This window comes from Lissotriton helveticus, chromosome 6 (genome assembly GCF_964261635.1).
Source record: "Lissotriton helveticus chromosome 6, aLisHel1.1, whole genome shotgun sequence".
Taxonomy (NCBI): domain Eukaryota; kingdom Metazoa; phylum Chordata; class Amphibia; order Caudata; family Salamandridae; genus Lissotriton; species Lissotriton helveticus.
This window is the reverse complement of record NC_136067.1, coordinates 796,651,760-796,940,117: the sequence shown is the minus strand read 5'-3', so window position 1 is coordinate 796,940,117 and position 288,358 is coordinate 796,651,760.

Below are 288,358 nucleotides of genomic sequence, written 5' to 3'. Positions count from 1 at the left end.
TTGGTAAAACTACTCTGCCATCTTTGTAAACCCACACTCCATCTTCATCACGTTGTCTACAATCTGATCTTAACCATAGGTCTTTTTCTTCATCATCTGCTTCGTTTTGTAAATCTCTAATCTCATTCCATGTTTCTACAATAGTTGTTAGCATTAATGAATTTGAATCAGTTTCTGTACTTCTATTCCGATTGTAAGAATAATTTTTCCTTGCGCAGTACTTTGCTGTTTCATCTGCGAAGGCATTTCCTTTGGAAATATAATCAGTCCCTCTAGTGTGTGCTGCACACTTGACTATGGCAATTTCTTTTGGCAATTGTATTGCTTCAATTAATCTTCTAATGAAAACTGCATTTTTAATTGGTGATCCTGTTGATGTCATGTATCCTCTCTGTGACCAGAGTTGTCCATAATCATGCACAACTCCGTACCCATACTGACTATCAGTAATGATGGTAACTCTTATATCCTTTGATACTTCACATGCACGAATTAAAGCAATCAATTCAGCTACTTGAGCTGAACGAACTCCTTCAAGACATGATGCTTCTTTAATGTTTTCGACTGTACAAACTGAGTATGAAGCTTTCAAGACACCACCTTCGGATCTTAAGCATGAGCCATCTACAAAGTAGACAAAATCCGATTCAGGCAAAGGTCTGTCTTTGATGTCTTTTCTTGGTTTTGTGCAGAATTCCATGACATCTAAACATTCATGTTCTGTCTCGATGTTATTAACGATTTCTGAATCAGGCAGTAATGTAGAAGGATTTAGATTCAAACATCTTGAAATCGAAACATTATCTGCTCCTAGTATGATTTTCTCATACTTTGTCAATCTGCTACTTGTTAAATGTTGAGTCTTACCTCTTGTCAGTAATATTTCAACTGAATGAGGCACAAAAACTTTTACAGGAAATCCCATAATGATTCCTTCACTTTGTTCAAGACTGATACTTGTAGCTGCAACTGCTTTCAAACAACCTGGTAATGCTTTTGCAATTGGATCAAGAACTGCAGAGAAATATGCAATAGGTTTCTTTAGGTTCCCATGTCTCTGAATTAACACAGATAATGCACATCCTTCTCTCTCACTGCAATACAGTTCAAAATCTTTCTCATAATTTGGCATACCCAAAGCAGGAGCTTGGCATAAGCTCTTTTTCAGGTTCTCAAAAGATTCCATCTCAACATCATTGAGAATAATTGGATCTTTTACATCTGATTTGGTCAGTCTTTGTAGTGGTTTCGCAATTACTGAAAATCCACTTATCCATTGTCGACAGTAACCTACCATTCCCAGGAACATTCTGACCTGTCTTTGTGTTCTTGGTGGTAACATTGCTTGAATCATTTTTATTCTCTCTATTGTTACTTGTCTTTTTCCTTTTGCAATTCTGTGACCAAGATATTTCACTTCCTGTTTGCAAAACTGTAGTTTTGCTGGGGACACTTTGTGTCCTTCTTCTGCAAGGCGATTTAACAGAATTATTGTGTCTGTTACACAATTTTCTCTTGTCTTTGCAGCTATTAACAAATCATCAATATACTGCACCAACGTAGACCTACCTGGTAAGTCTAAATCTTCTAATGATCTTTTTAACAGTTCGTTAAAGATTGAAGGACTTTCTGTATAGCCCTGAGGGATTCTTGTCCATCCAAGGGTCTTACCTTGGAATCTGAAAGCAAAGATTTCATAACTGTCTGGGTGTAGAGGAACAGTAAAGAATGCATTGCAAAGGTCAATGACTGTGTACCATTCAGCATCATATGGAATCTGAAATAGAATCACTGCTGGATTTGGAACCACAGGACAACATGGAATAACAATTTGATTAACCTTTCTCAAATCTTGTACGATCCTAAATGTTCCGTTAGCCTTTTTAACTCCCATAATTGGTGAATTACAAGAGCTACTCTTCATTTCTTCCAATACACCTTGCTTGATTAATTTTTCAATAACAGGTGTAATACCTTCGATTGTCTCTGTTTTCATTTTATACTGTGGAGTGTTTGGAAATTCTATTCCCTGCTTCAATGCAATTTTAACAGGATCTACGTTTTTCATCAGACCCATCTCATTCCCAGTAAAATCCCATATTTCAGATTTCACTGTTTCTTTTAGCTCTTCAGGTAAATCCTTTTCTTCAAATGCAGGAAACAATTTTGTTTCTTCTGCTTCCATCATCATCATTGTCATTCTGTACAAACCATCTTCCTCCATTGTTTGCAATTCAACTCCTTCAGGAGAACAATATATTCTGCAATTCATTTTACATAGTATGTCTCTACCTAATAGATTTACTGGACTACTATTACAAACCACAAATCTGTGTTTGTCTCTGTAATTTCCAATTTCAACTGGTACTGGATCAGTTAAGTCTGTTTTAATTTGCTGATTACTTACTCCAACAACTTGGATGGTATCCCCAGAGAGAGGTAGGTTTTCAATTTCCACTGATCTAACAGTAGAACGGGTAGCACCAGTGTCCACTAGAAAAGTGATGTCTACATCATTAACTTTCCCGTTTACATAAGGACCAGACTGGTCAACCTCAAGAGTGGCTCCAACAACACACTCTTCCTCCTCTCTCGGGCACCGTCAGCAATAATCATCAGAATCACTGTCTTGGCTTTCTGTTAATAAAAATTGTTGTGAAGCATTTTGCATTTGAACCCTTTGCTGCTTTTGCTGTTTTTGTGGTTTCATTACCTGTTCACATCCCTGAAATCCCACGTTTGGATTATATTTTTGAACTCCCCCACAATTCGGAAAAGGTGGTTGTGGCAACTGGTCCTGACGATTATTCACCTGTTGTTGTTGCTGTTGTTGTAACTGTCGCTGAATATTAAATTCATTTAACCCCTGTTGCATCTGTAGCTGTTGCTGCACGTTAACACCATTCTGCATCTGTGGATTCAATAAGGGATTCTTTAAGTTTCTAGGAGGATGAGGACACTCGTCCCTCCAATGTCCAATTTCGCCACAATTAAAACAAGGTAATCTTTGTTTCAGCTCTTCTATCTTTGGGCTAAATTTCTTTTGGAAATTATTACCTTTAAACTTTCCTTGTATCTGGTTCGTATTTCCAGTTTGAACAAAATTAGTGTTCTTATTTCCCATGCTGGCAATCTGTTGCTCAGCCACCTTTACCTGTGCCCACATGGCTTTCTCCTTCAGCTTCTTCTGTTTTACTTCTAATTCATCGCTACAATATTTTGCTTTTCTCAGAATATCATCAATAGATAGTGCTTGCCATCCGACAATACTAGTTCTGATCATTTCTCCAATTTCAGGCTTTAGTCCATAAACAAATCTATAGATAAAATGACTCATGTCTTTCTCATCTAATTTTTCATAACCACTGTATTGTTTAAAGATTAACAGTAGTCTTTCATAAAAAGAATGAACTGATTCTTTTGTTTCCTGCTCTGTTCTTTCTATTTTAACCCAATCAACTTCTTTGGGTGGAATTTTGTTTTTCATCCAAACAATTACTTTCTCATAAAAATCCATTACAAGTGGATTTGGGGCACCTGTTTCTTTAATTCGCTCAGGTTCTGTTTTTGGCCAACTAATAGAAATTTTACATTCTGTCCAAAGATCAGATGGAACTACAATGTCAAAAAATCCATCCAAATCAATCCACAGAACTTTTGACACTTTGATAAATCTATCGACTTGCCTGTACCACTCAACAGGTTTCTCTCTTAATTTTGGAAAGTCATTTGTGAATAACAGAATGTCCTGTCTCGACCATGGGACATGAACATATCCTCCACCTGCAACTTCTCTCATTGGAAATTGTTTTGACATTCTTTCTAATCTTTCATCTTCCTTCCTTTTAGTCCATTTCACTCTCCATTTGTTCAGTTCTCCTAGCTTTTTGATATAGACAATTAAATCTTTAATGTGAACTATTCTTCCCATTGAGTTCAAACTCTCAATGTCGCTTTCTGAGAAATCTAATCTGTAATGTTTTGCAAAATTCTTTTGTTTACTCACATCGATTTCAAGTTCTGCAGCTAGATCCTCTAATTGATCATATTTATTTTTCGTTTTCCACTGAATGCTTTTGCAAATGAATAGTAGTTCATCATCCCGATAGTAATTTAAACTATCTGGGCCAATTGTTCCAATTATTAATTCTTCTATATTTGCTTTTAATTTGGCCACATCAAGCTTTGGTGTAGTTACCCTGACTTCAGGACTTCCTACATCTGACATAGCACCCATTGGTGTTTTTGGAGATAAATCTTCATTAAAGGTTAAATCAGGCATTCTCGATCTAGAAGTGTTTAATTCTGTCAAATCTGAATAAAATTTTTCAGCAGGCTTTTGAATTTCTGTATTTAAAGGAATAGTTAATCCAGTTTTGTTTGTATTTCTTTGTTCAAATACAGGCTGAACAGGACCTATTGTTACTGGAACAGTGACAGCTTCCATGCCTTTTGTCATTCTTTTAATTAATTCTTCTTTAGACCTTAAGTATTCATTATAATCAACCTCATCAACATTTCTTGTCTCTCTTGCATAATCTTTTGGAGGTTCCCTTGCTCTTGGAGTCATTGAAAAATGTCTACCCTCATTTCGAGCATTCTCAAATTCTGGTCTTCTAGGAGTTTCAGTGATTTCACAATTATTTGGATAAAGTTTAGGAGCTTCATTAATTGGAGGTGCACTCGGTGAAGTTTCAGTAGAAACCACCGGAGTAGACCATGATCTAGGAGGTCTCAAAGGCTGATTAGGCTGTTTATTTCTAGCAGTGGTATATATTTCTTCCATAATTGCATCCTCAGATTCACTTTCCATAGATTTTCCTGTAGGAGAACCCATTACCATTTCATGAATTAAATACAATCCTTCACTCATGTTTCCCTGTCTCCACATTCGTAATCTATCTTCATGAGTTTCTCTTTTCCATGATGGATTTTTAGAAGGTCTTTTAATTCCACTAGCTTCTCTTTGTAACTGATACATCTCATCTTCCCACTCAACTAAAGCTTCAAATTGAGTTGGTCTCGGTTTAGGAACAAGAGCATTCATTTTCTCTCGTAAGTTTCTTAAAACTCTTACATTAAATGAACCATCATCAGGCCAAGTCAAAACACCATCGTTTTTAGTATAACGTTTCCAACTGTCGAACCATAAGACAGTATGATATCCGTATTCACCTTCCATGTACGCTGCAGGTGTTTTATACTTATGAAGTAGTTTACCACCTCGCGTTTCGATTTTCTTGTCAGGTGAAAATAAATTCTTAAATTTCTGAAATAATGTTGTCTTTTTCTCAACATGTTTAAAATGATAACTCATTTTCAAAAGTAAAATTTATTTCACAAAATCGTTCGTAAAATTTTTCCGGGATGTTCCGCAAAACAACCAATCCGTGCGCGAAACACACCAACAAGCCAATGGCAGTTGAGCTACGTCAGTTTCCTGCTCAACCAATAATTTTGGAGATTTTCCTAAGGACCAATCAGCTCACAGGCCGTCAGAGACTCAGGAGCCAATCAGAATACAGCTAGTGACGTAGGTCACCCAATCCCTGCGCGGCTCTGTGACGTACACAGCAGCTGCGGTTTCTCGTTTCTCACTCCTGGCGCTTACCCCTCCTTGACAAAATCTTTTCACAGCGCCATTTTAAGAACACTTTTCAGTGTAAATTAATTCTTAACAATGACTTATAAAGACAACATCTGTTCGTTTCACTAATTAGGATAGTTTACATACATTCAAGTATCCACACTTCGGAATAGACGGCGCTATTCACACTAAGGATAATATTCAATTGTCAGTAGAGTAACCTTACCCCACCCTTCAAGCAAGTATAATTATGAACTCGCTTTGCTCTGAACCCACCGCGAAGTGAAAGTTCTAAGAGTTCCACTTGAACATAAAATACAATTCAAACTCGCACTTTTACACGGAAAATTCCCTAAATTCAAACACACACGAAATCCGTACAGGACTCTCACCTGTTTATAGAAATCATGCACCGTTAGCAAAATAACGACGTTATCCGTACAGGGCTCTCACCTGTTTATAGATATGAAACATGTACCCGTACAGGACTCTAACCTGTTTATAGATAATCATGCACCGACGTTAAATTTTACCCTTCACTCAAGCTTGGATATAACTATTACTCTCATCACAGTGAGTTTTATGGAAGGCGCTTTGTCCCTATTCTCATGCTGCTTTGATTTCTTAGAAAATCCTCACTATACAAGATTCAGACCTAGCCCTAAAACTGTGCTGCTCGGCGACAACACTATGGTACACGGCGATACCTCTTGTGATACTCGGCGATATCACTACAAACGAACAGATGGCTTGCGTGACTAATTTCTCGCCACACAATCTATACCGGTATAGCTTACAGATAGGCACGAAAAACGAACTTAACGAGTGTTAAAACATTGATCCTATTTTCATACCATGACGCAATCCTTAGCAACCAACATGTTACCTTGGTTACCGCTTAGCAACCATCAATTTCTGCTACCAGATAATTGATCCAGCGGGCTATAGAAAATATATCATAAACTACGCTACCCAATTTCATAACCTATAAACAAAAATTCTAAACTATACGTGGACCCATTTATGAACCTGATATATTTTTGGGCCTACTGAATCAGGTGGTCAGAATAAATCTATATACACATTATTTACAAACTATAAACATTTTATACATTTGCAGAAAGAATATTGTCATTAGAATAAAACCCAACCATTTAAACGACCACCATAGGCGACGTGATCTAGCTAAAGGTAACCTATACTTCTAAATAACCAAGACCAGCTTGTTTGTCAAAAGTAAGATTTTATTTTCTAGATTATGGTATATAAGTTGTAAGTTTTATAAATGAATTTTATTAGCAATAAAGCAAGCATGATGGTAAGAATTAAGAAAAATACAGTTTAAGCAATTGAATCAGTTTAAAGAAATTATATAAAGTTTAGCATTTCTAAAACCTATTTCCCTAACTGAGCTAAATAGACAGAAATTAAAGTAAAGTTCTTTGAGGATTCTTACGTGCTCCACGCAAAGTCCAGCAGCACATCACCCTCATCGGAAAGTCAGAAAGCAGCAGCCAGCCCAACCCTAAGGGCATGACTTTTTATACCTTTCTACGCTAACTAAACTAGCGAAGGAAAATTTTCAGAAATACTCGACGTCCCATTGGCTGAGAGTGACAAGTGACATGTCACCCGATTCTTAAAAAGTTCCACAAAATCATGTCTTACAAAGACCATTGTCTCTTCCACGTGAAGCCAGAGGCTTCCTGCGATTGCAACTTTGTTTTAAGTCATCCTCGCAGCTTCCATAGTCTTTTCAGAGCAACTTCCGCGGATGCCAAGTTAAGGACTGACAAAAAGTTCACTTTCGACCTTGGCCATGTCCGACAGAATGATGTCAGCTCATCAGTTTTTGCTTTGTGAATGCAGCTTCAATAAACGTTTTAATTCAGAATGGGCGTCTCGTGACTTTCTGCAGAATTATAGGTCAGCTTTTATTTTGCGGCTCAAATAGCTAGGCCTCAAAAGCAGGCAACTTATGATTTCTAGTATAAAACAAACACAAGAAAAGTATTAATGTAAGAAATAAAGTATATTCTGTATCCACCCCATGGTTTACTAAATAATTAACCCACCCGATTAATCAAAATGTTACCTAGCCATTGCAAACAAATAAAGCAGCGTTTATATTTACCAGTCTCCGTTATTCTATGAGACCCATATGCACCTAGAATAGTAGAAATGACATCACACAGACGAGAAAAAGCAAAACAAGCACATGCTTATTTAAGTTTGCAGCAGTTAGTAATGACAAAAACGAAAACAATAAATTATTTTATTATTTTGCACGAACAAAAAGATGCAACATTTATGCACGTTTATGAGCACACATGTTAGTCCCCCCACGTGTAAAGTTTAATCTAGGTTGTATTAGCACAACATATCACAAATCATTAATAATTTTATTCATGTTATGGAAATATGACTTTGCGAGTTTAAACAAAATTTTGTTTTCTATCTCGCTCCATCAACCCCTATTAGGTATCTGGAAACGCCATCTAGATTTTTGCATGGGATTGGACAAACCCGTCTTCAACGCCCAGGGCTGCCCTTAGAAACACACATGTATCTGGCAGCATTAGGAAGACTAGGGAGGAATTGACCCAAACTTGTGTATATCCCTCCGACTTCACCACCCACCGTACAGGATATGGAGGTGATACTCCATTCATAACGCTGTTTTTATATGTACCGCCAAATTACTGACTGAGTTGACAAGCCGAGACAATATCCAGGGACTGGACTATCTTGCAATGATTTAATTCCATTCTTCCTCGATCGCAGCTGATTCTGTGTTTTGTGTGATTTTGGTTACATTGTTAAATTAAGTACCTGCAATTTTTTGTTTATACATGCCAACATTAATTTTGAACAATGATTGTATACTGTGGCTCTTGGAGCATGACATTGGCAAAAAAAACTCAATAAAGTATGTTTATAAGAAAAACAATGTTGGGCAATGTTTTGTAGGGCCAAAATATCACTTTCGGTGAGGGGCATGCTATACCCAGGTACAGATAAGTCTATTTGTGTATAATTAACCCCCAACACATCTACTGAGGCCCTCGCACAGCTTCTGGATACTGTTGTGGAACATAGGGGGATATAAGACACAGTTATCCCAAGACCCCTTTAGAGAAATGCTGTCAAAATTGTAGTGATTCCCTGTAGGAGATCCTCGTCACTTGTAAGATGGTATGCTGAAAGCATCTTTACAATCTTCAGAGTTAATGAGGGATGCTATTGACTTTTTAGTCCATTCTGGTGCACTGTTTTCTGATGCCCAGGAGCTAAAACGCAAATATTGATCATTTCGTGCTTTATGTGGCATCAAAGAAAGAGTCATTGAAACTGTGCCCCTTAGCTGACGGTTCTTAGCCCAAGGGGCTATGAATGCTGAGAGGGCCTTTTCACAGAAGTTTACATGGGAAGGAAAGCGCAAGCGCACATGACTAAAGACTCACTGAAGAGGTATTGTATGGTGTACTACAATAAGATTAATTTGCAAAAATCTCTTTGGACCTCATATACACTATACGTACACTGTCTATATACCATGTTCTTTCAGTGCAGAAAGCAAGCAATGATAAAAGCAAAACGTTCCATAAACACCGGAAACACACTTTTTCTGATGTTCTGCTCTTTTGTTGATTTCCGAGCCACCTTCGACTCAGTAGATCATAATCTGCTATAGACTTTGCTAGCAATGCTCGGTATTAACAAAACAGTACTTTCACTAATTCAGGGAATGCACTCACAGAACTGGGCCAGGGTAATTTTGGATAACATGTGAACCATATCTAAGAAAATACAGATAAAGAATGGATTACGGCAGGGCTGTGTATTGGCTGGATCTATGACAGAAATTCGACAGACAAAATATCGACCTACAGAAACATCGACGCTGGAATATCGAAGGCAAGTATATCGACATCCTATCTACAACATGGTAAGTACAAAAATATCGAAACAAAAATGTCGATGTTAAAAATAGCGTAATTAAAAATATCGTTTTATATCTGTTAAAATATAATGAGTAAAATAAAGTAAATAATACTTATAAATAAAATAAACATTGTTAAAAATATTTAGTAATGTTTAAAATTAATAAATAATAGATATATAATAATATAACATTAATTAAACACATACGTAAAATATATATTATATATTTAGTTAATAATAAATTATAATAATTACTTGAATTACTTATAAATTATTTAAAAATAATATAAATTACAAATAGGTCTCCACACATAAAATAATTACATAAAAATGTAAATAATTATTTTTAATAAATTAAAAAAATATTTACTTTCAATATTTTTAAAATAAATTAATAACATAATACATTATCTAAATTAATTCTAAATAATAAATAAAACTACTATTTAAAGTCCAAAAAAACTACAGTATTAAAAACATTGGATAGCGTAAAATGTAAAAGTACTATTCCCACTCCAGAAAATGCAAAATTAGGGAAAAGATTGTATAGCATAGAGATAAAAATTACTATTACCACTCCAGTGAGTGCAACATTAGGGAAAGCGCTGGATAGCATAGGGGTAAAAATTACTATTCCAACTCCAGAGAGTGAAACAGTAGGGAAAGCGCTGGATAGCATATGGGTAAAAATTACTATTCCAACTCCAGAGAGTCCAACTGTAGGGAAAGCGTTGGATAGCTGGTGGGTAAAAATTACTATTCCCACTCCAAAGAGTGCAACAGTAGGGAAAGCATTGGATAGCGTAGGGGTAAAAATTACTATTCCAACTCCAGAGAGTGCAACAGTAGGGAAAGCGTTGGATAGCGTAGGGGTAAAAATTACTATTCCCACTCCAGAGAGTGCAACAGTAGGGAAAGCATTGGATAGCGTAGGGGTAAAAATTACTATTCCAACTCCAGAAAGTGAAACAGTAGGGAAAGCGCTGGATAGCGTAGGGGTAAAAATTACTATTCCAACTCCAGAGAGTGCAACAGTAGGGAAACCGTTGGATAGCGGGTGGGTGAAAATTACTATTCCCACTCCAGAGAGTGCAACAGTAGGGTAAGCGTTGGATAGCGTAGGGGTGAAAATTACTATTCCAACTCCAGAGAGTGAAGCAGTAGGGAAAGCGCTGGATAGCGTAGGGGTAAAAATTACATTTCCAACTCCAGAGAGTGCAACAGTAGGGAAAGCGTTGGATAGCGGGTGGGTAAAAATTACTATTCCCACTCCAGAGAGTGCAAAAGTAGGGAAACAGTTGGATAGCGGGTGGGTAAAAATTACTATTCCCACTCCAGAGAGTGCAACTGTAGGGAAAGGGTTGAATAGCGTAGGGGTAAAAATTACTATTCCCACTCCAGAGAGTGCAACAGTAGGGAAAGCGTTGGATAGCGTAGGGGTAAAAATTACTATTTCAACTCCAGAGAGTGCAACAGTAGGGAAAGCGTTGGATAGCGTAGGGGTAAAAATTACTATTCCCACTCCAGAGAGTACAACAGTAAGTAAAGCATGGATACCATAAAAATTAAATATAGCATACTTAGAAATATTTTTTTATATTTAAATTTATTAATATTTAAATTTTTAAATAACTAAACATCATTTCAAAATACCCATTAATATAAAAAAATAGATTTGAATAAATAATGAACAATAAATTAACAATAAATATCAATTAATACATCATAGTTACCAAATATTAAACATTAAGCAATAAAATACCTTAAAACAAAAAAAATATTATTAATAATTGATTACCAATTAAAAAACATTAAACACTACAATTATTTGTATACCAAAAAAGAGTTTTTATAACACATTAATTACCAATTATTTACAAATAATTTCCAATCTTTTTTTTAATTACCAATTAAATAAATTAATTACCATTTACAAACATTAACTACCAATTACAAACATTAACTACCAATTACAAACATTAATTACCAATTAAATACTTTAATTACAAATATTAATTACCAATTAAACAATTAATTAACAATTAAAATTATTAATGGCCAATTAATAATTAATTAAAAATACATAAATTATCAATACCAATAAATAAAAATAATTTATTACTTAATTACAATTAAAATACTTCCCACCCAATTCCCCTATAAACCCACTACCCGCTGCAGAACTTACACGCAAAAATTAATTAAAATTAATTTATAATTCCTAAAAAGTAATAATTATTTTAATATAATTAAATTACTTCCCACCCTATTCCCCTATATACCCACAACCCGCTCCGGTACTAAAACATAAAATTTACTTAAAAATAACATTATAAATACATGAATATAGTTCACATATAACTTAAAACAAGTAAAATACTTAACAAAAAACATATAACACATACATATTAAATTTATACTAAAATACATACAATAGTACAAATATCGATATTAGTAACATCAAAATCACTAACATCGATATATTTGATATCGATATTACTGACTTCGATATTACTTACATCGATATAAAAAAATCGATATTACTTACCTTAGTGTCGATATTCTGTCCAACGATATTCTTGACATCGATATTCTTTACCTTCGATATTTCTAACTTGATATTTGTGTAGGTCGATATTTACAACTCAATATTTTGACTGTGTACCGTGTTGGCCCTATTGTTATTCTCCTTGTTCCTCTCTGATTTACCAAATATACTGAACAAACCTGGTGGATTAAGCTCTAAGATGCGGGGGACCCATATATCATGTCTACTTTATGCAGACGATTTACTGATACCATACACGACAGAATTGAGCCTGCAAAAAAAGACTGGACACTTTTTACGATTATTGTTTGAAAAAATGCCTCACAGTTAATTTAGAAAAGACAAAAAAAATGGTGGTGGGTAAAAAGAAAAGCTATTTTTAATGGAAACTGGGAGAAGTCAAAACCGAAGAAGTGGACAAATATAAATACGTGGGTATGTGGTTCGACAGTAAGTTAGAGTGGAGGGATCACTTACAGTCACTGAAAGCAAAGGCTCTCTCTTCAGTGTGGGGCCTCAAACAATTTAAGTGGAAGTATGGAGGCCCCTTCCTGCGGCCCATTTTATTTGCTTTTAATGCAATGGTCCGCCCACAATTCCAATATGGTGCAGAGGTCTTGTTCTTAGGTGGCACAGTGGATTGGAATTTAGAAGAGGGTAAATGCATGAAACAGCTTCTTGGTCTCCCTCCGTCAACTATGATACAGCCTGTGAGAGTAGAATGTCAACTTGCAGCATGAAGTTTACGGGGATTGCAAGCTTCACTGAACTTTTGGCACAGAATGAATAGAGAAAGCCACCCCAAAATCTCAAACCTTTGCAAAAGAGAATTAGAAGAAAGTGAATTGAATTGGGCGTCCGAAGCTAGACATAAGTCAGATAAACTATTTGCTAAACTCTCTTTAGAACCAGATCAATGGAAATCAGGGCAGCAGATTCCCAAGCAGATGCTACGGGCTGTTATCAGTACCCAGGCCCGAGAAGAAGACCTATGTTATTTGAGGAGCAAACCATCCACCCAGTTCTTGGTAAACGGGTGAACTAATGATTACATGTGCCCCTATATCGAGGCCATGCCTAACCCGAAGCATAGAAATTCACTATTGAAATTTAGAGTTGGTCTGAACCCATGTAACGCTGATTGGAAGATAAAATCTGCAATGAAGAATGAACAGTGTCTGTGCACATGTGGATTACAAGTAAAATGTAGTGGCCCACATATTTTAGTAGATTGTCTGTGGTTCCTAGAAGAATGGAAAGTATTGTTAATACCCCTGTTTATCGCCTTTAAAAATGAAAGTAGGGAACAAGCACTTAGCTTATTGATAAATATAACTTTTTTTAAAGTGTTATGTGCAAAAGGAATATTTTTAATTGATTTACACAAGCCGATGAATGAACTGGCAATACAATTTGAAATGGGTATGGGATAGGAACATAATTTTAATATATGACTTGTGAATATCCTTGAACTCTGGAAGATCATATATATGCATGTGTGACTCTTTTTCTACGTGGTGATACATTGAGAACTCTTTTATAGAGCGGCATTCTCCCATGATACTTTTGACCAAGATTTTATTTAAATTTTTACAGTTTTTATGGTTGTGCTGTTTGTATAACTGGTCGTTTAATTGTATGTTGTATTGTGGCACTTTTTATGGCAAAATGTTCCAAATAAAAATATATTAAACAAACGAACGAACCTCTACTGAGGGAAATATTGAATAGTGTACCAATCCATGTTCTACAACATTTTAATAAACAAAACATTCAAGTATATTTTTTCAAAGGGAGACTAAAGTTCTGAGGTCACATGGAAGTGAAAAGCATCTCAAAAGATAAAAGGGCAACTGAAATATAAAACAGAGGGGGAGTCTGAATCAAAGTCCTTTGAATACGCCCTCAGTGGCAGACGGAGAAAGAAATCGTTCAAACTGGAACACATGCATAACCTCTAGTGTTTAAGGGAATCACAAGATGTCAAAATTAATGTCTGATCTTATGCCACTCAAAAACCTAATTAAGACCTTAATTATCAGGTTTTTTTCTGGAAAAATCCAGTGAGACTCTCTTATTGATAGTGCTGTCTCTCCACCACTAGACCCATGATCTAGTTTTTCCAGATCTGTCCATTCAAAATTCATTGGTCTAATCTCCATGTCTTTAAAGTGTTGGACCAATTTGGTGGTACGTTTTACAGCCCTGAGGATATTGATTACCTTCCTAGTGGCCAGGCCAATAAAGAAAATAGCACACAGCATTTCAGCCTCTAAATGACAAATGAAAAAATCCTTTGTACGTTTGGTAAGTTTACAGACACTATATCCTCCACTTGGAAGATGTCTTCTTATTGAAGAGAGCTACTTGTCCTGTTTCTCAGTTGCTGTCCTGAATCTGGTGTGAACCAGCTTATCCTTGAAATTAGCTGACCACCAAAAGGCAAACCGTGGTCTGAGGACAGAAATAGACCCCAAATTTAAAATGTGTCAATATTTTCAAATGATATTCCACATTTGGGTAGTCAGTAAATTATACGTCAGCACTACTGTTATACAGTCAACCCTGTATTTTGCAAATTTCTCCATGGGTTTTCAAAGCTCACTCCTTTGTCTGGTTCACAACCCCACTAGGATAGACCAATTGGGCAAGATATTCCTGTAAACCTTGAGACTCTGTGTAGTTTTGACGGTAGTGGAAAAAACGGACCCAAAGGAGATTATCTTTCAATGTCCAAGGATGGAATAAAGTATTGTGCAGTATGGAATTTATGTCCGTAAGCATCTGGTGCACTGATGAAACATCCCAAACCTCCATCTCCAGATCTAAATACGCAATAGAGTGACGACTCACTATTCATGTAAAATGTAATTGCAAATCCAGATTGTTGAGCATAATACAGTGTCGTATGGATTGGACTCACTGAAAATATAGTGGGATGCTAACATTTCAACATGGTTGCAGGCAACACTGAGAGCAAAGGTTGCCCCATCAAAGTTCCCAAGTCTTGGAGAAATGATTTGTTGTTGCATTGAAATAGAATTTGAGGAAGTACCTGCTCAAGGCACTGCAATATGAACATCTAAGGTGTGTTAGAGAACTATTCCTGCGCGGCAGGGCTCTGGCAGCTGGCCCAAAAGTAGCATCTTGATGAATGTTTGTATGTAAGGACTCAATGTCTATTGTTACCAAAAATTGATTTTGGGGATCAAACTTCATCTCCTGTAACACGTGCAAAACATCCATTGCATCCTTCAGGTATGCTGGTTGCAAAATGACATATTCTTATGAAAATAAATCTGCAAACTGGGACAATGGCTCCAAAAGTGAGTTTATCCCAGAGACAATCGGCCTTCTAGGGGGAGGTCACTGGAGCTTATGGATTTTGGGACCGATGTAAATAGCTGGAACTCGTGGGTCCATGTTTATCAGATAATCTGCCTCATGTTTTATAATCTAGTAGGCAGACAAGGAAAAAGCATGGCCTCAGGCTACTTATGTAACCTGACTGCTTTATCTTTTAAAAATGCAGGCAAACCTATCAAAATTACCCTTTTTGACAGGAAGGAACCTTACTATTACATTTTAAATATGTCACTTTCAAGTAGGCCATATATGCCTCGGGTTAGGGTACCTACTATTTAAAAGTTTGACTAGCAAGAATTTAGGGCCTGATTATGGTGGCGGTCCCACAGCCTTCTGTGATTGAATAACCGCCCGCCACATTATGCTGGCGAGCGGTGTGTTGGAGGAGAGAAAGTCGGACGCCAAGTATCCAACAGGCTCCTTGAGCACACCGATGCAGCGGAGGGACCTTCAAACCCTACAATGGTGGCGTTGCCTTCCAGGCAATGCCGTAGGGACATTGTGGGGCCCTAATGGGACCCCTGGCCTCCTGGCCCCCAGACACGGGACCTGGGGGCACCTATAGTGCCCCCCTAAATATCCCCGCACCATATGACTGCACCACCACATGGTACCTGCCATGTTGTGCATGGACATTAAAAGTGTCTATTTTTTGCATTGCGGTGGGGGCCGCAGCCAGCAGCACCCGCCACAATGCAAAATATAGGCATTGTGACCGCCATGGGGTCGTTCACATCAAAATGCTGACCGTGGGACCGCCCGCAGCCTGTCGGACAGTTCCAATCCCCAAAAGGGTAGTCCCTAACCGGGCACTTAGTGTTGGCATGTTCCTACAGTGACTAACCTACACAAGCTATTTTCATTGTAGAATGGTGAAGCTGATCCTATGAGGAAAACAAAAGTACAGTAAAAAATGTATTTTTGCTAACTGTGGTTTGGGATGAACTAAAGGAATGAGCCAACCACTGTTTAAATATTTGCTGCATTCTAATTCATAGGTTGTTTGATTTTCAAAACGTATGTAAGAAAAATATTTTTTAAAAGTTAAACTTTGATTGCCTGAAACTTCAACAGCCTAATTAGCATTACCCTGCCAGCAGCTGACACCTGCCAGTGCTTCCCTTTCATGAAGTGTAAAAACTGCTCCCTGAGCAGAAACAATGGCTTTGGCATTTTGACAAGCAGGTCTGGGAATGAGGTTTGTGACTCTTCTGAGGTTAGGAGAGGATGCTGGGGATGGTAGAGGAACTTCATTAGCTTGAAAGGGCCTATCGTGGGGCATATGCATTCACAAAGCAGTCTAAAGGGAGATCTGAGGAATAGAAGTCTTTTTTCCGGTGCCAATTGTAGCTAGATAGGTACCAACCTGGGGGAGGAAAAGCTGATCCCAGATCCAGTTGGATGTAGTTGAGGAGAAGGGAACTGCTAATTTCCCTAGATACAGCCTTGCCTAGGTCACCAGCGGCGGAAAGGTTCCGCGACATTGGTTTTACTCTGAAGAGTGCATTGTGGGATAGTTTGTGGTAAGGCAAACAGGATGTCCTGCAAGAATGAGAAGGCTTATCCTTGAACTTTATTTACCATTGCCAGGAGAGTGTTTAGGAGTCACTCTCATCTACTGATGATTGAATCCTACAAAAGTTGCACCTCAGTCTCAGCAAATGAGAACACATCCGGACCTGTGAAAGAACAGGACAGGACTAGACCTCCTGTATGTGATCTGTGCGGAGATATGAGGGGCTGGACCTGTACTCAACTGTATAGCAACTGGAACTGCACTGAACCCTTCTGGTGCTCTCTGCTTGAGTGAGTCTTGACCCCCAAGAATTGTCCCTAAGATCAAGGCTGAGGGGAAATGCTTCAGAAAGTCAGAAATATTAAGACTTCTAAGAGCTCCTGAGCTTCACGAGGACCTCATGGCAAAGGTGTCTGACTTTGAGAGAACATCTTTAGATACAGCTTCCAGACTTGGCCAGCTAGAGAATCTCGAGTTTCAAAAAAGAGGCCAAGTTCAACGACTGAAATCGCAATCAGGTGAAGGTGTGAAAAGTATTCGACCAACTGGAGCTTGCAAAGCTGCCCCACTTAAAAATCTCAAAAACCATTTGAGATGGTAAAATCTGTGACTTAGTTTCTTACACCACTGACTCCAACACTGCATATCTGCACACATGGCCAAGATAGGAATATCATGTTGAAGGTATTTACATTTTCCTTCTCAAAAACCTTCCTAATGAGCAAATTCCTCCATTAACTTTCTATTGTTGCACATTGCGCATCTTTCACAGCTTTGGTTTCTGTGCATAATCTTCTGTAATGCTTGGCTCTTTCTGAGTACCAATTCCCACTCCTTCTAATGTACTGCCAGCTCTCTCCGCCATTGGATTTCTTTTGGTTCCTTCGATTAAAATTGCTGGTTTTCTCCTTCTATTGCCGACATGTCGCGATTTTTGTACTGTACCAATTATTGTATATAACCCTAGCCTTTGTTCTGTTGTAGTCAATTTCTTCACGCCGATTTTGGTACTGTACTGATTATTGTATATAACTCGGTCCTCATCCTATTGTAATTAATTGCCTTCCCATCCTTGTTTTTTGCCTATGCCTACCCTGGACATACCATGTTTATCCCTGTAAAGCATTCTGATACCCTAATGGGTCATGCTAGTGCTATATAAAACCTCAACTAAATAAATAAAATTACACAAAGGTGCCTTTTTCAAATCTTCAACCAAATCTTCATAATCAAAGCAGGTTATGTTTTTTTGGGGGGAGGGTTGCAATTCAGGGAAAAATGGATATGTTATGTTTGCATAGATTGTGGTCCATATAACTCCTAAATTAATATTATAGTGTAAATAATTATTGGTAGTGATTTTAACTGTGTCCTTAACTCTAATCTGAATTCTACCAGTTGTCGCATGCCCAATCATATCTTTAATATCTGCAGGGCTCTTTTTGGAATAATAGACATTATGGCAATGTTCATAAATCAATATGTTTCTAGTGTGGGATTGTATCTAATATTTCAATAGATATTTGTTCTAAGGACTTTTCTCACCACAATCAGCTATGTACTGATATTTGATCTATCAGTAATCTAAGCAGTATCCCTCGTGAATATCTGAGAGAATATTGCTGAAGGGCTAGAATATCATGAGGATATGAATAAACACATTAGGGACTTTTTAGATATTTAAGTTGAAATAAGTGATATAGCAACAATTGGGATTAATTAAAACATTGCTAAGGTGGTGGGATGTCAAGGTATACTGAAATAGAACTAGTAAAAAAATAGGCAAAGAAAGCTGTAATTTATAAATAGGGATTTACTCTGTTTGAAAGTTGAACACGTCAATGGTATAAATGCTGAACAAAATAAATACATTCAGCCTAGAGTTTGGGAGGAATTCCTACTTCAACCAATACATTTAAGTGTTGCTGCTGCTTTATTCACTGGATGGCAGAAGGTATATGAATTGAGCTAGACACTAGACAGGACAATGGGTAATAGAATCAGAGAAGATAAAGTTGTTGGGCTGATTGAGTCAAATAAAGATGAAAAGGTAGAGTTTATTTCTGATCCATTAGGGATTTTGGCATAAATCCGGTAGCTTTAGTGGCATGTATAGGTGCAAACAAGCTGCCCCATGAAGAAAGAGGTTGTGGTATATAGACAGATGCATATTGCGTCACAGGATTTACTTGCCCGAGTATCTGCAGAGCTAGATATTGCAATATCCTTGACAGTAATATGTAAGACTTTATTTTTATTTTTTTTAAATGTATTTTTGCATTTTCAAATACATACACCATATGTGCTATGCGCACAACAATTAAACCCCCAGTGTGACAACAAGAATCATTGTGGTTACATTATATTATCGTACAACAAGAAACATTGCATTAACCCATACCGTTCCACATTAGTCAAAAGAGTTTTTAGGGTGTGCCTCTGACATTCGCAGCATCTTGAGGGTTAATCAGTAGGTAAGACGTCAGTGGGGACCAGACATCCTTGGGCCTGGAGGGAGCTGGAAATTCCTCAGCATAACGTGCCAGTTGATCCTTGCAAAATACCAAATCATGCAGCCAGTCTCTAAATTTTGGGGCTTTTTTGCTGTCCCATGTTTGTGCTACTTTCCTTTTAGCCGGTAAAACCTCTATCAGCACCAGTAGTCTATTCTTTGGTTTGAAACGCTTCCCCAGCCCCAGCAGACAAATCCAAGGGAAGTACTCCACTTCCTCCATTATTATGTCTGCTAAAGCTTGTGTGACCAACACCCAGAATTCCTAAATCCTGAAACAATCCCATGCAAGATGAATCAAATCAGTCTCTTGTATCCCACACTGTTTACATCTAGCTGTGTCTTGCAGGCCATATCTCTTTAACTGAAGTGGCGTATAATGCAACTGCTGTCGATATTTGAAGTGAATTATACGCAAGTTGCAGTTTGCCGTCAGCTAGTTTGGTCATCAAGCAGCAGAATTCCCAATCCTCTTCACTGAGAGCGATAGCTAGAGTCTGTTCCCATCGCTCTCGTGCCTGGCTGAATACAGGCGCAGTGTTAGATTGCATGGTTTATATAGTCGGGTGACCAGCCTACCTCATGAGGGACTTGCCAATAGTGCCTGCAGGGAACTCAAGATGTCTGGTGCAGCAGGGTGTTTGGTATTGAAGGCCTCAAGAGCCTCCCGAAATCTATAGTATGTAAACACTAACATTAGCGCTCCCTGATGCCTATCGCTTATCTGTGCCATTGTGATGAAGGTGCCCTCCGGATATATATCACCCATTGTAACTATATACATATCCGCCAGGATCTCCAGCGCCCATTAATCCTGAGTATAGGATGATGAACTATTGGAAGAGCCGAGGCATAAACAAGTTGCCTACCTGCACGTTTCTCAATAGCCGTCATGCTTCTACAGTGCAGTCCGAAGTGCACATGTCTCTGAAGGGATAGGTAGTGTGCGGTTTCGAGATTTGTGCACTAGCAGATCTGGCCCCATGTCATCCACCTCCACTCCTACGTGTGGGAGAAATGGTGGAGGAAAAAAACAATAGTAGGCAAACTGGGCCTGTGCACATAGATAATACAAGTACATATCAGGCCCCGCGAACCCCCCCTGTGAATGTGGCCTTGTAAGGATACTCCAGCTACACCGGGATTTCCTACCTCCCAAGACCAGAGGCAATTTAGTCAAGTGCAACTGTGTGAAGAATGCCCACGTTAACTTGATAGGAACGTTAGGGAAGAGATATAAAAACTGGGCAAGAATGACCATTTTTGTAACCACTATTCTGTCTGTTAGCGAGGGAGGTAAGCCCATCGAACTATTCACCTATTCTTCCATGGAGGTCAGAGCTCGACCAAAGTTTTCTCTCAGGACCATCTCTGGGTCAGAGTGTATCCACACCCCCAAGTACCTGACAGGGTCCGACGACCATTCAAATGGGTATTCCATTTCAAACTGCGGTGTACTAGACGTGAGTGAAAAGACAGAAGATTTTCCCCAGTTAATTTGTAGCCCCGATAAATGTTCATATTTAATGTATTCTCGGATGAGAGGATGCAGATGCACTACCGGGTCTCGGATATACAGAACCATGAGAGGACGTTGAATAAGTGAAGGGCCGCATTCGCGTATCTCTGTCGCACAACACATGCCAGAGGTTCCATTACAATGGCGAATAAAATAGGGGAGAGTGGACACCCCTGTCTGGTCCCTTTGTGTACGTGAAATGATTGAGAATGGTAGTTGATAATGCGTACCCTCGCCAATGGTGCTGTATAAAGAATCTCTATCCATCTAAGGAAGGGGAACGGCAGGCCCATCCTCTTTAGAGTGTCAAACATATACCCCCCTCGGACCGAATCAAAAACCTTAGCGGCATCCAAAAATACTGCCACTGCTCTGCACTCCGGGTCCAGCTGGTTTAAGACCGCAAACAAAGTGCGCAGGTTAAGGGACGTGGACCGTGATGGTACAAAACCCGACTGATCCGGGAGGACCAGAGCGGGCAATATGGGACGTAATTCAGTGTCAATAATTTTAGCAATTATTTTGTGTCAATGTTCAACAGTGAGAGGGGACAATATGACTCACAGTTGTTTGTCCGCTTCCCTGGTTTCAGCAAAGTCACTATTAGAGCTTCCTGTAGGGTGGGGGGGAGTCGACCTTTCTCATATGCCTCGCTGTACATATTAACTAAATGTGGGGCTAGGATATCCACATACTCTTTATAAAATTCACCTGGGCAGTCCATCTATGCCCGCAGCCTTGCCAGATGGTAGCTTACGTATAGCGTCTTTCACGTCCTCTACTGTGAGAGGTTGCATTAGGTACTCATGTTGTCCCTCTGAAAGCCAGACTAATGATATGGTCTCAAAGAAGTCCCCACTTTCCTCACCATCAGTTTACTGCCCCTGATATCTGGGGTATTATGGTAAACTGTCCCATTCGGCCCTTCCAATTCCGTAACATAATCTTGTGTTCTCACCCCTTTGAGCTTAGCCACCAGGGTACGGCCTGGGCGACCCCCCCTCACCGGAAGTCCTAGCCTTCCAGCGTCTAGACAGATGTTGTATCTCTTGCTCCGCTGTCTCGTTGTATTCTGTTACCAGTGTCCTAATCTCTGCTAGTTTGGATGTATTCAAGGAACTGGCATAATCCTGTTCACGTCGCTTTATCTCAGTCTCTATATGATGCAAGCGTGATCTCAGTGCCTTTAGAACCCCAGAATGAAGCCCAATACAGGTACCCCTGACGGTCACCTAGAAGGCTTCCCAAAGTGTGCCCGCATCATCCACTGTGCCCACATTTTCTTCAAAAACAATTCAATGGCTTGGTGTATCACTTCCCCAAAGACCAGATCTAGGAGAGACAAGGGCTGTAAGCGCCATTGAAATGGTTGATGATGTTAAGTTGGAATGCTAATGTCTAACATCACTGGCGCGGGTTCGGAGAGCGTGCCCAGAATATGCCGCACCCCCGTAACCCAAGACGCCATTGGCTCCGAAAGGATCCAATAGTTCAACCTGGACCACGATTTGAGGACTGCAGACATAAAAGTGCCCTCCCTTATATGTGGATGTTTGTCCCTCCAGATGTCTCTCATGCGAAATCCTTGCATTATATTGTGTACCACTCTAGTCGAGCGCTTATCCTGCCACAGGAGGTTGCGCTTCTATCTGCATCAGTATCTAGATAAGTGTTCAGATCACCCCCCATATTACCAGATCTGATTGCAACTGAAATATTTTAGTTTTGAGGCATGAATAGAAGTCATGATCGTCAATCTTTGGGCCATATGTGTTGATGATCATTAAGATTGTTCTTGCGAGGTTCCCCTAAACCAATGTGAAGCGTCCCAAAAGGTCTGAGTCTATCAAAAGTAGTTTAAATAGCGTCCCTTTTTTAACCATGATCATAACCCCTCTAGCATAATTAGACTATGAGGCGGCAGTCTTTGCCATCGCCCAACGACCACCGATTCTGTTCTATCCTCTCCTGCCCTCGTCAAGTGAGTCTCCTGCAATAATGCAAGCTGCACCTGGTGCCTATCTATGTTTGCAAACCCCTGCCTGATCTTCTGAGGGTTCTTAGGGTTGTTCAGTCCCCTCACGTTCCATGTCAAAATACGAATTTCACCCTCTTTTAGCCCCATAGATTATAACAAAACTTTGACATGTATGCACTTGTCCAGTGAACAATAGGCCTGACTTCTATGATCTTGTTGTACCATTTGCGTTACACAACTGAATAAAACTAACAACCCTCCACCACCCCCTCCCACTTCAGCATCCCAATCATGCCAAAGACATATCCCAATTAACATTGCAAAAAAAAAAGCAAACATCATGGGTAGCACCCTCCTGGGGGAAGGCCAGGTACCCACAACCCACCTTCGAACAGGTGTGGCCGGGCCGAATCATCTTTGACCCGTCTACTGACCGTTTTCTCTTACTTAGCTGACCAACACCGGCTACTTATAGCTGATTACCCCTTCCATTATTGGCATAACTGTGCATGAACCAAACCCAGGAGAACAATGCCCCCTACGTTGAGCATCATACCTTATGAACATGAGTGCAGCAGATGTTACAGTTCCCTCCCGCTAGAGCCACCTTCCAGGGAATGCATAAAAGTCCTTGGCCAAGTGCCATCAATATCCAAATTCTGCTTAATCAGGACACCTATTTGCGCACTACCTCTCAGTGAGACCGTATACTAAACATACATTGGAAACCAACTGACTCCCAACCCTTGTAGCCAAACAATTGTCATGATGAGCACCCCCAGCATTCTTCGGGTACACTGAGATATGCACAGAATTACAGATATGCCATGAGGTGGAGGGAACTCCCTCCAACTGCAAAATAAGAAGTCACCCTTGCAAATGATGTCTAGTTGCAAAAACATAGTCCACAAATGGTGACTCAAACAGAAATATATACACCGTATTGTGATGGGGTAAGCTTTGGCTACCACAGCTACTTGCTGGACATATCACCCAAGCAATGCAATAATCTCTGTTTAAATGCTAGTCCCACCACTTTGTGTCTAACCCCCTAATACAGAGTTCAGGTATCCATTTACATGAGAAGAGAGGAATCACTTACCATTCTGCGTGGCAATAAGAATGCCCGTTCAAGTATGCCACCACCTTCGTTATCTGCATCCATAAGGCCCTGGAGAATCTGAGCCTCTAGTGTGTGAAGCGTTACCTTACCACCTACCAAGATTCGTTGGGGGAGAGTTCGTGGACCGCCATCCTCCTTTATTCCTCTGAATCAGATCTCTCTGAGGGTGTAGGTAACGTAGTACTCCGAGTTGCTTTCATTTTTGCATGTACCTGCCTCAGGAAGTCTAGAGCTGCCTTGGGTGATTGAAAGATCTTCACCTTGGCATCCGTTGTGATCTTCAGCCTGGCAGGGTATAGCATGGCGTATGGTATATCTAACGCTCGTAACTTTTTCTCCATCTCCATGAATGCCCTTCGAGCCATCTGTACCGCTGCCATAAAGTCAGGGAAGAAAGACACCATATTGCCCTGATAGCATGTTTTCTGTTTTCTTCTTGCAAGTCAGAGGACCCTGTTCTGGTTTCTATAGTTTAATATCTTGGCGATGATGGGGCACGGCGGCGCACCATAGGGAGCACTGGGCACCAGCGAGCGATGTGCACACTCTACAATCAGGACCTGTGAGAGGTGTTCCACTCCAAACAGGTCCCTCAGCATGCCCTCAATGTAGTCCTCCAGAAGACCAGTGTTCGCACTCTGGGGTACTCCCGTAATGTGTAAGTTACTCCTCTGAGAATGCGCATCCAGGTCCTCGCTTTTGGCCATGATGACCTCCAACAGCTTCTCCATCTCATGGGATTGATCCGCAGCAGTGTGTTACTCATCTTCCACCGCCAAGATGTGTTGTTCTGCTGCTGTGAGTCTTTCACCCTGCTTGTCCATTTTTGCTGTCATGTTATCCATCTTGAGGGTCAGGTTATCCATCTTATTGTCAATGGCTTGCAAGCTCTGTTGTATCACCTGTAGCGTGGCCTCCAGCGTGGTGGATAGCGATTGGGGCTTCCATCTCCAACTCAGAGCGAGCGCCTTCAGGTTGATTTGCACGTTGAGCTTCAAACTAAATTTTGGTCTGTTGTTTGTTCATCTTGCCCATGGTGGCGTGACAGAAGGCAAGTACGGATGGTTGCTGTCACTGTGTATTCCTTCTATGCAGTCCTGTAAGCGTTGTTCAGCAGAGGAGTTTCGGGGCCTGCACCACCAGATGAAGCTGTGCTAGCCTGTGCCCAGTCACACTATTTCGCCAAGTCTTGCCAGTCCTACTGCTGACTCAGTCCAGCACCGTTATTGGGTCTACTATATTGGTCAAGCGCCCGTAAGCAGTATCACACCAACGTTATTCCAATTGCTTGCTGTCGGGTGCTTCCACTATTTCAATCCAGGCACCGAGATAGGCTGGGCCCCTGCCCTCGTGATCACCCCGCAAGGTGCCCAGCTGACTCTAAAATGCAGGCCAAAGCTCCAACTCCAAGTAGATCAGCGCTGCCTGCCGCCCACAGACAAGTGTCCACGATTGAATATCGCCCCTGTTGCTTGCAACGCCACCGGTACTTGGCTATTTCAGGGAATGTCTGGAGTCCGCCTGCACGTTAGCCCCACTGCCGGGATACTACTATTAGGGCAATGCACCTTCAGGCACAGAGCATGCACCGTCCCTTTCCACTCCAGAGCGAGTTATGGTCCTGTTATGCCACCATCTTGTGTGCCCATTGGGTCGCGGTGAAAACACAAATGTTGCAATTCTGCGTTCATTGTTACATTGCCTTACACTGCTGCTCTCCAGGCGACTCCCTGGTGATTCAACTTCAAAGCACATTGTTGGGGCTTGATGGTTAGCGATATTTGACGGATAATTATCGCGGCCGGCCGAGCCTCACTACTGTGCAGCCATCTTGACTCAGGCTTGCCCTGCCCCCCCCCCCCCAGTAATATGAAAGTCTATGAAAGCACTTCTAAGTGGTAAGGCCACAGGCGCTGGCAATTTCAAGGATGTTTTATATAGTATTAGCAGCAACTTTGGCACAGATAGAATGCTGTATAAGCTAACTCAGTTGAGCTGCTGTGCTGAAATAATGAACTGTTCTAATATATTTATCTCAGGACCTTTGCAATAATGGAAATGATATTACTGTGGTAAATTTCTCCTCTAGCCAACACTTTCTTCAGGGAATTTGTCAATAGGGTCTCACAAATGGACATGCTTGTTCCAAATATTTTTTGATAATGTTCATTAATGTACAGTTTGGGTTTACATTCTTAATATTTTATCATTATATTGTTTGGTATCTGTAAAAATTATACCACTCCCCCTATGAAAATCAAACTCCTCTTTACTAAGATTATGCTGTGTTTTTAGAATAGGCTTAGAGATCCTTTATGAACTGCTAGGAATGATTTCCTTAAATGCAGCTGTTTTGGATTTAACATCACCAGACCAGGTTTAAGAATTGAAAGTGGTGTCAGCATTAATGTATTATCTTCTATTAACTTTTTTTGAGGTCTTTGCATGAAAATGCATTTAGATGTATCAACAAAATAAAGAAATCCCTATACAGCTCAAACCTATTAACTCATTGTGAGGGTACAAATGATAACCCCTTAGATAGCATAATCATGCAATGATGATCTCAGAGGAATTCAGAAAGAAAATAGTGATATCATGGCTATACTCCAATAGTGTTGTGTCCCTGTCTTCAGGTAGAGTTGTTGTTGATCTTGATACCATCTCCTTCCTTGTATGCAGAACTTGCTATGTCATCCGTTCTGTTGCTAGTTAAAAAAATTAACAGAATCATGGTTGGTAGTTCATATGTTATCAAAGGTTTCCTCCTTCCCCATGTAGGGCATATTTTCCACCATTCTAATCAACTGTTCTAATGTGGCCTCATCTTCAGAGTCTGAGTAAAAGGTACCTGAAAAGGTGACAACATTTCTTGCTGTCAAGCATCTATTTGAATAAGTTGTTTACCCAGATTTGACTGTTGATAAAAAAAACTTGAGCTGGAAATGAATAAACTCACTCATTAGAGAAATGCCTAAAGTCTTGTTTGAGTTTATCCATCTTTCTCTTCATTAAGAAGTCATTAAATATATACATTTCTTGTTTTATTTTGTGAATTATTTTCTTTATCTAGAGTGTTTGAGCTTATTATTCTTTCTCCTAACATTTCTATCTCCTTATTGAGGATAACGACTATCTCTGTAGCTTTTTCTATTATTAGAATCATTTAATCCTGAGAACAATAGTTAGAAATCAGGGCCGGCTTTTCTTGAACTTTCCTTATTTTTACTACAAACTCAGAAATATTATAGAAGAGAGTGGATAATACCCACCCTTACAAACTCCAGCATGAAATCCTTTTATAGAATTTGTAATTTCAACTATTCTTCTTTGACTACATTTGTTATAACTAAGGTATTTTTATGCAGGGGAAGAATTCCCAATCAACAAATTAATTGTTTATCCAGGAATCCAAATCTACTTAAGTAATCCATACTATCCAGTTTAGGACAACAACAAATAATCAAAAAGTGAATCAAATAAAAAAAATACAAAAGGAGGACAAAATAAACATCAACCAAAAAGAGAATTTATACAATGGAACAAATTAACAAATATCACACAGAAATGTACTTCGAAATAGCTGGTTGCCAAGGGCTGCAGAAACAATAGTACTTACTCACAAACATATACCAAAACAGGCCTCAAGTCAAATGACTGTAACATAGACACCAAAACCAAAAGGAGGCTACCCCAAGAATGATTTTGTTTGGACAGGATTGGGAGTAGTAACTGACTTAACCAAAAAGAAGAATAACCACTGATTTATATCAATTAATCAGAAAAGACCCATTGTATTTTGTGACACAGGTACTTATTGCAAAACATTTTATTTGAACAATTATATACAATTATTCACTTAATTATTTTAGAGAGCTAACAACATTTTATTTAATTTCATAATGACATTTTCAACATCTTATATACAATGCACTTCTTCAGAAATCAATCTCATATCCCTCAATCACATACACTTGCAGTCTATAGCTCCCTCTCTAATGCCTAATATTATTTTGAAATTGATTGTCCTTTACTCTTTTAAACAAACTTGAAAAACAATGGTGGTATAAAAACATTGATGCAAATCTCAGAGGCCCAAAAGGTAAAAAATATGCCACCTCCATCAGGTCAGTATCTTATATTTATCTTCGATATCAGCATATCATTCAAAAACTATGTAAGAACATACAGCTATTGAAGTTTGCAATAGCGCATAACCCACATATGAGTTCATATTTCTATAGAAGACTCTTTGAGCCCAACAAGTTCTATAGAGTTGTTAATCCCTATACAATGCTGCAACTTGAGAATACCATCGGTAACCATGAAGAACTAACCCAACAAATGTGGCTGGGAAATGTTTTCAGTTTTGGTGAGGTTATTTCCTAATATGCTTCTCTGTCTATTGCATTTTAGCTAGTCATAGGTGCTTGGTTCTTATACTTTTTTTAAATGACCAATCAAACCTGCATACAGAATAAGAGAGATATTGAACCTTAGAAGTCTTCTAATAGAACAAATGGTAATTTGCAACATCACTCACCAAAATATTATTCATGTATTTAGATACGCTTAATTAGGTAATGGAGTGCATAAAGTCTAAAATCTGGCATCTATTAAAGAAAGTTGCCCTCAAACAATTTGTAAAAAGTCTGGATAATAATAATAATAATAACATTAATGGGTAGTAGTGTTTCTGTTTAAACTAGGTCCTGTATTGCTACTGTCACTCATCATACCTTGGTAACTAATATTATAAAGAAAAAGAGGTACAGATGGATTTTTGGCCTTATGAGATAAGTTAGAAATTTGGGAGGCTTTTCTTAATTCAGGCAACCTCTATATTATTCTCTGTCCCAAAAGGCATTTTCCGTATCTACCTACTTTAGAAAATGACTTAATTTTGTCAAGCTGCAAACTCAATTGAAACTGTACTACAAAGGTCCTGCTGACTTTCGACCAGTTGTACTTCATGACCTTCTAAAAAAGTTGATAATACAAAGTTTATTTCCTCAAGTCTACTGGTACAAAGTTGCTGTACTCTCGGAATTGATAATTGAAGACAACCAACGTACTGTTTAGATAGTTATGATGGATTAGGACATTTTTTAGACTTAATGTATAACATCCCTGTACCCTAGTAGTCAAGAATTTTGAATTTAAGCTATAGTAGATGCATAACCATTATTTGACTAAAAACAACATCGAATGTCAGCTGACACTGCAAAGTCAGTACATGCCGGAATTCCAGCTGAGCTGATTCCTGCATAACAACAAAAGGGATGTTCTGCTCTATACCAAGAAGGACAACCTGATGATACTTACCTGCAGATAATAGGGAGTTAGACACCTGGGCAGGAATTTGGAAGATCACCCACCCTAGGCAAGACCAGGATAGGGAACACTAGGCAGGAGTACACTATATACAGTACATATATGCCTGCATATATTCACTACCTAAGCACAATTTTGGAAATGTTCATATTTTCCACTAGTCTTGTAATGCTAATTACTCTGATCTGTATCTTTCTATTGAATATTGCAGCACACTTATTTTATGAAAGAATCACAGTGCTTCAATAAATATTGAAACGCCTTGCTGAGCATTTCTTGTGTACTGTTTGGGTATGTATGCAAAGCCAAGCGTTCTAGATCTGTTACCACAATTTCCTCAGGTGATCTAGGTTGCCATGTTCTGAGGTTGCACACACATTTGTTACCCTGTAGAGTTAGAGGTGCAGATGGTGCACTGTGAGCTAGCAGGGAGACAGCCCAACATATCCTGAGGGTGAGCTTGGAATCAGTCTGGCTCAATCTTGCGGTTTATGTTATCCAACAAATGCACAGTGTTACTGATGAGGTGGAAGCCATAGGATATGGCACCAACATTTTAGCTTGGGCTCTTGTGTAATGGATTGCCTCAGTATTTTTCTTTTGTACACTCAAAGACCCCTACTCACCTCTTAACAGGAGATGTCCTTGGTGTTAGGGAAAAATCCTCCTAAGCTGAGTAGGTTAACCCTATGTATTGTACGTAGGTTGCAAACAGTGACAGTACATCCTGCAAGGACTGCTCAAGCTGCACAACTACAATTGGCTACACCAAGCATTAGTCCACAGGCTATCAAGGCTGTTTCGGGTAAAATTCTGAAAAGGTGGGAGGCAGTTCAATTCTGGATTGCACAGAAAACATGTCTGCTTGAAACAGTGTTTCCCCACATGGGATCCCAGGAAAAACACAGAATTCTTCCAATATGCTTGCAAATGAGGATCGCTCCCCCTGTGGAGGACTGCGCCACTTGGGGCACAATCTTTGCTGCACTATATACCAGGACTCATGGTACAATCTCATTAGCTGTATTTCCAGAGGTGCTTAAAGAGATTAAAAATGAAGGAAGATCAGCCCCTGCCCTGAGTTTGGGGATGACCCTGATGGGCAACTTTGCCACAGTATCCACTGTTATGTTGAGTTACATTAGACGGGAAGCAGCAGTGTTGGTGATACACCAATGACTGACTAACTAAACTCTAAGAGAACAGGAACGAGAGTTGCCCAGAAACCTGTGCATATATAGTCAGAGATAATTTGGGAACAAGACCTTTGAAACCAAAAATTAGGAGTAATTCTGAAAATGATAGCTCAAAGGAAGCACTTGATTCTCCTAAGTTGTCTGGAATAATAAGAAAAAATCAAAAAAAGGCTCAGTCGTTGGGCAGATTTCCTCAATAAGAGGCCACTGAAAAGCGCTATAATTTGTGTAAAAGTGATAATATTAAAAAGTCTGATAACTATCAGGATACTTATGCATGTTCAACTTTTTCCTTTCAGGATACATCCAAAAAACGAGAGGTGAACGGTCAGAACGCAGACCAGAGGAGTATGTAAAACTGAAGATGGAACGATCGTGGGGGTGGGGATGCACACCTTGTTACTCCGATTTTTTTCAAATGATATCCCTGTACTCCTTGATGCATGCTGAATGGTATAGTGGCATGCCCAAATGCCACTGAATTGAATAGAAACTGCAAAATTGGGGACACCGTCTTACCCCCTCCAAACGCACTGCAGTATGCCACCTTGGGCGTATTTATATTTTCCATTTTCCTCCATGTAATCCATTTAAGACGTGTTCTCCACTTTAAACTATCATGTTCTTCTTTCCTTAATCATGAATCCACAACAGGAATGGTATGCCTTTTTTCCAAACTTCTAATATTTAAACAGTGCCCATCAAGACCTCATGCAAAATACGAATGATGCACGGTTCATCACAAACAGCTTTATTTGTCGAAATCCCAATGCATTTCGGGCGTTAAAGCGTCCTTCATCAGGGGTCACTATAAACAATAATAAAAACCGACAATTATCCATTTGCTATTTTCAACAGGAACTCGCGTAATTCATTAAGTTAATCCACACAATTGCACGTACAGATAAAACAGTGTAAAGTGCGCATTATTCTTCATTTATCTACCGACATTCAAAAATATCTTTAGCGGTGTATTCACTTCAAACAGTTTTTCTACTGTGCCACTTTCTTCACCCAAGTAGGTAAATACCCTCCTTCCCATTGCCAATCCTCACTTTTCATTCCATCTAACTTCAGCATTCCCTATTCTTCACCCGGTCTTAAAAACCCATTACAAAAACCAACATAATTCCTCCCATACCTGCCGTGATGAAAAACTTTCCAACATCCTCCTTGTTTAAACTCCACTTGTTCTCACTTTTCCCCTCCCCCTTATCAATGTGCTTTCCCTCCTAGCTCTCTCCCAATTGTCCAGTGCTCTGCGTTTCCCGCAACAACGATCCTGGGGATGGGAATGCACACCTTGTTACTCCAATTTTTTCAAATGTAATCCCGGTACTCCTTGATGCGTGCTGAATGGTATAGTGGCATGCCCAAATGCCACTGAATTGAACAGAAACTGAGAAATTGGGGACACCGTCTTGCCCCCTCCAAACACACTGCAGTATGCCAACCTTAGGGGTATTATATTTTCCATTTTCATCCATGTAATCCATTTAAGCCGTGTTCTCCACTTTAAACTATCATGTTCTTCTTTTCTTAATCACAAATCCAGAACCGGAATGGTATGCCTTTTTTCCAAACTTCTAATATTTAAACAGTGCCCATCCGGACCTCATGCAAAATACAAATGATGAGGGTTCATCACAAACAGCTTTATTTGTCAAAATCCCAATGCATTTTGGGCGTTAAAGCGCCCTTCGTCAGGGGCCACTATAAACAATAATAAAACCAACAATTATCTATTTGCTATTTTAAACAGGAACTCGCGTAATTCATTACGTTAATCCAAACAATTGCATGTACAGGTAAAACAGTGTAAAGTGTGCATTATTCTTCATTTATCTACCCGACATTAAAAAATATCTTTAGCGGTGTATTCACTTCAAACAGTTTTTCTACTGTGCCAATCTCTTCACCCAAGTATGTAAATATGTAAATACCCTCCTTCCTATTGCCATTCCTCACTTTTCATTACATCTAACTTCAGCGTTCCCTATTCTTCACTCGGTCTTAAAAACCCATTACGAAAACCAACATAATTCCTCCCGTACCTGCTGTGATGAAAAACCTTACAACATCCTCCTTGTTCAAACTCCACTCATTCTCATGTTTCCCCTCCCCCTTACCAAGGTGCTTTCCCTCCTAGCTCTCTCACAATTGGCCAGTGCTCTATGTTTCCCGCTATTATATCTGCAAGTTTATTCCATAAACTCCATTACCATAATGCCATATGCCAGTATCCCCATAACATGCGATCGTATGTAAATACAATTGTTGGTGATAAACAGTTCGACCTCATAAGGCGCTCGAATAGTCAGTTTTCTGATGCTTCCATCAAATGTTTATGATAAGCTACGATGTTTCACCGATGTTGTGGATTCATTTAACTACGTCTGTATTTCCATTTTATTAACCATTTTAAACAGTGGGTGCTCAACCCCAATTGGGCACATTTTACAACAACGATCATGGGGGTGGGGATGCACACCTTTTTACTCCAATATTTTTCAAATGTAATCCCGGTACTTCTTGATGCGTGCTGAATGGTATAGTGGCATGCCCAAATGTCACTGAATTGAACAGAAACTGCAAAATTGGGGACACCGTCTTGCCCCTCCAAACGCACTGGAGTATGCCAACCTTAGGCGTATTTATATTTTCCATTTTCATCCATGTAATCCATTTAAGCCGTGTTCTCCACTTTAAACTATCATGTTCTTCTTTTCTTAATCACAAATCCAGAACCGGAATGGTATGCCTTTTTTCCAAACTTCTAATAATTAAACAGTGCCCATCCGGACCTCATGCAAAATACGAATGATGAGGGTTCATCACAAACAGCTTTATTTGTCAAAATCCCAATGCATTTTGGGCGTTAAAGCGCCCTTCGTCAGGGGCCACTATAAACAATAATAAAACCAACAATTATCTATTTGCTATTTTAAACAGGAACTCGCGTAATTCATTACGTTAATCCAAACAATTGCATGTACAGGTAAAACAGTGTAAAGTGCGCATTATTCTTCATTTATCTACCCAACATAAAAAAAATTCTTTAGCGGTGTATTCACTTCAAACAGTTTTTCTACTGTGCCAATCTCTTCACCCAAGTATGTAAATATGTAAATACCCTCCTTCCCATTGCCATTCCTCACTTTTCATTACATCTAACTTCAGCGTTCCCTATTCTTCACTCGGTCTTAAAAACCCATTACGAAAACCAACATAATTCCTCCCGTACCTGCTGTGATGAAAAACCTTACAACATCCTCCTTGTTCAAACTCCACTTATTCTCATGTTTCCCCTCCCCCTTACCAATGTGCTTTCCCTCCTAGCTCTCTCACAATTGGCCAGTGCTCTATGTTTCCCGCTATTATATCTGCAAGTTTATTCCATAAACTCAATTACCATAATGCTATATGCCAGTATCCCCATAACATGCGATCGTATGTAAATACAATTGTTGGTGATAAACAGTTCGACCTCATAAGGCGCTCGAATAGTCCGTTTTCTGATGCTTCCATCAAATGTTTATGATGAGCTACGATGTTTCACCGATGTTGTGGATTCATTTAACTACGTCTGTATTTCCATTTTATTAACCATTTAAACAGTGGGTGCTCTTCCCCAATTGGGCCCATTTTACAACAACGATCATGGGGGTGGGGATGCACACCTTTTTACTCCAATATTTTTCAAATGTAATCCCGGTACTCCTTGATGCGTGCTGAATGGTATAGTGGCATGCCCAAATGCCACTGAATTGAACAGAAACTGCAAAATTGGGGACACCGTCTTGCCCCCTCCAAACACACTGCAGTATGCCAACCTTAGGGGTATTTATATTTTCCATTTTCATCCATGTAATCCATTTAAGCCGTGTTCTCCACTTTAAACTATCATGTTCTTCTTTTATTAATCACAAATCCAGAACCGGAATGGTATGCCTTTTTTCCAAACTTCTAATAATTAAACAGTGCCCATCCGGACCTCATGCAAAATACGAATGATGAGGGTTCATCACAAACAGCTTTATTTGTCAAAATCCCAATGCATTTTGGGCGTTAAAGCGCCCTTCGTCAGGGGCCACTATAAACAATAATAAAACCAACAATTATCTATTTGCTATTTTTAACAGGAACTCGCGTAGTTCATTAAGTTAATCCAAACAATTGCATGTACAGGTAAAACAGTGTAAAGTGCGCATTATTCTTCATTTATCTACCCGACATTAAAAAATATCTTTAGCGGTGTATTCACTTCAAACAGTTTTTCTACTGTGCCAATCTCTTCACCCAAGTATGTAAATATGTAAATACCCTCCTTCCCATTGCCATTCCTCACTTTTCATTACATCTAACTTCAGCGTTCCCTATTCTTCACTCGGTCTTAAAAACCCATTACAAAAACCAACATAATTCCTCCCGTACCTGCTGTGATGAAAAACCTTACAACATCCTCCTTGTTCAAACTCCACTCATTCTCATGTTTCCCCTCCCCCTTACCAACGTGCTTTCCCTCCTAGCTCTCTCACAATTGGCCAGTGCTCTATGTTTCCCGCTATTATATCTGCAAGTTTATTCCATAAACTCCATTACCATAATGCCATATGCCAGTATCCCCATAACATGCGATCGTATGTAAATACAATTGTTGGTGATAAACAGTTCGACCTCATAAGGCGCTCGAATAGTCAGTTTTCTGATGCTTCCATCAAATGTTTATGATAAGCTACGATGTTTCACCGATGTTGTGGATTCATTTAACTACGTCTGTATTTCCATTTTATTAACCATTTTAAACAGTGGGTGCTCAACCCCAATTGGGCACATTTTACAACAACGATCATGGGGGTGGGGATGCACACCTTTTTACTCCAATATTTTTCAAATGTAATCCCGGTACTCCTTGATGCGTGCTGAATGGTATAGTGGCATGCCCAAATGTCACTGAATTGAACAGAAACTGCAAAATTGGGGACACCGTCTTGCCCCTCCAAACGCACTGGAGTATGCCAACCTTAGGCGTATTTATATTTTCCATTTTCATCCATGTAATCCATTTAAGCCGTGTTCTCCACTTTAAACTATCATGTTCTTCTTTTCTTAATCACAAATCCAGAACCGGAATGGTATGCCTTTTTTCCAAACTTCTAATAATTAAACAGTGCCCATCCGGACCTCATGCAAAATACGAATGATGAGGGTTCATCACAAACAGCTTTATTTGTCAAAATCCCAATGCATTTTGGGCGTTAAAGCGCCCTTCGTCAGGGGCCACTATAAACAATAATAAAACCAACAATTATCTATTTGCTATTTTAAACAGGAACTCGCGTAATTCATTACGTTAATCCAAACAATTGCATGTACAGGTAAAACAGTGTAAAGTGCGCACTATTCTTCATTTATCTACCCGACATAAAAAAAATTCTTTAGCGGTGTATTCACTTCAAACAGTTTTTCTACTGTGCCAATCTCTTCACCCAAGTATGTAAATATGTAAATACCCTCCTTCCCATTGCCATTCCTCACTTTTCATTACATCTAACTTCAGCGTTCCCTATTCTTCACTCGGTCTTAAAAACCCATTACGAAAACCAACATAATTCCTCCCGTACCTGCTGTGATGAAAAACCTTACAACATCCTCCTTGTTCAAACTCCACTTATTCTCATGTTTCCCCTCCCCCTTACCAACGTGCTTTCCCTCCTAGCTCTCTCACAATTGGCCAGTGCTCTATGTTTCCCGCTATTATATCTGCAAGTTTATTCCATAAACTCAATTACCATAATGCTATATGCCAGTATCCCCATAACATGCGATCGTATGTAAATACAATCGTTGGTGATAAACAGTTCGACCTCATAAGGCGCTCGAATAGTCCGTTTTCTGATGCTTCCATCAAATGTTTATGATGAGCTACGATGTTTCACCGATGTTGTGGATTCATTTAACTACGTCTGTATTTCCATTTTATTAACCATTTAAACAGTGGGTGCTCTTCCCCAATTGGGCCCATTTTACAACAACGATCATGGGGGTGGGGATGCACACCTTTTTACTCCAATATTTTTCAAATGTAATCCCGGTACTCCTTGATGCGTGCTGAATGGTATAGTGGCATGCCCAAATGCCACTGAATTGAACAGAAACTGCAAAATTGGGGACACCGTCTTGCCCCCTCCAAACATACTGCAGTATGCCAACCTTAGGGGTATTTATATTTTCCATTTTCATCCATGTAATCCATTTAAGCCGTGTTCTCCACTTTAAACTATCATGTTCTTCTTTTCTTAATCACAAATCCAGAACCGGAATGGTATGCCTTTTTTCCAAACTTCTAATAATTAAACAGTGCCCATCCGGACCTCATGCAAAATACGAATGATGAGGGTTCATCACAAACAGCTTTATTTGTCAAAATCCCAATGCATTTTGGGCGTTAAAGCGCCCTTCGTCATGGGCACTATAAACAATAATAAAACCAACAATTATCTATTTGCTATTTTTAACAGGAACTCGCGTAATTCATTAAGTTAATCCAAACAATTGCATGTACAGGTAAAACAGTGTAAAGTGCGCATTATTCTTCATTTATCTACCCGACATTAAAAAATATCTTTAGCGGTGTATTCACTTCAAACAGTTTTTCTACTGTGCCAATCTCTTCACCCAAGTATGTAAATATGTAAATACCCTCCTTCCCATTGCCATTCCTCACTTTTCATTACATCTAACTTCAGCGTTCCCTATTCTTCACTCGGTCTTAAAAACCCATTACAAAAACCAACATAATTCCTCCCGTACCTGCTGTGATGAAAAACTTTACAACATCCTCCTTGTTCAAACTCCACTCATTCTCATGTTTCCCCTCCCCCTTACCAACGTGCTTTCCCTCCTAGCTCTCTCACAATTGGCCAGTGCTCTATGTTTCCCGCTATTATATCTGCAAGTTTATTCCATAAACTCCATTACCATAATGCCATATGCCAGTATCCCCATAACATGCGATCGTATGTAAATACAATTGTTGGTGATAAACAGTTCGACCTCATAAGGCGCTCGAATAGTCCGTTTTCTGATGCTTCCATCAAATGTTTATGATGAGCTACGATGTTTCACCGATGTTGTGGATTCATTTAACTACGTCTGTATTTCCATTTTATTAAACATTGTAAACAGTGGGTGCTCTCCCCCAATTGGGCACATTTTACAACAACGATCATGGGGGGGGGAGCGATGCGCACCTTTTTACTCCAATATTTTTCAAATGTAATCCCGGTACTCCTTGATGCGTGCTGAATGGTATAGTGGCATGCCCAAATGCCACTGAATTGAACAGAAACTGCAATATTGGGGACACCGTCTTGCCCCTCCAAACGCACTGGAGTATGCCAACCTTAGGCGTATTTATATTTTCCATTTTCATCCATGTAATCCATTTAAGCCGTGTTCTCCACTTTAAACTATCATGTTCTTCTTTTCTTAATCACGAATCCACAACAGGAATGGTATGCCTTTTTTGCAAACTTCTAATATTTAAACAGTGCCCATCCGGAACTCATGCAAAATAAGATGGACTCACAATGCTCTTCTGAATACATAATAAAAATGGAAGACAAACGTAAACAATCAAATCCTCAATTCAAAAAGAAGAAGTTAGCTGGACTGAAAGTCAAACATGGTGTGGATGTGAGGCTGCTGCTTCTGAATGGGGAGTAGTAGGCTCTAAACATGCTAGACAGTGCAGCGGAAGTCACAATAGTTCAGCAGAACATGATGGATTGCCTGTTGGCAGTAGCATTGAGCGACTATATCACGGTGGAAACACCAGTTACTAGAGTAAGTATCCTGTGTTTGTATGCAAATAGGAAAACCTGGTACAATACAGAAAAGCTATAGAACTGAACAGTGCATGTAGACCGAGGGCCTGATTCACAAAGGCACACTTACACTTTTGTGTAAGCTAATGATTGTTTGATTGATGTGAGTGACAGAGCAAAAGGAGAGTAGAGTCGGAAGGAGCTGGCTTAATGTCCTGATGCTCCTACGCACGCATGCGCCTTTCCGGAGGTCTGCCACAGGTTTCCAGTTTTGTGGCTGCAGCCAAAGGGGACAGATGGATGCACCAGGATTCCTGGTAGTGCCAGGAGCACCATATTGCCGAGGGCATAGCACCACATAGCATCATGCTCAGAACAGACCTGTAGGCTGGGCTGGCGTGTAGTACGTGGCTGCTCATTTTCTATCTGGCTGTGTGCCCTTGCCTGCCACAGTGGTAGGTCAGCCGAGGGATATGTGCAGTAACTTGGCGAGTGATGGACCTGGCCATTCCCTGGCCGACACAGCATCCCACCAGTGCAGCTCGTCCCTCTACGGCAGAGGTCTTAAAACTTTTGGATGCCGAGACCCCCCTGTCAACATTTTCAAACGTAAGGAACCCCTCCTGACAAAAATTTCGAAACCTCTAGGTTATGAGGAAGGTGAGGACCAAATTATGCGACAGGCTTGACTAAATTGTGTGAGTAGAAAATGTAAATAATGTTCTGTGATGCTGCGTATTTTGGGGTAAACTAAAGCACCAACACAACTGCCAATACTGAGCTGACTTTTTTTATTTTTAGTCAAGAAGCTGTTATGAATAAAACATAACAGTCTATTTTCAATTTCATCACTAGTTTATTTTAGTCATTTTTTTCTAGGTTAGAGAACTTTTTCATTTTTTCAAAGAACATTTCTTGTGCATATACAAATATACAAAAACTATACAGATTTATACAAAATTTACAAAAACATCATGACTAAACAACACATCCATGTCAACCTTTCTCACTGCATGCATTCAAAAACATTCACACTTAAACAAGAAAAATACCAATGAGGTATAAGTCAAATGTCAACAAAATGTTTTATTTTTCAACAAGGTATAATAGTTTGATGAATCCTACAATTTTTATTTCCAAACAATCTAAACTATTAAGGCCATATTATGAGATGTCCTAATCCAATCCTTTTAATCTTTTAAAATTGTTGACAATTAACCACTGAGGATCGACGCGTTTCGAACCCCCTATTGCGGGGTTCTCTTCAGGATCAACAAGAATTCTTGAAACTCCAGTAGAGAGTGTCACACGATGGCTCATGTGGGTGTTGTTATCTCCCAAGCATTATGGTTCGCTTGGAGTGCCCGATAGTGGCGTGAGCTTACTGCGTTTTGGGGCGTCTCCTTTCGTCTGCCGCCGTCAAAATAATGCACTGTGTCTTGTTCGATGAACTCAATCTCTCGGTTTAAACGGAGCCTCCAGTCCAACCTTGCGTATTTTGGGGTAGCATTGCTTTATTATTTAGAATTTTTTTGAACATAGTAATACTGAGGAAAGATTTCACCCCATCAGTACCAGTTTATAACCAAAATACAGCAATTAACATCAGAAAGATGTCTAGTCAACCTCTGTGAAGGGCCGCCCAATCCGCAGGAATACGCGCTGCCACATTAGAAGCTCACCTGGCCATGGCCGGGAGCAGCAAGGGTGCATTCAAACCGTGGCGGTCTTGTGCAGATTTAAGCAGTTTACCCATGCCCCTTTCCTCTCACCCCCTTCCTTCCATCCCTCTCTTCTCTCCTCTCCCAACTCTGGATCTTGCTCTCACATTGCAGGCAGTTGGTTATTAGCCCCAGGACACCTTTTGGTAATAGTAGCGCACTACAAATGTAAATAATAGGCAGAAGCAGGAGATCCACTTGACCCGAACTTCAGGGGGAACACTCCCAGCCAGGGCTTGTCCATGCACTGGTCGCACACGGTGCAACAGTATTTCCACCTTCTCCATGAATTCCCTCACTACCACTCACCAACAATACACCTCATCTCTCTATAGCACCTGTCTGACAAACATTTCATTTTTTTATAGCGCTACTCATAGTTTACTCACACTCAGTTCTGTGATGTGCATGGTATATCTTGTTTGTACCAGGCACTTTAACCTTCTGCACTGTGTGGGTGACAAGAGTGCCCATGTGAGGGTAACGGTGAGCAATGCAACAGTGTGAGAGTAGGGTAAAAGGAGTGAGTGCATGGTGAGTGAGGTGACCATATGAATTTGGGTTCGGCTGTAAGTGCAGAGTGGGACGAATTAGTGCATGGTTAGTGATGGCCTTGTTTGAGTGAGCTACAGATTGAGCAGTAAGGGGGTGACAGGTGAGTGGAGTGTCACATGAGTGCAGGTTGAGAAGTGTGCTTGTGTGACTGCAGGGTGAGGTACAGAGTGAACAATGCAAGCACATTTTTTAGTGCAGAGTGATCACTGTGAGAGCAGGGTGAGCGGGTGAGCGGGTGAATGTTGTGAGTGCATGGTGATCAGTGTGAGTGCATTGTGATCACTGTGAGTACATTATGTACACTGTGACTGCAGGGTGAGTGAGTGAATGTTGTGAGTGCATGGTGATCAGTGTGAGTGCATTGTGATCAGTGTGAGTGCATTATGATCACTGTGAGTGCAGGGTGAGCGGGTGAATGGTGTGAGTGCATGGTGATCAGTGTGAGTGCAGGGTGAGCGGGTGAATGATGTGAGTGCATTGTGATCAGTGTGAGTGCATTGTGATCACTGTAGGTGCAGGGTGAGTGGGTGAATGTTGTGAGTGCATAGTGATCAGTGTGAGTGCACTGTGATCAGTGTGAGTGCATTGTGATCACTGTGAGGGCAGGGTGAGCGGGTGAATGTGTGAGTGCATGGTGATTGGTGTGAGTGCAGGGTGAGCGGGTGAATGATGTGAGTGCATTGTGATCACGGTGAGTGCAGGGTGAGTGGGTGAATGTTGTGAGTGCATGGCGATCAGTTTGAATGCACTGTGTTCAGTGTGAGTGCATTGTGATCACTCTGAGTGCAGGGTGAGCGGTGAATGGTGTGAGTGCATGGTGATTGGTGTGAGTGCATGGTGATTGGTGTGAGTGCCTGGTGATCAGTGTGAGTGCATGGTGATCAGTGTGAGTGCATGGTGATCAGTGTGAGTGCAGGGTGAGCGGGTGAATGGTGTGAGTGCATGGTGATTGGTGTGAGTGCATGGTGATTGGTGTGAGTGCATGGTGATCGGTGTGAGTGCATGGTGATCAGTGTGAGTGCATGGTGATCAGTGTGAGTGCATGGTGATCAGTGTGAGTGCAGGGTGAGCGGGTGAATAGTGTGAGTGCATTGTGATCAGTGTGACTGCATTGTGATTGCTGTGAGCACATGGTGATCAGTGTGAGTGCATTGTGATCAGTGTGAGTGCATTGTGATCAGTGTGAGTGCATTGTGATCAGTGTGAGTGCATTGTGATCGCTATAGGTGCATGGTGATCGCTATGAGTGCATGGTGATCAGTGTGAGTGCATTGTGATCGCTGGGAGTGCAGGGTGAACGTGAAAGTGAAGGCGAGAATAAGAAGTGAGTAGTCTGAAAGCAGGGTGCATTCCCAGAAACTTGAAGCATGGGGTTTCAGATATAAGTTAAACTATTGCTATAATGGCATTAATCAGGGTTCGAGACAGAGTAAATAAATAATGTGCTGATCCTGCAACAAACTTCCAGTCTAATGATTAGGGTTACCAGCTCATTATTTTGATGGCCCAGAAATAAGCAGTCACCTACAGCTGTATTTTTTGCACTTATCTGTGAATACTTAGAACAGCAAATATAAATAGAAAGCACGTTTAATTGTGTTCTAGGGATGCCTCAATGATCCATGACTAAAAATTAAAGAGAATAAAGACAGAAAAGTCACATAACTAATTAATACATACTTTTTTTATTTATAACTCAATTTAGTGTCAAGAGCAGGTCTCTGCAGGATCTTTAAACAACACATAGCATGCCTGTTTCTTTTGGCAACCCAACTTTATATTTCTTTTCATTAAATGCATTCTCACACTACAGCAGTAAGTGTAAAAAGACAAATGTAAGGAATAGGCAGAGTGGGGGCCCAGGGGGTACTGGAACGATAAAAATACTAAGCTTTGGTAATCAGTTAACAAAGGCATGTAAATATGGTAATGGTCTTTAAAGACCTGTGAAAGCCTCGGGCCGGAGATAAGACTCCAGACACTGCCCAGCCGAGGCCCCAGGAGCGCGAGCGGCACTGCAGCAACCCGGGCTGAGACACAGGATGGGGGAGGAGGGGGGCTGAAGCCCTGGAGGCCAGGGCAGAAGTGACACTGTGAAGGCGCGACCCCCTTTGCATCGCTTCACGGCCCCCCTGGGGGTCGCGCCCCACAGTTTGAAGACCCCTGCTCTAGGGGTGCTATGGCCATCATGCAGCATGTCTATAGCTCCAGCAGTAGGTGTGAGGGTCTTATGAACAAAGAAGGAAGGAGTCGCTGAGTGATTTGTACCTTAGTGGTGCACAGATTGGAATGGAGCCTAGGTGCTTTGCAGTGGAATCAGGAGGCTCACAGAAGGTTTTGGTGAACAAAGCACTTTTATTAAATGGACTTGGTTAGGAACTGTATTGATGTTCTGCTGTGCCTTTAGCTCTGATATACAGTTATATAATGCTTGCTGGTGATTTTGTTTAGTCTCATTGGAAAGAATCTGTAAACCCCCTGCTACTACTGGAATGTCATAATAGTGTTACTAGTGTAGGATTTTACTCCTAAAAAAGACGATAAAAATACAACTCTCTTGTGTTTTCATTCACAAGCGTTCTCAAAGGGTATTGCAGAAGACAAAGGTGATTTTATCCAAGAATTCAGTGGTATGTATGTTGAGCCTCTAAAAGGATCAGCACTTGAAGGCATTCATTCTAGGGAGGGTACACACCAAATTAGCCATTGCTTAACTAGTAAGCAGTCTACTAATAGTCTGGCTATGAAGGATATGGGTGTTGTTACTGTTCCTCCTCAAGGAAAAAAGGGGAACGTTTGGCAAGTAATTATGAATCGCTCTTGTTACCCCAGGTTGTGACACAAGAGGGCAAGAAAATGATAAAGGAAAAACTGACTGTGTCACTCGAAATGTACCTGTGAGTTGCAGTACAGCTTGGTACCCCATATGAGATAAGATAGGGGACAAGTTGACATATATAAAGCCCCTTGCATCTTCCTATTTCTTGGTGAATTTATATTCTCTCTTTGATATTCCCATTGTGACCAAGACCAATTCCTCTAGTAAGCTCTCTGCAAGTGGCACTAATGTTTTCATTATTACTTCAGATAATTCCCCGGGAGCTGGAAGTGTAGAAGAAGTTAGGAATGAGTTGTTCGACAGTCCTGGGCTGTATGATATTCCCCTGATTCTGAATCTGAGTGATGCTATTGCCCCTGATAGGGGTTATATTATTTCTGAATCCTTATTGGCCCTGCAAAGGATACTGTCTTCCATTTTAGCCCTGTTGAAGAAATGTGTAACAGGCTCAGACACTGCCTTTCTGATTTTATCATAGATTTTACGACTTTTGACTGGTAAAGAAAAACAGAATTTGCAACAGGCTTTCTCTCTGAAGAGAGAGGAAGCAACCCAGATGGATTCAGTTACCATTCCCCAGAACAAAGCTCATAAGAATAAACCTACATGTAAAATCTCAAGCATGGTGCTTGTGGATTTTGGTGACAGAGTGCCCCTTGTCATGGCGATTGGTAATTAATCTATGATGGGTAAAGTGTCTGAACATCCTGAAAGGTCCCTTATTGTATCTAAAAGTAGAGGAAATAGGAAAAAGATGGGGGATGCTGTAATTTATTCACTAAAACATTTATTTAAAGAAAAAGGTGATATGATGTATGAAACAGGGTGTGAGGGACCTAGCAGGGGAGTTGCATCTATGGCAACTAGCAGTACTCTATTATACATCCCTCCAGTGGACATATTTCCTATATATGGCTGTGGGGGAAAACTCTATGCCTGGAGATCTAAATAAAGACAATATCATCAAGAAGAAGCTGAAGAAGCAGCAGAGAAGGATATCTAGAAAGGGACATCATAGAGTGAGGTTTGCCCGCCAGGAATAAGGAGAAAATAGGAGGGAAATCTTGGATCATAGGTCATATAGTGAGGTTTTTCCCTACATCACCCCAGGAGGAGCTGAAGTCCCCTCTCTGTCTCTTTTTTGTACCTCAGTGTCCCAAGCTGTTCCGCCTCCCCTAGTGACGTTAATTGGGTGCCGTCCCAGGCAACTGGAATGTTGAATCCATTAGCGACTCCAAAAACCTTTTTCACAGTTTGGGTCAGTGGCTGAATCTGTGCATTATGATGAAGATGGAAAGAATGTTGCACAGTAAGAAGCCTGTTTGGAAGTCAAATCTAAATGTAACATTCTTGCTTTGGATTTTATTGAGATATTTCCTGATGTTTCTGTCAGTTCTCCCCTAAAAAAAGCTCACTTATTAGATATTTTCTATCTGATTCCACAGTTGCGATTACTCACTTTTGATGATATGGCTTTAGTGAATTCGCTGATTCATGGCAATTATTGTACATGGTTGGAATTTACAACTGTGTATGTGGTTAGATTGATTATGCATAATGTGGCATACTTACATAGGATGGGTATGGATGTTTTATCATACCAAAAATCACCTGGGTCTATGCCAGTTGATATGTGCCCAAATTCATTTCACACCTTCCCACCAGATATTATAAGTTCTGCAAACAATTTTTACTCACAATGAATAAGGGCTAGAGAGAAGTACATGACAGATCCAATAGGTGCAATACAATCAAAGTCAATTCGACTTCCCAGCAGACAACTTGTGGGCATGGCTTCCAGCAGTACTTACAGCTGTTGGGTACCAATGGACTGGAAGTTTAGGGGAAGGGTTTCGTACAATGCATCCATCTAGTCCATCGAGCCTTAGGAGAAAATATTTGTCTAGGTCAATGGGGAGAGGGGTTCTTAAGTCAGTGAATATTATTAGCTGGAATGTACATGGTTTATGAAATAAATTGGAGGCTATGGAGTGGTTTACTTTCATAGGATCTAAATATATATGCTGCCTTCAGGAGACATGGGCAACCAATGAGATCACATTGGAGGGCCATCACCGACACCAACTCCCCAGCCTGAGAATTCCAACGCTGGGTCTCCTGCTGCACCGACAAGCTGGCACCTCTCTGACACATCGCCAAACAATGCCCGCCTAAGCCTACTTGGTTCACCACTGAACTCCAAGAAGCCAGACGCACCTGCAGATGTTTGGAAAAAACCTGGCAGAATCAGAAGACCACGGAAGCAGGAAACAACCACAGGATCGCCATGAAGGACTACCACCATGGTATAAGGGACATCAAAAGAAGCTTTTTCAGTGAGAAATTCAAGACTAACACATCCAACATGAAGGAACTGTTCAATGTCATTCAGCAGTTCCCAAAGCCCTCCTGCGAAGCCACCGACATCGTACCCTCCCAGGAACTCTGGACAAACTCAGCTCCTACTTCCACCCGAAGATCAAGGCCCTCTACGACACTTACAGCAAGCCCACAGAAGACAGCAACACACCTCCCACCACCGCCTATAAGCCTACCATCACCTCCTGGGCCACCATGTCCATCAAGTTCATTTCCTCAACCATGAAGAAGACACACTCAGGAGCTCCAGCGGACCCTTGCCCCCCACACATCTTCCACAGGGCCGCCGCTGCCATCGCTCCCGAAATAGGATATTCTATCAACTCCTCCCTCACATCCGTTAACTGCCCTGATGACTGGAAACACGCAGAGGTGAAACCCCTCCTCAAGAAACGGGAAATATCCTTTACAACGCAACTTTTACAGCGCAACTTTTACAACGCAGACCATTACAACGCATTGCGCTGGGGGGCACTCTAGGATAGGGAATAGATTTAATTTACTATCCAACACCTTCCCTACTATCCATGGGGAGTGGAGTTGGAATAGTAAATTAAACTATTCACTATCCAGCACCCCAAAGCGCTATGCGTTGTAATGGTATGCGTTGTAAAAACTGCAATGTAAAAGCATGCGTGGTAAATGCATGTGTTGTAATGTCATACATCCCAAGAAACTAACGTCCGACCCTACTGACCTGAAGAACTACCAGCCTATTTCTCTCCTCCCTTTTGCAGCTAAAGTCACAGAAAGACTCGTAAACACCCAGCTGACCGCCTTCATCGAAGAAAACTCCACCCTGAACACCTCCCAAACCGGCTCTGTAGCAACCACGGAACTGAGACTGCCCTCCTCGCTGCCACCGATGACATCCGCATGCTGCTCGACCAGGGGCTCACCGCAGCCCTCATCCTCTTAGACCTCCCCGCAGCCTTCGACACCGTCTCATATCCCGCACTAGCAGCCAGACTCCACAACACAGGGATACAGGGGTCAGCCCTCGACTGGATCCGATCCTTCCTCTCTGGAGGAACCCAGAGGGTCAGATTCCCCCCTTCCTCTACGACCCCACTGACTTCATTTGCAGAGAACCCGAAGGATCTCGACTAAGCCTGACGCTCTTCAACATCTACATGGCCCCCATCGCCGCCATCATCAGACTGCAAGGGCTTAGCATTGTGTCCTACGCTGACGACACCCAACTCATCCTTTCTGTCACCAAGAACCCAGAAACCAGCAGCCTGGATGAAGGACAGCTGCCTAAAGCTCAACTCCGAGAAGACCGAGGTCCTCATCCTCGGACCCTGCACCTCCACCTGGGACAACACCTGGTGGCCCTCCGCCCTCAGGGCCAACCCGACAGGCCACGCTCGGAACCTTGGCATATTCCTCAACTCCTCACTCTCCATGAAAAGCCAGATCAATGCCGTCTCCTCTGCCAGATTCAACTGCCTCCGCATCCTCCATAAGACTTACAAATGGATCCCCCCTGACTGCAGAAAGACCGTCACCCATGCATTCATCACTAACAGACTTGACTATGGCAACGCCCTCTACGGCGGAATTAACAAAACTCTTCTACGCAAGCTCCAAACCATCCAGAACGCTGCCGCCAGGCTCGTCATAGGAACACCGTGTCACAAACATATAACCCATCACCTGCGGGTCCTCCACTGGCTCCCCATCTGGAAGAGGGTCACCTACAAACTCCCTACAAATCCCTCAACAATATCGGCCCCAAATACCTCAACTACTGAGTATGTTTCCATGCACCCAAGAGGAACCTCCGCTCCGCCGACCTCACCCTAGCAGAGGTCCACCGCATCAACAGAAGCAGAACGGGCGGGAGAACTTTCTCCTACATCGCAGCCAAAACCTGGAACGAGTGCCTGGTCAGCATCAGATGCTCCCCAAACCTCCACACATTCAGGATAGACCTCAAGACCTGGTTCTTCGACTGAACCGGAGGTGCTTAACCCCCCCCTCCCCCCCCAGCGCATTGAGACCCTGTGGGGTGAGTAGTGTTCTCTATAAACCACTAATTGATTGATTGATTGATTGAGGGATACACTACATTTTATGGCCCTGCAAGTAAACAAAGCATTGGTTGTCCCTTGGGCTGCTTAGTGATATGGGTGCCTGCCAACTTGTCTAGCCTTATGAGCTCTATTGTCACCATTTGCATTACTAGTGATATAGTGCATATTTCATTGGATGGAAACCTCCTAAATGAAATGGTAGTGGATGTTCTGAATGTTTATCTATCCCCAGGGAGCAAGGACAGAGGTAAACGTGTGCTGGATGCTCTTGAGGAACAGATACTGGAGGCTAGATTTGATTGTAGCAAATGCTGTAATATGTGGTCATGTCAACATCCTTTCGACTAGTCATAAGGAAGATATTGTACTCTTAGAGGAAATTCAGTGGTGGGGTATTCCGAAAATAGCTTTGTGAGACCATAAGGCAGGTGAAGTCCACGGGAAGAGCATATGCTCAGATTCTTGCTCTTGACTTGCAGAGTAAGATAACTGAATAGACTCACCACCTCTGATACCCCAGTTAATGAGACCTTCCTCGGCCATTAACCATATTCTGTAATTGACTCCATTCCAATTAATATTGAATCTTGGTCAATGGTAAGGGATAAGTGGGTTGTACCTCCTCCAGATAGTGACCATAACTAACTTGCTGTGTCCCATTTTGATGGACCGAACTAGTAAGTGCATACTCCCCCAAGAGTGTTAAAGGGAGGGGACCTGAGAAGAGCGGTTAGGTGTAACACTGGAAAGTATATGCACTTTGCACAGGATTTGAGGAATTTCATTCAGGCTAATGCTAAGGAGATAATAATGATGAACTACAGTTGTGCTATGACTTGGCTAGAGGGTAAGGTGAAGCTGTGGGCAAGGTTACCCCTGTCCCTTACTGGGTGGATCGCCTTGGCAAAAATGATTGTATTACCCAAATTTTCGTACCTATTTGTTAATGTCCCGATCCCACTGACGTCACATTTTTTCGCAATGCTGAAATCACAACTCGTAACCTTGGCGTGGGCGGGTGGACAAGCCAGGGTGGCCTGGGATGTGCTGACGCTGCCTTTGCAACAGGGCGGATTGGGAGCTCCAGACATGCACCTATATGCATTATGTGCCCAAGGCCAATTTTTACATTTTTGGGTGCGCCCCACCCCATTCCAGCCACATGTCGCTGTAGAACGTGACAATATGGCACTGATACCACTCCACGGGGCTATATGCGCGAAGGCAAAACGTCCTAGAGGGGGAGGTTGACACAGCAGAGACATTGAAATGGGTGTGGGACGAGTTAAGGAGAAAGGCGGGTGTGCCACTAATGTATGCACAATCGTTGTCCTTGGTACAAAATCCCCTATTGCCCTGCATCGAGAGAGGTATTGGCACGTCAGTGCAGCAGAAGCTAGGCCTCCACACGTTTGCTGATCTATTTCCTAACGATGAGTTCATGCCTCCCCCTGTGGCTGTTGAGGGACAGGAGGTGCTTTTTTCAGAACTGTTTCTGTACCATAGACTGAAGTCGGCCTGCCGTGCATTAAGCAGTGAATTTCCGCAGGCTCCTCCAGAATTTCAAGTGCTAGAAACGAGAGAGAGCTCCCCTTCTCCACGAAAACTGGTCACTAGAATATACAGGCAAATGCAGAAAAGTGCTCCCATAGTGCAGCCCACCGCCCTGCACAAATGGAATGCTGAGCTTACTATCCCACTCACTGAGGAGCAGTGGGATTTTTGCTGTGGGCAACTTACTGAACTGTCCCCTAACTATAGGCTGCGTTTAATCCATTTCAAACATCTGCACCGGTTCTATAGGACGCCGATCAGCCTACACAGAATGGGGCTCAGGGAGGATAGTTGCTGGAGGTGCAGGCATTCCCCCGCTACGTTTCTGCACATGGCCTGGTCGTGCGAGAAACTGGAAGGCTATTGGTCTTCGGTCTTTGAGTCAATAAACCAGATTCTGGGAAGAGCTGATGTCCCGTCCCCTGATTTAGGGATCTTGGGATATGTGAAACAAACTGTGCCCAAATTAGGGAAATTACATGCTATGTTATTTCTGTACGCTAAACGACAGGTGGCAGCGAATTGGGGGAGGCGGGGGGCACCGTCGGTCAGGAGCTGGCTGGCTGATGTCACGTATGGGCCCACACAACTGGTCACCAGCTGGGAGTTGATGCCGCCCACCTCCAGGCCACGTGACATTTGGGAGCCGTTCCTTCAATGGCAGCTTGAAAAACAACGAGAAGATGGGTCTGCTGGGGAGGACAGTACATGAGCGGGTCACATATTGGTTCAATGTTGCATAGCAATGATTGTTGAGCTGGGTGAGGGGTGTTTGGCGGATAAGGTACATAAGGTTGAATTTGGGTAACTGTTTTGCACTTCTGGTAATGATACCCTGTATTGTGTTGAAAATATTGCTGTGCGGGTGAATGGACTGCTGTAGGACGGGCTGCGAACGAAGGCAACTATTTAAATGTATGTAATGTTTTTTCTGTAATGGCACAACATTATGCTAGGATTTTTATTTCAGAATATCGCACAAGTCCGCACTTGATTATGTTATTGTAAATGTATGATGACTGGCAACAGTTGAGTTTGTTATGTGGTTGTACACTGTACTGATAATGCCAATAAAAAAAAGGAGATAATAATGATGAGGGATGAAGAATCGGATGATGAAAGGGAATTGTTTATATTTGAGTACATTATTGAGGGCATTTCTTTCTTCATGATGACCTCTAAGGGCGTAGATTTTATAAATGTTATTAATTGGTTTGATCATGAATGTTGTATGAAAAAGGAGTTATATTATCCTCTTATGAGGTGCCATGAAAGCATGGATGTGGATAGTTCATTTGTGAGATTGAGATGGGCGTAAAAATATGAACCAGGGGGAAGAAGCTTGATATGATGTGGAGAAGTGTGGCTCACTGGTTAGAGGAGGCAGACCTGGAAGCAGAGGTCAGCCCGGGACCAGGGTTCAATTCCCGGCTTGGCGGGGTCTTGAGTCCTAAAATGTCCATGGACTCAACAATTCTCGCTCCGGTGCCTACTCGATTCACGGGTTCACACTCTGCGACTCTGGGCAATAGCTTGCTTAATCTCCACAACGGCCCCTCGCGGCGGGATGCCTGGCTTTCACCTTGCGGATACCCTGCCGGGGTTATCTCACAGGGGAATACCAGGACGGGTTCCCTAAGCAAGCGCTTAGAAACCGCTTGGTGATTTGCGCTATACAAATTCCTGTACATTTACATTTACATTTACATATGCTTTTTAAGGTCAGGGACAAGGGTATTCAGGTGACTATGAAGAATAACTCTAAGAATTTATGGTTGCTTACCTCATGGGGTTCAAAGTCAATGTAGAGACAAAAAAGACACAAATATAGGGGCGCAGAAATGGGTTTTACATTTTACTATTCTCTATACCGCCTTGTCGGGAGCAGGCTGGATTTAGGTTTCAACAATCTTTCCTGGGAGTGACCGAGTGGATGGAGGGGTTTTCACTGAAACTGAAGTCTAACGAGCTATATTGTAACAAAAGCCTAAAAAAGCAGCGGGTCCTGATTTTTTGCCCACATGTTCATGCAAGGATGGATCCCACTTCTCACTAAACTATTTAATGCCATCCTAAGGATCTGGAAAAGCACCAAAATCTTAGGGCGGGACAATAATTCTTCCTCTAATTAAGAAAGGTAGGAGATTGGACCCTTCCAATTATTGTCCGATTTTGTTGTCGGATGGAGCGGCCAAGATCCATGGGAGGGTTCTCTCCAATCACATTCATGAATGGTTTGGAGATCTAAAAAATCTAGCAGATAATTCACCAGGCTTCAGATGGGGTATTGGCACAGTGAAACAGGCCATGAGTCTATATTCCGTATGTATCAAATACGTATGGCAAAGGACGGTCCCATTGTTTTTGGTGTTTGTTCATTTGAAATCGGCTTTTGATTTAGTAGGCAGGGTCTGCATCAGTATTTGATCATGGCTTTTCCAAATCAGCATTGAGATACATCTGCCAAGTGCCCTATGGCTTGAGGGGAGACTGTACAGAGAGCTTTTTGAGGAACTAGTGATCAGCAAGGAAATGTGTTGGCCCCTTTGCTCTTGCTCCTATTTTTGAATAATATTAGCCCTTATCTTGATAACTAGAACTTGGATTGCCCAAAACTTGGTATGAGGACTATGCAGTGTTTCTCTTTCTTACCAAACTTTCCATGCATTAATTGATTAATGGCTTTCTAGATTATTGTGACATGAAACATTTAACTCTTAATAATCCCAAGACTACATTTAGAATACTGAAAACAAGAACGGAGTTAAAATGCTCCTTGTCACTCAGTAACAATACCTAAGAAGTAACCTGTTTGAAAATGACCAGCAGTGAATGGGGAATAGCCCAAACCACAATACACAAAATAGAGTGGGACAGGGATTTGCCTCACAACTACTAGAGCCTTGACCTCAAGTAGGTTGTGATGTTGCTTATGATTATCGGTATTTATTTGAATGTATAGAGGTAGAAATAGAATACTTTATTTTCTTCTAAAAGTAAGTATTTGACTGGGCACTGGTTTATTGATAACACTGTATGAAGTTGGAGTTATGAATCGTGTTCACTGGGCTGGAATAGCACTTGTTACAATGCATACCAATACAGCGCATACAATTACAACGCGGGTATTAGTACACAATGTCAAATACAATGAGATACCATTACAACGCAATCTTTTACTCCGACTATGCCTTTACCACGCATACCATTACAACGCAAAAACATGCGTGGTAAATATATAGTTGTGGTAAAAGTTTCTAAGGTAAGTGGCAGTCCTCTTACTACATTTACACTACCCAGCATGACCCACCTACACTACCCTAAACCCTAAAACACTACCCTACACATACACCACAACACTACCCCAGTACGACCCCCTACACTACGCAAACACCACAACACTACCTTAATCCCTAAAACACTACCTCCAGCATTACCCCCTACACTACACTAACACCACTGCACTACCCTAAAACCTAAAACTATACCCCCAGCACAACCCCTTGACCCCCAGTCCTGTCCCTACACTCAAACACTAGCCAGCACAACCCCCTACACTACCCTAAACCCAAAAAACACTACCCTACACTACACAAACACCACAATACTACCCCATCACGACCCCCTACACTACACAAACACCACAAAACTACCCTAATCCCCAAAACACTACCCCCACCATGACCCCCTACACTACACTACCCTAAATCCTAAAACACTACCCCCAGCACAACCCCCGGATTCCCAGTCCTGTCCCTACACTCAAACACTACCCAGCAGGACCCCTTACACTACTCTAAACCCTAAAACACTACACCCAGCGCTACCTCCTACATTACACAAACAGCACAACACTACCCTACACCCTAAAACACTACCCCCAGCACGACCCCCTGCACTACACATACACCACTACACTAAATCCTAAAACACTACCCCCAGCATGACCCCCCACCCCTAAAAAAGTAACCCCCACCCCATGCTCAATTCCCCTTAAATCTCTCTCCTCCTAGTTCCTGCTTCACGTTGTCTCTGAGGGGCGATGCACGTTGTTATTAGGAAACAGAGATTTATGTGCCAAAGAGGAACTTAGCTCAGTTGCTCATGATCCATAGTAGGTTGTGCCCAGGACATCTGGAGTGAAAGGCCTCAACCACCACATTCGGGCCAAGTGGTCCCTGCATGCCCCATTGCCCTCTGAAGGGCGTCTGACAATGTTGAATAATGGTGATCTTAGTCCTAGTGTAGATATAAGAATTGTATATAATATGACAAAGTCTCAATACTCTCTGCATTTTATTAGTGAAACTGTGGATAAAGGGTAAGAGGTAGTTACTGCCTCATTACTTCCATCACCTTTGGGAAGTGGCTATGAACACAAACAAGCCCTTTACAAAACAATTTTATAAAACATTAAGGGGCATTTTCACAAGGAGCTAACGCCGAATTAACGGCACTTTATCGCAGCCAAAGATGTGATAAATTTACCCCACCATTCACAAGCTAGTGCTAACAGCCCACAGAACCAGTTTTCCCGCGATATCAGCCGCAAAAAACATCGCCACAGAGGACCCCCGCAACTATCGCTAATGAGATGCAGAGTGGGCGTTCCCGTGCTAAAAGCCGCGACAACACCACACCTCAACATTCACAACGACTAGCCAGATCGGCGATAAGAACACGAAACACGCGATAATATGCGTTAGCAGCAGGAAATTTACACCTGCACTGACCTTGTGTAAAGTCGGATGGCAGACTACACCACAATAGGGAGCCCAGCCCAGAGCCACACCTGAAGACAAACAGAAGCCGCGGAGCTACTGATCATACAGAACGGACACCCAAGAGGGCCACTAACCCACCCGGCGCAGGCCTCACCCCGGACCACCACAAAGGCAATGCAGGCAAAGACAGCGGCCCCCCAGAAAATGCACCTGCCTCACAGGCACAACTTCTGACAATGTCACTGTCCACAACAGGCTGAAAGGGACAACCATCCGACGCATCCTGGCCGCCATCGCCCAACAGGCAAACAGCACCAACACAGCGGACAACCAACATCACACTCTACACTAAGCTGCTGGCCGTGCTGCACATGTTGGACCCTGGCACACCCCAACCAACACCCGCCAGAGGCCGCGGAGTATCACAGACATCCACATCCAAGTCCCCCACAACTGTCATGGACATAACCATCACCCTGGCACCCCAGGTCCCGTATGGCCAATACAATGCACATGAACCGCTGGAGACCAAGCAAGGACCACAGACCATAGCCGGATACACGCACGTGTTGGGGGTATTCCACTCCACACATGTCCCTTCTGTGCCCCCTGGTGACACAGCACACAATCAGCACAACAGGAAGCACACGTTACAAATCTATGTGCAGGCAACATCAGAACACCGTTGGACTTTTACCCAGGTTCCATCCAAACACACAGCCAGTGTGCATGATCCCTTCACCTTCCGACCTTCCATCATCAACCAGCCTTCCCAGGATGGCACCGAGGGAAATGCACAGCTCCTTGGCAAGTTCCCAATTAACACCCCACTCACCTCAACTCCACAACCATGCAATCCACAAATCTGGCAATGCACACATCACAAGTTCACAACCAAGATGCTCAACAACATGCCCACCCACCAGATACGATTGGACAACTTACAATGTTAACCTTGGCAAGCCGTGAATATCACCAATCAACGTCATGGCAACTCAACCACACAATAGATGATTGTGGGGAAAGGAGACAAGCAAGCATGTGTGAAGAAGGCAGTAGAACCATGATTGGGAAAGTACACAATGCCAAGAGTGGCGGCGAAGTGCTGGATAGACCGCAGTATGCAGAACACACCCAGTTCCACGGCGACATACACCTCTGGTGAATGGAGTGAAGTGGACAGTGGATGCAACCATGTTAACCAAGCCAGTGGGGGTTCTTGCAGAAATGTAGCCTGTTACGCCTGTAAGCATGAGCAAAGTGGGATGGGCCAGTGTAGGCCAGGCCAGCGTAGGGGTGGCCACCTACCACCCCGCCACGAGGCCGATGCCGTCCTCCTTAGAGGAGTAGCCTGAGATCCTATGCACCTGCCGTACCCCAGCCCGCTGGAGTGCAAACCCGTCAGGGCCAACCCTGCGAAGCCAGGCCACACTGATCAGCAGCAGACCCCGGCGTGTGTCAAGGAGGGCCCACCACGTGCCAGTGTAGCCACCAAGCCTGAGGCCCGCGACCCGGACAGCCTTTCAGACCACCAGGTGCCCATCGCCAGTTCTGCATGTGTCCCTGTGGTCTTGTAGCATACATGTGGGCCCTGGGCCCTACGACATTACATTGTGCTGTGTACATCGGATGCAGACATGTCACCGCAGGCAGCGGGTTGGAGCTTGGACATGTAGCTTTGTCATCTTCCAACCAATTCGTAAGGGGAGTGTCCAGGCCCATTGTACGCTCAGCCAACATGGTTGTGTGACTGCTATTTGCGTGGCCCTGGGCGTGGTTCTGTGCTGTGCGGAGCCAGTTGTGTCCTCTGTTCTGCAGTGTCGGCTGTGAGCATTGTTCCATGTTGTCATCAATGTGGGTGTGCTGTTCATGCTATGTGTGTGTCCTGCAGTGTGCAAAGGGGATCTGGGACATGATCCTGGGTGTTTGTGGGTGTGCAATGTGCTACACCTCGTTGTGCATGTATGCCATTGTGCAACTCCTCCGGGGGCGCTGGACTGCCACCTCCTGTTGCCATTGCTGCCTTCCTGTTGGCAGCAGGTTGGTGCCTGGTTTAGATAGTCATGTCATGCCGTCGCCTTTTGGCCTCCTGGATTGGCCTCCTCGGCACTCCGACTGCAATCCAGGTGGTCTGCTAGTGGGTCAGTTGCTGGCAGCGTTCTGCCACCTCAGTGACGCTGGTCTTGTTTTCCTGCAGTCTGCACCCCGTCTTCCTCTCCCTCTTCTCCTTGGCCTTCCCCAACCCCGTTATTCCTTGCTGGTAGTCTGTGGGGGTTATGGGTTTCTAGTTGGCCTCTGCGCTTGATGAGAGTGCATCCATGTTGCTACTTGCTTTGGCTTGTTTCTGGTTTATTTTTTCTTTGGTTTTTGTGGTGCATTGTAACGCCAGACGAGTGGGATTTGTAGACCTGTGGCTGCTTTTTGCTACTTTTTGTACCGCGTTTGGCCTCATCGCTTGTTTTTTTGTGTTCGTGTATCACATTTTTGTGGCATGCCATTGATTTTCACGCTGACATTTGCCGTATTATCTGCTTTCTATCACATGCTACCACCGTGTTGTGAATTCCACGTTGACACTGGGTTATTTTCCAACGATAGGCTGCGTTGTTCAAAGTTGCGTTATGCTACTCTTGCGGTAGTTTTCACACCTTCTTGTGAATATACCCCTGAAATGCTTACAAGAGGCTCACCTGTGGTGAGTGAGAAGACATTCAAAATAAAGTGTACCAAACAAATAAATATTTAAATATTTGAATATAAAACGGAAGGTGATTTTTTTGTGTGCATATTTCAGACTTTTTTTTAGATTTTTGGTCAACCTGAATGTTAAACTGAGAAAAATGTGGTTACAGCAGTGTAATCTTGCATATATTTCAGTATTTTACATTACATTTTTTAACACTAAAGGACTGATTAGGTGTTATTTATTGCCCAGCTAAATAACAATACCATGGGGAATATAATTTATTTGGTGCGATAAACAACACCTATTACGTGTTTGTCGGAGAATAACATGCAGATTTTGGGGCCATATGTATCAACATATTTCCCCTTAGACACAAAATGGGCAAAACCCTTTGATATATCTGGCCCTTGGTATTTAATGCAACAAAATCCGCATTGATACGGTGAATACCATCTACTAATCCCGTTGCTAAATTTCAGGTTTGACCTGCCAAAATGTAATGAATATTGACTTATTTAAGGCATCCTATCATTAACAAATGCATGAAATAAAACCAAACTCGTAATTCCGACGTGTTTATAAACAGGAGTGTATGAACGGGTCTGAATTAACCAAGCCACTCGTAATCAGCCCGGAAATGCTCTAAATGATGCCATTATGACACATCACTTCATTTTCTGTCTACTCAGGTTAAAACCCTATTGCAGAAAAATGAGAACAATGCAAACGAAGAGAATAAAAGCCTCTGCTGTAAGTACAGTTTGTGATTTAGTGTTTTTTCACTGCAAAATGGGTCCTTCCATTTAAAAGGAATGCAAGGACACATTTCTTGCTATAAAATAGGGCCGGACAGTGTTTAACGTGTGTGATTTTAGTGAAACACAATAGCATTTGTCCAGCCCACCTGAATTTTGACATGTCCTGAGGGGTCTTTCAAGGTAAAAATTAAAAAAACAATTTCCCACTCAAATAGAAGTATATTTTTTATCATGCATTACTATTTATTAAAAGTGATGTATGCACTAAATCAAAAGTAATTACATTGTGTTAAATTAAATGCAATATTACACTAATTGTTAAATGCAAAAACAGTTAGCGAAATATCAAATATGTTATTAAATTAAAAAATAAGTACTATTTTGAACCTTTTTTAACATTAAGGGGGACATTAGGATGGCGGGCGGACTTTGTCCGCCCGCCACCCTATTGGGAAACGGGACCGCCCGCCATAAGGGTGGGGGTCCCGTGGGGGAAATTAGGATGAGGGCGCATCCTGCATTCCTGTCATTGCGGCGGGCGGTGCACTCAGCACAGCCTGCCACAATGCCAGGAAGGCATGTTGTGCACTTCCATGCACAACAAGGCAGGCACCACGCGGTGCCTGCCATGTTGTGCATGGAACTGTTGGGGGTTACCATAGGTACCCCCATGCGCAACCCCATCCCCAGTGTATCTGGGGGCCCACAACACCCCCCCCGCAGTCTATTCTCGCATGCCTTTCCGTGGTGGCAGTGAAGGCATCTCTCCGCACCCATGGTAATATGGCTGGTGGTGTCCAGCAGACACCGCCACCATATTAAACCCTTTCCTGCCTGGTCAACTTGTTGACCAGGCGGAAAAGCTGCGGTCTTATGACGGTAATATGGCAGGCGAAATGGGTGGTGGGTGGGGTCGGATCACGGGTGGATCGCCACTGCCATGCAGGCGGTGGCGATCCGCCATAGTCCTAATGGGCCCCTAAGTTACATTTATGCAGTTTAAATTAACATTATTTCCTATAGGGTTTCATTTAAGGGGTTCATTACAATGCCGGTCGGATCTGCTTCAGCCGAGCGTTCGGAGTTGATTCGGATCTCTTAGGACACATTGGAAGCAGTCGCGACAACCAACGTATTACGATGCATGTGAATGCACTGAAATCTGACCGCTGGGGTCCAATCGATTCCGACAATAAATTATGTCTGAGCCGACTGCCCAATTACTCACCTCCACATAGTCCCTCACTTCCGGGATTGATATGTTTCCTGCATTACAAATCCTGCCACTCCTGTACCTGCTCTATGTCTAGGAAATCTGTCACTGTCATTGACACAACCAATGGTAAGTGACATACCAGTCCCTCTAATAAGATCCCATAGCTAATCGATGGTCGCCGTCAATCAGCTGGACCACACCTTTGTTTCACCATTCATGGTGGTAAAAATAATTGTTGATGTCATTACACAGGGATACCTTGAAAACTAAATCTTGTTGGGCAGATGTATGTGAGGGGGCTTTAGACCTGTCACTGGTCTGGGTCATGAGGGTGCCAAAAGTTTGTTTTCTGGTTGATATCCATTTTGCTCACCATGATAGCCATCACCATCAGGATTACCAACAACACAACTGACTTCAGCAGCTTGTCACAACACACTCACAGTCTCATTAGTTATTAAAAGAAGCACTTCCGAAATGCACAACTAAGCAATATCTGTTGCACATTGTTCATATGCATCTCACACCCCATCATAATCCCAAGAGCCCTGGAATGACCCATCTGTGAGACCACTTGTATTTCATATCCTGTACCAATTTTAGCTTCTTACAAATAAATGTCAGGTGTCATAAGACATGGTTACAATTACATGTGGCATGCCCCTATCACAGACCCCCACAGGTAGTATCTACCCACTGCAAGGTCTTGGTGGCCTGAAGGCTGCTTTAAAAACAGAGAGTAATATGGTCTTCGATAGCATGTTGTGCTTGAAACTGCTGGGGGTACCATAGGTACCCCCCATGCGCACCCCCCTCCCCCAGAGTACCTGGGGGCCCACAATGCCCCCCCCGCAGTCTATTCTCCCATGCCTTTCCGTGGTGGCATTGAAGGCATCTCTCCGCACCCATGGTAATATGGCTGGTATTGTCTAACAGACACTGCCACCATATTAAACCCTTTCCTGCCTGGTCAACTTGTTGACCAGGCGGAAAAGCTGCGGTCTTATGACGGTAATATGGCAGGGGAAATGGGTGGCGGGTGGGGTCGGATCACGGGCGGATCGCCACTGCCATGCAGGTGGTGGCGATCCGCCCGTAGTCCTAATGGGCCCCTAAGTTACATTTATGGAGTTTAAATTAACAATATTTCCTATAGGGTTTCATTTAGGGGCTCATTACAATGCCGGTCGGATCTGCTTCAGCAGAGCGGTCGGAGTTGATTCGGATCTCTTAGGACACATTGGAAGCAGTCGCGACAACCAATGTATTCCGATACATGTGAATTCACTGAAATCTGACCGCAGTGGTCCATACAATTCCGACAATAAATTATGTCTGAGCCGACTGCCCAATTACTCACCTCCACATAGTCCCTCACTTCCGGGATTGATATGGTTCCTGCATTACAAATCCAGCCACTCATGTACCTGCTCTATATCTAGGAAATCTGTCACTGTCATTGACACAACCAATGGCAAGTGACATACCGGTCCGTCCATTAAGATCCCATAGCTAATCGATGGTCGCAGTCAATCAGCTGGACCACACCTTTGTTTCACCATTCATGGTGGTAAAAATAATTGTTGATGTCATTACACAGGGATACCTTGAAAACTAAATCTTGTTGTGCAGATGTATGTGAGGGGGCTTTAGACTTGTCACTGGTCTGGGTCATGAGGGTGCCAAAAGTTTGTTTTCTGGCTGATATCCATTGTGCTCACCATGATAGCCATCACCATCAGGATTACCAACAACACAACTGACTTCAGCAGCTTGTCACAACACACTCACAGTCTCATTAGTTATTAAAAGAAGCACTTCCTAAATGCACAACTAAGCTATATCTGTTGCACATTGTTCATATGCATCTCACACCCCATCATAATCCCAAGATCCCTGGAATGACCCATCTGTGAGACCACTTGTATTTCATATCCTGCCCCAATTTTACCTTCTTACAAATAAATGTCAGGTGTCATAAGACATGGTCACAATTACATGTGGCATACCCCTATCACATAACCCCACAGGTAGTATCTACCCACTGCAAGGTCTTGGTGGCCTGAAGACTGCCTAAATAACAGTGAGTACTATGGTCTTTGATAGCATGTTGTGCATGGAACTGCTGGGGGGTACCCCCATGCTCACCACCCACACCAGAGTACCTGGGGGCCCACAACGGCCCCGCAGTCTATTCTCGCATGCCATTCCGAGGTGGCATTGAAGGCATCTCTCCGCACCCATGGTAATATGGCTGGTGGTGTCTAACAGACACCGCAACCATATTAAACCCTTTTCTGCCTGGTCAACTTGTTGACCAGGTGAAAAAGCTGCGGTTTTATGACGGTAATATGGCTGGGGGAATGGGTGGCGGGTGGGGTCGGATCACGGGCGGATCGCTACTGCCATGCAGGCGGTGGCGATCCGCCCGTGGTCCTAATGGGCCCCTAAGATACATTTATGCAGTTTAAATTAACATTATTTCCTATAGGTTTTCAATTAAGGGGCTCATTACAATGCCGGTCGGATCTGCTTCAGCAGAGCGGTCGGAGTTGATTCGGATCTCTTAGGACACATTGGAAGCAGTCGCGACAACCAACGTATTACGATGCATGTGAATGCACTGAAATCTGACCACAGTGGTCCATTCAATTCCGACAAGAAATTATGTCTGAGCCAACTGCCCAATTACTCACCTCCACATAGTCCCTAACTTCCGGGATTTATATGTTTCCTGCATTACAAATCCTGCCACTCCTGTACCTGCTCTATGTCTAGGAAATCTGTCACTGTCATTGACACAACCAATGGTAAGTGACATACCAGTCCCTCCAATAAGATCCCATAGCTATTCAATGGTCGCCGTCAATCAGCTGGACCACACCTTTGTTTCACCATTCATGGTGGTAAAAATAATTGTTGATGTCATTACACAGGGATACCTTGAAAACTAAATCTTGTTGTGCAGATGTATGTGAGGGGGCTTTAGACCTGTCACTGGTCTGGGTCATGAGGGTGCCAAAAGTTTGTTTTCTGGCTGATATCCACTGTGCTCACCATGATAGCCATCACCATCAGGATTACCAACAACACAACTGACTTCAGCAGCTTGTCACAACACACTCACAGTCTCATTAGTTATTAAAAGAATCACTTCCTAAATGCACAACTAAGCAATATCTGTTGCACATTGTTCATATGCATCTCCCACCCCATCATAATCCCAAGAGCCCTGGAATTACCCATCTGTGAGACCACCTGTATTTGATATCCTGTACCAATTTTAGCTTCTTACAAATAAATGTCAGGTGTCATAAGACATGGTCACTATTACATGTGGCATGCCCCTATCACAGACCCCCACAGGTAGTATCTACCCACTGCAAGGTCTTGGTGGCCTGAAGGCTGCTTAAAAAACAGTGCGTACTATGGTCTTTGATAGCAGGTTTTATAGTGTACATGGTCAGTTCCAGTAGGTTGCCAAAGCTGATGATCATAATATCCTCCAGATAGCACACATAGTGAACACACACTGAAAGTGTGCAAAACACACAAATATGCACAAGTAGCACCATATATAGCCACAGATGCGCCAACAAACACACCCAAAATAGACCATCACCACTGTTGGCAGATTAGACCTGCATCATCACCTAAAGTAAATGGAAGTACATTAGAGTAGGGTCTTCAACAACTAATGCAACTGACAATCATTGGTGAAAGGCTACTCACCTTTTCACCAGTCGATGGCAAGTAAGTTGTTGTCTCTGATCTGAAGATGTTGGGCCATGTGACAAGGTTCAATAAGGTCACTGTGTACAACTAAATTCCATCCCACATATGCTGAAGTTAGCCCCTCATGTACATTAACCAGGTGACTGTGCTAGTCCAACACCCCCTTCAACAAAGTACACTTGTGGATCACAAGAGTAACCAATACAAACATATAACACTGTACATGACCACCACAACATAAAGCAATTCAGCATGTGTATGTGACAGTGTGTAGCACTAATATCATAGTTGGACTTCTACAGACACTGTAGGACACCTGACAAAAGGAACTCAAAAACAACACTAGAACCCAGTAGCCATCAATAAAAGTGTGGAGACAACACAGTCTACCCCTCAGGAGCCTTAACAAAGTGGACATGATTATTGACCTTGCATCCCAGGTCCTACACAAACCTATGTGGATTTCTAAGCAACATCTCATAGGTTCTGTTCCCATCACATTTCATTGTTACCACCTATGTTCCAGTAAGTGACTCTGTGCAGACAACAACTCTAAAATACTACATGTGTGAACATCTGTGCTGCAGTTGTAAAGCTGTGTTCTTTATTTTCAAAAACACATACTGGGCAACGATAAAGGCCAATGGCCAGTCCAAATCTTTTAATGTAGTTCAGCAGCCTGCTGTGCAACAGAACTTACCAGTCAGAACACTGCTAGGCAAACCTCCCCCGGATTGGAGCATCAGATGTGCAGCCCAGGAACCTCTCAGGAAAAAAAACTGTGGGGTGGTGGATCACTGCTTGGGAGAACTGGGATTGGGAGGGCTAATTAGGGCTGTGAGAGGGGCTGATTCAAAATTCGGTGGGCTGGTTTGGACTGTGGGAGTGTTGGTTTTGGGATTGGGAGGGCTTGTGAGGACTGTGGGAGTTGTTGATTCTTGATTGGGAGGGCTGTGGTGCACTAATTGTGGGATTCTGTACCCCCTAAGGGTACTGGCGGGTACAGAGGGGGTGATGACATTTGGGTATCCAATGATTTGCTGCTTTGCTGATTTGGGGTGGTGTTTGCTGTCTCTCCTTGGTATTTTGGAAGGAGGTGTATTGGGAACTGTTTTGGAGGTTTTACTTCCCTTACCCACTTGTGTTGTAGAAGTTGATGGTTTACTGTAAGGGGCACGTTTTGGGTTTTCTGTTGTGGAAGTGGTAGGGTAGGGTACAAGGGGGAAACCAGCCCTATTGGATTTGGGAATAGGAGTCAAGGGCAAATATTGTAACTGTCCTTGGAGATTTTGGGTTTGGATCTAGGAGGGAGAGAAATGTGAGGTGTGACTTGTGATGCGTGTTTTGTGCTTTTATGTCTCTGAGTGTCTGTCTCTTTGGCTGGTGATTGTGTGTGTGGATTGGTCGTGTGTGTAGTGTCTGTGTCTGGTGTTGTGGGTGTTTTGTTTGGCTATGTACTCTCTGTTGAAGATTAACCCTGGGCGTAGTGGAGCTACACGAAGCACCATGAAGTGGGGGAAATCTAAACCCACCCACACACTTCTCGTAGCCTCACTACGCGCCGCCCGCCTCCCTCCCGCCCTCTTGTAAATGCCCTCCAAATGATTTAAAACATTGTAAAATTAAATAAAACGACTTACCTGACATGCGATTAACACCACCCTCTGCAGGATTCTCACCCCCCCCCCATCTACCCACTCCTATGGCAAAACAACATCTGGGCCATTACATCTGCGGCTGCCACAGGAATGGAGGCCCTGCCCGAGGAACAGTCCTCAGACATCTCATAGCCTGCCACAGTGGATCCCCCCTCAAATGTAAGCGTGGACATCCCAAAAAGGATGTTGGAGATGTGGGTAGTAAGGCACCAACCCATTCCAGGAAGTAACATTACCTCTGATGTCTCCTTTGTGTGCAACACATAGACTTTGTTGACTGGTCCTGTCTACAAGTTATCTTGGAAGGCAGAAGTTTGTTGGACTCAGGACTTCAAAAACTGTGGCTGCTACTACACAGATTTCATCAACCACCCCTGACAACTATGGGCCAGATGTAAGTATCCAAATACCGGTCGGTAACGGCTGAAAATACCGATTTTCGGCCGTTACCGACTGGTATTTGGAAACTGAGATGTAGGGCATGAAAAAATACAGATAAATTACCGAATCCGTATTTTGAAATGTAGGTAGCACTGTAAACAGTGCTACAGGGCTTTAAGGATTCGTTATTTACCACCAACTATTAGTTGGTGGTAAATAACGAATTCCAATGTAAATGCAAATATGTGTATTTACACCTGTGCCATGTGGCACACATACATGCCCTTAGGGCATGTATGTTTGCCACATGGCACACAAGCACTAATCAGGGGTGCAACAGGGTGTCAAAGTGACACCCTGCCACCCTTGACTATTTCACAATTTTACCGAATCAGTATTTACCGATTCAGTAATTGACATTCATTCCTATGGGCCTCCAGGCCCATAGGAATGAATGGCAATTACCGAATCGGTAAATACCGATTCGGTAATTACCGAATCTTAACGATTTGGTAAAAAATACCAAATAATCACCTACATAGGTTTTACCGATTCTAAAATACCGAATCGGTAAAATTCGGTATTTTAGAATCGGTAAAACCTTTTTACCTACATCTAGCACTATATCCCTGTGTGTTCACCCTTGTAAAATATTTAATTTACTCAAAATACCACAATAAATACACTTTGTACACATCCAGTTATCTAGGTTGTCTCATTCACATGTTGTAAACAACTTCTGAAATATCTTGTGTAACTCCGAATGTGACTTACGCACAAATTAAAATGCATAGACTTGTCAGAGGCAGATTCTATCCACACAATCATCTAACACATTGTATCAGACACACTCTTTGAAGTGTAGGATTGACACCCATATTTATTCAGGTGTTCAGACCTTAGAAGGTCTTAATGCTGTACACAGAGTATGGTTAATGATCAGCAAAATGCAGTGTCAGTAACCACAAATGTCATGTCCTTGCCTCAAATCACATGTTTTGTCAGGAGTCATCAGACAATGTCTAAATCAGTGGAAAGTTAACAAATGTTTGGAAATTAGTCCCCAATCTGCCCCGCCCCGGGGGGGGCAAAAAGGCCACTAGACTGCAGGGATTTTTTTGGGCAAATTTGAATTAGGGTGGGGGCTGCCCAAAACGGGCATGCCAATGCCCCAACCCACAACAATTACAGCCTTTCTGTCCCCCCTGGAGGAAGATGGGGCAGTAGTCTCCAATCTGCCCCCCCCCCCAGGGGGGCCAAAAACCCATTAGACACCAACGATTATGCTGGCTTTTTTTAAGCGTGGAGGATGCCCAGAATGGACATACCTATGCCACCCCCCAAATATTAACCACAGTGTTTCTGCTCTCATTGGGGGCATATCGGGGCAACCCCGATATCCCTCCCAGGGCTGCAGAAAGCCGACTAGGCACAGAGTTGTTTTTAGCGATATGCCTACCTGTGGATTTTGGGCCCTAGTGCAGCCGGCGCATGAGGAAAACTAGCAGACCTGTACATTTCTGAAAACTATACACCGAGGGGAATCCAGTATGGGGTGACTTGACTGGCTGTCACTAGGTTCTGTTACCCATAATCCCTTGGAAACCGAAACATTTGTAAAGAAAAACACATTTTCCTCACATTTCTGTGGTGGAAAGTTCTGGAATCTGCGTGGATCCACAAAATTCCCTAGGGAAACCTATCAAACCTATACATTTTTTAAAACTAGACAACCAGGGAAATCCAGGATGGTGTGACTTGACTGGCTCTCACCAGGTCCTTTTACCCAGAATCCCTTGCAAACATAAAAATGTGTCCAAAACATATTTTCCTCACATTTCTGTGGTGAAAAGTTCTGGAATCTGTGTGGGTCCACAAAATTCACCTCACCTCGTGTTCCCCAAAGTCTTCCACAAAAAATGGCACCTCACTTGCATGGGTAGGCCTAGTGCCCCCGACAGGCAAGGGCCCAAAACCTATCGGGGTGACATCAAAATTACCTATAACAAAACACCTGGTTTTGCAAGGGGGTCACATGAGTTTTTGGCCCCGGGCTTGGCGGCCATCTAGGGAAACCTACTAAACCCACACATTTCTGAAAACTAAACACCCAGGGGAGTCCAGCGAGGTATGGCTTGAGTGGATCCCCCAACGTTTTTCTACCCAAAATTCCCTGCAAACATCAAATTTAGCTGAAAAAATCACTTTCTTCTCAAATGTCTGTGTGGTAACGTTCTGAAATCTACGTGGATCTACAAATTTCCTCACAACTAGCGTTCCCCAGGTCTCCCAATAAAAATTATACCTCACTCACGTGGGTGGGTCAAGTACCAGCGACAGACAAGAGCCCAATACCTATTGAGGCGACATCAAAATTTCCTTTCACAAAACAACCTGGTTTTGCAAGGGGGGGTCCCATGAGTTTTTGGCCAGTGCTCAGCGGCCATGTAGGGAAACCTACCAAACCCACACATTTCTGAAAACTAGACACCCCGGGGAGTCCAGTAATTTTTTCAGCTAAACTTGAGGTTTGCAGGGGATTCTGGGTAGGAAAACATTTGGGGACCCACACAAGCCATACATCGCTGGACTCCCCCATGTGTCTAGTTTTCAAAAATGTGGGCGGGTTTGGTTGGTTTCCCTAGATGGCTGCTGAGCCCAGGGCCAAAAACTTATGGGACACCCCTTGCAAAGCCATGCTAATGACCTCCTAAGTGTACAATATGCTTCAGACAGTACTTTCGCCTACCAAATGAATAAGCTAGTATCACTAGTATATGTAGCTGATGTAGCAGAGCACTACAATATCCTAATAGAGAGCCCCTACCGCAAAAGGAACAATGACAAATTAACCCCACTCCTAGATTACTTTGAGGACACCTGGGTGGAAAGACTGCATAGATCAGGGCATTGAAGACAACCTAAGTTCCACATTCCTTGGTGGATTGTGTACCTAAGTACCTTAAACAAAGAAGCGAAAACAAATAATAGTGTTGAAGGATGTTGTCCCTTCCAAGGAACAACACGCAGAGGTACACCAACCATACACAAGCTACTGCAATCTATACAAAGAAAGAACAATGCTATCAAGAATTGCGAATGGAACAATCTGTAAGTCAAATAGGGCCAAAATGAACAAAGCAAACTAAAAAAAATGTTGAACTACTCGAAAGTCAGGTTACCCTATACCCATCAACAAGAGGCCTAGAGTACCTGTCCTTAATAGCTAAAAGCATATTATAAACTACATTTTGAGAACAACTAGAAATATTTTTGCTCACAAAACAAATACTTAACATACATATATTTATAATATATTTTGTAAATAACATTAAATTGTGATATATATTTTTTTCATAATAAAAATATCTATTTACAATTACATTTTATTTATCAAAATATACTACATGTCACAATTAATTTAAACAACATTTCCCACCCAGATTAATAACAAAAAAGGTACGTATAGTTTATGTCACTGTAGACGATGTATTCCAACTAGTAATAATCCTTCAATCTGTCTGTTAATCCATATTATCAAAAATTGCCCAAAAAAATGCAAAAATCCAACAGGTCCAATATAAATCCAACCGCGATAAATCCAAGTAGTCTAAACTATATAAAACCCTAAAAATATGTAATAAAATAAAAATAGCTCCAGGAAATCCTGAAAAATAAAAGAAAGTGTGATAACAATATTAGTTAAACAAACTAATACACACGTCTTGAAAAAAAAAAAGTGTATTTCTATCCAACGCAACGTTGATAAAAAATAACCTGCTAAACACAACACTGAAGTGCTAGTCACACAGTCTGCACACTCACAGGTGACGAAAACAACAAGTAGGAGTCAGACAGAACAGCATGGACACACCAACACACTGCACAGTGCACAACAGACAACTCACACATGTGTATACAACCACATCCACAGGGCTGAACAATCAAAACAACAGGCACACAACTCCTGGTTGACACATGTGTGTTTTTGACAATGCAGGTGCACACACACATCAACACTCCCTACAAAGTCACACCCTTCACACTGCACACTTCTGTCCTACCCAAGAGCACACATCTCATGTAGGCCATGGGACCAGGATTACCGGCCATCACAAGATGACCGTACACATACACATCTGGGCACACATAAAAGAATAACACACATACATAATGACATTGCCCAGCCTGCATGCAAACCTGTGCACCAAATCATAGCCTGTGCTGGCAGTGTCCACCAACCTGACATGTGAACAATGTAGTCAACAATTTAAAACCAAGAAAATGAGAACTGCATTACAGGTAAAATTCACACCACAGATACCACAAGTATCAGTGTCTGAAGAACTGAAGTCCCTGTCACCCCTGTGAAAAAATGTTAGGCGGGCAAAGACCTTGGCAATGTTGAAGTGCCACATATAGCATGGGGCATAGTCAACCATATGCACACACCAACATAATTGTATTCAGTAAGGACACTGACAAAACAGACCACAGGAGTAACTGTCTTTATTAACATATTGCACATATGTGACAGTAGATTAACGGTAGACAGGAGCAAGGCAGAAAATGCTGAGCATATGCATGACAATCTGCACTGGCAAGGTCGAAACATGAAGGCCAGTGGGCATGGCAAAGTGCACAGCAAGTAGATGAGAGGCTGCACCGAAAATAGTCCAACACAGCAGAGCAACAGGGCCAGTGGGCAGGGCAAAGTGCACAGCAAGTACATAAGAGGCTGCCCAGGGAATAGCCCAACACTGCAGAGTGACAGGGCCAGTGTACAGGGCAAAAAGCACAGCAAGTATATGAGAAGCTGCCCAGGGAATAGTCCAACACAGCAGAGCAACAGGGCCAGTGTCCAGGGCAAAGTGCACAGCAAGTACATGAGAGGCTGCACAGGGAATAGTCCAACCCAGCAGAGAAACGGGGCCAGTGTCCAGGGCAAAGTGCACAGCGAGTACATGAGAGGCTGCACAGGGAGTGTGTATGACTGTACCTTTCTGTGGGCAACAACACAGTCAGGCGGTAACATTGAGCAGAACAGGCCCACCTGTGAGAGAGACAGGTGCGTGAGGAGGACTAGCACTCACACTTGGCTGTCAGGCAGACTGGGAGCTGGCTGTGTGTCGGGGACAGCAGGAGCACCTCACTGGGGAGAGAGTGGCCCAGGTGAGGTAGGGCTATCAGTGGCTTGGCAAGCCGGAGGGCTGCCTGGACCAGGTGGTGTAGTAGCACGTGGATATGTAGTCATGCAGACCTGAGACACAGTGTGGGTGGGAGATGTTTGAGGGGTGCCTTTCCACTTCCTGGGGATTCCAAATGGCTTCCCTGTACTGGGATTAATGGGAACTGGTGTGGACACAACAGGCACACACACCAACAGAGCCGCATCAGGTGCAGGCACTGGCACTCCCTCTGGTGACGTGCTGGATCCTGCAGAACGCTTTGTCTGGCTTCGCCTCTGTCCCTCCTTCCCCTGTTTACCAGGTATACCCCCTACAGTGCTCTCTTTCTCCTGTTTGCCAGGTGTACCCCCTACAGTGCCCTACTTCCCCTGCTTCGCTGGGCTTGGAATGGGAGTCGAGGTGGTGGGGGAATGTGCCTCTGAGCCCTTCTTAGGTGTACCCTTGTCATGCAACACCTCCTCAGTGGACACAGAAACTGCATGCCTTGCTTTGCGTGAAGCTTTAGGGACAGGAGAGTCCTTAGCTGGGGATGCCTCTGAGGCATGTGAGTCAGAGGTCTGCTTCTTTGCTCTTTGGGCCTTGCGTTTTGATTTTGTCTTTGCGTTCTGGGCAGGCTTTGCTCTTCTGTGGGGATGGTGTCTGTAGAGGGGACCGCTTGGGTGGTTTCTGCTGGGTGCTTTGTGTGCTGTATTGTGACTGTGATGCATGTGAACCGTGGTCACTATCATCAGACGTGGCCACTAACTGGGGGGTGGAGAAAGGCCCTGGAGTGGGAATGGGCCTGCTGAAGGGCAGACATCACTGTGGGGGACAAAGCCTGGACAGTACGGTACAGCCCACCCATGTCGGGGTGTATGCCCTCCATGCAGGCAACCACCTGGGCTAACTTTTTGTCATGGTCACTGAAGGAATTGAGTAGAGCTGTCTGGCCCAAACAAAGCTGGTGCAGAAGCTCAACAGACTCAGCACTGAGGGAGCAGGGGGAACAGGTGCAGGGGCTGCGGTGCCAGGTATGAAGGAAACTCATCCCCTCTTACTGACATGGACACGGGCAGCACCAGAGGAAGTGGATGGGTTGGCGGGGACTGGCCGCTGTGTGGTAGAAGATGATGAAGAGTCTCCATTCCTCTGCCTGCCAACATGGATACATCCCCACTGGCATCCATCAGATGATGTGGTACTTTGTGTCTCAGGCTGGGATTCCTCCAGAAGTCTCCGGTCCCCCTCTGAGGCGCTGGTGACATCTGTGTCACTGGGCTCCTGTGCAGCTGTAGTGCTAGTCCCACCACCACTGGTGTCTGGCTCCTGTCCCTCCATGACCACTGGTGAATCTGCATGAGAGAGATATGCAAGGTCAGGTTAGTGGAAGCAACAGTACAAAAGCAAGGCAATCAATGCAGTACAAAAGAGCTCGACATCTATATGTTGTACACCAACTCACTACATAGACCTCAGAAGTGGATGTAATCCTGATTATCTGTCATGACTGAGCCATGTTAAGGCCACACTGCACAACACCCTGCCTGTGGCTGAGGTCTACCAGACACACAACTAGCTCTGCCCACACCTATGGACATGATGGGGGCACACCACTTGTTGCCACTGACAAACCTGGATGGAACAGGCGGGGACAACCCAGACACTGATTACAACATCACAGTCAACAATTCAAAGAGCCCATGCCAATAACCATGTTGCACTCTAGGGCACAAAGACTAGTGCACATTGTTGTAAGATGTCTAGGCCTCAACATTTATGGTACATGCAATGGACGCATTGATGAAGTCACACTTAGATTGTGAAAACTGATGTTCACTCCCAATTTGATTCCCACGACTACCCCAATGCTGAAGAAAGTTGAAGAGCACAATTCAGACTGCAATGGGAATGCACAGCATGGAGGCTTACTTTTGTAAGAACAGTTTGGGCACATGCATGACACTGGCACCCAGCACAGCAGCCACTTACACGACACTGCACCACTCCACCAAGATCAAATATGCCAGCGCTGGCACATACCCTGTCCACATGCAACCGCTCCCAGGCAAAGTCATCCTCACCAAATACTCACCCCTGCCTTGCTGCTGATGCTCCCTCAGACGTGCATCCAGCTCAGGGTGAGTCTCTGCCAAGATGCAGCCCATCAGTGGTGTCATGTTGCGCCGTGTCATCCAGCCAGTACGAGGAAGCTGCCCCAAGGTCATCTCTGCCACGTTCTTTGCCGGCCGGCTGATGTCGTCCCACCTCTTTTGGCAGTGAGTGCGCCATTGGTTAGATACCTCCATAGTTCGCACCCTTGCTGCAATGGCCCTCCACACGGCCTTAGGCTGGTGTACCTTGAGCTGCAGGTATGGGAGACAAGAGTGGTAAATTATCAGTGACACAGTGTCATGTACCAACAACTATCAGTACAGTAGCAAGACACAAACTCTTTACCAAACCGACTATCTTTCCATCCCACACTGGTGTACATCTCACATGGGCACTCTGCATGGGCTAAGCTGATGTGATTGCATGCAGTTGTTAGTTGGTACACAGTCCCTGCACATCTCACACGCATGCAGGATGCCAGCACTGAAATCCCTATGTGGCTTACACACATCTCCAGTCCTTTGCATGTCTGGGCACCACATATATCACATATCAACCTGTGTCTGGGGGTGGACTCACTGTGTGCAAGACTGTGCAGCACTCAATGTCCATGCCCTGTGAATATCTCAGTATGTCATGCTTGTGGCATCAAGGGACATGGACTTACAAACAAAATATTGATCCACACAAGTCTGTTTGTGTGCAATCTACAGGGCTGAGATGGTGCATAACTGGATTAGACCGTTAAACAAACAATTGTGAGGAATCAGTAAATGAAGTGATGCGAACTCACCTTGGTGGGCGGGCACTGTGCTAAGCATCTGGGCTCCCACTGAGATAGACAACAGGGGCACACAAAGCCATTCAGCCAAGCAACCACTGTCCTGGCACCTGTATGACCAACATCCTGCATCACTGTATGGCTGACAATGCAACACACTTCACTCATACCTACAACTGCAGGCAGGGAGACCTGTGACATTGGGACACAGACTCCTTCTCCCTGGAGACAGCATATTTGTCAGTGATTGACATAACCCCACACCCTCAGGCATATACTGCATCTTTCCAACTAAATGTGTGCCTCCCCTACCCTACACCTCCGCTTTTGAGAACTTACCGCAACAATTGGAGCACCATACAGCCTTGGGTACTGTGCGAGCACCTCGTCCACTAGGATCCCCGGCTCCTCGCTTGTGAATGGACTGGCACGGATCTTCTCTGTCCTTGCCATCCCTGTGGACATGGAACACCTGTGGTTGAATTTGGTGGTGAGGGGTCTCAGGCAGCAGTCCCTGGAGGCGGCAGCAGGTGAGGGGCTCAGGCAGGAGTCATTGGAGGCAGCAGCAGATGAGGGGTCTCAGGCAGGAGTCCCTGGAGGCAGCAGCAGATGAAGGGGTCCCAGGCAGCAGTCCCTGGAGGTAGCAGCAGATGAGGAGTCTCAGGCAGCAATCCCTGGAGGCAGCAGCAGGTGAGAGGTCTCTGGGAGCACGCTCTGGAATCAGTGGAAATGTGAGGCTCACTACCACATATATATAGCCCCCTGGCATCATTTCAAAGGTGCCAACCTGCAACAATTGGTTGTCCAGGTCTGCCTCATTCAAAAGCATCCAATGACCGCCTCCGCAGTGGCGGAGCACACCTACCGCGGTTTTCATAATTGCATCATGTCACTGCAGTCATCGTTCCCATTGGCTCTAGGGCATGTTCCATGGCGGTGACACACCCCAGGGGCCCGGTGCACGCTACCACGATGGTGCCTCATTCAAAAGCATCCAATGACCGGCTCCGCGGTGGCTGAGCACGCCTACCGCAGTTTTTAAAATTGCATCATGCCACCGCAGTCATCATTTCAATTGGCTCTAAGGCATGCTCCATGGCGATGACACGCCGCAGGGGCCCGGTGCGTGCTACCGTGATGGTGCCTCAATCGAAAGCATCCAATGACCGGCTCCGCGGTGGCTGAGTACGCCTATCGTGGTTTTAAAAATTTCATCGTGCCAGCGCAGTCATCGTTCCAAATTGTCTCTAGGGCATGCTCCATGGTGGTGACACACCAAAGGGGCCAGGCAGTAGCTACCACGATTTAGGTGGCGGAGCATGCCCACCACCATTTGGGCATGTCTCCATGCCAATGACTACAGCACCTGTGTGAATGGGGGGTGCTGATGCCACACTGCTGGGGACAGGAGATAGCTACTGCGATTTGGATGGCGGAGCATGCCCACCACCATTCGGGCATGTCTCCATGCCAATGACTACCGCACCTGTGTGATTGGGGGGCCCAGTGACACAACACTGGGGACAGGCAGTAGCTACCATGATTTGGGGGCCATACAATGACATGAGGCACTGCGATATGTGTGGCGCAACATGCCCACCACCATTTGGACATGTCTCCATGCCAATGACTACCGCATCTGTGCGAATGAGGTGTGCTGATGCCACATCGCTGGGGACAGGCGGTAGCTACCGCGATTTGGGTGGCAGTGCATGCCCACTGCCATTTGGGCATGTCTCCATGCCAATGACTACCACACCTGTGTGAATGGGGGTGCTGATGCCATACCTCTGGGGACAGGCGGTAGCTACCTCGATTTGTGGGACATACATTGGCAAGGGACATCGTGCACACTTCAACAGTGCACAGTGCCCACATGGTGAAGGGCACATCATCGTGCACACAATGCCAATATTCCATTGACTCCACTGGTGCCTACACATGCCATGGTTGTGTATGCTTGACGTAGATTGGTCTGTATTCCCTCAGACATGTCACAAATAAATCAGATGGTCGATGAGGCAGGACAGTGTTGTAGTGGACTCTACAATGTGTTCACATATCAATGTGTTGAGGTGCAGTGATTACCCTGGCAATGCTTGTCTCACTGTATGATGTAGTTACTTACATGTGCTCTTCTGTCTGCTCATACAAGCAATTGTCAGTTTACCGCCAACTGTGGTCATTGTGTTGTGCATGTGTGCCAATTTTGATAGATGCATTGAGGTGTGACAGGTACAGCAGCTAAGTATGAGACAGTGGTGTTGATTTGTTACACATTGGCTGGATGCCACGCTCCCAGGCGTGCACATGTGAAATGTGGTCATATCACTATGTGCATTCACATTGACCTATGTGTTGTTTGAGGGACTTGTGTATTGTAAATAGAGAGGTGTGCACTTTGTGTAGCTCAAACGTCGACCCATGTAACCTGGTGTGTCACTCAATTATCAAGTCAGTCTTTGTTTTTGCTGTGTCATCCAGAACGTGATATGCTGTGGCCATCTCATGATATATTTCATTGACATCCGTCCACTTTCATCACAACTAGGAGGAGGCCAAATTTGATTCGTCACTTGACAGTGCTGGAGGACATGGAGGATGTGGCGATCATTCGCAAATTCCGTCTTGATAGAGCCACCCTGAAAACCTTTTGTGATATGTTTTAGCCCCACCTGTAGCCTCGCCGGACATATCCAACAACTTTCACCCCAACTTTTAAGTGATGGCAGCACTCCATTTGTTTGCCACTGATCGTTCCAGGAGACAGTGGCCAGTGCTGGTGGGATGTCTTAACCGATTTTCAGCATGGTGCTGCGTGATGTTCTGTCCGCCATGATGATACACAAGGACAGATATATCCATTTCCCCAGGGGTGCTGAATTGCTAGATGTGAAGGGGGACTTCTATCCCCTTGGGCAAATCCCCCATGTTGTTGGAGCCATTGATTGCACACATGTCGCTCTTGTGCCACCACAGGCAAGTGACCATATATTCCGCAATCGCAAACATTACTACTCCATTAATGCGCAAGTGGTGTGCCTGGCAGATATGATCATCTTGCATGTCTGTGCCAGATTCCCCGGCTCAGCCCATGACTTGTACATCCTGCGGAATAGCATTGTGACCCGGCTGATGGCTAATCTGCTTCCAGAGCATGCATGGATTGTAGGCGAGTACGCATAGTTGTATGGCGTGCTGGGTGTGTGGCCTGCTGCCCTCTGCCTGCATATCATTGCAATGTCTTTTTGTCATACCTAGGTGACTCTGCATATCCCAACCTTCCATGGCTGCTGAGCCCACTGCGTAATCCCAGGACCCCGGCTGATATCAGATACAATGAGGCCCATGGGAGGATGACACGTCATGTGGTGGAGCGTACTTTTGGTCTGCTCAATTCACATTTCAGGAGGTGCACTGGCATACTCACCCAGGAAGGTTTGTCAGATCATAGTGGCATGTTGCATGCTCCACAACCTGGCCATTCGCAAGGAGTATCCCCAGTTTCTGGATGATGATGAGGACCCAAGACCCCGCCTGCACAACAACATGAATCTAGTGATGGGGACAGTGGAGAGGAAGAATGAGGTAAAATGCGTCAACAGCTCATCACCCGCTACTTCACTTGAAGGTGGGTGACAATGTACAACATACCCATTGTCTGGTGATCTTGATATTTTTGTGAAGGGCTATGTGCAAATTGTGAAAACTGCCAGTCGTCAACTCAGCTGTTGGTGGATATGTTAATGTGACATGCCATCTGAGAACGTATATGGGACGTGTTTGTTGACACTTGTTGCCCATTGTGTTGTCTGCATGTTGGCTTATGTAGATGGTCGGTGTTGTGTAATGTCTGTGATGCCACACTCACACCAGTTAATGTTGTTCTGTTGTGTTTCCCTAGGTGCCTTGAACTTATCCTTGCCTGCATACAGTAGATACTCCTGATACATTATGGACATGTTGAAGACTGTACATCCTGCACTAAAGACAAAGCTGACACAAAAAAAGTTTGTAAGGTATTTTATTTACAGTTGCCATGTGAGGGGTGTAGGAGAGTAGGGTCTGCTATCCTATGGTCACCCCAAATTTTTGCTTTTTGCTTCACTGGTTTATGACTTAATGTGGCTGTGGGCCTGCTAATCAGACCCACAGCCTGCTGTTCTCTCTCTAAATTAATGCCAATGCACATTAGGTGCATTACGAAATTGGAACTGGTTCACCTTATTGGCCCCTGTAACAGTGTACCCCAGGTACCCAGGGCATAGGTGCTTCCAAGGCCTACCAGGGGCTGCAGCACGTATTGTGCCACCCCTGGCCTGGCCTCCATATTTGACACAACTGGCTGATCACTCAGCTGGGGTAAGTCGGTGTAACCACCCCTTACTTAGGTGTAGTATGCCTATGCCTAACCTAAAATGGACACATATGTTCCTATCAGCCACTCCTATGGAAGGCCTCATCAATCCTGGAGGCAGAGTGCTTGGAAATATGTGAGATGGTGCTCTGGCATGAGCTGAGCCTGTCTGCAGCTTTTGGAACCATGTCCTTTAGCTGTTTCATGATACTGCCATACCATATACTCTTAAGTGCATTATGAACCTCGCGGTTAAATGCTATCTTTGGTTTGGCTTTATCAAAACATGTCGAGTAAGGTGTCATACGAATTGGAATACTACCCCCTCGCTAGTTCTGGTGACGGGGGTAGCATTCCACCCTTCTAGAGGGGTACGACATGTACCTAACCTGAACCCCGGTTAAAGTTAAACAGAGCCTTAGCATCACAAAATTGATGCTGCCACCACAGACACAAGTCTAACCTCCTTCTGCTGGGAGTCCTTCCAGCGAGGGCAGCTTGGACAAAGGGTTTCCTGCCTTGGGAGGTGCTAGCACCACCCCAGACAGGATTTTGTGTATTGGGTAGGACAGGGCTGAATAGAATCAGACATGCCTGGGGCACACAAGGTGTCCCTGTGCATATTCCAGTTCAAACCGGTGCTGGGGCTCTCCAGCCCCAGTCTTGGCGTGAAGCTGGACAAAGGAAAGGGGGTGTAACCACCCCCCTTCCTGGTCCCACCCAGAGGAGGGACCTAGCAGGTAATCCGGCCCCTAGATTTGGAATAAGAGTAGGAGCTGTGTCCCAAGACTTCAGATCATCCTGAACTCGACTTGAAACTAAGAAGAAGACTGGACTTCGACATTCTGCTGCACAGAAGACTGAAGAGAATCTCCCTTGTGGCCAGGGAGTGACCACCCTGTGAATACAGGCACCAACCAGCAACTCGACGTCTGCTTTGCCGCCGCAGGAGCCCGAGCCCAGAGCCTGACAAGACCCAGACTCCCAGACATCTCAGAGCCCGATCCACAGTCCCTGAAAAGAAGAGACCCGTGGAGGCACTGAGAGACGTGGGACCGGACATCTTGGAAGACCCCCGAAGAGCTGACTGCGCAGCACCCGAGGCACCCTCGACGCTGTGCTTTGGGGTTTGAGAGGCCCCGACACCGAGCAGCATTTGCACCAAAGATCAGCCCCCCAGCATCTCTACGATCTGCGTGGGGCCCTTTTGCACTTTGCCACTCGACGCGCCATCCCGGTCACTTGCCACGTGGCTATCTTGGCGACGAAAACTACAATTTGCACTGCTGGTCTGGTTGCTCCAGACTGGCCATTGCTCCCCTGAAAAGGAGCCCTCGCTCTGACCTTGCTGGTCCGAGTATAAAGCTTTTTCCACTTCCTTCGTGGCTTGCATTAGCCAAGGCCTGTTTGCTCCAATCAAGTTGCTGACACCACCATCAGCTAGAGCCTTTGTGGGACAGCTCGTGATTGACTCCTGGACGTCCTTGACCTCTTCGTGTTCATGTGGCTGCGGAGACAAGCTGCACCTCTTCACCTGTTTGCACCCGACATTGCCTGGTTCCATCCTGGTTCCACGGTAGTCACTGGCTAGTGACTTTGAACATTGTCCCCTCTGCTTTCAGGTCTTCACCTCTTCAGATCCATCCTTGGATCCACCGGAACTCTCCTCGACGACCCGCCTGCAGCATCTTCAGCTCCAAGCACCATCGACCTGCGTGACGAAACCCGACACTACTTCGCACCTGTGCACCCGCTTCCTGTGGGTGAGGTAACTCAGCAACACCGGTGTTCCCACACTGGTATACACCTCTAGTGCCTGTGTCTAAAGTTTTATCCTTGTAGGTCCATCGGAAGGTTCCTTATACACTAACTTTGTAACTTTTACGCACCATTGACTTAACATTGGTGCATGCGTGCACTTTGAGCACTGCACCCGAGTCCCGCGGGCCTTTCCCGACTTCGTCACTGCTAGTCTCGAACAGCTCCAGCGATTCCCCAGGCCCTAGGCCTCTTTCCTTTCCCCATAGTGTTTCTTATACCACTATTTTAGTGTATGGTTTAGGTGGCCCCTAGGGCTCATCCATATTGTGCAACTTTTGTATATTTAAACTGTGTTTTGTTTTAATGCATTTGCTTCTGTGCTCATAAAGAGTATAGGGGATATTTGTAGAAATAAATCTATATATATATTTTCAATATATATCTGTGTGGTGTCCTTTCATTTGGTATTCAAGGGGATTGTGTATGGTAAAACAGCTTGCTTCACATGCCTATACAGAGTTTAGCCTAAGACTGCATTGTCCACGCTACTAGGATAGCTGGTCTATTAAGGTTGACTTACAACCAATCATCATAAGGGTTGCTTGGCATGGTGCAAGGTGATCACTAGAACTAGTGAGCATCATATACCAGGCCAACTTCTCACATGGGGTTGTGCAATTTTACATAGAGGTGGTGGTGGAGCAGTGAGTTGACAGTCATGGTAAAGGAGATGAAAGAGTAGATCCCACATTGATGTGGTGGCCCAGTCCAACAGACAGATGCCATTCCCAAGGCAGTGTGGGGAAGGATAGTCCAAACAGTCAATGCAGTGAGGAAGAGGGTTGCCATCAGGGCTGGCTCTGTGACTGGCGTTTGTCAGGTGCTTTGTCTCCAGAGACTCCCAGGCTCTTCTTAGGATGGCCTCTTGGTCGCTTGGCAGGGGTGGGCCCTGCTGTGGTACCAGTGGCGTCTGAGGACTCACCCCTCTCTGTGGGCGCTGGGGAGGATGGTAAACTGTTATCCTGCAGCCCACCAGAGGGAGGTGAAGTTGTTGGTTGTGGCGCAGGCCTGTCCCTCAGTAACGCCACTTGCTTGCCCATGAGGTTCACCAATTGTCCAATGCGGGTGTCGATGGACCTCATCAGCAGGATGAGCTCGCGTAACAGGTCATCCCACCGGCCACTTTGTCCTTGGGCCTGTTGGTATGCCCCAAGGACTCTGGTGATGTGGTCCAGGGATTCGGTCCCAGCCTTCTGGTGTCTTGGGCTGACCCTGGCCCTCCCACCTACCCTGCTGCCACGGACCTGTCACCTTGCTACTGTGGGTCCCCACGCACTCTCCCTGCCTTCCTCAGTTGGTGGTCTGGGGTGGTCATCTTCTGCGACAGGGAGGGTGTTGCAGGTGGTGGTGGTGGCGGCGGACGCACAGCCCGTAACAGCAGGGGTCTGCTGTGCAGTTGGTGTTGCAGCAGATGTGGTGGTAGAGAGGATGGGGGCCTGGGACCTGTTGCTCCCTGGCACTCCAGATGGGCCGGCCTCGAGCTCATCATCCTGAAAATCCTGGCGGTCTACATCCAAGAGTCCATGTACCGGGGGGGAGACTGGCTCTGCAGGTCGTTGGTGTTGTCCTCTGCAGTAAGTTCTTGGTCACCTGTGGATTAGATGGGAAATGGTCATTGTAGTGCACTCTGCAAGCATTGTGTTAGCTGTATGTAATCCTTTGTCTGTACACTACACAATTGACTGATCTTCACATCATTTACTATGTGCACTATTGTGCCTCCTAACATGAGGCAGTGGTACATACATTACTTGAACATAGTGTGAGGTACCAATGCATGCCAAGTAACTTGTGTACAAATCATGTTCACAGGGACCTGTTGCCATGTAGGGACCATCAAAACCTTTTATCATTGTTGACTCCTTGTTGATTTGTCTACCCTGCCAGATGTCACATCCTGCCCTTGACTAGGTATTGTATTGTCCTGCATACCTTTGTCCTGCCATGTACATATCTTGATTTGTAACCCCACACATGCTTTCTCTTTTTTGAAATGGTCATTCTCAGTTGGACCCCATGGCAATGCACTCATCAGTGTGTGCTGTGCATGATTGTGCCCAGTCTTCCTTGTGCATCTGCATTGGTGTGTGACTCTGTAGCTGTGACAGTACACTTTGCTTACCTGTGTGCACACTGTGCATGGCAAGCGGGTTCAGTGAGCATATTTGTGCAGTGAGAGGGCTGGTGTTGCCATATGGTGCCATTTCTTTAGTGACAAATGTGTGGGTGCACGTACTGGCTACCTAGTTGTGACTAGGCCATGGTGGTAAATTCCGTTCCGCTCATGGCATTTGCGGAATTTGGGTAATTTAGCATTCCGCGGAGAACGCAAAATTGCCCAAATTATGCGTTCTGTGAATTCGCGAAATTTTTTGCTTGTTCACGTTCACAAATGAGTGTTCGCGAGATATTTCCCCCGAGCACGCAAACAGTGATTGCGAACAGTAAAAAATCATCACGAACAAGCAATTCTGCGTGTTTTTACCGTTTCACGGAGATTTGATTAACGCGATTACGCAAATTCCGCCAACCCCTACCTTGGCTTTGTGGCGTTGCACATCTGTGTGTGCATGGGGGAGGATTACATTCTGCTCAATGGTGTCATGGGGCCGAAGGATATGTCTACCTACCTAGTGATTTCGTCGAGGTGGTCCATTAGATGACACATGCATCTTGTGGTATGGTGTGCTCCATCCTGCTATACAGGGGAACAAAGGAGCATGGTAGGAGTATAATTGCAGGTCCCCCACCCTCAAACAGCCCTCCCAGGGAAGATGGCTACCTACCTGTTATGTAATTTGGTGCACTGCAATGGCTGCCAAGTGCCTCTGGGTGGGGTGGGGGAGGGATCCATTCTGCTGTGGTTTGGGCCAGGGGGCATGGTGGGAGTAGTGGTAGAGGCCTCCCAGGGAAGATGGCTACCTACATGTTAGGTAAAGCTGAGCAGTGCAATGGCTTCCAAGTGCTTCTGGGTGGGGTGGGGGAGGGATCCATCTTGATGATGCTGTGGGACAGGGGGCATGGTGGGATTAGTAATGCAGGCCTCCCACTACCCAAGCAGCCCTCCCAGGGAAGATATCTACCTACCTGTTAGTTTGTTTGGTGTACTGCAATGGCTTCCAAGTGCTTCCGGGTGAGGTGGGGGAGGGATCCATCTTGATGATTATGTAGGGCAGGGGGCATGGTGGGAGTAGTGGTACAGGCCTCCCACCCCCAAACAGCCCTCCCAAGGTTGATGGCTATCTACCTGATTAGGTGAAGCTGAACAATGCAATGGCTTCCAAGTGATTCTGGGTGGGGTGGGGGAGGGATCCATCCTGCTGTGGTTTGGACCAGGGGGCATGGAGGAAGTAGTAGTACAGGCCTCCCACTCCCAAACAGCCCTCCCAGGGAAGATGGCTACCTACCTGTTAGGTGAACTTGAACAATGCAATGGCTTCCAAGTGCTTCTGGGTGGGGTGGGGGAGGGATCCATCTTGATGATGCTGTGGGAGAGTGGCATGGTGGGAGTAGTGGTGCTGGCCTCCCACCCCCAAACATCCCTCCCAGGAAAGATGGCTACCTACCTGTTAAGTTGTTTGATGTACTGCAATGGCTGCCAAGTGCTTCTGGGTGGGGTGGGAGAGGGGTCCATCCTGCTGTGGGATTGGCCAGGAGGCATGGTGAGAGTAGTAGTGTATACCTCTCTCCCACATACTGCACTCCATGGCAAGATGCCTACCTACCTGTTAGTTTGATACAGGTTTTGTAATGGCTGACACATGCTTCTGGGTGGGGTGGGGGAACTCCATCTTACTGATGCTGTGGGACAAGGGTGCCTGGTGGGAGTTATAGTGCTGGCTACTTGTACACATGCCCCCATGGTGATGTTGGTGGCTACGTTTGGGGTGAATGGGAGTGGGTGATTTTTGGATCTGTGAGACATGTTTTTTTGAGTGTGTGGTGCAGATGAATGGTGTTTATCCTAAGTGGTGTAGCATTGTAGTTGAACAAGACAGTACATATCAGTTTGGTGGTAGTCATTTGTTTGTACTTACCAGCCTCCACTCCCCTGGTTAGTCCTGTAAGACTCTCTGGATGCAGTATGGCAAGCACCTTCTCCTCCCATCGTGTAAATATTTTTTTGTGGAATGGGAGGGCCACTGGCAGTCTTGTTGACCAGCTCCTAGTTCTTGCTCCTCTTCTCTTTGACAACCCTCTTCATATCATGGTACTGCGTCATGATTTCCTTCTTGGATCGCAGGGTTGTCCCTACTGCATTGACCCATTGTACTATCCTTTCCCACATTTGAGTCCTTGTGGCCAATGGTGTCTGTGGGACCAAGCTACCTAACAGTTGTGCAAAGTGTTTGTGGGTGCAGGGGTGTGGGTGGTGTGTGTGATGGTGGTGTGTGAGGTGTGTTATGTGCTGTGGACTTGTTGGTTCTGGTGTGATGGTGGTGGTGGTGATGTGTGTGTGCTGTGTTCTTTTGTCTCTCCTCTCAGATCTGGTGAATGCCCTTCTCTTCTGGAGTGTTGGAAAGGATTGTGGTTAGGGTAGGGGCTGGTTTTATACTCAGCTCTGTGAGTGTGCCCAAATGGAGTATTACTGTCAAGTGTGTTGTGGGTGTTGTCCTGGGAATTGTATGTTTCTGTTTGGCATGTGTTTGTTTCATTGGGATGTGTATTTGGGGGGCATGGCTACTTTAAATAGTTCAATGTTTGGCCTTATTGATGGGTTTTTGCATCGTCCGCCATGTTTTCTATGGATCGTCCGCAGAGGTGTGTATGCTGCAGCTCTTCCGCTGGCTCTCCCATTCATTCCAGTTTGTGACCGCGGCGGTCGGAAACAGTGGATCGTACCGCGGGACCATCGGGGATATACTAATTTTCCGTGGGGTGTCTCCGCTATGCTTGCGACCGGTTGTTGATTTTCCGCTCCATTTCCGACCACTGGGGTCGGATTTTGGCCATCACCGCCTGCAACTGGCGTTTTTTATTGCTCCGGGTACGCCAAGGCCAGTCTTTTGTAGCGGTTGATCCTAATTTGACCGCCGGTTGTTCCACGGTCCCGGCAGGCGGTTATTTTCCGCTTCCATGGCGGTTGGGGTGATTTTCAGACCGACATCCTAATGGTGCTCTCAGCACAGCGGGTGTGCTGAGAGCACCTCCCTCCGCAATATCAAGAATGCAGGATGCACCCGCGAGTGTGGCGGATGCATCCTAATGTCACTAATGGGACCCCGGCACCAATGGCGGGCGGTCCCATTCCACTATAGGATGGCAGACGGACAAAGTCCCCCCACCATCCTAATGACCCCCTAACCATATATAATTTACTATTCCTACCCCTGTTAGGGTTAAGTCAGGAAAGGTGCTGGACACTAACTATATATATAATGTATTATTCCCAATCCACCCAAGTTTAGGTCCAAGAAGGTGCTGGACACAAACCATTTATAAATTACTATTCCCACTCCAGTCAGTATTAAGTCAGTGAAGGAGCTGGACATTAACGATATATAATATACTATTCCCACTGACACTTTTTAGTTCTTAACTTCCTTAGGACTGTGGCATTGCCAGTAAGAGGAGTATGCGTTTCAAGGTGCCTACTCCCTCTAGACCATTTAGTATTGGTGATAGTCACTGGGTATACCTGGGATAAGGTGGTGATGCAGTCCTCCTTCCAAGTGCAAACCCCTTGATAACAACAAGAAATTTGTAGTTTTCATCCTCACACCATGGCAACATTAAAATATACACTCAATAATCATATAAGTGCGAACTCAGTCAAGGGGTTACTAGGCAACTTCGAGGCACCACACAAAGCCAATTAGTGCTTCAGCACACGAGGACAAAGTACACAAATAAAGCACTTCTTCTTCTGGATGGTGTAGTCTGTGCGGCATATATTCGAATGCATCTAGGGCTAACCATGCATTCAGTCCATTCAAGACACCCTGAAGCGGGTGCCAAGGTTTTGCAGTGTTCTGCTTTAGCAGCTTGGACATTTTAGACACCACTCAACAAGTGCCTTTGTCACACATCAACAATCACTTTGGGCACAAGAACCAAAGTCGTAGGTTACTGCCAATGCCTTCTTCAGCACAGCAGGTTGATCTGGTATACTTCAGCTAATGTGATGGCTGTGAGGGCAGTGATGATGACAGAAGTCACTTAGTCACTTCCCAGCAGTGCTGCAGGTTCTCTGCTCTGATTCAGTGACCAGCTCTGAGTCAGCAGCACTCCAGTCATGCTCTTTTTGTGTCTTTGGTGGATGAACCACTACACCAGGTTCAACCACTATCGTTCACACCAACAATCAACTCCTTCTGTAGCAACTGCTCACTCATTCTGCAGTCATTAGGGGAGGATCCTCCTGGTGTTTCTTAACAGGAATGCAGTTTTGCCTCCAGATCAAACTCCAGCTGATGTGTCCTCATCTCTGGGAAGCTAGCTGTCAAACAGACACCAGCTCTTAGTTGGCAGTAGTCCTCTGGTACTCTTTGGAGAAACCAATCCTCAGTCAAAGAGAGTTTGAAACTGCCCAACAAGTGGGCTAGCAGCTCCTACTATTATATATATATATGTACAGAGGACAGTGTAGTGTAGTTCCTATATTCCCAAGAGGCTCTGCACATTGGAATATTATATCCTATAGATTTGACGTAGGACTGAGGTCAACTAGGTCTCTATCAAATATATTAGACTTAATTGGGAGTGCCAGCTAACTCAGAGGTCACTAGAAACTTTCTCGAATAAACAAGAAGGGATTATTTTCTGACAACCGCATAAACATGACAACTTTGTTTCCCAAAGAATAAACTGATCTTCAGAGTCATGGAAAAAATGGATAGATATTTCACTCAGTCAATCATGCATGCTTCGTTTCACTAGAGGTGCAGAGATATAGATAGATGGGCGTTTTCAATAAAAAGGTTTTATTGAACAGTCTTCTTTCTCAAGCATAAGAAATGAACTGCTACAATCGCGAGATTGGTTGAAAAATATAATGCATACAATAAAAAGAGTAGAATAAAATAATACTGTAAGAGCATTGTATGGTTCCTAAACCATAGCTAAATACATACATAAATAACAGAGGTCAAAAGTACTCAGCTGGTGCTTCTAAAATACGCCTACCCCGATGTACCTAACCTAAGCTTAGTACGAGGGAAGAAGTAAGTGAGGTGTAGCAAAAATGTAGTATTCTTTTGCCAAGAATCTGTCCAAGATTTCTAATCAGCTCCGTACCTTGATTTGTAATGAAGAAGGTCAGGCTCAGGACTCGATTTCCCAACAACCCACAAGGGTAGCTTGGCAACACTGGAGCTGGATTTCTCGGCAGGAGAAAAGACAGCGTCTCTCTCAGTGCGTCTGCTGGAGGGTCGGCTTCCTTCGGCACTTGCAATAGCAGGGCGCGTCGGGCAAGTAGATAGTCAAACTGCTCCAAACAACTGTGTGATTGCTATGGCAGGTGTGGGGATATTTATACCTTGAAAGTACCGAGTTTGACGTAAAGGTAGACATAATAACGTCATCAAAAGTGTCTCAGGTCTTTGAAAACTTCATGAGTTCTTAGACAAGTCAGTTTTCGAGCAAGGGGAAGTCCCTAGCTGCTAAAGACGAGTTTTCCAAGAAATTGTTGTAAATTTTCGGAACTAGTGGAAGTAGCCCTGTCATATTTGGACTGCATGAGCTATCTCTAAATATGATAATGATTTTTTTGCCTATATAAGGATATGGTGATTTATACCTATATAAGTGCATGAATCAGGAGAATTACAATATGGTCCTAAAATGTTATGCAACACCCACTCCACGTTATCATGTTCATCTAAGTTCAAGTACTAAAACATATAATCTAGTGCACATGTTTACAATCCCACCCAAAAATACATAAAATGCATTAAAAATGGTTGTACACATAGAACGAGCCTTTGTACAGTACGCATTTAAAAGCAATGATTTCATTATAAGCATATTGTATGACATTAGCAATGCTAACGGAATGAATCACGAAAATTACATTTATGAAATGGCTCTTAGTTACAGAAGAAAAAGTCGAGACCATCCCATAGCAGAATATACAAATTGTTTCGGGTTTGGTATGCGTATGGTATGCGTATTAGGTCAATATTGTTCTTAGGAAGTATTCAAGGAATTCTTGTTCTCTAAGAATAGTTCTACTTTAAGCAGATTGCTTTCGTGCCAAGGTTCATTGTGTTTTGGAAAAAAGTCAAATCGGAGCAAAATAGAGTTCCAAAGTTAGAAGTTTCTGTCTTTTTTTGTTTTTTTTAAAAGTGAAGGTTGAATTTCAGATTTCAAGGAACGCTGTGTGCTAACTTCAAAAGTCGTTCTCGGAGAAAACATTAAGTCGTCAAGGCTGGCAAAGAAATCGTCTACCACAGTAGATGAAAGTTGAACCACTTCATTAAGAAGGTTGATAGTACAGAGATGTGAAACATTGCCGTCAGCGTCAGTCGCATTAGCAGTGTTCTCAGCAGATGGTACCTGTGTGCCTGTTGGTCCGCGTATCTCACCTTCAGTTGTAATTACCGGTGAGATCTCAATGAATGCCGTCATCAGGATCGGTAGCCATTGGGGGCAACACAGTACATTAACCGTCACCGGACTCAGTAAAGCGTCAACATCCGTTGGCATTCCTGATGGAAGTGTTAGACAGACATCTAACACGCATTCCTCTCCACAAAGCAGGCATCGTAGAACAGGTAAGATGCAATCTTGCCAGATTGGTCCAAATGACAGGAACCATGTGGTATTCAGATGTCTCAAACGAGCCAAGCCAAGGATCTGTGTTATTCTGTCACAATACTTCATGGCCAGGAGAGCATTCCCCATGGTAATTTGGGTATCGCTGGTGGCCGGATTTGCCATAACGGAGCAGGAGGAATAAAAATAGGATCCCTGCTACGAGTCCCAAGATGAGAGGCAGGCCGCTGAACACAGAGTGCACGAAGTAAGGAAAAATGCCCAGGACTGCTTAGAAGGATGCTAACAGTCCCGAAAAAATCATCTTAAATACATGTACAGTACCGCTGGTATCAGACATGTTTAAGGTACTACCTAACATTTCTGCGAAATGTATTGGCCAGTTTGTTGATAATAATGCATGTATCTCTACAGAGGACCTTGCAACTTGTAGATCATACGTCTCTCTGGACGAGGACAGTGGCACAGTTTTTTGTAAAAGAATGGCTTTCATTCTGCTTAAAGTATCAATTCGTATAGAAGAGATGTTCAGTGAAGGCCATAGTGACGACTCCCCGTCTGTCTTGCTTTTTGGAAACAATACTTGCATACAACAAGTGACCCTGGCTGACATACTAACCAGATAGGCTGTCCCTGGCATCATTCCACAACAGCTGTAATCATTGAGCATTATGTAGCTTCCGTTGGAAAGCTGCCAAAATATTGGATCTATCACCGCTGTCGGGGAACCATGCAGGTGGCATGATAAGTTGCTTGTAGAACCCTCACAGGCGCCATGTAAATCAATGCCTTGACACAGAAGTGTACCGCTTAATGTGGTTTTACATTTTTTTCACTAAGAAATACCTCCTTCTCCCCACTCCAACATCTGTGTGTGTATGGTAAATCCCAGGTCGACTTTATGTATCCTTTACCCAACCTTTCACACAGGCCTGCTGGTATATGTTTTAAGCAAAATTGAAACTGGAAAATTGTCATTGGTATCGTGATGGTGCCATGTATTATCCATTCAACTGATGGCTTCTCAGAAATGGTCAATGATAATCTCTCCAGTTTTTCTATGCTCAGCACTGTATAGTCTTCTCCCCTCTGTGCCAAAGAGATTTGTTTATCTGTAAGATTAAATACAGAAAGCAATGACGTAGTGTTGAGAAGACGCCAAGGCACATAGCCGAAGGAAGGTTTTGGAACGTCCAGCCTAACAGCCTTATAGAACGTAATTGAGACTGGCCATGTTGTAACATTAGCAAGTCCTGTTCCATTATGTCTATGGCAGAGGATACAATGCTGTCCAAAGAATACATTCTGGACAACAGAGTTGTTAACCCATTGTCAATATCAACTACAGAGAGTGCTTTCTCCAAATTAATAGGATACATTTTTCGTATTCTTTCAGCTGTTTTCATTTGCATGACTTTCCATGCTTCATTGTAAGCAGCGTATATACCGGGGTATATGAAACATTTTTGACGTGGTTTGTGAGGACCAAGTAAGAATTTTTGCAAATCAACAACATCTTTAAGTAAAGTTAAGTGTTGTTTTATATCTAGGAGTGTGGATTTTTGTAGCCATTCAAGGCACAGTTTTCCCACACTGTAAGTTGTTATTATGCCTGGATGTTGTCTCTGGACATATCTTGGATCTGGCCTAGTTACAGTAAACCCTTGTGTCTTTTTCAGGAATCTATCTTGACAGTTATTCGTGTCTGTGGGCCAGATTAATCATTTTTTCCAATCAGGATTAGTTCTGTTCTTTTGTAAAATGTAGTTTACGCCTACCTCCTCATATGTAGTTCTATTACTATCAGGTGTGGGTTTAGGTATGGACGGTTTGTTTAAATATTTTATCTTAGCCAGGCCAAGACAAGATGTCTGTTGAACAGTTTCATTTAAGAACAATATTTGTTCTGGGATAATTCAGGCTCTGAATAATGCTTCAAAACCTTGTACCTGCCAGTCTTTCGTGACCCAAACAGTTTTTTGTCTCAGTGTTGTCTTTCCAAAAGTTAAAGCCTAATGTGGATAATTGAGCATAAAAGGCCGCAGAATAAATCTGTTTAGTATTTGTCAAAATACTTTTCATGCCTGTCATTAACATTTTTGAAATAAAAACTTTCTGGGTTTGTGACATTAAAATGTGTCAAATATGGACATTTTCGATAGAATGTTTTAGAGCTACCTTTTGGAGGTGTCGGACAATGTTCCCATTGATTATAAGTTAAAACATTTCTAGGGTTAGCAGATTTGTGCAAATAATGATGACCAAAAAATACATTTCTTCATAATTTGATGAGCCTTCTAAGTATTCATGTTTTACAAATTTCACTGACATTTCTAAATCTGCCATCATGTTATTAACAGTTTCAAAGTCCCAATCATCAGAAAATGTACTAGGTGAAACAAAATCACTCAAGGAAACCTTAAATTGGTGTGGAATCTTCAGCAGCTCGACAGGGCCATAAATGTCATAATCAGTTCTACCCATGCTATTCCACCAGCTAGAGGAACAGCTGTGTAGTTTACTGATGACAGGTCTCGTTGTTCACGATGAGATGATTTGTGTGGTTTCAGGAGCAAGTTGATGTTCTTACTTGCTGTGTCCATTTTAATGTGTTTCCATCTATCAGCCTTCCCAAACTTAAAACGAGAATGAGCCATAGTAGGACATAAAATACACCTAATCCAATCCAAAATTCAACCCATGGTGAAACCAGATATGTATTTGCAAGCTCTTGACCAAGTTCCATTAATTGTTCCTAGAAAGTTTTGTTTTTTGGCGCTGTTTCAGGTTCACTGAGATCCTCAGAAAAGGTATCGAAGCTGATGAAATAGCCAGAGGCAGTTCTGTCAATAGTTGGTATTGCATCTGGAGTATTTGAAATCACTGGAGCTGCTTGTTCCTTTGACATGTTAGTATAGTCAGATGCTACATCATTGTAGGCCAGAGTTTCTTGACGAAACGTTATTTGGGTTTCATAAGGCACATGTTCCATGGCTTTATTGCATAGTCCTTCTTTTCTTACTGCAGAATCTTCAAATGTGATGAATCTTTCTGTTTGAACCTCTTGGATAGTAGCACGATTTGGTTGTCTGCTACATCTTGGGAGTCCACTGGGCCTACTACTTATTATCAGCCACATGGTGTTCTTTTACCAGGTCAATTGATACAGACCGGTTCTCTTTTCTTCCAGCAAGGGGTGGCAGTGACACTGTTCTCGATCCATGGACTGCTAGTACAGGTACTGGTTTTCTGTAAGAAGGCCCAAATTCCTTCTTGTCCGTTATTTTTTCTCTGACCAGATCCCCAATCTTTGGAATCCAGACAGGTCTTGCTGGGACAGGTGGTTTTTCTTCAGTGGTCGTTGGCATTCCGCTGGTGTTGCTTAGCCTTCTTCTTGTTTCATTTAAGTCCTATAAAACAGCCAAATGATCATTGATATCAAAGAGTTTTTGTTCCACCACGGAAGTATGACGAGTTCTAGGTCTTCAACCAACATTCTAGTACTAAAAAGGATTTCATATGGAGTGATTCCACCCAGAGATTTTCTTGGCAGGTTATTAAGACTACGTTGGATACTTATTAGATTCTTGACCAACCCATCACCCGAACCTAATACCCTAGCTGTTATAGATTGCTTTATGTCACAGTTTTTTCTCTCCACAACCGAATTTCCCTCTGGATGGAATGGACTCGAAAACCGCAATGCAACGCCCAAGCTGGCCATGGCCTCCTTGTAAGCCCTAGAGCTAAATGCAGGACCCTGGTCAGAATGTAGCGTGCCGATTGCGTATGTGCCTATAAAGACTCGCACATCTTTTATAACAGTTCGGGTGTCAGCCGAGCGCGGAGGCCTCATTCAAATGAATCTCATCCTAATATTTGTGGGACCACTTTTGTCCGTGTGGATGTCTGAGCGTGGATAGTCTAATGCTATCTAACAATGGTGTCTGTACTGGACTGGCTACACTGTAGTCAGGAATCTGGTGGCACTCCAAGCTGTGATCTCAGTAACAATCATCGCAATTAATTCTGAAATGTGAGCTTTCATCCCTGGCCACCAGTACATCTCTTTCAATTCTAATTGAGATTTTGAGATCCCTTGATGTATCAGACCCTCTCCCATCTGTGCTTTGTGAATCAGAGCACCTCTCCGGTTCCTGTTTGTAATTACCCTATCCCCCACTCCAGGGATTCGAGCAAAAGGAACACAGTTTGCATCAATTATGTATGTATATTCGAGTGGATAATTTAGAAGTAACACAGCTCCGCTGCCTTTGCTCATGGCATTGACAGCAAGCATGGTTTCACTGTCTATTTTTGTTTTTAAATGATTGATTGCAGGTACAGAAGCCGTTTGCACAGCTGCCTTCGCGGCTTCATCAGCCAATGAATTCCCTTCAACGTGAACGCCATCACACTGATGACTCAGTGTATGGATCATGTGAGTCTTTTGTATTTCTTTCTGTAATAGAATTACTTGTTCCCAAAGCAATTTATGCTTGATTGTGCCACGTTTTGCGTCTTTAAAACCATTTTGAACCCGGTGCTGCAGGTATTCAGGTAAGACTGGACGCAGTAATACGAATCTCACACTATGAGTGTGGGGAATTCGCAATCGGTATTTTCCAGCGCCATTTTGAAAGCCTGTAGTCCAGCTCGCTGAGCTGTACAGTCTCTGAGAGATTGAGTTTTTGTGACCATCAGTCTGAATTTACCATCATGCCAGAGACCTTTAACAAGCGCGCACGCTACACTATAAGCTTGTTTACCCCCAATTGCGTGCTGTGCTGATCCGTCTGTATATATTATACAGCCGTAATGTTCTAGAAGCAGAATTTCAGTGGGCAGAAGACATTCTTGTTCGTATTGGAGAAATTCTTGTGTCTTCAAGTAATGATCAAAAACCTATTCAACGTCTGTCGCAGCAAGAGAATTAACCCTTTGTATCCATCTTGGATGTAAAGCTTTTGCATTTGGAATGCTTGCCTTTGTCACTGCCTCTAAGGCAGGTACAGGAGTAACGACTTTACCCTGTGCGAGGGCTCTCTCTTTTGCTATCCGCAGTCTGAACTGCTGTCAGAATCTTTTCTGTTGAAGTGAATTTCATTTCAGCTTGTGTGTACAAGTGTGACTTGTAAGCTATTGGTACCTTTTCACCTTCATTAAAGGTTAGGTATGTGAATCCGCATCTCCCTGGGATGATTCGGATTACAAGGTTGCGTACATTGTCACGTGTTTGTAAATGTTTTGTTGCTAACATGTCTGTTTGCACTGAATGCAACATTTCTGTGGTTTTTGAGTCCAATTAGTTTGTTTGAAATCAGGTTTTATTATTTCGGAGAGAGGTTTTACCCTTTCTGCGTAATTTAGAATGTAAGTTCTTCCGAAATTCAGGAAACCTAGAATTGACTGTACGTTTTTCAGCGTCTTTGGAGGTTGGAGCAGCGCACATTTTTCTAAAAAGTTCGCTGCCAAGCTCTTGCTTTCACTTGAAAGTTCGTATCCTAAGAATAGGATGTTGAGGTGGGCAAGACTTGATTTTTTTTAAGTTGAATTTATACCCTGCAGAGGCGAATCCAAGTATTATGGTGTTCACCCTGGTCATGTGCCTGTCCAAATCATCTTCTGTAAGATAGACGTCATCGACATAAGATAATGCCTCATCATCATACTTTTGTAGTAACTCTGTTACTCTGGCTGAAAATAATCTTGGGCTGTTTTTGAATCCCTTGGGAAGACGACAAAAGTGTTGTTGTGTCCCTATTATTGAGAAAGCTGTCAACTACCTGCTTTCCAATGCAATGTTTTGACAGAAGAAACCATTTGAAATGTCTAATGTCGTTTTGTATTTTTTGCGCATAATGTTATTCATCAGTGCTGCACTGTGTGCATTTTGTACCGCAAAAGTTTTGCAACAGGAATTTAAATGTCTGTAATCCAAGACTAGATGATAAGTTTTGTCTGGTTTAGAGACAGGAAACGAAGGATTGTTCATGGACGAGGTGCATGTTTCAATCACCCCTTGGTACTCAAGTTGATCTAAGATCTCCCTGACCTCTTTTTTAGCTTCCTGCTTAACTGGATACTGCCTCTGAGCAGTCAGTTGATTTTTTAACTGGATTTTATGGTGAGGAGAGTCCTCATCCCATCCCACATGATTTTATATAATGCTGCAGCCTGAGCCACAGCCCATTTTCTGGCATAGGTGTATTTTTTATGAATAGGAATATGATTTGAGAAGGCTGGCATAATGATCTCTTCGCCATGTGGGCACTCCCCGAAAAATTCAGGTGTCCAGTCTTTTTTAGCCAGAAGAAGGTCATAACCCGTTGATAGTTTTTCCCAAAAGAGTGCTTTTATTTTCCTAGTTATGTCCCCCTCTATTCGGAGTGTGACTTCATATAACTTGTGTGGTACACTAACCCTGGTTTCGGCAGTTTCAACTTGAATGCATTCATTCAGATCCACTGTCTCCAGATGATCCTTCAGGATTCTGTGAGCTATGGTGACCTCTGCTGCACTATCCAGCATTGTCTGGGCCCACTCCCTGTTCTTGAGTAGTGCCCTCAAGATCCTCGGCATGTCTGATTTTGATACTTGCTACCTTCTTTTTGGTGAATTGAGTTTTCTTATTTTTTGGAACGTGTTGATCGTTTTTAGACTTCACGCGTTCTTCTTTGTGTTCTGATCGTCCTCTTCTTTCAGATTTCTGCAAGGAAGTCTGAAAGGTACGAGAGGAGCGTATATTAGTATCTTGATATCTATCAGGTTTTCTTAAATTATCCCTATTTCTAAGGTTATTCCTCTTTTCAGAGTGCTCCTTTTGAGGAGATCTATCTCTGGACTGAGAACGCTTCTCTTTAGGAAGTAACTGTCTACTATTTTCCCTTTTCTTTTTAGTTGTAGTGAGATTGTTTTTAATTAAAACTTTTTCAAGTTTTTCTGTTAGTTTGGGTTTTACTGGTTTCCCTCCCAAACGGTCTCTACCTAGTTCTTCATAGGATTTTTCTAATATCCTGGCAAGTTCATGCGGTTGCTCAGTTACATCAAGTTCTTTTATTTTTTGGCGGATTGCCACGAATGCTGCTTCACCTTTAATGTTAGCTAATAATACAGCCGACACCTGTTTGAAATCTTTCAGTATTTTCATGCCAAGATTCAAGGCAGGTTCGGGTCCGTATTCATTTTGAATCTGTTTCAGGATATCAGGTATTACCGCCATAGACGGAACACCATGTATTTTTGTGTAGATTGAAGCAAAGACTGTACCCCAAGTATCACAGTCTTCCACGTGTGGTGCTATCCCCATTGGTAAACAGATTGTTAGAATGGAATTTGTTCCCTTTTTGCTGGCAATTTACCAATGACTGATTGTATAGTCTGTGGTGTAATTTTGTTTGTGTTCCCCTGATGAGGGGTGTGCTGTGTAATTATTATAGCAGGTTGGACTGTTAAAGTCTGCATGACATATTATACCAATTGTCTATGTATTTTGATTAATTGTTTTAGCTGAGCTAATAGTTCTGGACCTGTCATTTGTTCTATGGCAGGATGGGGTGTATAGCTGGCTAGTACCGGCCACGTTGCTCCTGGTCTACCTAATGAACCGAGTGATTTTGATGCTGTAGGGCGCCTTTAAACCAGAGCTGATGCTCTTGGTATGTTAGTGGAATTTCTACGTCTTTGAAAGGAGCGTATTCCGCTGGAGGTTCCTCCATCGTGTAGAAGTGGAACACATGTGTTGTTGAATTTGCTTGTGGAAAGATAATCTACTAATAGAATACCTCATTATGCCGATATTCATGTGCCTCTATGACAAATATTACCCTACCACCTCTTGGTGATAGGCCATTTTCTATAAGCTTTATAGCTATGGCTTTCCTTACATTTTCCGTGATGATTATAGCATCCACGTCGTCTTCATTAAACCCTGTGGTGTCAAAGCCCGGTTGGGCTGCTGAAGTTCCATCGGTTGCGTTGTTGTTGCCGTTAAGCGACATTGTTTGCAGAGCAAGTTTCAAGGAAACAAAGATAAGGTGCACAATATTTTGGAACAGTGTATCCTTCAACGTTGAACAAAGCTAAAAACTAATACATAGGATTTTTCATCCTACTTAGTTATGGCGGATATTTTATCTTTTAACCCACTCCAGACGTCTATTGGAGTATTTTACGGGAAAAAGGGGTCTCTGTGAAAAGCACGACTGAGTTACTCTAGTATTTAGCGTTAAATTAGTGCCTTACCAAAACGTTGGGCGCCATGTAGTGTAGCTCCTATATTCCCAATAGGCTCTGTGCATTGGAATAATATACCCTTTAGATTGGACGTAGGACTGAGGTCAACTAGGTCTCTATCGAATATATTAGACTTAATTGGGAGTGCCAGCTAGCTCAGAGGTCACTAGAAACTTTCTCGACTAAACAAGAAGGGATTAGTCTCTGACAACCCCATAAACATGACAACTTTGTTTCCCCAAGAATAAACTGATCTTCAGAGTCATGGAAACAATGGATAGATATTTCACTCAGTCAATCGTGCATGCTTCGTTTCACCAGAGGTGCAGAGAAATAGATAGACGGGCGTTTTCAATAAAAAGGTTTTATTGAACAGTCTTCTTTCTCAAGCATAAGAAATGAACTGCTACAATCATAAGACTGGCTGCAAAATATAATGCATATAGTAAAAAGAGTAGAATAAAATTATACTGTAAGAGCATTGTATGGCTCCTAAGCCATAGCTAAATCCATACATAAATAAAAGAGGCTAAAAGTACTCAACTGGTGCTTCTAAAATACGCCTACCCCGATGTACCTAACCTAAGCTTAGTACGAGGGAAGCAGTAAGTGAGGTGTAGCATAAATGTAGTATTCTTTTGCCAAGAATCTGTCCAAGATTTCTCTTAGGGTCTAATCAGCTCTGTACCTTGATTTGGAATGAAGAAGGTCAGGCTCAGGACTCGATTTCCCAACAACCCGCAAGGGTAGCTTGGAAACACTGGAGCTGGATTTCTCGACTGGAGAAAAGACAGCGTCTCTCTCAGTGCGTCTGCTGGAGGGTCGGCTTCCGCCGGCACTTGCAATAGCAGGGCGCGTCGGGCAAGTAGATAGTCTAACTGCTCCAAACCACTGTGTGTTTGCTATGTCAAGTGTGGGCATATTTATACCTTGAAGGTACCAAGTTTGACGTAAAGGTGGACATAATAACGTCATCAAAAAAGTCTCAGTTCTTTGAAAACTCCATGAGTACTTGGACAAGTCCGTTTTTGAGCAAGGGGAAGTCCCTAGCTGCTGAAGCCGAGTTTTCCGAGAAATCGTTGTAGATTTTTGGAACTAGTAGAAGTATCCCTGCCGTATTTGGACTGTATGAGCTATGTCTAAATATGGTTATGATTCTTATGCCTATTTAAGGATAGGGTGATTTATACCTTTATAAGGGCATGAATTGGGAGAATTACAATAGGGTCCTAAAATGTTATACAACAGGGGATGTGTATTTTCAGTCTGCACGTTCGGAACCAGATTAGGTTGGTTCACTTTTCATGTGCATTCTTAGACTGTCCTCCAGACTCATTCTCTGTCTTAAATGATGCTCTTCACAGCTGTTTCCAGGTTGGAGTACCCACACAGGAGCACAGAGGTGTGAGCAGTCTGCACCGAACTATCAAAGCCACACCTGACGGTTGTCAGGAAGAGACACAAACAGCTGGCTCTTTTCAAGAGATCCTTTACAACTCACAACAAGAAATGTAGCTGAGCCTTAACTTATATTAACCACTAAATTATCAGTCTCCAGCAAAATGAATGAGTAGCCCTTTGTATCAAAGGATCTAATTAAATTTCTACTTTTTCCCTATTTCAGTGCCTGGGATCCCTTTCAACAGTGTCAGTTTTGTCAGCAATACACTTCCGCTCTATGAGAAATTAACTCCACTTCCATCTTGTGCATAGAGCAGACCAGGGCTTCCAAAATAGAACTCAGATGATTGTGCTACTCTGTTTACTCAAACTATGATACAGTGTGTAACTAGCTCATCATACACCATGCATACATAAATGAGATCAGGATCTCTGCACTAGGACTCAGATTGATCACTTGCAATGGAATTTACCAGGAGTGGATTAGCAGTTTTACATTTTTGTGATGGGGATAAAATGATTTGGTCATGCTATGCTCACTAGAAAATACAGTTGCTGCCACAAATGCACTAGTGCTCTGTCTCAATTAAGGACTTACTTGGTGCGCCGCTCCAGATCCAGGACAAGTCAAGACCAGAAACTTTTCACAGGCAGACCTAGGCCTTTGCACACCTGCTTGATTACCATAAGAGTGGGACCAAAATCCAAAAATCTGGTTACCCGATACTGGCAGCTGGGCACAAAGGGAAAGGGACAATACTGTACAACATGCAGGTTGAATTATCATTGCAGCAGAATGATACTGCCCAATTTGTAGATGAAGAAAAGAGAAATTGTAGTACGTTTTGGGGAAAATGTTTAAACATACGTCTGTAGGGGGATAGGAAATAACAAAGATATCAGCTTGCTGTCCTTTTCTCTGCCTAGCACCAGTTACACATACTCACACACAAACACACACACACACACACACACACACACATTTGCACCTTAGGGTAAAGGTGCATGTGTAATGTCCAGCACGGGGTTTGTACTGAAAAGTTATACTTCCAGCAGAAAATACTATCCTTAGAAACAATTTGAATATGGATGTCTGCTGTACAGTGCAGCATATATGGAAAGGCAGAAAAGTTGTGAAAAATAAAAACATTTCTTCTTTTTAACGCCGCACTCAAAGAGACATTATTTTTTGGTGGAAAACCCTGTCTACCGTTGTTTGTAGATACAGCTTTGCATCAAAAGGCTTGGGCGGTTACTTGGGAAAGCAATGTACCACCCGCAAATTTCCCCCTTCATGCAAGTTTGCAGTAGAAAGTAAATTATAAATAAACAGTGTGTGGTGGTTTGTTGCACTTCTGTCATGATACTCCAGCACACAAAATTAGTAAACATGCCCCTTGGTTTTGCTAGGTAAATTAATATTATGCCACACCTCCTTATTTCATCTCCCTGCCACTTGTCTAAATATGACCATGTGCCATAAGTTTAGAAATTCTTGTACTCATGAGTAGAAATGTAGTCTCCCATTATCATCTCAAGTGACCATGAAATACTTTAAGCTGGTTAAGCTTATGTGAAAAAGTACTATTTATGCACCCCCTGTGTGAATTTAAGCTTTCATTGCATGTTGTGCTTGAGACGATGAATCTTTATAGGTAGGAGTTCCAGAGAGGTTCCTGCATTTCGTTATTCCCATAAATGATTTGTATATTTGTAATATAAAACAACTGTCATATAAAATAACTGGGCTCTGGAATGAGTATTGTAATTATTAGAATGTTAGGGACTTGGTCATTGATATTTTAGACGTCAGAATGTGCAGGAGGCATGCCATCATATTGCAAATTACAGAAAATGTGCTTGGTGTCCCTCAAGTGGAAAGAGCTTCAACATTAGCCTCGACAGAAGAGAAGGACGCGGTGTATTATGTCCTGTTTTCCTTGGCAGAAATGAATGAGATGGACATAGCATCAGCAGAGGCTATATACTCCATGTCAGTCTCTGTACCTCAATATTTTTCTTTATTGACTGTTCCTGAGAAACTACAGGTAAAAGGAGCTCGCATTGGTTAAGAGAAGAGAATGTAACTTGAAGATCCCCGCTTCACACTGCTCTCCACTTTGAGAAGTATTTTATATAGATGGAGACAGCAGATGGGTGATTTGTATGTCTGAACAGGGCATAGGTTTGGGAACCCTCAGTACCGATGTTGTACTGAGGAGCCTAGAGAGACTAATACATGGGAGGATTCCAGCAGTCCCCTTCATCTCTGAACCTGGAGACATAATGTGGGTGACCATCCTTGGATGCTTGAATTGGCCAAGCTGGTACCTTGTTACCTCCAGCCATGGCCCATGCAGGTAAGAGCAGTGAGGCAATGGGGCCACAAATTTTACTTTGTAGTTGTCTGTCGAATCCCACTCATCCCTGCCCCACCGCTCTTACCTGCACAGGCAGTGGTGGGTTAGCTCTTTCTGTCTCCTATGTGCGATGTTGGAGCCACTCAACTGTTGAACTGGAGCGAGATCTGGGTCCCAGAGAGAGGTCATCATCTTTAATAGTAATAACAGCTCCCTCAACGCCAGGCTAGGCTGCCAGGGGATTTTCCCGGGATCATCCTGATGCCCAACTGTGGTATAAATTTGCCTGGAAAAGGAGTAGATGATTATGTGTGAGGAAAAGCAAACTGTATAATAGCTCCTCATAGGAGAGTATTGCTTGGCTTCAAGTTTCCCTTTTGTGCTGAATGGGAGTGCTCTGGGCACAAACTATCTACTTATACTGCAAATATATCACCCAAGAACAGTGCTTTAAATGGAAATTCAGAAATGCTGGTACTCTCTTTTTAGAATACCTGTTTGTTCATGAGAAGTGCTGGGACTTCCTATTAAATGTGTTGCCACAGAGCTTAAAAATGCATGTACTCTCCCATTCAAATAAAAGAAGCCCAGGATGAGAGTACTGGGCAGTACTTGTCCATTTCAAGCACTGCCCAAGAGGAAGAGCACTTTTAATGAAGTTTTGTGGCATTAGTGCTCTAAGTGTGGGTCTCTGATGCATTGTTACCCACATATTTAAGGTCATATTTCTGGACGCCTGAAAGCCAGCACTGAGCATGCTAAGCCTCTGCAATATTTTACCTGACAAGACTTTGGAGTGGTCAGCCCTCATTTAAAGGTCTTGCTTGTCCATGCTTTTACATTGACATATTGGTATTTCGTCTCCCTTCTGTCAATATATTTTTACAAACTTTCTCAATTCGGTGGCTGGTGCATGCAGGGGGATGTACCATGTTTCAGTAATGAGTGATGGGCAATACGGCATATGAAAATAACTGTGTATTGCTTTGATGTTTGATTGTTTAAAACTGCATCTGTAGCTTTATTGTGAAGTGGCAATTCCAGTGTTTCTGGTAAATGCTACAGGTTGCTTGCAAGCACATTTTTAATTATAAACGTTATCTTTGCTTACAATAACCATGTGATTTATTCTCCAATGATACTATGCATAAGATGTGTGCTTTTTTGATCAATAAGTACATACTTGTTTGACTTCTACTCTAATCATATGATAAATGAGCATGACCTAACTTGTAGTTAGAGACCATTTCAAGAGCTGCTTATGTTTACCACAGAATAACATAATTTTCTGTTGTAATCTGTTAACTTTTTTTCTGCCATGAAGGAAATGTAATAAAGCTAAACTATTCAGCTTCTTTTCATGCCTTTGTCAAAGCTTTTTCTGATGTACAATTATGGGTGACTAATTCATTGTGCGAGTTAATAATTTTGTAGGTTGTATATGGTGACAATTGATGAACTAATGATATTGCACTTTAAAAAAACTGAGAAACCTGATTTATGAGGTTATGTATAACATAGTTTACTAGCAGCCCTACCCCAGGACTATTATATACTGCATGCCAACCGGCCATTAGGAAAATCTGGTGGTGGAGTTGCCGCTATCATACACAAACATCATAAGTTTACTTTGTGTCTCGTATGGTCCTTCCGGCAGTGGAGAATATTGTCCATGCCTAACTTCCTCCTCTTTCTGTGTGAACAGCTGGTCAACCTTGTCATGAATTTTACCAATATTTTACTCATAGGCGACTTGAACTATTGGCTCAATGATGCCTCTGGTGGGTCACATGCTGCAGCACTTTTTGACCTGTTCTCTAACTTTTTCTCAACATCTATCTTCTGCCACACACATAAAAGGCCACGCATTGGACCAAATTTGGTCTACAAATCTTACATTGATGGAACTGACTATCTCCCCATGTATATGGGCAGATCACCATCTAATACTATTCACTGTCACAATGCAGTTTAAGATCAAGACCCCCACAGCTGAGGGAGGAGTGACAAGAAAATGGAGGGCTTTTGACAAACAAGGCTTTCCTGAATCATTGGCTAGCTCAGTACCCATGTTTAATCCTGATATCAATTCCATGGAAGAGAATATCTCTACTTGTCTATTGTCAGCCTGCAACATTCATGATCCACTCACTAGATTTACCCGTGCTCGTCATTCTGAAGGCCAAAAATGGTTCTCCATTGAGCTAAAAAAACAGAAATTCGAGCTCCGTCAAAAAGAAAGAAAATGGAGATTAAGCTACTCTCCTGAAGACAAGCACCAGGTTTTCATTAGCCCACAAAGAATATAAAACTGCCATTCTGGAAGCTAAAGCGGCCTATTTCTCAAATAGAAAATTAAGCACCCAGAATAAGTCGAAGGAAGTCTTCTCAATAGTCAATGACTGACGCAACTCCGAGAGGATCCTTCCCAAACAGACACCCACTCAAGACCTATGTGACTCCCTGAATGATTTCGTCTTGGATAAAATCTCTATCATTAAAGCCAGTATCTCCACTACAGCATACAGGGAACCTTTGGACTAACTTATAACCAATGAATCCACTCTGGATCATTTTCCTATCATCTGCCCTCAGACTTTATCAGAGTTATTGACTCGTGTCAAATATGGCTCCCCCAATGATTGCGGCACTCCCCATATCATGAGGGATGCCCTGTCTGTCTGCCATATAGCGTGTTACCCTTCCTTAATGAGTCTCTCATGCAGGGTAAGGTCCTTAGTGCTTTTAAGAACGCAATAGTGGTCCCTCTACTTAAGAAACCGGATGCTGACCCTGCAAATCTTTCTAATTATCGGACTATTTCTCTCTTCCCTTAATTGGCTAAGATCTTAGCGGCCCATGTCACTAAGAGCCTATTCAATTTTATCGAACAGTCAGAATACCTAGAGCCGCACCATGCGGGCTTTCGGCCCGCCCACTCTACTGAGTCCGTAATTCTGGCTATGTTGGACACTATGAGAGCTAATGCTGATAAGGGTGGCTCTCAGGCTCTGGTGCTTCTGGATTTGTCGGACGCTTTGGACACGGTCGACCATAAAATCCTGTTGGACCGTGTCGAGCAGGCCGGCATACAGGGCTCTGCTTACAACTGGATTAAATACTTCTTAGAAGGTCAAACCCAAGCAGTACATCTTGCTCCTTTCACTGCCCCTAAGATCGCTACTACATGTGGAGTTCCACAGGGTTCGTCCCTATCCCCACTTTATTTAATCTTTACCTCCTACCCCTGATTCACTCCTTAAAAGACAGGAAGGTAACCACCTTTAATTATGCAGATGACCTTCAGCTCGTCTACACCCTGGACAACTCCTCTGACTCTATCTATAATTTTCAAGGCACTATGCTCCATATCCATCATTGTATGTCCCTTAACCATCTTAAACTGAACCCTGGCAAGACTGAACTAATCCTGCCTGTGAAGAGTGAGCTTTGCTGGTCCCACACTACTGGCCGGCGGAATTGGGACTCCCCCCGCTCCCTCTTCCTCTGTGAATATTCTTGGGGTCATCATAAATGCAGACCTATCACTTAGAGGCTAAGTGGGGGCAGTGGTCTCGTCCAGCTTTTTCAACTACGCAGGATCAGGAAAATTGCCCATCTGCTGACCCACTCAGCCCTTATAGGGGCCGATTCAGATTTCGGTCGGGCTCGGAGCACTTCTGACCGAATCTGTCAGTCCCGGCCAGACTCCTACCCGACTGAGCTATTCCGATGGGCTTGGTCGGGAAGGAATCCGACTCGGATTTCCAGATTGCAGACAACATGCTCGGAGAGCCTGTCTGCAGTCCGGAAATCCTCCAGTACTCCCCCGGTCTCTTCTGTGCGATGAGGGAGTACGATGGCAGCTTTTCACTGCCTTTTCGTGCCGTTCTGTCCGGCACAAAAAGGTAGTCGAAAGCTGTCTCTGGGGACCCTAGCAGGGCCCCCATGGGTGTGAGGCTGCCGGATGGCAGCCTGGGGGCACCTATGGTGCCCCTCTGTTGCTCCCTGCACCCGGTGGCAGGCACCTTGGGGTGCTGGCCACAGGGTGCAGGGATGAACTGCACCCCTGCTTTCAGCAATGCAAGCACGCTTTCCGGTCGGGAAGCATGCTTGAATTGTAAGGTACACGAATGCAACCGAACCCTGTTCGGCCGCTTTGTACTACCAGGGCAGTAACCGACGACAGCAGGTCGGTCGGTTACAGCTCCTGCCCGATGTCGGAATAGGCCCCATTTAGGTGGTGATAGCTTTGGTACTTTCTCGCCTTGACTTCTCCAACTCTATCTATCTCGGCCTCCCATTACTCTTACTAAAAATCCTTCAAATGGTACAGAACCAGGCCGCTAGGTTAATCCAGAAGCAACCTAGATGGCTGCCTGCTAGACCTTTGCTGGACAAACTTCACTGGCTACCTATTGCCCAATGTGCCGCCTTTAAGTCAGGGTGTATAATTTTTAAAGCTCTGCACGGCAGGAGCCCCAAATTTATCAGCTGCCTGATAGCAAGGCATGCTCCACTCCGCAACCTACGGTCTGCCCATCTTCAGTTACTGACTACCCCCACCTTTAAACTCAAACGCCAGGGAGGGTGCAGGTTCTCTTACCTTGCCCCAACATTTTGGAATTCCCTACCATTAGCAATCCGGATGTGTGACAACCTGCTGGGTTTCAGAAAGTTGCTTAAGACCTGATTGTTCAAGAAAGCACATGCATAATCTGGCTCCAGTTTAACAATTGCCTCGATTGGGGGGCGGAGCTTGCCAAGCGACGATGTAGGACGCGCTAGTCCTGAGCTCCGCGATAAGCCTTGACAAAATCCTACAAATCATCCTGTTCCAGACGTGCCCGGCAATCTAGATCTAAGGATTTGCCCCCAGAAGGCTGTCCCTGCCCTTTGCAGCTTTCGGTGACCTCAATCGGTGGAAAATACCGATTCTAAGCGACGCGCCTGCTTCTAGGGGACTAGGCCGCAGGCCCCGGACTCGCCCGGCACCCAGCCCGCCGTGCGTCACAGTACGTGTGGCCTCTCAGGCGGGACCCGACCCGGACCACCCAGTGGAGTCGGAAGGAGGAAAAGAACAGTCCTTTCACGCCGAGTACAGGTACGACGTGCTCCAGGGCGGCGGACGCTGCAAAAGAACGGTATTTGGCCCCGCAGGTGTCCCCGGGCTGGCAGAGGTGGCGAGAGGCCTAGAACGCTGCTGCAGACAAGTGTAGGCCCGGGCATATTTGTTAAGGCCCGGAGGGGCCCCGACCACAGGCGGAGCGGTACCATTCCAGACCCGGTGTGCAGTGAGCGATCTGGTGAGGCCTACAGAGCGGCTACGTCGCCTGGATGCAACGCATGATAGAGTCCCTGGGCTTCATTGGAGGGTACCTATAGATTGCCCCCTGACCCCTGCCCCTGAACCCACACAACTGGCTGCGCCACCGACGGTGGGTCGTGAGGTCTGTTATTGGAGAGTAGACTGAGTGACCGGCCTAGTGTGACTGTGCCCCCCCCTTTTTTTGACCGACCTCCTGATTGCAGCCCCCCTTGGGAACACAAAGCGGAGTGTGGAGGGAGACCCTGCTGCGGAGAAGGAGGCAGCGACCACCGAGTCAGCAGGTGGACTACAGCACCAAGTAAGGAGGCGCGCCTACATCTACGTGGGGCGGGGGGGCAGTCACTGGCTAGCATCAGAAGTTGGGCCTAGCACGAGACCAGATCTTCTCCACGTTGTTGCCCTGGCGCACTTGGGCCACTTAGCGGGTCAACTGCTGGGGTGAGTGGCAAGGAACGAGCCAACGAACCCGGAGTAGCACTACAGGGGATAATATAAGGTACCCGGAGTAATCGCTCACTACGTTGGCTTGCCACAAAAAGAACCCTGGACATTGCGCGTGAGTGGAGGCGGCTGGCGCACCCTGGGAGAGGCGACAGTCTTGCGTCGGGCCTCCCCCCCTCTCGCTTTACCCACCAGGAGAGTCAAGCTACAGACAGCCAGGGCGTGCACACAGTGTGGCCTGGAATACCGACCAACAAGCTGCTGCAATAGGTAAGGGCAACAAAACCCAGACGAAACTAGCGTTCGATCAGCGGAAATCGAGAGCGCAGGACTCCCCGGCTCCGGAATCGTCGCAACAGTCCAAAGGACTGGAGGGATCAGTGTACTCCGACATTAAAGATCTGCTAGTCACGATGGAAAAAGGACTGCAGGACAGCATGGTGTCGATAGGATCCAAAATTGACGCAGTAACGTACCGCATTGACCGCATGTCAGAAAGGGTGGACAAGCACGCGGAACGTCTCGACATGTCGGAAAGGCGATTTTCTGAGGTGGAAGAAGCGCAAACGGAGCTTGATAAGGATCGTATGCGATTCAACAGATTACTTCAGGTAATTCAAGACAAATCAGAAGATTTGGAAGCACGCTCGAGACGCTCCAACATTAGAATCACGGGAATTGCGGAGACAACTCATACTGGGAAAATGGAGCTGTTTGTAGAGAAGCTGCTGATTACCCTGCTAGGGGAAGGAGTCTTTTCGCACATGTTCAAAGTGGATAGGGCGCATTGCTCGCTGGGCCCAAGACCGCGCCCGGGTGCTCCCCCGAGACCCATCATTGCAAAGCTGCTAAACTACAGAGATAGAGACACTGCACTGCGGCTTGCTAGGGAGAAAGGGAAGCTGCAGTTTGAAGGTATGGATGTCTCTCTGTACCCCGACTTCACGGCTAAAGTGCAGGAGGAGCGGCGTCACTTCGCTCCACACAGCAGCAGTTGCGGGACTTGGGTCTGGACTACGCCATGCTATACCCGGCAAAACTGCGGATCAACCGCCAGGGACACTCACATTTTTTCACAGACCCTAAGGAACTCCAAAAGTCACTGAAGGTTTGGTCCAAAGAACAGAAGAGAAGCCCCAGAAGTCAGGATACCGAACAAGACAATAACAGTCATCTAGACGAGCAGGAATAATACATTGGTTCCACCATGGTCATCATTGGAGACTCGACCTTCCTGTGGGGGCGAACTCGGGAGGAACCCGGGGACGACGGTGAGTGGTCCCTGTGCTGATCAATCAACGCAGGGGGGCCTGCTGGGGATGGGTCATAGCCCAATGGGGCACCAGAACGCTCTGGAACTGACGTTGACCTGGACACTGGGTGAGAACTCTCCATTATGTTTGCCCTACTGGCAGGTTTGGGGTGTCTTGAGTATCCATAGAACGAGAATAGTATGCATGTCTAGGTATAACGGGTCACCCAGGACAGCTGTTGCTAGGGGGTAAAATGTGTGCTGGGTCACAAATTCTGGGGGTTGTATGTGATAAGTTTTGGGCACATGTAGATACACTATTAGGGGGCTGTGGCGCGGGGTCAGTCTTTAAGGTTAAGCTACTACGGAACTGTACTTGCATTCTTGGCAACCTCTGCCCTAGCGCTTTCAGCACAACAGACTGCGGCTGCGGTCTGAGGGAAGTTAGAAGGTTTGTTTCAGGGAGGAGGGTGGTCTTCTCATGCTAGGCCATATTGGGGTTGGTCTGCTGTGGGTGGGCCTGGGAGGGTTGAGGTTTTTTTTTTTCTTGTTCATTGCATGTTCTCGAGGGGGGTACTGGAACTGTCTATCACCTGAGACTTGGTTACTGGCTGCTCATGGGCCTATTTCCAAATATCCGCACTGCGCTTTGTTATTACACTGTGATACTAGCTGCTACAGGAGTGGATGTGAGATTGGTCCAACTTCTGAGTTGTTGCTGCACACTGCTCATGGACCTAACAAAATGTTTCTTCACTGCACTATGTTGTTGACCCAGGATGATGGCTAATGTACATGGCATCGAAGCGGAGGGGGATGCGGAGGCGCTTAAAGTGTTAACTTGGAATGTTAGAGGCCTCAATGACCATCGGAAACTTCGTAAGGTTCTGAATTACTTACAACGTCACCATGTGGACGTGGCTCTTATTCAGGAAACACACCTCCCTCCCACGAGTAAAATGCTCCTTGTAAGGGGGTTACTGGGCAATATCACACAGGCTGGCTTCACAACACACTCCAGGGGAGTTTTGACATGGGTCAATCCTAGATCTAAGCTGCAACTCACACTACTTCGTGCTGACCCGGAGGGGAGGTATGTGATTTCTAAGTGTGTTGGGAAGGGGCATGACTTGATTGTAGTGAATGTGTACGGCCCCAATTACGATTCCCCTGATTTCTATGGTACTCTGGCCCGATATTGCGGGGCTTTTGATGCTGACTGGATGTTGTGGGGGGGTGATTTCAACTTGGTGTTTAATCCTGACTTGGACAGATCGTCAGGGCCTCCTAGGCGGCCGGCAGCGGCTGCTCTACGAATGCTTGCGGAGATGGCGGCGCTAGATATGGTTGATGTTTGGAGAGCCTTACATAAGGACAGAGGGGGATACACTCACTACTCGGCCTTCCACGACATACATACAAGGATAGACTATTGGTTGGCATCTCGCTCTGCCCTACAACACGTCAGGTCCTGCACGGTTCTGCCACGCACACTATCTGACCACTCCCCGATACTAATTACATTTAACACTCCGATTAAGAGAATTCCTCCCTTCACATGGCGCGTTCCCCCGTACTCTCTCCTAGACGAAGTGTTCAGAGGGGAACTAGCGGAAGAGATCGACACTTTTTTCACCACTAATATAGGCTCAGTTGACAGCTTCCAAACGGTCTGGGAAGCATTTAAGGTATACATTCGAGGTATAGTCATGGCTAAACACTCCAGCGTCCTGAAAGCAATTAGACAGGGGCTGAAACACCTAGAACAACAGATCTCAGCTATTGAAAGCAAGCAGCAGGGGGACATGGTGGGAGGGCACTCAGACGAACTCCAAACTCTAATCTCAGAATTCAACGAGGAGGCAGATAGAGAAGTCTGACATATGGGCAAATAGGCCACTGCACGCACATATGGCGAAGGAGAGCGCCCTGGAGCCCTACTGGCCAGAATACTGAAGGGCAACAGGCAGCCGCAGAGAATAGCGGAATTGGAGTTGGACACAGGAGAGATCCTCACTGGGGAAGATGAGATAATAGCGGAATTCAAGGAGTTCTATACGGGTCTATATTCCTCCAAATCCTCACATGTAGAAGACCAAATAGACGATTATTTGAGTTACATAAAAATGCCGTTCCTGACCAATTGGCAGAGGGACTTCCTTGCGATGCCCATACAAAGAGCAGAAATATCAGAGGCACTAGAGAGTATGAGATCGGAGGGCGCCCCTGGCGCAGATGGCTTAACAGTGTGCTTCTATAAAGCGTTCAAAGATAAGCTCCTACCGCACCTGTCTGCGCTTTTCGACGAGATTTGCAAAGAGGGCGCCATTCCGCACTCAATGCGAGAAGCAATGCTAGTTACCATCCTAAAACCTGGAAAGGCCCCTAATAAGTGGGGATCCTACAGACCACTGTCATTGCTGAATGTGGATGCCAAACTATATGCGAAAGTTCTGGCTGCACGCCTAGCGTTGGTCGCCCCCGAGCTGGTAGCCCCGGAACAGGCGGGATTTATTCCTGCGAGGAACCTTACCTATAACCTGCGCACAGTCCTGGGAGCTATGCAGCACACACGACAGGACACAAAGGCAGTGGTGATTTTCCTGGATATGGAAAAAGCCTTTGATTCAGTTGAGTGGCCATTTATGCTAAGAGTACTGAGGAAACTGGGCCTGGGCGAACCATACCTGACAATGCTGGCAGCGCTATATCATCGTCCCATGGCCCGTACACGAATGGGAGACAAGGTCTCGGAGCCAATCGCAATTAGCAGGGGTACAAGGCAGGTATGCCCTCTCTCGCCACTTCTGTACGCGTTGGTGGCAGAGCCGCTGGCGTGCGCAATCCGGGAGTACCACAGGCACCCGACCTACAAGATCGGGATTTCTACATACGCGGATGACACATTGCTATATGTTAGAGACCCGGAGAACAACCTGGCCTCAGTTCTGAGAGATGTGGTGCACTTTGGGGCCTTATCTGGCCTTAGGGTGAACTGGGCAAAATCGGTGGCGTTCCCTTTGACCCCGGTCACTGAGCACTTTGATATGGAGTACCCGCTTCAGTGGACCACGGAACCAGTATGATACCTAGGAATTATGTTGCATACCGACCCAGACGTGCTAGTTAGGGAAAACTATGGTGTGGCCTATAGTAAGTTGGTCGATGATGCAGTCACTCATGGGACGCATCGCCATAATGAAGATGGTGGTACTACCCCGATTCTTGTTCCTCTTCATGAATCTCCCCATCGTGCTGTCAAAAGCTTTTTTTAACACTCTGACAAAGCTCCTTATTAGGCTGGCCTGGGGAGGCAAACAACCTAGGGTAAAATGGGAAATTCTGAAGCTACCATACGAGCTAGGAGAACTAGGTGCCCCAGACCTAGAACGGTATTATAGGGTGGCTCAGGCCACACACCTGCACACCTGGATACACGGAAGCCCAGACATTCCACATGTGATCATGGAGCGTCTATTCGCTTACCCCGCTCCACTACCAGCCACGGTGTGCAATCCGATGGATCGCAGAGTGGGAATGCTCGACTCACTAATGGCCACCAACCACGCATGGCAATCTCTACTGCGATCACAGGACTGTGTTCTGTTGTACTCCCCTAGTATGCCAATCGAATCGGCGATCTGGTTACCCCCGTTAGCAGAAACAGGAGTAGTGAGAGCCCTGAATCAGTTGGGACTACGAGTAATGGGGGACCTCTTTGCCGGGGGATGCGTAAAGACCTGGGAGTCAGTAGCGAGAGGGAATACCGGACCAACTCTACTCCATAGATTCCAGTTCCACAGAGTATGCAGCGCGTTTCTGGAACTGCTGGGTCCGGATATGGCAGAGCCACCTGAAATCCTGGAGCTAACGCATGTCATTAAAACGGTCTCGCCACAAAAACTAATCACAATTCTATATAGGCTGGGCAGTCGGCATTGCGAACAACGCTATACAAAGGCTCGTTTGGCGTGGCAGAGTGATCTGCAGATACAAATAGATGATGGTATGTGGGCCTATTGTTGCGCGAGCACAAGAAAGATATCACTGAATGGTAGGCATCGGTTGGTGCACTTCAAATACGTGCAGCGATTATACACCAGAGAGGCTACACAGATATGGCCTTAGACAGAGCCCGGAGTGCGAGCGTTGCCATGCCTCATTAGCGGATTTTATGCACCTAGCATGGGACAGCCCGGGCATACAAACATTCTGGCACAAGGTGTTCAGGGAACTGAGGACTATAGTGGGCTTATAGCTCGTAGCGGACCCGGCTCTTGCATTACTGGGCTACTCAAAGAATCTGCCAGTAGCAATGCGAAGACTGGTGGACATGGGTTTATTGACAGCCAGAAGAGTAGTAGGGATGTGCTGGATGAGAGGCCCTCTACCAACGATTAAACAATGGTCCCGAGATATGCTGTATTGCAGCACACAATCTAAGGTATACAGCGAACCACTCCCCCCCAAGAACTTCTGGGGACTATATAAGACTTACCTATATGCTCAAGATTCAGCGGTAGACACGCCAGAAGCTACGCTAGAAGGTCCGGCGCATCCGAAAGACAGCACCTAGCAGGGTCGCAGTAATGCGTTAAGTACTGATAAGTAACTTCGTCACATTTAGTACAGGATATCACAGTAGATGACATGAGCTAGTAATCACGCACAGTCACGCGAGTGCTTGAGACAGTTCCGGGGGGGAGGGCGTGGGGTGGAGGGTGGGGTGGGGGTTGTACATAGTTGGGCATACACAGCGCGCATGCCTCACTGCAGGGACGGCACATCACAGTCACAATAGCGGGAGACATAGGAGCACACGCTAATCAATGGCGTACACTAGGGGAAGGTTACGATTGACAATTCTACACAAACGAAGTCTGTCATGGATATCCTCGTAGCAGACGTCGCCTCCAGACCCCCGGGTTGTTGGATAATTGGCTGTGTACACTAGACCTCAGTACTACAAGGTACTCTCTACATATCCTGCTGCCGGCCTCCGGGTTGTAGGCTGAGTGCTGTGTAAGTGTTATTGGAGATTAATAAAGTTTTTCTTGGAAAAAAAAAACAATTGCCTCGATCAGCACCATAAAAGCTCCTGGTGACCGCGCGCTTTAAATCTTTTTATTAACAAAACATATTAACATGTTACATTTTCGAGTGGGTCACCATTTTTTATTAAAATTGGATGAAGTTTCTGGTGTTCTGTCTACCCTGTTCCTGATCTTTCCCCCTCCTAATCAGAGACCTGCTGAAGTCCATCTCTCCTCACAGTTTCCATGGACCACAGCCGGAGTGACAGTGATATTCTTGTTCAGAAATAATGTATCATGAATAAACCTTCATTTTCTCTATCTATTATTTTGATGTACTTCCATTGTAAGTTCCGATGTAGCCCTGTAGAAGACATTGGTTTGCATTTGTGCTGGTCTAGAATATTTCACATTGCATTGCCACATCCCAGACTATGTTTGCTGAAGGGGCGAATAAAAGATGTATCTTACTTTAAGAAAGGTGTTAGGGTTAAGAATTATATTTTACGATACTGTGCCTTCTAATTTGTTGAAGGTGAGCTAACCATGATTATGCCATGCTGAATCTGCAGTTTAGCTAATTGTTTAGGCATAACATGTATAAAAAACCCTATCTGATGTTATTGAGATTTTCCTTGATTAGAATGTTGTGAGTACTCTTTAAGAGTTTTACACTTATTATAATTCTGATTTTGTATTTGGGTTTTCATGACATATACTACATTTGTCTGTAAGTTTTACAAATATTTTTGTAATCATTTTTAAATCTATATGCTGATCTAGAAATCAATTATTGAGTGGTCACTGTCACTATTTTTACAAATTGAAAATGACCATTTTTGCCAATTTCTGCCAGCACAGCACGATTCCTAGTATGCTGATATTCAACTTAAACAGTAATAATTTCTCCTTTAACCAGAGGGTAGACTTAAACTTGTAACAACTAGGACACAGTGGAGTGTACAAAATATGTGCAAAATATTCACTTCCTTACTCATATTTACTGATGGAACTACTAAAAATTACTTTTTTTTAGAGGATAATACTTTCAAAGTATTTACTTCTCTTGCTTCACTGGAAATGCATTTTGGATGGCATACTTTTTTTCATGCAAGTCTCAGAAAAGTAAACTGGCACCTATATTTATGAAGTCTCTGCATTGTCTTGTGTCGCACAAAGTGAGGCATGGACAATGCAAAGTCTTCAGTAATATTTTCAAAGCCACACAAGGCCTGATTTGTGTAACCTTGTGTGGCTTTGTAACAAGTGTAACGCAAGACAGCTGCTTGCACTGTGTTATGCTATGTTTCAACTTGGGAGGCGTTCCATGGGTGGAGCATGGGTGATCCCATGCATCCACGCATAGATTTTGTCACATTTTCAGATATACAAAGATGGGAATAATTCAAAATGCTGTGCCTTCCCAAGTGGGGCATAACAAGGAGAAAAATCTTTATTTCTTCTTGTTATTTCCTCTTTCCACATGTGCTGCATTCTGCGGCACACACAGAAAGAGAAAAATGCCCCTGAGGACTCTTTTTAAGGAGGAAGGTGTCCCTTCATGCACAAAAATAATCATACCTGCAACACAGGCACCCTTGCACTATGGTGCAAGGGTGCTGTGGTGTCTTGAGATATTAAAGAGAAGAGTTTATTTGAGCTTCAACATGTCAGAATAACTTTGAGTGCATCAAACAATGTATGGTTGAAGCACCTGCTTTACAGTCATATGTTGAAGGCCATGAAACTTATATCATGGTGTATGCCAGCTCCTACGGTATCGGAGCTGTGCTAATGCAGAGAGAATGAAGAAAAGATTTTACCATAGGGTTTGCTTTGCGAAGAATGAAAGATGTTGAGACAAGGTATTCCATTATAGAGAAGGAAATGCTAGCCTGTGTTTGGGGTATAGAAAAGATGGCCACCAACCCTTAGTAGATGGTATTTCAGGCAATAGAATAAAGAAAACAACTGCAAGATTATCCAGGTTGGCATCAAAGCTTTTACAGTAATAAACATTGCAGGTGGGAAGAATGTCCGGGCATCTCTTTTTCAAGAAAGCCTAGCATTGAAAATGGTAATGAAGAAGTGCTACAAGATGAAATTGAGTAATAGATTATCACCGCTGTGGAAGACTGTATTATGTATCATGACATGAATGAATAGAGGGAAGCTCTCAAAAGTGAAAACATTTTGAGTCAGATCATGACAATGGTGACCACTATTTGGTAAAAAGAGAGGTTCTGGGATTGCATGCTGCAGTCATATGCAAAGTAGCAGAAGAGTTATCCATTAAGATCTGTAAATATTCCCCATGTGTTAAGAGCAAATGCTTTACAAAGCATTTGTTACAAAGCCACACAAGGTCACACAAATCAGGCCTTGTGCGGCTTTGAAAATATTACTGAAGACTTTGCATTGTCGATAAGACATTATTTTTGGTGGCCTGATTTAGATGAGGAAGTAGAGATGGTAGTGAAGGAAAGTGTGCAGTGTTGTTACAGTGACAAACATTTGGTTACTTCTAAACCCCCCCATTCCAGTGCAGTGTCCAGGGAAAGTTTGGCAAATAGTTGCTGTGGATTTCTTATGTCCTTTTCACGTGTTACCCCACAACATGAGGTATTTAATAGTGCTGGTAGATCATCTTTCTAGATGGGTGAAGGTAAATGAAGTATCTGAGCCAAATACAAAGGCGGTTGTTAGTTTTTTCCAGGAAGTTTTCAATAAGGAAGGGGTACCCAATGAGATACTCACTGACAATGGTGTTCAATTCACATCTCTTAGCATGACAGAGTTTCTGAAAAAGTTATGGATAGCAAATTTACACACACCTCTTTATCACCCCCCAGCCATGGTTCAATCAAGTTTGGTGGAGTGTATACAGAGTGCCATCAAATGTAAGGTTAACTGTGAAAATGCTATCAGGGAATTGGTGTGCACCTACAGAACTACACCACATTCAGTAACAAGAGTTGTACCATTTGAACTCATGAGAGGTAGAAAAGTTATATCTTCTTTAAGACCTTTTTTCGTAGATGGAAGTGTTAAATCAGAAGTGTGATGTTGGAAAGATTCACTGGAGGCCAAATTTGCTAGTGATAAACAGAGTGTGGGGAGATGTGAGAAAGTAATGAGATTGAGAGGCAACAGAAGTTGGATAAGAAATGATTTGATTCCTATTAAGGATCCAGTGTTCCTACAAAAATATATCCGATCTGCATAATTGAAGTTAGAATCAAGCAGCCAAGGTATCTAATGGACAATGGGGGAATATTTCTCAATTAAGCAAAAAGTTGTGAAACAGTAATGTGTGATGTAACTCTCAGAAAGGCAGTAAAAAGAAAAAGAAATGGGTGCATGGAAGATCGGACTGCGAGAATTACATACTTTTCAGATATATATTCAACAGGGAACGTTACCTGGGTTAAAACAGACTTTAATGTTGGACTTTTCAAATTGACTCCAAAAAGCATTTGTCCTTAACACATAGGGAATATTTACAGAAAGTGCATGAGATGCACACTATAAGCCCTGAAAAAGTCCTAGTTTGGATGAAACGCGTTGGCGGTTTCAAAAGGTTTTAAACAAAAGAAAATAAAGGATCAAAATGAAAACGAATACAACATCGACTCTTCTTTGTAATAATCTTGTACTTGAGTGTTTAATTGTTATACTTGCTTTTAAAGTGTGCTGGGCTACTTTTTTGCTTGCTATACATTTTGGGAAAGCTGGTTGTGTCATGGTCAGCTACCCATTTATTGGAGGTATAGGGAATTGTGCCTCAAGCCCTTTTTGCACCTATGGATTTTGAATAATAGGGACGTTAGGATGAGTGCGGGCATCTATGCTTTGATTCCCAAATTTGTGTACGTTAGAAATCTAAGAGTTCCAGCTAATTTCAGAGCCCAGCAAATGTATCAGTTATTTCCATGCTGTTTTTGTTATGTGAATCAAAAATGTGCGTTTTTTTGTTCTTTTTATTTCTTTTCAGTTTTCTTCACTTTCCACTCTTTCTTCTTGTTCATTGATGTTATCCATGCTTACATGTAATCTTTCATTATGATGGGGATATGTGGTGTCTTTAGATATTTGTATTCAGTGGGTCTCGTTCTCTTAGTGATGCAAGAGTATTATTATAGGCTCATTGGTTGGCTCAGCACTCTTCTGCAGAATGTGGAATGTTTGCCTTTGAAAGAAAATGCAGTTGGAGGTAGCCTCTGGGCCCTTTACATGTATCCTAAGCAGATGTGCTTTACAATAAATACTTTCAAGACTACTGCTGAGTGTGGACCATCAGCCTTAACAGGTGCCTGCATTGGCACTATGCTGCACACAGTGAACCAGTGAAAGAAAGACAGAAATGTGCAATATATTTGTAAATATGGAGCATTACTGCTTTCTCTCTTTCACGCAACACAGCACAGCACCTTTGCTTGCTGTCCTGCATTGTGCGAAATTTTAGTAAATGTCCTCCTCGATATCTATGTTTTTAAGATAGACCAGATTGACAAGAAGACAGAATATCTATGTTTCAGCAAAAAAAGTTATTTACTCAGTAACATTTCTTGAGAATGATGCATTACAGATAAGTTTACGTCATATGTCGCTTGTAGTTAACTCTAACTTACACTGCAATTGTTGTCACAGAGTCCTTGCAGCGATGACAGACTTTCATGGGCCTAACAGTCAAAGTGTGAGATTCATACACCAAGGATACAAATATTAATGTTGTAACTTCAACAAATATAGTGAACAAACAACATAGAGAACAACATCAGGACATGCATCCACCAATTGCCAAAAAGCGAGTCATTCACACGAGGGTATCTTAATAAGAATTGGTGGCACTTGCTTGAGCTAAATATTACAATCACTAACAATCCCAGCCTTGCCTTCAAGCCAAATTACAGAACCAAGGAATTGAAGGATTTACAAAATGCCACAAAACGTTAATTTGATTAACTACATGACGTTTAAATCTGGCAAAGCTGCAGCATTTCTATGTTAGAGATAAACAGAGTCTAACCCTTTTAAAATTAAACAATGCAAATCCACTGCAACAGGAAACTAAATACCTGCAATAATTTGTACATCATCTCTATCAGCATTTCCCATGCAACCTGTGATATATAGGAAGCAAAATTTGACCACTGGAATTATGAATACATGAACATGAAAGCATCCTTAAGAAGAATGAATAAAATCACCCACTCACACAACACTTCACATCTCACCAAGAACACATTAAGAACTTTAATCTTCATACCGTTGAATACAACTCTAGAAGACTGGCAGTGATGATAGAACTTAAGATTTTAATGACTGGAAAGTGAATGGATCCTACAACTAGATACAGTCAGACATGGCCCGAACAAGGGTCCCAAAAAACACATTCAGGCTCCAATAACTGGTTTTATTGATTCTGGCACATACTTGTTAATAATAACTTTATTTTGACACATTTTTGTACTTTAGTACAATTAGAGAAAACATATTTATTTACTATGTAAGCTCCCTAGATCTTTTGGAATCTAGCATGTATTGTATTTTCATTCGTTTATGTGGTAGCTTGATATCCTTTATAGTGATTAAGTTAATATGTGTCTTTGCAACATAGAGTTCCAATTATTCCAGGAAATGACGATGTATTAGTATAATTTTAGTGATATAATATTTGTTGCCAAGAGTGACCTTTTAAAGTGAGGTGCACCATGTTATCAATAACATACCCACTGCTTCTGTTGTAGTTGACACTTAAAAACAGATTTACTAACGTTTGGCCAAAGTTGCTGGTTGCATCAAAGGGAGAGAGAAAAACAGCACCATATCAATTAGGTTATAGCATTGTTTTTCTCTCCACCTCCGCTGGTATACCTTTTAGCTATCATATTTTAAAGCACACACCCTTGCAACACAGTGTAATGATGTTTTTTCTGCTGTCAAGCATAGGTGCTGCATGAGACTCTTCCAATCAAAAACTATGCTTTATTACTTTTCTTACATTGTATGCATGCTCTACAGTGCTTTACACATGCAAAATTATAAAATTTTAGAGAACTTTAAAATTTGCTCCTTGTTACGCCTGTTTCAAAGAGGCGTACATTTGTGAGTTAAATCCCTGTCTATCAATGTTACTAGATAGGAACTTGAGTGAAAAACAAGAGGGTAGTTGTATGAGAATACCGATGGAACTTCTTATTGATACAAAGTGGGACAAAGTGGTGCGTAGCGCTACTTTGTATTACTTTGGCCAGCTTTCAAATGGAAATCTGAATTTTGTGCCGAGTTTGCGTTTCCAAAAGTAACACAAACTCTCAATAAAGTGTGAGTAAATGTGATCCTTGATCACACACCAACTGTAATAGAAAGAATATGTATTTAATGCACGAAGAAGATGAGAAAAAACACCTTGGAATACTCCAATATTGCACCTAAACCACCCGTTCATCCCCACGAATTACAGCTCTAGTTAATAGAGCCACTGCCTGACATGTGGGGAAATGCATAGTACAATGTGAGTTTACTTGGATGGTGCTTAAGCTAGATGCAACTCTACTTGATCAACCACCTAAATATCTGATACATCCACAGTTGTTTATGGTTCTGTTAAACTTACAGCCATGTTACCATACCACAGGTTACTGAAACACAGAGATGCTGCAGGCAACATACTGTAAAAACCATAAAAGGTATGACTTTCTTTCACTTAAGTTTGTAAAATCAATGCAGATATTTTCGCAGGTTGTTACACTCATTGGACTATTTCATCTACTTTGAGCCTGATTCAAAAAGGTAACTTACACTTTTGAGTAAGTTTGCTATTTAACATAACAATTATTGCAATATTTTTTTTTCAAGGTAAATATTTTTTTTCCCTATACTTTACCATGTTGATACCTGTGCCCCAACCGTAGAGTATCCATATGGTAAGTAAAATAAAACAAATTGTATTTAACTCAAAAATAAATATTAAACATATTTTAAAATTAAATATTAATGGGAATTCATTTCAAATACTTACTATTGAATGCAGACCAAAATAACAACTAGCTATGGCACTATTTAATTAATTTTGAAATAAACCAAATATGAATATATCATAATTACATTGAAATTATTTTTCCAAAGTTTAAATAGAAAAACACTTCCAGCTAAACAAGAAAAAAAATGTTAATGTTCAAAAATACATTTTAAAAGTGATGGATACAATTAATTGAAATTAATTAACTTTTTTCTAAATACAATATATAGTCATTTACTACCTTCAAAATAGGCCATATTGAAGTAATATATATGCACTATTTATATTTTTTTATATTTTTCAAATAACATTAATTTATATTCATTTATATTTTTACCTGTTATAAATATTTTCATAGGAAAGGTCACTGTATTTAGGATAGTGGATCAAGAGAGGAATTTGGGCATGGTTTATATACTAGTGAATTTGTTTGTCTATAAATTATTACATGCACTTTAAAATCATTGTAGAGAGAGGTACAAATGCCCAGTGTTTTCTTATTCTTTCCTCCTAGCAGACAAACCAAAGAAGAGGAGGCCCAGAAATAAAAAGATAGGAGAGCAACCAGTATTATGACATGAGGTTTGATGGCATGGAAGCAGGTTGTAGGTGAATTGAGCAGTTGTCCCTGTCTGCAAAGATGTCAAGTATGTGCTGATTGTCTGGACGCATTAAATATAGTGAACCTCTGCCTACTTACCCCCTCTGTCCCCTTCAAGCAATATTCCTCAAAATGAGAGGCAAAGTTGTGTATGATTGGTTGATGTTGAAGTGAGTTTCCCTTGCTGATGGGTGTGGCTGGGTATGACTGTAAATTTCGTAATTTCCTTGCACTTGCATGTGTGTTGAATAGGATTGTAGGCCTGCAGCTATATGCGTTCTCTGGTAATGTCATACCATGTCATGGTATGTTATGTTATTGTTAGAAATTGGGTTTCTGGTTGGTAGAGGTATGCACCCTGTCCACGCAGGAACCGCAATCCTAGTCAGGGTAAGTCAGATACACACCATAAATTATCCTGTGCTCACCCTATGGTTGCTGGGTACAGAGCAGGCAGGCTTAATTTAAGAGGGAATGTGTAAAGTATGTGTGCAACACTTATAAGAGTAACACAGTGAAATCACCACGAAAGACTCTCTAGCAGTTTAGGAAAATATATTAGATTTTAATGTACATAACAAGTGCAAAATGAAAAAAACTAATAAGTATAGCCAGAGTTATGGATTTTTAAAGAATAAATACAAATGTACTGCTTTTAGAAAAATGCTATGCAAACAAATGAGGGGCGGAATGCTGAATAACTCATGCATTCACCCCCAACCAAGAGATTTGGGTTGAATCCTTCATTCTTTAGCTCACCATACCACCCCAGTTTAGACCCAGCGATATGCAAATCAGTCTTGACTCTGTTCCTCATGGGAACAGTCCAGCCTGACTGGTCCATGACTCCGACCCACACTTCCTTGTGGACATTTAGATTCACCCCGGTCTAACGCAAGCAGATAGCCCAGGTTGGAGCTTTTAGCTTTAAATTTATTTATTTATTTATTTAGTAGTTTGTAGAGCGCACAGCTACCTCCAACGGAGGTGTCCCGGCGCTAAAAGAAGTACCTTCTACTGGGGGGAGGAGGGGGGTTTGCAATTCTCAGTAACCCCCCTCCTCCCCCCAGTAGAAGGTACTTCTTTTAGCGCCGGGACACCTCCGTTGGAGGTAGCTGTGCGCTCTACAAACTACTAAATAAATAAATAAATAAATTTAAAGCTAAAAGCTCCAACCTGGGCTATCTGCTTGTGTTAGACCGGGGTGAATCTAAATGTCCACAAGGAAGTGTGGGTCGGAGTCATGGACCAGTCAGGCTGGACTGTTCCCATGAGGAACAGAGTCAAGACTGATTTGCATATCGCTGGGTCTAAACTGGGGTGGTATGGTGAGCTAAAGAATGAAGGATTCAACCCAAATCTCTTGGTTGGGGGTGAATGCATGAGTTATTCAGCATTCCGCCCCTCATTTGTTTGCATAGCATTTTTCTAAAAGCGGCATTTTAAAATGTTTACTGATAAATGTGGTTTTGCCAGTAAAGAGGATTCATCATTACCATTCCGCTGACATCTAACATGACCGTTCTATTCCTTTTCAATCAGGTATTACAGCTTTTAAAGTGTAATAAGGAATTTCCAGTATTACCCTATGAGAGGGAAAGGCCTCACAGTAGTGAAACATGATTTACTACTAGAACATACAACACTTAAAAGTACATGTCCTACTTTTTGATTGCATAGCACCCTGCCATTTTGCAAACCTGGAGCCTATATTAGGGGTGACTTTTAATTTATAAAAGGGGAGTTTTGTAATTTGCCACAGGTTTTGTGAGAAACTGGGTTTCTGGTTGCCAGAGTTATGCACCCTGTTCAAGCAGGAACCACAGTCCTAGTCAGGGAAAACTAGATACACACTAAAAGATAGTCTGTGCTCGCCCTCTGGTAGTTTGGCACAGAGCAGTCAGGCTCATTTAAAGAGGCAACGTGTAAAGTATTTGTGCAACACGCACACACAGTAACACAATGAAAAGACCACAAAAAGACTCCACACCAGTTTGGACCCATAGAGATTATTTTTAGAGTAAAATAAGACCAGTTCGACAAAAATCCAATAAGTAAAAAACAGGGTACCAAATCTTTTGGGATGTACACCTTTCCTTCTAAAGCAGAAACTGCACGAACACTGCCACCATTACTTGTATACTGCACTTGAATGACTCTAATGTTCAGCTCTCTAAGGCTTAGTTCATGGATCATTCTCCTTTCCTCAATAGCCAGCTGCTTCTCTTCAGGAAATTTCTCCTTCTCCCAATTTTGCAAGCTTTTGCTCTTTCTCTAGTTTTTCAAGCTCTAGCTTCAGGTTTCTTTCTTTCCTCCTGTTCTCCAGCTCCTCTGGGGACAGGCTCCTAGATGATACACTGCTCCCTGCCCGTGAATGAACTTCCAGTCTTATGAGGATGTTTCCTCCTACCCAACAGATTGCATGTCAAAACCCTCAGACAGGTTTTGTTCCAATTTTTCCTCACATCCTAACCCTTCTTCCTTATTGTCTATGTGGGTCTGATGGGATTATGGCCACGCTCTCAAAGCTGTTTGGAGCTCTGCTTTCTTAGCACTCACTTTGGTAACCAACCTCTTCTCCTGTCAGAATCCCTTGAGCTGGACCACAGTGCAGCTTGCTGAGTTTGCCAGCTCAAGATCTATCTTGGCAGGTGAGGTCACATACACAACGGTATGCAATGGAAATAGAAAAGGTTTTGAAAATCAAAAAGTAGAATTTACTTGAATTGGTCTAGATATGGAGTAGTAGTGCATACCAAGTCACTGTATGACACTGCACAAACACAAGTCCTATCCAACCACTGCCACCGATGTTGGAAACTGGGTTTCTGTTTGGAAGAAGTATGCACCGGGTCCAAGCAGTTACCACAACCCTAGTCAGCGTAAGTCAGATACACACCATAAATTAACCTGTGCTCACTCTCTTGTAGCTTCGCACAGTGTCAAATATCCCTGCAGGCACATTGTTGATTTCTCTATGTTAGCATGAGCACGTTGCAGACTGTCCTCTACTTTGCGCACATTTCTATACAAACAAATTTTGCTTTGTATCACACTCTACTTTCACACTGAACCTGCTATTGTTTTCACGATCTGTTCTTTCCTGGAATTTAGTCTGAACACTGTAGACATGGTCAAACAACAATGCCCTTTGTTATTCTGTCCTGGTCAGGCCCAAGCACCTAGACAAACACACATATGCAGCTGCTATTTGGGATCATGTACTTTTGTCATATAGGTATGCACAAATTGGTAGGAACACCCTTGGAGGGGAATCTTCCAAGGACACTGATTGTGACAGCACATGGGATGTAGAACTTTCATCTGTGCATGCTAAGGTATTGGGTCTACTTCCAACATTCAAACAAAAAAGGGGGGACTCCAGGGCTTTGTTAGGGGTCCATCATACGTGCCATACAACAGTAATCAACAAGAATGTTGGAATGGTGTGCTGTTCCCACAAGGCAAAAAATGTAAGAGGATGAGGGATCCTCCTATTCGGAACTAGAGTCCTCACACACCCAGCAAGCTAAGTGTCATGCTTCGTCATTTGGACTTGCTCCTCATCGGGTCGGCGCTGCAATGCCCGATGGACACCCAAATGGGGCTCTTTTGTTCCTGCTGTTTGGTGCGTGGGTGTGAAGGCCCTAAAGAACAGTGTAGATGTGGTGCATGTGAGTGATATTAAAAAAGGTTGGCTAGTCCATAAAAACCTTTATTCGAATGGTAATCCACCTTCTTAGTAAGTAAGTCATTTGTTTATTTATACATGATTAATTAAAATCTTTACAAAACAATAAAACATTGCTAGAAATTGTTTAAAAAAGAGGTTATACACGATTTCCTCAGTTTTACAAGTTTACTTAAACTCAGTTCATAACTGTCCATAAAATGTTTCGGGGTCATCAAACGTCTCACTTTTTTTTGTCCGTTTCCAGTGTGCTCTTGTGTCTTTTTTCCACTAATTCAAAAAACTTTACGACCCGACAGTTTAATTTTGTTTTAGTGGGGTTAAAACACAATTTGACAGCCTGCCTGCATGTCCAAACGCCATATGATTTTTAGGAGGGATGTAATAGATTGTACCACAAATCTTTTAATTTAGGACAGATACACATGATGTGGATGATGTCTTCCTTGTCAGTTTTGCACAGGCGGTACTGCTGCAAGAAGTTTTTTCTCTCCCAGGGTGGTAAGTGCGGGGTTACAGGGATCAAGCCGAGGAGTCATTTAAAAAACTTTTCTTTCGTTTTTAAGTTCATTCCTATGTTTAGATATGCTTATGGCTGCGTTCTTCCGTAATCGCCAAGAGTGATCCAGCCGTGCGCTCTTTTTGTTAATGCCTCCTTGTCCTAAATAGAGGAGATGATTAGTGCTGATTTTTTCGTGATTTTTTTGAAAGTCACGAGATCTGTTGGAGTACTGCAGACATCTGATAGTGCCAGGAATTGAAGTGAATCAAATAGATAATCTCTGGCTGAGGATTTGCGATGTCAGAGCAGCTCTTCCCATAGGTTAGAGTTTAAAGAACCAGCCTCAGCACTGCAAATCTTGTGCCAGTTGGTAGCATAAGCACTCCGCCTTTCTACTGTTTGTTTCAAAAGACCAAATTCTAACCGGATCTGTACAGGTGAGACATATCTTGGCAGGTTAAAGATAGCCCTATAGGAGTTAGCTATTACTGTATCCAGTAACACCGCATCTTTCCCTTGAAGGATTCACTCCCATGTGTGAGAGTCGGCTGTGACTTTACGCGCAAAACCTGGAGAAGAGGGTTGAGCGTTAGTTCGGGGAGTTTGGCTTTTAAGGATTTTATTGCCAGGTGAGTCACAGTTCCCTTTCCTCGTAAGGACTTCAGTTGGGGTTTGAACAAGTTCTTGTTGTCCAGGACTACTTCCAAGTATTTATCGGTGGTTACCAAGTCCAACCCTTGTCCGTTTACGTGTCATTTAATTATCCTTTTTTTCCTGTGGTTCACTGCCATGACCTTGGATTTATTGAAATGTATTTGCAAAGCATTCCTTTCTGAAATGGAGTGAGCTACATTTAGGAGGTGTTGAAGGCAAATCGGTGTCCGGCTTATCAGTACCAAGTCGTCCGCGTAGAGCAGATTGGACAGTGGCATTTTCTCTAATTTCGGTGCATGACAGAGGCATTTGTCAAATTCCCCTGGTACGTCCACAAGAAAAAGGTTAAATAAGAGCAGTGCTAACACACAACCTTGTAATACACCTTCTTAAAAAACAAGCTGAGTGGCTGTGCTCAGGCTCAATAGTCCAACTTAGCTCAGCTCTTCTCGTGAAGTGGTCCACTTGTTTTATGCATAACGGTCAATACTGATCCTTTGCATTTCATCAGGACCTATACTATTCAGGAACTATCTACATGTGGTGTTGTGGTGGACAACACTACTCCTACCTTACACACCCCTTGGAAGTGAGCACACAGTCCGTCAATCCTAGTGGTAACCTGTACATGTGGGGTGACATGAAGATACATGGTACAGTTACTGGAAAACTATGTCTAGCATGATAGGTGCTCCCTCAACCCCTCTACTCTGGTGTCTGTTCCGTGATCATTCAGGGGTACCAGTGTGAACCCTGTGAGGGGAACTAATAGACCCTTAAGTGACTTCAAAATCTAAAAAACAAAACGTCCATTGAAATCAGTCAAGCGACCAGGTTTGCAAATAACACCAAGAGAGTCATGTTATCCCCATCAGCATTGAAAACGACACATTATAGTATTCCCAAAGCAGGGGGTCAATTAGCACATCATAAACGCACCTAGCTATTAGCTGCTACTCGCTCCATTCGCAATTGGGCGGTGTTGACACCCAAGTGTCTATGTCCTGATGTGCCCAGAGTGGGGAGAAAGTAGAGTCAACATAGAGACTAGAGCAACATCGAAGAGGAGAGTTAGACCCCCCTTGTGGCCCAAAACTGACCCATACTGTGGCAGAGTATGGTGCCCATGTATTCAAAGAGTTGCGACAGGGCTTTCAACATTCAAGCCTGTCTAAACCCATAACCCTAAACACTATGGAACTTGTGACTCCCTTAGTGGTCCCCAGGGGCCGCGGCGCCCCAGTAAGCCCACCGCCCCAGACAACAGAGGAGTGAGAGGGGCGGCGGAACTACCCTGAGCCCGCTGTACAATGGGAAGTTGCCCGTGGAGACACGCCAACACCGGCAGTGTCCAAATGGATGATAGGGGAAGGAAGAACAAGCCCCTCCAGTCCCCCATGGATGCAGGACCCAAACGTGTTCCTAACAGCACTTAAGCAATCAACCGCATCCCAACATCACACGCTCACCTGTCCTCCTTGGGCGTTAGCTGCATAACCTCCCGCGCCTGGTACCGCCGAACATCCAGGTGCTGTTGTGGCGGCCTCTCGCCGTTTATAAAAGTACACTGGATTTACCGCAAACTCCTGCCTACCTGGGTGAAGTTACGTGGTGTAAGGTTGGCGTTGCCTGTGCGCTAGTCACACAGCCTCACGTGTTGTCAGAGGTCCGGCAAACAAGGTGGCCATCTTATATTGTGCAAAAAAGCTATCTGTAACCCTGGCTAGTGTTAATGTGCGCTCTCTGCGCCCTAGCTTAGCCTTGGGGGATCATTGTTTGTACACACAATCCAGTAATTTTTTTGCCTTGTGGGACCAGCATACCATTCTTGTTGATGTCTGCTGCCACCACCCAGAGGTCTTCTGATATATCGTCATTTTGCTTCTGTAGAAGGGGAGAGAGGCTATCCTGTCTTAATCAATGACAGCATCTTTTAAGATTGATGGACTTATTACTAGGCTGACCATATTTGTGTTAGGCATTTTTTCACTTATTGTCGCATTTATACTGCATTCTAGCGCATGGTAGTTAAAATAAACATTTAAAACTTTTCTCATATTTCTGTCAGAACTTATTGTGGACTAGTACGAGTGTTAGAACGAAAGGGTGTGTCCTACAACCATGATTTATGAGAGGGTCAGTGTGTTATGTTCTGGGGTGTTTAATCACTTGTGCCTCTGTGGGTTAGGAGGAAGGCAAGTGGGACACTAAAGCTAGTCGGTCCCTGGCTCCTGGGTACTCAGGCGGTTTGATGACTCAGTCCCTGATCCCAAACATTGTTCTGTGACAAGAATCCCGGCAACAAGGGCAGGCAGGCTTAACCTAAGAATTGAGTCAATGTGTAAAGTATTTGTGCAGCACTTCAAATGATAACAGTGAAACCCTAACAAAAAAGACTACACATCAGCTTGAAAAAATATCTTATCTTTTTATGAACAAAGCAAGATTTCAATGAGAAAAATACAATCATTACAGGAGTTATGAATTTTTAAACAATAAATAAAAACTGGGGATTCTTGAATGCGGCAATCTGGGGTAAATCAAAAAGTTCAGGATGATCCCAAAGAAGCACCGATTGCATACAGGGACCAGCCTTGGCCCACTGAAAAGTACCTGGGATGTGTTGTCGACGGAGTCAAGATGTGGCGAGCAAAGAGTCAATGCGTAATCGGCGAACCGCTGGGTTGAGAGGATGCATCAGTGCCAAGCTGCGCAAAATCAGAGCTGTGTCAGAAACTGGAGATAATGCGTCACGCAGTCAGTGATGCAATGTCTGCAGTGCATTTAGCAGGGGCAATGTGTTGGCGTCAACAGAGATGCACCAGTATTGTTTTAGTACACACTCCTCATTCTCTATCGCCTCTATTACCCTCTATTACACTTGTAGATATTTCAGGATTATATCTACTTCAAACTTGCCTTGGGCATCCATTAAAGGACATGGGAGCCTGTTGTTATCCTAAAAGGACATGGTAATTTAATTACTCATTGCTCATATTTACATTTGTTATTCATTAGATGATTGTGGATTAATCACAGATTCCACCTACTTGGAAGAAATTTCCTTAGGCTTTGACAGTCACCTATTCTTCAGCTTAGCGCTATATTTAACATGGCTTGTGGTGCCGATTTGTTAATAAGACTGCACACACAAAATTGCTATCAATGGTGGAAGGGAGGCGCAGGGCTTGTGATTGAAAAACTCTCGCTTAATTGTGAAATCCTTCGTCCTAACACTTACTTGCTATTGAAGTTACTACTGGCAGTTAGTGCTCGCTGTGGCAGAAATACATGGATATTAATCACTCTTTTTCTAATCGTGGCTTTGAGCTAGAGAGAACACAAGCAAAATCATTATCGTGTTAGGCATCTCCTTTTTACTGCTAGAGTCAAATATTTCAAAGCAACTCGGTGTCAGTACTCAAGTTTTTGCAAACTTCTTTCATCATTCATCAGGACGCGCCTGATGTGCATTGCGCTAGCGGCAGTAATACTGTGATTCTTTTACTTGACAGACGATATTTCTTTTAAAAACGTGTAAAGCTTTTAAGTGTTTGAAATTTGCTTCTTACCTGCTCATACCCCGGTCTGTGCCTGGTTCCACCACGGCTGGTGCCGATTGCGTGTAGGGCGTTGTCAGACCTGTGCCCGGCCCCCCGAGGGTGTAGTACTTCCGCCAGAGGCGGGACCGGCGCCCTCTTAAGCAGCATCTCCCACTTTCGCGCAGCGGACGCGCCTGATGTGCATGGCGCTAGCGGCGGTAATACTGTGATTCTTTTACTTGACAGACGATATTTCTTTTAAAAACGTAAAAAGCTTCTAAGTGTTTGAAATGTGCTTCTCAGACATGTGCCCGGCCCCCCGAGGTTGTAGTACTTCCGCCAGAAGCGGGACCGGTGCCCTCTTAAGCAGCATCTCCCACTTCTGCTCAGTGGGCGCGCTGCTGGCGCGCCGTAGGCACGCCAAAGGCATGCCCATCTGCGCCCGTCCGCGCCTGTCCGACACCAAACGCCAGGACCCCTGGTCGGCAGATACCGCGGATGGCCCCTTACGCTTGAGAAGAGCTGTTTGCTCTTCGTAGCAGGGTGCCTTGTGTAGCCCATCTCTGGCACCCTGATATGCCATGTTTGTGGTGCAAAAAATGTGGGTTCAGGGCCATGGAGGTCCCCCAGACACCACTAGAGACACCATCAGTGCCCAAAAAGCCTGCAAACCTTAACATACATGGTCTGAACTGTAGGTCCCTGTTTAAACATCATGAAGATGTACTTGAGCTCCTTATGGACCGGTCCCCGGACCTACTGTTTCTAACCGAAACTTGTTTAGTCAGTGACTGGACGGCCATCCCTGCCTTGACCCTTCCGACAGGCTACTCGATACGCACTCAGAACAGGCCGAAGGGTAGGGGAGGTGGGTTAGCTGTGATTTTTAAAACTGCCTACTCCTGCACCCTCTCCCCCGTAACTCTGGCTGACTGTGAATGTGCCTTATTTAAGATCAGGATATCCGATCATTTTACTCTTTCGGGGCTCTTGATATATCGCCCTTCTGGGCCAGCGAGCACTTTTCAAGAATCTCTGGCCTCGACCATCTCTATCCTTGCCTTACAGTCAGTGAATTTTAGCATATTGCGAGACTTAAACCTTCACCTAGAGCGCCTTAACTCCCCGGCCATTTTGAACTTCCTGGGTGATTTGGAAGCCTGCCAGCTAACTCAGTTAGTCAAAGGGTCATCTCACTCGGCAGGTCATTTGCTAGATCCTGTGTTCTCCAACATCGAGGGAATCATAGCTCGTGCCCCATCCCCCTTAGCTGGACAGACCACTTTCTTGTTCATATCTCCATCAGTATTTCAGCCATCTCCCAGCAGAAGCCCGCCCCGCTCTTTGGAGGCGCCCATGGCATAAATTAGACGGCTTCCGTCTCGAGTCCTGACTTAAATCTTTCTGCCCGACTGGCCAAGCAATCTGGAGGATGCAGATAAAGCCTAAAGGGGGTGGATTAATAATTAACTAGATCACTTTATTCCAAAGAAAATGTCCTGACCCAAACGCGAGCAGTCGCATTTATGGTACTCCGGGACACTAGCAGCAGAAAAAAAATGCGGCAAGACTCTCGAGCATGCCTGGAGACGATCCTATGACCCTCTCGCAAAGAACAGCTATAGGTCAGCCACCAAAGCATACCACAAACTCATTAAAAAAACAAAAGCTGTTTACTACACCAATTTGATTAACTCTGGTCCCAATCCCTCTAAAACCATTTTCTCCCTGATAAAAGATATGACCAAAGCACCTGAGTGAACTAACAGCACAATAGCCTCCAACTTGCAATGCGAGAACCTGGCCTGCTTCTTCATCAATAAAGTAGAAGGGACCTATAACTTGTTAAACACCAGTAGGTCTGCTATGACCCTCGGACAATTTGCAGGTCCACCTGCCCCCCCCCCCCCTATTCCCTTCAAACCCTCCCACTCCTTTCCCAGGCAGATCTAGAACTTCTGGCCCTAAAAGTGAAGTCTGGGTCACCAGATGACCCGGTAAAACCTGAAACGTTTAGACAATTTCAGGACTCCATCTTGCATGAGGGACAGAAATTGATCAACAGATCTCTCCAGTCATCCACATTCTCCAGCTCATGAAAACACGCCAAGGTCATCCCCCTGTTGAAAAAGCCTACCCTGGAACCCTCCCTGACAGAAAATTTCAGACCCATTTCCCTTCTGCCGTATCTGGCCAAGGTGATGGAAGCACATGTGAACTCCACCCAGACCAGATACCTGGAAATCAATGGGATCCTGGACGAATCTCCAAAAGGCTTTCGGGCTAAGCACAGCACAGAGTCCGCCCTCCTGGCAGTCACGGAACAACTGAGGGCCTCTCAAGATCTGGGAAACACCTCAGTATTGATCCTACTTGATTTGAGTGTGGCATTCGACACGGTCTCCCACAAGATCTTGCTCAAACGACTCGGGGAGATTGGGGTCTGCGGCGGGGCTTTGGATTGGTTCGCGTCATTTCTATCCGACCCTTCCTTCCAAATTCATGCCCCACCAAACTCATCTAGTAGGTTCCCTCTTAGCTGTGGCATCCCCCAGGGCATAGCCCTCAGCCCTACGCTGTTTAATGTGTACGTCCGCCCCCTGGCTCGGTTGGCCAGGGAATGGAGGATTAAATTAATCTCGTACGCAGACGACACGCAGCTTATCTTCACCTTCTCCAATAATACCATGATGGATCGAGCTAAATTTCAAGAAGACGTCCTGGCCATTTCAAGTTGGATGACAGAAAACTGTCTCCAACTTAACTCTTCTAAAACGGAGGTGCTCCTGATCGGCCGTGAACCACAGAAGTGGAATGACCAGTGGTGGTCCCCGACGATGGGCTCACCCCGATCCCGAAGAAGGAAGTCAAAAATCTAGGGGTCCTTATGGGCAACTCGCTCTCCTTTGAAGCCCACGCAAAAAAGGTGGCTGGCACCTGCTACGGCCGTCTTCGCTCCCTTAAGCCCATTCTGGGCTTTTTCGAGCCTCCTACCCGCCAGGTAATAGTCCAGTCCCTGATTCTATCCCATCTGGACTATTGCAATGGCCTTATGCTTGTCACAAACCTGACGGTTACTAAAAGACTTCAAAGGGCCCAAAATGCAGCTGCCCACACTCTCCTTGCTCTGCCAAAACACTGTCACACCTCACACATTCTACGACGGCTACACTGGCTGCCCGTGAAACAAAGAATCCAATTTAAAACCCTCTGTTTAACTCACAAAATTCTACATGGCCAAGGCCCCAAATACTGCAGGGACTTTGTACCTTCTACGTACCCATGCGTGCATTACGCTCTGCAGATCTCCACCTTGCTTGCACCATTAAGGTACGCAAGAACAGAGCAGGTGGTCGATCATTTAAATCCATGGCCCCGATGCTCTGCAATTCTATCCCCCCAGAGGTACACGCCACACAGAACCATTGGCTCTTCTGGAAACAAATTAAAACCTGGCTGTTCTCCTCCGTTTAGCATGATCAGCACTCCGGGTGCCGGTTATATTGTCACTTCATTTCCCCTGCTGTGCTCTGCCATCTGGCCTGTCTGCAAGCGCTGGGACGCCCTGTTGCTGGGGTAACCATGCGCTATATAAACATACTTAACATAACATAACATCATTCCCTCTGCATTTTCCGGCTCTCTAGAAAGCTGTTTCAACTGGAGGGCTTGTTTTGTTGAAAAAGGACTTCCTGTTCTGGTTCCGTTTGCATTGGAGTCGGGTTGTAAGGCATGCTAGTTAATGTCGTTTTTTTATTTATGAGGACTTCAACAGATTGGTGCTTGCTTTGGCTGATTTCATTTAAACTTTGAAGCTTGTATGCACCCTTTGTATGGTCTTAACGTGACTCCAGTTAATTTTTTAGTTGCATCATGATTATTGGGCTTGAATGATCAGTGTCAAAAGCGTCTATGCTAATTTTATTACCTTATCAAAAAAGTCTTTGCGCAGCAAAAGTTGCTCATATTTATTTTGAACACATGTACATATGATGGTTTATTCTGCGTCTGGGCATTTTGCAAAGCATTGGTTCTGCCATTCCAGACACTTTGACAGCAAAGGTCTTTTACCTACGGTGGTAGCACCTGGTCATTTAGAGTAAGTGAGCACGTATTCAGTTGATATATCTTCCCTCATATTCTGTTGGGATTTTTATTAGACACATTTTCTTACATCACCATGGCCTTCCGATGATTGTTCCCTAATTAGTGAAGCTGTTTAACATCTTTTTTGGAGGGCACAAACACGTTCTGTATTATGTCATATTGTAAAAGAGAATGGAAGCTGTGGGGATCATTCGAAAAAAGGGCCCTTTTCAAGTTCTTGAAATTTCCGACGTTTCATTCAGGCCTGATATGGGGCTGTTAAATTTCAGCATAAGGTAAGCGTCTTTCTGCAGCAAGATTCTTTCAATATCTCCGCCTCTTGGTATTTGTTTGACTACCCATAGGACTGTCCATTTTATATCCTTTTCACTATGGTTCACTTGTATGAAGTGGCTCACCACTAGAGCATTTGCAACTTTGGTGCGGATTCTTGATCGATGTTGAACTATTCTCAACCTGATCTCTTGGTTTGTCTTTCCAATATGCAGCTTCCCATAAGGGCATGTGATCCCGTAGACGTCATTTTATGTTTTACAATTTGAATACATCTTGTGAGTCCATTTCATGGTATTGTGCTCAACTCAGAACGTTCACATGTTGTTTCGCATGAAACACAGTTACCACATTTGTGGTGACCCTCAATAGGTTTCAACTTTCACTGGGAACATAGGTCCTGTTTCTTGGGTGATGGGGTACAGTCGGCCCTCACCATTTTTTGACCAATGCTCAATTCTCTCTTCAAGGCAAAAAGTGGTATTTCAAACGATACTCCAAATTTTGGAGCAAGTACAAGTTTTTCAGGATGATTTGGCAAAATTTGTTCGTATACTGTCCAAAGGTGGAGACACACACCAATTTGATCATGGGTTCCTTGACTTTCTTCGATAAGAGACATTCCCTTGGTATAAATCGGACCTTCCGTTTGACATTTTTAAGGAGGTTTTTGGGGCTCTTGTTCGTAGTTGCTCGCACAGAGTTGTCGAATGGGCATCAAAGTCTTCAATCCTTGAGCAGTTCTGTTTAATCCTCAGCAGTTGGAGATACAGCAGATTGTCTCGCAAAGACCGAGGGTGTAGACTTTTGTAATGTAGGATCGTGTTTCTATTGGTTGATTTGCGATGTAGTGTTGCCCTTAATTCATTATTAATGGGCCTGACTTCCACATCAAGGAATGTGAGAGAGGTCTTACTCTTAGTAACTGCCAATCATGGAATTGCATTAAAGTTGTTTCCAAGCCATTTCAAAGGCACCAGATGTCATCAATATAACTATACCCCTTTAAAAGGTTTTGTCTGAAAGGGTTGTTGTCATAAACACATTTTTCTTCAAACCTAGCCATATAAAGGACTGCCATCTCTGGAGCAAAGGGACAACCCATGGCAGTCCCTTTGGTTTGGACGTAGAATGTTTCATCAAACTTAAAGTAGTTATTTTTTAATGCCACTGTAGCTAGTTGGAGGATGAACTCAGTCGGTACCCGCTGTGGGTGTTCACGGGTGTCGAGATAAGTTTCAAGAGCTTCAAGTGCCTCTTCTTGGGGGATTTGTGTGTACAGGTATACTATGTCGAATTACACCAACATTTGGTTTTGGACATAACTGGAGGCCTTCTATTTTGTTAATAAAGTCCTTTGTGTCTCTCAAGTACGATGGAACATGTTGGAGAAAAGGTGTTAAAAAGACATCCACATATTTCGAAATTGGCTCTAATAAAGAATCACACCCGGAGACAATTGGTCTCCCGGGTGGGTCCATTAGTTGTTTGTGAATCCTTGGTAGAAACTACATCACCGGTGTTCTGGGAAGTTTTTTGTTAAAAAAAATTCTATTCTTTCAGGCAGAGTATTCCCGTTTCTAAGCCCTGATTAAGGATGGGCTTAATGGATTTATGTATCTCCAAGGTCGGATCATTCTTGGCGTTCCTATACCTAAAACTATTCTGGACCTGTTTGTGTCCTTCATTGAGGTACATCTCCTTTGGTCAAAGGACTAATGCACCCCCCTTGTCCGCTGGCTTTACCACAATTGAGGTGTCTTCTCTGAGGTCCTTCAAGCCTTGCATTGTTGTTATGTTAAATTATTCGGTCGAAAAAACTGTTTGTCCTTAATCTGTTGTATTGCTGAGAGCAGTACTTGTTCATATGCCACAATTTGTTTTGTAACAGTATGTGTATAAGGTATGAATGTAGACTTCTTGGATAGGCCTGTTGTTTCTTTTGTGTTGTGATGTCCTTGCAGTGAAAAAAGGCACATGGCCTTATTTTTCTAAACAATTCTACTGCTTCAATCTTTAGACGGGTGACTTCAGGTTTGCATTTCAGCACAAACTTTAAGCCTAGTTCTAGATCAGATGATTCATCAGGCATCAAGTTTTTATTGGAAAGGTTGACAATTGAGGAAGAGGCTACGATTTGCAGAACTGTCATTTGAAGCGCACTTTTTGTTGTTGTTGTCCTTTCTCTGAAAAAGTGTTCTGCCTTTGCTGATTACGGTTCGATGCCCCCTCACCAGGGTCTAAGTCACCCATTGAATCGGAGGAGGAGGTCTCAGAAAAGGAAAGAAACCTATTTTATGAACTCCCTCTATAATCAAATAGGGCTCTTTGAGATTCTGCTTGTGTGTACAAATCCTCCTTAAGGTATGGATATACCACTTCAATGTTAAAAGACTTTCTGTCTCTTTCAAATTGTGAAGTTTTGTAATTTATGGTATTGTCTTTGAATTTTGTCAGTTCTTTATCAATCTTTTCTAGCAAGGCCTTTGCCTCCGTAACTGTTTGATTGTCTCTTATCGCCTGAATAAGTATTTCTACTTCATCCACTTGTTGCTTACAGATCCTCTGGGCAGTATCAATAGTGTGAACCATCAAATCACAACTGCATTTTGTGCTGATGAAGTTTAAGCCTTTTTTAAACTCCGGGTCTTCAGTAAATATGACTCGAATATTTTTGATCCTCAGTAAATGATAGTGTATCTTTTTCTGACATGCTAAGGAGGAATGAGGTCCTGAGACCAAGTCCTCCCTTATATCCGAAATTTCATTTCTGGCCAATCCCCTTTCTCCTCTATAACTCTGAGCACTACAGCCCAACAGCTGAATGAATCTGACTGACTGACTTGTTTGCTCAAGAAACTTATTCACACTGAACTTCAAGGGTATTTCCTATTGGAGCATCTAAATGCCGGTACAATACCTTGGGGACTGCAAGTCAAACATATTCCAGTCATCTTAGAAGAGCAGAGCGCATGAAAACACACACTGATGTAGTGTGTCGGGAGGGCTGAAAGCAGCTTTTACTCCAGACTGTGATGCCAGAGTTGACGGAGGAGTAGAAGGAGCCATCAAGAAACATGGATCGGATCCAGTCGGAGCCGCATCGCGACCATGCCAGCATTTGCCGTACCATCTGAACCCCATGTCCATCAAGGAGCAGAAACCTGGTAGATCCTAAGCCAGACCACACTTACCCCTCAGGATTGGGCCAGTTGGATTGCTCCATCCATTCCTGTGTGTGCTTGGGGAATTGAGCTCAGCCTGTTGACCTCCGGCCGGCCAGCCATCGGTCTGCCACTAGCCCATCCCTCTCCCTGCAGTGCACGAGTGCAGGGGCTGTATTCAGCTCCAACAGAGAGTGACCTCAGGTGACCCACAGAGTCAGACGGGCTAGGTCCGGGTCCAGCCTGCGGCCCACCTGGTGAGCCCCACTCATACAGTATTACAGCAAACAAATAATGGACGGAATGCTGACAATGCAAACATTCTCCTCAAGTCAAAAGACCAGGGTTAAATCCATCATTCCTTTGCCCACTATGCCACCCCAGTTTGGAACCAACAATATGCAAATCAGTCTTGACCCTGTGCCCCATAGGAATAGTCCAAACCAAACTGCCAGGTCAGGTCCTCCCTGGACCAGAAACAAGCATCCTGGGACCGGTTTCAGGGTATGTCACTCTTGTTCAGCCATGCTAGCTTGAAGCCAGTGGCAGAGTGAGCAAGGAAAACACATCTGGGCATACTCATCCCAATTAGGCGAAATGTGTTACAGCAAACAAATGATGGACAGAATGCTGACAATGCAAACATTCTCCCCCAGTCAAAAGATCTGAGTTAAATCCATCATTCTTTTGCCCACTACACCACACCACCCCAGTTTGGACCCAGCCATATGTAAATCAGTCTTGACCCTGTGCCCCATGGGTACAGTCCAGACCGAACTGCCAGGCCAGGTCCGCCATGGACCGGAAACAAGCATCCTGGGACCGGTTTCAAGGTATGTCACCCTTTTCCAGCCAGGTTAGCTTGAATCCAAAGGCACAATGAGCCAGGGACCCACGTCTGGGCATACAATTATAGCATGCCTTCTAGGGCATGACACCAACTTTACATTGCATTTTGTCAAGTTCATCACGATAGCTGAGAAAAAATTGATCCAGGTTGATGTTTTGTCCACACATTAGGAGCAAGTAGGTGGTCATCTAAGTACCCATGTTGATGTACCAGTGTAGCTATTGCACCAGTATACCATGGGTGGTAGTCAGAGGAAATCCATATTGTCAGTAAAGTTTATTAGGATTTGTTATTCTTATTTTGTTAATATTATAAGAAAAAAGGCACAGGGATATTAGAAGTTCTTAAGGCACACCCGTATGGGAAGTTTCTGGGAAATGTTTCGAAACATAGGGTTTTTTTCTCTCATGTAAAATTTTAATAAGACTCAGCTGAATACTAAAAAGAGGCACTGATGCACTTTATAGATTGTTATTATTCATTATTACCATACTTGCTATGTGTTTGCACTAAATATAGCTTATTCGGAGGGATAGCGCAACAGCTCTTTAATTACACAGCTGGGCAAGACAGCTAAAATTGTTAGTATGGTAGGCATTATCTTTATATAGAGACGTTATCATTAACAATGAAATTAAAAGTTGTAATTATGATATGAACATCATATTATTTTTATGATGGTCTATGTGATTTCAATAGTTCTGTAATACGTGTTATTCCTTTTTTTTAATTAGATTTTTTATTGAGAGTTCATAGGTATTACAAACATATAGGGGCCTATTCCGATCTCGGATGGACCTGAGTCTGTCCGACATCGGTCAGGAGCCGTAACCGACTGACCTGTGTGGTCAGTTAGGGCCCTGCAAGTTTGGTCGCACTTGTATACTTCACAATGGAAGCATGCATTCCGAGCGGAATGCATGCCTCCATTGTGAAATGCAGGGGTGCAGTTCATCCCTGCACCCTGTGGCCGGCACCCCAAGGTGCCTGCCACCGGGGGCAGGGATCAATGGAGGGGCACCATAGGTCCCCTCAGGCCACCATCCAGCAGCCTCACACCCATCGGGGCCCTGCTGGGGGCCCCTAGAGACAGTTTCCGACTGCCTTTTTGTGCCGGACACACCGACACGAAAATGCAGTGAAAAACTGCCATTGTACTCCCTCGGTCGTAAAGAAGCGACCGGGGGAGTACTGAAGGAAATCCGTGTCAGATTCCATTCTGACCAAGCCCATCAGAATGGCTCGGTCGGAATGGAATCTGGCCAACAATTCCGATTCAGTCGGAAGGGCTCCGAACATGGTTCGGAGCCCTTCCGACCGGAATCGGCCCTTAATAGTATCATATATAAATACATATACCAAAATATTGAGAAGAAAAAAGATTGGCTTATGTCTAAAGTGCAAAATGTTAAACATTATAGATACTCATTTCAAAGTGCTAAGCGGTGCAATCATAATATTCCTGTAATGCAGAAAAAGTTAAAGTGTAAAGAGCTAAATCAAGGTGAATCCTTTTATACCAAATACAAAAGTACAGAAAAAGATCACATTAAGATAAAGTGCAAAGTGCTATATCAGGATAAGTGTGTACATTTATGTTCTATCCTTTTATACCAAATACAACATATTATCGGTTTACAGACAAAATATCGAAATTAAAATATCGATATACAATAATATCGATGTTTTAATTTCGATAGTATAGAATATCGATGTCCAAAATATCGACAGACAGAATATCGTTTTTTTAAGGTATGTATGTTACTAATATCGAATTTTACTAATATCGAAATTTTGTATAGTGTTATGTATTTCAATGTGTTGTTTATATGTTTGTTAAACATGTTTTGTAATGTATGTTTGAAAATTTGTAAATTTGTTTACATTTTGCGTTTTAGTATCAGAGCGGGTTGTGGGTTTATAGGGGAATAGGGTGGGAAGTAATTTAATAATAATTAAATAATTAATATATGTTTGTAAATATTTTTAATTAATACTTAATTGGTAATTAATTAATATTAATTAGTTAATTAATTAATATAATTTTGTACATATTTGTATTTAATAATTAATTGGTAATTAATTAATATTAATTAGTTAATTACATTAATTAGAGTAATTTTTTTATATATATAATTTTTTGTTATTGTTAATTAATTGGGAAACAATAATATTAATTAGTAAATTAAATTATTTACAGCTAATGTGCTAATATATTTATTTTATTGTTATTGTTAATTAATAATTAATTGATAATTAAATAATATTAATTATGTAATAAATTATTTAGAGTTAATGTGCTAATATATTTAATGTGTTGTTATTGTTAATTAATAATTAATTGGTAATTAAATAATAGTAATTATGTAATTAAATTATTTAGAGTTAATGTGCTAATATATTTAATTTTTTGTTATTGTTAAATAATAATTAATTGGTAATTAATAATTATTAAGTGAATAAATGATATGATTTATTTCTGTGTAGTGGGTTGTGTGTTTATAGGGGGATAGGGTGTGATATAATTAAATGTAATTAATTAAAGAGATTGTAATTTTCTTTGGTATTTATTGTTAATTAATTAGTAATTAATATGTGTTATTTAGTTTATTTATAATTACATCAATTTAGTAATATTAATTGTTATTAATTGATTAATTGAAATTTATATTAATTGTCTTTTTTATATGTGTAGTGTGTTGTGTGTTAAAGTGGGAGTAGTGTGGGAATAAATTTTTACCCCCATGCTATCCAACGCTTTCCCTACTGTTGCACCCTCTGGAGTGTGAATAGTAATTTTTACCCCTACGCTATCCACCGGGGAAACAACCTTTACAATGCAACTTTTACAACGCACTACCATTACAACGAAATTTTTACAACGCAAAAACCATTACAACGCATGTGTTTACAACGCATGTTTTTACAACGCAGGTACCTTTACAACGCATACCATTACAACGTAAGTATAGGTAAGTATATAATAATATTTTAAATTTTATATGTTTTAGTTTTTTTAAGGGGTATTTTTAGGGTTCAGGGTCAGTTTTCAGTTTTTGGGTAAAAGGGTATTTTTAGTGTTCAGGGTCAGTTTTCAGTTTTTGGGTAAAGGGGTATTTTTAGGGTTCAGGGTCAGTTTTCAGTTTTTGGGTAAAGGAGTATTTATAGGGTTCAGGGTCAGTTTTCAGTTCTTGGGTAAAGGGGTATTTTTTGGGTTCAGGGTCAGTTTTCAGTTTTTGGGTAAAGGGGTATTTTTAGGGTTCAGGGTCAGTGTTTAGTTTTTGGGTTAAGGGGTATTTTTAGGGTTCAGGGTCAGTTTTGGGTTTTTGGGTAAAGGGGTATTTTTAGGGTTCAGGGTCAGTTTTTAGTTTTTGGGTAAAGGGGTATTTTTAGGGTTCAGGGTCAGTTTTTAGTTTTTGGGTTAAGGGGTATTTTTAGGGTTCAGGGTCAGTTTTTAGTTTTTGGGTAAAGGGGTATTTTTAGGGTTCAGGGTCAGTTTTTAGTTTTTGGGTTAAGGGGTATTTTTAGGGTTCAGGGTCAGTTTTGGGTTTTTGGGTAAAGGGGTATTTTTAGGGTTCAGGGTCAGTTTTCAGTTTTTGGGTAAAGGGGTATTTTTAGGGTTCAGGGTCAGTTTTCAGTTTTTGGGTAAAGGGGTATTTTTAGGGTTCAGGGTCAGTTTTCATTTTTTGGGTAAAGGGGTATTTTTTGCGTTCAGGGTCAGTTTTCAGTTTTTGGGTAAAGGGGTATTTTTAGGGTTCAGGGTCAGTTTTCATTTTTTGGGTAAAGGGGTATTTTTTGCGTTCAGGGTCAGTTTTCAGTTTTTGGGTAAAGGGGTATTTTTAGGGTTCAGGGTCAGTTTTCAGTTTTTGGGTAAAGGGTTTTTTTTAGGGTTCAGGGTCAGTTTTCAGTTTTTGGGTAAAGGGGTATTTTTAGGGTTCAGGGTCAGTTTTTAGTTCTTGGGTAAAGGGGTACTTTTTGGGTTCAGGGTCAGTTTTCAGTTTTTGGGTAAAGGGGTATTTTTAGGGTTCAGGGTCAGTTTGGGGTTTTTGGGTAAAGGGGTATTTTTTGGGTTCAGGGTCAGTTTTCAGTTTTTGGGTAAAGGGGTATTTTTAGGGTTCAGGGTCAGTTTTCAGTTTTTGGGTAAAGGGGTATTTTTAGGGTTCAGGGTCAGTTTTTAGTTCTTGGGTAAAGGGGTATTTTTTGGGTTCAGGGTCAGTTTTCAGTTTTTGGGTAAAGGGGTATTTTTAGGGTTCAGGGTCCGTTTTGGGTTTTTGAGTAAAGGGGTATTTTTGGGGTTCAGGGTCAGTTTTCAGTTTTTGGGTAAAGGGGTAGTTTTAGGGTTCAGGGTCAGTTTTCAGTTTTTGGGTAAAGGGGTATTTTTAGGGTTCAGGGTCAGTTTTCAGTTTTTGGGTAAAGGGGTATTTTTAGGGTTCAGGGTCAGTTTTTAGTTCTTGGGTAAAGGGGTATTTTTTGGGTTCAGGGTCAGTTTTCAGTTTTTGGGTAAAGGGGTATTTTTAGGGTTCAGGGTCAGTTTTGGGTTTTTGGGTAAAGGGGTATTTTTAGGGTTCAGGGTCAGTTTTGGGTTTTTGGGTAAAAGGGTATTTTTAGGGTTCATAGTCAGTTTTGGGTTTTTGGGTAAAGGGGTATTTTTAGGGTTCAGGGTCAGTTTTGGGTTTTTGGGTAAAGGGGTATTTTTAGGGTTCAGGGTCAGTTTTGGGTTTTTGGGTAAAGGGGTATTTTTAGGGTTCAGGGTCAGTTTGGGTTTTTGGGGTACAGGCGTACAGGGTAAAATAAAATAAATTTATATTTAAATTAAATAAATTAAATTAAATTAAAAAAAATAAAATTACATTAAATTATTACGTTTTTAATTTATTTTAAATGTATATGTATTAGTTTTAATTTTTTAATTATGTTTTAATGTTTTTATTTAATATTTGTAAAATTATATGTATTTTAAAATTATTTTTACATTATTATTTATACATTTAAAAAAACGATATTTTTAATTTCGATATTTTTGTACTACGATATTAATTTTTCGATATTTTTGTACTTACCTTTATGAAGATATGACTCCGATATTTTTGATTTCGATATTTTTGTGTCGATATTTTTGTATGTAGATATTCTGTCTGTCGATATTATGTCATAGATTCCATATTATCCTATATTTCGAACACACTCCAATATTTCTCATATTTTCTTATTGCTCCTACTCTTATTGCATATTTCTTTTCCAGTTCTTGTATTTTAGTCAACGTTGCTCTCCATGCATTGAAGGTAGGTACCTTCGCTGTTCTCCAGAGTTGCAGGGTTAAAGATCTTGTTATCAATGCTGCGATAAATAGGCATTCCTCGTGCACAGAGATAGCAGGTGAGCAGCCCAAAACTGCAATGGATTCATCAAGTGAAATAAGGGGATCTATTGTAAATCTGAGATATTTCTCGATCTCCTCCCTCAGACGCTGAATTTTTGGGTACTCCCAAATGATATGCGTTCAAGCTCCTTTCTCTGCACAATAGAAACATTTATCTTCTATTTGTGGGTATATTTTATGAAGAAAAGAGGGTGTTTTATACTACGTGTTATTTCTGAATTATCTTAATATTTGTAATGCATCTGTTCAAAACATTTGACGTCTCTGTTTTAAGAAATCTGCTGATTTTAATTTTCCTGATTGTAATGATTATTGTTAATTGGACAGTATTTTTTTTCTTTTTTCATTACTATTCCAGTGATATGAAACATGACGATCCACTCCTTCTCAATCAGGAATTACAGATTATAAGTGTAATAAGTGCTTCCCAATGTTAACATATGAGTTAGGTAGGCCTCACAGTAGTGAAAACCGAATTTGGGTGTTTTCACTACTAGAACATTCAAAACTTTAGAGGACACATCCTACCTTTGAATTAGACGGCACCCTGCCCTATGGGCTTCCTAGCACCTACCTTAGGGGTAATAAAATAAGAGTTTAAGGCTTGGAAAGGTGTTTTAAATGCCAAGTATTTATGGCAGTGTAAGCTGCACACAGGCTCTGCAGTGGTCGGCCTGAGGCATGTCTAACCCCTCCCATGCTCATGACGAGCTGAGCTCGTCATGAGCCATGGTTCCTGTGTGCTCATAACTCCTCATGACCGTTGCAACGCTCGCACGTGGGGCTAATTCCCCTGCTGTGCTGAGCGTTCCATTAAACGGGCCTGGTCGTGACGAGCTCAGCTCATCATGAGCACACGAAAACCGTGGCTCATGCCAAGCTGAGCTCGTCATGAGCACCGGGGCGCTGTGCGTGCCCCCCTCCCACCAGCACAGCAGGGGAATGTGCCCCGCAGCCAAGGGGTTAAAGTTCTACTTGTGTGGGTGGCACAGTCAGTATTGCAGGCCTACTAGTAGCATTTAATTTACAGGCACTGGGCACATGTAGTGCACTCTACTGGGGACTTATGGTAAATTAAATTGTGGATAAGTCAATCTAATATCGTTTTAGGGGAGAAGCACATGCATTTTAGCACTGGCTGACAGTGATAAAGTGCTCAGAGTCTGAAAGCCGACAATAACGAGGTCAGAAAAAGGGGAGTTGGAGGAAGGCAAAACATTTGTTGTGACCCTCCAGAGAGGGCTATTTTCCAACAACCTGTAATTGTTTTAGTGCATCATTGGCAATTGCATTGCAAGGTCTTGAGTCCTACGTCTATTCCAATGTATGCCCCCAGTGATTGGTGCATGTACTCTACTAATTTTAATGGCTTCTACCCTCGTAGTATGCCTTCAGAAAGGATTTATAGTCACCTTTTTCTTACGCACGCAACTCTTTCTATGAGAGCACAAGAACAATAGATACAATGTAAAACTTAAAAATGGTAATTGGCCTGAAATTCTTCTGTATTCACTATTACATTAAAAAAAACTGATGTTGAGGTACTATGCTCATGGCTTGCCCGGAGCCATTCTACAGGATCCACTGTCATTCAGTTTGCCATTCTTAGGCCGACTTTATGACAAAAAATAACACAAATACCATTTCTATTACCTTACTCCAGGTTATTTCTTGCTAGTAATGCGGCATGCAACCAATTAAGAAATATTGTTCTGGCGTACAGAAACAATGATATTTCCAACTAACATCTCTAGTTAACCATTCAGTCTGCAAGTGTGCTGCCAGAAACAAATATGTCAAGAAAATGAGAATGTCCTTGAAGCTATTTTAGAGAATGCAATTATCCTATAAGAAAATGAACATGTGTTTCCATGATAGCTTGTAACATCTAAAATTGAGTAGATAGTTTTCCGGCTGCTGGTTATATTGCTCATTAATGGCGCGTCTTATATTTCTGCGCTAGTGTGACAAAACAGGCTTTTGACATTACAGACTTGGAGGAATTATGCCCATTGCTATGTTTATTTTTCGCAGAAACCCACTGGCACAACTCCCCCTGCCTGGGACTGTCATCTTGCCTCACATCAGCCGTAGGCTTCTTGCAGACTGACGTGGAGATGTTTACATGTCCCTAGACACATTGCATCGCTCTCATTTCTATGCGATAAACATATTTAAACCCATTCTTCCGAAAGGCCTCAGTACATTTTTACAGGGGTAACAATTATTATTTATCATTTCGGAACATCGGAAAGGAAAAGGCACTGTAATTTTGAAATCAAATGTCCATTTTCAGCGTGATTTATTTTATTATTTGACATTTTTGTATTTGTCATCATATTTCCATAAATAATTTGGGCAAGCATTTTATGGGAAAGCATTGTCAGTCACGTTGAAGTTGTGGCTTTAATGGTGTGAAACTGTAAATACTACTTTCTTTTGCAGGTTAAGCACGCCTGTGAAATTCTGGAAGTTGAATTTTGTGAAAACGGCGGAAATGTGGAAAAGGGTAGCAAATTCTCCTTAGAAAAACTATTTAAAGCATTGTTGTTTGCTAAGATCAATCACAATGTTATATCTTAACCTGCATTACAATTTTTGTCCACTGGTACGGTACGAGCTCCTGCACTTTTAATCAAAACATTGTCAAGATTACAAATATTAACTGTAGAGAAAGTACTGAAAGAAAGCACTGGTATCATAGCAACTGGAGTCACATTGTTCCCGCGCTGTTCACACGCAGTACACCAAGTCACTGTCATGATAAAAGCTGCCAACTACGCAGTTTGAAAGTATACGCTATTCAAACCGAGAAGAAAATATTTGGAGTGGAAGCTTGCAGGCTGGTAGGCTTGCAAGTAATTAGGCTTCGTTGCCTGGGTCACGTTCCTATTTGACTTTGCAAATTTTCATTTGAGCACCAACTGTTACAAAGCATATGGAGTGCCAGAGCCATCCCTGGAGCCATGTGAGCGCTGGCAGTTATCTGCGCTGGATTCAGGCTGTGATGGGACTACAGTGCGATTTTACTGCGAATTAGACAACTTGCAATTACGCATGCTATTTGATAGACATTCCGCAGAACAATGGCTACATAGGGCCATATGTATCATACTACCGTTTTGCGAATTCCAAATAGCGAATTTTAAGGAATCGCTATTTGGAATTCGCAAAACGGTATGTATGTACAAATCGCTATTAAATAGCAATTCTTTACCATTCCTAATTTGCGATTAGCAAATTGCTAATCGCAAATTACCCATTCATTTCTATGGGCCAGGAGGCCCATAGGAATGAAGGTGCAATTTGCGATTAGCAATTAGCTAATCGCAAATTAGGAATTTCTTCAAGGGTGCAGGGGTGTCTCAAGAACACCCTGCTGCACCCCTGAAAAAGACATTTGGGGGCATATGGCGCACATACATGTATGGGCGTCATATGGCACCTTTTATTTTTTGGAAAAAAGCTTTTTGAAAAGAATTCGCAAATTACCACCAACTAGAAGTTGGTGGTAATTTGCGAATCCTTAATGGCATTTTTTGAATATTTTTTGTTTGATACATTGCATTTAAGGATTCGCAAAATTTGCGATTCCTTAAGTGCAATCGCAAAATAAGGAATTGCAAATTTTGCTATTCCTTATTTTGCATCAAACATGTTTGATACATACCATTTGTCAAATTAGCATTCGCAAAGGCCGAAATTCGCAGAATTTCGGCCTTTGCGAATGCTAATTAGCTTGATACATATGGCCCTAAGTGCCTATCAAAAATGGTTCTTTTCTTCGTATTCCCTCATACCTCCCTGAAATTCTCCAAAAGCAGTATGGACAGCCACTTACAAGAAGCCTAATTTTCAGTATGTTTCTGCTTTAAAAAATAAATGCAGACAGGTGACACATTCTTTTTATGTCTGTATTTATCTGTAAAATTCAGCGAAAAACTGAAAACTAGGGGCCATATGTATCAACATTCCGTGTTGCGATTCCTAAATAGCGATTTTTAAGGAATCGCTATTTAGAAATCGCAAAATGGTATGTATGTAGAAATCAGCTTCTTTTTAGCGATTTCTTAGAATTCCTTAATTGCGATTAGCAAATTGCTAATCGCAATTAAGGAATAATTTCCCATTCATTTCTATGGGCCAGGAGGCCCATAGGAATGAAGGGGAAATGTGCGATTAGCAATTAGCTAATCGCAAATTGTGCATATTTTCAAGGGTGCAAGGGTGTCCAAAGGACACCCTGCTGCACCCCTGAAAATGACATGTGTGCGCATATGGCGCACATACATGCCCTAAGGGCATGTATGAGCATCACATGGCACCTTTTGTTTTTAAATAAAATGCTTTTTAAAAGGAATTTGCATCTTACCACCAACTTGAAGTTGGTGGTAATTTGCGATTCCTTAGGGACAATTAGCAATATTTTTTTGCATCATACATTGCATTTAAGGAATCGCAAATTTTGCGATTCCTTAAATGCAATCGCAAAATAAGGAATAGCAAATTGTGCGATTCCTTATTTTGAACCACATTTGTTTAATACATACCATATTGAGAATTCGCATTCGTAAAGGCCGAAATTCTGCAAATTTCGGCCTTTGCGAATGCGAATTTCAATGATACATATGGCCCTAGGAACCTTAATAATATGTAATTGTGCCCTGTAGATCTGCAGAGTTTTTGTAACGTATTTGCCAGTCGAGATATTCCAGCCTTTGCCATATGTTAATGATCCTAAATATCTATGCATTGAAAGTTTTAGAATATTGCTAACATTCTTTTTGCTGTAGTATAATTATTTTATTCCAGTGTCCATCTATGTTATACGCTATTGAGACCTATGGTGTTACCGTATTTTTCAGTGCAATGTAGAAGGTTCTGGTTAAAATGTACAGATTAATGGTTACTCGGAGCAATGTTTCTTATTTATCTACGGTAATAAAAGTGTTGGCTAGAAAATGTTCATACAGAAGTGACAATGCAGAGCAGGATATAATAGTATGTCAATGAGTCCATCATTCTTAGATCTGGCACAACAATCAAGTTTTTTTTCGATTTCTTAACTCAATACAGCATAAATAATAAAAAAATATAATACATATAATGGGGCTTCGGGTTAGACCACGCCAGCCATTGCTATGATGGAGCATCAGTCACATTTTGTATCAAGCAAAGGGGACAAGTAGTTCATCAGAGGCGCTAGTTAGTGTTTTTACTCATGAGCAGAGGCCTCACCAAATATTTTCTTCGGGGAAAGTCTCACATTACTGTATAGAACGTAGACTGTCACGCAAATCAGCCTTCACATGCAACAGCGAGATAACTGATTAATTTTTCCCACTTAGGGCCCCATTCTGATCTCGTCGGGAAAGCCCTCCATATGGCTCGGATCCGCTTTCCAGACTGAACGTGCTCTGGGAGACCGGGCGAGTGGGTACCAAGTGACCATATGCATACAGATTTGATTTGCTTGGACTTCCATTGAAGTCTATGGGAGCCTGCGAACAGAGGTGTACATAGGCTCCCATAGCAAAAAAGGGGTGGGTGTGAGAAAGCGTGTACCCTGTGGCAGACACCCCATGGTTACACCACACTGTGCCTGCTTGGACCTGGAGGGCCCAGGGGCACCCCGCTGACAGATTCGGAGGACTCCAGGAAGGGGGGGTCTGCTACAGCCCCCCGAAGTACGCTTCCGACAGACGTTTCGTCTCGCTGAGACCAAGTCAAAGCGGCTGTCCAAATCGTGCATCGTTCTCGCTCGGTCGGAATCCGGTTCCATTGCACTGAACGATTTGTCTACGAAAGAGTCATACGGGCAGGTTTGCCTTCAGAAAAGATTCGCTCGGCCCGTACGCGATCTTTGCATTATACATGGTCGTTCGGACCTGTGTACGATTCGGTCATAAACAAGGACTACAAATTGGATCCGGTAAAGCCAAATCCAATTCGAAGGCCTTTCGAACTACATCGGAATCGGGCCCTTAGCTTGGAGTGATAGATGGCTACCTCGCTGCAGCCACTCATGGGTCTGCTCTGTAGAGAAGGTGGCTGGCCCATCAAAAACCTGAATGTTCTAGAATCTTAGGATATCCCCAAAATTCCAACCAACCAGCATTCCTACACTCCTCCCAATATAAACGTCAGCCCACTTGTGTAAGTGGACCTATCACCGCAACAGGAAAGGCCTTAAAATGCAATGTGGGAGACCTAGATTTTAGTTTAGGAATTCAACATTTCAAGGGATATTGGTAGCTATTGTATTTAGGCCTAGGATGGGCTGGCATCCAGGAAAACGTATCCGCCCCTGGTATTGCTGAAAACTAGATATTCCAGTGGAGTACAGGTTCATGTAGCTTTACTGCATCCCATTGCATTTTCTTACTCAGTATGCCCTGGAAATGTCAACCTTTGACTAAATTCACAGAATGTCCTCACTTTTGTGTGAAGGGAAATTGCAGTATCTATGTGGATTGACAAAAGTCCCATCACCCTGCAGTTCCACGTTTTCACCCAATGGAAATGGAGCCTCACATATATGGTGTTTCTATTACCCAGGAACATAAAACATGTGAAGTCAAAGTAGTGTCAATGTAGTTTTGACCTGTTTCTGGGTTTGATCTGTTCCTGCAACATGCGTTAGGTCCACCAATACATGGAGTAGTATTTTTATTGAGAAAAGAGCTGGAAAGCTGAGTAGTTAGAGTTCGACCATTGATTGGAAGTGCTCCTGACTTCTGTCACATAAATGTGGTATAATAAGTATTCTTAACCGCACTTTGATGTGCTCAGCTTGCTCTGTGTAGAAAAACATCGAAAACATGCTGGGATACATGTAATACACACTGTACTATTCGGGCCTCAGGCCCATATCCAGATAAATGAGGGACACAGACACAGGTATGTTGGTTCAATAACTGCCCAGGGCACGAGCGCCCGGCCCCTTTTATTAGCAGGGTCACCTGACTGGTGACGCCTGTGGTGGGTGGGTGTAAAGTGTGTGTTATGTCACAGTGGAACACTAGAGCGTGCCTTAGCTAGACACTACACACACCTCCATTGATTTTCTTGGGTGCTAGTTGTCAGAAAGTCCCAGGTTTTGTAGGCTTCCTAGTAGCCTGTTAGCCTCAAGCTGAAATCTTGCAAACACTCTCTGTGAAAAGAAAGCAGAAGGTGGGTGTTTTAGGCATGTTTCTGAGGTTTAAATAGCATCCAGAGTGAGACTATATTGGGGGATCCATGCATGTTACAATATCCTTGACACTCTGATAACTAGCTTTCAGAAATAACCAGGGTTGATCGTGTCTCAAGGAGCTGGCCAGCACCAGGCCAAAATGTTGCAGTTATCCCTCATGGAAAAAGAGAGGAAATTGTGTGCATTAGGGATATTTCTGATGCTGGAAGGGCATCCTGGGTAAGGCTATGTGCTAAGATTGATGCCTACATGCCACCCTGGATCACCCCAGGTCTCTACTAGGTTTCAGAACTGCCCAGAGTTGGTTCAGTCCCTCCTTATTGCATGACATCAAGCTGAAATGTTGCTGCAATTCCCTGTGTTTTGGGCATACTTCAATTGTTTAAAGGGCTGTCTATGTATGAAAACATACTGGGACACTCGAAAGCTACACCACCCTTGATTATCCTAGGTGTCTAGGTTTCAGAAGTGCACAGAAGTTGTAAGGTCCTTGGGTGCCACCCGACCCTGGGCCAACATGTTGTAGAAAGGAAATTCAGATTTCATTAAGCGAAGTCCTGGTATTTGGGCTGAAAAAGATTGGCGAACCACGCATACTGCCTCGCCCTTGAGGCAGAAATGCTAACTGATGGAGAATGTTGGGAGGGGCGGAAGGGCAAGACAGACCTGTGCCCCATCTCTTTCCTTTGATTACTTTTTTCTCTGGGAGGTGGGAGGGCCCTCTGCCCTCCAAATGGACATATTGAGGATTACCTGCCTTCCCTGCCATCTACAGGAGGGTCAAAATCCCACAAGACCATCAGGGAAAGAAGTGAGCAACAGAAGGGGGGTAGGGCTTGCCTATTTGGGCACTGGGCAACAGACAATTGTTCTGCCAATGACTCAGATTATTGGACGATTTTCCTTCATTCTTCCGGTTTAGAAAGCAGAAAGTATAGATAAAGATAAAGTCTGCAGTTCTGAGGGAGGTGAAGGATTCACAGATTCATTTAGTCCAAATAATGACTTATTATTATCATTCTGAAGTTATCATAGGCAACGTAGTTATCGAGCACAAGCTGTCACCCATTTAATGGAACACGTATGCAAACTGCATTACATAGAAAAGAAACAAGGAGACTCAATAAGAGTTTTTAAAGGCTGTTAATCGCCAAAATTACATCAAACCGGATTATTCAAGGACATACAGTTAAAGCAGCACTGTACAAGAGGAATCTTGTGACAACCCGAAAGCACTTGGTGTATGGTGATATATACAAGTGAATAAAAGGTGACGACGCAAGTGAACAGAGTGAACAGCGTGAACGGCGCAAGGTGAACAATAATGAAAATATATACAGGTAATAAATAACCACATTAGTAATCATTATTTGACATTTTCATTAGGATCTGAGCAAAGCAGAGGAGTTGCCATCGGCACGTTTACCTGGGGCTTCGTTTTACCTTGCAGCACACCATTCCATCGACAACCCTGTCCTGAAGACGACCCCAAGTAACGAGGGTCGAAACGCCGTCGACACCACAGCGCAACTATAGGGCGCAACTCCTCTGCTTTGCTCAGTCCTTTGAAGTGATACCTGTTGGAACATTTTTCTTCTACATGTATATCCTACCCAGTTCCAACATGGTTTATGGGTCCTACTCCTGTCTTTATTTGCACTACCCATTTAATAGAGGCACGCTCGATCATTGGGCTATGCTTCTTGTTGGACGAGTGCTGCAATGCACAATGAGCCACTTGAAAGGGCTCTTTTCTGGATCTCTTTTTCACAGAAGCCAACAGGGCCAGATTAATATGGCCCCAGTATTGATATAAAGTAAATTGCCCAAATAAGTGATAGGAAGGTGGAAAAAATGTAAATTAACTAAAGATATCTTAAAATATTTTATTTAATATGCGGAGCCTTTGTTAAGATTTAAAACAAAAGTAGGCAATAAAACGAAAAAGGAGGACCTTGATTGTTTTCTATAATAGGTGAAGTAACTCACCTTACTTCTTTGCTTGTGTCTAAAAAGAAATGTACACAACAGGGAGTGCCAATTTTACCAAAGGTCTGGACAGCTCAACATGTTTCTTGCCTTAAACCATCTCCAAAAGGATCAATGGCAATTCTACAGGACCAATATATGTGCCTAATCTACATAAGGAGTTTATAGCTTCAGAACATGAAGGGAAAACCGTTGTGTGGTAAGTATTATTTTCACTTTAGTGAAAAATGCCCAAAGGTTGTCACCCTTCTTATTCAGACGACTACCAGTAGTGTCTTGTAAGCGTGAATCCTCATAAGGAAAGTGCCCTTTGGGAACTTATGGATGTTTGGACCTTAATATTGCTTGCATGAAGCGTTGAGTGTCTTAGTATATTAAGCTACCTTTCCCTCATAGTCGTGGACACAAAGCAGGAGGCAGAAGGCCCTCTAACCACCAAGGATTGGTGTTTAAAAATAGAATAGTTTGAAGAATCATTTCATCTTGCATGAGATCCCACCCATCAGGCACTAGATAGTCTTCTTTTACCTGTCAAAAGCAAAACTGGGTATTTATTCCTCTGTGCAGGCCCCTATGAAACCACTATGCACAAAGGAATACCTATTTTTGTCACTAGCCTTGGGGATACCTGAAGTGTTCTATCGATAGGCCTTGGTAGGGTTGATTCAGAAAAGGGGGGGGTGATGAACAGAGTGTCTGAATTAAGCAGACCACTCTTACCCAGTCCAAAGATCAGGGCTTGATCCATCACCGTTTTTTAGCTCACTGCACCATCCCAGCTCAGAACCTGGCTACATGCACATTAGTCTGTTCCTGTCCCAGTGCATGATGGGAACAGGGCAAACCAAACTACTAGGCCAATTCTTATACTGGGAAGGAAACAAGTTACCGGGGACCGGTTTCTGGCATTTCAGCCGTCGTCGGCCCGGCTTGCTTGAATCCTGATGGTGCAATGAGCAAGGGACTCACATCTGAGTATACCCTTCCACGCTTATGGTGGACAAAATGATTCAGAAAAGGGGGTGGTGATGAACAGAGTGTCTGAATTAAGCAGACCACTCTTACCCAGTCAATTAGACAAAGGATCCCGTGATAACTTTACGCATGTAGCGACATCTTTGCGCTGCGGTGTTCCGCGCATGCGCGACTAACTACGCTTGGTGGTTGCGCGTGCTCGACTCACGGAGGTGAGCGCGACACCAACACGCATGCGCGTCTGACGACTCTTCGTCATCTGCGCATGCGCTGTCAACAGCAATGAGTGTTATACCAGCGCGCATGCGTCGACGCGCTATTGGGACGACCAGCTGAGCACAATTACGTACTCAGCACTAGTATATAATCGCGTCCCCGCCTGACCGTCGGTGCCTCCCTTTCGGCTCGAGATCACGCCGCGAGGTACCGACGGACAGGTAAGAGAGGAGTGTATGTTCTGTGCAGGGGAGAATGGTTAATTAACATTAGTTATGACTAATCTGCTGGCTTAACTCTTGCTGCTTTTACTGCAGCGGTCTATGCAGAATTACTACAACCTATAGGCAGGGGTAGTCTTGATGTCCTTCATAAATTTGAGTGCAGCTTATTACAGTTAATGCTAAACTAAGACCCGTTGACATCTATTGCTCCATCTCAGTCGTTTACTGTATCTAGCCACGTTTTACTTGACATAACAAGGACACAATGGTATTAACGTTCCACATACGGGTGACCCCTTTCCTTCAGTTTGCAAGAATCAACCTCATGACCTGGGGTTGAGCTATTACCTTATTACAAACACTGTGGTTCAGGAGAGGTACAACCCTTGCAGGAACCATCTCCCCAATAGGTATGAGTACATCGAGGGTAAATTTTCACGTTCATCACCAGCGATACCACTCAGCTGGTGGATGTAAAATAGATCTGCGCCATTCAACACCACGCAGTTACAACCTAGGACACGCTAGAGGAGGTTTTTAATTGTAGTCGTTGAATGCTTCCATCTTGGTTCCCGTGGGGGTGACCACGTTGGACAGTTCAGAAAACTGTTGGGTTTTTAAACTGTAACAGAGCCAAATCCTGTGACAGGTATCTAATCAAGGAACTGTCTTTACTTACATGTTTAGAGCGGGGCCTTATTCTTCCGAGCAGTTGCCGGGTGAGGTGAGGCTTTCTTCCCACGCATTGTTGGGTAAGTGTTATATTACGTTTTTGAAATAATACACAGATTATCTGTCGGCGACATAATATAGCGCCCATCTTAAGTGGCCATCACTAAGGCGTGATTGGCATGGCTGAGTTTAGTTGAACTATCACTGGTTTTGCACAAGAATAGCACTTCTCACCAAGTGCGTACTTAAGTCTTATTTTATGTTTATTCTCTAATGAGCACCACGTGTATGCATAGTCTACATGGTTTTTTCTCTCTCTTTGTATTTATTACAGGGAAGACCACTTGCATCTGTTGAGCCAATTGAGAAGATGTGGTAGGATGGTCTTCAATGACCACTCTTCTTTTCCTGCTAATGGTCTGTTAGATTTTCAAAACAATTTTTTGTTTTTTTCAAGCACGATTGATAGTGTTATTGCAGTAGCATACATAAGAGCTTGGCCCTGATGAATGCCGGTGAACTCTCACCACACGGCAGAAACATGTTGGCCCTATTTAAGAATTCCACCAAGCAATTTAGACAGTGATTTTGTCACACTGTCCTTTCACTATTTTTTAATCTGACGTCCAGGCAAACACTAATAAAGGTCTTTGTTTGCTTTGACAGCCATTTTATACACTTCACTTGATTTAATTTTTTGCACTGCACATATCAGCTCCACCATCTGCAAGAACAACTGCGGTGACCAGACCATGGCCGAGTGATGCGGAGCCAAAATACATCTGGGCATTCGCACACAGACCGAGGTTTGGGTGTCCTACATGATGAGGCTCCGCCACTTGGGTGGGCTGATAGGACTCAAACAGCAATTGTTGGTAGCCAGTTTGACTTTTGATTATTGATGTAATCTCTGATGTGCAAATCTTCCAGTGTTAGTTTAAGTATCTCAGCGTTACTCGACCTACAGGCTCTTTGTTCTTTATGGTAATAGATTTGCCCTCCTCAATTGGGCAGAAAGACTGAATGGACTTCAAGGATGGGACAGTATCTAGATGCCAGGACAGATTGGCCCCACGTAATATTAAAAACAAAAAACACCCCTTTGCAACTAGGGTGTTTTGCGCATGCTTGAGAGGGTGGTTTGAGGGTAAATCCTGCATTCTGCATTCTATTCAAGTAGAAAGTCTGCACTGGCTTCAGTGGTGAGAGGAAGGCACAATGCCTGGACAGGCTGGCTTCAATCCCTTTCTGGCTTCAATCCCTTTCTATTTTTATATAACAATTCCAGTGTATGTGTGTGTGTGTGCGTATGTCTAACCCTGGCTGTGGGGACCAACTTAGTCCTCACAGCGTGGGTTATACATGCCAACACAACATAACTTACCTATTATTATGAGGACCATGGTTAACCGTGTCAGAAACTGATAAACAATATCTTTGTGAGGACCAGTGCATTGTGAGGACCGTCTGCAGTTGTGTGTTTAGATACTTATGAGTGAGTGTATCAAAGAACACAAAGCGCAGTTTGATTTGCCTTAGTCTGCTTTATAACCTTACCTACTATCAAAGCGTGCATGGAGCTAGAATCATAATTTCACACTTCATTATGGTCAATAGCTGTTCCTCATATATTCGGTATGTTATGTTGTGCGTCTGTGTTTGTATGTGTGTCTGTGTGCTTGTCGGTGTTTTTGTAAGTGCACATAACATTTCCCCATGGATTACACATTGCCATTTAAATCAACTCAATATAATTGAACTGTTAACTGCTTGTTTTGGTTCAGTTTCTACATGTGCACAATTTAGAGAATCTTATACTATCAAGTAGCCATTTGCTCATGTCAGGTATAAGCCTTCATTCACAGTCAGGATAATCCAGGCATTGGCTGCAATTTGGCAAGTTGTGTTAGGTACTCAGAAGGCAAGATGCACACCTTCTGTCCATTAGTGTTAGGTGAATTGTAAGGTGCCATGAGATTCTAGGTTATTAAAGGGGATGGAGAGAAAGGTATGAAGTCAAAACGATTTAGTAATGCAGTGCCTTGTGAGGTAAATGCAGTTCATTGAGAATTCCTAGGTTCACAAAAGCAAATGACTTTGAGTAAAGAATATTACCCTAGAAAGAACGAACAGCAACATTCCCAAACAATTTTAGTAAAATAAGAAAAATGTATTGTGCAAACAAGATTAAAATAAATAAAATCATATAAGGGGATCAGGTGATGTTGGCTCTTGAGGAAAATGTCAGAAAGTACCCTGAAGTTCCAAAAAGTCAGTAACATTAGTCGGTTTCCCTGCTCCTGCATGTGAAACCCTTGCATCACCATGGATGCGCCGTATTTATAAAATGTGTGTTGCATCTAAGAGCGGTGCCGGCTTCTTTAATACTCTTTTCACTAGTTTGAAGCACGATAGATGGTTATGTGGTGACTCTCCCTCGGACCCCTCACTAATTGTCAATTTGTAAAATATTAAGTGCAGGTGCTCAAATTTTTCAGGAGACCACACCCCTTCCCCCGGCTCCACCCACTTCCTCCACTGGCTCCATGCACATGTCTCCACCCACATCCTCAACTGCCACTGCTGAAAGCCAGATGTAATACCACATCTGAATTTGCAGCAAATGAGCCTTCCTTAAGTAAGCGTTTGATAGTAGGCTCCCCAAGCCCGAGAACTTTTTGAGAAAAATTTAATCAAAAAGCGCACTTTTGGAATAAATTGGCTGAAATGACTAATGCACTTAAAGGGGACATCTAGGCTATAATTATTACCTCATGGACTCCCATCTTCCTATTGTTTATGCCTACGCTCCTAAATAAAATGCCATTAAAATGCCATGCCAGAGCTAACAGGGAAAGTTAAGTGCTACAAGTGAAGCAATAGCAATATAGCACAGATAGACAGAGGCAGAGAAAGGATGAAAACTGTGAAGGAGAGAGAGTGCCAGGCAGATGGTAGAGGGCATTAATGTTGGAGTCACTGATGGTGCTAATTTTGAACAAAAGGAATCCAGGAGTTTTGTCACAATATTGTTGTGATGCACAGGGGTTGTTCTTCTGGGTATCTGGGTTAGACAGTTCTTGAAAGATGCTGAAGATTTCTCTTATTCAGTCAGACGAGCTAGATCAATTTAGTAAATTAAGACTTTTTGGCTCTCCTTATGGCACTATGGAGGCCTTACAGGTATCTTTTAGAGAGGGACTATCTTCAGTCAAAATAGTCTTGTACAACTTGCGTTACAGGTTGAGACTGGTTTGTTTTACGTCCACAGGTACCACATGGAACCATTTTTAGTGGATTTAATGCCAAATTTAGTGGTTCTTGTTTTGGTTGGTACCAACTCGCAAAAAACAGTGATGTATTGTGGCATAGATTGTCCAGTAAGGCTTCAGTGCCATCCTAGTTGAGAAAGTTAGTTGTCACAACATTCTATGTTACCTCAAGCTTGTCTGTGCTGACATATCTAACACCTGGATGACATAATTGCATATCTCTTTCAAACAAATGCAAGCAATTCTACAAACCTATGTCCTAGTCCATTCGTGCATATCATATAGAAACATCTGCCATGAATGACGCAGGTGTCATCAAGTCAAGCCTAAAAGGTGGCTGACTTAAAATGTGCTGAATGCTAATCATTGTGTGACATTTATGTTTTTGAAAAGCATCAAAGAGGTTGGTGGTTTGAGATGACAAATGTAACAAAATATGCACTTACTGGCTCCCTCCATGTTCATTATTTGCAGCCCAACACAAGACATGTGTTGTTTACTAGGTATCAAAGTTTGATTGCCATTAAATATATAATACAATTTAACTTCAACACTTAGGGGCTCATTAGGATGGCGGTTTTTCCGCATCCTCCGGGCCGGCGGAAGTGTCCGCCGGCCTGGAGGATGCGGAAAAACCGCGGCGGAGACTCCAAAGACCCACCGCCAAATTAGGATGGCTGGTGGGTCTGGAATTCCGTCCGCCGCTTTTCCGCCGCGGTCGGCTTCCGACCGCGGCGGAAAAGCTATAACATGGCAGGCGGTGTCTATGAGACACCGTCCGTCATATTATGATGTTGGTGTAAATATGCTTTTCCACGGCGGGTTTTCCGCCATGGAAAAGCATACGGACATTCACTTTGGGGGCCCGTTGCGGGCCCCCTGGGTGAATGGGGGGTGGGGGGTGCACATGGGGGGTACCTATAGTACCCCCCTGCATTTGCGTACACAAAGCAGCAGGCACCGTGCGGTGCCTGCCGCTTTGTGCATGTAAATGCAACACATGCATTTTTAACATTGCGGCGGGTGCAGCTTGAAGCTCCACCCGCCGCAATGTTAAAAATAGAGGATGTGACCGCCACCCTGGCGGTCACATCCTAATCAGCACGGAGGGAACGCCGCAGCCCCTGCGGACGTTCCCTCCTCCTCAAGGGTGGCGGACGGACGCAAGTCCGTCCGCCATCCTAATGAGCCCCTTAGTGTTTGAAACAAATGAATATTTGAATTGAGGACTGGAAATGTTCCCTGGCGTTACATCAGGTGTTATACTGTCAGCATTCGTTTTTATTAGCACTCCAGACTTTACATTTACCAACATAAGGCTGATTTTGAAAGAGTTTTGCGGTCACAAAGGCTGGCATTTTCAAAAAGGAAACAAAAAGTATAGAGGTGAGAAAAGGATAAAAACCTTAATGAAAGGAAAAGTGGAGAAAGGGTGACAAAAGGAAGAAAACCCCAACTGTCAGCCTCAGCAAACTGGAAATACGTTTTGTATTTTTTTATGAGAAAGCATTCATAAGCCATTTTTTGTTTGGAGAATTTCTTTAAAACCCTACTTTATCATTAACAACGACAAAAGGTTTCTGAAGCACAAACTCCCCTGAAAACCTCAAGGAATGGTGGGGTCCCTCTTTGCTCATCGGCGCTTTACAGGGATGGTCAAAGAGGGAGGTATTTTAATTTTCTAGATAATCCCTTGTCTGGCATTGATAAGCAGTATGACAAGCTGGCACCTGAGGGTACCACGAGGAGCTTGCACCAGGGAAGTGTGAGGACCTGTCCTCATCCTACACTTCCCATCGCTCTTTTTATATCTCTCTTTATCAGGCTTGTGGCCTGACTGCCGGAAACCATTAATTTGCACATAAATGCAATATCTCGCTCCAGCATTAGACCACTTAAATACTTTGTCTTTGCTACTAATTGGCCTTATGACAGTCACACTGTGCAAAACGAACTTGCATCACCGAGCGCCAGCTGCATACCAAAACTTTCAGGACAAACCAATCAAACCTTTCATTGACTTGTACAGACATGGCAGACACTGAACATTGCAAAACAAACAGATGCCACATTTCAGGTGCCCGTGAAGAAACTACGGCAGAAAACATTTATGAACAAGCAGATTCCACCATTCAATGACCTATGTGGCACGCTCAGGTAAAAGCAGAGTTAGTTATTACTTGATTACTGCCTTTTTCAACAGGCTTGCTGCTGCACGCTACATGGCATGCTGCTACTTCAGTTAATTGTGCCGGACTGCTGGCTAGTGTGTAGTGCGTGCTTGCGTGCCTCAAGACGACATGCATAGCTGCCATTCCAACAAATATGAGTAGCACTTTCTTGTGAGCAAAATCAAGCAATGAAGACGAGGGAATCATATATATATATATAAAATCGCACCCATTTGAGTATAGCTGCTAATGTACAGATTGCTTATGTGTGAGATTGTCGTAGATTCAGTGGATTTATGAGAGTCATTCAACGACTAACTGTGTGGCATTTTCTTGCAACCAAAATCATACAATGAAGTCAATGGAAATAGACAAATATAAAAAATCACACTCATTTGAGCAAGAAGAAAATAGAACTCTGCAGCAGGTGCATTTAAAGCTATTATTTAATTTTTAAATAGTTATTATTTACTTTTTAAATAATCAGCACCCTCCATCCCAACCTCCACTCCAGTTAGCGGCTGAAACATATGTAACAAAGATCTCTGTGATAAATGCAGCAACTCACTGAGTTATCCACGTACAATACTGCAGTTCAATACAATACAATATGGTGGTTGACTTTCTTTGCAGTAGGCATATTAACCCTCTGCGCTGCTTTATGATCAGAGTGAAAACTGCCAGCAGACAAAAATCTGACTTCTATCGAGGGGTAACATTAATCACCTGACTTACCTCTAACTTAGCAAATCTCACTGCGCTGGGAAAATAAAGGCTGCTGCTTCATAGTGCCACTGTCAAGCACGGATATTAAACACTTTTCACTAATATATCAGCAAATCTGCTAGTTGATGCAAAACTTCCACCTTAGAAGGCCCTTTATTTACAGCACAGACTGACAAGTTAGTGTGCCCATTTTCAAGGCTTATTCCATGCTGGAGTCCCCTCTCCATTCTGGTAACACAAACCTTTTAAATGTGAGCAGTAACAGATGAATAAATGAATATCTGACTTACCTGAATCTCTTTATAGCTGTCAGAATGATCTACCAGAGGAGATGCAGGTGTGGCTCTGCGTGGATCACTAGCCAGTCTCTTGTTCGCAGTCAGACAGCGAGCCATGCTGCAGTGCAGCCTCAGCCTGTGCCACCTGCTCCCACTAGGAGACTCAAACTGGCGTGGTGAGTCCAGGGCATAAGTTGGGCTCTGCCTTGGCAGGGCACGCACAGCAACAGCACAGGTCCAGGTCAGAAAGTGGTGAGCAGGTGGTCAATCCTTAAAACACCGGCTTCCTGCTTTAACTCAAGGCCTTGCAGTAGGCCAAGGATTGATGTCCTGTGTGCTTTGGGGCCCCACTGGCAGGCAGGAAATTCAACACCATGGCTCGGAATGCGCGCCGACCGGATGGCTCCTCCATGGCTCTTCCGCAACAGTGTGTCCATGTGGGGCCTGCCGTGACCCGGGGAGCTGTAACAGAAAGCAGGTTTGGCGGCGCAAATTGAAATAACTTCTTCGTATAATTAAGAAAGCCTTCAATGCCACAAAAACAGTCCGGGTAGTTGATGCGTTTTGTTAGGAAGAGGTGCCTCTGCTGAAATAGTATTGTCCGGGCATCAACCCTCCTGAAGTAAGGGAAGTGTGTGATTACGCTGGCTCTGCTTGCCCCTGACAACATTTATAAAATGAAAGCAATACCCTGCACTGACTTTCTGCAAAGGCTGCACCTTTGAAAAATCACACGAGTGCACTGAAGCAGGCCCAATTCATCTTAGAAGAGGTCGGAGCAGTTTTAACACTGTGATAAGGATCTGTGTCACTAAGGTTACACATGCTCCTGCAGCTGCACGGGACCAAATCCAGCCCAAATAGTGGTCCGCCCACTGGCAAAACAGACGGAAGGCATAGATTTATTTTCAGTTCAGCTCTTCACCAAAAAGACAGAGTTTCAACAGTTGTTTATATTGGCTGACACTACACACGTTGTCCAGCCGTTGGTGTGAGTTGTAACTTGGCCCTGACTTCTAGACCCGGCCCTGATAAATAAGTGCCGGTGCTAAGCACCGGCACAAATTAAGCACTGCTAATTGTTCTCTACATCATAGAACAGGCTGGAGACTTTTCATCAGCTAAGGAGACAGAGCTCCTCGCTCATTTGGAATTCCTGCGTTCCCTCGAGAGCGCCCAATTAATGTTGACTAGATTTTGATGTCCAGCGCTTGCCCGATAGGGCAATGTGATTTCATTGTACCCTTGTCCTGTGAGGCCCAGACAAAAGGACCGAAACGCATCGACTGCATTGACTGGAGGGGTCCAATGGATTATTAGTTCCGGCTAAGAAATTTGTTACACATATTGTGGATTGATCAGAGGTTGAAGTGTTCACCTAATGTGTGTATCGGACTATCTTGTACTTGGATTGCTCATAGTGATATAGCAACCAATAGACTTTAAGTTTGGGGTAGGAAGGAATATATGATCATGTGTATTATCATGTACAAGTGAATGTATTTATTTGTTCTTTGTTTATGTAATTAGTTTATCTTTGTGAGCTGTTGTATGGATGTATTTTATGTGTCGGTAAAAACAAGAGAACAATTAAAAGGATGTACAAATTGTTCCTATTGTAATCAGAGGTGGTATGTGCTTTAATGTTAGTAAGTCAAATAATAAGGGACTGTGTACCAAAGACTAGGATTTAATTTGTACTGTATTGATTCCTCCGCATCACTATCTGTGTATAGTTGGATACCGTATTTACAGTACGGCGCACTATGGCCCAAGGATTGACAGATGCAGCAGAAATTTGACGCATCTGTTGGCGCAAAGGTCACGCATTGCTGCAGTCGTGTCGCTAGCACTCCAAGTTGGGTTATGACGCAGTGGCGTCTTAGAAGTGGTGCAGTGAAAATTAACGATGTCACTTCTACGAGACTTTCCTAAGTGAGAACACCCACCCTGCATACATTATACCTGATGCAGTTATACTGTAGTGCAGGGCTTTACCAGGCGACACATCTCCCTAGATGCGTCACATTGTAAATGGGCATTGTATACGCCGCGTCTGCATCACAAAGAGTGACACAACAGCTGCACAAAAGTGTTGCAAGGAGCTTGCAAATCTGCCCCTGTGTATCTAATCTGGACTACAGGATGCTCAATATAAGATTGCTGGCTGGACCTTTGAGAAATAACTTAAAATATGGGGTACAAGGTAAGGGAGAACAAGGCCCAGGTATGGTCCTCTCCCAGGAAGACACAATAGCAGACGTCTTTCTCTCTTATCAGTCAAGGAGTGTTCCAATTCTATTGTACATAGTTGTACTTCAGCTATGGTTAGTGGTAGGTCCTTCACCTGTCCATAAAAGCTTCTCACACTTAGTGGCCGATTAGGATGGCGGACGGACTTGCGTCCGTCCGCCACCCCCGAGGTGGAGGGACCGTCCGCAAGGGCAGCGGCGCTCCCTCCATGCCAATTAGGATGTGACCGCCACCCTGGCGGTCACATCCTGTATCTTTCACATTGCGGTGGGTGCTGCTTCAAGCAGTACCCGCCGCAATGTTAAAAATGCATGCATTGCATATGCATGCACAAAGCGGCAGGCACCGCGCGGTGCCTGCCGCTTTGTGCATGCAAATGCAGGGGGGTGCCATAGGTACCCCCATGTGCACCCCCAACCCCCCTTCACCCTGGGGGCCAGCAAGGGCCCCCCAGAAGCAAAGGTCCACATGCTTTTCCACGGCGGAAAAACCACAGCGGAAAAGCATGTTTCCACACGCTTCCTAATTTGGCTGGCGGTGTCTTGCAGACACCGCCACCAAATAGCAGGCTACACACCGCGGATCAGCGGCGGACGGACCTGCTGTCCGCCGCTGATCCCACCGCCATTCTAATCTGGTGGGTGGTGTTTACAGGGACCGCGGCGGTGAATCCGCATCCTCCGGGCTGGTGGTGGCGTCCAGCCGGCCCGGAGGATGTGGATTCACCGCCATCCTAATCAACCCTTTAGTTCTATGCCACTAATTTTTCAGCACTTGCTCTTGCTATAAATAAAACAACTTTTTGGTGACCTTCACAGATGGCAGGAACCTTTTTCTCCCACCCACAAGTGGCCTACCACAGTGAGGTAATATCACTTCACACCCCTTGAAAACCACAGAGAGTAAACACATAGATACACTCTTTTAATAACACCCCAGCAGAAATACTGCAGCGGCTTGAGCCCCTGTGCTCCTGAGATTTTAGCATCTGCAGTGATCAATCAATCAGGGAATTTGTAAAGCGCACTGCTTACCCGCTAGGGTCTCAAGGTGCTTGGGGGGGGAGCTGCAGCTAGTGGTTGAAGAGCCAGGTCTTGAGCAGTCTTCTGAATGCCGGGAGGTCTGCGGTCTGTCGTAGGGGGAGGGGGAGGGTGTTCCAGGACTTGGCAGCGCAGTGGGAGAAGGATCTGCGGTTTTGTGAATGCGCTGAACGGCAGCCAGGGACAGGTCGGCAGAGCCGAGTTTCCTGTTGGGTACGTAGAAGGAGAGTCTGTCGTTGAGGTAGGCTGGGCCGGTGTTGTAGAGTGCCTTGTGTGCGAGGATCATGAGTTTGAATGTGATTATTTTGTTGACGGGGAGCCAGTGCTGTTCTCTCAGGTGCGGGGTTATGTGGTCCCGGCGTGGGATGTTGAGGATCAGGCGTGCAGAGGCGTTCTGGATTCTTTGGAGTCTGTTGATGAGTTTGGACGGGGCTCTGGCCTAGAGGGCGTTTCCGTAGTCGAGTCGGCTGCTGATGAGGGCATGGGTGACGGTTTTCCAAGTGTCCATCGGGATCCATCTGTAGATCTTGCGGAGCATGCAGAGGGTGTGGAAGTAGGAGGAGGAGACTGCGTGACTTGGTTGGTCATGCTGAGCTTGGAGTCGAGGATGACCCCTATGTTGCGTGCGTGGTCGGTTGGTGCTGTGAGTTACCCAGTGATGCTGGCCACCAGGAGTCGTCCCACGCTGAGGGATTGTGCCCAAGGATGAGTACCTCCGTCTTGTCCGTGTTCAGTTTGAGTCGGCTTGCCTCCATCCACTCGGTGTCAGCCTTCATGCCCTGGTGTAGGTTGAATTTGGCGGTGAGGGGGCCTTTGGTGAGGGAGAGGATCAGTTGGGTGTCATCGGCGTAGGAGATTATGTTGAGGTTGTGTAGTCTGGCGATGCGAGCGAGGGGGGCCATGTAGACGATGAACAGAGTCGGCTGAGTGAGGATCCCTTGGGCACGATGTCGAATAGCTCTTTGCTGTTGTGTGCGTTGTTGTCAAGGCGGTCTTTGAATGAGGATTTTTTGGTGGTCCTGATGAGGTGGTGATGTTTGCGGATGGTGTCTTTGTGGGCGGTGCGGTTGGCGGGTGTTCTGTCGTTGAGCCAGATGTTCTCCAGTTTCCGGCAGGCGCGCTTGGAGGCTAGGTGCTCCCGGGTGAACCAGCTGGCTCTCTGGCTGGTGTCTCTGTCGGTGGGTTGTTTCATGGGTGCTACGGTGTTGGTGCAGTCCTCCATCCAGAGTCGGAGGGTGTGGGCCCCCTTCTCGGGGTCGGTGGGGCTGGTCAGTGGGAGGAGTGAGAGGTGTGTTTCTAGTCGTTCCTTGGTGACTTTTCCCCAGCGTCTGTGGGGGATCCGTAGAGTGCGGTGGTGGGAGATGGGTTTCTGGAAGGTGAAGTGGACGCAGTGGTGGTCGGTCCAGGTGAGCTCGGAAGTGTGGCTGAAGGCAACGTGGGGGCTGGCGGTGAAGATTGTGTCGAGCGTGTGACCGGCGATGTGGGTCGGGGTAGTTACGATCTGTCTTAGTCCGAGGGTGTCAAAGTTGTCGATCAGGGTGGAGGAATTGCTGTTGTTGTTGTTTTCTAAGTGGTAGTTCAGGTCGCCGAGCAGGATGTAGTTGGAGGAGGTCAGAGCGTGAGTGCTGATGAATTCGGCGATGGAGTTGCAGAATTGGGGACATGGGCCTGGTGGTCTGTAGATGAGGGTGCCTCTGAGGGTGGTCTTGGGGTCGGTGTGGATCCTGAAGTGCATGTGTTCGGCGGTGGGGAGGGTGTCGTCGGTGTTTATGGAGACTTTGATGGTGTTCTTGTGGATTATGGCGATGCCTCCCCCGGCTCCTTTGGTGCGGTCTCTGCGCGAGATCTTGTATCCGTCGGGGATGGCCACTGCGATGTCTGGGATGGAGGCATCGTTCATCCAGGTCTCGGTCAAGAAAGTGAAGTCTGGTGAAGTGGTGGTGAGTAGGTCCCAGAGCTTGACGGCGTGCTTGCGTGCGGAGCGGGTGTTGAGCAGGATGCATCGTAGTTGATTGGGTTTCGCTGCTGTGGTTGTCTTGGCATTGTTGTTGCAGGAGAAGTTGCAGTTCTGGCAGGTGAAGGGGCCGTGGGTGCGCTTGGGGGTGGCCTTGTAGCAGTTGGGGGTGTGTCCGTGGTTGAGTGCGATGAGGGTGCTGGCATCGTAGCGGTGGCGTGCGTTGCGGTTGCTGTGAGGGCCAGGGGTTCTGGCCATGGGTGCAGTCCAGGCACGGACGGGCGCAGATGGGCTAGCCTTAGGCGCAGCTTCGGCATGCCAGCGGCGCGGCCGTGCAGCGGCCGCCATTTAAGGGGAGGAGGGGAGGGAGGACCAGCTAAGAGGTGGGAATGCGGGCAGCGAATGGGCACGGGGGACCGGGGCCGCAGGGGGGACAGCGGCAGGAAAACTCAGCGGGAAAAGGGCACAAAGCAGTCCCAAAAATAAAGGGCAGGGGCACAGGCACACAGGGTACAAAAAAGAAGGGTGGGGGCACAGGCACACGGGGTACAAAAAAGAAGGGAAGGGGCACAGGCAAACACAGGGTACAAAGAAAGAGAGGGCAGAGGCGCAGGCACACGGCAGAGGGGAGAGCATCAGGCACGGGGGCAGCAGGCACGAGTCGGTAGGCAGGAGGCATCAGCAGGAAGGCAGAGTCACTGGTGGTGCTGCAGCGGAGGGGGAGCAACCTACCAGAAGGTCAGGGGTCGCTCAGGCAGCTTCATTGCAGCAGTGCTTGCATTACAGATATGTTACTGTTATTGCCTCTGGAAAGTCAGGAAATATGCAGTTGAGCGAGGGTGACTGGTGCTCAGATGAGTGCTAAAGGAGAACTGACTAGTGTCAACTCTCTGTCTTCCTTTTATACCTTTGGTTAAGTTGCTTGTGTGATTCACTACAGAGTGTTCAGCTACATTTTCTCAGGGATTGAGGAGCTTAAGAATCTATGATAGTATGAAGAAATAATTATTTAAAAAAGCTTGGTTCAATTTGCTAACCAAAGCAAAGGAGATTGATAAACCATTCATAAAGAAAGACCTCTTGAAAAACTTGTTTTTTTGTAGCTATAAGAAATTGGAGTAGTATAGCGAACCCTTCCAAAGTCCCACATTCTACTAAGTTTTGCTTAGAATAGGGTGAGAGTATTAAACATAGCCCCTCCAAAGTCCAACAGTTTCCTTATTGTTGCTTAGATTGAAGTGGGACTAGTAAATCCCATAACTCCAAAGCCCAACCCTTTTCCTGCTGTTGCTTAGATTTCAGTGGGAATAGTTAATCTAACCCTTCCAAAGTCCAGCACTTTCCCTGTCCGTTTATTTAGTTGGAGGCTGAATAGTAAATCTAGCCTCTCCATAGTCCAACACGTTCTGCCCTTTTGCATATGTTGGAGTGGAAATAGTAAATCTAACCTCTTCAAAGTCCAATACCTTTCTCTATGTTATGTTATGTTATCTTCTGTTATGTTAAGGTATTTGTAGAGTGCATGGCTGCCCCAGCAGTGGGGCGTCCCAGCGCTAAGATGAACACAGAGTGAGACGACAAAACAGAGGAGAGGTTATCATTGGGCGAGTAGCCATGTCTTCACCAGCCTTCTGACGGTAGGGTGATCAGGGGTGCTGTGATTGTGGATAGGGAGAGAGTTCCAGAGGGCAGCAGCCAGCAACCTAAAAGAACGACTGCCTGCTCGTGCCCTCTGTATCCGAGGAACTCTGGCCAGGAGCAGATCTGCTTAGCGCAGTGCGCATGTGGGCGCATAGTGGGAGCATAAACCACACAAGATTCAGGGGACGGTGCCCACCAGGATTCTGTGGGTGATGCACAGCAATTTGTAGTGCACTCTCTGTTTGAGATGGAGCCAGTATAGGCGACAGAGGAGGCTGGAGGTACGACAGTATTTTGGGAGGGCAAAGGTTGTGCAAGCAGCAACATTCTGAACTCGCTGCAGCCTTTTAACCACAGATTTGTTTGCTCCAAAGAGAAGCACATTACAGTAATCTAGCCTTGCAGGGACAGATGATTGGATGATCAGTTGCTGAGTCTTGGAGTCAAAGAGACCATGTAAAGGTTTGAGGTCTTGAAACAGTCCAAAACATTTCCCTGCCACTGATTTGGCATGGGACTCGAACGTGAGATCACTGTCCATCATTATTCCTAGGTTCTTCTCCACCGGTTTGTGTATGGGAGAAGCTCCATGAGCAGGAGGCCACTACTCATTGCCCCATAGATTGTGATGTTTGCCTACCAAAAGGATCTCGGATTTGGACGAATTGAGCTGCAAGTAATTAGCCGCCATCCTTTCCGAGATTGCTGTCAGATCCTGTCTACATTTCACCATATCCTGTCTGGGATTGTTGGAGAAGGCAAACACCAACTGGGTGTAATCTGCGTTTGACACCATGGAGAAGCTCCTGGTTTTGGCCAGCAGAGCCAGCAGCCTTATATATACATTGAATAGAGTAGAGCTCAATGCTGAGCCCTGGGGAACCCCACAGGACAGTGGATGAGTGTGGGAGTGAAAGGGTGGGGTAACAACTTGGATGGTCTGATCATTAAGGAAAGATGAGAACTATGAGAGGTCCAAGCTCTTGACATCGATCTCCTCCAGACAAAGGAGGAGGATCTCATGGGAGACTGTGTCAAAGGTCGCACTCAGATCCAGCAAGATTAATGCTGTGGTTCAGCTGGCATCCAAGAAGGTCCATAGTTGTTCCTTGACTGCCAGCAAAGCGGACTCGGTGCTATGCCGAGGCTGGAATTCATTTTGAGAAATGTCAAGTTTTGGGTTGGCTTCCAGATAGGAATTCAGTAGAGAATTGACATACGATTCTGAGATGTTGAACAGAAATGGAAGCAGCGAGATAAGACGGACGTTTTCTGGCATGGAGACATCTTGTGATGGTTTTTTGAGTAGGGGAATTGCTGATATCTCCGGAAGGCATCGGGTTTCATAGGATCACCTGGGGATCCTGATTTCACTTTGATGAACAGTGCTTCCTTGGCTTGGTGGGAAATAGGGGGAGCACTGCAAGCGCATGGAACTCAGAACTTGCCAACACTTTCTGACCTGTGCCCGGGGATGTCCCCCGGGTGGAAGCTACTGTAGATGCGTTCTACCTTCTCCAGAAAGAATTTGGCCAGTGCTTCACATTGCAGACTGGAAGATATGGGGCTGTCTGAGGCAGTGGAAGGCTTTACCAGGAACTTTAGAAGAGAGAAGATGGTTTTAGTTGGGTTATTGCTTGAGGTTTTCTTAAATTGAAATTAGAATATTACATTTGACTCCTTTGAAGTACAACACTTTTTCTACTGTTGCTTATTTCCTATTGTTCTTGTTTTGTATCTATTTTCTAAAAATAGGAATTGCAATTTTTTAATGTAAACTATGTTTATTTTTTTGTGAGTGTGATCTTTAATTTTGTTAATGTATGTCCTTTTATCTTAAGTGTTTAAGTTATTGGTAATATGTTTAATACAATTTTTCAAAACCATTTAAATAGTTTGTATATTTTAATATGTATACATTTACATATTTAGTTGATATGATTAAAGGAAATTATGTTTATATAAATTTTAACTTTGAAGTTGAGTTTCAGACATATTTAATTGTACATGTGTCTGATAATTGTTATTTTTGTGTTATTTTTAGTGTCGAATTGTGTTCAATTATTATTTTTATATTTTTGGGGCATTACACACATGCATATGTATGTTTAAATATTTAATTTATATTACTTAATAAAATTATCTTTTATCATAATATTTAGCATTCTATTATTTTATATACATTAAATATCGCAGTGTATATATTTATAAATTAATATCTTGATATACAAATCTTTTTTGTTGATATTCTTGATTCTATATTTCGGTAGTTTACTTACAGTGTAGGAAAATTCAAACATTTTGTACACAATATACTGACACAATATTGAGGTGTCATAATATTTTGGCTCTCGATATTTTGTTATAGAACTACATCCATGTCTAAATTGAGAGGCAGCAAAAAACACCTACATATTACTATGCTTTCCCAACAAGACATGAAAGGTAAAACACCAATGCTGAACAACAGACATAGACCTACAGGCACATGTGCACACATAGGAATTCATGGACATAGCAAAACATCCCTACAAGCATTCTGGCACAACCAAAACCACACATATACGGACATAAAGTAAAATTCAAAGATATACAAAAAGACTTGCAAGCATACATACAGACGCAAGCTACAGGTGTAGCTTACATGCTCGGACAGGTGTTTTGAGAATGCCTGAAGGTGTATTTATTAAGGGATACATGGGTGTGAGTGTAAATAGGAATTATTAAATGAATATATGAGTGTGCATGAATAACAATGTTCATGTGGAATATATTGCTGAAAGGCTAGACGGATGATTATGTGAGCTGGGATAACAATTAATATGAGTGTCACAGGCAAATTGAGAAATGATGGAGGGGACGGATCACTCATTTGCACATCCGCACTTCCCCATAACTATATATGCATCCATTTCATATTTAAATTCAAAAAGCTTTATTCGGTACATTTTACATGACCATAAAAGCATACTAATAACAAAGATAAAAAGTATATTTTTTACGCAATCACTATTAAATTACCAATACAGTCCATTTTTAGATAATGATAAAAGGAAATAGTTTAATAAAAGTTCATAAAAATCTTTTAAATTCATTAATCTTAAAAGAGATCTTCTCAGAAATACTTAAAGTGCATTCGATTCTAAATATAATGCATTTGAAATAGCGGGCATTATAATTCCATCTTCTGTTTTTATAATTTTCATAAGTTAAAGTCTCCAAATAAGAATAACAGCCAGATTCATCAATGTCCCTTTTTGCAAGTCCTTAATAGCGATTATTAAGGAATCGCTATTAAAGACTCGCAAAACGGGATTCATGTAGAAATCGCAAAAGAAATTGCGATTTCTACAGCTTCCTTATTTGCGATTAGCAAATTGCTAATCGCAAATAAGGAATAATCCTTATTTGCTAATCGCAATTAAGGATGCGATTTCAAGGGTGCCCGGGGTGTCCAAAGGACAGACACCCTGTAGCACCCCTGAAATGTAAATGTAGCCTGATGTTGCGCACACACATGTCCAAAGCGGTAATTGCAAACACAACAGTGATGGACTGAATGTGGATCAATGTCACACATTCACCCCAGTCCAAAGATCTGGGCCCAAATCCATTGTTTTTCCACTCCACACCACCCTGGGTTAGACAATGGCGATATGCAAATCAGCACTGACCCAGTGCCCCATGGGAACAGTCCAGTCCGAACTACAAAAGCCATGTCCTTCCCAGAACGGAAAGAAGCATCCGAGGACCGGCCCGGTTTCGAGGTAACACCTCTCATCAGCCCGGCTAGCTTGCCTCCAGTGGTGTGGAGTGCCTGGGACTCACGTCTGAGCATCCCCAGTACACTTAGAGCGGTAATTGCAAACACAACAGTGATGGACTGAATGTGGATCAATGTCACACATTCACCCCAGTCCAAAGATCTGGGCCCAAATCCATCGTTTTTCCACTCCACACCACCCTGGGATAGACAATGGCGATATGCAAATCAGCACTGACCCTGTGCCCCATGGGAACAGTCCAGTCCGAACTACAAAAGCCATGTCCTTCCCAGAACGGAAACAAGCATCCGAGGACCGGCCCGGTTTCGAGGTAACACCTCTCATCAGCCCGGCTAGCTTGCCTCCAGTGGTGTGGAGTGCCTGGGACTCACGTCTGAGCATCCCCAGTACACTTAGAGCGGTAATTGCAAACACAAGAGTGATGGACTGAATGTGGATCAATGTCACACATTCACCCCAGTCCAAAGATCTGGGCCCAAATCCATCGTTTTTCCACTCCACACCACCCTGGGTTAGACAATGGCGATATGCAAATCAGCACTGACCCTGTGCCCCATGGGAACAGTCCAGTCCGAACTACAAAAGCCATGTCCTTCCCAGAACGGAAACAAGCATCCGAGGACCGGCCCGGTTTCGAGGTAACACCTCTCATCAGCCCGGCTAGCTTGCCTCCAGTGGTGTGGAGTGCCTGGGACTCACGTCTGAGCATCCCCAGTACACTTAGAGCGGTAATTGCAAACACAACAGTGATGGACTGAATGTGGATCAATGTCACACATTCACCCCAGTCCAAAGATCTGGGCCCAAATCCATCGTTTTTCCACTCCACACCACCCTGGGTTAGACAATGGATATATGCAAATCAGCACTGACCCTGTGCCCCATGGGAACAGTCCAGTCCGAACTACAAAAGCCATGTCCTTCCCAGAACGGAAACAAGCATCCGAGGACCAAAGGACATGTGTGTGTGTAACATACAACTTGGAAAAATGCACTAAAGTGCATTTTTCTAAGTATTCGCTATTTACCACGAAGTCAGACTTCGCGGTAAATAGCGGCCAGATATTGCGAATTCGCAATTTTTAAAAGGTTCATGAATTGCATTTAAGGAATCTCTAATTGAGATTCATTAAATGCGATTCTTCGCAATTTTGCGTTTTCTGTAACATCGATTTTTGCATTTGGGATGATGAATCCCAAATGCAAAAATAGCGCTCGCAAAGGGCCGGATTCTCAGAATCTGGCCCTTTGCGAGACGATTTTACAATGATGAATCTGGCTGTATGTCTTAATAGACATTTGAATAAAATTGCAAGTAGCATTCATAACTTTTTCATTCTCCATACTAAATATAAAGTTAAAAGCTTGTTTATAATGATAGAGTTTATTTACAAAAAAAAGAGGTTTCAGAGCAAATTTACGAATGTCCCAATAAAAATCACAAAATAATAAAAAAAATGCAGCATGGTTTGAGGAGATTTTCCATTACATGGACAATTTGGTAAAAAGTTATACCTTCTCCTAGTCTTAGGGAATGCAATTAAATAATGTACGGTACCAAGTCTTAGTCTAGTCAAAAAGAACCTGTGCTGAACATTTCTTATTATAATAAGGTAGGGTTGTATGCCCTTAAAAAATGGGCACTCATAGTAAGAGATATTGCTTTGTTTTGTACTTGATTCACCCTCCCTTACTAAGTCCATTGTAGTAGTAAGCCTTGTTTTCAATTCTTTTTTACTATATTGTTGAATAGACATAGGTTCTTTATCCTCTAGAGTTAAATTTCAGCTTTTTAATAAAGCTTGTATGTATTCAAGCCACAGTATTTTCCTGTTGTTATCTAGGGCAAGGCAATCAAGTATTATACTCTTAGTGAACCTTGCTTCTTCTCTCGTCAAAATCTCATGCCATAGTGTTAGACCAGCTGTTTTTATAAAATCACTCATATAGGGGACAGTCAATTCTCTGTGGACTAAACAAGTAGATGTAGAACTTGGGACTTCTAGCAAACGTTTTACAAACGTATTCTCTTGTATTTTGAGGGTTACAGTGTTAGCTCTCCCCCATAGTGCTGCACCACAGCATGCAGTGGAGCTTGCTTTACTTCTATATAGGATGAGCATTTCCCTTATGGGTTTATTTCCTATTTTTTCTGAGAATGTAAAAATGCTGTCTATGGTTCATATACATTTTACATTTGATAAGTTAATATGCGAACCCCATGTACCATTTTCATTAAACAGTAGGCCCAAATAAGTAAAACTTGAAACTCTATCAATTGCGGTACCACCCATATAGTGCTTTTTAATCCTTCTTCTATTTTTGCCACAAGTCATGACAAAGGTTTTGGTTAAGTTAAATTTTAAATCCCTTTCAGTCATAAAATGAGCACATTTATCTATCAAGCATTGCAGACCATTTGCCGTCCTTGAGATAGGACGGCGTCGTTTGCATAAAGGAACACTGGAGTGGGGCGAGGTCCTAATTTTGGTGCGTCGGCCTTGAAGTTCTGAAAAAACAATCAACGTTATTTATATATAGTGAGAATAAAATAAAATAAATATATTGTGAGAATAAAACGGGTGCTAAAAGGCACCCCTATCTTATCCCACGAGTTACCCTAAAATCCGGCATACATTCTCCCTTTAGGCCAAATAGATCTCTGGATAATAGAAAAGTATAAATCTGGGATAAATAAACAACAATGTCTTTTGGGCACCTAACTCAACCAGTGTTTGTCACAGTTTATCATGATTTACCAGGTCAAAAATACTGGTGAGGTCCAAAAAACAAAGGTGTAGGGACCCCTCCTTTGCTAAGGTATATCTTCCCACCAGAAGATCTAAGTTTACACATTGTTCTATCGTCCCAATACCTCCCCTGAACCCATACTGTGCCTCTGAGAGAATGTTATTCTCAGAGGCCCAGGTTTCTAGTCTTTCCAGCAAGACTCTCCCCATCAATTTCGAGGTGGAGTCAACGAGAGATATGGGTTGATAGCACTTGGCATTCCCTCTATCCCCATTTTTAAATATAAGAACTATAATACTTTCAACCCAAGATGTGGGCAGCTTTCCATCAAAGGTCGCGTTAAAAAAATTCAATAGGATAGGTGACATGAATTCAATATCATGCTTAAAAACATCGATTGGGACCCCATCAGGGCCAGCGGCTTTACCACTAGCAATTTTTTTAACCCCTTCTGTGCTCTGTCGGCCGTTGGCCAACGGGAACACTCCCTCTCCAGTGCTGCCGTCGGCCACCCTTTGGAACGCCCGTTATGTTCCCCTTTAATTTCTTCTAGGGTTATCCATGGTATCCCTACGGGTTCAACTATTATACAATTATTTTTCTCCTTCTGTGGGGTATTTGCCCCTCCTGGATTAAAAATACCTTCAAAATGTGTTATCCAGTCTCCTATAGGCACTAGAACATCTATTTTTACCGCTGAAGTTTGTCTGAAAAAAGGATAATTGTTTTTTTTTTTCAAAATAGTGTGGAATCCTGAGTTGTTGCAGCTTGTATTAATTTGTCTCAAGCCTCGTCTCGGATCTCAGTTTTCCTAACATTCAGAGCTATATTATACTTTCTCCTTAGGTTTCTTATTTCAGAATTGTTCCTAGGTTTTATTTTTAGGGTAATTTTAAGTTCCTTATTTAACGTTGAACATTCCTGATTAAACCATCTTGGTTCTTGATTATACACTTTATTCTTTTGTTTTATTTTTAAATCGTCCGCTATTTCATTAATAATAATCGAGTAAGTGCTAATAATATCTGAGTTAGTTGATGAACTATCTAAACAGGTATCAATGTCATGATGTTTTTTCCCAGTAAAATTTTCCATAAACAAAGAAGGATTTGCTCCTGACCATTTTAATGAGACTCCGTTGATACCTTGGGTCACGATGTTAACATCGACTACCTTCCCTCTTTTAATCTGGGATGTATTTATCTTCAAAGTCAAGATTAAAGGGTGGTGATCACTAAATAAGCTTGCACAAACTGTAAAAGAGTCCACTAAATCCCTACATTGTTCTGAAACAATAAAATGATCAATAGTCGAAGACGATCTAACACCTACAAATGTATGGGTGGGTGACTGATCATCAACATCTTTCAATTTCATAATTACCAAATTATATTTATGCAAGGCAGAATTAATAGCTTCTCAATAAATAACATGGGCTAAATGAGGGATTCGATCTCCATAGTCAATAAGATGGCCACATTGTTCTCCTGCTATAACGTCGCATTTTTCAATGTTAAAATCACCAGCCCAGATGAACATATGGTCACCCCCATCCCTTTTAGGAAACCATTGAGATTCTCTTCTCGAGAATTAATTACCTTAGATCTTGTATTATCAAATATATTGTTATAGAAATTAATTACAACAATGGACTGATTCCCCTCAACGTTAAAAAAAAATAATTGATAAAATTCTGATGCAATATATGATTATTTTAAAATGAGGGAAGAGCATACTGAGATTGCGGCTGCCAGGCCACCTTTTGCACGTCCCGTTCTAGATGGTATGGCATGTGTACATATGGTTTGGTAGCCACTTATAAAAAATCATTCAATATGCCACGTTTCTTGAAACAAGATTAGGGCACAGGTCTCTAAATCTTTTTGCCATTTAAATTGTTTTTTACCCCTGCCACATACCATGACATTATACTTAAATTTTCTTGAGGAAGTTGACATACACCATCCCCTTGTTTAGTACTCATCACTTCCTTTTCACAAACTGGAGGCCTCTGTTCCAGGGGTCGTTTCCTAGCACAGTCCTCTTGGGAAAAAATTCCTACTATCTTTTTCAGGATATAAATACACATCATACTGTATCCAATTATACTTGGAAATACATTCCTGGTCATCTATTTGCAGCCCAGTTTTTTCGATTATTTGTCAATCTATATCACGACAAAGACTTAATGGGATGTATCTATTAGGTGTGGGAGTCAAACCTTCCTAAATTATTTGTTTCAGTGTTGCAGTGCTCTTTATATGGCCTATAAAAATATCCAAGAGGAACAGCAGTAATGTGATCACCCGGATATACAGTGGGTTCTGCTATAAGATCACAAAAGAAATCTAACAAGTTATCAACCAATTCCCTACTGTAAAAAATTACTACCACACAGTCTCTATGACATGTTTTCATTGAATTCCCTACTCAGCTCACTCTTTTCAGCATTAACATGTTTTGCTGTAGTAGGTTAGGATTAAATTTAGACTTCCAATGCACCATCTGATTTTTTAATGTATCATATGATTATCTTTGACACACTACGCGCAGGCTTCCTGGGCTTGGAATCAGTTTGGTTGGGGGCTATTTCAAAAATATATATTTTATCGTAGTATTTTGACTGTACTTGCACTTTCTCTTACCTGCCTAATCTGCGCCTGGTTCCGCAGCGCACCTCAGTCCACCGCGGTCTGTACCAATTGTGTGGAGGGTGCAGGCGGCTCCATTGCTGCTCTGCCGGCTGGCGAGGGGCGGGACAGGGAGGTTAGCGCTCTAGTGAGCCTAACTTATTTAAGGCTGTTCGATCAGCCGCCGCGTCATTGACACACTACGTGCAGGCTTCCTGGGCTTGGAATCAGCTTGGTTGGGGGCTATTAAATTTTATCGTTGTATTTTGACTGCACTTGCACTTTCTCTTACCTGCCTAATCTGCGCCTGTTTCCGCCGCACCCCAGTCCACCGCGGTCTGTACCGATTGTGTGGAGGGTGCAGGCGGCTCCATTGCTGCTCTGCCGGCTGTGGAGGGGCGGGGACAGGGAGGTTAGCGCTCTAGTGAGCCTAACTTATTTAAGACCTGCTCTGATTCAGCCTATGCTTCAACTATATCAGATGTCCCGGACTCTTAGATCAAACCATAAAAAACTTCTTACAGTTCCTAGGATAAAATGGGCATGGATGGATGGCCGACGTTTTCCACTTCATGCCGCAAAATTCTGGAACCAGCTTCCTCGTCTGGAACCTAACTAGCTCCGTTTCAGGAAAATTGCTGAAAGCCTTTCTCTTTCCCTGAGCAGTGAAGAATGATTAGGTGTCACCAATGTGCTGGGATGCCCTTGGGTAGCCATGCGCTATATAAATGCGTATTCATTCATTCATTCTTGTGGTTCCCCTCAAATTAGGTACGTTTTTCAAAATTATCACATATGGGGTTGCTTGTGGGGGTAAATGCAGAGCTTCAGCCAGATTATTAGGTAATAATTTAGGCCCTTCTGTCATTTCCAACTTATTTACTTTAGCTGTAACTATAGAACCGTCTTTATCTATGCTTTTTGGTTGACCTGATGACGAGTCATTCTGGTAAGATGGTACTTGAGGCATGGATCTTGACTACTTTTTACCCACTGCAATTTGATTCCCAGGGCATTCTTTCTGTATCTCAGCAGATGGCTTTGTTGTCAGTAGGTTTTCTGGTATGTTTGACGATGGTAATTCTGAGACCAGTTCTAGTAAGTGTGTGACATCCTCTTTAACTAGATCAATCTCTGCCATCAGCCGGCGTTCAATGCTGTCCATTTTCCCATGCAGTTTTTTAAAGAGGTTTTCCAAATGTAATGTTTTTTTAGCAAGGTTAGCCATATTATCTATATGTGTACCCCCTTCGTTTTTTGCTCCATTCTTAACTTTCGTTTTAGATTTGACCTTTTATTGCTGATTTGCTGTCAGCATTTATTTTACTTTAGGAGATTGTTGGTTAAATTTTTTGGCTGGAGGGGAGACCATTTCCAAAGAGTCGAACAGCACAGAAATTTCCAGTGAAGACGTCATAACATAGGGATTTACCCTGCCTGTGATATTCGCTGTGGTACTTTCGCAAAGACTGATAGGTTCGACCACAGGGACCTTGTCACTACCCTTATCATCACCCTTTAACATTGTGAGCTATGAGACAGGCTGCATACCGACTGCCTCTGGGTGTGACTTTTTCATTGCTACATCTAGGGCATCTTTTGTAGCAGCAAGTTCTTCTTCAACCTGGATTATTTTGTTGTCAATTATTCCCACAGCACTTTTCAAAAATGTTGTAATAGGTAAAAAAATGTGGGTGGTCTTGCCTCCATTTGACGCTAATTTTCTCTTGCCCATGCTCTACTATTTTATAAACTTCAATGGTTTATATGATTTATATCGGCAACTTCTTAAAGGTAAGATGTTGCTCCTAGCGCAAAGGGGAGTGGCCCAGCCCAGCCTCGGCCTGCCGCGGAAGGGCACAGATGAGACCGCCCTTGGTCCGGGCTTTGTCAGGGCACGTCCCACGCGCGTCCCGTGTTGCGGGTGATCTCGCTCTCTTTTGTGCGCCTCCTGGCGCTGCTTGATGACGTTGCGGCAATGCGCCGCCAGTCACAGGCAGGGATGGGTCTTGTTGTCCCGGGTGCTGCAGATATGGCTGGCTGGCTGCTTAAGGTCCTGCACAGCAGGTACGGCTGCTATGGGTCAGTTTTGCTCACATTGAGAACCCGCGCTGCGGGAGTTCTCACTCGCTTTTGTGCGCCTCCTGGCGCTGCTGGATGACGTTGCGGCAATGCACCGCCGGTCGCAGGCAGGGCTGGGTCTTATAGTCCCGGGTGCCACAGATATGGCTGGCTGGCTGCTCAAGGTCCTGCACAGCAGGTACGGCTGCTGCTGGTCAGTGTTGCTCATATTGAGAACCGTGCTGCGGGAGTTCTCGCTCGCTTTTGTGCACCTCCTGGCGCTGCTGGATGACGTTGCGGCAATGCACCACCGGTTGCAGGCAGACCTGGGTCTTGTAGTCCCGGATGCTGCAGATATGGCAGGCTGGCTGCTCAAGGTCCCGCTGCTGGTCAGTTTTGTTCAAATTGAGAACCCCATCCATTTATTAATAAATGCTTTAACTCATTCATCCACCCACCCACTAGTATTTAATGCATCAATACACTAAGTATTATATTTGTTTATTGCATAATTGTTATCCATAAAGCTTGATTGTGACTAATAGACAGCTTGCAGCACTAGGAGTAAAAGGCAATCGGTCTAAATATCCACGCTTTTGCCAGCAAGCAAGTAGTTAATAGACCACCATCAAATGGGGGTTGCAATTCACTTATTGTGGACTTATTTGGCAATATGGTATGATTTGGCAATATCGTATGAGAGGAGACGTGAGCTCTGTCCCGCACTAGAGGGCGTTGTCTCAGTATGTGTTGTGTGCCCATGATGCTGAATGGATCTCTGAGTCCCCTACTTATTCCTGAACCTGTTGTTTTATGATGTTAGTAACTTGGAGCGAGGATAATGTGAGGTTTGAATGCTCTACACGCATATGTGACCTTGAGTCTTTGTGCTAATAGTAGCCACTGACATTTCTGGGAGTTGGTGTTTTGTGTGATAATTTCTTGTGATGTAGACAAAGCCTTATGAATTGTTTCTCCAATCCCCATATTTTAAATTTCCTTTTTGAGTGCTTCAAGGTAGATTACACTGCTATAGCCAAGTCCTAATATTACCAATATTATGGGGCAGAATCCTTTTTAGAATAATGATTTGGTTGTTGATATTTTTAACTACTGTTAAGAATTGATATGCAAAGGTGAGATCAGTATCAAAAGTAGCCACAGATTTTCACTCAGTTGGCTTGAGCTAGGGCAGGTCCTACTTCTTTGAACTACAAGAATGGGATGCTGTCCCCTGACATTTTTACAATTCTGAGTATTTCATTTTTTAGACAATTCATTTAGAAGTAATTTTCTTTCAATCAGTAATAGGTGTCTAAAGGTTTTTTAAGTGACTTTGAGTTTGTTTAATTTCTTGCCAATTTGTATTTCAAGTTGATTTCCATTTGTATACATTTGAATTGAATGTTTGAGGAGTGGATAACCTGGGCCAAGGGTATCACACAAAATGTTAAAGAGCTGAGATGACTTAGGTAAAATGTGTGGGGGTCACATGACATTTGATGTATTTTCGTGATATGTTTCACATACCCTTAATGAATTCTTTGTTTTAGTTAATGAGAGATGGCAAAAAACATTACAGATTTACTCTAGCGACCCAGACCATTTTTCCAGACATTCCCAGAGTCTTCTGTGATCCACTTTAACAAGGACTACTCTGTAATAAACGACCTAGTTTGTCTCTAATACTGATGATGATGATGATGATGATGCTTTCCTTTTCTCTCCATGATCTGAATACTAACTACCTGCCATGGATAATGTTATTCTTCTTCAGAAAGTCTTGTAGTTGACAGGTTACGTTTCTTACTATATCTTTGGTATTGAGGATAGACTTGAATTGGGTATGAAATTACTTAGATCTATTTATTGGGTGTAACTTTCTTTAACCCTTTAACTGCTGATTTTGTACCTCAGTGGCAGATGTTTTTGTTGTTTTAATTGGCATTAGGTTTTTAAACACGTCGTTGTTCAGTCTCTTTGTGCACCCATGTTTTTTCACCACATTCAGGACTATGCAATGGTACAAAACATACAACAATATATCAATGCAACTTGATGACACATTGACAATTCGTTTATTTTTTAACAATTCAGTTAACTATTGCGTTGCATTTATCAAATGAACAAACATAAATCCCAGAAAGCTAACCAAGAAAATGTTTCCATGAATATTTCATGAGTCGGGCAATACCAAGTACCTGTTGGATTTGCTCGAGAATGTAGGTGAAGCACGTCCCTCTTTGGTCTTTTTGTTCCCCCATACACACAGTGGGCCTGATTACAGTGTCAGGCAGTTAGACCGCCGACCGCTAGTGTGGCGGAAAGGGGACCGCCGACAAGCATGCAGGCTGTCCTAATGCTGTATTTCTATGTGACCGCCGGGTTGGCAGTGGGAAGTCAACGGTACCACAGCTGGGGCATGCTGCAGCCATAGAAACGGTTTGCAGCAGATTCCGCCGTTCAACACCTCTAACATGTCTGCACTGTGTGCTGTGCACCAAGTCGTGCATGGCACACAGTGCACAGTGCCAGTGCCAGCAGAGGGGGGCACCACATGTGCCCTCATATACATTTTATTCTGGGATCCATTTCCCCTGGGGCCCTGATTGGGGCTCCCTGTTCCCTTTCTGACAACTTATTCAAGGCGGGGTTCCCACCATGAAAACCTGTCAGAAATGGATATCGAAATCCAAATGGAAATGCCTGTCTTTGCACCACTGGCATTCTGGGATTCTCCTCAGACCACTTCACCATCGGGATAAAAGTTCCTGGTAGAGGCAGTGATCTTGCGTCTGACAGCTGTGGGTCCGACCCCTAGTTTCATAATACGGCTGTCTGACTGAAGGGCTGTCGGTGGTCAGATCACCACTGGCAGCCTGTCAGCAATCTGACCGGCACCATCATAATCAGGCCCTATATGTTTTTTCAGCACATTCCAAAGCTCTGTCTTTTGCACCTGTCTTCCCTGAGTAGGACCATGTCTCTGCTGGTGCCTCAGGTTTGTTTTACCCATGGGTTCGCGGTGCCCCTACACAAAAACTGAGTGTAGTGCATTTTGAAAAATGTGAAATCAATTGGAAGCAAAACCCCAGTTTAAGGTGCCTGGATTTTTCACAGATATCAACCATGGGCTGGTAGAAATCACACCATGCTATTTTATTTTTAGCATTCACACATCCTAAGGCTTATATTAGTGGGTGTTATACCACACTCACTCTGATTGACTTGCCGTGTGATTACAATGAACAAGACTCTTGCCAGATTTCTAGCATTTGTTTCCAAAACATCCCCCTCCTGTCTTTCTCATGCAAGAACATATCACTGCCAAGGCTTGAAGTCCAAATTCTTTCATCTGAATTTCCTGATCATGGGGGTTCCAGATATTTATTGTATTTTATGAGTTTAGAGTAAGGACGGGCAGCAAACTGGATGCAATGCATTTTGGAAATTGGTAACGCAGCTGCAAATGAAATGCCAGTCTTGGTGCCTGCCTTTTAGTCACAGATATGAACCCTGAGCTGTATGAAACGTATCTCAACTTATATATTGCAAAATCATATTTAACAAAATCTTTGCCACATATTCAATTTTTTTCACAAAATATGGTGATTTGCTTTAGTCTCCCTAATGCGGAATCTTATCCCTGCCAAGTTTTGACTCTCACCTGTGTTCCTCTGGGACTTCTGAGCAAAGGAATTCCACACATGTATGGATTTTCAATAGCTTAAGGGTGTCCACAGGCAATAATTGGCTAAAGAGCATTTTGGAAATTTGGAAATTGCTTGCGAAAACATGATTTAGGGTACCTGTCTTTTACTCTCAGTTGTAACACCTGGGTTAAATGGAAACAAAGCACATTATTTACCTATTGGTTGGCTGCAGGATTATTTTAATCATAATGTTTACCAATTTTTGTTATATTTTCGTTCCAAAAACACAGTAATTTTCTCCAGTTTCCCTTGCTCAGTAACATATCCCCTCAAAGCTTGACTGAAATCTTTGTTTCTCTAGGTCGAATGAGTGTGGGGTTACCTGACATAGGGAGAGTTCATGGGTTTTAGACTAGAACTAGACTCCAGGGAATACTTTTGATGGTAATACATGGTGCTGTGGCTTGCATGACTAATAACTCATTTAGGGCCAGATGTAGGAAGCCCTTTACCGGTCAGTAACAGCCGAAAATCGATATTTTGGGCCGTTACCGACCGGTATTGAGCTTTCGGGATGTAGGAGACCGAAAATCATCCGAATCGGTAAATTTACAGAATCGGTAAAGTTACCGATTCGGTAAAATACCGAATCGGAAATATTACCGAATCGGTAAATTTACAGAATCGGTAATTTTACCGAATCGGTAAAGTTACCGATTCGGTAAAATACCGAATCGGTAAATAAGAAGTGGTACAAATGGATATTGAGATGTCGGGAAGCTCAGAAATACCGAATTGGCTTGAAATTCGGTATTTAAGAGTCGGTATTTACCATGGATTGGAATCAGGTGGTAACCAGGTGCAACCTATAAAAATGGACCCAAAATGCTATTCTGTTTGCACAATGGCGGCATTTTATGTCATTGCAAGACGGCTACGGCTACAGGAGGAAGAAGAGAGGGAATGGCAGAGAGAGGAGCAGGTCTACAGGCAGAGGATTACCTTGTTCATGCTCACAGAGGCAGAGATACTGCAGAGGTACAGGTTGGCCCCAGACACCATCTTGGAGCTCATCAGGGACCTCCAACCACTGTTGCAGCACACTACCCCAAGGGCACATGCAATTCCACCCCATGTGCAGGTGCTGTGCAGCCTACACCTGCTTGCGTCTGGGAGCTACCAGAGCGTGGTTGCTGCGGTAGGTGGGGTGACACAGAGCAGCCTGTCAAAGATTTTCCACAAATTCCTTGACGCCATGTTACACAGGATGGAGCATTACATATATTTTCCTGCTACCCATGCTGAACTGGTGCAAACAAAATCTGACTTCTACCAGATGGCTCGATTTCCAAATATAATTGGCTGCATAGATGGCACACACATTCCCATTTGTCCCCCTGCTGCCACAGAATATATCTACAGGAATAGGAAGTCTACCCACTGACATTGTGGCAAAATTCCCTGGGAGTACCCACGACTCCTATATTTTTCAAAACAGCGGCATCTATGCACGGCTGACTGCAGGGGAATTTGGTGAAGGATACCTCCTAGGTAAGACACAGTGTCTGACCCCCACAATACCTATTGCAGTAAGAAGTACATGTATGCATGTGAGTAATGTATTCCCTTTTCCTTTTAGGAGACAGTGCATATGCCCTCCGCTCATTCATACTCACCCCCTACCTCAACCCCTCAACACCCAGCCAAAGGAGATATAACCGGGCCCACAAAGCACACGGAATGTTGTTGAACGGACCTTTGGTATCTGAAAAAGCAGATTCAGATGCTTGCACAAGAGTGGAGGTGCCAGGCAGTATACCCCCATCACCTGCTGTAAGATAATTGCTGCCTGTTCCATGTTGCACAACCTTGCTGTTAAGAAGGGTACTGAGGTGGAGTTGTCTGACTACGAGGATCATGACGACGACATTGCTGTGCCTGAAAGACAACCTGCTGGAGTGACAACACAGAGTGAAGGCAGATACAGACGTGAGGAAATAACAAGCAACTATTTCTGAGTAAGTAATGAGACACAGACAGGTTGTGAATAAGAAGGACGTAATTTAATGTTGCCACAACGTTCATGCACTGAAGTACAACAAATTAACCATAAGTAACGTAGGGACTGCATGTCCTGGGTTACTTCACCCACACCGGCAAAGTCACTTGCGCCCGCACTTCCCAGAGCCACTGGGATGTTGGTCACTGCTTTCCGCATGGCCTGCAGCCTCAGCTGGGCGCCTGCTGCTCCTACGTGGTTCAACAACAGCGCTTGCCAAGCTGCTGCGGCTACTGCTGTCGTCTCCCTCTGCCACATCTAGGGCAGGATTCAGTGCAGTGTGTGATATTATCATAGCCTCGAGGGCACTAGTGATCCTGCCCATGCCCCTGGTGACCTCGGCCGTGTTCTGTGTGAGGCTCTCCTGCATATTAATGCCTCTACGGCATAGCTGGGATGTTGCCGTGGCCAGACGATTCATGGCCCTATTGTTGACACGGGCGTCCCTGCGCCTTGTGTGTTCCAGGCTGTCCAGTTTTGAGCACAGCTGGCTGATTGAATTGCTCATTTGCTGCATTCCTGCAGCAAGGTCAGCATTTGTTTTTGCATCCTCCCTATTGGTTTCCACAATGTCACTGATGCCCTTGCCTATGTCTCCAATTTTGTCATTTAGGATCCGAAATTGGCGGTGGCAGGCCTGTATGGATTTCCCCTGCATGCGTTGTATGCGCACCATGCTCTCCTCCAGCCCACGGAACACAGTGCCAGCTCCAAGCCCACCTGCACTGCTGGGCCTGCGTTGCCGTCTGCGCGAGGTGAAAGACTCAGTGGGGGGCTGCAGTGCAGCAGGACTCACAGATACAGTGGCTTGAGCCTCACCCTCTGGTGCCTCCATCAATGGCAGTGGGGCCACGACTCGCCTCCTGGCTGGTAAGGTTGCAGGTGCAGACAGCAACAGTGATGGGGATGTCTCAGGAGAGAAAAGCAATGGAGGGGATTGTGAAAGGTGTGGGAAGTGGGGAAACTCGGGGGTCTGGACTGTCTCCTCTTCCTGGGAGATGGCAGTTGTGTCTTCTCCCTCCTGCGAGGCTTGTACATGGCTTGGCCCTGCCTCGTCACGCTCCTCCCTCGCTGGTGCAGTCCCCTCTGTTGCTGTGGCTCGACTGCCTGATGTTGCCCCTCGGTATAAATAAGCATATGTCAACTGAGTGCTACTGTGTCACAGTCACTACAATAAATGCTTTACACAGTTAACTTTCATTTTTCAGCTTTACTTTCACTGCCTTGCTGATGTCTGTGCAGTTACACATGGTCTTACATTAGCTGACTACATTGCCCATAATGCATTGCTCCTGTATAGTGTTAGCAGTACTGGACTGGGGTTGGCCTGTGCCAAAGGGTTAAGGGAAGCAGGTTGGTATGGGGTGTCATGTTGCGCAGGCGTCTTACATTTTCCTGTAGCTCTGGCTGAGCTGTCCACATCTCCGAGTCCCACAACACTGTCTGGCTCGATGGTTGAGGCCACCAACTCCTCCAGGTCAGTCAGGGGGGCTCTGGGTTCCTGCCTCCACCGGTGACACAAGCCTGCTTATGTAGCTCTGCCATCTTTTTTTTGTGTGAGGCTCCTGTTGTCATAGAAGCGTTTTTCAGGTCATCAATGCTCCTGCTTGTGACTCCCACTGCATTGACCCTTTCTCCAATAGCAATCCACAGCTTGCGTTTTGCTGACTCAGGTACAGTGAGGGAGTGCCTGCCAAATAGTTGTTTGTGGACTCTCACCACCTCCTCCACAAGTACCTGCAGCTCCATGCTGCTGAACTTAACTTTCCTTTTCCTCTCTGCCTTCTGACTCTCACTGCTGCTTGCCATTTTCCCTGTTGTAAACTCCAAAAATCACACCCTGCTGCTCTGTGTCTCTGCTCAGCTCTGACTGCCTCTCCAGAACCTTCTAATGAGTTGCAGCTGCCTGGGTAGCCACTTCCTGGTAGGGAGGGGGAGGGTGGTAGCACCTGATTGGCTGTTTTCATTAGTTTCACTTTTGCTTGCTTTCCGATTCGGAATTTACCGAATCGGTATTTACCGAATCGGTATTTACCGATTCGGTATTTCCAATGCATTCCTATGGGCCTTTTGGCCCATAGGGGTGAATGGGAAATACCGATTCGGTAAATACCGATTCGGTAAATACCGATTTGGTAAATTCCGAAAGTCCGATACCGATTTTTACCGATTCGGTAAAAAATACAGATTTTTTTTCCCTACATCTCATTTACCGATTTTTGAATACCGAATCGGTAAAATTTGGTATTTAAGAATCGGTAAAATCAGATTACCTACATCTGGCCCTTAGTTACCCAGAATCGCCTGCAAATGCCAACGTATGTTGGACTTTTGAAGGGTTAGATTTACTGTTCCCACTCCAGTCTAAGCAGCACTATGGGTAGCATTGGACTTTGCGTGGGTGAAATGTAATTTAGCCACTTCAATAATAACAAAAACAGGCAAAGTGTTGGACTTTTAGGGAAAGTGTTGGACTTTGGGGAAGCAGATTTACCATTTCAATCTTAATCTAAGCAACAGTAAGGAAATGTTAAACTTTGTTTTGAGTTTGGAGAGGTTAGATTTACTCTTCCCATTCCATTATAATCAAAAACATAGAAAGTGTTTGGCTTTGGGGTCGTTTGGTTTACTAATATCACTCTGATCTGAGGAACAGTATAAAAAGTGTCAGGCTTTGGTGTACTATAATTAAATAGTCCTACTTCAACATGAACCAAATCAAATAGTGTTGGACTTTGGAGGTTTTAACTGTACTATTCCCACTCCAACGTAAGCAAAAAACAGATAATGTGTAGGGATGATTTACTATTCCAACTCATATCTAAGCAACGTTCCGTAGGCTTTTGACCTTGGAGGGGTTACATTTACTATTCCCACTCTAATATTAACAAAATTAGGGAAAGTGTTGTATTTTGAAGCGGGAAGATATACTCTTCCAATTTCCCATCTTTTTGCAATAAATACATTAAGTACATAACAAAATTTAAATTCCAAATGAAACTATGTTCATTATAGATTAATAAAAGTCTACCATTTAAAACAGCTCCCTCCCTCCTTCCCACAAAAAACAACTAGAAATAATTAATACTAAATAAATGAAGCATTAATAATATTAAAGTAATTATTCAATTAAACACATACAATTAAATTAAGTGATTATTATTAAACTAGTTTTATGTTCAATAGGTAGAAACTAATCAACGAATTACATTTAATAATAAAAGAAAAGGTAATTGAAATAACAATGAACCAATTCAATTACGTACATACTTATTAGTTATAAACTTCTCAGAAAGGCAATTATTTATTTATAAAATAACTTGCTATTCTAATCTCCTACAAACCCAATAATCAGCCAGCAGATTAAAAAAGTTTTATTTATATTTAGAAACATTTAAATTGCACATTACATATCACCAGCTTTACCTAAATAATTTAAATATTAGATAATTACTTATATACTTTATATAATTAATTTAAAACTATTATTTTTAATTAACAAACATTTATTTAAAAAGTTTATATTTTAAATATCTTCCCACCCTAAATCCCTAAAAACGCAACAACCGCCACTAAATTGAAAATTACTAATTACATTTAAAATTAATTGCAAACTATACTAAAAAAACAAATATTGATATAATATTAATATCTAAGGATACTGAAATAGCTGATATATATTAAGTGAATTAAAAAATTGCATTTCCATCAATATATTTGCAGAATATATATTCCTTGATTTAAAAAAAAAATGCAATATTATATATATCAAAACAATAGGGGCCACATGCATCAAAGTAAGGAATTGCGATTCCTAAATTGCGATTTTTAAGGAATTGCAATTCCTTATGCATGTAGGAATCACAAAAAAATACGATTCCTACACATTCCTTATTTGCGACTTGCAAATTGTGATTTGCAATTACAGACTGGATTCCTATTCATTCCTATTGGCCTAGAGGCCCAAATGAATCTATGGGATTGCATGAGCCATTTGCGAGTATCAAATAGGTACTCGCAAATTGCACATGCGATTTGAAGGGTGCAATTGGCCAAAAGGCCACCATGATGCAACCCCCAAAAAATGTAGGTATGCACTTGTGGTGCACACACATGCCCTAAGGGTATGTGTGTGCACCACAATGAAATATGAAAAATGCATTTATTTGCATTTTTCAAAGAATTGCAAATTACCATCAACTTGAAGTTGATGGTAATTTGTGATTCTGAATTGCGAAAACGCAATTTGCGATTGCATAATGCATCACATTTAGGGGATTGGAAATTGTGATTCTCTAACTGCATTCGCAATTAAGGAAATCACAGAAAATTGTGATTTCATTGAATGCTAATTGCAAAAAAGTATATGCATCTCAAAAGGCCATTTTTTAATTGTAAAAGGCCAAATTTTGCGATACGCACTATTTGCGATCGCAAAATTGTTTGATGCATGTGCCCCTATATTTCTACTTTTCATATTCTGTCCCATGATATTCTTGTAATAACACTTTTTTTTGTACAACATTCTTTCATCACAAAATGTTTTCTTCAATATTTTGTCAGAACACACCATCTACACGTAAGGTACTGTCTTTATTGGTTGACGTGTGGTATTGCTAGGTGATGGGAGAGTTGCTTTCCATATTGTCTGGCCCAAACATGCATTTCTCTGCTTAAGTCAGGAGGTCAGTGCTGGTCCTGGCTGTTGATGTTTGTGACTGTACTCCAGAGTAGAGCCCATCGTTATTTGGATTTTTACTGAGGCTAAGGTAAAAACTCCAAGCAGGTCCTGGACTCCTTGCTGACACTCCTTGCAAAGATGAAGATTTGACTCTGTCTGCACCCCAGCTATCTGCTCTCCAGAAAGAAGCCAGACTCTGTTTGTTTTTGTTTTTTAGGTTAAAGGAAATTCGAGTATTGTCTGGCCGATGCTGGGGCACAGACAAACCGTTTCTTCTCTCAGTACTTCTTAAGGGCAAACATGGACTGGGAGATGAAGGAGCTGTATGAAGCTGGAAGTGGGAATTGGAAGGTGGAGTACTCTGAACAATCCTAGTCCATTCTTTCAAGTACCCGCATTTTGGTACATTTTTAAGTGGTTGGGGCGGTGAGAAGGAAGATGGAAGGAGGTGGGCTGCTCCTCTCACTCTCCATCTCAAGAACAGAATAATGAACCTTAGATGGGGGCATGGCTAGGAAGTAGCGCAGGGCAGTAATAATTGCCTTTAGCCCCTTCTGTAGCTTCTCCCAACTGCTTGCTCCATGGATGGAAGAGGTTAGAGAATTCCTCTCAAGCTCATCTGAAGTGTGTGTTGTCACTAGTAGTGTCACACACTCACTATGAGGTTGCCAGCAAGAGATCATTGCACCCTCTCTTTATGGTGTTTGCTGATTTTCCGAAAACATCAGACATCAATACAAAGCTTCTCCCACCCCCAGACTCTAAAGGATGTTGTTCCCATTGGGGAGGGGACATTTTTAACACCTTGACCGCGGCGCCGAAGCCGCGCCCTGTGCTGGACATTCCAGAACAGGGCGCGGTCGTGACGGAACCGTTCCGTCATCAGCACAGCTCAGCCGTGACTGATGACGGAACGGTTCCGTCACTAGCATGGAAGGGGTTAAAAGAAGGCTGCCTCTATTAGCCCATTGACCTATACATCTCATAGGAGCATTCTGTGGGACTACCTTTCAAGCTGTATGTGCATCAGCCGCGGTCGGGAGGGGAGTACCTGCCGGGGCGGTGACATGGGGAGGGGGAGGGGCAGGGTGGGAGTTAGTAATGTATGGATAATGGAGGTTTGAAGGTAAGTAAACATATAAATAAATCAAACAAATTTCGTTGCGTGCACTGTATCCCCAAATGCAATGCAGTGCGCGCAACAAAATTCGTTTGATTTATTTAAATGTTTACTTACCTGCAAACCTCCATTATCCATACATTACTAACCCCCACCCTGCTCCTCCCTCTCCCCACGTCACCACCCCGGCAGGTACTTCCCAACCGACCGCGGCTGATGTGCATGTCAATAGAGGAGTAGAATGGTTGACAGTGGTTTTAGAATGGTTTGTTGTTCTGCCCTTAGAACTTTGCCCTTAACAACATTGACATGTATGTTATTTGTCTTCTGCAGATGACCATTATCTAAGATTATGTTATTACTTTGGGAGGTTTTTTCCTTACAAACTTACTAAACACAATGTGATTAAGCTAAAACACATTCCTAAGAGGACCATCCATGTATGTGTGGAACATGCAGCAGACAATTGTCCAGAGAAATGTGTGCTAAGTTAATGGACGTCATTTAGGGGTCATCAGGAGTCACAGCTGTAGCCCGTGGTTTGCCCCTTGCGACCCCTTGCATCATAAGTGGTAAGTGCAAGTCTTTCTTATTACAATATACAGAAATGGACTTTGATGTCCCCCTCGATAGGGTCGAGAATGTGTTTCTTGGCCCCTTCTTGAACTCAGAAGCTGCGAGTCAGAACTTAAGCGCCTGACAGACTATTTGCCTTCAAGTGATGCTCACTTAACCTTTTTACGAGTTCTGTGAAAAGTCTCCGTATTAGGGGAGGTTGTGTTTTCCAGTTATCTAAATACTTCTAATAACTTTCAAATTATTTACATGCCAGCTGACGGAAGTCACACATGTTCATATAGTTTATCATTTTCTATAATATAAACAAATTTCTCTTTCTTCTATAACAGCTAATTGTTACATTATCCAATCTATATTAGCAAAGGAGTTTCCAGCATGAAGACGTACTCGCCTTCTCCCCATTATAGCTAGCAAAGTACTACGGGGCACATTTTCAGGCCCCTTGCGCCACTTTTGCATCACTTTTCCTTATGTTAAAAGTGACGCAAAAGTGGCGCAAAGGGCTTGTAAATCTGCCCCTACAAGACTGTGAAGAGTATCGCCATATTAGCCATAGGCAACTCGGCTTCCAGAACACGAAGCAGCAGCACACCTCCTGAGCATATAAACAGACGTAAAGCACCGTTTTAGCACGAGCAGCTCAGTACAGCAATAATCAGCATCTAACCAGATCACTGTGACCCTTCTTTGTCAATGTGGTTTATCTTTTCACGAACTCAATTAACAATCATTCTTGAGAAATAGATATAGAAAAAGGACGACGTGTTGATTGCATCTGAATTTGTAGCTATTCAATTAATAATACACCAAATGAAGCTACCGTTTTGCATGGATGCTCGCATGCTCAAAGCAGTGGAAAGTGGCACAACACATTACAACAGTTTATTTATTATTAAAAAGGCCCTCGGGGAGGGTAAAATTGTGCAACACCATCTAACACCTGCACAACCCTTGGTAAATCTCGACCACAGTGTTTAATATGCATCAAACGACAATCAGCCAGTGAGCCCAGTTTGCATTTCCGTTCCCATCACTATCCCCTAACATGAACGGGTCATTGAGTCTATGCTCCACTGGACTGTGTTAAATCAAATAATAGCCCCTCAACAAAGAAATGGACTAAAATTAACCCCTTTTTCAATTAAACCACTTAAACGTGTGACTAATCCTTCGAAAGAGTCTCACCACTAAATAAGCAATCAGAGTAACCTTTTATTTGTGTTTTATATATTTAGATTTTTCTACATGGATACATATTCTAAGAGAATGTTAAAGTCTTTTACCTAGAGTAGATAAACATAATACAATTTCAGTCGCCCAGAAACAAAACAAAAACGTACATGTAAATTGTGGTCAGATAAGGAAAAGGGGGCTATTGGAATAAAGAGCCAGGTGCAATCTAGTAAGTTGATGGAGCAAGGATTCGCATGAAAAGCGACTTGCTTGTACTCAAGGACCTCGAATTACTTTAACGAATTAACCAATATGTTTGTCTTACTAATTTGTCCCCTTTTCTTCATTACTTGGTATCCGAGTGAAGCTTGCTTATGTGTTTTCTAATCCTAATATGCTTGCAAATAAAATGGCTGCTGCTACGCGGGAATTTTACTGCGCATGCGTCTGTCACACCCACGTGACATGACATACTTGCCGCTTTGGAGAGGATCTGTTGCTTTTGTGCTCTAGAGCTAATATGGCTGCTCTGTGTTTTCACATGCGAGAAGCTTGCACTGCTGCTTTTGCTAAGCTGTTCGTTCTGCTTAATCCTAATGCTAAAGTTTATTTAAAAATAATGGGTATAGTGTAGAGATTCACTGTATACAGTGTATTCATTTTTTCTGTGTTCTAAAACTGTTTCTTTTCCATTTCATGTTGCACTTCGAAACTTGGCCTGTTGTGTAATGCTGTACTCCATCTTGGTTGAATCTGCATCTGCGCGAGATCCGCGAGTCTCCAGAGCAGTGACCTTTGGATTCTAGCCAAGGAGCTGACTGACTGAGAAGATGCTCCTGGGAACCTCACCTAATGAACTTTGGGAAAATACAATGTATTTGTGAATAGAACATCCATTGTTTTGCGAGTTGAAGACTTCATGAGAACCTGAAGTTGTTGGGCGTAAACATAAATTTGAATAGGAGACGGCAAAATTCGAAATATTAGGTGGTGTGATGACCTGTCCTCTTCCTTTGTCCAATCGAAATTGGGGATTCTTACACTTGCAACATTGGGGGGAGGTACACTGACCTGGAAAATAGTATAACTAACCTAGGTTTAGCTAGTGAAATTGTCCGATTTTTCCGAATAGCTGACCTGTCACTGACCCAACTCACTCAATAGGTGACTAAGAGCAGAGGGCTGCGGAGCACTCTGTCAGACAGACTTGCTGACCCAATCGGGGTTCGTGAAAGGTGAAGTGCTGGCGAAGCACTTTGCTGGTACATGCTATAACCCAGTCGGGGTTTTGGCTGATTTCTTGCAGAGAGGGAGTAGCGCAGGTGTTGCAACTGAACTGCGGGTGCTGGTCTTAACCTTTGGTGGTCCTGTCCTGATCCGAATCTGGTCTACCCTGTCCTGATTTCAGTACTGCACCTGCTGGCCTACTGGCAACTGCATTCTTTGGGGTTCTTCTGTACTTTCAACTGACCCGTGGCCAGGGTTGGTCTTCACACCATTCTAGGTAAATATAAATCTGTGTGGATAATTGTCATTATAATTTGCGTCCTTTTCTTTACCTTCCCGAAATCGGTAAAAGCTTTGATTATATATGTTCCCTTTTCTTGCCTTTCCCTTAGTAAATGAAATCCGTGTTTTATTGATCCATTAGCGTGTTCTATTTTCTTTACCCTCCCTTTAGCTAAATGCCAAACGTCCAATGATTGCATAAATTACGTCCTTTTTCTTACTCTCCCTTGAAAGGGATTAAGCTTGATTACTCGATTTTAGTGTGTTCCTTTTTCTTACCTTCCCTATAGCCATATGCTAAATTAGGTTCGTAATTGCATATTGTGTTGCCTTTTCCCCTACCTTTTGATAGCTGCTTAAACTGTATTTTCTAGTGTGTTCCACTTCTTTACCCTCCTTTAGTTAAGTGGTTAAAGTCTGTTTTCAAAAATAGCATGTTCCTTGTTTTCCTTCCCTTTAATTCGAACTTGCTAAATGGTTGGCATAATATTTCTTTTGCATAGCTATACACTGTTTCTGATGTTGGTTATTGATAGTTTAATTGCTTTTAATGAGTGGCTTATGACTTTTGATGATTAGATAAAGAGTTTAGAACTTCCCTGAGTCTGTGGATATTATCTGAATGCAAATGTTATGGTATTTTTGACTGTTTGTCTATCTTTACAACCAACTCCCTGATCCATTGTGGTCATAGGTACAGGTGACAAGGATTGGTAAGTCAATGGTATAGGAATCATTAGTATTAAAATAGACTGGTAGTGGAGTGTAGGTTACCCGATTGAGTAAATAGAGATACATTGAATTATGGGCCCAGGTGAGTATTGATAAAATTGTAGTCGGGTGACCTGCGTGCTCTATCAGTATATTTCTTTGGTAGCAGTAGTATGGTTAGGGATTAGTTAAGATAGGTAGTTAGTTAGTTGATTAAGATTCACATTTTGTTGATCGATCAAATGTAATGTTATTTGAAATGTTTTGACATTTTATTTCATTGCTGCTATATTGATTTTATGTATTAACCAAGATTGTTCGTACCTGTTATATGTTTGTCTGGAATCCCCGGGGGCAGAATAGCAGGTGGTAAATGGAAGCCACATCGCGGTGAGGTCGCTTACCCGTAGGAAGTTAGTGCATGGTTTAGGGTTTTCTGTATGAATGTGTGAATAAATGGTAGCAGAGAGTTTGCTGGCAAAACTTTTGTTGTGATATCACCTAGTAAGGGTCACACGGAAGGAGTAGCAGGTTCGTCTGAGCTTCATTGATAGCAAAGGGGTTCGCTGGTGAAACTTTGGTCTTAGTATATATCCTGGAGTGGATAAAGTCTGAAGGAGTAGCAGGTTCTCTAATGCTTGTATGAAGGGTAGGCGGAAGGGATCTACTTGTAGTGTATGAAAAGTAAACGGAAGGGATTTACTTGCAGTGAGATATTTCTTTCCTATTTAGTCACTCAGGTACAGTGGCAAATGTTTTTACGTTGTTGATTAAAAGGAAATGTACTTTAAATTTCAAAGAATTGAGTTTTTCATTACCTTGTGAAGGAGGGAGTCAGTTGCGGAGCTGCGCTGACGTCACTCAGAGCCGCGCTGTTATTGGTCGAGACAGCGGGCGTCTAGCTGAGATAGTCATTGTAAAGGAGGGGTGAGCACAGGAGTGTGGGAATTGGTCTCACGAGAAAGGTCGCGCACTCATTGGTTGAAACTATTTGAAATCGCAGTGTTGGTTGGTTGCAGAAAAAATAATAGACACAATAGTATTGGAAGTAATTTGTAAACAAAGTTGAGTGATCCTGAATTTTACGAAAGTATATGTGGCAACTAAATAGTCCTGAAACTCAACCTGACCCAAGATATTTAGGGTTTGCTAGAGAACAGATGATAAGAGGCAGACCTTGCAAAATGTATGGAAGCAAAAGAAAATTGTTGTTCGTAGACAGAGGTATGAATTACTTTAAAAAAGATAAGCAAATTAAAACTAGAGGAGTCATTATTCCACCACTGAATACTCCCGCATCATTCATGATGTTTGATAGGGGTTACCACACGTGTGTATGGCTAGAGAACTGGGTGGAATACACAAAAGATGACAGAATTTTTGCATTATCCTTAGAAGGCACATTTAATGGAAGAATTTTGTTCAATTTAAGGACCCGAATGAATGATCTACATCCTAGACCTAGACCAACGCAATATGAGGCACTAGAAGAATGGGAAATTGAGGTTTTTGAGCGAGACAGACCTATAACTGACAAAGGGTTGAGTAAATTCTACCCTAAAATAAAGGGGTAGACAGAGATAAACAAATGAAAAATTGGAGACAGAACATGTTAGTGGAAGGGCTATATCCTGTACTAACCTTAGAGGAGCCCACGGGAGGTAAAAGGACTGAGAAAACCAAACATTTAATGACTAGTGGTGATTCAGACGATGATTACATGGAGGATTTATTAATGAAAAATCCACCACCTTATAATGAGGGTCCAAGCACAGTAAATCCAAGTGCCCCGTTTTTAAAACCACCTTTGATTCCGCAAATAATACACGAGACCTCCATTGAAAAGGTACTACAGGACAGAGAAAGAGAGGCCTTGAATAAACAGAGAAGTGAATTAATTCAGAAAATCTCTCAATTAAACACAAGTCCTGAAGCTCTGACAATCCCAGAAACTATTGGCCCGGTTGTTCCTTTGTATGGGGATAACAAGCTAGTCCAAAAGCTCCAGTTATAACTACATCAGTAGTACAGCCAAGAAAGGAATCGTTGATAATAGATGATCAGGTAAGTGAGTGTGAGTCAGTAATCTCACTAATGGATTTACCAATAAGAGAACCAGAAGGCAGTTCAATGAGGAAGAACACTCTTTTAAATTCAAGAGAAGTTCAGATAGAGACATCCTCTGGTAGGAGAAGTGCCACGGTTGTGACTCCTGAAGAAATAGACAGATGGACCAGAGAAATAGAGAAACCAAAAACCCAGCCAAAGCCATTAGACATATATAAATTGAGAATCGAATGGAGGAATTGATGGCTGGGAATGTGGGATTGGACAGGCTAAATACCCTTACTGAAGATGAATTATTATTCATTTGTAAAAGTATTACTCGAAATACAAGGGTGTATCATAAAACATTAATAGACACCGCAGCTAGCATGGGGATTGACATTGGTAAATCTAAAGTATGGCAAAAGCCATATCAAGCAGAATTCTCTGACAAAGATTTAGAAAACATAAATGTGTCAGAAAAGTGCAGATAAGAGAACTACTAATCCTGTTACAAAAATGGGGAGAATTAGAAAAATGGAAAGCCAGGTGGGCAAAGAAAAAAGAAGAAGTTCGATCAAGACAAATGACTTCAGAATATGTTTTAAAAGAAGCAGAAAAGGAGGAAATATTATGTCCCATGCGAGAGGTACCAGGTGGAGGCTATGTGCATGTCCCATGGTCCCGACAGGATATTTTGTCATTTACGAATGATTTTCCAAAACTTCGTGAAAAACCTGTAGAATGGTATAGACAAGTTGAGAGATTTGTAAAGGTTTCAAAGTGTCTCTTGAAAGACTTAGACGGATTATTTGACATTGTAGTTCCCGTAGATCTGTGGACAGAATGCAAAATTGCTGTTGATTGGCCTAGTGATGAGTACCCAAGATACCCAAAGATAGGGGCACCTTCCGAGGACGTCATGAAAAAATACAATCAGGTAATACTTTACCTTAAAGGAAAGGTGCCTGCAAAGGAGACAGACTGGATGAAAATAGAAAGAACCACTCATAATAAGGACGAATCTGTGCATTTATATTATGAAAGATTATTGCAGACATTCAAACAATACAGTGGATTAGACAACCTTGACATGAAGGACATGACACATTTCATTTATCGATTTGTGTTAGGACTGAGGCCAGAAATTTCACAATGGATTAAAGACAATAAAATCTGTTGACAAGCTAAGCCCATAGATGAGGACCTTAAATACACATTGTGAAGATGAGCTGGAAAATAGGCAGAAAGTGTTAAAAGAAAACGTCATGTGGGCACAAGTAAAATTAGCAGAGCAACAAGAACAACAGTTAAACCAGATGACAAGCAATCAGAAGTAGGGTGATGGAAGTGGATGAAGGCCAAGGGGAAAATTTAATAGGGAAGATGCCAAGAAGAAATTCCCCTGTCACGGATGTGGCAAGTTGGGGCATTGGAAAGACGAGTGTAAGGCTGTGCAGAATGGTAATGTGCAAATTAATGATTTGAATCCACAGACGCAGAATGAGGTGCCACGGAAGACCCAGCAGCCGGTAATACAGAATCAGTTGCCCCTGCCACCTATGCCAAAATACAGGAGCAAAGCACAACATAGTGTAGATAACACAGAGTGGGAAGGAAGGGAAAGAAAGGATACAGCAACTTCAAAATTCCTTTTGAATGATACCTTCTTTTGTGACGAACCTTACTGACGGTGCCTGAGGGGGGAGGACGAGGAGTACGTGCTTGGCGCCTCCTTGCCGGTAGACCAATCAGGGCCATACATTGAAGGAAAGGTTGAAGGAAAGGATGTCACCTTTCTGTTGGACACTGGTGCTATCCGTTCTACTGTAAGATAAGCAGACGTACCTAACCTACCCCTCTCGGGAGAAGTGATCCAAGTAGTGGGCGTTTCTAATAAACAAATTGGTACCCCAGTTACAGAACCAATGGAAGTCAGAATTGGCAATTTTAAAGAAATGCATAGATTTGTTGTCTGTGATTCAAGTCCTGTTAACCTACTAGGGCAAGATTTGTTGTGCAAAATGAATTGCACCATCTTTTGCACTCCAAATGGTGTTGAAATTCAAACCCCAGATGAAGATGGTATTTACAAATTAATGTTAGCAAGACCGGAGACAGAAATTAAAAGACTGACAATACAAGTCTTACCAGAAGAACTGTAACAGACGGTAAAGCCAGAGGTATGGGACTTTACTGGAATGTATGTGGGATTAATGGCAAATGTTGACCCAATAAAAGTGACTATAAAAGATAATGCAGTTTACCCAAATACTCTTCAATACAAAATGAGTGCAGAGATAAAAGCAGGTGTTGCAGTGGAGTTAAAACGATTGGTTGAAACAGGCATTTTGCAAGAAGTACTGAGTAGTCCATGTAACTGACCCATAATTGGTATAAAGAAACCGAGTGGTAAGTATAGAGTAGTACAGGACCTGAGAAAGGTTAATAAGATTGTTGTTCCTTGCTGTCCAGTTGTGCCAAATCCTGCAGTGATTCTGTATCAGATACCGTGGGAGGCTGGATGGTTTACTGTCATTGACCTATGTCATGCATTTTTCTCAATTCCCTTACACCCAGACAGCAAATTTCTTTTCTCATTTGAATTCGACAGTCATGTCTATGTTTGGAATCGTGTCCCTCAGGGGTACAAAGAAAGTCCATCGATTTTTAATCAGATTTTGAAAAAGTGCCTTGAGTCATTAATACTGCCAGGACAATCCATTCTGGTTCAGTACATAGATGACCTCTTGGTGGCATCTAAAACATGAAAAGACTGTGTTGTTGATACCATTGCTTTACTGAATCATTTGGGTGAAGATGGACCTAAAGTGTCCCCAGAGAAACTGCAATTTTGTGCTACATCAGTGAAATATTTAGGGCACCAGATAGAGAGTGGTGTTAGAAAGTTACCTTAGAAGGAATCAGGATAATTAAAACCATGAATCTGCCACAAACACAAAAGAGATCAGAATGTTTCTTGGAGTTGTAGGATATTGCAGGCAATGGATTGTGGGATTTGCCAAGCCCCTGATACAGATGACAAAGGAAAGAGCTAAGGACCCAGTAGAGTGGGATGACGAAAGCATGACTGCTTTTGTAAAATTACGAGACTGTCTGTGTACTGCTCCAGCATTAGGAATGCCTGACTATTCAAAAGATTTTGCACTTTTCTGTGATGCCCGAGATAATTGTGCACTTTCAGTTTTGTCTCAAATTCATGGTCTAGTGAGACGTCCTGTGGCATATTTTTCTTCCACATTGGATCCAGTAGCGGCTGCATTGCCTGGATGTCTGAAAGCAGTAGCTGCAACTTGTACGAGCCTTGAGCAGAGTGAATCCATTGTTATGGGACATCCTGTAACTGTTTATGTTCCACATGCAGTTGTGATTTTGCTAACCAGGACTAAGACTCAGTATCTCACACCTAGTAGGCTGACTAAGTACGAGAGAATTCTTGTAGGTGCAAGAAACGTAACCATTGCTAGGTGTAATATTCTGAACCCAGCAACACTGTTACCTGACTCACATACTGCAGAATTGAAGGGAGAAGTAGAACATGATTGCATTGACCTGACTGAATACAGCACAAACCCACAACCAGACATAAGAGAAGAGGCATTAATTTATTCAGATTATGAGCTATTTGTGAATGGCTCATGTCTGAGACATGAGGAAGGAGGTCTAAGCACTGCTTATTTAGTGTGCACATTGGGAGGTCCAGTCAAAGCATCCTATTTACATGGAGTCAAGTCTGCACAAGTAGCTGAATTGGTTGCCCTGGCAAAGGCCTGTAAATTTGGGAAAAATTGGAAAGTAACCATATACACTGACAGCCAATATGGTTGCGGGGTTGTGCATGACTATGGCCAACTATGATGCAAAGGGAGTTTCTGAATTCTTCAGGCACTCTAATCAGAAATGGTCAATATGTGAAAGATTTACTGGAAGCAATCCAGTTGCCAAAAGAGGTGGCTGTGGTCAAGTGTGCTGCTCACAAATCTGGCAACGACAAAGTGACAGCTGGTAATCGATATGCTGACCAGTTAGCCCAACCTTGCGCAAAATACAAAATGGTTATTAATAAAAAGGTTGAGGTGGGCGGAAAAAGCTGCCAATTTATGATGCTGGTAGGTGTGAACACATGGGAGGAAGTGAGAGATTTGCAGAATGCAGCAGAACCAAAAGAAAAAGAACAATGGAGGAAATTAGGGTGTCAGAGTTGAAGATGGTGTCATTGTTTATCTTGATGAAACGGTAGTGTTACCCAACTGTCTACTTGCTCCTATGGCTGGGTTGATCCATGGAGATTCACATTTGGGAAGAGATGCTATGATACGAGTGTTCAGACCGACATGGTTTAATGTGAAATTTAGGAACATAGCAGAGGCACTCTGCCAGAGGTGTTTAATATGCCAACAAATGAACCCAGGAAAGAAAACAGTAGTATTACCAGGAAATATTGGGAAGGCAGAAGGTCCTTTTATCCGATTGCAGATTGACTTAATTCAGTTACCCCCTTGTCGAGGACTAAAATATGTACTTGTCATTGTCTGCCTGTTTTCAAAATGGGTGGAAGCTTACACGTAGGAATGATAGCATCACTGTGGCTAAGCTCTTACTTAGAGAGCTTATCCCCCTCTTCGGTTTTCCAGTAACAATTGAATCAGACAGAGGAAAACATTTTAACAGTGAAATAATGGGGACTAATTTGTGAAGCATTCAAAATTAAGCAAAAACTACACTGTGTATATCGCCCAGAGGCTTCTGGAGTGGTAGAACAATTGAATGGCACAATCAAATCGAGACTGGGAAAGATGTATGAGTCAACTCGAATGGAGTGGCCGAATGCTTTGCCACTTGTTCGGATGGGACTTAGAACTATTCCAGACCGGAACACAGGCTTGAGTCCCCATGAAATACTGATGGGAAGAGCAATGCGGCAAGCATGGGTGCCAGGGCACAAACTGCTAAGCATATCTGATGATTTAGTACTGGAATACTGCAAAGAACTGGCTGACCAGGTGCGTTCTATCTCTCGCCAGGTTGAGGAAGATGCTGTCGCCAGACCAGCAACTCCAGCACATGACCTGAACCCAGGTGACTGGGTAGTGATAAAGAACACACTCGAAAATCTTGTCTTGCACCAAGGTGGGGTAAATCACGTCAAGTGATTTTGGTAACTTCCACAGCTGTGAAGTGTGCAGGAGTTCCACACTGGATCCATGCCAGTCATAATATGAAGGTGACGGAATCTGATGAAACTGAGGCTGAAGGTTGTGCAGCTGAAGGGTCTCAAGAGATCGATCCTGAAATAGCTGAAGAAGAACAGCGGAGCACCAGTCAAGATGATTGGATTCCAGTAATCAACATACCTGCAGATTATGTGCGGACAAGAAGTCAAACCTACCAAGATAGACAGAGTGATAGTGAGGATGAGACAGGTGTAGAAAAAGATTCTCAGATCATAGAAATCCAAGTCAAAAGTGATTCTGAGGAGGACCAGATAGGGAAAGATCAAATAACCGACACTCCACAAAGAACTCCTGAACCTGAAAAGGGACAGCTAGAAATTAGGGCGGAAACTAAAGCAGAAGAAAATCAAGGGTTAGAAGAGCTTGAGCAGGACCAGACAGGAATAGACAATTGTGTTCAGGACGAAGAAGGTGAAACAAGTAAAAGTCAAAATCAGCAAATACCTGAACAAGGCCAGATTAGTGACCAGGCAGAAGAAACAGAAATAAGACCTGGACCTAGTCAGATAGAGTGGGAATCAAAAGACAACATGGAAATTGATGAGCCACAACTTAACGAAAACAAAAGAACGGTTGAAGAAGGCCAAAGCACAGTGCCAGCTAAAAGACTCAGAAAAGGAGACACGTGGCCTAGATTTGTCAAAAGACTAATACTGCGGTTAAAAACAATTGATGAAGAATTAGAACAAGTAAATGAGAAATCAAGTCAAGTTGATCAACCTGTGATACAACCCAGAAGGAGAAGCACCCGATTATAGAGACTGAATAATAAATACAAGGACCCTGAGGGGACCTACATTGTCCTTGAAGATTTTGAGAATGTAGACATAAGTGACGAAAATGATGAAGAATTGATTACTGATCAGACTGACGAAGAAGTGAGACTAATCTGAAACTCCCACAGGGAAAATCTGTGTAAAAGTTACAAAGAGGGGTTGAATCTCCTTTAGACAGAAATGGCTGATCATTCTGTTAATGGAAGACCGAAAAGAAATTGTTTAAAAACATGTTGTAGAGTATGCTTATGTAGTATAGCAATAGTACTTATACTTTGGATAGGACTAACAATAGCTATTCCTTATATGATGAGTAAAGACACAAAAGCGTACACTAATGAGCCATTGCCAAAGGACACAGAAGAGCTACAAACAAGAGATACACCACAAAGAGTAGATATACATGAGGGAGCACTTAGCCTTAGACATACAAAGGTATGCTTAGAAGCACCAGATGAGGAAGGACTGCATTATAATAGAATCAAAAACAGAACTCATTTAAATGTATTTGCAAACTTGTTAGTACACTGTGTAGAAGCAATGGAAATAGAAGACTGCTACGTCTGTATGAAGCTGCCTACTTCAGTGGCTGAGGGTGTGACGTACCACCATTTGCCACTAACCTATGGAATTTCATGTAGTATTTTAGCTAGTTTATTTTACAAAAGAGGACCTTTACCGTATTATTATTCTAACTTAGATGTGATATTTTCTGAACTCCCTGTACGTAAAAACCTAAACCCTGTACATACCACTAGAGATGTGGCACGTTACATGAGTGAATATTTTCTAACTGTAGGTCAAATAAATATAGATGACGCACACAAGAGTAACTTAACATGTTTATTACAAGAAAAAGAGAAAATATTTTTGAACATGGTAGAGAAAAGAAGAGAGAGTTTCCAAAAGAAAGCAAATGATAAGAATCAGAAAACTCCTAAATGGGCTGAAAGCATACGGAGCACCTCAAATGGTGGGGCTAATGCTGCTATGTTGCTGGATTTCGAAAAGAAGGGGAAACTTTGTCTTCACAGAGAAAGAACCAGTTATTATAACAATATATTCATTGGTTCCAGTGAATGCGAACACAATTACAAGGTAATTGGGGGTTGGGGTTTTAAAGATGGGTCAGAACCTGTGTTTCCCGGAATTTATTATATATGTGGGAACAAGGCATATTTCAAACTACCAGACCATTAGTATGGGAGCTGTTATTTTGTTATTGTCTTCCCAAAGATATACCATGTGGGTAAAATCACTGGAAGCAATGAAAGAACTAATGAATTAGTGCGTAGTAAAAGAGAAAGTGTTGGTGAAATTGTAGGTGATATTTTTAGTGCATTGATACCTACAGTGGGAGTGGCTCTGAATACACACAGAATCTGCAAATTGTCAACAGTGGTGGATCGGTTATCAACTGACACTGCTGGAGGGTCCTTAATGGTCAATACCGAATTGGTTGCGATCAAATCAACGATTTTACAAAATGGACTTGCTCTTGATACGTTATTGGCAAAAGAGGGCGGAGTCTGTAGAATGTTGAAGGCGCAACATTGTTGCACTTACATACCAGACAAAAATGTTGAAATTAAAGGGTATGTGAGAAATATTACTAATTTGGAAAAAGATCTTAAACCACTGGAGGTTGATAGTGCATGGAAGAGACTTACTGATGGTCTCTCCGCAGTAGGTAGTTGGTTTTCTAATCTAGGTAAAAGTCTTGTGAGTAAAATACTGATGCCAATAGCGGGATTATTAGTATTCAGAATAATAATTTGTTGCAAATGTCGAAAACATAGAAAGAAATATTCCATGAATAGGCGAGGAGTGAAAAGGAATATTGAAGAGCTCGAATTGGAAGAGCTGAAAGCCATATCTATAGGAAGATGAAAAATTCTCATAATAATGCATAGAAAAAGCAGAATAGAAAGTTTGAAGAGATTGAAATGGGTGAAATGTGAGAAGCTGGCACCTGGTTCCATTAATTGTGATGATATAAAATATCATCAAAGAGGGGATTGATGGAGCAAGGATTCGCACGAAAAGCGACTTGCTTGTACTCAAGAACCTCGAATAACTTTAACAAATTAAACAATATGTTTGTCTTACTAATTTGTCCCCTTTTCTTCATTACTGGGTATCCGAGTGAAGCTTGCTTATGTGTTTTCTAATCCTAATACGTTTGCAAATAAAATGGCTGCTGCTATGCGGGAATTTAACTGCGTATGCGTCTGTCATACCCACGTGACATGACGTACTCGCAGCTTTGGAGGGGATCTGTTGCTTCTGCGCACTAGAGCTAATATGGCTGCTCTGTGTTCTCACATGCGAGAAGCTTGCACTGCTGCTTTTGCTAAGCTGTTCGTTCTGCTTAATCCTAATGCTATAGTTTATTATAAAATAATGGGTATAGTGTAGAGATTCATGGTATACAGTGTATTGATTTTTTCTGTGTTCTAAAACTGTTTCTTTTCCATTTCATGTTGCACTTCAAAACTTGGCCTGTTGTGTAAAGCTGTACTCCATCTTGGTTGAAACTGCGTCTGCGCGAGATCCGCGAGTCTCCAGAGCAGTGACCATTGGGTCCAAAAAGTCTATTTATAGAGGAATGTTAAAGCTGAATAAACAGACCAGATCGCAAGAGCTCAAAACTGTAGCACTAGTGATAGACTAAAAAACGAAAGACAGTGAGAAAAAACACTCATAGTAAGAGATGCAGGACAAAAAGCCAGAAAAGAACTCTGTAACTGGTTAATGGTGTCCCATTATTACACATACTGTGTCCAGTGTCATCATCTGGGCTACCAACATACTATACATTGCCAGCCCTCTAATCATGAGGACAATTGGCGAAAATGTATAGTTTTACCCTCGTTATAGAGTTGCTTGTTTATAGAATAGCAAGAGAGGGTAAGAGTGGTGCAGTACAAAGAGAAAAAAGTGATTAAAAAAGAATAGGCATCAGAGACAGTGATATTTGATCCAGAACAGTTGTCTCAAAGATGTCTTCCTATAAAAAAACAGTGCAGAATAATTGATCAAGAGTAGTTAAAGTTTGTCACTACCCTAATGGTCGACATGTTTCAGCTATAATGGCGTAGAAAAGACTCCCTGGCTTTCTTCAGGACCTTGATGCTAGAACAAGAGGCAACAATGCTGTCACCAATATAATACATACAATTTTGTTGAATTCACAAAAAGAAGTTTTTCAAATCCTCCAGATTGACATGATGTCTTTAGCATCTGAAAAAGAGTTATAGGAGGGACAGAGACATAGAAATTGAAATATACACTGCATCTCTTCTAAAAGTGCCAAAACATACAATTATAACAGCAATGGTAAACTTACCAATGCGCCAAGAGGACATTACCTCACCTCACCAGGCACCAGCGGGTGTCTGAGAGGCCCCGCTCTGTAGAAAAAATTGATACACAGAGCAGGAAAACCTGGAGTAAATAATAATGAAAAGAAAAAACATTGAACACATCGTCCGGAGACATTTGTTTCTAACGGAAAATGTCTGTATGTAGAGTGTATCTTAATGCAGTCATTCGTTATAACCATTAGTATAGACAGCGCAAAGCCCTCCCTGCCAGTGTAGCAAGAGTCAGAGGCGGTCAGGAGACAAAAGTAAGGTCTCCAAAAGAACATACCAAAAACACACATGGAATTCAGCGATGTATCTAATTGAAACATTATGTTGAATGCAATGCGAGAAAAAACGCTGTATTAGAAAAATAGTGTGGGACTGCTAAAAGTGTGACTCTCACGAAAACGCACTCAAATATGCCTGAAATAGTAGCGGCTAGTCTCTCTCTTAGCTAACCCATCTCTCAAATGGCGGCAACCAGTCTACGGTGGTAATTTAAATAAACAATGCCTTGTGTCTGCAAAATTGTGAGAGAAACCCTAGGCAGTGTAGGCTGGTGCAGAGGAAAAAAGAGAATAACGAGAACTCTGTCCCTGCCAGTTAATACAAGTGAAAAAAGGAAAGAAGAAGAAGCGCCGTCTGCCTCTTACCTCTCCGTCGGTACCTCGAACTGGAACACCTCTGGGATGGAGGTGCAGCTGCCGTGTTCGGTCCCGAAATATATACGCCAGACACTTGCGTATGTGAGATTAGGCACGTGTTGATCGCATCATTCTGAACTACACAAATAACGCAATGCCGATGGGAAATTGATGGGTTACAGAGCCAACTCTATCGCAAACCTATGGCACGCAATTCTTTACTAACATTTGACAGTCAACATCCAAAATCCCACAGGGAGAATTTGCCATTTGGACAGTTTCTCCATATTCGGAGGAACTGTTCTACAAAAGACAAATATGAAGAACATGCGGCCACTCTTATGAACCAATTAAAAGACAGGAAATATCCCAAAAGAATCATCAAACAAGCGTACAAAAGAGCCTCCAATAACAACAGAGAGGCTCTTTTAGATATATCTACTGAAAGACCTCCTCTAGGCCGCCTCAGGTGCGTGAACACGTTCAGTTCAATGACAAATGGAATGTAAAAAATCATCAGAAAGCATTGGCGCATTCTTAATTGCGACAGAGATAAGATTCCTTTACCTCTCTTCTCACTGAAACGGAGCATGAATACGAGAGACAGACTGGTCCACACCAGGCCTCATGTGCACATAACACAATAAGAAAACACACTTTGGGACCTTCCTAGAGTCCAGGGACATTATCCTTGTGGTTCATGTGCAATATGCCCACAGACTAGACCTTCAAAAACAATTAATATCGGCACCTGTAAACCCTGGGTGCAACGTAGTTTTACGAACTGCAACCGTGACCACCTGATATATTTGATTATATGTCCCTGTAATCTTGAATATGTCAGGATGACCACAAGAAAAGTTAAACTTCGCATTCTTTTTTTTTTTTTTTTTTTTGAAGACCTTTATTTGCATTATTAGGTTAAACATGTATGGGCCTACAACCAATCCGGCCGGCCACAAGTCAAAAACGATCAAGAATCAAAATAAGCGACACAAGGCCAGTTGGCAGGCAAGCAAACATAATTGGACAGTGCTAGTGACGGGATAAGCGGCAATAACTGCCCAACATCAGGATCAGTGAGGTCTATTTTATAATAAGGGGACAAGGCTCATGACTGACTCACAAATACGGAAAAACCCAAAAACAGGATTACACCCATGCCAAAACGAGAGGAGGGGGAAAGGGGTGGGAGGAAAGAGGTTGTAAGGGCACGATATGACCGTAGCACAAAACAATCACAAAATATAGTGGAGAAGCATACAAGTGCTACCAAGATCTCATGACCCCCACCCAATAACACGCTAACGGAGGCAAGGGGAGCGGGAAACTGTACGAATAGAGCCCACTTCTTTCAATACGAGCCTGGGAAAAGGGGGGGGGGAGAGGGGGGGGGAAGAAGGAAAGGGGGGGGAAAAATAGGAAGGAAACAAGGGGGAGGAAACCAAAAAGGGACAGAAAGGGGGGAAAAGAAGGGAAAAGAACAAAAGAAAGAAAAATAAAAGGAAAAACACAATCGTGCGAGATGGGCGTCACCCCGGGCCAGGCGACCCAAGGCTAATAGTACAGAAGAAATTGGAAGCTGGCGAAAAGAAGGGTATGGCAGTTACGACGAAGCATCGAAACCGAGAAAAGTGGCATAGCAACAGACCCCAACCCACCCATGCCTGAGAAGCGAGGACAGAAGCGGCACCGCTATTAAGGGATAGAAAAGGGCCATAGAACCAAAAGAAAACATCTGAAAGACCCCACCCACCCGTCCCACCCCGCACCCCTGCAGAAGGCTACGGCCTACCCTCCAAACAGCGTGCCTGTCGCCCTAATCCGAAACCCGAAATATAGTGAAAGAAAGGTAGAGGAAAAAGACAAAAAGAGGAGAAAAAGAAATACAAAACAAAAAGAAAATACGAGGGAGGAGCCAGAGGATATGAGCAAACACATTTGGCCACGACCCACCCCCGACCAACAAATGAAGAAGTATCAAATCAGTTCTACACCTTCACATACAGCAAAAACCACAGGGAGGGGGAGGGGGGAGAGATTGGAACGTTTCACCGTGTCGGGAGTACAAACATCCATACAACGAGCAGGTAGACCAGCAGACTATCATGTCGTGCAACTCACCCCCAACCCTTCCTGACCACAAAACCAACCCAATAAAGGATAATGTGGAGCGTACCACCCAGCATTAAAAAAAATCGTAACGTAGTCCAGAGTCACGGCAGTGATATAAATCAGGTAGAGCCTTCGTATGGAGGGAATACAAATAGTCAATTAAACAAGTCAATTGTAGCAGTAACGACAGGGAGTCCAGGTGCGCAATCCGACAATACAAAGGTACCCCTCCAGAACAAAAGTTCGAATCCAACGTAGCGTGAGCAAACAGCGGCTCACCATGAGTTCCAGGTACCCGGGAAGGAGCAGATCTCCGCGTCGTGTGAAAGTCCTCGAAGTCCAGGCGGCGAGGAAGCAGTGGATCAAGAGTCACCGGCCCATCAAGCGGCCGAAGAACAACAACAGCAACTCCTGGCGCAGCCAAAGGGGGCGAAGCAATGGCGGCATCAGGACGACAGGGGTGCATGAAAGAGCGGCGGCCCAAAATGGCGGCGAGCCGCATGGGGTCGGTAGAGGCACCGGGGGCCAAGACAGCGTGCAATGACAGCAAGGCGTCCAGGACATCTCCGGGCGTGGGCGCCCGAGCACACACCCAGGCCTCCGCACAATCCGGCCGGCAAGGAGCGTCGGTGCAGAGCGGAGCACTCCCCACGTTGTCGGCAGCCATCTTGTGAGTTTCGCCGCCCCACACTCCACCGTGGGCCCCCAAACAGTTCCCAAATGTAGGACTTACAGACCTCCGGAGGTTCCCAACAACGGCCTCATCGGCACAGGATGGGCGAGCGCCCGATGGGGGGGGGCCCCCTCCAAACAGTGGCAGGCCCCACAGGCGAGAGCCAGGCGCGGGGTCCAGGACCGCCGGACAGGACAAAGGCGAAGGGACCCCTACACATGGTCAACCCCCAACACCTCTCGTCCCCCTCCAGCTGCACTGCTCAGTCATCGGGGCCGGTCCAGGATCTCCGGGGCACACGCACAACGGTTCCCACCAGTGGCTCACTTTCGCGGCCGGGGCCGGCAATCTCTTCTCCGCCGGTCGGGTCCCGCAGGAATCTCTTCTCCGCCGGTCGGGTCCCGCAGGCGAGGTCCCGGTCTCAAGTGCCCGGAGGCCTCAATCCCACCGAGGGCACAGCTGCGGATCCACAGCACACAGGGACCTCCGGACCAGACGGTGAGTAAGAGTGGGTCTTTAAAGTTCGAATTCTGTATGGAAGTAGCGTCGCAGTGCAGGATATATGGCAGGATAGTCGAAGTTGGCCGGAGGGCCGACGGAGCCGAGCTAAAAGGCGGCCATTACGTCCTCGAGCTAGGCTCCTCCCTAATCATGTCAAACTTCGCATTCTTGAACACAAAAGCACCTTCAGGTGTAAGAAATCCATGACAGGACTCACTAGACACTTTGTTGAAAAAAATCACCATGCAGAAGATTATCACTGGACTGTGTTGGAGAAACTATGCAGCCCTCCACATGTATCAGATATTTCCAATTTTCTGTTCTTGAAAGAACAAAGATGGGTCTTCAGATTATCAAGTGATAATAACACAAGTACTTGACAATGTGTGGACATCTTGTGCTGGTAAGGGGTGAATACATAGTGTAATCCTTGAAATCAAATTGCTCAGAATCACAGTTGTAACCAGTCTATGCCTCCCTGGAGGGTCCTATTTAACAGTACTGAATACAAACAATCATTGCCGTTCACCAACAAACCCTTTGAGATCCCATTTCCGATGATCGTTTTACAGAAGTAGTATTCCGCATACCAAAAGTATAATACACCTAATACAGCAAACATACTTTTATATGGAATGTGGCTAATCACCATGTAATCATCATGTTTCGCCACACCCATTTGGCATCCGACTATATATCCCATTGATACCGACGTCTAGGGACATAAAGTGAAGCAAGGAAATAACGTGTTATAAACTACCTGTCCCATTAACACTGCATGATTCCGTAGTTCTCAATGACACTAGCGACACGCGCCTAAGTTTATTGATGTAAGCCTTTGGCGTATTCACTATCAAACTGAACTCTTAATGCAGGGGGTGCATGGCACTCTATTTTTGGGTGCTATGAACTTAAACGAAATTTAGTTCCTTACTACGTTTGAATCGTGGATAGTCACTATGCCATCAGCATGTTGGGCCACGCCAACACATTATTTGACTAGTTTTTGGTATCTGGGTTAAACGAGAAATGCTAAGTTGATATAAGAAAAGACTGGATAATAAACTCCCTTTCCCATCGGCATTGTGCTATTTTGTAGCTCTACATGACGCGAACTATCCGCGCCTAATCTCACATACACTAGTTTTGGGGATATATGTACCCAGCCTGAATTCTATATGCACTCTATATTGGTGCTACGAACCTAAACGCAAATTTGTTGCTTACTACGCATGGATCGTGGGTAGTCATTCTGTCATCAGCATATTGTGATTCTCCAATACGGTGTTTGGATTTTTTTTTTTTTATCGGTATCAGGGCTCACGAGAAATACTTAGTTGAACAAAGAATAGAAAGTATAATAAACCCCCTATCCCATCGGCATTGCGTTATTTGTGTAATTCAGAATGACGTGATCAACACGCGCCTAATCTCACATACGCAAGTGTCTGGCGTATATATTTCGGGACCGAACACGGCAGCCGCACCTCTATCCCAGCGGTGTTCCGGGTCGAGGAACCGACTAGGAGGTAAGAGGCAGACGGCGCTTCTTCTTCTTTCCTTTTTTCACTTGTATTAACTGGCAGGGACAGAGTTCTCGTTATTCTCTTTTTTGCTCTGCACCAGCCTACACCGCCTAGGGTTTCTCTCCCAATTTTGCAGGCACAAGGCATTGTTCATTTAAATTACCACCGTAGACTGTTTGCCGCCATTTGAGAGCTGGGTTAGCAAAGAGAGAGACTAGCCGCTACTATCTCAGGCATTTTTGAGTGCGTTTTCGCCAGAGTCACACTTTTAGCAGTCCAACACTATTTTTCTAATACAGCATTTTTTCTCGCATTTCATTCGCCATAATGTTTCAATTAGATACATCGCTGAATTCCAGGTGTGTTTTTTGTACGTTCTTTTGGAGACTGTAATTTTGTCTCCTGACCGCCTCTGACTCTTGCTACACTGGCAGGGAGGGCTTTGCGCTGTGTATACTAATGGTTTTAATTAATGTCTGCATTAAGATACACTTTACTTACAGACATTTTCCGTTAGAAACGAATGTTGTCTGACGATGTTTTCAATGTTTTTTCTTTTCATTATTATTTATTCCTGGTTTTCCTGCTCTGTGTATCAATTTTTTCTACAGAGCGGGGCCTCTCAGACACACGCTGGTGCCTGGTGAGGTGAGGTAATGTCCTCTTGGCGCATTGGTAAGTTTACCATTGCTGTTATGATTGTATGTTTTGGCACTTTTAGAAGAGATGCAGTGTATATTTAAATTTCTATGTCTCTGTCCCTCCTAGAACTCTTTTTCAGATGCTAAAGACATCATGTCAATCTAGAGAATTTGAAAAACTTCTTTTTGTGAATTCAACAAAATTGTATGTACTATATTTGTGACAGCATTGATGCCTCTTGTACTAGCATCAAGGTCCTGAAGAAAGCTAGGGAGTCTTTTCTACCCCATTATAGATGAAACATGTCGACCATTAGGGTAGTGACATATTTTAATTACTCTTGATCAATTAATCTGCACTGTTTTTATATAGGAAGACATCTTTGAGACAACTGTTCTGGATCAAATATCACTGTCTCTGATGCCTTTTCTCTTTGTACTGCACCACTCTTACCCTCTCCTGCTATTCTATAGACAAGCAACTCTATAACGAGGGTACAAATATACATTTTCGCCAATTGCCCTCATGACTAGAGGGCTGGCAAAGTATAGTATGTTGGTAGCCCAGATGATGACACTGGACACGGTATGTGTAATGATGGGACACCATTAGCCAGTTACAGAGTTCTTTTCTGGCTATTTGTCCTGCATCTCTTACTATGAGTATTTTTTCTCGTTGTCTTTTGTTTTTGAGTGGATCGCTAGTGCTACAGTTTTGAGCTCTTGCGATCTGGTCTGTTCATTCAGCTTGGGCATTCCTCTATAAATAGACTTTTTGGACTCCGTTTTCTGTAGAGTGATTAGTGAGAATGGGGGATTGAGTCCAGAAGTCTTTACACTTTCCCTCTAGGCCCTTTCCCTACTCTTTTGTGTTCTACCTTCGGATTCTAGCCAAGGAGCTGACTGACTGAGAAGATGCTCCTGGGAACCTCACCTAATGAACTTTGGGAAAATACAATGTATTTGTGAATAGAATATCCATTGTTTTGCGAGTTGAAGACTTCATGAGAACCTGAACTTGATCGGTGTGAACATAGATTTGTTTAGGAGACGGCAAAATTCGAAATATTAGGTGGTGTGATGACCTGTCCTCTTCCCTTGTCCAATCGAAATTGGGAATTCTTACACTTGCAACATTGGGGGATGGCACACTGACCTGGGAAATAATATAACTAGCCTAGGTTTAGCTAGAGAAATTGTCTGACTTTTCCCAATAGCTGACCTGTCACTGACCCAACACACTCAATAGGTGACTAAGAGCAGAGTGCTGCGGAGCACTCTGTCAGACAGACTCGCTGACCCAATCGGGGATCGGGAATGGTGAAGTGCTGGCAAAGCACTTTGTTGGTACATGCTATAACCCAGTCGGGGTTTTAGCTGATTCCTTGCAGAGAGGGAGTAGCGCAGGCATTGCAACTGAACTGGGGGTGCTGGTCTTAACCTTTGGTGGTCCTGTCCTGATCCGAATCTGGTCTACCCTGTCCTGATTTCCGTACTGCACCTGCTGGCCTACTGGCAACTGCATTCTTTGGGGTTATTCTGTCCTTTCAACTGACCCGTGGCCAGGATTGGTCTTCACACCATTCTAGGTAAATATAAACCTGTGTGGATAATTGTCATTATAATTTGCGTCCTTTTCTTTACCTTCCCGAAATCGGTTAAAGCTTTGATTATATATGATCCCTTTTCTTGACTTTCCCTTAGTAAATGAAATCTGTGTTTTATTGATCCATTAGCGTGTTGCATTTTCTTTACCCTCCCTTTAGCTAAATACCAAACGTCCAATGATTGCATAAATAACGTCCTTTTTCTTACTCTCCCTTGAAAGTGATTAAGCTCGATTACTCGTTTTTAGTGTCTTCCTTTTTCTTACCTTCCCTATAGCCATATGCTAAATTAGGTTCGTAATTGCATATTGTGTTCCCTTTTTCCCCTCCCTTTTGATAACTGCTTAAACTGTATTTTCTAGTGTGTTCCATTTCTTTACCCTCCTTTAGTTAAGTGGTTAAAGTCTGTTTTCAAAAATAGCATGTTCCTTGTTTTCCTTCCCTTTAATTTGAACTTGCTAAATGGTTGGCATAATATTTCTTTTGCATAGCTATACACTGTTTCTGATGTTGGTTATTGATAGTTTAATTGCTTTTAATGAGTGGCTTAGGACTTTTGATGATTAGATAAAGAGTTTAAAACTTCCCTGAGTCTGTGGTTATTATCTGAATGCAAATGTTATGGTATTTTTCACTGTTTGCCTATCTTTACAACCAACTCCCTGATCCATTGTGGTCATAGGTACCGGTGACAAGGATTGGTAAGTCAATGGTATAGGAATCAGTAGTATTAAAATAGACTGTTAGCAGAGTGTGGGTTACCCGATTGAGTTAATAGAGATAAATTGAATTGTGGGCCCTGGTGAGTATTGATAAAATTGTAGTCGGGTGACCTGCGCGCTCTATCAAAGCAATGGTGCCCACGCAGTTAGTCAGTCAATGTGCTTCAAGAGAGTCACGACCAAAGAGGGTCATGGTGAGTATAGAATATCTATTGGGAAGTGGTCCTCAGTTTCAGTAGTAGGTTATTCTTCGTGCAGCTTTAGAATCATTTGGACACTATTTATAGTGTAATTTCCAGATCTTTAGAACCAAACCAAAAAATGTGAGTGTTAAAGAGGATTCTCATCAAAGTTAGTTGTACACACAGCCTAACAGTTTGCTTACTTAGCTCTGTGTCTCTCAACAGTGTTGGGGGACAGCTCCAAATGAAGGTGACATTTGAAATAGAAAAATAAGTGCAAAGTGTTGAAAAATGATTTAATGTTCAGGTAATGTATCAACATACCGCCAGCTTTTGTCCATCATTTAGTCATCCTCATTGAGCACTGTTCTTAAGGAGCTATTATGGTTCACCTATTGATGTGATGTAAAATAAAAATAAAAAAAAGAAGAGACAAGATACACTGTTGTATTATATATGCAAATACTTATGTATTCACTGTGAATTTGGACACCTGAAAAAATATTGTAATTTAAAAAAAATATTTAAACAAAATATCAATATATTTATCTAATGATATGAAAAACGATTTCTAAAAAAATGATGACTAAACTCTACAATATTCACATATCTCATGTTGTATATGTTTCCTAACATACACCTAATTGCATTATCTATTCTCTGGATTTTTTGCCTGCACATATAGATTTAATGTGATTTGCCTAGATTTCTTTTCCCAGCAAGGTCAGAAAGCCCCACAGGTATCCTCTCAATTAAAATAGAGGCGCATCATTGCATTCATGTTACAGCCATCTTACAAGAAGGGATCCCCAGTACAATCCAGAGGGCTTCTGTCGCAGGCTCATTTCAGATGGGAGTGCTCTAGTTCCTTCATGTGTCTTGCTTACAAAGCAGCCAGATGGGCACTCGCCAGTCTCTGTGATGACCCTAGTCGTAATTTCAGCATGCATACAGTTTGAACATATGGGCATGATAGTGACCAGACCTGCAGTGTATTTCCAGGTGTGTGGCAGTGATAGATGCTGTCTTTTGGGCTAAATGGGCAAGCGCCAGCTGACCTGTGACTCATCATTATGCAATAAAAATGTCCATCCCCTAACTAACTTTTAAACGATTAATATGTAAGTGTGACTTGCTCATTTTCAAGTTGCATTCTCTTGAAACAGGATTTAACCGATACTGTCATTGTTGCAAATACATTTCATGACATTCAAGTTTTAATAGTAATGTATCTTTTTCTCTAATATCTTTATTGCATAGTACAGGTTGAGTCCAGGGGGAGTGTCTTTACATATATGAGTCAGGATCCCCACCAGTGGGAGGTAGGATATTTATTCTGGTTAGATCTTACTGACTTCCCCAGTTACAGTAGCTTCTAGCAGGTCTCCATAATCATTCCATTTGAGGACAACCGCTAGGCAAGACCTAGCACACACTCCTTCAGTTAGAGTAAGACAGGCCAATAGGTCAATCAGATAGTGCCCAACGGGCTGGTCTGATAGGTAAGTGCACGAGACAGCGTTTTAGTTATTTGTAGGACTGTTTTATGGTCTGCTGGGCCCGTGTTTACTGTTAATTTCCCTGATATTAAAACAAACATTGCATGCAGCAAGCTCAAATCCAAGCAACCCTCCATACCTTGCAAAGCATCAATACAGCGTGGCTTTCAAGTTCAAAACTGCCCCAATTTACAAACATGGGCCCTTTATGTATCTAATTCATTAATGTGTACCTCTTTTATTTTGGCCCAGGCCTATTTTCTGTCCCAGTGCCACCCTGTCTATATCCCACTACTTCTCTACGTTCTCTCAGCCACATTCTCTAAGCATTTGGCCACATATGCAGGGATCGGAATGCGCAGGAATCAACAATAAATAATAACAGTACAGAAGAGCATTCTCTATTTTATATTAATGGATGCATATATTGCTTGTAACAAAAAATCAAGGCTTTGTATTTTCATTTCGATGTATTTACATGTTGAGAAAGTATTCCTGCCGCAATCCTATTATAGAAGAATTAATTTCGTTTATAATCCGTGTCATTAACAGCTAAAGTTATTGACTCATTTCAGGCATTGCTACTGCTGAGGTTAACAATTTGTTTGCTACAAATGTGATAATAGCCAGTAACGTTTCCGACAGAACAAAAAAATTGACTTTTTGCAACAGAAAAATAAAAGTTCTTCGAAATAGACTCTCCTGCCTATCTGTTACTCATATAAAATGATAAAAATCATAAAACAGGATGAGATTAATATTTCTTTTGACCCTTGAAAAAGGTACATTGATTGCAAATAAAAAAGGTATACTTCCATGAAAAAGTGCCAAAACCGTTTTGGGGTGCATTTCCAAATAATCTCCAACCCATAATTTTTAGCTGTAAACAATTTTTACACCATGGTTGAGCGCTATTAATACATTTAGATGGCTAATTTCCAAGAATACAGCCAAAGCCTACCAGAATGTAAAAATATCTGTTAAGGGTTATGAATACTCCATGAAGTATCAAGAAATCTTTTAAGAAAGATGCACTCTGCCCTAGATTCCAGGAGCTTACTTGTCAGCTGAAAGTATCCACCAGGGAACTAAGAATAGAACAGAGCTCAAGCTACAGAAATTATATAATGGGTCCTCTCGAAACAAAGTGTATTTTTAGTCGATAGTTCTCCTCTGCTAGTAAGAATAAATACCCGCAGAGGTATAGAAACTTTTAAACGTATGCAAAGGAATTGACTGCCACTAGGATTATTTCTTACCTTCTTCTGATCATTTATTTAATGAAAAGGCTCTAATTTGTATATTACCTTGAAAGAAAATGTAACAATTTTCTAAAAGCTTAGAATAAACAGCATCTCGGTACACTGCAATGGTATGATGTTTAGAGTTCTACGTCATGGAAATATGCGCATTTAGTACTCTAAACACTGGGAAATGTAGCAGAAATCAAAAAAAATATGTTCTACAGTGAGTGCCCTTCGTAATTCTCTGCTGAATATCTCTGAGGTGGTTTAGACAGACAACCATATTGTGTAGAGCTGATTTTTATATAATTCCTTGTGAACTAGGGGGCATATTAGCAAGAACCTCGTTAAAATATTGTGTTTTTGGCAGCAGGAAACTGCAACTAAAACGTCAATAATTGGTTTGCTAATATGCGTTATAGAATTCCAATTGAAGCCCAGGTTAGATGTGCTCAAATTGCAATATTTTAACGAGGTTCTTGCTAATATGCCCCTAGATTCCTTACTGAGGAATCAACTTGCCCACTTTAAGCTCAACATAAAAGCCATGATTCCTGCCTCCATTCTCCCTACTGCATTTCAACCCCTTGGTCCAGCACCATAGGTTCTATGTTTTCTCATTCTATTTTTTTAACCCTATGCCATCAGCATTTCTGCTTACAGGCACTTTGCCCTTGCTTTAGATAAACATTCACTAATCCACTTCTCACCAGCCATGGCTTCTTATCCAAAGCCTATTTTTTTTGCCTATATCCTTTATTTCTTGAACTCTTACTGTCTTTGTAATTTAAGTCTTTTAAGTTAAATACTTTCGATGCTCATTAACTATGTTTTGGAAAGTGGGTTATTAGTAGTGGTAAAGATATATCTACAACTGGCAATAAGACGACCAACACAATATAGGGCTCAGTACAAGTCTTAGAAAACTATTCCCATGCACAACACTTGGTAGCTTGGCTGAGAGCAGGCAGGCTTAACTTCAAAGACAGGTATGGAAAGCATTTAAAAATACCAATTCAGCAAATAATTACAGACACCATACACAATAAAAATCAATTTCCACAATGCAGAATGCATAGAAACAGGAGAAAATGGGAAGAAAGAAAAGTATTTCTCCTCGTTGCTTCTGGGGAGGTGCAGAATTCTGATGCATTTCCAGGTTTACAAATTGTTGTAAATTTGTGTATGTGGCATAATCCATGGGTGTTGCATGGGACCACCCACAGCAACACCCATGACATGCTCCCTTCAAGCAAAGTGCTGCCTGAAAATGGCCAGAATTTATAATGCCATGAAAAGCTAAGCAGAGTGGCTTTACGCAGCCTTGTAAATATAGAGCACCACATTATGGTGCCAGTGTGTCAAAAAGAAGAGATGCACCGGAAAGTGCATGGGGCTTGTAAATATACCTGCTTGTCTTGATGTTCATTTTAAAATTTACTACAGAGGTGATAAACTGTTCTTTCACTATGTTTAAGTGGGAAGTGAGATATGCTGTAGCTGTGTTGTATGCCAGGGTGTTAAAAAGTTAAAAGGTAAGGGAACGCTGTTGTTACATACTGGCTGCGCTTTGTGAGGAGGTCCACTGAACTTGTCTGCTGCCCGAGGATTTTGCAACAGCTTGCCGGACCCGCTTCGCGGTTCCCGCATCGCGGGTTAAGGACACCCGAATTCATAGTCTGCACGGGAAAGGCGAGGGCACAACAGGGCTGCGAGTGTTGGTATTACAGGGACTCCGTTTCCCAGGAGCCCCTGTCTGACCCACCATCACTATCTGGTCCGCTCTCCCTGTCTGCCTGCCCCGCCCACCGACCACGAAGGATTTAGGCCTGCCGTGCCGAGCAACAGAGGGACGCTGTTGTTACATACTAGTGTAAAGAAGAGGGGTTTTACCCAAACATAGTCACTGGGACCTGGGTTATATAAGTACTAAGAGGGAGGGGTCCCAGCGTAGTGAAATATTAATTGAACAATATAATCAATTCATCGAACCAATAAATGCATCCACAGTGTTTTATTCACAATGGGATGGGGTATACTCAATATATAGACAATTTTTATCAAAACACAATGGACGGTTGTGCAGTGCCCCAAGGGGAAGGAAGAAGCGGAGGTGATCAAGTGAGGATATAGTGATGGAAGGGAATGAGTGACAGTAAAATCAGCAAATTCACTACACGATATTGGCAATATATACTCAAAACCAAACAAACACCAATGGTTCAAAATTTGAATCAAAGAAACGTTATACTCCACATAACACAATAAATGTAAATATGATGGCGTGAAGTTAACAGTCAAGCAAGATGTTGTCGACGTTTCGACCCTCTAAGCTTCTCAGGGATTAATTATGCCCTTGCTGTGGGGTCTTCATCAGGACATATTAGGGGGCCAGCAACCTAATTTATAAAAATACATAATGGAAAAATTGTAATTCATAATCATGGAATATATCTCATGTTGCATCGTCACAGCACATGAATCTTAGAAAGCACACAAACGGAGCCACTTTGAGAAATTAAGACTCTTACTATCAATACCTAGTCTGGTAACCAAATCCCTTGCATTACTAGGAACATGGGAGTTTCAGAGACCGTTGAGATCTATATATTCACTCAATTCATATGTTTCGTATGGAACAAAAACATGAATCAAAGCATGAATCAATACGTTTGGAGGGAGTGAAATGGATTAGAAAATGGTCTGGCTGGTAAGTATGGAATAGCAACCTGTATTGCTGATTCTGGCAAGGTCTAAAACAAGATAGGGCGTTGGCAATGAAGTAAATGCTTTACTTCATTTCCAACGCCCTATCTTGTTTTAGACCTTGCCAGAATCAGCAATACAGGTTGCTATTCCATACTTACCAGCCAGACCATTTTCTAATCTAATCTCTGAAACTCCCATGTGCCGAGCAACAGAGGGACGCTGTTGTTACATACTGGCTGGGCTTTGTGAGGAGGTCCACTGAACTTGTCGGCTGCCCGAGGATTTTGCAACAGCTTGCCGGACCCGCTTTGCGGGTCCCGCATCGCGGGTTAAGGACACCCGAATTCCTAGTCTGCCTGGGAAAGGCGAGGGCACAACAGGGCTGCGAACGTTGGTATTACAGGGACTCCGTTTCCCAGGAGCCCCTGTCTGACCTACCATCACCATCTGATCTGCTCTCCCTGTCTGCCTGCCCCGCCCACTGACCACTCCCCCCCCCCGCCCCCCCTCCCATATAGCAAGCAGAACATACCACTGCGCGGGAGCGCGCGGAAGCGTCCCGGGAGAAGCCCGGGCAAAGGGCGGGCCCTCTGAGGCCCTCAGAGACCGAGTGAGGCCGGGCAGGGCTTACTCCCTTTCGGCACTTCTGTGGCTACCACCTCCTGGTGCTCCCCTTTGCAATGGCGCTAAGTCCTGACAAATTAACTATGGAAAAAATAGGGGCAAGTAATACTGTTGGGACTCTTGACAACTATTTTACACGGGCCACCACTGACCCTGGCAGGGAAAAGCTACTAGCAGTGCGCCGATCAGAACGTCGCCGCTCCGTAGAAAGCATCAAGAAGAGGACTTCTACAGATCCCCCGCTCCATGTTCCTCCGCCCATTGTAGGCTTAATTGGCAGTAATGAAGTTCCTCTATCTCTGGAGAGCTTCCCCCTCTTGTTTCGCGAATGTACTCCAACTCCGCTACCCCCCATAGCTCTGCCTATGGCTGATTTTTCTCCTTCTAGTCAGATTTTAATAGAGATTGACCAGACACCAAGGACCCTTGTCGGGACTAAATCGGCTCTAAATAATTCGAAAAAGTCAATGCCCGCTAAGGTACATGGTACTACACCTGCCAAAAGAAGACGGAAAGGGGGATTCCCACAAAAGCCAAAGATCAGTCATACTGACTTCGGCAAACCTTCAAGGGCTACTATTACACCTACTTTAGCCCCAATGGCTGTATTATCCAACTCGCCAATTCTTACACCTCCCCCACCACTGACATCAGCTTCTCAGGCAGTGACTAATATGGCCCAACCTGAGATCCCTGTTGACCCCGCTTCAAAGGATAAACCTCCTGCTGTCTCTCTGGATAATATGGAACACTTAATAAGGTCCTTTATTTTACCTATCATAGAGAGGCTGAAGAGGGTGGAGACTAGGCTTGGGGACATTGAATCTGCGCTCAGTAAGCATGTGGGCTTATCCAAGGTACTGGTGAGCGGGGCTGTTCCGCCCCCAGCCTCGGTTACACCAGGCATTCCCATTCCTTCTAAACCTCCGGTTCAACCCAATGATATACCATACTCTAAGCAACTGGGGGCTCCATCTGATGAGGAGGGCACTAACCTAACTTCTAATCTACTTAGTGCACTGAAGAGGGGAACTGGAAAACCATCCGCAGGAATTACACAGGAGAACACACGGGAGATTACACGGGGTCCTAGCCGAAATATCAGATCACCGTCTCGTATATTACCTCCAGTAGAACTACCCCCTGAAGCCCTCCCCTATGTGGTTGTATTGACAGGGGTCCCTAGATTACCAGACAATAAGAGGGAAGGGTTCTATCAGTTGAAAAATAAAATTATGCACTGGCTCTGCCAATTTAGACCACTTGCACCAAATATTAATGGAGAAATTGTGCATGTAAGGCGCCTTCCTTGGCTGGGCAATAGGGCAAAGGACAATGAGGGCGATCTGGTTGGTATAAACTTTAGAGACCCGAGAGCGGTTAATTATATATTAAATTGGCCCCTTGGTAGCGGTTCCAATTCCATAGTTCCTCGCCGGCTGACCTATTTCTATCCCAGATCTCTAGTGTTCCCTTCTACTTACTCTGGTGGCCTGGCTCCCAATCACACTATCCCCATATTACCTTTTAATACTAGATATCCGATACAAGCTCCTCACCCCCTTCCCGTTGTTGACCCCTTCGGGTGGAATATGGTGCCTTCCAGGCCCAATAGAAACTTCAATGGTAGAATGGACCACCTGAGACCTTTCACACCCCTGGAGTCAGTAAATAGGTTTGATGTGCTCTCAGGAATGGATGACTGCGATTGAAGTTCACAGTCTCAACAGGACATGGGGGCCCAATCAAACGACACTGGCGTAGGAGTGATTGGTGTGGAATTTCAATCCACCAATTCCCTTGCCGAGCTGGCGCACTCTACTGAGGGTTCTGTATTTGATTCCCCTCCTATTCCCCCCGGAGAGCATACCTCCGGATTGTCCATTCTTTCATGGAATTTGGCGGGCCTTCAGGGCAAGTTAGACTCCACTGAGTGGGGGTCTTTCATTGATGAACAGGACATATGCCTGTTCCAGGAGACATGGGCACGGAAGGATACATGGCGCTCAGGGTATGCAACCTTCACAGTGCCAGCAAAATGGGAGGGGAAAGGACGGCCCTCGGGGGGTCTTGGTATATGGGTGGCTTCCCATTTGGGATGTAAGGCTAGGGCCCTCCATACTAACTCTCTGGATGTTCAGTGCGTGTTATTAGAATGGCAAAACCATAGCCAACTCGCGCTGATAAACGTATACTCCAGACCGACGGGCATAACTAACCCCTCACCCACGTGGTATGAGTTATCTCTATTTCTCCCCAGAATTCCTTTGGGTGCCAGGATTGTGTTGGGCGGAGATGTTAACTGCCAGTTTGAGCCGCTTACCCTGACTATGGAGGGAGCACTTATGGAGGAGGATGACCAGTGGGGAATTCCACAATTGATTGGCCCCCCCACCAAAGCCATGGTCTCCTTTAGCAACGCAAATTACGGCACTCACTCTCAGCAATTCGCTGAGGGCCTGTAATGGCCGATTCAAGAGTGATATCCCTTCAAAACCTACCTTTAACAAATCAGGGCAGGGGTCTCATCTGGACTATATCCTGGTTCAGACATCGGACTGGAACAGGGTCTCGGACTTCGTGGTAGTTGAAAGAACTGACAGCGACCACAACGCACTGATTCTCTTCTTGGTTGCGCCCATTGGTTACTTGGGCGACCCACCGGTAGAAGCATCTTCAAATTCTAAGCTAATTCTAACAAATGATAGGCGCAGAGTGAGGTGGGCCAAGCTTTTGGATAATCCCGCCCACATCTCTGAGCTGTATGCTCAGATACTTCCCATATTTGAACGTGTCGGGGCCCTTATTAGTCATTCCCCGCCAGAAAATGTTTTCCTCAAGCTGGGTACCTTCCATATGGAACTGAAGGACACCCTTGTGGAACTCTTAAATCCAATTGAGCGGAAGGGGATCCGCAGGGGTCAAAGACCCTCCTGGTACAATTCAGCTTGCAGGAAGGCAAAGGCCAACCTCCTCGCTGTATTGAAATATCCAAGGGACATAGATTTAATTAAGATCAGAAGGGCGGAATTAAAGCAAGCTATCCATCATGCAAAGGTGGATTGGGACTATGCCAACTGGGATAATATGCTGGCTACTCTTCGGATTAGAGACGCCCGAAAATTTTGGCAGATAGTGAGAACAGGGTCTGCCGAGCCGACTCAGGCTGTGGAGGCTAATATAGCTGCTTCAGTCTGGGAGGACAACTTTCGTAGCCTCTATGAAGAGGTTAGCCCTGGTCCACCTAAGCATCAAGATGACTTGACGCCCGTATACCATTTATCTTCTGGCGGGTCTATTGCGCAAACGGAAATTGTGGAGGGTGCTGTGACACTGCAATTTTCCCTGGGGGAGGTCCTTAACATAATATCTAAACTGCCCTCGGGTAAGGCCCCTGGGTTAGATAAAATCCCGGGAGACCTATTTAAGCACCAACCCAGGGTCTGGGCCCCATATCTATTAGAAGTTTTCAATGCTATTCTTGGGGGAATGGCGGTCCCTAGTACTTGGCTGGGAGCAGAGATTGGCTCTCCTCTGCTCCCAGCCAACTATAGGCCAATCAGCCTCATTGATGTTGCACAAAAAACTTTTGCAAGGCTGATGCTTGACCGCCTGCAGGAATGGATGACGGATAACTCTGTTCTAAGTACATTTCAGGCAGGGTTTAGGAGTAAGGTCTCGACGATGGACCAAATCTTTCGTCTGGCCCTTCTCTTTTGAAAGACGGTGCGGGTGGAGGGGGGTACGTTGTATACCGTTTTCGTTGATCTCCGCGCAGCCTTTGATCTGGTTCCGCGGAGTAAATTATGGGCAGTGCTCGCTGATCTTGGTATCCCTCCTGCTCTTCTAGACATCATTGTTCGCTTGCATACTGACAACTATGCACAGGTCAGGTGCGGGAGGTCGGGCACCCTCTCACAAAGATTTCCCGTTGGCAGAGGGGTAAGGCAGGGATGTGTTCTTGCACCAACCCTGTTTTGCCTTTTTGTCAACGGGGTAATCGACCACCTAAATAATGTCCCCAATACAGATGCACCAAGACTCGGCGGCAGGAGGGTGCCCGCAATTATGTTTGCGGATGACACCCTCCTGCTGTCGAAATCTCCAATGGGGGTTCAGCGCATTCTTGAGCTCTTTGATGCATTTTGTCAGGATCACGGTCTCGAAATAAATGCCCTGAAAACTAAGTACATGATTTTCAATCCCCCCAAAAAAACACGCCCCAATCCCACCATAGGCCTGAATAGGCTTCAAAGAGTCTTTACCTTTGAGTATCTGGGTGTGACTTTGAATGACAAACTGGAATGGGGTGATCATCAAGTCAAGTCCCAGCTCAGATTGGCCCAAATAGCAGGGGGAATAATTAGGCTAGCTAATGCCAACAAATCATCTATTAGACCGATAGCCCCCCTTTGGAGATGTATAGACCCCAGGCCAGAGGTGCGAATCTTTATAACAGTGAACTTTGGGGGTATACCTGCAAGAAAGAGTTGGTCACAGTTGAAAACAAATTTCTTAGACAACTTTTAAAGTTACCGGTTAGCACCCCACTTCTACCTCTCAGGTTGGATCTGGGCCTAAAACCCTTGGACGAAGTTGTGGGTGTAAAGCCTCTAACTTTTTGGAGGAGACTATGGTCTACCCCTGAGTTAGCCAACTATAGGCAGGAATTGAAGGACATTTTAGCTCTTCCTACTATAGTACTATAGAGAACATCCCATGGTTTAAATATCTAAAAACTGAGTTTGCCCGGCTGGGTCTCCCTACTCTTTGGAGTGACCCTGAAATGGCTTGCCAGGGTTTGTCCCGTAAACACCTGGTGGTAACTTTTTATGCTTGTAACCTTGCATCCCACATACAGGGTATACGCCCAGACTCCCTGGTTAACACCTTTTTAGGGGTGAAAGACTTTTACAAATTTGAACCAGTCTTTGATGATATCTTTCCGAATCTGGCTAGAAAATTATACTTCCAATGGCGGTATGGTACTCTTCCGCTTAGAGCATTTACAAGTAAATGGAAGTTCCACACCCCAGAAAACTGTCCTGGCTGCAATTGTGGGCCTGAAGACGAATTGCATTTAGTCTTCTTCTGCCCCGCCCACAGTGCGGCTAGAAGGTTCAGGATAATTCCACTATGCAAAAATCTAGGGTTTGTCAAATGCTCTGAGGCCTTTAGAATTCTCAAGACTGATCTCTCAAAAGCAACTGTTTTTGCGATGGCCAAATTTCTTGAAGCAGTATGGCATAAGAGACGGCTTTTAATTTCTAGGATGCCACTTCCTTGATCAGATCATGTACTACTGAGTGTGCAACCCTCTTGTATTGGTCATTTTTTAACTAGAATTTAAATTCTTTATAGAACTGTGCTGTTTTTTATTCAAATAGATTGTCCAAATAATTAACCAGTATTGATTTACTGATTGTTTTACATTTTAGGCTGCTATGTATTGGGACATTCTCTTGTTTATTTGTATGTCATTCCGTTATTTGATGCAACATGGATATCTGATCTTGGTATCTATATGCAATTTATTGTCATCTTTTATGGCAATTGCCGAAATAAAGATTAATGAATGAATAAAAGGTAACTAATAAATTAAGTTTTGTGTTTTGCTCTGGGTTTGGTATATTGAAGTAAGTGCATGTAGTAGCATATCTAGGTTCATCAGTAAATGTAAAACTCCAACATAACATGAAAACTGTTTTTATGTTATCTGTAAGTCAGTAGTAAAGTAGTTGGTAGATTGGCTGGGGCGAGCGTAAAATATTTCCAGAGATCACAACGCATACAAAATGCGGCTGCCCGCCTGATCCTACTGCTACCCAGAAGAGCGTTAGCAAAAAAAGCATTGAGGACCCTACACTGGCTCCCGGTCAGGGAGCGAGTGACTTTCAACGCCCTCTGTGTAGGGCACCGCATCCTACAGGGAAAGGGCCCCAAGTACCATCATAGTCTTCTCAATCGATATGAGCCCCCTCGCCAGTTAAGATCTCGTGGTACTGGGCAAGTTCAGGTCCCAAAGTTCAATAGAGTGCGAATGGGTGGACGCTCCTTCAGAGGCCTGACCGCCACTCAGTGGAACAAATTGCCACAGAGGCTGCGATTGGAGACATCAGAGTCCATCTTCCGGAGAGAACTCAAAACAATTCTGTTTCCCAAAGACTAGTGCATGAACTAAAGATACTCCCTATTCAGGCCAGGACGTAAGAGAAGCGGCATCGAAGTAACCAGCGCGGGGACACACTAGCCAGTGTAACCAAGCGCTCTATAAGCTGTATGAATAAATAAATAAATAAGCTTGTTTTTTTTACAGAACAAATTCTACATAACTACACACACAGTTAGAATGCCCATGAAAGCGCAGATGACAAAGCAACAGACGCAAATACATTATGTTTTCAGAAATAAGTTACAAAAGGGGCAAAATGCTGAAAAAGTGGTGAAAGAAAAAAGAGCTATTGGCAAGAGGACAACGTTATTTCTTACAAATATATGTGGACATTTGCAAGGATTACAAAATAAAGAAAATGAAATTATGACTATGAGAAACAATAAGAGTGGACAAAGTGTACATTGCAAGAACAGAAAAGGTTGTAAAAAATATGTTCGCACCTTAACCAGGAGACAGAAGAAGTTTAAGGAAATCAGAGACAGTATTATTCGCAGTAGAGAGGTAGTAAATCTAATGAGAAATTCGAAAAAGTATAGAAGAAGGAGAGATGTACTGAAACAGAAAGAATGAGTTTAGAGAGTAGTTGATGAGGCATTTGCTTTGAAGAGGAAGCTTTTCATTTTGATTCTAAATAGAATGAATACTCTTGACAAAATAGTGTTGCACATGAGGAGATAAAGCCAGAAGAAAATATTAGAGAATAGAAGTAACTTTTGTACAGTTTTTAGTGGAGAATGGAAACATACTTCTAGTACAGAGCCTTTCTTTAATAAAGAAAGCTATCTCCAGGATAGCAGATTGATGCTATTGATGAAAGAGAACAATGTTATGAAATGAAGAATGGCAGCCCTATAGCAAAAGAGGTGATAGTACCTAGAACGGTAGAAGACGTTATTGCAGAAGATGTACCAGGAATGCATAGTCAGGCCCCCGTATACATATGGAATTGTAGTTGTTTTTGTAGTATTACATAGCAATTCATTGATATATTAAGAACATGCCTAAGTATATTTCCAAGGCAAAGGTTAAAACTCAAAATAAGTACTTTGCAAGATTTGGATCCTTGCAAGCTGAGAAAGCATACAAATTTGCATCAACACTCACTAGCTTGTTTATCAAAGAAAGTGTGCCAACGCATCCTTCATCATTTTAGGATGTTAGCTGTACACCACTTAACAATGGAAACTTTAATTAGGAGGCTGTACTATGTGAAAACTCCTGATTTATGTTTAGGAGAAATTAATAGGGCACTTTTGCATGGCACTGTTGCAGAGGTAGAGAAGGTTTGTGATGATGTGCAGTTTTGTTTCTTTGGTACAGAACATGACTGTAGGGACATTGAAGAGTTGATAACAGGAGGACTTGCTGAACAGTACCAAGGTACTACAGTTTATAGTTTTGAAGAAGAGATTGCAACATTTAACACAGTATGTTCTGAAAAACCAGAGTGAGTTTGTATAGGTTGTCGGTGCACTCACTACAAGAATCAAACACGCACTGTTGACTTATATTTAAAAAGTGAAAACGAGAACAATGATAACTGGCAAAAGTTTACACTGTACTTATTTATAGAAGAACTATTTCACTTGTCCAGACAACAAGTTATGTGTGAATACTGCTACAATAAATTAGAGGATAATAAAATGCATTCTAGAGCTGTGCATAACATGTTAGAACTGGTCGCCCTGCGCAGAAGCACTTCAAGGTTTAAATGTTTATGAATCAATTCTTATCCAAACTATACATCTATTTCAGGCTATAGTAAGTATGGAGCCACAGGCAGGCAAGTTACCCCCAACAGAGCCGCAGAAAGGTCTAAAAGGTAGAGTAGTGTATTTATCATTAGATGTCAAGAAAAATATTGTAATGGTAGGGGTATATAGAGATTTAGAGGAAGGACTAGTAAGTCTTGTAAATGGTGTGCCTACAAAAAGATATGGCAGGAGTTAGCAGATGTTACCAAAGTTAAAAATGCAACTTTATATCTGGTACAAAACAATGTTTAGAAAGCCTGCAAGATATCATTCATATGGAAGATCAGACATTTCTATCAACAGTACAGATTTAGAAGTTGCACCAGTCCAGAACAGAAGAAAAATATGAACGTTATGGCATCCCCACTTTGCATTTTAAAGAGGTTATTAGTGATGTCATTGAGCTGTTTAAAATTAAGGAAGCAAAAGGAGCTCCATTAAGTGTACATATTTTTCCTATTGAAGTAGGTGGCAGGTATGATAAGTGGCCTGTGCAAATACATGCTGCTGAGTATAGATGTAGTATACTTTATTCAGAAGATCCTAGATTTTGTCAGTGTATCCCATATACATTTTCCGTATTATTTGAAAGTGACTTGTCTGGCCTCTCATATACCGTGAATCATATTCTAAAAACAGGAGATCATTTGCATAATATATCAGCAAGCGAACTGTTAGAGAAAGTTCAAAGAAAAGATGAGCACTTGGAATACAATTTATGAGACCAAAATGTCAGCGTTGGACTAATGAATATTGGTATTGGTGTCATGGTGAACTGAAATGCATGTTGAGGAACCTTGGAGTACCTACTTGTTCCCTGATGCTGAGTTGTGCTGAATATGCATGGGATGAGTTGCTAGAATGTCTGAAGGAGGAACATTCAATTACAAAAGACATTCATCTGAAGATGCCAGGAGAACTCTGCTCACTAGACCCTGCACATGTTTGCAGATATTTTAATCACAGCTTTCAAGCAATAATCTCTTTCATCTTGAACAAAATGAAACCTCCTCCTGGTGAAGTGATTGATTTCTTTTGGCATAAAGAGTACCAAGCCAAATGTGCTCCCCATGTTCACATGTTTTTGTGGGTAAAATATGTCCCAAAGTTTGTAACAGACAGTGATGAGACTGTGTTGTCTTTTACTGAGCAGTATGTAACTTACTCCATACCAAAGGAGAATAGTGACAACATATTAAGACAACAAGTTCTACAATTCCAAAATCATAGATGCAGAAATTAATGTCAGCAAAAATATAGCGCAAAAGGGAAATTTTATAGAAGATGTTGTTTCGGATTCCCGCAGCCTATCATCTCACAGGGAAGAGTCAACAACTTTTTGTCTGCAGTCAGTCATACATATACAAGGAAATCACAAACAAATACATACAACCAAAGAAGAACAGAGCCCTCCAAGTACATTAATGACTACAACCCTAAGATTCTGAAGATGTGGATGCAAACATGGATGTACGGTTTGGTGCCGACAACTCAATTGCTGTTGCTCGGTATGTTATTTCTTATATAACAAAGTCAGAGAAAACTGAGATGAAGGAGATGTGGGATGAGATTTCAGCAGAAAAGAGTCTTACAAAGAAATTGTACAGTTTTAGTTTGAAAATGTTCTCTCGCAGTGAGATAGGCTCCTATGAATGTGTTGACCGGTTAAGCTCAGCTAATTTGTTTTCCTAATCTAGAGGAGTTCTATGGATGAGTTTAGGGCTTGCTAATACTCGTAACAGATTACTGAAGTATGTTCCTGAAATGCAATATCTTGTAGAATTTGAGCCACACAATACAGATATTCTAAAGAGTAACGCTGGATACGTACTATCCAAGATGAAGTCCTCATTTGGAAAGGATGTGTTTCAATGAAATACTACAACATTATAATTTCAGAAGTAATGTCAGTGATAACATACATGAAGGTACATTTACTGTGGCTGGATGTAAAGGATGTTTAGTGAGACTTAACAAAGAAAATGTAATCAACCATCAAAAGCTAAGTTGCCAAACTGCAGACAAAAGAGAGTTTTTCTATTTAGCCTTGTACAGTTGTTTAAGCCATAGCAAACTGAAAGTGAGCTAAGTGAAAAATTTGACTGTTATGAAGACTGAATCAATCCTGTGAAAGACATCATTGAGTGCAGTGTGTTTCCAGTGGATCCTCAAATGTTGATAGAAGAGATTGAACAAGAAGAATAATTGCTGCTGAGATAGCAAGAGAGAGTTCTCAGAGCAGTCAAAGTTATGCACCTGGAAGTCAAAATTCTCTTGGACAGCCAATCATTGAAAATGAAGCGTCAATTGCTATAAATGAAGTGAAGAATGCAATGCAGCAAGTGAGATGGGAAACTGTGGATCTAGAACTACTAATACAGCAATTGAATGCAGATCAGAAATAAATGTTTGAAGAGGTTAAAGGTAAAGTAGAACATGGATTTCTCCACGAGAAATAAAAGTGTGCGTGTTGTACATACAAACCAGTTCTATTGGACAGAAGTGGTCAAGCTGGAACTGGAAAAACCTTCTTGATTAAAGAACTGACAAATTACCTACAGAAGACAACAGGTCCAATTTGTCATGTGTAGACACTGCACCAACCGGCTTAGCTGCTCATAATGGTGAAGGAGTTACCGTTCATTGATTAATAATGCTGTCTGTTGAACATGACAACAAATTACAATGTAACAAATTATTTGGTGACGCTTGTCATGAAGTGGCAAGAGTTTTAAAGAAATTAAAGCTACTAAATATTGATGAAGTCAGCATGGTGTCTAACCTAAAGCTAGCTTTTATACATTTAAGAATGCAGCAAATATTAAAAACTGACTACAATGTACTTTTTGGAGGAAAACACTTAATAGTCTTTGCAGACCTGCTACAACTCACTCCTTTAAAAGGACAACCTCTATTCAAGAAATTGCTACATCATGAAACAAGGAATTCACTAGGAAGTATTGGAAATGTAAACATTTGGGAACATTTCAATAGAAAGAGTTAATCCAAAATATGTGCCAAGCATCAGATATGCGTTTTGCAGATATACTAAAGGATATAAGAGTGGCGTCCTCACAAAAGAGGGAAAGACAGTATTACAACCCGTCTCATCATAAATGTGTTTCCAAGTAATGTTTCAGCTGCTGAGGTAATGTATGATTTTGTTAAGGAAGAGAAGTCTATTGTTTGTTTGATGCGAACTCTTGAGTAGTGTAGTAAATTCAATAAACAATTATTGCAACTGGAACAAGAAGAGATCGTTGAAATTAGAGCAAATGATAAAATGGAACATCAAGGAGTTACCGTGCTCCTAACAGAAAAACTGCAATTGAAATTGGATAGTTTAGCAAAGTCTGTGTAAAAAACTGCAGGATTAGAAAAAGAGCTACGTATCTGTAAAAATTGTTGTGTAATCTTACGTCAAAATGTAACTTCATCGATGCTCATGACGAGCTGAGATCGTTATGAGTCACAGCGCTCCGGTGCTCATGACGAGCTCAGCTCGTCATGAGCCGTGGAACGCTCACATGTGGGAATAATTGCCCTGCCGAGCGTTCATCAGGAATGGGTGTGGTCATGACGATTCATGAGCACACGAGAGTCGTGTCTCATGATGAGCTGTGCTCGTCATGAGCATGGGGGCGCTGTGTGCACCCCCAGCATAGCGGGGGAATTACCCCCGCACGGAAGGGGTTAAGTGTTGAAGAAGGGCTAGCAAATGACTCAATGGATAAAGTTATGCAATTTATAAATTATCCACACAGAAATTATGTGTAATACTTAGCCATAAAATTTGATGATGTTGCTGAAGTTAAGCAGATTGGTAGATGCGTCATACGTTTTCTACTTGTGAAAGATTTGTATGTCCAGCATAAGAAGTTCACAGTGTCTTTAGCGCATGCAGTAACTATTCACAAATCACAAGGTTTAAGTATAGATACAGATCTTGTTAATATTGGTAGTGGAGTATTCCAAGAAGGAATGCCATATGTTGCTTTGTCATGAAATGGAACATTGTCTGGTTTATTTCTAATTGATTTTGATGAGCAGATATTAAGTGCTGATGTGAGCTGTGTAATGGAGTGTAATCAGTTAAGAGCTCAATATGCTCCTCATTTAGGCCAGTATCCTGTGGTTCAAAAGCAATACTGTGGCCAATTTGGAAAATATCACAGCAGTCTATCAGATTTGAACAGAAATATGAACAAAAAGAAAATCAACAAGGAGAAGAGAAAAGAAAACTACAGCACGATGAGGAAATACAAGGCTATCGCTTTGATAATATATCTGCAGTGAACTGTTATGCAAATGTAGTGATAAATGGACTATACCATTTGCCTCATTTTACACATTCTATTAAAGAAAAGGTAGATAAAAGATTGTCTTCAGAACTATGTGGTTTACTTGAAGAATCAAAAAGTGACAGAAGTATTATACATTCTGCTACTGGAATAAGAAAACTCACCTATGACTGTACTGGATCAGTAGTGTTCTCTCAAAATCTTCAGCAGGATGCTCAAGAATTTCTAATCATAATGCTAAGACTATTAGATAAAGAAAATGTGAATATCAATGAATTATTGGGTTAAACTTATAAATGGACCTATAACTGTGAAGATTGTGAATTTACGTGTAGCACTGAAATCAATTCAGATCGATTCCTCTACTTGACATTAACAGATAGAAAAGCTGTGCCCTTTGAAGATTTAAATACAAACGTCTATCAAGATATGACCTGTCTAAACTGCAGAACAGAACTTAGGTCAACGGTGTTTCTACAAAGGTATGGAAAATATGTCATAGTCAAGCTACAACAAGGCAGAATGGATGGTACTAAATTAGGAACTGAAATTACAAACTTTAAAGCTGAACAAATTTCCATCTCAAAAAGAATTTTCACAACTATAGCAATTATATTTAATGAAGGAGTCAATATAACCTCTGGACACTGAGCAATATATTTAAGATGTCAAACAGGATGGACAGAGTGCTATAACGCAAGTGACATTCAAATCAAGACTACCTGAAAAGTTACCAAACTCATATCTGCTATTTCTAGAACCGAAATTCTAAGGAGAATCTAGAGTAAGAAAATGTGGTATTGTGTTGATATATTTATGGATTATGTGTTTCTGCGACATTAGTCAGCCTATTAGGGGTATTGTCTACAGCAAGCTGTTAGAAATGAAGGACTCTTTTCAACTGCGGGAAAGGAATGTATAAAAACATTTGAGGACTACATTGTGTTACTACAGATAACAAGTACATGGAGGGACTATAATACCAGTAGACTTATGTTGCTTGTGAAACGCCTCATCATCAGTAAAAAAATGTCCCATTTTATTTCTGCTACCCCAACTTCTATGTCGTACTGTGTGTAATGTTTTTCGTACATGGACCAAGAACATTTTAGACATCGCTTGACCTAACAGGGATGATGTTTACAAAATGTTTTTCAAAAATGAAGACTGCTTCATAATTGTTGGACATTTTTTACCAGATATAAATTTGAGTATTTGAGTATTGAGTGCATTGAACAGTATGACATAGTTGTAATGATCTACTGTGCATTTTTTGTACAATACATTTATTGTTTTTTCCTACTGTTTATTGATGATGCTTCATACAAAGCACTGTTGAAAGTGTAGAAGTATGAAATCTGAAAACAGAAGAAAACAGTAAAACATTTGTCTATGTTGAATTCAAGTTTTTGTTAAAAAATATTGTATTTTGTATGGTTGTTTAATGTTCAAAATTAAATTCTAATACATTTTTGACTGTTTCTATTGTTCACAGTAGTTGGAGGTTGAGATATATTACGTGTCTAAAATCACTAATCTGGTGATGGATTAATCGAGTTACCCCTCATGTACTCATCCCATCTCCCAAGCATAAAAATTGCACTTGTCCAATCCCCAGCCACTACTTAAGCGGTCATCCAATCACTCAGGTACTGCCCATGGAGGCATGCCATCACTAAGTCACTGCTAATGTGGTAATGCAAACACCAATTTACTACACTTGCACTCTTTCATTCATCCAGGAACTGCACTTGCAGTTATCCATTTACCAAGGCACTACCCATACACACATACAATCACCCAGGCACTACCTGTGCACTCATCCATTCACACACACTACTCATGCAGTGATCTGTTTACTCAGGTACTACCCATGCACTTATCCAATGATCCAGGCAGTATCCTTACACCCATGCTTTCAATGATATATTACCCATTCACTCATCCAATCACCCAGGCACACGTCATACATTAATCTATTCACTCAGGCACTACCCATACATTCATCTATTCACTCAGGCACTGCTGATACACTCAGCAAATCACCTACCCACTACCCATACAGTCGTCCATTTACTCAAGCACTACCCATGCACTCATCCAATTACTCACACACAGCCCATACACTAAAGCAATCACCCAGGCACTACCCATACACTCATGCAATTAACCAGGCACTACCTATACATTCATCTAGTCACTCAGGCACTACCTATGCACTATGCAATCACCCAGACACTATACATGCATTCATCCAATCACCTAGGCACTACCTTTTCACTCGTGAAAACGCCCTCGCACTACTCCTGCACTCATCCAATCACCCATGCACAACAAATCCACTCATCCAATAACTCAGGCACTACTCATGCACTCATCTTATCACCCAGGCACTAACATGCACTGATCCAATCACCTAGGCACTAACCATGCACTCATCCAATCACCCAGGCACTATCCATGCATGCACCCAATCACCCAGGCACTATCAATGCATTCACCCATCACCCAGGTACTATACATGCACTCGCCCAATCACCCAGGCACTAACCTTGCACTCATTCAATTAACAAAACACTACCTTGCACTCATCCAATTACTCAGGCATTACCCTTCCACTCATTCATTCACTCAGGCACTACTCAAGCACTAATACATTCACTAAGGCACTACCCATGCACACATCCAATCTGCCAGGCATTACCCTTGCACTCATCCATTCACTCAGGCACTACACATGTGCTCATCCATTTACTCAAGCACTACCCACGCACTCATTCAATGACCCAATCACTACTCATACACCCATACAATCACCAAGGCACTACCCAAGCACTCATCCAATCAACCAGGCACTACCCATGCTCTCATCCATTCAATGAGGTGATACACATGCACTCATCCAATCAACCAGGCGCTACTCTTGCACTCATCTAGGCACCCGGGCAGTACCCTTTCACTCATCCAACTGCCCAGGCAGTATCCATGCACACACACAATCACCCAGACACTACCCTTGCACTCAAACACTCACTCAGGCACTACCCATACACTCAGACATTCACTCAGATGCTATCCATGCACTCATCCATTCACCCTGGCAGAATGAATGCTCACATCCAATCACCCAGGCACTACCCTTGCACTATCCATGCCCTCATCGAAACACCCAGGCACTACCCTTGCACTCATCCATTCAATGAGGCACTACCTATGCACTCATCCAATCACCCAGGTGCTGCTCTTGCACTCATCAAGTCACCAAGTTGTACCCATGCACTCATACAATCAACCAGGCACTAGCCATGCAGTTAGGCAATCAACTAGACACTGTCCATACACTCATACAATCACCAAGGCACTATCCATTCACTCACCCAATCACCCAGACACTATCCATGCACTCATACATCAATGCAGGCATAACCCATGCACTCATGCAATCACCCAGGCATTACTCATGCAATCGCCGAGGCACTACCCATGTGCTCATCCCTTCAATGAGGTGGTACCCATGCATCACCCAGGCATACTCATCCAGTCACCCAGGTAGTACCCATGCACTAATCCAATTACTTAGGCACTGCACATGCACTCATCCAATCACCCAGGCACTATCCATGCACTCACCCAAACACCAAGGCACTACCCTTGCACTCATCTCTTCACTGAGGCACTAACCATGCACTCATCCATTCACCCAGGCACTACCCATGCACACATCTAATCACCCAGTCACTACCTTTTCAATCATCCATTCACTCAGGCAGTACCCATGCACTCATCCACTCACTCAGGCACTACCCATGCACTCATTCAATGACCCAGGCACTACCGTTGCACTCATCCAATTACCCAGGCACTACCCTTGCACTCATCCATTCATTCTTTAATACGCCACTCATCCAGTCATTCACTATTGCAAACATTATAGACATTCTTATACACTCATTCATTCAGTTTTGTTTATAATTTTAAAAATGTTATTTATTTTTGGGGAGGTTTTTTTGGTGATTTTTCAATATATTTTTTTCTTTTTTCAAGGAAAAATGAACTGCAACAGGCAGTGGAAAAACTTCAATAAGCACTCACAAACATGAGAATACTGCAAGGACCTAAAGACAAAATCAACATTTGTGAGTCTTGCAACTATTGTGGAAAGCTGTTATGCTTGGCTCACCAACATTAACCACAATTCCATATAATAACTCGCCATCTGGATGCATTCAGCTGCGATATCATGAGACTGTTGTTGAACTTCAGAAGGCAGTCTTTGTCCAGGTGTTGATGCACTTGCTAAAGATGTAGATGGGCGTTCAGCCTCTCGTTGTCGCTTCGCAGCTTTTAATCGGTTGTTGTGGAAAGTTTTCAGATGGTAAAGCATTAAAATTGTTCCACAAGAGTATTTTTTATTTGTACCTCTCAACAACTTCTGTCTCACAAATTGTGCATACCATGTGCCGCTGTTTTGGATTCTCCAGAAGGAATTGTGAAAAAGCCTCATGTGTTGCTCCTTTTTTTCTGTGTAGGCACCTCATCTTCAGAGTTTTACGAATGCAATTCCTGGACTTCCTATTTTTCTTGTAGTTGTTGGTTTTTCCCCTGTTGTTGTTCTGTTGTTTGAGTTACCATTTCTTTAATAAAATTGTAAAAACTTCACCAGAAAATTCCAGACACATTCGCTCACTGAAGTGCTCTCAGAGAATGAACCAGTAAGGTTTGTGGGTGTTTTCTTCCTATTGCTATAGTTGAAAAGTGTATCATCCAATCATTTTTCTTTGTTTCTACATCACATGATCATCGCAATGATCAGCGTCATTGGCAAGCGTGTGATGTGAGGTCCTTTGCATCGTCGTATAGGATCCCATCAATGCGGTTTGCGTTTCAAGGATGCTGCATGCAACTGAGGTGATGCATCAGTTATAGGGAGCTGTGAGGCTGTAATATGGAGGCTGCCGTCGAGCTGTCATCAACAAGAGATGCCAGGACCAGGGTGGGAGATGTGCCGTGCTGTCAGCGATGTGTTGGTTCTGAAGATGCAAGGTTGACACAGACCTTCTGCGTCATGTCCAATCCATGCAAAAGAGGTGATGCATCGGTTCTGCTCAAACGAGGAGATGCATTGGTTCATTCTTGAGGATGCACTGCTCAGTAGAGATTATGCATCAGTTTAGCTGATAAGGACTTTAGGCCCACTTGCAAGTGTCCAGGCCTGGGGTTGGCACCACTTGGCACGGTAGACTCACAGATGGCAGATTCAGGGTTAATGGAAGCTTGTTATGTCCCTGATGCTTCAGATCACGAGGCCAGTCAAGTAGCCTTTGGAGTCACTCTGGGTTCTGGGTTCAAGAGATGCAGGTCCAGCCCTTCTCACACTGCCAACAGGGCAGTAGGCAGCAGGTCAACACACCACAGCAAAGCAGGAGTCCAGCAGAGAAGCAGTCCAGCAGAGTGACAGTCCTTTCAGTAGCACATCAGTCCTTCTTCCTGACAGAGTATCCACAGTTCCAGAACTGTACTGAAGTGGTGGTGTCTGAGTACCAGTACTTATACTTAGTGGTGCCTTATAAAGAGATTCCTTTGAAATGCACAGGTGTCCTCCCTTCCTATGCAGCCCTATTTGTAAGGACAGCACACAGCCTATTCCGGTGTTGAGGTTATGCCTGGCTCCTCCCTCCCATCCTGTCAGGATGACCCCTCAAGTCACACCTAAACTCCCATTGTGTGTGGCTTGGTGGAATGCACAAAGCCCAACTGTCAACCACACTCAGGCATGTGATTAGAGACAGGCTGCAGGCACCAAACGGCTAAGGCAAAAAGAAATCCCCACTTACTTAAAGTTGTCTTTTCAGAATTGTAATTTAAAATGTGACTTCGGCATACGTTAGGATTATAAAGTAGGATTCCAGAGCACCAAACTTTGCAGTTATATCTTTCCATTTGGAAATTACCACGTATAAAATGGGAAAACAAATTATCCCAATGTTATCCCATGGGAAATATAGACCTTGCAGTAGTAAAAAATGTCTTTAAGAGTTTTTCCATACCAGGACATGGAAAACTTAAAAGTACATATCCTACTTTTTACATACATTGCATACGGCCCTATGGGCTGTCCAGGGCCTACCCTAGAACGTGTATGGATTAAAAAGGAAGGTTTGGGTCTGGCAAGAGGTTTAACTTGCCAGGTTGACATGGCAGCTTTGAAACTGCGCACACAGGCTTTGCAATGGCAGACCTGAGAGATGTTGATAGAGATACTTAAGTGGGTGGCACAATCAGTACTGCAGGTCCACTAGCAGCCTTTAACTTACTGGCCCTAGCCACATTACTAGGGACTTATAAGTAAATAACATTTGTCAATTGTCAATCATTTTAGCACTGGTTAGCAGTGGTAAAGTGCGCATATTCATAAGGCCAGCGAAAACCAAGTTAGCAAAGACAGGAGGTCTGAAGGCAAAATGTTAGGGGAACCACTCCAAGGATGCCAGGTCTAACAGAAAGATAACCAATTACTTCATTTATTGGACTCCATAAGTTTCATTAGAAATATGTGCCTAATTTTGGTCCATCGATGAGACCAATGCAACATTTTTCTAAAAGTAGACCGTTTTTGTATGGGGTGAGTAGCAAGAATAGGTATTTATCCACATAAAGGTTGATTTGCTGTCTGCTCCCCTTCACAACTATTTTTTTTAAACAAATTGTATTTGTCATGTTTGACATAAGCTGCACAGCTCTGCATCCCAGAGACTTCTGCACACATCAAGTATACAATTATAATGATGACTTTAGACTTTTATAAAGATAAGCAAACGGCATATTAACAAATCCCTTCCCCCAATGCCCCCTCCCCCTGATTGCGCCACCAGCTCAAAGGAAATAAGGGAATACATCAAGAGCGTAACTGCACACCCAACGACCACCCAATCTACATAGAACCAGCATATTCTTCAGTCCGGCAAACCCACATCTCCCTCCTGAGGCAGATCCAGTTCCAGTCCCCTGTAGTCTGCCCACCTCTTCCAAATCCTATATTATTTGCGTGGGCACACCCTGGCAACGAAAACCGGCTGTTCGAGCCCCATGCAAAAGTCCATCACGTTTCTCCACGCAGCCAATGACGGAGCCTGGGGCGCATTACAAGCCCTAGAAATATCTCTTTTTGCTAACGTGACACCTAGAAACAAGAGGTGTCTCTCATAGTGATTGCCCCCACTCCCTCCATGACATGTAGCAGGGCCAAGCGCGGTGAGCGGGGAAGCTCCAAACCTAATACCTCTGACAAACAGGAATACATCCCCCTCCAGAATCTATGCAGAGAAGAACTACTCCAGACAGTATGTAAAAGCGTGCCCTCCTCCCGCTGACAGCGGAGACACTCAGGGGATCCAATCATTCCTGCCCTCCACAAGCGCACCCTAGTGAAGTACACTCTGTGCTGGTATTTAAATTATCCAACGCGGGCGCGCCAGGGCCTTAGCCCAGTCCTCCTCCTCCAATTCACCCACATCGGCCTCCCACGTGGTCTTGAGTTTCTGCAGATTGGCGGAACAGTGAATAACCAATGTTTGGTATATGCAGGAGATCTTGTGGTCCGGCAGCTCCCCCATAAAGATCTTGGCCTCAATGGGGCTGAAGTCAGGGAGAGACTCCAGACCCTCCAAACTAGGGGCTAGGGCGTGCCGAAATTGTAGCTACCTGTATAATTGGGATCGTGGCATCTCATACTTGTCCCGCAAATCTTGGAACGATTTAAGTGTCAGATCCTGCATAACATCTCCCAGGATCGAGATGCCAATAGAATCCCAGCCCCGGAAGCCCTGCAGTGCTGCCAAATGTGGCAACTGCCCATTGCCCCAAAGGGGGGTCTCCCTGGTCAAGACTTTCCACCAACCCATCCTTCCCAGAGCCTGCCTCCATATGTGAAATACCACCTGTGTGGCCGGGGGCAGGGGCCTCCGAAGCGGTGCAGAGTGCAATAGCGTGTGCAGCGAACTGCTGCCCATAAGCTGCCGCTCAACTGCATACGCTGGATCCCCCCTGTCCCTGTACCACCACTCGTTGAGGACAAGCAAGTGTGCAGCTTGATAGTAAGAGAGGACGTCTGATGAAGCGTCTCCCATGGGTAAGAGGACAACAGCAACGCCGGCGGAACAAGGTGGGCAGGATCGGTTCTCTGAGGTCTCTTCTGCTGGCCCCAGTAAGTTGTTCTGTTGTAATGTTAATATTAATATTAATATTTATACTTCCCTAACTTTTACAGCCCTATTCATTCCAAACTGTTTCCTAATTCTATTTTTTACAAAATAGTCTTTGATCTTCTTGTAGACTGTTTCTACGTTCGTATCCTGCTTCTACTATCACTCTCTGTGCTATTACTATTTACTATTATCATGATTCGGTATGTGTAGGTAGCTAAGCTTGCCCAGTCGGCAAACGGTGTTAAACAAAACTCTGATCCAGCAATCGCACTAGGCACTGAGTGCAGTCCTCTGGGTTGCCCTTGCTGTCTATTCCAGTCTTCTTAATGTAAGTGCTTTGACAATTTCCAACAACAAAATGTCAATGTGTCCACCAAGAATAAGCTAGTAGTTGGCTTTTTTGATTTGATAGGAGCACATACCATACCGCTAGTGTTTCAGGGACTATTCTGCACATACAGAAGTATGGACAAGAGAAATAGGACATTGTTGATGGATGTATGACGTTACCACGCGGTACATCACAACACGGTACATCACAACGCAGCTTTTACAACGCAAGTTGCGCTGTATGGTACTGGACTTAGGAATAGTATGATTTTCTATTCCAACTCCAGCCTACGTACAGTAGGGAAGGTGTTGGAATAGTAAATCACACTATTCCTTAGTCTAGAGCGCCCTCCAGTGCAAGTTGTGGTAACGACTTGCGTTGTAAAATCTGTGTTGTGATGGCACTGCGGTGTTTTGACCGCGTAGTAAAGGTTGTTTCCCTTGTTGATGATAGGTGCAGTTCGACTTTCCACATACCTCAATTCGAACGGAAGTTGAACCCCCAATCCCCTGACCGACTATCTAGTGTGTCTGACTAATGATTATACAACCCAGAAGAACAGAAGAAGACTACCGCCGAGTCCCGACCTATCAGAGTCACGGAAGTATGCCTGCAAAGTGCAGTAGTGCAAACCCTTCCGCTCACTCACTCATGAACAAAAACCACACAGTGTTTTTTTAGTTTTAAAGTTTTATTTTCAAATAAGAAATAAAAAAACAATTACTATATTTTTAAAAGCGCAGTATTCCGAGCGAGCAGTGGTGATAGATGACGCTAAAGTTTAAACACCCTTCCCTAGAATCAATATACTTCACCTTAACACATCTAATTATTAGAATAACTGTGCGGGAGCCCTCACCTTGTTTGAACTTCAAGTTCTGGTGGTGATGAGGAGTAGTTGATGAATTGAAAAGCTCTTGTTGGCAGAAGGGCAATGGAATCTTCTGTCTGTAATTAGAAAAATGGTGCACGTTAAAAAGCAAGCATTCATCAGTTGTGCCAAAAAGTGTAGCATGTAATGGCTAAGCATATAAAAGGTTAACACCCACCCCAAAACCGTCACTTTTTTTCATTCCCAATAATTAAAAATTGGTTATGTATTAACATTATCTTCCATTATGAGAAGAAATAGGGGGTGGTGTATGGCATCTAAAAATATGACATGTTTCTAGGCGTCACAACATCGGATGCGGCACATACTACCACCACCACCAGTGCCGAGGCCAGCAGCGCGGAGGCGTCCACTCCAGGGGGTGATCCGGCGGCGCCCCAAGTGCCACCAGGAGGAGCTGTGGGGGATGGCTCAGCAGCAGCGGATGGTGGTAAGTTATTATACTCCTTACTTATTGACATTTTAGAGTAGGCTCTCAAAGGAGTGTATGATGTACTGTACAGTTGACAGTACACTAGTACAAGTACACTGTACTGTTAAGAACAGTTACTAATTTAGAAATACATTTTTGCCAATCACGGAGAAGACAGTCACCCTTGACTTAGCAATAGCATTAGCGGCGGTAGTTCTCGAGTAAGCAATGGCCTCCTCTATTTGACTTCAACTCAGCTGGGAAAATTTTATCATGAAGCCAAGTCATATCAGATGAACTTGAGGGATGTGATGAACAAACAGGGAAAGAACGGTGAAAGGAAGGACGAGCGAGTCATAACATTTATGACTGTAAAGAATGATACATGTTTTTGAATGCAGGCAGAGGTGGTTGATAGGAAGGAATCAGATGCATGGCTGCTTGAAGCAAGGATGGTTGGAGGAGAAAGAAAAGATGACTGCCTGTGTAGGTGAATGAGAAAATGCATGTGTGGTGTGCATTGCAGTATATCATTTGGGTGAAACTCAAATGCAAGTCAAGAGGGTGGTTTACCAAATAAAATAAAAAGGGTGGTAGTTCGTTGTTGAGAAAAAGTAAAGTTGGTCCAGTTGAGCTGCTAGTAGAATTCCTGAAACTCCCACTAATGTTACAGACCTACAAAGACGGTGGAAAGATACATGCCAAAATGTTATACTGTGCTTGCAAGTTGGTAGTGTTACTGTGAGACAACTTTCTGTTGAATTATTTTGTGTTAATGTTAAAGAGTATTGGGTACAGACTCTATTTTTCTTTCTTTCTTCATAGATGCTCCAAAAAAACTGACCTGGAAGGAGATGGCTATCCGGGGCAGGGCACGGAAGCTGGAGGCCATTTGTGCTGAATATCGGCGGCTGGTGGCTCGGGAGCAGGAGGAGGAGACGGCAACAGCTGCATCCTCCTCCAGTGCCCCCGGGTCCACCAGCAAGCAGCCTGCAGCGGTACGGCGCCGTGGCTCGACAGCCTCCCGCCGCGGCCGCGGAGCAGCTAAGAAGACACCAGCAGCTGCCCCCCAGACCCTCGATGGCACGTCAGCGCTGCCTCCGCCAGAGAGTGGACTCCCTGGAGCACGTGGTAGAGAAGCTCCAGCGCCAGCTCCGGGACCTCCGCAAAGAGATGCGGGACAACCTGTCCATAGGACACCACCGGAAGAAGTGGCTGTCCCTTGCCCCTTTTTTAAATGCTGGTGGGGGAGGGAATTGGGCGTTGGGGATTCAAAGGGAGTTTTGAAGGACATTTGGACATTGGTTGGGGTTAGGGAGGGGGGTGAGTTGGGTCTTTTGAATAGTTTATTTTTGTTAGGGAAAATATGTTTATTTATTTTACATACATAAACATAGCATACACGTTCATATTATTTTGTGTGGTGGTGGGCGGGAGTTACTGAAGGTTTGGTTTCCTCAAACTTACCAGCATGAATTATCTAAATGTCCAAAAATTTACAAAAGTGCCACTAACAGAGTTAGTGAATTCAATTGCCCTACTAGTACTTTACTAGTGCTACTGTCAGTCTCTCTTCTCCTCCGAGTCCTAGCCCATTATTCTACCTCCCCAAAAGGCTTATCTTACCTGTGATTCGTGTTTGAGAATAGGGCTAAGCACAGGACTGCCTGCATGACAAATGGCGATTAAGGTTGGGTATGGAATCCTGGACGGATGAAATGTCATCGTTGTGCTGGTAGCAGTAGTGGTACACACTGGCAGTAGCAGCATATAAAAAAAAGGAAATGAAGCATTGAGTGGCCTGAGCGTAGCATTAGAACAGTACAATAGATAGTACGGTAGAGAATAGTGCCATAAATTGTAGCCTAAGCAGTGCTAAAGTATTCAAAATATAAAAACTAGTTGCGTGGTGTATGGCTACTATAAGAAATAGTATTGAAGGTGAAGGACACAGCAGCGTAAGCATTAAGCATTCGATTTGTCACGTGTAGGAGGAGGATGTTGTTGATCAATCCATGATGGCGCACATGAAATTCTGATTTGAATGATTTTTCTGTTGCTTTGACCTTATCCTCCCCAGCAAGTGTGTGGAATTATTGTTGTCATTTAGTCACACCTAAATGAAAACCACACAGCCCGGATGAAGAGGGTTAGGGTTTGACAATTGGATGGGAAGGGGGTTTTGGGAAAGTTTTATGGAGAGAGGAAAAAAAAACACAGAATGCACAAACAACAAATGAAAAAAACAAATCTTTGGATACGAAGATATCCATACATCTTTTAAGGGACATAAAGGAAGTGCATGCACTACTGCATGCATGAAGTTGTTTGCTAAATGGATGGTTAGGTTACTGAAAACTAAGTAGTACTTTCAATACAACTTACTAACTATGAAGAAACAATGTGACAGTACAGGGCTGCAGTAATTACGCAATTTCACTTGTCTGTCTGCCCTCCGAGAGAATAAACACTTAGTACATTAAATTAGTTTTAAAAATAGCAAAGAAAAATGTATACAATGGCTGGAGGGATGAATTTGAAGCAGAGAGCAAACAAATGCACAGAGTCATACTCGTAGAAGTTCACAACAATTACATTATTTAAAAGATAAGGAGAAGTGAAAAGGATACTGTAACTGTATGTTGTAGTTGTCCTATGTTTTAAAAATAGCAAAGAAAAATGTATACAATGGCTGGAGGGATGAATTTGAAGCAGAGAGCAAACAAATGCACAGAGTCATACTCGTAGAAGTTCACAACAATTACATTATTTAAAAGATAAGGAGAAGTGAAAAGGATACTGTAACTGTATGTTGTAGTTGTCCTGTTGAATTTGGGAAGTTGCATGCATCCAGCCATTCCTCTTATTCGCGGTACTCCTCCATTCCATCTGACGCTCCGTCGATCAATCTTGGTGACCAGACACACTGTCCACTGCCTGCCTGGAGGATGCGGAATTGCGGTTCGCTAATGGTAAGCCTGAGTTAATCGTTTTTCCCAACGCACAGGGTAAAAGCTGTCCTTTAATTGTTGATGGAAAAACAGGAAGTGATATTAAAACACCACGGAGAAAAAAATATAAGGTACGCTGTGTAGTGCAAAAATAACACTTTCAGTTTCAGAGGCGACAGTATTACATACAAGCATCATTTCTAAAGTGGTACTCTGAGTCTCCTTTTCAAGGGTAGTAATTAGCACACAGCAGGCCAGGGCCATGCAGACGGTCAAGGTAGGCACCACTGAGTGAAGCAACCTGATGTAGCATACCTCTTCGACACAGACAGACAAAGCATATCTATTTGTATGCAGCAAGCCACATAGCCGCAATTTTACATGAACTGCTGTCTGGACTCTGGCATAACACTACACTGGCTCGACCACTCCATACCACGACTAGACAGACATGTAGTTCAGCTGTAGTAGTTGTTGTTGACTGGTTTACGTGTTTGCCACTCACGAATTGGCCATAGTTCTTCCGTAAACCAACGATGATGATCCATCCATCCCAGTGAGTGACTGTAAAGAAAAAAGATATACAATTATACTTTGATCGTCAACACTCATCATCATCATGGTATATTGGCAAACAGTGAGTCCAAGGAGATTTTGCATATTGGAAAATGCAACATAGTGGCCCCTGCAGTTCAAGTACAATTTGAATTAAAAATGGTAAAACAAACAGAGTAGACTTGAGTTACATTTAGTGTGTAAAAGATTAAATAATAACAGAAGACATATGATTGATTTCATACACAACAAACAAACAGCAATTGCTTTCATCAAGCCAGACAGTCATTGCTGTCCACTGCATGCCATCTTCTCATTATACATTACCTGTTCCACTTTTTGTCCACATCTTGTTCTTAAAGTGAAGGCCCACAGGGCAGCCTCTCCTGTCAATTTCAGCAGTAACTGTCAGCAATCAGCATGTAGTCAGTAATTCCAGTCCCACTTGAGGGGACTCGTCTATGAAGCCAAAGTTTCTTGATTCTGCGTAATCCAGCCATCTGCCTTGATTTAAATGGAAAGGGGGAGTCTGGAGGAGGAGGATAGAGGAGCATGACTGTGTTGTGAACTTGTGAACCTCAGGAATGCAGACAGCGGCACCTTCAAATCAATAAGGAAATAAGATGAAGACAGTGCTGCTGATGGATTTGTTGTGATTAGGTGATTAGAGTTTTGTTGTGGTAAAAGTTGCAAAACAAAGAAAGACACACAGGAATAAAAGTGAATAAGGATGAAAAAAATAAGTCATTTTCAGGCCTCGGTGTCAGGGAAGTAGAGCTCGTCCTCAAACTCTGTGAATTAAGACAGGAGTAGGTCAGCTAACAGAGAAGAACTTCCGTCACCTAAGTCAGTGTCCTCTTCTTCCTGCGTGCATTCACGTATGATGTAATCTGGTGGTATGAAGTGCTGATTCATCTTGATCATTGTTAACCTCTCCACATTTTTGGGCGAGAGGCGGGTCCTTTTTGAAGTTACAATGGCACCAACAGCACTGAAAACACGTTCAGAAGACACACTTGTGAGTGGGCAAGACAAATAATTTAGAGCCAGGTTGGTGATCAGTGGCCATTGACCCCTTTTCCCATACCAACACAGCAATGGGTTCTGATTAAAGAAGACCTCTGTTGGGTCATTCAGATAGGCCTGCACCATCCACTCAAGGTTCTCCAGGGGTGCTCCACTTTGCATACCATCTGTGGCCTTTGCATCAACGCTGGAACGAGCAACCCCTTGAAGAGTTAGCCAATCCGCTTAAGACAATATTATGGCTGGGCCTGGGGCAGGTGAGGATGATGATATGGTTTCTGGCGTCAGTTACGGCTGTGAGGGAAAGTGACTGCCTTCGGCCACAGAAGTGGACCTTGACGCCGGATGGCCTGCTGATTCAGTAGTACTTCTGCTGGTTCCTTCAATTTCGTGCCGCTCTTTTTCAAACTGAGTGGCTGACAGAGCTAGCCAATGTTTGTACTTTGAAAATCTGCTTCATTAAAAGGAATGAATGCTTTGCTGGCCACTGCCTTTTTGTACCGTGGATCCAGAATAGTGGCACAAATGTAATGTTGTTCTGTATGTATTTTTTTAAGCCTTTCATTGTCAACTAGGCGGGTTAATAAGCTCACAGCCAACTGATATGCATCTTGCTTGTCAGTATCACCTTTGAACGTTGAAGACACCGCCTTCAGTTGGTGCTCTAGCATGCGCAACAATGGGATAGCTTTGCCCAAAGTACAGTCCTCCCTGCTGACTTCACGTGTGAAGACCTCAAAAGGACGAAGCATGTCTGTCAGTCTTTTAACTAGCTTCCATTCCTCTAACTCTAGCCTCATGTCTTTCATAGTAGAACCCAGTGCAAAGATATACTCATTGATTACAAAGCACTGCTCAGACAGACGCTCAAGCATGTAGAAGGTTGAGTTCCAACGTGTTACCACCTCCTGGATGAGTCCTCTGACTGGAAGTCTACGGTCACGTTGCATGTTCCTCAGCTGCTTCCAGGCCTAAAAAGAATGGATGAAATGTGTGCAGATTCTTCGGCAGGTGGTCAGTAACTTGCTGACTGTGTTTTCTTTTTTCAAGAAATCTTGAACAACAATGTTAATACTGTGCGCCCAACACGGCACTCTGAAATAGCCACCATCATTCATGGCCCTAACTATATTACTGCCATTATCGTGGAAACTTATCCAAAAGGTTTACTGCAGTATGAGATTTCTCCATGGCAAACATGGCTACTGTCATAGTTTCGGTGCAGTGCAGATATTCCTGCTTCCGGACAGTTTTTCTTTGACTCTGTGGATGGAAATAGACCTTCCTCCTCTGCCTGCTCCACCACATCATCGAAGACGGCTTATTTCAGGAGGGTGACTCCTTCGGCGGCAGCCCGCAAACCTGGACCGACGTCCATTATCGCTAAAAGTGCAGGAGCAGCCAAAGAAGGAGCAGGAGCTGTGGATGAAGATGACTTTATCAAGGCTTTTGAAGATGTCCCACCAGTACAAGTCTTTTCTTGCCGAGATCTGAAACACTCGTTTAATAACATTACGGAAACTTTATCCAATGATAAACCGGACTGGGAGCAGCGGATACTTGCTCTGAAGAAAATTAGATCATCATCGGTGGAGCTTCAGAAAACAAACTTCTTTCAACTTTTGCGCCTGCTGGAAAAAGCGTTGAAACGGTTTGTAAAAGACCTGCGCTCTCAGGTAGTCAGAGAAGCATGCATCACTGTAGGTATCAACTTGCATATACAGAATTCCTGAGGAAGGCTAACAGCCGAAACGCGTTGAAGGGGAATTATTTCTGTATTATTTGGAACAATTTATCTTGTGTTTGTTTTGAATTGTAAAGCACTAATTTGTATTATACACATGTAAAAAATTATATATTTAGTTATCAATTGTTTCAAATATCCGAACTAAGTTTATAATCATAATAAAATAAAAGAAAAATATTTTCATACAAAATTTAATTAGGCATTGACTTTATTACTTTTAGCGTTCACCAGTGTGATGTAAATATATGCACATAACCCGGTGTCAATTTCCTTCTTCCTAAACAAACATGGCTACTGTTGCATGTTTCCGAGTAGCTTGAAAACTGTGTCCGTGTCAACACCTGCATATAACTTGGGTCTAATCCCTCCAAAAGAGACCCAGTGTGCAGTGATGCACATGTAATCAAGGGCTTGACAACTAGTCCACATGTCTGTTGTCAGGTGGATAGTGTGAACAGCACTCTTCTGCAAAGCTGCACCCAATCACCTCCAGCCCATCTTGATGTAGTGCTGGAACCCCAACTCTGGCAAAATAGGACCGGCTAGGAACCTTCCATTTAGGGCAGCCTGTTGCCACAAATTCTAAAAACCCCACCACTTCCACGAAAGAAAAAGGAAGAAGGTCCAGCTTTAACATTTTAGCCAGCATTGCATTATAAAGACGTGCCGTTGGGTGGTTGCGTTCAAATGGCGCATCCGACCAAAACATGCTTTTTATGGTGGTCTGGACCATTTTCATACGTGATGATGATACAGACTTCTTCAACCCAGTTAGGCTCATTGGTGTACTTTTTCGCATTGGTGTCTCTCCCAGACTCTTAGTGTGCCTCATACATGTTGCTGGGGTAGAGGGTGTGGGCGCTACCACTGCAGTGCTGCTGCCAGGGCTACTGGGTGTACCAGAAAAAATGTCTGTCGCTTCTTCACTTCCCCCCTGCACGATCAGCCCCTCATCATCATCAGATGCAATATGAATGGATACATTTGGATTTGTTGTACTTTTGACTTCCCGGATCTTTCTTAGGTGCGCCTACCAAGTGATAGTGTGGTGTTTTTGGAGATGACCGCTCTGGCCTCCGGTACCATAGTTGGTACCAAGCTTACCCCGACTAACTACAGTTTTACAAATCAAACAAACAACTATGTTTTCCACGTTTTTGCTAACACTAAAGAAGTTCCAAACTGGGGACTGGAGATGTCTGCTGGTGGTGGAGGCGCCACTTTCAATGCCAGATGAAGTGGAGAATGGGCGTGGCTGAATTTGACTCTGTTGTGCACTGACAGCACCACTACTTGAGGTAATGGAGGTCAAGCTGGATGGAGGTCCCTGCGATGAGAAAATGATGAGAAAATATGGAAGCTGTAGGTCGTGTTGGTGTAGTAGTTAATTGCGTTGGTGGTGGTACCAGTGCCACGCCGCTCACATCCCGCTCAGCAGCAATTCGAGATAGGATTAAAATGTCTGTCTGCTGCATGCCCGCTGGGGCTGGAGTGACAACTGTGATTTCTGGGTCGTCGTCAAACTGTTCATCAGCAGCAGAATACACCACTTCTTGTTCGTCATCATCACCCATAAGTGAAAGCCTTGCGGGAACCTTCCTTTTAGGCTTAGCTACCTTTGTCGGCTCATGGTGTGCCTCACTCTCAGACTGCATTGGTGGGTTCCAATCAACATCAAGATCATCAGAAGGAAGGGGGCTTGAAGAAGAACTTGTAGTAGCCCTCCTTGACCTTTTTCTTGCTGGGGATCTGGATGAAAATTGATCATCATCAGGGGGAGTGGCTTCCTCGGATGATACCTCCGCTTGAATCTCAATTTCCGCATGTGCCCCTACTTCTGGAGGAACAAGCATTGTGGGCAGTTGTGCCGCTCCATGCGCCTCTAGTTGCACCTCTCCATGCGCCTCTCCATGCGCCTCTCCATGCGCCTCTCCTTACGCCTCTACTTGCGCCTCTACTTGCACCTCTACTTGCGCCTCTACTTGCGCCTCTCCTTGCACATGTACTTGCGCTTGTACTAGTTGCACCTGTGGTTGTCGTTGCGGCTGTGGCTGTTGAACACTCGTCAGATGAGTTACACCCTGCTTTGATTGGATGCTACTTTCTTGCGATGAGCCAACATTCATGGTCGATGGTGATTGAGCAATTAAAGTGGCTGCCTTTGCAGCACTAATGGCCTTGGACCTAACTTGGTGAGGTGGCACTGAGCCCAATGAAGTGGAGGTGCTGCTCCCAGCTTGGTCCCCGGCGGACCCCGCTGCTGCAGGCGTAGTTTGTTTTTTCCCCAAAAAAGTGTCTGCGGGCACACCAGTCTCCTTGGTAAGTGGCGCCACTTGCTTCTTCTGCTCCTTCTTACTGGCAGTGGCACTGGCAACTTTCTTGGTAGAGGAGCTACGGCCACCTTTCTTTGGGCCCATCTTCTTCAGATGTCAGAACAGCAGGCCGCAGTTGCACGAGTTGCAGAGCTGTCTTGGGCCACACTTGACGATACGTGACGTTGTGCTGCACACACCTCAGCAGGACTTCTTCCTGGCACTGATGATGAACGATGAGGATGATTCGTGGTTCTCTTTGTGCACCTAAAAGCAAAGGAAGCCAGAGGAACTTCAGTTAAATAAATGTTACATATGTCGTGCTTCAATTAATATTTGCAACTAGGCATTTATTATTATTACAACACACCCAAAAACGGAAAGACCAAAAATAAAAATTGCAATTATTTCTAATCAAAAATGGATGTTTACAATAATAGAAGAGAGACCACACAGAGAGAGTTGTTTCATGTACCACTGAGTACCCCTGGGCATAATGGATGAAAGCAGGGCAGACTGGGTGCAGGCCTATGGCACAAAGCACACTGCCTGGCTTCAAAATGCCCCCTGCCTTGACCCCCACCCACATGGCCAGACCCTGCCTGGACCAGGCCTCAAAATGGCCCCCACCCACATGGCCAGGCCCCAACACCACCCCAAAAAATCAAAAAACACACACAAATCACCACAATCCAATGTCATCCATGCCCTACATGATGTTTAAATTCAGGAGACCCCACAGAAAGCCTTGCTCCATGCACCACACTGAGTACCTCTGGGCATAATGGATGAAATCAGGGCAGACTGGGTGCAGGCCTATGGCACAAAGTGCACTGCCTGGCTTCAAAATGGCCCCTGCCTTGACCCCCACCCACATGGCCAGGCCCTGTCTGGACCAGGCCTCAAAATGGCCCCCACCCACATGGCCAGGCCTCAACACCACCCCAAAAAATCGAGAAACACTCAGAAATCACCACAATGCAATGCCATCCATGCCCTACATGATGTTTAAATTCAAGAGACCCCACAGAAAGCCTTGGTCCATGCACCACACTGAGTACCCCTGGGCATAATGGATGAAAGCAGGGCAGATTGGGTGCAGGCCTATGGCACAAAGCACACTGCCTGGCTACAAAATGGCACCTTGACCCCCACCCACATGGCCAGGCCCTGCCTGGACCAGGCCTCAAAATGGCCCGCACCCACATGGCCAGGCCCCAACACCACCCCAAAAAATCGAAAAACACACAAAAATCACCACAATCCAATGCCATCCATGCCCTACATGATGTTTAAATTCAAGAGACCCCACAGAAAGCCTTGGTCCATGCACCACACTGAGTATCCCTGGGCCTACTGGCTAGTGTGGCTTTACATGCTCACCAAAATTTAAAAAAATCCACATATACCAGTGAGCTATTCAATTCCATGACATAAATGATATTTAAATTCAACAAAACTCACAGAAACAGTTGTATCATGCACCCATGACTAACTCTGGGCCTACTGGATACAGTGCCTACCCACAATATATATTTTTTCAAGTTGTGAAAAAGTTTAAAAATTGTAGTTGCAGCAACTGCAATGCCTAAACAAACAACACCAACTTACTTGTAAAATCTCAAAACCAAAAGTAATCCAAAAGTGATCCAAACAAAAAGTCCTCAAATACAAATATCCAGCAACAGCCACAAAAAGTAATCCTTCTAGCTCCAGAACCAAATGAAAAGTGACCAGGACATGGACAAAGCACTGGGAGGAGCCTGCTGGACAGGAACAGGAAGTGGGAGACTCTGGGGCACTTCCTTCCCCCCCCAAAATGGACTCCTTGCACAAAAAAGTGCAGCCAAATGTCAATCTGAGGAGTTATTCTGATCCAAATCATCATTTTCAGAAAGTTTATGCTGCCTGCTGTAGATTTCTTGTGCAGAATTGCAATTTTTGCAAGTTCGGGAAAGCGAGCTGTTCAAATCTCCCGACGGAAGGCAGCTGCGCGTCGCATCTACGTGTTCACAATTGTTTACTCCCGCGATGCGTGATCGCAGGGTCTTATGACGTAGTCGCGATCTCAAACTCTCGCAGTGCAAGATGGCGGGCCGCTATGACGTACTCACGGTCGAAAAGTCTCACGCGATCACGCAGTAAGATCCAAAATGGCACAGCGCAAGCAAACAGAGAGGAAAAACTCAGTGAACTCAGAATCACGGTAAGTCAACGCCGAGTGTGCAATATTGTATTTTTGAAGCATGACCAAGCAAATAGATCTGCCAGCTTGCGAATAGCAGATTTGTGGGCAAATTTGCACGATTCGCGGACTTTACATGCACACCAAAATTTAAAAAAATCCACATATACCAGTGAGCTATTCAATTCCATGACATAAATGATATTTAAATTCAACAAAACTCACAGAAACGGTTGTATCATGCACCCATGACTAACTCTGGGCCTACTGGATACAGTGCCTACCCACAATATATATTTTTTCAAGTTGTGAAAAAGTTTAAAAATTGTAGTTGCAGCAACTGCAATGCCTAAACAAACAACACCAACTTACTTGTAAAATCTCAAAACCAAAAGTAATCCAAAAGTGATCCAAACAAAAAGTCCTCAAATACAAATATCCAGCAACAGCCACAAAAAGTAATCCTTCTAGCTCCAGAACCAAATGAAAAGTGACCAGGACATGGACAAAGCACTGGGAGGAGCCTGCTGGACAGGAACAGGAAGTGGGAGACTCTGGGGCACTTCCCCCCCCCCCCCCAAAATGGACTCCTTGCACAAAAAAGTGCAGCCAAATGTCAATCTGAGGAGTTATTCTGATCCAAATCATCATTTTCAGAAAGTTTATGCTGCCTGCTGTAGATTTCTTGTGCAGAATTGCAATTTTTGCAAGTTCGGGAAAGCGAGCTGTTCAAATCTCCCGACGGAAGGCAGCTGCGCGTCGCATCTACGTGTTCACAATTGTTTACTCCCGCGATGCGTGATCGCAGGGTCTTATGACGTAGTCGCGATCTCAAACTCTCGCAGTGCAAGATGGCGGGCCGCTATGACGTACTCACGGTCGAAAAATCTCACGCGATCACGCAGTAAGATCCAAAATGGCACAGCGCAAGCAAACAGAGAGGAAAAACTCAGCGAACTCAGAATCACGGTAAGTCAACGCCGAGTGTGCAATATTGTATTTTTGAAGCATGACCAAGCAAATAGATCTGCCAGCTTGCGAATAGCAGATTTGTGGGCAAATTTGCACGATTCGCGGACTTTACATGCACACCAAAATTTAAAAAAATCCACATATACCAGTGAGCTATTCAATTCCATGACATAAATGATATTTAAATTCAACAAAACTCACAGAAACGGTTGTATCATGCACCCATGACTAACTCTGGGCCTACTGGATACAGTGCCTACCCACAATATATATTTTTTCAAGTTGTGAAAAAGTTTAAAAATTGTAGTTGCAGCAACTGCAATGCCTAAACAAACAACACCAACTTACTTGTAAAATCTCAAAACCAAAAGTAATCCAAAAGTGATCCAAACAAAAAGTCCTCAAATACAAATATCCAGCAACAGCCACAAAAAGTAATCCTTCTAGCTCCAGAACCAAATGAAAAGTGACCAGGACATGGACAAAGCACTGGGAGGAGCCTGCTGGACAGGAACAGGAAGTGGGAGACTCTGGGGCACTTCCCCCCCCCCCCAAAATGGACTCCTTGCACAAAAAAGTGCAGCCAAATGTCAATCTGAGGAGTTATTCTGATCCAAATCATCATTTTCAGAAAGTTTATGCTGCCTGCTGTAGATTTCTTGTGCAGAATTGCAATTTTTGCAAGTTCGGGAAAGCGAGCTGTTCAAATCTCCCGACGGAAGGCAGCTGCGCGTCGCATCTACGTGTTCACAATTGTTTACTCCCGCGATGCGTGATCACGGGGTCTTATGACGTAGTCGCGATCTCAAACTCTCGCAGTGCAAGATGGCGGGCCGCTATGACGTACTCACGGTCGAAAAGTCTCACGCGATCACGCAGTAAGATCCAAAATGGCGCAGCGCAAGCAAACAGAGAGGAAAAACTCAGCGAACTCAGAATCACGGTAAGTCAACGCCGAGTGTGCAATATTGTATTTTTGAAGCATGACCAAGCAAATAGATCTGCCAGCTTGCGAATAGCAGATTTGTGGGCAAATTTGCACGATTCGCGGACCGCGAATTTGCCAAAAATACGCAAATCCTGCAAACGGAACGGATTTTCAGCCCATATTTAATTAAGAAGGGAGATGGGGCGATACGAGGTATGCTGTTCCGGGGGTCTACCCGATTTGAGGAACACTACCACTTCCGCATGTCTCTAGTCCGGATGGAGCGAACCATGTTCCCACGCCTCCTCCACCACCGGTCGATAGTGGGGGGCCAGATGTACAAAGAATTTCTTGAAAAACTCACTGGGGAAACCGTTCGGTCCCGGAGCCTTCCCAGGGATCAATTCCCCCAGAGCCGTACCCAACTCCTCATCAGACAATGGCTTATCTAGGTGATCCCTCACCTCATCCTAGATAATCTTAGGGGGGAGGTCGTCTATGAATTTCGCAATGACAGCGGCTGTGAGACATTCTTTCGGCCCATAGAGGTCCTCATAATAGGCCACAAAGCTCTCCGCAATGGCGGGGGGCTCAAGAAGCGGCACCCCTGTGGGGTCCAGGACTCGCGGTAGAGGCTGAGTATGCATTGCACCTGGAAATAAACGATGCAGAATCTTGCTGGACTTATCCCCCATTGGTATAACCTGACGGGCCTCGTCCAGCAATAGGGCTGCATATTGTTGTTGCACCAACACCAACTGTCGTCTGGCCGGGCCGTCGTCCGTCTCCCGACCTCTACGTTCCAACGCCTCCACCTCCGCCTCCCGATGCACCAGGTCCCTCTGCCCCTCCCTCCACGCTGCCACACACCATGATATATCCACCCCTCGCAGCGTGGGTTCCAATGCCTCCCAGAGAGTCGCTGGAGATTCAACCAACCCCACATTAGCTACCAAGTAATTATCTATCTCCTTGGTCAAGTGTTTCCTGTATTCCTCCTTTTGCACCCTGGCATATGCCATCGGAGTGGCTGCCTCCACGGGCCGATCCGGAATGTGAGAGCTGGTCCGACAAGCCCCTAGGCAGAATGTCTGCTGACGATACTCTCTGTAGTAGCCCCTGGGAACGAACAAATAATCGATCCTCGAGAAAGAATCGTGGGCTGTGGAGAAATAGGTATATTCCCGTCGGGGACCATGTATATATCTCCAGACATCCGCCCAGTCGAGTCCTGTCACCAAAGAAAGTAGTTTGGTAGGGAAAACTCCCGCCCCGCCAAGTCCCCACTCCTCCATCTCTCCCGACCAAGCTCCATCATGTCATTCCAATCCCCACCCACGACTGAGAGCGTGTCTGACATGTCCCCCAGAAGTTTAAGAGTTGTTCCACCAAAGTCCATTGTAATGGCCAGTGTTAAGACGTTCCCGCCAATCCTGCCCTGTACAAAGATGTATCGTCCCTGCGTGTCTGACCAATGTTTCTCATGTGTATATGGGACCCTGCGATGAATCAGTATTGCCACCCCCCTCGATCCCCCGCATGAAGCTTGAGTGGAAAATATGTTGATACCCATACCTCTGTAGGCACAGGGCTTTGGTACCCATCAAGTGTGTTTCCTGTAGCAGGAGCATATCAGCCCTTGCCAGTTTGGCATAATGGAGAATGGCCCCCTGCTTCACCTTGTCTAGGGCCCCACGGACATTCCAACTGACTAAGCACAAGGAACTAGGAGTTGGTGGCACCTCCTTCTGCACGCCGGACACAGCAAGTGAATCATACCATCGTGGCCAGTGTGTGCGTTACCCCACTTATACAGTAAACTATGAGCAACCAGTATGGACATGCAATCTAACACCCAGAACAGACCCCCACCCCCCAACAACACCCCCCACTCCTTACTTCCCAAACGTGGAAGCATCTGTCACGGTCGGATAGGTGCCAATTCTCCAACCTCGGGACAGGAACCATACCTTCCAATGGATCCCCAACTGACCACCCATAGCCCTCAGGCCTTACCTGTCCCCATCCACCAACGTGTGGCCGGGATTGCAGCCCCATAGAGATGCCTATCTGAACATTAAATGCTATCCCAAACCTCCCGACACCTGCCAGGCCCACTGATCAGTCCGCCAAAGCCTTCCTCTCCGGAGATGATCCCCCTGCAGAGGAGCGGAGCTGGACAGAGAACGATGCCTGGACCTCGATCTCTTGGAGTCTCTCAGCTGGTCTCGGGGGCACCTCTGGGCCGCCTCGTTTGAAGACGAGTCCGATTCCCTACCTGGTGGTGTGTGCACTTGCACCCGTACAGTCTCGTCAGTCCATTTGAAGGCTTCCTCTGGGGAGTCAAGAAATGTGTATAAGAGCGGTACACAACCCTCAGGCGAGCCGGATACAACAAAGCATATGGGAGCTTGAGGTCCCGGAGGCGTGCCTTTGCCACCAGAAAGGATTGCCACTGCTGCTGCACCAGACGTGTGTAGTCTGTGAATGTGAGGATACGTGCGTTGTCACATGTGAGGGATTCCTGAGGCCTGGCCTGTTTCAGAATAGTGTCCCGGTCCATATAGTTTAGAAATTTTGCGATGATCAGCCGCGGGCGAGCCCCTTGCGGGGGCTTCTGCATGAGCACCCTGTGGGCTCGCTCCATCACAAAGCAGTGGGAGAGTGCATCCGGAGGGAGCCAACGCTCCAGCCATCACGTCAAGAAGCTCTCCACGCTGTCTCCCTCGCATTCCTCCGGAAATCCCACAAAACGAAGGTTGTTGCGCCAGGCGCGCCCTTTGGTGTCTTCAGCCCGCATCACTAACCCCCTCTGAATTTTTTACATGGCCGGCACTTTCTTCTTCAAAGTCGTAACATCATCCTCCACCTCCAATATGCGGGTCTCAGTCACTGTGATGCGTTCCACCGCATTACGCAGGTCCTGTCTCAACAGCATGACATATGTGCCTACTGCCTCGATCTTCACGTCGAGCATATCCCTGGACTGGGTGCTGGCCGCCATGAGCACCGAATTGTCCGGCCCCTGCCCCGGGGGGCCCGCTGTCCCAGCCACCGCACCCGCTCCAGTAAATTTGTCAATGGTGTCTTGCTTGGTGTGACCCCCTCCGCCCTTGTCACGCGTCATGATTGAATGCTGGTGCTACTTTCCATCCCTCAGGGGTTAACCCGCAGGAGAGCAAGCACTGAGATAGTCCCACAGCCAGGAAGGGCACCCCTAGTGCAACAGTCACACCTTCTAAGCCGCTCGGGAGAGCGCGGCCACCCAGAGGCTCACAAGATGGCCGCCGATTCTCCTTCGCCCCACCACTGAAGGGCCTCACTTCTGTGTCCCGATACGGCCACCGAGCGCAATCCTTAGATATGCACGGGGTCCGCTCAGACGGAGTCTTGATCCCAAAACTATTTCAGGCACCTCCCGGGCACCAGCAGTCTCAGGGCACCATCCCACCACCACCACGGCCCGTTGTGGCCACCGAACAGTTAGAACTGGCCGGCGAGGGAGGGGAGCACTGGGGGCAGCCAATTGGGTGGGCAAGTGGTCTGTGCGGGCACCCCCTGCTGCACCGTCACCCCCCCAAAGCCAGCAGGCCACACATGGCCATCCTGGGGCTCCACAAGATGGCTGCAGGCTCCCCAGTGTGTCCCTACCACTAGAGGGTACCACCACTGTGGCCCGAATCGGCCACCGATATCTGCCGCCTCTCTCATCTGCGAGTGGGCACCACCAGCAGCTTTGTTCCTGCCTCCCCGGGCGCTCTGACCCCCGAGGGGGAACCGGGCCGGAAGAGTAATCTGGGCGCCAATCCTCCCGGGCGCTCCCGTCAGCTGCGCCGCATCCCAGGCCCTGTGCCCGGTCGGATTAGTTGATGGAGTCCCCGGCTCCACACAGCGCGTCTCTCTGCCAGGCCGCTGCCGCCCACGGCACTCCAGGCGCTGCCTCCGCACTCACACCAACTCCCAGCTCGTGTCGGAGAGCCGCACGCAATTACAGGGGCTCACCGGCATAGTAGGCTTCGAATTAAATCACTGTAGGCAGGATATTGCGGGGCTGGACAGAGCGCGATTAAACCACGACCGCCATCTTTGCGGGTCAAGCCACGCCCCCCTTCACAACTATTTATTTCAGGTTTGCTAGTTTTTGTTAATAGTAATGCCATTGACTATGGACTAGGAACTGCTATCATGCAGGAGTACATGAAGGCTGAGCGTCCTGTCATGTTTTCTTCTTGTGTCTAGAAACAGTACTCTGTTATTAGGAGTGAAATATTGACTTGTATGTGAGTTGTACAGAAATTCAGGAACTTCTTCTGAGGCACTCAATTTACAGTTTGAACAGATGACTAACCTTTATTGTATATTTTAAAGAAACCATGGGCACAATTTGAGAGTTTAATAGATGGTTAGTCAAGCTATAGCATAAAATAACAACAATTCAGCTTCTTTGTTGATAATGTTCCAGGAAAGTATAACATTAGGGTAGATATATATATATTCACTGAAAAAACATAGGTTTCAGGGGTGTAATTGTACTAAACCATTGAAATTCCTCCGTTATAGTTAGTTTTACTAATTGTAACCCGCGCGCCCGCAATCCACTGCTGATGATGTCACATATTACATCATTCATGACATGGTCAGTGACATCACTGATGACATCTCAAATGAGGAGGAATTTCAATGGTTTTGTATGAGTGAAATGTCCAGCTAACTATAACACCCCTGAAACCTATGGTTTTGTTCAGTGAATATTAAACATGTTTATGTCTACTTCGAAACAGATGGTAGGATCCGACATAAACCGCAATTTCCAAGAGTTTTGCTATCGGTCCTCAAATCTAGGGCCGCCTTGTAAATACAACGCTGATGTCATACCTCCCATGTTATTTTGTCAAAGGAACACCTACCTTGCCAATGGGAACGCCTACATTGCAACTCATTGGAGATACGAGGCGAGCCGTTAGCAAACCGGCTGCTAACATGTGTTAATGCATCTTAGCGTCGCCTAATAAATAGGGCGATATCATTTTCACCGCATTTTTGCCTTTTTTAAAAAAAATTGCGGCGAAATGGCACTTGTTAGTATGCCCTCAAGTTTGCTATGACAGAGCGGGAACCTCGACTCCCGTCCTGCCATAGCAAACAGCAGTGTCCCGGGGTAGGCACCCCAAGACACAGCAGGAGCCGCTCCTGGGGGGTGGTGTTCCCCAAGGCTTTCAACTGCTCCAGAATGGGGACCACGCGGCCAAAATATAAAAAGACCCGGAGGGTGGTAATCCCCGGGGATTAGTTGGACCTTTGAGCTCCCTCACCCATTTATTTTGTAGCACCGACGAATGGCGGTCCCCGGGCTACTGGGCCCCTCTGAACCCCCATCAAATGTAATATTTTAGGCCCCGGGAATTGGCCCTCCCAGGTAACTAATTTTTAAACAAGCACAGGAGCCCGCGCTTCGTTTTTTATTTTTTAACGGCGGATCCATGCACCCAGTACACATTTCTCTGTTTTAAAAAAATATATATACATATATTTTTTTGGGGCCCTAGGGGTCCTTGTGGGAACCCCCTAAACAGGTCTAGAGGGGCAAAATATTTCTAACCTGCCCTCTTTATACGTTTTGAACACTTGTCCTACTAATTTCTAGATCCTCGCTTCTACCGAGGCACAAAATGGCTGCCAACACTTCCTGGTTTTGAATGTTGACAACCACTTGACAGCCAATTAGCATTCAGCGCGCGATCGACACGGTGCGCTTAGGGTGCGCTCAGGATGCGCGGATCAACCGCGGCCATAGATATATATGTACTTTTAAATGTGATTTTCTCAGGAACTACTGAACGGATTTACACCATTTGAGCAAAAGGCACAAGTCTGAACCAAGCACTACCTCTAAGCCAAATTTGGTTTAATTCCGTTCAGCAGTTCGGGCTGTAGCCGCGATGAACGGTTCCTATGGAAAATTGCATGGGGAAAACACTTTTTGGGACCCCCCTTTTTTCTCGCCCCCACTTCACGAACCACTCCGGGACTTTCAGGATAGCAGTGGAACGGAGCGCCCCACAAGTTTTGAAAATTTCGCGAAGTTTCGGCAACCGGTGCCAAAGTTAATCCAAATAGAATGTTGTGGATTTCCTATGGAAAATAGGTCATAACTATAACTATCTACTGTCGATATATATATATATTTGCATGCCAATCCGAGAGTAACAAATGGTTGACAACAAGCCTGAGGTCTATGAATATTTAACTGCTTCAGTTAATTTTGAAGACCAAACATGAGTCTCTTAACAAGTTTAGAAGCAGGCTAAGACTAGTCTTCTGGTAATCCAGAACGTTTTGAAGTTTGGTACAGAGGGTTGGCCTAAAGAAAAATGTTTGGTTGGTGATTTACAGAGCTTTGCTAATATTTCTTTTGCATTATCTGAATAAGAAGAGGTTCCAAGAGACATAGTGGTGGCCAATTATAGACAATCATATTGAGTAGAAAGTTAGAAGTTCTTCAATTGTGGCTGTTTATCTACCAGAAGATCATTAACACAGTTTGTTATTAAACATTTATTGTTACTTTTTTTTATTAAAAATATATTACATTTTCTATCATTAAATAATAAATATGTACTATTTATATATATTTTCAACATTTCCTATGTGGTTTTGGTTTAAGGCCCTACCACCATGACTGTCTATGATAGGGTGTTACAGTATCAGTGAATGGCCTTGTGTAGTACTAGACTTACTACAAAAGTGTATGTTTCTACAAAAGTGCAGTATGTGAATATCAAAAAGTAGTAAACTTACTAAAAAGTAAAAACTTATTCAAAGTGTAAGTTACCTTGGTGAAACAGGCCCGACGTCCTCAGTTTGAGATAGTTAGATCTATACTCCTCTTTCATAAAACTTCCTCTAATGTGTCCCATTGCAACAACTGTGTCATTAGAAAGTATCTTCTTCTCTTATGCATCACCTTATCATTCAGAGTGGCAATGCTATAAAATTATCCCAGGGAAGATGGGATACCTCCTGGGCATTTAAGAAAGTTCCATCCAACATACCCATTGGAAAACAGGATTGCCAGTTTCAGTGACACATGAAAAGGAAATCGAAACGCTGTTGTTTATCGTGTTCTTACTGCATCTCACTCATTCATTAACGTGACCTTGGTGGATTCCCAGAGAGTTCTCAATGATTTAGAATATTTAGGTGATAGCTTCACCTTGTGTCTCAGTGGTATTCATGAGTATTTAGGTACCAATGCATACCAGAGATTATCATTTAGCTAGTGCTTTAAATGGAAAAAATAAGTGCAGGTACTCACCAAAAGGAGCAGTGGGTGGAGTTTGCAGCGGGGCTAAGGGGGAACAAGGGGCGGGGTTAGCTTTTTGACCGTGCCAAGGATGTATGCACAAAATCTGCATGCATTTTATCAACTGCCTAAGGATTACATGCTGCTTCAGCTTGCCTTAAATCGAACCGGTGGCCTACAGCCCACTGAGCCATCTGTCCAGTACTGGTACTCTTTTGTAACATGCACAAGTCACTTTTCTCTTGTAACATACTGTTTGCTACCTCTTACATTTTGTTTGCTTTAGATACTAGCACAAGTGCCACCATTGCCTCATGTAATGTTTGTTCTTGTGCTGGAGTGTCTGCCATTTATTGCAGTACTATACCTCCACTTGTATGCTTTTGTAACCTGCACACATATCACTTTTTCCTCCTGTAAGGTATCGTCTGCTACCTCTTGTATTTTTTTTTCTCACTATTGTCACTTTTGCCTCATGTAACTTAACGTTTGCTTTTGTAATTTGTTCTCATGTATCATTACTGTTCCTATTGTGAAGCGCTCTGACACCTTCGGGTAAAGTCTGCGCTATATAACAACGCATAAAATAAATAAACAAGTCTCTTCTGGAACATTTGTAAACCGGAGTTAGGGCTGAGCTGACAACGTCTGTACTGGGGAACCAGGTGCCAATCTCCACATTTTTGATTGGTCTTAAGGTCTATCCAAGGTCGATGAAATTGGAATCAGCGAGTGTGGAAGTGGAAGTGTGCAAGAAAGCAATTCAGATGCCTGGCGACTGTAAAAGCCTTCCCATAGGTTCTTTTGTTATGACCTGAATAGTGCCTCCCACCGCCACCCAGTAGTATTTACAGCTCCCTCTTAGTGCCCACTGTGAAAGATCTTTGGATAAGCAAATGACTCAGCAGACACACCCCTGCTCTGATTTACAAAGCAGCTCACGCTGGGTCCTGGTGACGAGCTCCATTGATTGATTCTGTGCAGTGCTTAAAAGGGGCTGCCATGGTATAACTTGAGGGATAAAGGGAGCGCGCTGCCTCGGTTAAAGTCAGATCCCCATGAGTACCGGTACTCTCTTTCTTCTAGAAAAAAGTGCCGGTACTCAGGGGGAGAAAATGAAGAAGTACCAGTACTCAGTACCGGTGAGTACCGGCCCATTTAAAGCACTGCATTTAGGACCCATATCTTGTCAAATTACAGTTTTCATCGTGCAGCCAGAAAATATCTATCATGATGTGTGACTCCTGAGGTTCCTTCACATGATGACCATTGTAACAATGTGCCAATTTAAATGTTATTTGCCTTTTCTGTATCATGTTAAGCAATTCGAACAGTAGGTGAACCTTTGGAATAGGGAAACATAACGGAGGCCATGTGTTCCTCATTATTCTTCTGCGACAGCGTAGCAGTGGAAAGCAGGAGCAGATGATTTTGGGGTGCGTACATAGCATAAAATTATAGATGGATAAAAAGTGTATTACAGGTATGTTTTCACCTCGGACTTCTGAGCAACATCATAGGCAACTCGAGCTTCGTTGTCATTTCCTAATCGATGTCGCTCAGAACCCGTTTAGTGAAAAACATCCCCATACTTCCCTGTTACCCATCTATAATTCATATATGTTTTTACCGAGTTGTATGTAAGCTGTGCGCTGGTTTGCTTTAGATCTTCATTCTGGAATAGGCAGGATGTGCTTGGTGATTACTAATCTCTACCAGCATTATTTCTGCTTATCTCTTATTAACAAGGCCCCTCGTGTGTGTTTGTGATTAGTGTGTCAGTGGTTGCAAACTGATTTTTGAGCAGTGTTTAAGTGCATGACTCTCTATGAATGCGAATAAGTGCTCACAAGGTTGCGTGTGCATGGTCTGGTTACAAATGCATGTTTGTGTGTGACTAGTACTAGAAAAACAAACATTTGGTTCACTCGGTCTGCTCCTGCGCCATTTATCCAAGTTGCAATATAAATAATTCTGCTCAACATTCGTACAGCACCTATCACACCGTGCGTTTATCTGAGACAGTTACAAAATGCTGTGCTTTATCTAGCGTGTTCAAACGAAAGATATTACAGACAGTCATTACATTTTACATGATTGCATTTTATTTTTATTTCTCTTTCATGGGAGCATTACGGCGTAAAAAATATATTTGTAAGAATGCATTTCAGGAAATTAAAGGTAGGCTGGTGCATCAGGTTCTAATAATTTCCAAAACTAACAAACCGTGACCCGCCGCTAAAATCATGGTATAAATGTGGATGAGGAGGTGTGCTTTGTGAACTATGAAGATGGTGAAAAAGCATAAAACCCCTGCAGAATAATATTAAATGTTATTTATAGAGGAGTATAACAGAATTAAAGGTTAGATCTGGCAGTAATGAAAAAGGGAACACCCCGTGGTTCCACAAGGCTCAGTTACTGCTAGATGTATTTCTCAACAGCACATAAATTCCAATCATCTGCACTCAAATCAAACGGTTTCAAAGGCACAGAAAAAATGAATATATTCACTTGCCCTGTAGTTCGAGGGCCAAGTGTTTAATTTCTTTTTCTTTTTTTTGGTGCAAAACATTTATTGAGCATTGTCAGGATTACACAGCGTCTCGCCAACAACCCGGAGGCCGGCCGCTATCGGTGCAAATTTATAGGACAAGTAACAACAAAGGTGCATCAGTGCGATGTAATCGCGCCAAACAGTAGAAACCAAGTGACAAATGCATCATCTACATAGCCAAATCAATGTGTCTTGCATTGTTCGAGTTTTTTGTTTAAATTTTATCAACATGAGCATGTGCGGTGTCTAGGTGAACCCGGGGGGGGAGGGGGGGGGGGGGGAAGGCACGCAGTCATCAAAGCCATGAGTCCAAAAACATAGTAACGGCGTACATATTACAGACGTCATTAGGCCGGAGAGTACCCCGGCAACGACACGGGTGTATGAGCAATCCACAGATGTTCTAGAACTGGAGAGGTGGGGGGCGAAAAGAGGGGGGGGGGAACAAAGGGGGGGGCAGTAAACACATCATGCCAGAACGCAGCAGATCAGTCCAGGACCCTCAGACCAGGCCCAGAAAGCAACTCTTCAACGTCTCACCATCCCAATCTCAGGTGCCATCATCATCCAGTGGGTCAGTTATCAAATAACATTGCAATGGGGCCCAAATGTCAGTAGGCCTAGAAGTAGGCGGCAGCAGCTCGGAATAAGTATGCAATTGTTCTTGGCAGTACACCATGTCAGTCATCCAATCCTTAAACTTGGGCGCCCTTCCTCTCCCCCACCTACAGGCCACCCTGCGTTTAGCCAAAAGCATAGCTAGTGCCACATATTTGCGGTGTGCCGCCTGGAGAGGTGCAACATACCCAAGCAGAGCTACCAGTGGGGATGGGTCTATCGTCATGTGTATCATCTTGGACAATGCATGAAACACCTGGGACCAGTATCGGCCCACCTCGGCACATCCCCATGCAAGGTGAAGGAAGTCAGCCCCAGGAGCCCCACACCTGTCACACGTGTCCGTCGGTCTCAGCTGGAACCTGTGTAAGCGCGCTGGAGTGTGGTATAGTCTGTGTAGGAATTTATAGTGAATGATCCTATAACGGCTGTTAGAGGAAATGCGCTCGGTCTGTTGCAGGCAGAACTCCCATTGTTCATCTGTAAGGGTCAGGGCTAGATCTTGTTCCCACTTGTGCCTAGCGGGCAGTGCAGTATAAGTCATATTGGCCCGAACAGATTTATAGAGTGTGGAGACTAGTTTATTGGGATTGTTGTGAAAGTGTTTAATTTCTTGTCATCACTGGACATCATGGTCTACATTGACCAATTGGATTTGTCTTTATATGAGAGGGAGGACATGTCAGTTTATGCCCAAGGGAAAAAAATGAGTAACTCAATTGACGGGACGCCTCAAGTAAGGTAATATTAACTGTTTCCATATTCCGTCTGACAAATGCAAATTATAAGTATCTGAACATTAAAGTGAAAGGGCAAATAATGGCTGCTGCCTTATTACCGAGCAATAGCCTCCTAATTAGTGGGGGAACAATATCAATTTGAGGTGAAAGTTTGCTTTCACAAATCCGTGCTGAAAAATGGAGCATACCTATGCCCCGAGTGCAGATAGTAGAGGGACTGAGTCACCTCACAAGTCACTGACTTCTAAAAGGTGGGTTAGACCGTCAGGGAGTGGCATAGGCTCAAATATGGGCATGTTAAGGCCATGATACAGTCCTCAGGCCACACCAGGTCGTGTCTTAAGGAAATTAAGAGAAAGTACAGAGAAAAAGTCATACTGCCTCAAGTAGGGAAAGGGCCGTCAAGCACATAGCCTGGTATACGTTCTTTCCCCTTTTCTCTCCAGGTAGAATCATCTTACTGAAGATGTTCCCCATGTACCATTGCACACACACACGATGATCTCATAATGCCTCTTTAGATCTCACTCAAAAGAGCTGGCCTTTTACTGAATTTACATGACAGAATAAGAAAATATACCGGAAGTATGTTATGTTAGGCAGATTTGTAGAGCGCACTATCGTCCGGGAGGGTATCATGGCACTGAGCAGGTGTGAGTCTAGCCAAACATAAGGCCTAGTGGGACTACTCAAAAAGTGTCAAGCTATCCACGTCGTCCCTTACCTTGCCTTGATAGAAGCCCTCTAGGATGACGCAGATGATTTCGCAGAGACGCAAGGGACCAACTTCCCAAACCACTAACTAAAACTTACTGGTTCTTAAAGTTACAGTAAGGATTTAACTAGAAATTAGGGAGGAGGGCCGGTACTGGACGTCGAAGAGTAGAGTTTAGGGTCTTGCTGTCTACCTGCGAAGCAACAAGCACAAAGACTTTACTAATCTGACCTAGAAGACATCTCCTATCTATTCAGAAACTCTTTAGCTATTCTAATCTAAGAACCAAAATTCTGTCTGGATTTTTTGATGTTCCCCTACCTGCGATCAGTAAGAAGTGGGCCTTCGTCCAGTATTTCTTTCTAGGTTATGATGATGAAGTCGTCAGACGTCCTCTAGGATTCGGTCAGCTTGTAGGTGGTCAACTTGTATGCACTAGTTGTACTATGCTGAAAAATAAAAGGTTGGATTTCTTTATATTCTTTAAACCCCTTTTCGCAAACACTCTCCTCACTATTCTATCACTTACTTGCAATCAACTTCTTGCTTCCTAGATCTGGGGTTCTTGTATTTCCTTCTTGCTTCATAAAAGAAAAGCATCGACCAAAAGGGTATACGAAATCCTATAAGTCTTTCTTCTATCACCTTACAATAGTTTACAAAACAAAATCCGCAATCTAAATAATATTGCAAAGAGCCTCCTTACTTGAGGGTCACTACTGAATTTACAATCTAAAAATAATTGCATAAAACATTCCACACATGTAATGCTGTAAACAAATGGTCTTCACTCGAAATCAGAGAAAGAAATGTCCAAAGTCTCTTTCTAGCATTTTCTTCTGCTAATGTAGAGTTCCAAAAATTACTGTTGACCTTTCTTGCGAAGGGCGCCTTTAAAAAATATGAAAGTACTTAGCTTTCTCTTTCTTTATCTTCCAGAGTCTTCATTCCGGTTGGCAAAGAAGAACCGCCTAGAAAAGGAGCTGAGTAGGAGTTCTGCCGGTATCAAGAAGCCTCTGGGTAAGTTCCTGCTCCTGACGCGACCTTCTCCGAAGAAAGTCTGAAGGCAAAGCGCCTTCTAGAAGGCTGGGTGCGGTTTAAGTACAGGACCGCACCCAGCCCCTCCCGGTTACGCACTAGAACGTGCGTGAGGACGAGGCCTTCAAAATCCCTCCAGGCGCGCACCAAAAAGGCGCGTGTGAGGGATGCAGGGAGAGAACACACAAACATTCCTGGAACGAAGGCTCAGTGTTCCTTCAGCGCTAAACCTCTTTCCTGAAATACAACAATCTTAGACCATGGAAACAGCGCGAGGCACCAAATTAGACCTTAAAAGACTAGCGCAAGGCACAGCACAGTAGCACAGTGAAAACATGTTAGATGAAAATAAGTACAATAAAGGTACAAGGCATGTAATACAAAGTCTCACCAAGCACACTGACTTTGATGCGTGCGGGGCGCACGGGACAGGGGCGGGTTTCAAAAAGGGAAACGCTCATGTACCTAAAGGGCATGTGCACAACATGACAGGGACGTGGAATCATGACAGTACTCCCTCCTCAAGATCCCCCCAAGAACGGTGGAAATGGGTTTTGGCTTATCAGGGTGTCTTAAATGAAAGAGTCGGACCAACCGTGGGGCATTTTTAAGATGATCCAAGGGTTCCCATGACCTTTCCTCAGGACCATAGCCTTTCCAGTCTATGAGATAAAACAGCCGACCCCTAACTCTTTTGGAATCCAAAATTGATTTTACTTCAAACTCTGGATTACCTTCAACAATGATGGAAGGCGGAGATTTAGAGATACGAGTTTGGGGATGGAAAGGTTTAATTAGAGAGACATGGAAAACAGGATGTATCAAATACTTGCGAGGGAGAGTCAATTTCACACAAACCGGATTTATAACCTTTTCGATAGAAAAGGGGCCAATATATTTTGGATTACATTTCCGGTTCCCCTTTAATTTCAAGTTTTTTGTGCTTAACCAAGCTTTATCCCCTGCTCTATACTGAGGTTGTTCAGAGCGATGTTTATCTTTGGCTTCTTTTTGGGATTCTTTTGCTCTGGCCAAGTGGAATTTAGCTTCTTCTTGAATGGTGAACACTTGGGATACATAGTCAGAAACTGCAGGTACGGAATCATCGTTGTTGTTGTTAAAATCTTCGGGAATGCTTTTTGGATGAAAGCCAAAATTACAAAAGAATGGGGACATTTTAATGGAAGAATGTTCGGAGTTGTTGTAGGCGAATTCCAAAGGACTTAAAAGTTCGGACCATTCTTCAGATACATCAGGCAATATACAACGAAGATATTGTTCTATGGTTTGGTTTGTTCTTTCAGTTAAACCATCAGTTTGGGGATGGTAACTAGAGGATAAACGAACGTCCATATGTAATAATGAACTCAGCTTTTGCCACACCTTAGAAACAAATTGGGAACCCCTGTCTGAAATAACTACCGAAGGAATTCCATGTAACCTTATCACATGGGTCATGATTAAGTGAGCTAGTTCCAACGCAGTAGGAAGCTTTTTTAAAGGAATAAAATGGGCCATACGGGTGAACTGGTCTACAACTGTCAAAATAGTATTGAATCCCTTCTTGGTTTCAGGTAGTTCGACTATAAAATCCAATGATATGGTATGCCAGGGTTGAGGTGGAATAGGTAAGGGCATTAACAAACCACTAGGAGCTTGATGAGAAGATTTGTGTTGAATACAAATACTACAAGTTTCTACAAAATGCTGAATGTCTTTGGACATTGAAGGCCACCAAAACTTTCTTTTGATAAGTTCCATAGTTTTCAAGATACTTGGATGAGCTGACAAAACTGTATCATGATGAAGATGAATAACCGATTTTTGAATCTTTTCATTTGGAACGAAAATCAGATCATGGACCATCATCAGACTGTCTTTCTCATAAAGAAAAGGATGATCTTTTTTCCAAAGCTCTAAGCCCTTTTCCTTAACAGCTTCTTTGATGTCATTTATGATGTCGCAAACAGATAAACTTCCCTGAAAACAAGAAGTTGGGATTACAGGATAAATGGTTTCAGGTTGATCTGGGCCCTTATCTCCAAGTCTAGATAAAGCATCCGCTTTTAAATTTTCTTTCCCTGGACGATAAGTAATCACAAAATTGTAGTCATTGAAGAACATTGACCAACGTAATTGTCTAGCAGTTTGAGCCTTTACAGATCTTAAAGCTTGAAGATTTCGGTGATCAGTATAAATAGTCACTGGATGACGAGCTCCTAACAGGTAGTGACGCCATTCTTCAAACACCGCTTTTATTGCTAATAACTCTTTATCAGCGATTGCATAATTTTGTTCAGCTTCGGATAATTTCCTTGAAAAGTAAGCTATAGGGTGCATTTGGCCGGTGTCTGAATTTCGTTGAGAAAGAATCCCCCCCAATGCAAATTGAGAGGCATCTGCTTCACAATAAAGGGTTGACTGGGGTCTGGGTGACATAGAATTGGAGCCATAGTAAATCTCTTCTTTAGGCTCTGGAAGGCTTCATCAGCGGCTGGGGTCCATAAAAACTTGGCCCCTTTTCTCAATAACTTGGTAATGGGTGTTATAATTTGGGAGAAGTTTTGAATAAATCTACGGTAAAAATTTGCAAACCCAAGAAAACTTTGGATTTGTTTCACAGAAGTGGGACTCGGCCAAGTTGTTACTGCTTCTACCTTTTTAGGGTCCATTTCAATACCCTCTGGGCTAATAATATATCCCAGAAAGTCCACTCTGGAAACATGAAACAGACTCTTTTCCAATTTTACAAAGAGTGAGTTTGAAAGCAGTTTTTGAAGAATGGCGCGAACCTGTTGTACATGTTCTTCCTCAGAATCAGAATAAATAAGGATATCGTCTATGTAGACTACACAACAGATGTCAATGAACTCGTGTAAAACCTCGTTTATAAAAAACTGGAAGGCGGCAGGAGCGTTACAAAGACCAAACGGCATAACTTGGTATTCGAAAAGACCGAATTTTGTACGGAATGCTGTCTTCCATTCGTCTCCTTTCCTTACCCTAACTAAATGGTAAGCTCCACGTAAATCCAGTTTCGAATAAATCTTAGCCTTCTTAATTTGGTCCAAAAGCGTGGGGATCAAAGGTAGGGGGTACCTATTCTTTATGGTCACATTGTTTAAAGCTCTATAATCAATGCTGGTGCGCAATTCCCCTCCCTTCTTTGGAATGAAAAAAAGAGCTGAAGAGACTGGAGACTTAGAGTGTCTAATGAAGCCGTTAGCTAGGTACTCATCTAAGTATTCTCTCAGATGAACATTTTCTGCCTCCGTAAGAGCATAAATTCGACTGCAAGGCAAGGTCGCTCCTGGCACTAAATCAATCCTACAGTCGAAATCTCTATGTGGTGGAAGGGTGTTGGCTTTCTTTTTGTCAAAAACGTCAGCAAGATCATTATATACTGATGGAACCCCATCCAAGATTAGTATATTGGGCGAAACCATTCCAAAGTCAAAACCTTGAATCACATCTTTAGATCTCTTAAGAAGGAAGCAATGATCTTTGCAAGTAGAAGATTGAAAAGTAATTGACTTGGTTACCCAATCTATGAACGGGTTATGTTTTACCAACCAAGGTATTCCTAAAATCAACTTAAATTGAGGGGCGTCTATAATGTCAAATTGTATTCTTTCTCTATGTATGGGAGAACAGTCCATCTCCAGTATTTCAGTCTGTCTATTTACTGGACCCGAAGTTAATTCTTTGCCATCAACAGCTCTGACAATTTCAGGATGGTCCTTTAACAAAGACTTAAAACCTAACTGGAGGAAGAAATGAGAGTCTATAAAATTTCCAGTAGCTCCAGAATCTATAATGGCTTCAACCTGTCTAGAGTTAGATTCTGGAAGTAGTCCTCTAAGTTCTACTAGAATAGAAAAGTGTCTACAACCTATGGGAGGAAGAGTTGAGGCCAAACTAGAGAACCAACCCGATAAACTGACCTCTCCCTTTACCGAGCTTTCTAGTTTTCCGACTTTTCTTGTGTGATAGCTAAGTCAGAAGTCTTGGTTTTAAATTTATTTGGTCTAGTGGGACATTCCTTCACAGAATGTCCTGTCTTTCCACAATACAAGCATTGATTTAATCGTCGTCTCTTTTCTTTCTCCTCCTTTGATAAGGGACCTCGAATAGTACCTATTTGCATAGGTTTTCCAGTATCAGATTTAGAACTAGTTTCTCGATGAGGTGTAGACCTTTCTTTTAAGAAAACTAACTTATGTTCTGGCTTCCCTCTCTCATCCTTTCTTTCTGAAATACGGTGATTCAATTTAACCACTAAGTCGATGAAAGCACTTATATCTTCGGGAGGATCTAAAATCTGGGTGATCATATCCTTTAACTCGTCCCTCAAGCCTCTGTAGAAGATTGAGACTCTTTTGTCATATGGCCAATCAGCTTCTAACACCAAACGGTTAAAGGTCGATATGTAATGTAATAAATCAGATGATCCTTGTTTTAAACCTAAAAGCTCGTTGTGGAGTAGTGTGGCTCACTGGTTAGAGGCGGCAGGCCTGAGAGCAGAAGTCAGCCTGGGACCAGGGTTCAATTCCCGACGCGGCAGGGTCGTGGACCTTGGTCAGCGGACTCGATAATTCTCGCTTCGGTGCTTACTCTAATCAGGGGTTCCACTCGGCAACTCTGGGCATTAGCTTGCCTAATCTCCACAACGGCCCCACCAATTCCGGGGATGCCTGGCTCCACCTTGGGGACTCCCAGCAAGGGCCATCCCACAGGGAAAGCCAGGACGGGTTCCCCAGAGTTATACAGCGCCGGGACGCCCCGTTGCTGGGGCAGCTGTGCGCTTTACAAGTATACTACACACATACTACACATCTGCTGACTGAACAAATACATGTTTAGCAAACATCTTCTTTAAAGCCTTCTCAAAGTCTTTAAAGTTATACGAAATCCGATCATTGTTTTCCACTAAGGGGACAGACCAAAGGGCTGCGTCACCTCCCATGTAAGATAACATGAACGCTACTCTTGAGGAATCATCTGGAAAGGCTGTAGTCTTTGCTATGAAATGCAAATGACATTGTTGTAAGAACACTGAGAATTTATTACAATCTCCATAAAATGTCTCTGGAGGGGCTAAATGGGTTGGTACCGGAGTCACAACTTGAATTTGCGTCTGAGAACCTAAATTGGAGGAACCCTGGGACCCCTGGAAGGATGCTGGTTTCAAGACTGTCTTATGTTGCACTGAGTCTTGGAGAGAGAACAAATCTCTTCGAAGGGCCGCGTTATCCTGTCTAATAGCGTCTAACACTGTGGCCAAATCCTGCAGAGTAATTTGATCCATTGCGTCTGGGCGAAATTATCAACGTGGGCTTTGCCTTCTGTCAAGCTATCCACGTCGTCCCTTACCTTGCCTTGATAGAAGCCCTCTAGGATGACGCAGATGATTTCGCAGAGACGCAAGGGACCAACTTCCCAAACCACTAACTAAAACTTACTGGTTCTTAAAGTTACAGTAAGGATTTAACTAGAAATTAGGGAGGAGGGCCGGTACTGGACGTCGAAGAGTAGAGTTTAGGGTCTTGCTGTCGACCTGCGAAGCAACAAGCACAAAGACTTTACTAATCTGGCCTAGAAGACATCTCCTATCTATTCAGAAACTCTTTAGCTATTCTAATCTAAGAACCAAAATTCTGTCTGGATTTTTTGATGTTCCCCTACCTGCGATCAGTAAGAAGTGGGCCTTCGTCCAGTATTTCTTTCTAGGTTATGATGATGAAGTCGTCAGACGTCCTCTAGGATTCGGTCAGCTTGTAGGTGGTCAACTTGTATGCACTAGTTGTACTATGCTGAAAAATAAAAGTTTGGATTACTTTATATTCTTTAAACCCCTTTTCGCAAACACTCTCCTCACTATTCTATCACTTACTTGCAATCAACTTCTTGCTTCCTAGATCTGGGGTTCTTGTATTTCCTTCTTGCTTCATAAAAGAAAAGCATCGACCAAAAGGGTATACGAAATCCTATAAGTCTTTCTTCTATCACCTTACAATAGTTTACAAAACAAAATCCGCAATCTAAATAATATTGCAAAGAGCCTCCTTACTTGAGGTTCACTACTGAATTTACAATCTAAAAATAATTGCATAAAACATTCCACACATGTAATGCTGTAAACAAATGGTCTTCACTCGAAATCAGAGAAAGAAATGTCCAAAGTCTCTTTCTAGCATTTTCTTCTGCTAATGTAGAGTTCCAAAAATTACTGTTGACCTTTCTTGCGAAGGGCGCCTTTAAAAAATATGAAAGTACTTAGCTTTCTCTTTCTTTATCTTCCAGAGTCTTCATTCCGGTTGGCAAAGAAGAACCGCCTAGAAAAGGAGCTGAGTAGGAGTTCTGCCGGTATCAAGAAGCCTCTGGGTAAGTTCCTGCTCCTGACGCGACCTTCTCCGAAGAAAGTCTGAAGGCAAAGCGCCTTCTAGAAGGCTGGGTGCGGTTTAAGTACAGGAACGCACCCAGCCCCTCCCGGTTACGCACTAGAACGAGCGTGAGGACGAGGCCTTCAAAATCCCTCCAGGCGCGCACCAAAAAGGCGCGTGTGAGGGATGCAGGGAGAGAACACACAAACCTTCCTGGAACGAAGGCTCAGTGTTCCTTCAGCGCTAAACCTCTTTCCTGAAATACAACAATCTTAGACCATGGAAACAGCGCGAGGCACCAAATTAGACCTTAGAAGACTAGCGCAAGGCACAGCACAGTAGCACAGTGAAAACATGTTAGATGAAAATAAGTACAATAAAGGTACAAGGCATGTAATACAAAGTCTCACCAAGCACACTGACTTTGATGCGTGCGGGGCGCACGGGACAGGGGCGGGTTTCAAAAAGGGAAACGCTCATGTACCTAAAGGGCATGTGCACAACATGACAGGGACGTGGAATCATGACAAAAAGACAGGTCTTCAGAGGATTTCAAGAAGTGAGAAACAGGCACTTATTTGTATCACCAGGGCAACCCATGCTTTAGGAGTGATTTAGGGAAGCGATGTAGGAGATGCTCGACTGCTGGATCTGGTTTTCCATATGGATGGGATGTGTGCAAGTAGTAGTCCAGATTAGCGGAGGTGTCTGAAAGGCTTGTGAAAGCAGGCAAGATTGTTACGGTATGCCTGGCATGTCTTATGTAGTGCCTTGAAAGGGTGGATGCGTAGATTTAATTGTGTTCATTCGTGTATGGGGAGCCAGTGGAGTTCCTTCAGGTGTTGGGTGATATGAGTGCGGCATGGCGGGTTGAGAGTGATTCTGGCAAACAAGTTCCGAATTGATTGCAGTGTTCTGGTCAGTTCTTTGTTGATCCAGGTATAGAGGGTGCTCCTGTAGTCCAGCTTGCTTCTGACAAGGGTATGTGTGACGGTTTTCTGTGTGCTGATTGGCAGCCATTTGAAAACCTTCCTCAGCATCTTCAGGGGATGGAAACATGAGGTTGTGAAGGCACTGACTTAGCTGGTCATGTAAAGTTTGCCATGATAACAATCCAGAGGTTGTTGGTGTGGGTGATGGGGATGGGTGTCCACCCCAGCACTGTTGGCCACTAATTGGAGTCCCACAGTGAAGTGCTATTCCCAAGAATACTGATTTTGGTCTTTTTGTTCAGCTTCAGTCAGTTGGTCTTCATCCAGTGGGCGTTTTCAGTCATGCATCCATTGAACTTGAACCAGGTACTGGGCATCTGGTTCATGAGGGAGAGATTGAGTGTTGTGGGTGTAGGAAAGCATGTTGATGTTGTGTGAGGAATACTGTTTTCAGTACCAATGGAGATAAGTGTTTTGGTGTTCTGGACCGTTAGCTACATGACAGAGGGACCACAATGATAACTGTTACATACTGACTATAAGACTGTTAGCATAGTACTTCCTGGTGTGACATTTAGTTGTAAACATATAATTATACTTGTGCCTGATTTTTCCCATTCCAGGCAATTTTAGCAGCTGTGGGATTGCACCCAGTTGCAGGCAAACTGTTGGTAATTTCTACATATTATCAAGCTAAGAGAGTCTCTCTAAGGATGCGTATTGTAATACACCCAGGTAACACTGCATCAATGGCACAGGTGCATGGTGCAGTCTTACTATCGATGTCGTACCATTACCACACATCACATGTTCAGTTCATTGAATTGTGATAATGCTGAATTGACCCCAAATGACACAGAGGTGTATACCTTGCAATCTCTTAGATTGGTGCTAAATGGTAAGGAGTCTATCCATGCAGCAAAGAGGTATATGCACCTTCATACAAGGGTTGTGGAAATGCAGTATCATTGAATGGGACTCTATCAGTTAAGTGGACAATTTCTTCCTGCTTGTAATGAAGCATAGAAGAAAATGTATCCTTTTAATTGGGGAAACTACCGACAGGTTTGTTAATAATGCTACACAACACCAAGTGAATTTACTAAACTACCTGGCAGCATATTGCTCTGAAGTCAAGGCTTCACAATTACAGAAATAACACCTTTCTAGGCAGCTTTTAAACACATTAATAGAGGATGCCAGCAATGCTAATTATGCCACAAGCCTGCCATTCTGATGATTGTGACAAATGGATGCAAATGTCAATAAATATTTTTCAACACTAAAAATAAAACAGTTGTTTTCATCGCTATAACCAGGCCTGGCCGGCACAGGTAACAGCAGTAAGGTGGGGGGGCAGTAGACAAAAAAAAACACTTACCTTGCTCGCTGCATCATTGAGGGCATGGTAAGTGATTGTATTTTTTTTTGCATTTAATTTTCCCTTTCCCGTTGTCTGTCGACTTCCCCCCGCCCCACTGATGTTGCCTGTGCTGGCTGCGCCTGTAAGTAACACGGCTCATGTCTACTTTATTTCTAGATTACATTTGTAATACAGCAAAGCCCAATCCCAGGGAATAAAGATTTCACAGACCAAGTAGAATGACCAGCTAAAAATCATCCACTTTAGCCCCAAAGAAAACACAGATAATACCAGAGAACGAGCATCAACAAGATGCTTAAAGAAAGTACCTATATTTTTTCCAACTTCCAAAATGAGGCATTACATTGCCTGCGGCCAGTTGACATGTTGCAGGTTCTCAAGGCAAAAGGAATGGAAGATGAAGGTATTATTGACCCTGCCTGAGAAAGTGTGAGCTCAATCAGCTAACTCAATGTTTCTTTCATGTTAGGGTGGGTGCAAGTTAATACTCACGCTCCTGTGGTGTGGATGGTTGGTGGAGAGTAATCAAAAACCCTGCCTTCAATGGTAAGACAGTGCCTCTTGCGACAAAGCAATAAAGAAGATGTAAGCACACCTAACCATGAACATATCTACCGAAAATCTTACATTTATATCCACACTGGTTCATTGTTTGTTCTTGTACTCCAAAATAATGTAATCTGTGTTAAGATCATTGGATTTAGTGCATTCATTTGCAGGCAGGCACTGTCTAGTGTTGGGGCATGTCTTACAAATATATGTTGCACTGTTTAAATGTGTACCAAAAAACCTACTTACTCAGAAATTATATTATATTTCCAAGGTGTCCCCTAATCATCTGTTGTGTAGTATGTAGTAGTCGTGTCAATACAGCAAAACATTCGCACACTTCTTAACAACAAATCCACATCATGTATTATCTTTCATTGTGTGTTTCTTGTTTCAGAATGCAAAAATCCACAAGGTCGTGTCAGTCAGAAGAGTGAACAAATATGAAATTATTCTCTTGAGTGGAGCTCATTCTTGGCAGAGTCTCCTTAAGTTGGAAAGCAGCTGTGTGGTTGTGTCTAAATCAACAGTGTTATAAAGAAGTTGGTGGCAGAAAAGTAAAGGGCAAGGTCGGTGCTGCAAATCTGATTTTGTTTCTTCAAGGGCAATGTTATCTTCTCCAAGGAACAAGGTGTAAAAAATGGACTTCATGCCATAGTTATCTATTCTAATTCATTTTTGGGTGCTCACATTCATTGGTTAAAATCTTGCTGGAGCCCAAGATCTCTCCAAGATGGTTTAATCTTAATATACATCCACTTACAAATCTCGCTGTGGAGAATCCTTGTGGCTCCCAGAGAGGTCAACGGATGTTTTCCATCGTATGTGAATTAGAGCTATTCAAAATCAATTCAAAACATTACTGATGATTTGAATTTTTACTACCAGTCAAAGATGAGAGGGTTGTAGAGTTTCAGAACCTTTATTTATCATAAGGTTAGAGTATCTAAATCTCTTTATTTGGATTAGTAAGTTTACAGATATATAAAATAGATTGATTAGAAGTCAGTATTAGAGAAATTCAGTGTTCCGTAAAGAAACTCTGTAACCTACCTAAAAAATCTATTCGACGCCTTGGAGAGTTCTTCTGGAGAAGAGTGAATAAGGAACGTAACTTCTCATAAAGAGTAGCTATGGAAACTCAGCCGAGTTCCCTACAGCTGCCGCAAAAACTGTAATTAAAAGTGTGATCCTTGGACAGAATGGACACACTATTGTTAGCATAAACTATTTGAAATGGACCTTATTACCACGGACCTGTCTTATAGCTGGTATGCTAAGCAGAAGTAATCCATTTGTGGGGACTCTGAGCACTGCCCGTGTCTCCAGTTAGTAGTCTGGTATACATCATTGCTGAACTGGCTAGTGGCCCGTTGGCTGACCGGCAGAAGAATGATTAGAATTTTTTTTTTCTTTGGGTTTTTCTACGGGAGGGAGGATACCTGGTGGTGGGATCAAGAACTGAATGCTCAACTGTTGCAAAGGGGAGGGATGGAGCGACCAACTCTGTCAAAAAGATTCATTGTAGACAACAAACAGGGATGGGTAAAGGAGGGGAGGGGACACACGGAGAGAGAAATGAGAGATCAAGGAGTCGCAAAATGGTACCATGGTGACGATAGCCTCATGGAATATTAAGGGCATGAATTTGTCTCCTAAGAGGCAAAAAGTCAGGAAATTCCTCACAGACCACCAATTTAAGGTGGTAGCGTTGCAGGAAACACAATTTCAAAAACAGAAGAGATGCGACTCTGCCATAAAAGCTATCCACTAATCTATTATTAAATAATTTTTGGCATCATTGGTTACTGTATTTTATGGCAATTGGCTTCTCTGATTGATTCAATCGAAATAAAGCTTAAATTGAATTGAATTGAATAGCTTTCCACTAATCTATAGATCTTCCGCCAACTCCAAACAAAAGGGGGTAGCCCTGCTGTTCCACGAAAACAGAGGCCTTTAAGTCCGATTGAGAGGGCAGAGTAATTATGGTGAAGGGAAGACTGAGAGGCAAACTCTTCCTTTATCTCTGCATGTGTTCCCAACACAGGGCAAACCGCTTTCCATATTTGCAGAGGGCTCAACAATACTCATTGGTGACTTTAATCTGACATGGCAAGCAGAGATGGACAGTACACACTCCCAGAGGGCAGCCACAAGCCTTTTTTTAAGGGAAGCAAGCAGAAACTACAGGCTCTAGGCCTTCGAGATGCATGGCGGACTCTCTACCCCAACACCAAAGTCTACACCTTTTTCTCACATGTCCACTCAACATATTCCAGGTTAGATAACATTTTCATAAACCAATCCCTCCTGGCTCCCTGGAGGCCCCAAAGATACTACTGATTATGATCTTACATCACAGCTTGGTAACTATTAGTATGTCTTGGGGACACAATGTGGCAGGCACTCACAGGTGGTACTTCCCAGCTATGGTGACCAGGGATAGATTTATGAGAGAGGAACTGAGGAAATCCATTTCAGACTTTTTTGAGTCCTGAATAATTGAGATGCATTTAAACGAGCTGAAATCTACTTTAAACTATTGGCGGGGGGAGGAATGAGTAGCTCTAGTGGAGGAATTGGTGAAAGTAGAGAGGGCACATAAGCCAGCGCCGTCGCAAATATTGAAGAGACAACTCACAGCACTGAGGAGGAAAATCAAGGCGATATACACTAAGCGGGCGAAATACACACTCTTGAGATTAAGGCAAATATCCTATGTGCAGGGGAGCAAAGTGGGGACCCACTTAGCAAGGCAGCTGCATGAAAAGAGAGAGCGTACATACATAGGGGGTACACAGGACACAAATTGCATTATAGCCCATAAGGATGACGACAAAGCACACATATTTGGTGTCTTTTTTTAAAGATCTTTACACAGGCACACAACCGGGCATCACTTTACAACAGCAGTACCTGGACTCAGTAATGATCTCTACGATCAGGCCCACAGAGAATGATTGGCTTAATGGACCGATTACGGAAGATAAGGTGAGGACACCAATTCCAAAACTCAAACTACACAAATCCCCAGGGGCCGGCGGGCTTACAGCGCAATTTTACAAACTATATGTGACGGAGCTTACACCACTCAGTACCATGTTTTTTAATGCAATAGCAAAATATTCCCAAGTCTCAAACTCTATGGCCGAAGTCACAGGGATCCCCAAACCAGGGAAAAATCCCCATAATTGTGCGTCCTATCATCCCATTGCGCAAATACATTTTGATGCCAAACTATTCTCTGAAATACTTGCTGCTACCTAGATTCCTTAATGCCCTTAATAATCCACCTTGATCAATCGGGATTCATAAAAGGCTGACAAACGCACAATAACATTCGAAGGACCATTCATTTGATTGAGAAAGTGGCTAAATTTAAGATACCGTCAATACTGTTATGCCTTTAGATGTGGAAAATGCCTTTGATTGAGTGGACTGGTTGTTCCTTTTTCTGACTATGTAAACATTTGGATTTGGGCACGAGTTCATTAATATGGTTCAGGCTAACTATAGGAACTCACATTCAAGAGTGCAGGATAACGGGTCGCAGTCACCACCATTTTCACTGAGCAGAGGCACAAGACAGGGGTGTCCCCTGTTCCCTTTGTTGTTCGCTCTGAGCATTGAACCGCTGGTGGCCAGGCTGAGAGTGAATCCTGAGATTAGAGGCATACAATTTGGTGGCATGGAACATAAAACTTTGCTCTTTGCTGGCGACATTTTAATGACGCTTACAGACCCGAGATCCTCCCTACTAGCAATACAGACAGATCTAAATGACTTTGAAGCCGTAGTGGGATTCAAGGTAAATACCTCGAAATCCTTCATACTAAATCTCACAATTCCCAAAGAGGAAGTCTTGCCACTCCAGAGCCAAACCACCTTACAATGGGCCAAACACGCCTTACAGTATTTAGAGATCAACCTCACCCCTAGAGTAGAAGGCCTATATAAGGCAAACTACCCCATATGATGACCCAAATACAAAAGGACCTCAAATGCTGGAAGCCATTATACATCTCCTGGTTAGGAAGGATCAATGCCGTCAAAATGACGTTGCTCCCGAAGATATTTTTCTTATTCCAAGCTCTTCTGATTCATTTGGATCATGAGCTGCTGCCCAAGTTATGCTCCTTAATTACTAAATGTATATGGCATGGGGGAAGAGCGCGTCTACCATTCCATGTCTTAAGATGCGCAATGAAGGAGGTGGGGGGCCCTACCAGACTTCGCAGTATATTTCAAGGAGGCCCAGTTGAAGGTTCTAGTAGAGTGGTGTTTGAAAGAATCTGCTAAGCTTTGGCTTCACATGGACAAGGCGATAATGGGCAGAATGATCTGGGATATCCCCTGGCGGTCGAAAAAAGAGAGGCCAGCAAATGCATACATTAGCACCCTGACACACACCACACTCAAGGTATGGGTCATGAGAGAAGGCAGGCCGACATATTTTCCTTCCCCTACACACCCATCCATTTCAACCCCGACTTTCCACCAACCATGCAGGAAGGCCCATTTGACACTTGGCGGGAGTGGGGAAGCTTGATGGTTTTGGACATGTTTCATAATTATGACATAAGGACATTCAAAACATGCCAAAGAAAATTCCAGGTCCCGACCAGTGGACATTTTCACTACCTTCAACTCAAACATTGGGTCTCCCAGCCTAAGGTGAGGAAATAACAGATAACACACACTGATAGAAAAGTGGGTTCAAAAAGCGGGCACTGTGAGGGGAGCAATCTCTTTACTTTATGCTTTGCTATTGTCGGCAACACACGCCCCACAAGCCTGGTACATGACCCTCTGGGAACAGATCGTTGGGAGAGATATCTCAGGGGAGGAGTGGAAACAACTATGGGTGGATATAACTAAGAACAATCATTCTGTGTGCTCAAGAGAGGCCCACTACAAAACTCTTTTTAACTGGTACCTCCACCCTACCAAACCTAAAGCGATCCTACCCAACTCCTCAGATCTCTGCTGGCGTGGATGCGGTCTTCTTGGGGACTTTCGCCATATATGGTGGGATTGCCTGATGATTCCCCCTTATTGGGAAGACATTCTCGCTCATATTAAGGAGATGCTAAGTTACCCCATACTGACTGTCATAGAGGAGGTACTTTTAGGCATCAGGGATCCAGGGCTGGAGCACCAGACAAAAGAAGACATCGTGATTCTATAGGTGGTTCAGGAGCAGCCAAAACAACAATAGCAGCGGCCGGGAAAGAGAAGGAGGCTCTAGCACTGTCTCTCTGTCACTTCTGACTCTGGAAAAAAATCTTGGCGGAAATAATAGCAGATATTTTTTGAGATGAATATAAACATTTTGAGAATAAATGGGGTCTCTTGGTCTCCTTTCTTTCGTGAGGCCTTCCCTCAGCAGTATGCCCAACTTCTATAAGCTCAACATCAACAGAGGCAACCCACCAACCTGAACCAGGGGTAGTAAATATGTATTCCAAACAACAGTTCAGGAAAATAACAAATCACAATTCAGGAGAAATCAATTACAAACAGAAAAAATGTTTTGTGAAAAAAAAGAGAAGTGAGAAGAGGGAGGGGGAGGGGGAAGCAGAAAAAACAGGGATCAAGAGAGTGGAGATGTAAATCAAAACTGTCAACAATTAATTTGGAAAAATATCACAAATTTATTATAAATGATGCGCTCAATAAATAATTGCTGGTTTATAAAATGCAAAACATGTACAAAAAACCAGACAAGTGGCAAACAATAATTATGCTATAAAAAAAGGGGTGCAACATATACAGAGATTATGTGCCCTCTACAATTCATATGCCACATATGCGTCAACGGCGTTTCCACCGCAGTCAGAAGTTGCGGTCATCATCAGGACAAAACAGTTGAAAGAGCGTCAGGAGTCTGCAAGCATAAATACAATAACATTTCATTTTTGGGCTCCCTTGAAAGAAAGAGAAAAAAGAGAAGAGTAAAAAAAGAAAAAGAAGAGCAGGAAGAAGAGTTACTTCCATCGTGAGTTACTTGGACCAAAGACCAAAAATGTCATAGAAGAAAGAATTACTATATCCCTTTTAGTGAGAATAGCCACCACCACCGGTTGTGCAGAAAATGTAAAAACATTCACCTGTACTTAAAAACAGAACAGAACAACCACATTAATTCTTTGTGTGCTCACAATAGATTCCAATTTCGAATTGCTGCAAGGAGAAAAACTCAATGAAATTGCAATCCTTGCTCAAGGGGGATCACTTTTTATATGCTAATCAGGGGCCACTTACTTATAAGGCTTTTTAAATTCACAATCCACAGGAATGCAACATTAATTCTCCCTGTTGATATTATGAACGTGCTAGTGGAGTAGAAGCTTAATCCTCCATCCTAGACGTGCCAATCGTTTTCGCCCCCACCAATAGGTCTACGAAAGAAAAGAGGTCATTTATAATTGTTTTCGAAAAAATCGTGGGTTTTCATTAGTTCATAAAACACGAACTAGGTAGCCTCTAGCAGACTGCCTACAGCAGCACAAATTCAAATCCTCAAGGGGGACCCTGGGATCAATCCTATTTGCATAGAAATAGACTTAAACCTAATATCTGTGGGAAACGTTATCGCACCGGGTAGCCACCAGCAGACTACGCATCACAAAAAAAAGGAATAGTTAAATCATAACTACAGGTCGAAATCAGGACCCTCTGAATACGTATATCCATAAGGGACCGAAATTCTCTATACCTACACACCTCGGCACATAAATAGTTGTGCATTAGCCTATTAACTGCCGGGCAAACTATCGAATAGAAAGCGGCACCAAGAGAATCGTGCCTGCTGCACATAGCTAGCCCTGCATCTGCCTCCCAACAACAGAACTAGAGAGCGGCACAACATTTGGAACACAGAGCAATTAAGTTGCTTCAATCATTAAAAAACATTGGCCTTTGGTGGTTGCGACGGGCATCACACATGAGCTACCTCTGTTCTTGTATAAAAGAGGCAAAAACCTCCGAGATCATCTTGTGAGGGCTGCTCTCCCTAAACCTGTGATCCCCAGTTTAACATCTCTTTGGGGATTAAATAAATTACTTGGACACTACAAATGCGGTGGGTGTCAAATGTGTGACTCTAGTTTTAACACCAAACAATTCGGGGCGTGGCTACCGGCCGGGGAAGATGGCCGCTTGCTGTGGAAGCTCCGGAGACGAGGTTCCCTTCCCTATGAATCCGACCATTTATCCTGCTAATTAACGGGAGGCTGCATTGTAGATCACCAAGACCACCTGCGACCTTGGTCTGGCGGACTACTTTAACGTCGGAAGCCGGGACCTCGAGTGATTTGCCTGCCCAGACGGCCCCTTGAACAGTGCAGCAACGGAGGCCCATTTCTGAGCGGGAGCGAATCAGCGCACAACTCTCCTGAGACTCCGCGGGGGCACTGCGGTGGGGGCACAGCCAGGGGACCTATTGTGAGGGACAGGGAGGCACAGCACTACCTGAGACCAGGGCCCGGAATTACAGCGCACGCCGGGATAATTTCACAAGGAGGCGCGCAGAGAGACTGGGGCCCGGCCGGGGTGTCCCTGTCCAGATTGGCGTCGCGAACCACTGAGGGCCGAACACATGTACATTGAGCTACCGAGTGAGCACCCATAATTGACCCGAATCGGAGCACAGTGGTATGCAAAGAGACCCCCGCCCGATATTTGTACCCCACCCCACCCCGCGTGCAGCCCTGGAGAGAGAACTCCTTGCTTCAGTCGGGGGATACCACCCCCCTGGGAGGAAGACCTACATTCTCACTGGCAAACGTACCTGGGACTCGGAAGACCACAAGCACACCTTCTCGTACCCCATCCCCCTTGTGTGGACATCATACTGAAGACCCGGAGTGAAGCGGAGGGAAGCACGGGGAAAACCAGAGTGGGTTCGGGGTCCGCTGGTCAATCATACTAGTAACGAAACGGTCCCTGCTGCCCACTCGGAGTCCCATCATGTCGGGCAGAGGCCCCAGAAACCTCATCGAGCAGAGCGCAAGGAGATGGGGCAGCCAATAAAGTAACTTTGGAGGACATAATGGCGTCACTGGCTAACGTGCAGACCACAGTGGGCTCCATTTCCGCAGATGTCTCACTACTTCGTGCTGACTTCCAGAAAATCTCCACCAGAGTTACGGAGGTTGAACTTACAACACAGTCTCTGGCATGCGACACAGCAGTGTTGAAGAAAACAGTCTCTCGACTCGAATCAGAAAACAAAATACTGGCCGAGAAGCTGGACGACCAGGAAGGGCGCTCTCGCAGGAATAACGTTCGAATCTTAGGCATTCCGGAGAGTGAAGGCACCCAGGCTGTGGACCTATTTGTAGAAGAATTGATAAAAACTAGACTGCAGCCTAAGGGACTTTCCACATTCTTTTCGGTGGAACGGGCGCACAGGGTCCCAGGAGGAAAGGCCAAGCCGGGGGCGCCCCCAAGGCTGGTACTCGCACGCCTATTCAACTTCAGAGACAGAGATGTTATTCTCCAAACGGCATGAGTCTCCCCACAAATCTGCCTGCAGAACTCCTCGATATCTTTCTTCCCTGACTACACTGCAGCAGTATCAAAACGGCATTGCAGCTTCCTGGAGGTCAAAAAGGCCCTACAAGCACGTGAGGTACCCTACTTGATGCTGTTTCCAGCAAGGCTGAGGGTGGTGGCAGAGGGGAAGACTTGGTTCTTTGAGACACCTGAGGAGGCATATGATTGGCTCGAAGGCTGGAGGAAAAAGGACGGACCCCGTCGTGGACATAGGGACCAGCGTCAACGGACCGACGAAGCGGAGATGGGCAGCCCAGAACTCTTTACCCCTGATGAAGACAACTCACAAAGAACAGAAGCGGAAGACCCTAGAAATAAATGAACCTGACCGGTTTGGAACGGACAGTCATTAGTACACATCAGGTGTATCGAGACATTTCTTATAAGCCGGCTCTGGACGCTGGGCGGAAACGGGCCCAGCCGGAAAGGAGGGGTCACGCTCTCACTGGACTTCATAACCCCTACACGCAAGTACTCTGTTGTGGGTTGGGATGGAGCACTCTGCTAATTTGGGGTGGCGGGCAGTTCAAAGTCCGTCGGGCAGGGAGGCAGGGAGGTGGGTGTTATTGTGGGGTGGGGAAGTTCAAAGTTCTGTTTTTTTAGTTGTGGTTCATATCGGAACAGCCCTAAGAGCATGGTACTCACTGCATGTTACCTCCTTAGAGGACACAACAAGGTTACGCTACCCGTTTACCACTCCACACAGTCATGGCGACAGGCACAGCTTGCGTTAGTGCCCAGGCGGAAGACCAGGTAGCGCCCGTGACCCCACTTACACTGATTACGTGGAATGTCCACGGGTTAGGCGATAAAATTGAAAGGGGGTTAGTGTTACGAGCCCTGAAACGCCAGGCCCCTACACTGGTACTCCTACAGGAGACTCACCTTGTGGGAGCGGCATGTAGAGCAATGGACAGATGGGGGTTCAAAATGGTGGTGCATTCGGAGTTCTCCGCGGGGTCTAGAGGGACTGGAATTTTAATGCGAAAGAACTCCCCCTTTATAGTCAAGCAGACTAACCATGATGATCAGGGTAGGTTTGCAGTAATACATGGCCAATGGGAGGGCAGGCTTGTTACTGTGGTGTCAGTATATGTCCCTCCGGCGTTGCAGGCGGTGGCTCTCCCGGCCCTGAGTGAATTTCTGCTGTCTCTGCCCGGTGGGGACCTCCTCATTGGTGGGGATTTTAACGCCACGATGGACGTCACCATGGACAGACACCTGGTGAGGGCTGCAACATCTGGGGTCTCCCGCCTGCGAAGCTTTGTGGAGGCACTCGGACTAGCGGATGTATGGAGTCATAAACACCCGGTGGATAGACAATACACCTTCCACTCGGCAGTACACAACAGTTTATCTAAACTAGACTACTTCCTGGCACCGGAGTCCACCCTCTCCTGCGTAGAGAATATCACTATCGGGCCGAGGGGTATATCTGACCACTCCCCGGTGACTTTGACGCTCTCCTCCCATCATACCTCCCACAAGCGACTCTACCCAATCTATTCAGGTTATCTGCATGTCTCACAAATACGGAAGGAACTCCATAGGGCCAACAAACATTTCTTTACCGAAAATGAGTCCTCGGTCAGCTCCCCAACCGTACTGTGGGAGGCCTACAAGTCAGTCCTTAGGGGTCAGGCTATTTTTTCCATTACGGGACACAAACGCACGAAATACCGAGACCTCATAACACTCGAACAGGAGCTACAAGCATTTTACACTACCCATACGACCAACCCGACACCAGACTCAGCTCATACTCTTCTGCTAAAGCAACAGCAACATAAGGAACATCTTAGACAGGAAACGATGGCCGCCATTGCAGCAACCAAGCATAAAATCTAAGATGTAGGAGATAAGGCTGGGAAGTTACTGGCCTGGTTGGACAGGAGGGAACGGGGGAGCCGAACTATAGAACAGATGCGTACGGCCGATGGGCGTCTCACTTCAGACCCGGGGACATTGTGAAGGCCCTAGCTGAGCATTTTCGTGTGGTGTACGCTTCTTCCTCTGTAGCCATGGAGGAGGAGGCTGCAACCTTTTTGCACAAGATAGATCTACCCAGACTTGACCCAGAGGCCTCCGAGGAGCTTGAGGCAGATCTCACTGTTGAGGAGGTCGGGGCAGCAATTAAATCTTTACAATCCGGCAAAGCGCTGGGTCCCAATGGAATCCCGCTGGAACTCTATAAGAAAATGGCACACGCCCTCTGCCCCCACTTACTCGCAATATACAACGACAGTCTAGAGCAGGGAACACTGCCTTTAGACCAGAGAGTGGCCACAATTGAAGCTATTCCAAAACCAGGGAAGCCCCCGACGGAATGCCTTTCATACCGCCCAATATCGCTGATAAACGCGGAGTCCAAAATTTTGGCCAAATTGATTGCGAATAGATTACTAGCACACCTTCCCAACCTAATTCACCCAGATCAGTCGGGCTTTATGCTAAATAGGAACACATCGCTCAATTTCAGGCGCCTGCATAGTGTACTGGCGCGGGGACTTGTCCTAACAGAGACATCAGCAGTCCTCTCTCGAGACGCAAAAATGGCCTTTGATATGGTGGAATGGCCATACCTTTTTGCAGTCCTTCCGCGCTTAGGCTTCGGCCCTAAATTCTGCGCATGGCAGTGAACGGGCGACTTTCGGACGTCATAACATTGACAAGAGGGACACGACAGGGCTGCCTTCTGTCGCCACTTCTTTTCACATTGGTGTTGGAACCCCTAGCGGCGCAAATTCGTGAAACCACTCTTATACGTGGTATCAAATGGGCGGAGGGTTGGGAAGACCGTATATCCCTCTACGCAGATGACATTTTGGTGTACCTGACAAGCCCAGAGGACACCCTACCGGCCCTCTTTGAGATATCGACGCGTTTGGAAAAGTATCAGGTTATACCATATATTGGACTAAATCAATTTTATATCCGCTAAAGGGTCCAACACCGCAACTCCCCCCTTACTGCCCACTGGCGATGTCCCAAGACACGTTTAAATATCTAGGTATGCACATTACAAGGGACCCTGCAACCTTCTTTGCCAAGAATTTGACACCCCCACTGGAGCAACTGCTCAGAGACGTGACACGCTGGGAGTCGCTGCCCTTAACGCTGTTGGGGAAGGCTGCGCTATTTAAAATGATGGCCCTACCCCGATTTCTATACGCGCTGGAAAACACACCATATCAGGTACCCTTGAAATATTTCAGACAGATAGCAACACAAGTATCCACACTCCTCTGGGGCAATAAACCGGCACGCATTGCTCAGGTCAAGCTACATCGCACTTGGTACGATGGCGGCATAGCACTCCCTAACATACGCCTTTACTATTGGGCAACACACCTCAAAGTTATAAATCAATGGATACACGCCCCTCAGTCGGACCCGGCATATAGGGCGGATAGGGCACAGTTGGGAACAAATAATATGTTGGCAGCCCTGTATAACAGACAGCGAGCACTGAAGCTGGAGGGTCCAACGAAACACACTGTCACACTATGGTACACAGCCCAGGCAATATTGGGGTGGAGGGAGGTCATAACCAAACTCACGCCCCTATGGGACACGAAACAACTAGGGACCCTTAGAAAGAGCAAGGGGTTTGATCACTGGGACAGCATTGGTATCTCCACTGTGGGCGACCTATGGGATAAAGGGACGGTCATCTCGTTTGAACAACTTAAACAACAATACGAGCTTGCGCCAACTGAGTCATTCCGTTACATGCAAAGCAGACACGCACCCCATAGCAGCTCTGACCCAGACTGAGACTATACCCGAGGCTTCCCCTCTGGAAGATAGGCTTCTCACGGAATTTGTGCCTAAGCGTGCCATCTCCTTTGTATACCGCAAATTAATTAATAATATGTCAGACCCCACAG